The sequence below is a fragment of the Girardinichthys multiradiatus genome, chromosome 22, assembly GCF_021462225.1.
Source record: "Girardinichthys multiradiatus isolate DD_20200921_A chromosome 22, DD_fGirMul_XY1, whole genome shotgun sequence".
Taxonomy (NCBI): Eukaryota; Metazoa; Chordata; class Actinopteri; order Cyprinodontiformes; family Goodeidae; genus Girardinichthys; species Girardinichthys multiradiatus.
In genome coordinates this window covers 18,993,153-19,218,302 of record NC_061814.1, presented here as the reverse complement: position 1 = coordinate 19,218,302, position 225,150 = coordinate 18,993,153, and the positions used below count along the sequence as shown (strand labels likewise).

Sequence of the window (225,150 nt, the reverse complement as noted above, 5' to 3'; positions counted from 1 at the left end):
TTTAACATTCATATATTTTAGATTCATTGCACACTAACTGAAATATTTCAGGTCTTTTATTGTCTTAATACGGATGATTTTGGCATACAGCTCATGAAAACCCAAAATTCCTATCTCACAAAATTAGCATATCATTAAAAGGGTCTCTAAACGAGCTATGAACCTAATCATCTGAATCAACGAGTTAACTCTAAACACCTGCAAAAGATTCCTGAGGCCTTTAAAACTCCCAGCCTGGTTCATCACTCAAAACCCCAATCATGGGTAAGACTGCCGACCTGACTGCTGTCCAGAAGGCCACTATTGACACCCTCAAGCAAGAAGGTAAGACACAGAAATAAATTTCTGAATGAATAGGCTGTTCCCAGAGTGCTGTATCAAGGCACCTCAGTGGGAAGTCTGTGGGAAGGGAAAAGTGTGGCAGAAAACGCTGCACAACGAGAAGAGGTGACCGGACCCTGAGGAAGATTGTGGAGAAGGGCCAATTCCAGACCTTGGGGGACCTGCGGAAGCAGTGGACTGAGTCTGGAGTAGAAACATCCAGAGCCACCGTGCACAGGCGTGTGCAGGAAATGGGCTACAGGTGCCGCATTCCCCAAGTCAAGCCACTTTTGAACCAGAAACAGCGGCAGAATCGCCTGACCTGGGCTACAGGGAAGCAGCACTGGACTGTTGCTCAGTGGTCCAAAGTACTTTTTTCGGATGAAAGCAAATTCTGCATGTCATTCGGAAATCAAGGTGCCAGAGTCTGGAGGAAGACTGGGGAGAAGGAAATGCCAAAATGCCAGAAGTCCAGTGTCAAGTACCCACAGTCAGTGATGGTCTGGGGTGCCGTGTCAGCTGCTGGTGTTGGTCCACTGTGTTTTATCAAGGGCAGGGTCAATGCAGCTAGCTATCAGGAGATTTTGGAGCACTTCATGCTTCCATCTGCTGAAAAGCTTTATGGAGATGAAGATTTCATTTTTCAGCACGACCTGGCACCTGCTCACAGTGCCAAAACCACTGGTAAATGGTTTACTGACCATGGTATCACTGTGCTTAATTGGCCTGCCAACTCTCCTGACCTGAACCCCATAGAGAATCTGTGGGATATTGTGAAGAGAACGTTGAGAGACTCAAGACCCAACACTCTGGATGAGCTAAAGGCCGCTATCGAAGCATCCTGGGCCTCCATAAGACCTCAGCAGTGCCACAGGCTGATTGCCTCCATGCCACGCCGCATTGAAGCAGTCATTTCTGCCAAAGGATTCCCGACCAAGTATTGAGTGCATAACTGTACATGATTATTTGAAGGTTGACGTTTTTTGTATTAAAAACACTTTTCTTTTATTGGTCGGATGAAATATGCTAATTTTGTGAGATAGGAATTTTGGGTTTTCTTGAGCTGTATGCCAAAATCATCCGTATTAAGACAATAAAAGACCTGAAATATTTCAGTTAGTGTGCAATGAATCTAAAATATATGAATGTTAAATTTTCATCATGACATTATGGAAAATAATGAACTTAATCACAATATGCTAATATTTTGAGAAGGACCTGTATGTGTTAGAAAGGATTGAAACATAAAAAGATCATCTTTTATAGAGGGAAATCAGTAAAAATACAAAAATGCGTGTTAAAACTTTGTTTATAAATGTTTGATAAAAAATGTTATGGATGATTGCTGGCAATTTTATATCCAATGCTTAGGTCGTTTGCTTATGCAAGCCAGTTGGTCTGAGTGAATAACTATAGAAACATTTTTTTACATTTTATTGCATTGACCAAGATAAAATCATTTTGAGCATAATTGCTTTAAATCTTAAAATTTATTAATGTTAGGAGTCTTTGATGAGTCATCACTGATTGAACTTTTGGGGTTGTGCCCATTTTAGCCAGGCTTTATTATTCTTATTTAGTCCAGAGCCTTAATTGATCCTCAAAATGCTATGGGGTCTTTTGGTTTGTGAGGGCATTCGTTGCTATTACTTTGACCAGTTGCTGTGTGATGAAAGCATGCTCAATGGATAATTTTTATTTGATAAATTCTTTCTAGTAATTGGTTTGTGAGATCTTAAAATTTGATTTCTTTGTCTTGCAGATTGTGACCCAGCATTTTATCAATGGATTAAACCAGAGCTGACTGCTTCTTCTGGCAGATTGATGGGTTTTTAATGAATTTTGGATCATTATTCAAACAGCATTTTTTAGGCATAAGTTGAAAGTTCTGTTCTCTCATATTTTGCAATCCGAAGCCATTACTGAACTGAACCTAAGCTTGTTGTGGCTAATTTAGGAGGGAGCTGTTATTCTTATGTGTTTATGGATTTTTTTCAGCAAAGGGGAGCTTGACTTGCATGGTGCCCCTCCCATTCTAAGCCGCCAACAGAAACCCCCTGCAGAGCTGTCTGTCAGCCTCTATCTGGCCTCTGCACAAAGTACTTTGATTAGAAACGTTCGATTGTGAGCATGATGGATGTGAGAAGACACTTTGTACAGGCTAGTAGGGTGGTTTGAACTGCAGTCTGGTAAGCTGACATGGCTGAGTTACAGCTATCATCAAGATCTCTCCCCGCAATTCTACTTACATCAACAAAGCCATGGCAGTGGGAACTGTCTGTTGGTAAAAGCTTCTGGAATTAATGGAAATCAAAGCTAATTTATCCCTGAATAACTAATCTACCTGCTAACATTCCAGCCTCATAAAAATCAGTTACCATATAAAGGATTTTAGATTTTTGCAAAGGCATTGTTTCAGGAAAAGATGAATCATAACTCTATGTCACACTATTAAGTATCAGTGTTTCAATATTGACAAATAAATTATGTTCCACTGTCACCTTTGCATGCTTTTGGTACTGTAGCACGTTATCTTATCTTCTTCTACACCTTAATGACGCCGTATACTGCAGATATGGGTCACTGCTAGAGAACTTATACAAGTACTTTTCAAATGTTGCATCTAATTTTAACATTATTTAATCCCATGCTACACTATGCAGATGCTTTGTCAGCAATGATGACTTTTTGGCTAGTTTTGGTTAATTCAACTAATGAATTGTTGGCTACTTACAAACTCTTATAGGCAATTTATAGAACATAACTTTCATCGCTTCTAGCTGGTCAAGTGATCATCAATTAGGTGAATAACACAAAAACAGAAAGTGATTTAAAGCAAAAAAGTAACTTACTCTGTACTCTGATGCATTAGCAGACTGTCAAGGGTGCACCTTTCATCCCAATAGACATGCAATATACAAAATCAAGGAACCTCATTAACAACATGCTTAGTTCACAGTTGTGACAGGTCATTAAGGTTCCCAAACTTTGCTTACGTTGTTTAGACCCATGTTAAACATGGCTTTCCATGTAAAAGAAATCAAGCCAGGGTTTATCTCGCACATGTGAGCTTTTAAAAATCCAACCGACATCATGGTACGAAAAGAGGAGTGGAAATGAATGTGGTCAATATCAAATACAACATATGCATTTTGACTGTCTCCCTTTTTGCAAGGGTTAAACATGTCATTTTTTTGGTTTTGTCCAATTTTAGTGTCTCCACAAATTGCTAAATTACTGTTGGTTACGGTCCAGTTGTGAGTTCTATTAGCCCCAGAATTGCCCAGCTAGCTGGACGCATAGGTCATCTATAATCACTGCTTCACAGATTCAAGACACAATGTAGGTTATCCTTCCACCAGCCAGCTGATACATGACTGGGATAACTTGCTTGATGCATCGGGGGCTTGACAGTGGCGAATTTACTGTTACCATGCTCAGATGGTGAAAAGTTCTGCCTTGAAGTGATTCTTGTAGGTCTAGTGTGACTTTGGTTACCTCTGACTACACCTTCGAAATATGGGGCCAGTGTTTTTGAGAGAAGAAATGATTCAATGCAATGAGGGAAAATACTTCAAACCAAAGTTTCAAACCAAAGCTTCAATGATGTATCTGATGCTTTTACACTATTAAATATAAATGAAATAATTTTTACATTATTACATTGCTTTAAATTGGCAACATTCTTTGTAAAATGTCTTTTTTTCCATATTGACATCCCCATAGAGAACACTTTGTGTGTCTAAGTCACAATAATATAAAATAATTATTACAGTCAAAAGGTCACTGTCTCCTCTCATGACATTGTCTGGTCTGCACCTCAAGGACAAGACTCTAATAATGACGGATAATGGAAACAGTATTTTCGTTTAATCATCTTTAGTAATTTCTCTGTAGATATAGTGAGAACCAAGGCTGATATCAGCAGTTCCTGATAAATTAAAATTTTTCAAAAGATTGTCAGGCTACCTTTTGTTAAAAAACGTCATCAATCTTCTGAAATTTGTCTAGAATTGTTAAAACGGTGGGAGCATGCATTATGATGATAGGTGAATACCATGAATCTGTATTTATCATTATTATTGTTATTGAATTATTAAAGTGGTATCCTATTCAGAATATTTAAGAGTCTTCCCTGCCTCAGATATTACTGAAATGAAATAATATGTATAATGTATAACATGTAAACAGCTTTCCTGTAGTTACATTCAATCACACCCTTTCTAGGCAATTAAAGATGACATGGGAATTATAAACCAGTTAATATTGATCAGCAATTGGAGATGACCAGAATGACTAATGACCTTGCAGATACTTACTGTAGTAAAGATAAGCTGGTGAGTGCACTCTTAGCTGTTCTATAATGTTAAGTCTCCCTGAAGCCTCCTATATGCATGCATGGGACTTGCTCTGCTGCTCAATATCAGGATTAGGATAAGATTAGTTTGATTTAGCCTCATTTAATTTTTGTGTTAAAGTGATTGATTGACAATACTTTGGAAAATCAACAAAAATAACAGGCTGATGCAAAATTGAATTTAGAAATTAGCTGAAAAGGAAATGAGGCTTAAATTTGAAAAAAATGCACTGCCTTTTTCTTTTTTTATTATCTTAATTGATTTATAAAATCATTCTTTTTTTTCTCCTCCTTATTTACTACCACTATTTCTATTGACTTACCTTGTGCAGAAGGTAAATGGCAGATTTGGTCAGTTTCAAATTGCTTTTATATTAGACAGCATTAGATTTATTCAGCTTTAACTTCGCCTCTGAGTGTATCTTTTTCCGACGGTATGTTCCCATATTAGCAGTTTCCTACCACCCAAATTGAGCACTTTTTTCATGGAGGTGTTTTACTCAAAGAAAAACATGTGAATGGCTCTAAACTTTGCATGAAAGTGATTTATTTCCCTGGTTGAGTTGTTGGGCTTATAAATCCTAATAAATGCCTAGCTGATGGAGCTGCCTCCCGGCAATCAATAATAAACACTATTGTCACAGACTGAGAACACACCCTGGAGCCCACACCAACGAAACAATGTGCACAGTGGCGTTAACATCCATCATGAGCACTGGCAGAATCAAAAGTGCACATATTAGCAACAGTAAACAATCAAACTGGAGTAAAAGAGGATCCTCCAGTTGCAGATTAATGTGCAAAGTCCTGTGTAATCCCCCTCTGCTCTCGCTCTGAGGACCTGATGTTGTACATGGGGATGTGCAATGAGGAGATGCTGACAATGAGACAGATGAAGGTTTTCATTGGAGGACAGGAAATGCCGCTGGAGGTTAGCTTGTAAGTTCCCCCTGAAGTATTAAAGGTGGGCTGCCTGTAATAAAAGTGAATCCTGGATCCAAACTCTTTTTTTATTGACTAGTCAGGTTTACAGTTTTAAAGAGACAGTATATATTTTTATTGTTGGTATACACGTGTGGGTTTTCTGCTAACACTCCAGCTTCAACCACAATAAAAAAAAAACAATAAAACAGACTATTTAGGAAATAAAAGAAATTACCCATAAAATGTGTGTTTGTATTTTGTGTTAAGTTGTACACATGTTAGGCCTATAGTAAATGTATGACCTCTCCAGGGTGTAGCTCACCACTTGCACTTTGACAGATGGAACAGCAGTCAAAGTGCTGAACAAGGTAAAGAAAACAGGGATGTTCCCATCAGGATTTGTTTTTGTCCCCGAAATTGATTGGAGGTCATTCAGATTAGGCAGCTGCTGATAACAAATCCCAAAATGATACTGCATTAAAGTTAGGGTCAGTGTTCATGATTTAACAATAAAATGTATACTAGGCAAATATTACATCACTGAAAGATTGCTGACCAAAAACAACACAAAGGCCTCTCTCACACTGGTGGACCTAGGAGACGAAAGTGGGACTTTCTGGAAGGTGAGCATCCCATTACATCAGGCATAACAGAGACAGCACTTCAGAAACAAAAACATCTTATTATTGGTAAAACATGGTGGTGGTAGTGTGATGGTGTGGGGCTGCTTTTGTGCTTGTGGACCTGGATGAATTTCCCTAACTTATGGAACCATCAATTCTATACTCAACTGTAAAACCCTGAAGAAGAATGAATGTCCGACCATGACTTCATGACCTTAAGCTGAAGCTGACTTCCGTTATGCAGCAAGATAATGATCCAAAGCACAACATCAAGTACACCAGTGAATGTCTTAAACCAATTAAACAAAAAGTAGGTTTTAGAGTGGCCTAGTTAAACTCTAGAGTGGAATTCAATTGAGATTTTGTGTTTTCACAAAGATAATCAGGGCTTCATGAATATAAAAATGTTTTTTTAAGAATCCCTGTATAGTTTGCAATTAATAGCCTCAAGTTTAGCTGCTCTAATTGCATATATTTTGAACTAGAGGTGCACAACTGCAGTCTGCATTTCTTAAAAAGGCTAAACTAACCTTTACTGCTGATTGAATGCTCTGCAACACATGTCAAACTTTGCATCCTTAATTGTTAACCAGTTGTGTTGTGCTTATAGATCCCCAGTATCTTGTATAACATTTTTACCACTTTCCTTTTTCCACAGTGCTTAAAATGTTGCTTAAAACAATTTCAAAGTGATGGAGGCCTCTTCAGTGCTTGTGTAACCAACTGCTGTGGGCCAGTCCAACAAATGTCTTTATCAACTGACTAGGCTGACGTTGGCATGTTTACTCTCAGTTTTAATGTGGCATGCTGATAGTTTGCCTCGTAATGTATTATAGTGTGGTTCCAGTTATTTTTCTGCAGTCAAAACCTACTGAGAAAGTTGAGCTTCTGCTTTTTAAACTTAGCTCTTTCCTTTGGATGATACAATTCTCCCCTACACACCACACTCTGGTGCTCAGACAGACAGCTGTGTCAATTACATGAGACCACAAAAAGAACTGTAAAACAAAAATGTTATGTATGCTCTCCAGCATACACTTACTGGCACACTCAGCCTTGGCTGTTTAAAGAGTGCTGAATCCAAGCATAATAATGGAAAGTTCAGTGGAAGGAAAAAGTACGGTAAACAAAATGTACATGTGGGAGTGATAACCGCAGGCTCAAGCAGTTTGTGATGCAAACCCCATTAAAATAATTTTGGAGTTTTACAAGGTGTGCAGTTTGTGCTTCAAGAGCTAACACACGAAGAGGTATGCTGGACTGAAACCTCTGAAATCCACTCCCGAACAACAGGCAAAGTCATTTTGAGACTAAATAAAAATTAGTAGCTCTGTTGTAAATCAAAGCCCTGAGTCTGGAGGAAGAGTGTAGAGGCACAGAAGTTGCTCAAGTTGCTAAAGGTCCTGCGTGAAGTTTCCACAGGAAGTGATTGTTTAGGTAGCCACGTCATTTGCTGGTGTTGTTTCACTGTGCTTTGTCAACTCCAAAGTCAGCACCGCCCTTTACCAGGAAATTTCAGAGAACTTCACACTTACCCTCTGCTGACTGTCTGTGTGGAGATGACAAATTTCATTTTCCAGGACATGGGACCTGCCCATGATACTAAAACTATAAAGCCCTGATTGTAATGACCATGGTAAAACTGTGCTTGTTTGGCAAACAAACTATGCAAACTTAAACCCCACAGAGAGTCTGTGGGATATTGTTAAAAAGATGAGAGACACCAGACCTAACAATGCAGATGAGCTTAAGGTTGCGGTTAACAAAACCTGAGCCTACAGTGCCACAGACAGATCACCTTCATGCTAATGAAGTAATGCAAAAGGAGACCTGACCAATTGTATATATTGTACAATACATGGAAACACATTTCAGTAAGCCAAAATTTCTGTTTTACAAATCCTTAGTTTTATGTATGTTTCTAATTTTCTGACAGGCTGAAAATATGCTTGAAATATATCACTATGCATGTAAAGAATGTATGCATTTGACGTCTTGGAATTAATTGCTGAAATGAACTAACATTGTGATGATATTGTGATGATGGTTATTATTTCAAACTCATATTCCGTCACTATTGTTTTGCTGTAACGGGTAAAATACAGTTTAGATCCTCTGCTCAAGCAACTCTTAATATTTTTTAAGTCCGCTTCTTTTCTCAACTCCTTTTCATGCCATTGAATAATTTCTATTATTACCTTTTCTGATGAAGGGGAGATTTAACATTGAACTTAAATCTAGGATTCTGTTAATGTGTTGTTGTTTTTTTTTAATGTCAGATTTATTTTATTGAACAGCAAATTTCAGAAATCCTATTATAATTGTTCCTCGCCTGGGTACCCAGCCCACATTGATTTCTCACAGTCTGGTGGAGATGGCAGCTCATGAGGAGGAGGAGGGAGTGTGAGATGGGTTAACAGCAATGTGGTCCACTGGTATAAAGAAGGTGTTGTTTGGAAGACAATCATAACAAATCTCCGGTTCTTCTCTGTGCCTCCGCCTGCTCCCCGTTTGTTCTTCTTTTACCCCATTGCTTCACCATCCTCTCCTCAGTTCCTAGCTTTGACTGTTTGACTATTATCACATTCTGCCTTCACCCTCCCTCCCTCTCTCATCCTCATTTCCCACCATAAATTCTCTCCTCCCTTTTTCCTCACTCTCAACACACCCCACCCTTCTCTTTCTCTTGTCTCGTTCTATTTCATTCGGTTGCTTTTTGCTCCATTCTCATTCCTTCTCTCTGATTCCTTTGCTCTCCTGCTGTCTCATTAGAAAGAGCTTCCTTTTGGTGCAGCTTCTTGAAGCTCAGAAGGTTGGGTCTTTATTTCACTTCTGACATTTTTTGTTGCCATTGATTGGATATTATTTGGATGGTACCAGCCTTGTATGCATGTTGTATGCCAGCTGTGTTTCTCCTTTAAGCAAAATGACTTTGATACACTTCAGCCCAGTGACTGAGTCTGTTCCAGTTTTCAGTAAGCTGATCCTGCTGGCAGAGGCTACCAGAGAGACTTCCTTTTCTGGAAGGACCTGATGCATGGTGTCAGTGATCCTCTGCCTCTTAACCCTGCTCCCCTTTTACACCCCTCTCTCTTTCCCTTTCTATCTATCTCTCTGCCAGGCTGTCTGTGGAGAGACTAATTTCATTTCACGTCTGTGGAGAGAGTGCCAGTAGAGCTCAGTCAGTCGGCGGAGTCAGGAGACTTGCGTGGATGACGCTGCCTTCTTCTCTCTTTTAGTCTTTCTTTTTGTCACTAACACCAGTAGCTCAGCTCACTCTTTTCATCCACCATCTCCGTCAATCTAATCTCAATCTCAGTTATTTTTCTTTTTTGGAGAGTGTCTCCAGTTTCCATCCACAGGTAGGCAGCACCACATTCAGGCAACAATACAGCCCTTTATCCTACTTTCTTCTATTTTCTGGTACTTTCTTTATAATATACCCACATCTTCCTCCACCTTCTCATTCTCCATCTCTATCTTTCTTCTCTCCTCTGCCTCCACACCCTGCCTGTGGGGGTGCTGGTGAGATTTCGCCAATTGTGCACACCGAAGGCAGCAAGTGGGAGTGGACCTCAAGCAAGTGTGCTCACAAAGTGTGTGCATGTGTGTGTTTTTGCAAATGTGGAGAGGAAGAAGAGAGGAGGAGGAGGAGAAAGAGGAGTAGGTGGAGGAGGGAGTGAGAGAGAGAAAGCATCAACACAGTCTTCCCAGTGTCTCCTCTCTTCTCACACTCTCCCAGTCTGCATGGAGCAAATCCTTCTTCTTTGCTCCTAAATGGACATTTCTCTGGCAACCTAAAGTCGCTGAAGGCAGCTCCACTCCACAATCTCCTACATGCTGGATTTTAATACAAGTAAGGAGCAGAGAGGAACTGGGGGAGATCTCTGAATATGAGTGAGGAGGCTAAGGAGAAAGCAGGAGGCGGGAAAGGAGCACATCGCAAGAAGAAAGGCAAAAAGGTAAGAAAGAGGAAACCCTTTCTTTATCGTGGTGGGTGTCTTCTACGGTACAGTATGTTGCATTTTTGTGCATAAAGTCAGAGATTTCTGGTTTAGGTGAGCCTCCTGTGTCAGGCAGACAAGGCAAAAGTGGCTGAAGACTTGTTTGACAATGTTTTTATTGATTTTCTTTAACAATTTTAGGTTTTATTATTTTTCTCTGATCACCAGGTTTTATAATTGTGCAGGTTTCTTGCTATTGTACAAAACAGTGCGTACGTCTGTTTGTTTTTCTCTTATTTTACTCCGTCTTCTGCGCGCCTGCTCAGACAGGTGACTGGTAGCATTCCAGCCTCACCTGGAATGTTACCAAACCCAGCTATGTCAATCACTGCTTATTATTTTCCTGTAACTGGTCAGTCTGGTTGTTGTTGTTACTGGTAATAACTGACTGGAAGAGCGGCGTCATGTGAAGTGAATAGAGGGAGAGAGAGAGAACAGAGCATGGGGATGTCCTCAGGGGTTAGGGTGGGGGCAGCAAGAAGCACGTACCATACAGGCATTTGTTGGGCTGTCAAACTCTCTCACAGCTGTGTGTGTGTGTGTGTGTGTGTGTGTGTGTGTGTGTGTGTGTGTGTGTGTGCGCGCGTGTGTGTGTGTGTGTGTGTGTGTGTGTGTGTGTGTGTAAAGGTGTTTGAGCCACATGCACTGTGTGGTGAATACTGTCCTGTTGTGCTCCCGTGGACCTGTTTTAAATAGCTTTTTAATTAAATGCGTTTGCAGTACAAACATGTCTTGACTTCTCTTGTTGAATGTTGGTTTCTGAGGGATTTTTCTGGATGTGTTTGAACACCCTGAGCATTTCTTTTTCTCCATAAAGATTACTAAACCACAACTCTGGCTTGCTCCAGTGAATCCAGGGCTTTTGGGTCAGTGTGGTAGATAAATGCAGATGGCTGCTCAACAACACTGGTTATACATAAATAATCGTACAATATTTTGAAGCAACATTTTCATTTTTCAACTCTTTAGCAGCATATCTACAAAGAGTATTTTAATCAATTACATCTTGTTTCAACAGAGCCAAATTACAAAAATATATAATCCAAGGCATAATCCAAACTCATCCAAATTCAATTTAGATCAGTCCACTTCATTCCAGTATAATCTGTTATGTGCTCAGAAGCGGTTTTTGATATGGGACATATGGCTCTTCACCAGGGTGCCACAAAGTCAGTGGTTAGCATGGATGCTCACAAAAATAATCAAATGATTAAATAAATAAATCAAGTCTGTTGCACCCTGAGGATATTTCCTATTGTTTATATTGGCATGTCTAGTCAGATTGGGTATCCCCTGTGTCAAATTTAACTTTCCTAATCAGTGCTAAGTTAGAAAGGTATTTTAAAGTTTTTTTTAACACTGGAATGAATTTACAGTTCAAGCTGCATCACAAAAAGGAGACTATTTTAAATACTGAAATCATCTTTAATACATTTTTAATACATTTGTGAAAACAAAAATGTTATTTTCTGATCATTTGGTATAAACACAACCTTATATTGAGACAAGTATGAAAACTGCAATATCGACTGATTGATTGATGTGAGTTGTTCTACACTCATCACAAAATTTGCCAAAACCTGTGATGTTTTGGGTTGAAACCTATGAAGAAAGATATTTTTTCCAAAAAGAAGTTAAAATACTAAATCTATTGTCACTTTTTCTGGCACAGAAGGAGGCGCTCAACCAGAGTGTCATTCATGAAAGAACTGCTAACGACTGTGCTGTGCTTCTTAATAAATTTGCCAATACTCATGTCAGTATAAGGTCTGATCCAAGCCCAAGACTGAGTGTTAAGGCAACAAAGACAACTGAGAATATGTTATGCTGTGGGCCTATTTCAATTATGAATATGCTGGGAATCTTGTTAGAGTGCATTACATAATGAATAGTCATTGGGCTTTAAGTGGAATAATAATTGAAACAGTGGGGCTAGCTCTAATCCTCCAAAGCCAGCCATGTTATAGATGTGTCCCTGTTTCAAAACAGCTGAATTAAAGACAGCTCTCCAGTATGCCATCAACTTCTGTAGAGAAGTAAGCATTCTAGTTATCAAACATTAATTTTATTCAGGTGTGATGAACCAGAGGTACATTTAAAACATGCAGGAGACGGGCTTTTGAGGAGTGCATACCTCTGATCTGAAACATACAACCAAATCAACACAAACGATTCACCAGACATACATAAAGTCAAAGTCATTAAGAACTATCTTCAAGGTAAAGAAGAACGAGAATTACTGGAAGTGATGGTATGGCCCCCACAGAGCCCTGATCTCAACATCATGGAGTGTGTCTGGGATTACATGAAGAGACAGAAGGATGTGAGAAAGCCTACATCCACAGAAGATCTGTGGTTAGTACTCTAAGAGGTTTGGAACAAACTACCAGCTGAGTTCCTTCAAAAACTGTGTGCAAGTGTACCTAGAAGAACTGATGCTGTTTTGAAGGAACAGGGTGGTCACACCAAATATTGATTTGATTTTGATTTCTCTTTTGTTCATTCACTGCATTTTGTTGATTGATGAAAATAAATGATTAACACTTCCATTTTTTGAAAGGATCCTTTGTTTACAGCATTTTTTCACACCTGCCTAAAACATTTGCACAGTACTGTAAATCAACCTTCTTACATTGGCATCTCAGTCTCCAGAACTAAATTGTATAGAAAAGCGTTTTTCAAAAGTGAACAGATCTGACACAAACACATTTAGTGTGTCTCTTTAAGTAATTTATGATTGTCCTGGTGAAGCTGTCAGTCTAGTTCCTCTAACTACTGACTTCTAACACTGCTGACAGAAACATTTGCTTAAAAAAACATATCTTTATTTAATACATACCTAGATGAATAGTTGTTTTAGTTAAAGCCAATATCAGTATCATCTTCAAACAAATTGAAGCACCGCAATTCTTTTACATTAGGTTGGGCTGCATCACATCTCTTCACAGCAGTTTTTACTAACCCCGGTCCTTGAGGCACCATGTTTTAGATATTTGTAATGTTTTCCTGCTTCAACACACCTGATTCAAAGGAATGAATTACCTATGCAGTTTGCCATCAAGTCTTGCAACATAAATCAAGTGTTTTGAAGCAGGGAAACATCTAAAGCATGCAGGAGAGAGAGTCCTCAGAACTAAGAATGGCACAGCAATGTGGTGTAAAGCCTTCCTATAAAGATAAACCACTAATTAATACAAATATTTCAGATGAAAAACATTATAAATCACTTAAACATTAAAGTTTTTAGTCACAACCACAACAAAAAACTAAACAAAATAAAACAAGAAACACTTTCTTAACTCTGTATTACCCCAAATGGTTTGGTTTGAAAGACTTCTAAATTCATTAGGCCATTAGGAAATAATCTGTTCCTACACCCGTAGAACCACTAGATGTGGAAGTTTGTAGTCAAATTTGTACCCCTTTTAACAAATGCCTTGCAATTTTATGTCTTTACTTCCATTTCACCTGTAAACAAACCATTTTTTATCCATGATCATAAACCACCATACAGTTTTGTATTTTCATGTATTCTCAAGACAAACGTTCAATAAACTGCTACGATTTAATGTATGATTTAATTCAAATATATTATTACCTAAACACTTTGTGTTAAACTCTGCTTTCATTCATTTGGGCCCTGATCCTTGTATGGACCTGTTGACTCATGCAAAATGTGACAGAAGTGACAGATCGCAGATGAAACCAAACCAACTTTTAAGTGAACTCCTCCAGGTAGATACTGTTTGTTGAACTCATGTAACCCCATTCCTAACTGCAGAATATGTGTAGATTATAGAAAAGTATTATTATTATCGGTTGTCAGAGCTGTATGTATGTGTGGTTGCTCATAATGTGCTACACAGCACCACTTTGACACAAAAAGACCAAAAATTCAAAGGTACAATTAGCAAAGGGATGAAACAACCACCCACAACTTTCAATCTACACACAAGTAAAAATCATGTCAAACATGGCCTCCACAACACCACCAAAGCAGGAATTTACTGTCTCTGAGTGTGCTGACCATCCACACAGATCCTTTGGGTCCTTTAGATTGCAGGTTGAGATCTCTATTAGCTGGTCTTGTTTGGGAGAATGCTGCACTTTTTGGATATAATGGAGAGCTCCCTCTATTTATACAAAATAATAGAATATACATTAAATAATAATGTAGAAAATACATCCCTGTTAGATGTGAAAAGGCTAGCTAAATAGTTGGAACAATTATTGAAAGCATTTCAGTATAAAATTAGGCTCTTGCTCAGAGAAACATAAACTGTGAATGTTAAATAGGTTGAAATTTCAATATCATGAAGATTCTCCAGTTGCATCTCTTATTCCCTGAAAAGTTTAGATAAAGAAGTCTAAATTCAGCCATTGGATTTAATCAGAAGCCCAAAGTTGTCACTGTTCTCCCCAACAAACCTCGACCCGTTATCTCCGTCACACACACGCTCTCAGTTACTACGCTGCGGACCACAGCCTTGAAACTGAGATTGGCACAGAGAAATAATACATATTAATGCTTTTTTCTTTTTTCCCATACGTAATGTAAGTTTATTGTTCATGCCCATGTGAATCTGTTGCTCGTGAGCGTGTGTGTGCCAGATAAGTATGCCAGATGTGTTAATGCCTGTAGCCATGGCAACTAGTTTCTGCTCTGAGCGAAAGATGTCGAGGGTGAGAGCAGGCAGCCAGGGAGGAGGTGAATATGGTGACCAGAAGATAAATATATTTTTCATGAGGCATCTGCTGTGACAGGTGGAAGCTCAAGGATACAATAAAGCATCTTATTGACTCAAGGTCCCAGACTGATTGTGATTATGACGGAAGTCATAAATCAACATCCATCACAGCCTTTTTGTGATCATTAGTTGCTATTGAGAAACATGTATGTGTTTGAGCGTAACATGGCTGCTGTATGTGCATTTCTGCCTCTGTTTGTTAATGTTTTGTGTAGCACTTTGATGTTACTCCAAGTGCTGTATGATCTCCGAGGGGCTTAATGATAAGAATTTGATGTAGTTATAGAGATAATGAGGTTTACATAACACAAACGTCCACAAGAGCACCGTAACAGGAAATTTGCTTGCTTGCATTCCTCGTCACACAGAAGCTGTAGTTGGGATGAGTCGAATGCTTTTATCAATTATTTGAATGCGTGACTGAGCCGACTGTTCACGCATGCCAACTAAGATCTGGTGTGGCAGGTTTAGTAGTTTAAAATCCACAACTTTGTCCATATAAAAAAGAAAAAAGGGAAGAAAAATGGGCCTGAAAAAAATATTTCCCATAGGACCTTTGAAGAGAAATATTCATTTCAGAATCTAAAACCATTTTGACTTTATGGACAAAGAAAACATTCACATAATAGGAACAGTACAATCAATTGACCTGTTTGGTGCAAGCATAACTGCATAACTGTACAATTTGTTTCACAAAATAAATCTATGATATTGCAGAAATGACAGAGCGCACCAACCAGGTTTCAGGATCAGTGTAAGGGTCTGAACTATCCTTTCTGACCAACCAACTCTTCAAACATTCATTCCACTGATGGTTGGTAAAAGGAGTCAAAAGTCATATAAAGAAACATTTTCATTCCTGTGTACATATATACAGGTCCTTCTCAAAATATTAGCATATTGTGATAAAGTTCCTTATTTTCCATAATGTCATGATGAAAATTTAACATTCATATATTTTAGATTCATTGCACACTAACTGAAATATTTCAGGTCTTTTATTGTCTTAATACGGATGATTTTGGCATACAGCTCATGAAAACCCAAAATTCCTATTTCACAAAATTAGCATATTTCATCCGACCAAAAAAAGAAAAGTGTTTTTAATACAAAAAACGTCAACCTTCAAATAATCATGTACAGTTATGCACTCAATACTTGGTCGGGAATCCTTTGGCAGAAATGACTGCTTCAATGCGGCTTGGCATGGAGGCAATCAGCCTGTGGCACTGCTGAGGTCTTATGGAGGCCCAGGATGCTTCGATAGCGGCCTTTAGCTCATCCAGAGTGTTGGGTCTTGAGTCTCTCAATGTTCTCTTCACAATATCCCACAGATTCTCTATGGGGTTCAGGTCAGGAGAGTTGGCAGGCCAATTGAGCACAGTGATACCATGGTTAGTAAACCATTTACCAGTGGTTTTGGCACTGTGAGCAGGTGCCAGGTCATGCTGAAAAATGAAATCTTCATCTCCATAAAGCTTTTCAGCAGATGGAAGCATGAAGTGCTCCAAAATCTCCTGATAGCTAGCTGCATTGACCCTGCCCTTGATAAAACACAGTGGACCAACACCAGCAGCTGACACGGCACCCCAGACCATCACTAACTGTGGGTACTTGACACTGGACGTCTGGCATTTTGGCATTTCCTTCTCCCCAGTCTTCCTCCAGACTCTGGCACCTTGATTTCCGAATGACAGGCAGAATTTGCTTTCATCCGAAAAAAGTACTTTGGACCACTGAGCAACAGTCCAGTGCTGCTTCTCTGTAGCCCAGGTCAGGCGCTTCTGCTGCTGTTTCTGGTTCAAAAGTGGCTTGACCTGGGGAATGCGGCACCTGTAGCCCATTTCCTGCACACGCCTGTGCACGGTGGCTCTGGATGTTTCTACTCCAGACTCAGTCCACTGCTTCCGCAGGTCCCCCAAGGTCTGGAATCGGTGCTTTTCCACAATCTTCCTTAGGGTCCGGTCACCTCTTCTCGTTGTGCAGCGTTTTCTGCCACACTTTTTCCTTCCCACAAACTTCCCACTGAGGTGCCTTGATACAGCACTCTGGAAACAGCCGATTTGTTCAGAAATTTCTTTCTGTGTCTTACCTTCTTGCTTGAGGGTGTCAATAGTGGCCTTCTGGACAGCAGTCAGGTCGGCAGTCTTACCCATGATTGGGGTTTTGAGTGATGAACCAGGCTGGGAGTTTTAAAGGCCTCAGGAATCTTTTGCAGGTGTTTAGAGTTAACTCGTTAATTCAGATGATTAGGTTCATAGCTCGTTTAGAGACCCTTTTAATGATATGCTAATTTTGTGAGATAGGAATTTTGGGTTTTCATGAGCTGTATGCCAAAATCATCCGTATTAAGACAATAAAAGACCTGAAATATTTCAGTTAGTGTGCAATGAATCTAAAATATATGAATGTTAAATTTTCATCATGACATTATGGAAAATAATGAACTTTATCACAATATGCTAATATTTTGAGAAGGACCTGTAATCTTTAGGGATGTCTGAAAGGATGGAGTTGACCTGCCTCTTGTACATGAATTCAACTTTAGGCTTGAAACACGCTACAGACTCTAAAAGGAACTGCTGGGTTAAAAATTTCCAATTTTTCCCAAGTTAGGCTTTCAACCCAAAAAATGGGTTAAAGTGACTAACTAATGTCTGTATTTTTAAGTTTAACAAAGAGGGCGTTGAAAAGAATAGCCCTTTGCCTGAATTACTAAACAAGTAACATTTGGGTTAAAAACTGTTAGTCTTTTAATTTTGCATTCAATTCTGCATTAATTAAATTATTAGAAACCAAAAAATTCAATAAAGTAAAACAACAAAATACAACAACTTCATTATGTTACTATCTAGGTCTTGTGCAAATTTTTGAGTAGCTTTATAATATTAATTTGTCTGTATTATATTATAGTTTGAGTCGTAATCGAATGTATGTAACTGACTGTGAATCTTTTTATGAATGGAGTATGAATTTTGAACGACTCAGCTCAAGCTTACACTAGCTACTTAGCAGCTAAAAGGCTTATGCTAGCTTAAATGAACTAACCGCTCTCTGCTGTAAACTAAAGTTATTAACACAACCCTCTGACACTGAGATTATTATACAGCATGTTTTTTACCATCATATCATTTTTTTTTTTTATTGTGGAAGAGGCTCAGCAAAGTCTGCTAAGGTTGTTTAGTTCAATATGGCACTCTGAAGAAGAATGATGGGGCTCCCTGCAAGTTTCTTATCTAACTTAACAAACTAGGTCACAGGTTTCTTTTTGAAAATTGTTGGTTACAACAACACAAACTCTGTCTCAATAGCATAAACCCTGCATTTGAGAAAGAGGGAAATAATTATGATTATATTAAATATGATTTCCATATCTAAAACACTTTTAGACCAGATTTAGCCACATTTAAGCCTGCATGGTCTGTGGACAGCTTAGATTGTAGTTTAGATGGGGGTTTTTTAAACCAAAAAGGGTTGCATAGAGAGCAACAATGTTAATGTCAGAAAACTTAAATATGGCCGCTTCAGTCAAACTCCCTGTGTGTCTGCCAGATACGCCGATAAGCTGGAACAGCTGAGAAATGTGGTATCAGTGCAACACTGAAATTCTGCCACAAACAAGCTGCTGTTGAGCAACCTTTGACAAGCAACCTATATTTTATTAAGAAAAGAAAACACAAATGCTGCCTGACTGAACTTTGAAGATAAAATCCATCATTGTGGATCAACCAGGTAAATACAGAATTTAATGACTTAACCTGTTAAGCCCTAAGGGTTTTAGAAGTATTTCCCAAATGAAATTACATACCAGAAATAAATCAAGTATAGCTCCAGTTATAAGGTCTACATGCAAACCTTTGGTACCTGTGTAAAGGTAAGACATTAAAGAATATGTTTCAAGTGGAAGCAATATTGCAACTGTTACTATGTTTGATTTATTTGTGATTAAACAAAATAAAATAAAAAATCAAACACACCACACACAGCTTGTCGGGCTTAACAGGCTAACCTCTTTTTCTCCATCCTTCCATCTTTCACTGGACTAAATACAACCTCTCTCTTTTGTGTTGACTCAGTGTTGTCTTGCTCCTAATGAGACAGCCAGCCGGGCTTCCAGGCTTGGCTGGCTCTTTTCTTTGTCTTGAATGGAAAAACCCTGCCAGAGATGGTGAGATCTGCGTCTGGAAGACAGGCGAAATAAAGCCGTTCTGTGACAGTGCCTTCAAAGAGAAATGGCACATCACATTCCCCAGATAACAGGGGGGCACTGGTAAATGTGCTGATGGAGGATGTGAAGTGTGTGTGTGTGTGTGTGTGTGCGTTTGTGACTGTGTGTGTGTGTGTGTGAGAGAGAGAGAGCAAATGAGGTGCTGCTTTTGTTTTGGAGATTACGCTAATGGACTTGGCACAGAACAAATCCTTAAAGAGGTTATGCCTCATGGACCACTGGAGAGAAAATGTGGAAAAAGAGAAGAGGAAAACACTGAAATTGCCTGAGATCAGCAGGTGAGCTGTACAGGGTGTACCCTGCCTTGTGCCTGCAAATAGATGAATGAATGAATGAATGAATGAATGAATGAATGAATGTCTTGTTCCTTCAACGATATTTAAATAAATATCAAGGGGTTATCCTCATGAATAGTGATATAAACACCTAGAGAATCACATTGCAAATATTGATGATTGATTTTTGTTTTCCTGTAACCTAGAGGTAAACACTGGCTGCTATGAGATTGTCACATTCTGATCAGCTTGAGTCAAAATACCCTGGTTTCATGTTATTTACGCAAAAATTCAAAACAAGATTATATATTGTGATTTTAATAAATTTAAATAAAATTAGAAGAAACATGTTCTTCCTGCTGCTGCTAAAATAACATAACATTTTCATTATTAAAGTTATAATAATGTTATCTCTTTTATTTACGTATTTTGAATTTGATGCATAGACGAGCAAAAATATAAAATGAATTTCCACTCAATTTAGTTGTAGTTCTAAAGTGCTTATTAGCTATTTAACTGGTTGAGCTAAAGTAAAACCATCAGTCAGCTGCTTTACAGACATGCTGCTCATAGATTATCATGCCAACTGTCACTCTTCTGGAGTGAGAGTCAAGCTTTTGTTTCTGTTTCTGTTTCTCACTGTCACTCAGTCAGGATAAATTTAACTCCAAATAAGTAAAGTGGCAGCACTTAAAAGCAAACCCTTATTTCACTCTGCTGCTTGTGATTTATCATTGTAATCACTGTGCCAATTTTCACATTTAACTTTTTTGTAAGGGAGCTCAGACCGTACAACCTTTAAAAGACCAAATGGACAAGGTGGGCCATCTCTTACTATAGAAATCTCAGGTTACACACCTATTAGTTAGACAATATGTTGAATAGCAATCATCATCACAATATCAACTACTGCAAGATCTTAATCTTAAAAGATTTGATGATTTGATGCAAAATTTAGTAGAATAATATATTTAATGTGGCAGGTACGTAGGGAAATTCCTGAGACAAATTATATATCTGGTCTGGATGGGCTTATTGTCCCTTTTGATTCACACACTTGATGAATGTGTAGTCACTGTGATGCCAAATATTATAAAAATGTTCAGGACAGTGATGAAGGAAAAAAAAAGCAAAAGAGTTAGGAAAAAGTGACTTAATTGTTGTACATATCATCAAAATACTCAGCAAAAGTATCGCAATTACATGTTATCCTCAAATCATGCAAGATAATTCTTCATAGTTAGGACATCAAACAGGAAATCATTTATTATTCATTGAAACAGCAAATAGTTACAATAATCTCACATCTGTATACGTTTTACTTAGTTGTTTGTGGTGTTTGTGTGTGATGTCCAGAGATGTTAGTAGAGGTGTAATTACATCTCGAGTCGTAAAATCTCAACAATAAACCTGTCTCGCAAAGCTCTAACTAGTTTAAACAATTATTTTGAGGCCTGGATAATGAAGGTGAATTCTTTATGCTTGGCACCCTGTATCCAAGTTTGGGACTTAATTTGAAGTAAGAAAGGACTGTTCTTTCTCACATCAAGTCTCACTCAAATGTTGGCAGCCCTGTTGCAACTTGTCAACCAGTGTTACCTTATTGAGACCGCTAATGCCAACTTAGCAACTTTCTTACTCCTAAAGTTACTCTTTTTTTCTTGAAAAAGAAATTTGTGACAAAAATAGTGCCTTTTTCTGGTGTTTTTTGAAATAGCTGTAAACCCATGTATCATTCTTATTCGTCTCTATGAACAGCGGAGGCTGGTAGGGGTCCCCTTCCCAGTCCCAAATCACAGGTGAGAGAGGAGAAGCATTCCCTCGCAGCTGCAGCAAAAGCTGCTCCCTCCACTGCCAGAGAGCTGTGACGTGCTGTGGGTTCCTAAACGGACGCAAGTGATCTTCTTTTGGGGTTGAAAAAAAGAGAAGTACAAAAATACATTCCTTAATAATTCTAACCAAATGTAGAATGCTTTGATCCACACTGTTCCTCCCATGTTGTTCATCTCTCCTATAACCTTACAACCACATGCAATTGACCAATTATGCAAATTAGATGATGTTGATCGTTTAGTCAATTTAAAGGCAGCCCGCAGCTACTTACCTTACTGTAGAGTTGGCAACAGTGAATGAGTGTGATGGATTATGCTCTTTTAGCTCCCACACTATGACTGTTTTTTTTTTTTTTTTACAAACTAAATATTTCCAAACACCCAAATTTGCCCTTATTACTGAGGGAAAAGTTAATAAACAAATTTTCAGCCAGCTGACTGGCAGTGCCAAGCAACAAGCAGAGGAAGGGCAGGAGTGGCACTTTATGCTCTGTTCTTGAAGAAAAAATCGCTGGGAACTCTGGTACTTTGTCATCTTATTAAAATGACTTTATACCAGGAGTTATGGTATGACAGGAATTTCTATGATATGGTTTTCTATGTAACACTTTAATGACAGTGAAAGGCCCATGCCTACTTAAAGGTTTGTAAGGTAAACAAGTTGAACCTGGTCACTGATATTAGCTTTATGCTTAAAAGCATTCATTTAGTCAGTCAGTCATTTTCTACCACTTATTCCATAGTGGGTTGTGGGGGAGCTGGTGCCTATCTCCAGCAGTCTATGGGCGAGAGGCAGGGTACACCCTGGACAGGTTGCCAGTCCATTGTAGGGCAGCACACAAACAACCATGCACACACTCTTTCATACACCTAAGGGCAATTTTGAGTGACCAATTAACCTAACAGGCATGTCTTTGGGAGGAAGCCAGAGTACCCGGTGAAAACCCACACATGCACGGGGAGAACATGCAAACTCCATGCAGAAAGACCCCCAGCCGTAAATCGAACCCAGGACCTTCTTGCTGCAAGGCAACAGTGCTACCAACTGCGTCACCATGCACCATTTAAAGATTGTCAATTATATATTCAGTATATATATAAAGCAGTCCACACACTTCCACATGTCAGTGTGGAGGTGTGTGTGAATCCACATGTGCCATCCCCCTGGAGCTCTATAAATGTAGGCATGAGTGCCCGCGTGGGCGTCTGCATTCTGGCTGTTTCTCTGTGGATGTGAGTTTTGGGTAGGTAGGCGTCTGGGAGCTTGGGCACAGCTGCATGCCCTCAGGAGAGGGCAGAAGGATCAGCCTGTTAGAGCTCCATTAATCTCAGATGAACTGTCCCTGCTCTTGTTTTTCACCAAGCCAGAGGGAGGAGGAGGTGAAAATGAAGACGACGAGCCAGGGGAGAGAGTGGGGTTAAAGGGAAAGGGAAGGGGGTAAAATAAAGAGGGCTGAAAGGAGCGACAGAAGACAGTGAGTTGTGATTTGGGCAGTGACAGAAGAAAAAAAAGGAAAAAAAGTGGAAAAGGATGTGCTAGGAGTGATTATGAGTAATTTTGGATCTCTGCTTCGCTTTGTGACTTTTGTAGGGGAGAGACAGTATGCTTCATCTGAAGAACCTATCAGGTTTGGCATCTGAGTATTCAGAATTGCAACACTTGCATCTTAATTATTAACTGCTCAGATAACTAATTTACATTTTTTTGTCTTTTAAATTATTGCCAGAGTTGTTTACTTCATGTTTGAAGTCTAATTTAATCAGCAAAATAAAAAATAAAAGAAGAGGCTTTCTAGATCCTAAACTGAGTTGATAGTTCAAAGGTCCAAAAGCAAATCTAAATCAAATCAATATTTGGTGTGACCTTCTTTGCCTTCAAAACAGGATCAATTCTTCTAGGTACACTTGCACACAGTTTTTGAAGAAACCTGGCTGGTAGGTTGTTCCAAACCTCTTGGAGAACTAACCACAGATCTTCTGGATGTAGGCTTTCTTACATCCTTCTGTCTCTTCATGTAATCCCAGACACTCGATGATGTTGAGATCAATTCAATTCAATTCAGTTTATTTATATAGCACCAATTCACAACACATGTCGTCTCAAGGCACTTCACAACAGTCAGGTTCATACATTCCAATTAATCCTAACCATTGAACAGTACAGTCAGATACAGTTATTTATTCAAATTGGATAAAAAGTTTTTCTGTCTAAGGAAACCCAGCAGATTGCATCCAGTCAGTGACTTGCAGCATTCCCTCCTCCAGGATGAGCATGTAGCGACAGTGGACAGTCACTGGCGTTGACTTTGCAGCAATCCCTCATACTGAGCATGCATGTAGCGACAGTGGAGAGGAACAATTCCCTTTTAATAGGAAGAAACCTCCAGCAGAACCAGGCTCAGTGTGAGCGGCCATCTGCCACGACCGACTGGGGGTTTGAGAGAAAGAACAGAGCAGAGACACAAAGAGAACAAAGAAGCACTGATCCAGGAGTCCTTTCTATGGGAAGGAAAAGTAAATGTTAATGGATGTAGCTCCTTTAGTCGTTTCACCTAGAAAGAAAGAACAGATAAACTCTGAGCCAGTTTTCAAGGTTAGAATCTGAAAGAGAGCACATAGAGTTAGTCACAGTAAAAGCTCAGTCAATTGCCATGTTTAGGAGAGAGAAAGGGTTAAACACTAAAAGACAGGGCCATGTGGATCATTGGTACAAGGTGAGCATTAAGTTGTTGCCAGCAGAAGCTTGGACGATTCTCCTCTCCAGGAAGGTGTCACAGGTAGACACAGAGTCAGGCCAGGTGTAGCTTCTAGGAAGAGAAAAGAGAGAGAACAAAGTTAAAAGCTGAAATAACAGCAAAAAATTCAAAATTGGAGAGGAGTGTGAGAATGTAGTGAAGAGGGTGAAAGTGGTCATTATGTCCTCCAGCAGCCTAAGCCTATAGCAGCATAACTACAGAGAAAGCTTAGGATAACCTAAACCACTCTAACTATAAGCTTTATCAAAAAAGTAGACGGGGTGTCTGCCTCACAGACTAAAACTGGGAGCTGGTTCCACAGGAGAGGAGCCTGATAACTAAAGGATCTGCCTCCCATTCTACTTCTAGAGACTCTAGGAACCACCAGTAAACCTGCAGTCTGAGAACCAAGTGCTCTGTTAGGAACATATGGAACAATCAGATCTCTGATGTATGATGGAGCTAGATCATTAAGGGCTTTATATGTGAGGAGGAGAATTTTAGATTCTATTCTGGATTTAATAGCGAGCCATTGAAGGGAAGCTAAAGTAGGGGAAACATTATCAGGGCTCTGTGGGGGCCAGACCATCACTTCTAGTAAGACCTGTTCTTCTTTACACTGAAGATAGTTCTTAATGACTTTGGCTGTATGTTTGGGTTTGCGCACTTAGCATTTTGTAAATTGCTAAAAATAAACAATTATCATTTATATTTCTGAAGGCATTCTTTGCTTACAGCATCTTTTTTACACTTGCCTAAAACTTTTGCACAGTAGGAAGCAAACTTATTCCAACTTCAGTATTGGTAGCGAAGAGTTATCCATTTTGATAAATTTACTTACAAATTGTTCACATCTTCTAAATGTTTTAAAAGTGATTACTGCTTTTGTAACCAAGTATAGTGGCCATCCCATTGAGAAGTCTTCATTAGTCGACCCCGTTAACACAATATGGCTATTAATACAAGAAATACTTCCTTTTATCCTTCAAAATAAGATTCTAAAACAAAGATACATGCCAAGTTTAAAGATCTGTTTAACAGATCTTGTTGTACACCTAGTATTTAATTTATGTAACATGTCAGATCTGATTTTCTTGACCAGCTTTAGAAAAGTTAGCCTTTTGAGATGATTTTGCAAAACATCTTTGCAGAACGCTTCTATTTTTCATTTAATGTATGATTAACTGAGTTATTTCTGATTGTAGGCTAGTCCGGCTACTAGTCTGGCTAGTTATCCTAGCCGTAACCCTGCTTTCTATATATATATCTGACACTCATTTAGAGGGACAACCTGTTTTTTGTAATTCAAGTATAGACAGCTACACAATAGTAAAGACAGAGCAGCCATAGCCGGCTAACAAGCTCCTGCACTAGATTTAATCAACAAAAATGCCCAACAGTAACAACCCACTGTTCAATCTGTTTCCATTTATTCTTTATATTCTCCTTCACACACGCTATCAAAAAGCAAGCAATCTGAAAAAAGGACTTGGTTAGTTTTGTTTTTCCTTTTCCTTTATGTCTGTCTGCAAAAATGAATCAATAATATTAAGGGCACAAAGCAATTTAAAAAGCGTTTCTCTGCCTGTAAAAAAGGTTACTGAGGTGTAACGTAATGTGTCTAATTAAACATTTGTAAAGACTTTTGTGTAATTAAAAATAGATTTGTTGAATTATTGGATAAGTTTGTGAAGTAGCTGAAAATTTTCAGCTGGGGTTGCTTGGTGACCCAGAATGCAGCTGCTTTGAGACGTCCAGAGTCTAGAGTGTAATAATGTGCGCTCGGATATCCACTTGACTGGTACTTTCCTCTGCTGGCAGTAACTCTTGCCTGAATCGGGGAGCCTTTTCCGTTCCCAACAGCTCTGTGCAGGAGGGTTTTTACATCTCCCTCTGTTACGCTCTTTCTGTTCCTCTTTTTTTCTCTGTCTGTGAATGACATGGAACAACAAGAAAAGAAGAAATAATTTTTTTTCTGTCAGATTCACAATCCTTTATCAAATTAAGGAAGGATTCTCTCTGCACACTTGCTATGGTACCTGTCAAAGGTACCTAAGCAGGATGACAAAATTTGTTAAAAGTAGAGATGCATCAATCAGAGATTTGGTGTGAATTTCTGATCTCTTTTGTAAAGGTTTTAAGGATACATTCAACCTCCATGGTATCTACAGGAATTGGCTCTGGTTAAATTGACTCCTTCTCCAGTTCTCTCAAAATATCCCCAAAGGTTCTAAGATTGACTTTCTGTGGTGGATTGCTCCTTTTCAAGCACAAAAAGGCTACTGCAAAATGGGGAAATTATGAAGGAACAAAGAAGCGAAACGATGAGCACTCACTAAAGTGTAGCTCTGCATTGTTGCAACCTTGGTGAAGAGCCGGAATGCGTCCATATAGAGAGTTTCCTTTTAAATACAGTAGCTTCTCATTTCTCTGTGCTTGCTCTGACTTTATTCTTATACACATCGCTGATAAAGATCAGTAACAGCTTCCACACCAAAAAGTGTAGTGCTTAGGTATCTTGGGTTCTCTGATTGGAGGAAGATCCCATTATTGAGTTTCTAACTGGCTGTTCACTGGTCAGGGCTGGTCAAGCTGAAAATGACCAGATTCTAGTTACCAGATTATTTCTTGATGCATGTCTAAAAAGAAGTAGCAGGATTGTGTTCATTGTGTTATTCCTGTAGTGATTAACAGATTCTCTAGATGTCAGGTTTCTGTCAGGTTCCTACCAAAGCAAGAGCTGTGTCTGTATTCTCGGCACAAAGTTGAGCTTGTTGACAATGTGAGCTGAACTCCACCAGGACTGCTGGTTTGGGAACCTCAGGGTTTCAAGCTTTGCTTCTGCAGATGTTGTGGTTCTGGAAAGATGTACAGCTGAGCATAACGCTACCAGGATAAGAGTCAGCTGCTCTAATTCTCTGCTGGAAAAAGATGCACTGCAGCCTCCACAGAGGGTTCTGTCTTCGATTCAAGCTGAGAACGTCTTGAGTGATGGCAGGATGGAGTGGCAGATGGATAGATGGACTGGGCCCCTGTACTGATCTGGTTTGTAGTGGTGAAGAGAGAGCTGACACACAAAATGAGGTCCTGATTTATTGGTCTGTATATGTTCTGAACCTCAGCTATGGTCATGAGGTATGGATCACGACCGAAAGAATAACATCTCAGGTCTTCTTCCTTTGGAGGTTTTCAGGGCATGCCCCACTGATTAGAGACCCATACGTTTCTTGAGGGACTATATGTATGTATGCTTTCTTGCTGGTAAACACCCTTTAGGTCCACCACAATAAGCTGAAAAGGGTCACAATGTAAACAAATGTGTTTTAGCATTAATTTCTATTTAAATGGCACATTCCATTTTTAATGTACCATATTACTACCTTAAGTTCAAAATTTTAACTATTGGTATGATAAATTTATACTCTTTGGTTTCTAAACAACTTTATATCAGTATTTTAAACTTGATCTCAATTCTTAAAGTAGGTCTGCCAAAAATGCCAAAAACAAACTTCTGAAACTGCTATTCTGTGAAACAGAATAAAGGCATCAAAGTTCAGAAATTGTGCTCTAACAATTCAATTTTAGTATAGGATGATGCATTACTACTTTTCCAGGCACTGATCTGAGTTGGTCCAGATGCAAGGCCCTTTACCACGCTGCCAAATCAGAAGCCAACTTCAGCCTCATCTTGCTCCCTGATTAATGACACATACAGATAATAAAACATGGCAGAATGTTGTGAAAACTGCAGAAAAAAAAATCAAAGTCTATTCATCTGAATCTGGAAAGTTACTGAAATTTTAAATGTAGAAACCCTTAAATTTATTTCTTTGTTGTTTCTCAATTTTTGTTGCAAAGCAGCCAAAAAGGATCTGGTTTATCCCTCTCCTGTTCTTGAAGGAACTGAGTCAATGGTTAGCCAGTTCTATGAAAACAATTGGGACTGAGAAATAGATGTTAATATTGCTGCCATGAGGACATTAACAATGATCCCACTATTCCCACTCTAATTTCCACAGTAAAGACTTCTTGTCATGTGATGTGAATTCCTGTTTGTCATTTTTTGATGTGGAGATTGACTGTACTTGTAATAAACATGCATGGAAAACACTGAGTGTGGACAGAACAGAGGCCAGTTTCAGACGTTATGGCAGTGGCCCTTCAATGACCCGCATCAGGCCAGTGACATTTACAACATTGTAACACTGAGAAAAGACAATTTATTGCGAAGGACAAGCTGCATCCCTCGTAGCCAGTTTTTGTTCTCAGGTGTTGTTTATTGAAGTAGTGGATGTATTTTGGGAACGGGAACACATCCAGAGGAGCCTTTCCAGATGGCTCACTAATGCTTCCTCTGTGGGATGAAGAATAAAAGCTTCTTGGAGAGAAAAAATAATAAATAAAAGAAAATGAAGTGTGAGGAGATGGCTGTCTTACAGCGAATCTGCAGTTTGTTAAGACCCTTCTGTTGGCTTCCTGCTTGAAGATGCCTTGAACAGCAGGATCTTGATTTTATGGATAGGAAATTGAAAATGTTTAACTGAAAACACCAAAGAGTCAGAGCAGGGCTTTGTGATATAAAGCAGATTGCCTGCTTGGCACCATTCAAGATGAGGCAGTACCAGAAAACCAGGTAAGGGAGATATCCTGGAAACATGCTGTGCGGTGCTTTTCAAGAATCACCCATGGGGTAGTCTGTTTAAAACCAAGTTTTTGCATGATTTAAAGCATTCTGCTTTCTAAAGTTAAATATATATTGCACTGTTCTGGTATTTGTTTTACAGGCTGAGTTGAGCTAATGTAAAATGCTCAAAAAAGTTTTTTGAGTTTAGGACAATGTTAAGTTTCTTCTATTTACTGACTTAGATGCTTTTGCACCAAGAGATTGCTGCAACTGTAACTTATACTTGTAGAAGATATGATTCTCTAGATTTATATCTTGCTTGATTCTGATGATGGTCTCCCTAGTTTTATGTTGAACACCCCTGTGTAAGAGAATCTAACATGGTCAAATTTGAAGATCGCCTCTCAAAGAGCGGCCTAAAAGAGCTGCCTATGATCTATTTTTTTCTGAATGCTTTTGCTGTTTATTACATCATTGCTTTGTTTCTTGTGATTCATGCATATTAAATAATCGAAGCAACCCCGAGAAATAACAGAACACATCCTTCATAGTGCTGTATGCTTTTTTAAACAAATACGTGTGGGTTTGCTGATCATGACAGATGATGGTATTTGTTAGTAGGGTTGTGAGTAGGACCCAAATGCAAGCAGATTGGAGACACAAAAATACAAAATGAAAGGTAATAAAACAACATGAAATAAAGAGGATGAAACTGAGACAAATTCAAATCCAGGGATCAGGGATCAGAGACATATGGGAATGAGAACAGTAGGAACTATAAATGATGGACTGAACCAGAGAGACATGCATTACATAGCTCTGTTTCTGGCTTGTTTCTCAAGCCACTGTTCCTCCGCATTGAAGGAGTCAACTAAGGTGGTTCCAGGATCTTGGCGCCTCCCTTCTGAGTTTTTCAGGCACATCCCACTAGGAGGAGACCCTGTAGACTATATTTGCCTTCTGGCCAAGGAACGCCTTGGGATCACACAAGAATGAGCTGGAGACTGTCGCCAGGAAGAGGAATGACTATGTTCTCTACTGGGACCTGTTACCCCAAAATCCTTTATGATAGGGTGGTATGGAGGATCAGGCCCCTAATATTTAAGGACAACCTCAGAAAGCATCTGGCTCTGATTCTGAGTAGAAGAGATTCTGTAGAAAACCAGTGGTAAAACAAAACTTTGCCAATGTTGATTTGCAAAAGAAGGTTGGTGAGGTGAAAAGATTCCTCTAACTTAGCTAACTGTTGTTTTTGGCCTCATGTCAAAGATCTACATTGCTTTGAAAAGAAGATTTCCTTAGAATGATAGTTATAACCCAATGAAACGTTGGAGAACAGTTTCCATTACCATTCTTGTGTTTATATCAGACTTTAAAACATGACCTGGCTTTCCATCAGCTGTCAGCAGGGGTTCTGCTGGTAAACCTACCTTACTGTGTTTTAGATTCTTTTTTTGTCTGTTTGGCTTATTTTGGTACAGCCCTATCAGTTGGCTCTTCCTCTTTCTAGTTCCCGCCTCTGTGTTGACAGCCTTATAATGCGAGCCTTGAGGCAACATGACCTGAGCTACATGACTATCACACTATTTGGAAAATGGATTGAAAGGACTGCAGGTTTGGGGAAGGCGGGAGAAGATAATGGATGACTGTCAGGAGAGACGTGAGGGGGACATTTTTAAAAGAGATAAAAGCACATAGATTCCCAACAGGTACCGAATCCTTGGATGTAAACCTAAAATATCTCCCCTTCAGGAGAATCCCCGGAGCCTCCGTGACAGTCACAGAGGAGGTGTCTTTATCACAGTATTATATAAGAAGAAAAAAATGTGTCCTCAGCATTCTGGTAAAACTTTACAGCGATAGAGAAAATACTTCTTCAACACATCCCTCTTGTTTCCTCTTATAGCTACAGAGCAGAGGAGCCAGGCAGATGGGATTCACTTGATATTGATATCTAAATTTGTGCTGGAGACAGACTAATGTGGTTTTGATTTGATTATGCTCCGTACTCCTCTGGGAGGGTGTAAAGGTGGCTGCCTGCTTTGTTTGGGTCTGTCCTTTTGTTTGCCTTGAGATGTTTATGTCTTTTTCAAAGCCAGAAGCTTTCTGTTTCTGCTGTATATGTTTGGTAACTCATGATTGCACAGGTTTTGTGTTTATGAGCGAACTTTTATCCTCTCGTCCACCACCAGTTCTGGTAATCAGTCACTATTTTGTTTAATTCATTAGGCTAGTCTTAATGTGGGCGAGGATGATATGTTGCTTTAAAACAGCGCGGTCCATTTTTACCCAATTGGCCAGAATCGTCAAGTTGAACGTATTTGCAGGCCACATGACGTTTTGTTTTTGTGATTAAAAAAACAAAAACAAATTTGTTATGACATTTTTTTTTTACCTGCTAAACCATGAATCAGTACACAATGTTTAATTGATGCAAAGAAAGTAGTCTGATCTTGGGGGAAAAAAACGAATCTATAAATCTTGTACATCTAAAATGTCAGACATGTTTGCCCTATTTAAAGGAAGGTTTACTAAGTCCTAAACGTCTTTGGGTTGATTGTTTTTATTTTTTTTGGTGAGATATTTTTTTGGGTCTATTCTCAGCAACAAGTACAGGGTCTGGGTCATTAGTTTTGTGAAATGCTTGCTTTATCTAGCCAGGTTTAATGAATGAGTGGGCCCAAGTCTGCTCGTGAAGTCGCTGGGTGTCAAATGAAAGCAAACAATATGGTTAATAAAAGTTAAATACTTTATCTTCTATCTAACATTTTTCTTTTTTCTAAGATTTCATTATCCTTTTTTTATTCTAATTTCTTTTTAAAATGTCTATCTTTATCAACCTGTTTTTGATCCATTTTTGAATTATGGCTTTGAATAATTCTGAGGATCGCAAATGATCCATGGCCGCCTTTCAGACATTGTACATTATTTGTTTTGTATTGTGATGTGTCTTGGCTTATATAAAATTTGGTGTTGTAGCATATAGAATGTTTGCACATAAAGTTTGTCTAAGCAACACAGCTCTAAATAAATGCTTTCTGATGGAACTTCATTACAATAAATGATACAGCAAACATTGCTGCTTGGAAAAACTCTGTAGCTGACCTCACATGGTGGATTTGTTTGTCCATGAAATTACCTGAATGGACATCTTTACAAGAGGTGCTCATTCTGTCATTAGCTACAGCATCGAGCATTATAATGATGCTGCAGATCATTCGATGGGCCTTGCAAAACGGGGCGTTTTAATAGAACAACAAAGGCATTTGGTATATTTTTATGACATGCATAATTTACTGTATGTATTTATTCTTTTAGCATCCTCTCTTACTTGTAATGCTGCAAAAATAAGTAGAAAGTGTTCAAATAAATTTGGATTTCCTTGTTGCACCAAAATCTCACACTAAAAATTGTAGAAAAAGCCAGTCACACAACTATCTGATGTTATCTGTGCGCAAGCCAGCTGTTTAAAGGGTTTGCCAGGCTTCAACTGGAGCTGTGTGCCTTGGTCAATGAGTCTTAGATTACTTTTTACTGCAACAAAACACTGCAGGTGAGTTTAGAGCAAAATAAATTATGAATATGTGGAAAGCACCTTATATCCACTGTAAAGTATAGAAGAGGATTTGCGATGCTGTGGGTCGGTCTCTCCTCCAGAGGCAGTGAGATCTCTTTAACTTGAATGTCATCACGAAGATTTATTATTTTGAAATTTTTTACACATCTTTTCCTCTAAAAAGAATAACTTAAGAGCCGGTGAATGTGTCTTCAATAGATCATTTTATCTACAAAATCATGGTGTAAGGGAGTTGCAACAGTAGCTGGAGCTAACCTGACCAAGTTCCTTCAAAAGGTAAGAAAGCATGCTTACAGCAGCTGACACTTGAGGAACTTACTGGTCAATGTAGTATCAACAATCTCAGCCCTATTAACAAGTGTTAAAATCAAACATCAAAATTTTCATAGATTATTTCCTGAAACTTATTATTTTGCAAATTAGAGACGTTTTGAAATTATCCGTCTAAAATGTCTGTTTTAACTTCAATAATTTTGTGTGATCATAGGCTTATAAACATTTACTCCATGCAGAGGGTAGGAGCTGCAGATGTCTCCTTATGAAATGTGACTAAAATGAGTAGGTAGATAGCAAGGGAAGGGTTCTCAAAGGCTGCCAATATGGTGAAACTTAGCAGAGCACAGAGGAAGTGAAAATGATGTGATTGTGTTGAGGAGGAAGCTGAGGGAGCAAGGAGGGGAGAGGAAGACTCAGTGTTCACCCACGTGTGTCATAAATAAATCACTGCTGAGATCTTCTTGGTGTCTGGCCCAGTGCAGACCAGCATGCCTTCATAGTTATAGTTCTTCCCAGATGGCCTAGTTTACCCACAGAGAATAAGCCAAGTCATAATTTACAAGCTGGGGACTTTCTCTTATTGCTTCATCCATCATGAGTTATCCAGCACAGCTGAAGTCAGCCCGAGGACCCCGGTCGAACAAAGAGGGCATCCCTGCTACTGCAATCACCTAAACAAAAGACAAAACAATCATGTGATAGGTGAAGCAGCTGAAAAACATATTTTAGAGAACTGACTTTTCTAAAAATTACTGACAGTGAAGGGTGTTACATAAAAAGTGAGTGGGAGCATGAAATCACTGCCAAAAGGGAAAAAAAGTCAAAATTACTAAATAATAAAGTTTTGTTAGCACTGTAGGGCTTTGCAGTAATGGTGACTAAGTTCTAAGGTAACAAAAATACACCATTTTATCCCTCTGTGATTAAACAATGCAGACATCCTCCTCACTGCTCAACCCAGAGAGGGACTGAGAGGGACTGAGAGGTTCAAGGGAGATGTATGTTCTGCTGTGACTGCAATTTTCACCACTGCTCATATGTATTTTCTGTGTCTGTCTGTGTTTTAGGATTATTAAACGTTTACATACTAAAAAGGGAAAGACAGTAAAGCAGCGCAGACTATAAAATATTATTTGAAAGTCTAATTTGTCTAAACATGACGATGGAGGGGAGTCTTCTAAATTCAAAGACAGCATTCGAAAGTTGTAAATATAGGCAATATTTCACGTTCACTCAAGTAAAAGGCAAAAATGAGCATGTGTATTGCAAGTTATGTCCAGGAACAAAGACATTATCCACGTCCGTGACCAGCAACTCCAGCCTTATGAAGCACCTCGCATCATCTCACCCTTCCACAACACTTGTGGCTAACAACCCGAGCCCTGCTGGGCATAGCATATTAGTATTGGGTGTGGGTAACTTTTCCCCTTTCCATTTCATGCTTTTGTTGTTTTGAATGTTTTGTATCCAACTTTTTTGGTCTTGTTGATGTTTCATACCCAACATGGCAACCTATTATTTGAAATAATTTTCCATATTGACAACAGTAACAAATGTGGTTAAATGTATGTGTCTCAGTTTAATGACATCAACCATCAGTAGGTCTTTTGACCTAGAGGTATCAGTATTACTAAAAAAACCTATATTTATTTTGCCATTTGTTCACAAGCAGTGTTTTGTTTTACTGTCTTTTCATTTTGGCTCCTTACATTTGCCTAATTTTCCATTTTTGTTTAAAACCAAGTGGGGCATGAATTTGACATTTTTCTCTGTGTATTATAGTCTGCTTGTCTGTTTTGTCATTTCACCATCTTTTCTTAAAAAATACAAAATCAACTACACCTTTACTACACCATAACATAGTGCAGTGTGGCCGTAGTATGACAGTGTTAACAGTATTGAAACAAGTTATTTGACCAAAGAACATGTTTTAAGTCCCAATTTTTTTAAATCAGTGTATCAGTTCCTAAGACATGGTATCGTCTTCATTTCATGCGCCTCAACAAAAGGCTGCAGGAAGCCTGTATTAAGTCAAAGAACATCACCATTTCCAAATAATCTCTACTTTAATAATGCTCCTGTACAGGTCTGTCAGTGTGTACTAAAGCTCCTCCTTTCCTAACTGAAGCTGGCAGCATAATCACAGTTAAGAGTTCTGTAAAGGAAGCATTAGTATTGATTGTACACCGTCCTGTGGCTGGGTAATGTGCTGAGAGCTGGAAATGATCAGCAGCAATAAATGATGAACCCCAGGAAACAAAAAGCTCATGTAGGAACAGCAAACGCAATGAGGATCAAGACATGTTGTGGATGTTTTCGTTGACTCTTTTAGGCAAAACATGCAAATTTGTCCACATTAGAATACCTTTAAAATTCATATCTGCTTCAAGATGTAATGAGAGACTACTTTGTTTTCTTTTTTTTTTTTTTTTGAAGGACTTTTGTCTCTTGGTACCAATTAATTGCTATGAGGTACCCATAATGTCTATTAGAATGTGCGGTTTATAAACAGACCACAAAAACACCACATTTTTTGGATAAAGATATCAAGAGACAAAATGTAGTTTAGTATATGTGGCAAAAAAATTAAATCTAAATTGCGATACTTTGGTAACCCAAAAATGACCTGAGTCTATATTCTTAATTACTTATTGTTGTGATGCTGGATATGTAACTTAAAAAGCTGGAAATCTTCTTTTTTAACAATAAATACATCATATTCTAAGTGACACCTGTCTTTGTGTCACATCTGTCTTTTTCTGCCTCTGCAGCCAAAGCAGAATCCCCTCCTTCAGGCAATCATTGTCTCTGGCTCAGTGGAATGAAACACTTTCCACTGTGTGACCTCTTTTTCTCCCCACACTTTCTGTCAGAATTTGTTGCTTATTTTACTCGCAGTTTTCTTTCCATTTTTCTAATCTTTTCTGCCACCTTTCTTGTTGACATCGTTCTAATTTTTTGGTTGCGTTCTCGGTGAAACACGAAGTAAAAACAAAAACTTGAGTTTTCCATGAAGAAGCAGCAGCTTACACACCGGCGACACAAAGAAAAACTGCCTGAACATCAAAGCCTCCTGTCCTTCTCAGCCTGCTGGAAACCCAGATCACTGGCCAGACGAGGAGATGAAGGAGTAGGATGTTGAAGAGGGGATGTGAAATAGACATCTTACAGCGAAAATGCTTTTCATTTCCTATGCCTTTTTAAATCACCGTGGGCATATATGAGGCTGTTTGCAATGAAGAACTGTGCATGTGATTCCAGGCCTTGTGTGTCTTCACTTTTTAGGAACAGCTACCAACCATGCAGCCCAGCATGTGGCATCTCAAACCTGCCTGTCCCATGGATAAATATGGTTGAAAATGGACTTAAGCTGCTTTTTAAAATTCAAGTTAAAACCAAACTTCATAATATGTTTGTATTATTTAACTGAACGTAGTACACACAGTTCAACTTTAATGGGTGACCAACTGGTGAGCCAGTGTAGCATACACCCTCTTGCTTCTGTGTCTGGTTTGTGATACAAACCAAATGTGTCATGATTAACCCTTTTGTCTGGATTTCAGCATATAGCTTCAAAGTCACATACGCATAAATTTGTTATGGCTAGCTTTGGAAAGTCTGTTTGGTTACAAGTCGACCACACGCTTCTTTCACCAAGATGATGTCTCTCTTACTAAGGTTGCAATTTGTGTTTCATTATTCCACAAGTCAGTTTTACGTTTTGCTTCAGGCAAAATGAGCTCAAGCCTGGGGAAAGCTTAATTTTTTTTAAAACAAATCTAGTCCTCACACGACTTTGTTTTAGCTTTGTGAAATGTGAAGGTAAATGCGATTTTGGAAGTTTTCCTTATCCCAAGAAGTGACCTACACTCACCTTTAGCATAGTTTTGTTTTGCTTCTGCACAAAGACAGAAGATCATGACTACGTAGTGCTGTTACCCCTGTGTTCCACTCATGTTTCCCTTAAAATCGATTATTTCTCAGTAACATTAACTTGTGGTATCAAGGTGTTCTAATGAGTGGTGTAGGAGAAGAAAGTTTCCTAATTTAAGAATGATGAAGAGACAACTGGTTTCCTCTCAAAGCCGACGCGCGGGGGACCTTTTTATTCAGAACACATCTCTGAATACATCTTCATACAAAATCCCAAAGAATCCCAAAATCCCTTACATGAGTCTAGATATATATACAACAGTCATATCATTGTTGTGTATGTGTGACTTTTTGACCAATCAGATGTACCCTTTCACTTATGCACATTTTGGCACTCACAATATTGATTCTCAAGCACAGTTCCAGGAATACAAAACCAGCAAACATCTGCAGGAAATCAAATTGGTCTACGTGACAGTTATATCATAATAATCTCATTAGCTTATCTGGTCAACTCCTCATTCCTGAGCTAAACTGGACTGCCGAACTAATGTCAAAGCGACCTGGCAGAATTCAGGATATCATGAGTCTTTCCGGCTGAACTGTCTCCTTCCAGCCTGCAAGTTTGCTTCCACAATAACAAGCCCATCAGTCTTTCCTCACGCTGAGACTGTTTCCTTATGCCTAGAATAATTTACATTAATTTTCACATATAGTAAAAACAATTGTAACACTTTTAATCTACCAAACAAAGCTTTAAGCTTCCACATCGGACAGAGAAACTGGCAGAGTGGTCCGAGTTTTCTTTGGGGTTATGGAGCATTAAGTATTGCAGTGCTGCTCCTCCCCAACCTATTGCTGCCCACTGCTGGTCAACTGGCAGAAAGAACATTGCCACACATTACCCTCACTTCAAAGAAAGACTAATTGAGGAGTTTGGAAACATTTAAAAATGGACAGCCTTGGTGTGGAAGCTAAACAGGACATGGTGATGGGACCATCATGCTGTGGGGATAACACAGGTCGCTCTTATTAGGATAATGCTGCTTCAAAACTACATTGGCAATCTATGAGTGGCATGTCCATTGGCTGCTGACAGAAGGCTGACAACTTAAGCCAATAGCTTGATGTTTTAACAAACTCATTATGCTTGTGTCAAAAGGGATAACATTTTTGACAATAAGCACTTGAAAAATACTATTGGTAAATCAAAATTAAATTACTAAGAAATCAGGCTATGTTAAAATGTTTCTGTAATGATATGTTTTAACAATGTTATAGATAAGAGTATTTTTTTGCAATAACTAATTGTTTTAGCAGCAGCAGAAATAATTGCTCTTCTGTTTACAATAAAGATATTTAGAAGCTGTGAGTAGTTTTTACTTTAAATTATTGCCTAACCACCGTCATACTGCTGTATTTTTGCTCAAGGTTAAGAAACAGGGAGACCAATCAATGCCAAACTGTTTTTATACCCTATATTATTGACCAGTAGTTTTAGTTCTTCCTGCAACCAAGTTTTATGTATTTTTAGATTTTGTTTGCAAATACCACCGACAGCCATACAGCTCGGATGAGGAGGGCAGTGTTTGTTCTTTTAATGAAGAAATTCGTCACTTGTGTTTGTTCTTTGTCTGTGTAAGCTCCCTGGTCTCGTTCACTCCCCTCATTTGTCTGGCTCAGCCACTAATACTTTATTATCTTCTCCTTTGGCAAATCATTTGTCACTGTGATATGTGACAGCAGCAACAGCATATGGCTGCCTGAAACAAAGAGGGGAAAAAAGAATAAATTACCCATGGTAAAGAGACGCATATGCAATAATTACAGCCAAATGTCCAGAAAAATGATTATAAATGGAAATGTTTCCAAGTAATGTATTTCCTTCTAAGTTTAATTGTTGCAATCCCTTCTCACTATCCGTTTTGTGTTTTTCTTTTTACTGCAAGGTTTAACAAACATTTATTTTAATGTATAGATGCTGTTGGCGGGGGAATATTTTGTTAGACCACTAAAAGCACAGCCTGCATCTACAGTCTGTTTTGCCCTTCTCCTTTTTTGTCGTTTGAGGCCAAAAATATACCTCACAGCTCTGCTGCAACAGGGAATGCCATGCACAGTTATCTCCAATATATTTCTCTATTGGGCAGTTTATTTCTTATGATTTAGGTAAAAAAACATTGAATATTGTAGGACATGATCTATCAGATGTGCACTAAAAAGGTTTGCTTTAAATCTGTATCTTATAAACAACACCTTGATCCCAGGAGATGTCTGGAGTGGCATCTGTGAAATTCCAGCAGCAGGATGCATGTTTTTCCTCATGCCTTGTGATGGCCTTTTCGTAGCCTCCTTGTTTCCATGGAGACCAAAAGAGGTGTGGAGAATCCTGAATCGTTGATGTGGTTGCTGAGTTTGTCATGTGTGCCGATTGCCACCACCACTTTCCCATTATTTTTTGGAACCCACCCCCTTTGCTTTGCATCATTTAGCTGAATAAGAACACGTAGGTGGGTTATATGAATATAGTTAGCAAGCCTAAACCTTAAAGCGTTAAAAATCAACCCTATAAAAATAAGTTAAACATTTGTTATTTCAAAGCAACAATTACCCTAAAAAATATTCCTAAAATATTTCTGAGATTAATGCTGCTGTTGTACTCTTACCTTCATTTTATTGTTAATTGTGACACTAATACCCCATGTCTATTATTCCCCTTGTTCTCTTCAACAATGGCTCTGACCTGCTGTATTGTTTATAGCTATGTCCTCCTTTTCAGCTGTGAGAGGCTCATTTGTTGATCTCCTAACTAGATTAGCACTTGTCTGATTAACAGCCTCCAATCCCTAATGCTGCTTGTATGTGGAGAACGGTTGGGGCAGGGCTTCGCTCTCTTACTGTCCCAGCTTTAGACCGGCTCACGACATACGACACGCTTACCCTTTTTGCACCTGATGAGCTTGTGGACAATGTCAGACGTGGGCGAGATTAACTGAAGATGCGGGGAGCTGAAAGGGTGAGTTTGAAAACACAACCACAAGGGCTGGTGTGTTTTTCGCCTACTGTTTAGGGATTTTTGTACAAAGGCTGGCCTACGTACAGAACAAATGTTCGAACAAAGTGACTTACACAAGGTTACCAGTACAATTAAAGTACACTGGTAACCTGTTTCTGTGTTTGCAGGATGAATGAATGTAAGGTTACTTTCAGATTGCATTCTGTTAATCAGGACTCATGTCTCGAACTTGACAGACAGATCACGTGAGATAAGACTGTAACGGCTGTAATAACCCAGAATGTGTATTAGGTAAGATACAGTGCCCCGCAAAAGCATTCATAAACCCTTTTTTACATTTTGTGATGTTACAACCTCAAATTTTAATATTTTTATTGGAAATTGTTTGAGAAAAAACAACACTGTGTAGCTCATAATTGTAAAAAATATATGCAGGGATTTCATGTTTTTGTGCGGTGCATTTTCATTTAGCCCCACTGAGGCAATACTTAATAAAAAAAGCTGCCAGTATTTTGGGGTATGTCTTTACCAGTTTTGCACATTCTTGTTTGTAAAGTAGCTCAAGCTCAGTCAGACCGCCTGTAAACAATCACATTCACATCTTGCCACAGATTCTCAATTGGATTTAGATCTGGACTTCAACTGGACCATTTAAACACACGGATATGCTAAATGGCTAAATAGCTCTGGCTAAATATTTACAATCCTTGTCCTGCAGGACACTAAACCTCTGATCCAGTCTCAGGTGTTTTTTAGCCTTCATCCATCCTCCCTTCAGCTCAAACCAGCTTCCCTGTCCCTGTTGAAGAAAAACATCCGAATGGCGTAATGCTGCCACCACCATACAAGTGGACTCTGTTTAGGCATTAGGTGATTTCTAAAGGTAATTACTTGGGGTGGATTAGATGTGATTAGAAAAAAATATGGATAATTTTCCTTCCAGTAAATAACATAAATTACTTAGAATCTAAATAAATAACACTAAAGTTTATAGTTGCAACCATACAAAATGTGAAAGACCTAATCAGCACAATGGGTTCACTTTAAAGACTTTAAAGAAATACATTTTTTCTCCCTTTCCTTATCACCAAATCAGAGTAAGATCTTTGAGAAATGGATACAGCAAGATGAACCCAATGGGTGAACTGCAGAGAGAAGAGAAGTGAAATAATAATCTGTTCCCTTTTTTACCTAAAGGGCATTCACAAGGGATCAGGCAGATTGAAATTACATTTTTTATTACTTGGTATCCCACTGCAAGGTAGTATTAGCCTTTGAAATACATAACACTGGAAGATTAATGTACAGAGGCCCGCCGATTTCTTGACCTTTGACTCATCACCTTTTCATTTCGGCCTCCGTCTGAGTTATCAGGACAGGTTGGACAGCAGCAATGTAACAGGTGAGGAAACAATGGAAAGGGGTTGAAGCAAAAGGGTTGCAGTGAAGGTCTGAGATGGAGAGAAACACGCATCACCGGACATTTTTCCTCTGACAGCCATCGTGTGGGGACCAGGGACAACGGGCTGAGGGGATATCGTGTGTGTGCCCCTTCTGTGCATGGCCTTTGCAGCAATGCTCCCCATGCTACGCCATCACTCAGACCGTCTTACTGCCATGACAGTCCAGGAAATTTCCACTGATGTGGGACTGAGTCCCCAGCGGTTGAGTTGAATTGGCAGGGAAAGGGTGGGTGGAGTGAAATGAGAAGGAAAGAGCAAGGAGCATTTGGCATTGCTTATCAGAGCTGACAAGATCTCACAGCGTTTCTGGCTTATGGAGGGGAACAGTGATAGGTTCACTGCCATTCTTTCTCTGTCGGCCTCCGTCTGTGTGTTGTTGCTTTCAGTGATAGAGAAAGTGATAGCCCCTGTGATGATGGCAGCATAGGACTCATCAGGCAGGATGACATGTTTTTTCTGACCGAAGACGAGATAAATAGTGCTTTTATGAATTCTTTCTTTGTGGGTTGGTGTTTATGTTCTTGTAACATTTAAATAGTCATGAGAGCTTGATGTTTGATGTTTTTCTAACTCTTTTAGTGGGTTTTCAAGAAAAACTAATAAAATTGTAATACTATACATTTTTATTACTCTAAATGATTAGAAAGATTTTTCAGTTCTGATCAGATCCCAAAAATGTAATGGAAATATTTGCTGATACTGATGTTTTTCAATCAAGAGTTCTTTTATTAAGGCACTTTTGCTTGTAGCCATACTGTATTTATATTTCGAGAGGATTAATTACATAATCAGCCTCACAACTACAGGCTGTTTAAAGGGAGGGTGCGGGGGGAACAACAGATTTCAGCTGTTTTAGAACAAGGGTGTCAAACTACAATTCTCGGGGGTGTGGTCTTTCCATTTTTAGATGTTTCTCTAATTCAAAACACCTGAATCAAATAATTAGTGCTGAGGAGGTAATTTAACTATTTGATTCAAGTGTGTCGGACCAGGGAGACTTCTTTTTTTTTTTTTTTGTGGCACTAGTGGGCTTTTTTTCTTAGCATATAGACAGAAAATGGTCAGAGAGAGAAGGGGGTAAGACATGTAGCAAAGGTCCCATGGTCGGGAATCGAACCCTGGACAGCTGCATCGTAGCCGCTGTAAATGGGGCACATGCTCTACCTCTACCCAACACACTGGCCCTCTGGACGAGGACAACAGTTCCACAAACCTTTTTTAGAATATAACAAAATGTTCTGCTGTGAACTCTGCACTAAAATATTAGTGAGAGATTTAGCAACACAATTACTTGGTAGCAGAGGATGAGGGTTTTATATGCCATTTACTTCTTCTAAACAGAGGCAACATTACACAGTGTGCATGTGACAAACTGACTCATTTGTTTAATCGGGGGTGGTTAGAACTTTTAGTACGGTTAACATCTGTAGCAGCAGTCTATGTGTATTTTCTAGACTTAATTTTTTCTACCTTCTATCAGTCTTCCAACATTTCCAGATCCTACATATTCCCTGTAAAATAGAAGTTAAAAGCTCAAAGGGTATAAGGAAATCAATTTTCTGCCATCCTGTTTTGTCTCCTGTTGATGCTGAAGGGTCAGTAAAATTTTAGATTACAACTGGCTAATATACCTGTAACAAAAACTACAAAACACAGGGTCATCATGTCTTTCCATCCACTAAACACTGAAATATGTCTGATGAAGGTGATGCTGAGCAGGAAAGTGATCGCTCTGCTGCTCAGCAGGCTTTTGTAACAAGACCCACCAGTACGGTTCAGCTTTAGGCAATCTGCCAAATCTAAGAGAAAATAGATTTATGGATGCATTTGAAGGAACTACTCCTATGCATTTATTTATTACCATTTTTATTTCATTTGTAAGTGTGCTACAGTTTTTTGCCAGTAACCTCAAACTTTCAAAGGGAAAATCAGTCAAAATATGACCTGCAGAACACAAGACCACTGAGTCTGGATCAGTGGATAGATCAGTGGCCTCAGTCCGGTTTCTGATTCAAGAATGGCATCACAGTAAGGATTTTATGGCTGACAATACACATAAACAATACGTTGAATGTAGACTTCAAGGCTAAAATTGAGATATATCTGGTCAAAAAGTGAATGCTTTTTCAAACATCTAAATAAGTTGCTAGATGTTTATGTGAGATATGAGATCGAAATGCAAAAAATATCAGTAACAGTATTGCTGTGCGATTAAACTCAGGGGGTCTCCCTGTTATAGAACAGCATCTTAACTGTGATTCATACTGAACAACCCACGTTTTGCTTTTGTGAAAACAAATAACTTCTTCTCAAATGACATCCAGTAAGCGTCTTGTTGTCAGTGCACAGCCTGTAGAGCTTGAATCTCAGTTGCAAGTTTCACTTTGTTTTTCTGGGTAAAAGTAGGCAAACTGGTACGAGTATGAGTACGAGTAAAATACATTTACTTTTAGAGATTTTCTGAACATGTGGGCATAGCACAAAGGGTTTATTTCTATATGAGGCTTTCCTAGAACAGTCCTGTATCTGTCATTGTCTTTTGAAGGCCTCTCTGTTGAAATTTCTTGCTGAGCAAGTGAACGGGATCTCACGCAAAGAGATGGTAAAGCTATTGGAGAATATTTTACTTATTTGCCTTAAAAAGCTTATTTTGTGCCTTAGTCTTTGGTGTGAAGTGCTGTCAAATTTACATGTAACTGAGTTTAAGACAGTTTTGTTGAGTGTCTCTGCTGTCTTTTACCGTCTTTCTATGTAGAATACATCTGCCTGCTCCTATAATGAGTAAACATTGAGTTTTCTCTTGCCATTTAAAGCCATGCATGCCTATCCATATGGTGCTTTCTCATATTTTACAGAAGATGTGGCATCCTTCATACTAGCTGCTGTTCTAAACCTTTACTTTTCTTTGTTCTTTCAATGATTTGGGTCAGTTTTATCACATTCATGAATGATGCTCCAGTGTCTTTTCTAGCTAAAGTCTAATTCAGCCTTTTTTATTTTAAGCTTGATGAGACGTTTTCAACTTTTTGGTGAATTGACTTTATTTGCTCTATCAAAGCCTTTTTATTTAAAAAGACATGAATAATATACACTTAGCACACAAGGAAAAGTTAACAATGGTTAGGCCCTTGGATCATCGATGGTGGTTTCTTTCTGTGACTTCAAGGACATCTTATGTAGCGAAGCTCTCCACTTCATTTCTTTTGCTTCAATGTGCCAAACAGATATTTTTTCCTGATAATAATTTGGAGTTTTGCTTTTCTATTTTTTTTTTTTTTAACTGTGTCCTGTTGTCTGAGTGCCAAGAAAAAGCTCAACAGATTTACTTTCACAAGTGGAGCATTACAGCTAATGCTTTAAAGCTCTGCTTGATATTCTATAAAAGACACTTTATTAGAAACTGCTTTCGTGTAATTTCAATTATTGCGGGCACGGAGACAGAAATGAAAAAAAAAGGGAAATAAAATAAGAAGCACGAAAGAGAGAGGTGGGGCATAAAGAAAAAGGGGAGAAAAGGAGATAGTAGTCCAAGACCCAATCTGATACAAAAAACAGGCACACACAGTGACAATCACACATTCCCATCCTCATGCCTACACATAAAAACACAAGACAAACAACAATGGATGTCGTACACTCACTCACACTCCTCATACATACTCTATACTCCCAGGTCCAGGTGCCGATACCCCATAGGGGCAACCAGCCCCCGCACCCAGGAGGTGGTCCCCTCCCCTCGGGGGTGGAGACAGGCAGACCGCCTCAGCACCTGAACCTAGTCCGGGCTCGTGCCTGACCAGACCCCAGATCCCCTGCCCCGGCCCCAGTCCCCAACAACCCCCATCATCATCCTGAGAGCGGGCCATGTACAAAAGAGGAGTCTACATGCTCCAAACCAGCCCACCAACCAGAGCTGCCACAGAATGAAATAGTCCGAACTCCCCAATGAATTCCGATCCTAACCTCATGAGCCCCACACCCTCAATGATCCCCAACAGGAATTTCCAAAGAGGGCAACCCCCAACCAGGAAACAGATGTGGAAAACATGCCTCTGAACCCAAATGCCATGAATCCCCACCCTACAGCACATGGGCACACCCCCACATGTGGGCTTCATCAACAAAAAGCCGACAAAGTAACATCCACACAGCATAAGCTCCACACCCTGCCCCGTTCTAAGCACTCCCGCCGCATCCTGCCCCCACCACACAGTGCGCCGCAATGGTAAGGCAAGGGCCCAGCGCAACGCTACCCCAGCCCCCACCCCCAGGCGCAACAAGGCAGACCCCACCAAGCACCGTGCCCACCCCCCAGACACAACAGCCAGCCCATCAGTTTGTGAGAGGGAAACATGCATCAGTCAGGTAACCGGGCCTGGCAGGCCATCCGCTCCAGGCCAAGCACCACCCGCCAGCTGCCCCAGACACAAGACATGCTCCACTGTCCCACCCACCCGACCGCCAACCGCAGCCCAGTGGCTGGTGCCCGGCAAGGGGCAGAGCCACAGAAGGAAGCATTGGAGGAAGGCCACCACAGCTTGCCAAGGACCGGGCACCACGCCAACCCCACACCCAAACTCCTGGAGGTGCCCCAACCCTACCGCACGGTACACCCTGCAGCACCAAGCAGGCCGGCCATCCCCTCCACCAAAGCAAATTCACATCTCAATCAACACTGCACACTGCCCGGCCAAGACCCCCTCGCCGGAGCCCGGCGCCCCCCAACTCCTTTAGCCATTCAAAAAAGAAGTTCTTCAAAAAGAAGATTTGTAAATACAGTCATGGTGGAAAGAATATAACCTACGCTCCCTGTCAGCTCTGTTTAAATTAAAAGGGATGTACTTTTTCTAATTATGATGGTATTGCTGATCTCCTTAACTCTACCTCGTTTTCTGGTGGACCTTAAAATCATGGAAATGTCCTGCAACACTTTGTTTGTGAACAGAGTTGACATTTGCACCGCATATGATTTGCCCAACCCAGTGAACCCAGATCCAAACTATCCAGTGGGTGTGTCCATGCATGTCTTTGTGCATGACGAACATTGCAAAGGTGTGAGAATGATCAGGGGATCAGATAAATGTGACCCAGACTGTGGTGGGGTTTTATGCACAGCATCTATACGCCTACAAATGTTTTTTGCTGCTGTTATAGTGCAAACACAATAAGCTGATTTACATCCAATTAAAACTTCAGTAAATTATTTTGGTAACCTTTACACACAGGCCAGTTTCCAAATTATATATCAGATAGCACATTGATCTTTTGGCAGCACTGTATAAGAAGTGGTATGAGCTAAGCGTAGTAGAGATACATTTCCATTACAGAGAGTCTTCTGCCTGAATAGTGAACATCTTTGGCTGACAGTTCAGCTCTCTTTTCCAGAGGATGGAAATGAATCCTGCATGTGATAAACGTCCTAGCTGTTACGGCCACTAGAGTTAGAGCTTACAACCGGAAAACATGGGTTTAATTCCAGGCTTTATGTTACACTCTACATGTGATAGGAAACACCAAACATCTTCAGGCACAGAGAGCACTTCAGTATGTGGAGACCAGGGATGGGACAATGGGCAAAATCCTGTTTGGTTTCCCCTTTTTTTTCAACACTGTCATGTAGTGATGTAAAAACTAAAAGAAGGCAGATTGATATTAGTTTGACATTAAGCATGTCACTGGTGTGCCTCAATGTTTTGTTGAGTTTTCTACAGATAATGAAGAGAAATTCCTGATTTCAAAGGTTGTTTTACTTTGTAGAAAGGTATAAAAGCACCAAAGCCTTAGATTCTTAAAATTACCCTTTTCACAAAGAAAACTTATTCTTAGTTAATATGGCAGTGAATAATGTTTTATGGTAACTATGTTATTTATGTTATTACTTTTGGGTCCAGCCATGGATTACAACAGCCAGTTTGATCTTTCCTGGAATTTTCAAAATTAATCACAGTAACCTTCTCCTAACTCAGCCCAGAAACGTCACTGATTGAATACTACAGTATTAATTAAAATACTGTTTGAATTAAAGTTAATACAAACTTTATTTAAAGGGTGGTTTTTAAACACAGAAGATCAGCCATAACACGCCATCCACACTTACTCATTTCAACCCTTTTATTAGTGGTATCTTAAAGGTATGTGTTTAAAAACCACCCTTAAAATAAAGTTTGTTTTCACTTTAAGAACACAACACAGAACACATTATTAACTGAGTTTCTCAACACAGACAAAAACAAACGACCTTACACGATCATAATTTAGATTATTTAACTCTAAACTAATTTTTTCTGCCCGAACACTACCTCTTACGTGAACTGTGCTGAGGAGAAGTTGTCCTGGGCTTTGAGGAAACATCCACGTGTGGGTAAATAAAGGATTAGCTTGTACCCAACCTCGATAGATGTGGGGAAGGGCTTTTAGCTGCCCTGGCCGAACCGTATGACAAGGCATGTTCGGCTCCTTGAGTGGCCACGATGCAGCGGGGTAGCTCTCGCTACCTGAACAAGCATGCCTTCTTTTCCAGGCCGTGGGGCAAATCCGCTTCGATTATGGCTGCTTCTGGAGGCCTCAGAAGAAAAGCCAATTCAAGCTTGTCTCATTACAACCTTTATATGAATGAATGCCGGACACGCGAACTGCAAATCATTACTTAACTTTGTTGCATATGATTGTAGTCATTCTGGATCCAAGTTGAAGAGTTATGTCTGCTTGCCAGTAAGAGACATTAGCGCTGTCCCTCCTTCCAGTTCCGCTGGGGACCTGTATGGAAGAGGTCTGTTTGTTGGAACGCGGGGTTTATATTCAAATGGTGACGTCATGGAAAATCCACTCTCCTTCTGTTCTCAGGCTGAGTTAGGAGTAGGTTACTGTGATTTATTTTGAAAATGCCAGAAAAGATCAAACTGGCCTTTAAATGTTGTAATCCATGGCTGGACTAACTATAGGCTACATTTGGTATACTGGACAACTCTGTTCAAAATTCATCAGCGTGTCTCTTTATAAAGATTGGGAAGTACTGAGTTAGTGAGAAGACAGTGGGGGCGGAAATTTATTCTTCTCCTTAAGTTTTTTACTCATTTGCTAAAATTTGACATCTTCCTGCATAGCTGAGGAAAGCTGCATAATGTTTTTTACTTTATCATACTGCAGAGACAACAGCACGCTATACTTGCTGTGCACCAAGTCATCATGACATCCACTTATTTACATAGAGTGCGGTGAGTCAAATGGGTCAAAACTCAAATGATCTACACCCACCACTTTCTTACCACCGCCGCCATAGGACAACAGAAAATCCAAAATGACCCCACACAGAGGACTGCAATAAGAAAGCTGTTGCAGACATAACTATGGGCCTCCTTTGTTTTTACCACTTGCCTGTCCCGACTTGCCTGATTACTCTGCACCTTAGTGGTGCAGGACTTTTTACCACGTGTGCTTAACAAAGGGTGTGATAAGATCTCATGGCATAGTAGAAATAAGTGTTAACTGTTATCACTGGTTTAGGATATGAAATGTATCCTCTAAGTCTGACTTCCTGGATCTATGTTTGATACTCTTCACATTAAATGATACAGCAAAGCACTTGGTTGCAGAAGCAATGACGTAGCCACCACAATACTTTCAGTTCAAAGTAAAGTGATTAAAAGATGCAACTGATTTTCCAAAGTGTGCATCTGCTTTGGTGCTGCCTATAGAAGCCAAACTAAAAGGCTCTTCCAGTAATTTTTAAAGTATTTGGACCACATTTGATCACTTATATTTGCAGTTTCAAATATTTGAAGTGATAAAATCTGAACTGGAAATTTCTACGCCGAACAGGGATTCTCTACAATACATTTATTCTATTTGTGCAAGCAAAAAAATCCAGCATTCTCCGTTTTTTTCTGGTTTCAGGACCACCATAGAATTAGAGCTTCTTAATTTTCCCACAAATATTGCTCAGATCTTGTCTAGTCTCGTTTTCTTTGAACCCATAATTGTTTATGGACTCATATCTTGAGCTGGATTATTAAGGACTGAATGTTTGGGGACATTTCCAAAACTAAGACAACTAAACATGAAGATCTAAGATAAGTGAAAAGGAAAATGGAAGTAACTGTAAATGCCCATGTAGAAGGTAATGCTTGATGTTTTGTGTAGAAGCTTCTGTGAATGTATCTTTCTTTGTTTATGATTGGTATCACAAAGCAACATAAGATTTTCAGCTTTGATGGGCCTGACACTGTTTTCCAGGTGGCTTCTTTATGTGTGTGCATGCGTGTATGAGACTTTTATTTGGGTCTGGCATAGTATGCGAGACTGAACAAGGCTCCCCAGGCACAGTGCCTCTTGGCACAACTCTTTGATCCAATCATGACCACGAAACTTGACACAGGGGAGGATATTCCACTGGCCAGTGGCTCGACTGCTCAAACATCCTCTGTTTACAGTTAAAATGACAGATTCTGTTTAAATATGCAGAGATTCATACCCACTCCTACTTCATGCAAACTCTACACAGAATTTTATGCATGCAAGTATTTACAAATTACATCCAGACACTTTCCAACCGCTTGTACATACAAATCTGTATAGTTATGCACACCCTCCCAACCAGTTCTGTAGTAATGAACACCCCTATTGCTGAGCGGGTGGTGAGACTATGGACACGCTGAAAACATTACACCAGCGCTTTCTGGCATATGGCATGTAGACCCACTGATGAGCATACACATATGGTACTGGTGGCTTCTGCTGCTTCGCATGAAACGAAGACACTGTGCTCGCCTTTGATCAGGCTCCAAATCATAGAGCAGAGCACATAATCTACAATCTAAATATATACAGTGGGGACAACAAGTATTTGATACACGGCCGATTTTGCAAGTTTTCCCACTTGCAAAGCATGTAGAAGTCTTTAATTTTTATGATAGGTACTCTTCAACTGTGAGTGACCGATATTAAAACAAAAATCCAGAAAATTACATTGTGTGATTTTTAAGTAATTTATTAGCATTTTATTACATGAGATAAGTATTTCCTAACAACCAGTAAGAATCCCGGCTCTCACAGGCCTGTTAGTTCTTCTTTAAGAAGCCCCCCTGTTCTCCAGTCATTACCTTTATTAACTGCACCTGTTTGAACTCGTTATCTGTATAAAAGACACCTGTTCACACACTACTCAATCAAACAAACTCCAACCTCTCCTCAATGACCAAGACCAGAGAGCTCTGTGAGGACATCAGGGATAAAATAGTAGACCTGCATGAGGCTGGGATGGACTACAGGAAAATAGCCAAGCAGCTTGGAGAGAAGACAACAACTATTGGTGCAATTATAAGAAATTGGAAAAGGTTCAAGATGACGGTCTAGGGCTCCATGCAAGATCTCATCTCGTGGGGCATTAATGATCATGAGGAAGGTGAGGGATCAGCCCACAACTACATACAGGACCCAGTCAATGATGTGAAGAGAGCTGGGACCATAGTCTCAAAGAAGACCATTACTAAGACACTACGCCGGATAGATAGATGGATAAAAATCCTGCAGCGCATGCAAAGTCCCCCTGCTCAAACCAGCGCATGTCCTGGCCCGTCTGAAGTTTGCCAATGACCATCTCGATGGTCCAGAGGAAGAATGGAAGAAGGTCATGTGGTCTGATGAGACAAAAATAGAGCTTTCTGGTCTAAACTCCACCCGCTTTGTATGGAGGAAGAAGGATGAGGACAACCCCAAGAAAACCATCCCTACTGCAAAGCATGGAGGTGGAAACATCATTCTTTGGAGATGCTTTTCTGCAAAGGGGACAGGACGACTGCACCGTATTTAGGGGAGGATGGATGGGGTCATATATCGGGAGATCTTAGCCAACAACCTCCTTCTCTCAGTGAGGGCATTGAAGATGGGTCATGGCTGGGTCTTCCAACATGACAATGACCTGAAGCTCACAGTCAGGGCAACTAAGGAGTGGCTCTGTAAGAAGCATCTAAAGGTCCTGTTGTGACCTAGCCAGTCTCCAGACCTGAACCTGATCAAAAATCTTTGGAGGGAGCTGAAAGTCTGTATTGCCCAGCGACAGCCCTGAAACCTGAAGGATCTGGAGGAGATCTGAATGGAGGAGTGGTCCAAAATCCCTGCTGCAGTGTGGGCAAACCTCGCCAAGAACTACAGGAAACATCTGATATCAGTAACTGCAAACAAAGGTTCTGTACCAAATATTTTGTTTTGTTTTTCTGATGATCAAATGTCACTCACAGTTAAGAGTACCTATGCTAAAAATTGTAGACTTCAACATGCTTTGCAAGTGGGAACACTTGCAAATTTGGCAGTGTATCAAATACTTGTTCTCCCCACTGTATATTTAGGTTGCATTGCACTGTGTCGAAAAATAATTCATTTTCCAGTACCCTTCAATATTATTAAAAAATGATATACAGAACCTTAAAAATCAGCTTAATAACAGCCCTCACAGTGCTGTAGCAGGAATTTACTTTTACACCAGTTGAACCAGTCCTTCACATAGGATAGTTATTGCCTGTAAAAAGTGTGTAACATCTTTACAATAGATTTTGAGCAGGTTTGCCTCTACATGCACTGCAGATTAGTATAAAGTCGATTACAAAGACTATATATCAGTGCTTTTGTAACTTTGACTTTGCTCATCATATTGTCAGTGGTCACGTAACTGTAGCCTACTTAAAGTGGGGACTAACTTAAAGTGGGGACTAGTTTTACAACTGAGCCAGACTCTGCTGGAGGTTTTTTTTCCTGTTAAAATGTGGTTTTCTTTTCCACTGTTGCTACATGCACGCTCAGTATAAGAGACTGCTGCTTCATAACACAATGCAATGGACTGTCTACTGTGACTAAATGTTTGTTCAGGAAGAGTGGTTGCTGCAAAGTCAGTGACTCGATGAAGTTAGCCTGATTTCCTTACATAGAATCCGTTTACTAATTTGAATAATAATTGCTAACTAGGATTGAATTGGAATGTTTGCAATTCACTGTGAACCTGTGTCTATGATTTGTTTAAATTGACAATTTATCCCTTTATATAAATTGGGTGTTTTCTGTTTTTGTGAAGTGCCTTGAGACACAATTTGTTATGAAAAGGTGTAATGTAAATACATTCAACTGAACTAAATTGAATTGAAAAAATGCATTGCTTACCTGTTTCAAATTTACTTTGTTATCTTGAAAAGAAACTTCCTGAGGTTTAGTGAAGTTTTGCCCTGCCAATACTGATTTCAGCTGTTTCAAATTCCTCTTTAAGAACTATTCTTTAAAGTGTTTAAAATCTTTTTCTTTAGCCCTCCAGCCATTAGCAGTCAGTACTTTAGAAGCATACACAACAACCAGTTTGCAGTAGCTGTAAAACAGGACTTAATGTTTCAAAACAAAGACAAAATCATTATTTTGTTAAACTTGTTAGGTGTCTTCTAATATAACTATTAGCTGGAAATGTTGACCCTTACCCCAGCATTTTCTATGTATGACAGAGGTTTAAAGATAAAAGGTATAAACAGGACCTTTCCTGGGAAATGCTGAGTCATCCTGGGATCAGCAGAAGTAGAAAAGGGAGAAGGAGCTAAATCACCAACGTGTGCTGAGGTCTTGATCTCTACTGTAGCAAATGCAGTTTGTTTTCTAGAAGCTTCTAGAATATATTTTATACTTCCTCTAACTTTATTTTGAAGCACACTACTGATACTAAAAATAGCTAACTTTGAGTCTTCTTCTTTCTGTCACAACTTCTACATTGAAGAGTGCTCTCAGCGTGACGCGGTAGTGCATAGGTATGGTGTCTTCACTGGTCAAAAAAGAGCAGTTTTTGTCGGTTCGTTGTCGGATCAGTGCTTGTTAAGCTAAAAATCAGATGCTTCTGATCAGCAGGCAGTTCCTTGCTTGTGTGCTATATTCAGTGCCAAAATGAAAGTGTAAGTTGTTAAATCATGAACCCCTGGTGGTAATATGTGACAAAGTACAAAATTAAAAAATAAGGAGCTTTAACTCAGTAAAAAACACCAGCAGCCTTTCCCACTTCCTACATACAGAGGATGGATTGATGGATGATTACGCCAGAAAGTTTTAAATCTAAAATAACCCAATTTCCAAATCATTTTCAATGTTTATTGCAAACATTTAAAGCTGCCGGTTTGTATCTTGCTCTTGTAAGCCTACTGCAGTACAGTAGGCTGATATAAAGAAGCATTGGAACAGGAATACACTCGATGGGATTGTGCAAGGCCAAGTATTACTGTTTCCAAGCCGTGAAATTGTTTATTCTTCTTCTGCCATTTTCTGTGTGAAATAGAAAGAGTTTCTTTTTCCTGTGCTGTGCAGTCAGACCGACACTTGTTTCAACTAACAAATTAACTGCACATTCTTTACAGCAAACAAAATCAAAAAAGGACTTAAGATATTGTCATTAAAGGACTGATAATGTGTAACTGCTGACTTCTATTCACTGGGTTTGTTCTAGATGCTTTTTTTAAAATATGGAAAACATATTTTGGATATAATTAGTACTAATTGATATTTGTTATTCTTACCTCCACGTGTTTCATAAAAACATTCACTTCCACTGACTTATAAAAAAAGGCAAAAGTGAAGCATATGTGTTATTTTCTGCACTTCTCCAATGTTTTGGCAGCTGATAAAACCAATGATGGTAATAGAAAGTGTTTTTTTTATTTTTTATTTCTGTGGATTAGTTAATTTTGGATTAGTTAAATAATCCCATCAGAGATTTTCAGGCCATACTCACAGTTACACATGGTATTGTTTGATGTGACTTTAATCTGGTGCCAAAGTGCCATCCAATTATCAAACAAGTGCTGCTCAGCAATGCTCTGCACAGAATTAGAAGGACAAACCTCCTCTTATAATCAGTCAGCCATTTCATCCTTTAATTCCCCACCTCAAACCATTGGTTAGCCACCGCTAACCTCTGTGTGTGTCTCCCCTCAGCCATAAATCTGTTTCTGCCCCTCTGTGGGGAAACCATGCAAGGACATTTTGTTCTTGTTATGAAGGGTGCTGCTTGGTGACACATATTTAGGTAGGTTATCGGTGGCTAACTGGGTTAAAGCGCCTGTCTAATAGCATAGTTTTCTTATCCGGAGGGGAGATGTTAAAATAATTGAGACGATGGAGTAGAAGAACATAAAGGACATTAGGAGGAGGTTAAGCAATAAGGGTTAGAGATTCAAATAGACTCTCCATGTGACATAATAAATGATGAGTTATAAGCAGCACAAATTATTTTTTCTTCATAAGTAACCTTCCGGTGTGGCCTTCGAGTCTGAAAACAACCTTGCACATATCACACACTGATAGATGCTTTTTGAGTGATTTATTCTGTTTTTTCTTTTTTTCTTTTTTTTTTTTAATGAGTAGAGATTATTCAACTCTGTTGCAGGGGCTTACAAATTTTTACATGTTTCCTCTGTTTTGATCATAAGGTTTTTCAAGCAGACTTCCAAACCTCCTCCTAAGTTTACATTCAAGACAAGTGCAGCCACATGCTGAATTAGAGAGGTAGGATCTCTGTGTTGAAGTATCTATTTCCAGCCCACATGTCATTTAACCTTGCACCTTTCTTAAACCTCTCCCCCTGCTTTCCTTTTGCTTTAACTAGTAGTAGAAGAACAGTCCAGTTTGTTGCTCAGTTGACAGCCTACTCTGAGACTTTACTACATGGTTATTAGCAAAGAGGATAGCTGAGAACGTATCACTTAGGATGGATTTAATTGCTAGGTGTGAATGGTGGGAGCTTTTTATTCTTGTTTACTTGATTGTTTCGTCACTCTGGCAGCACAGTCGCTTCTGAACCTCTGAAACATCCATCACAAACAGATTAAACCTTTAACCTAAAATTGTAAATATATGCTTGATTTAAACAATGATTTTACTTGTTTAGGATTTGGCACTTTTTTAATTTATAAAAAAAAAAAACAGTTTTGATTATATGCACACCTCATTTTCATTGATTTTTAGTTTTATCAGAAGGAGTACCAGCTAAAACCAAATATTATTAGTAATTTGGACTTTAGCTGCTCTTACACCAATGACCCAGCTTTCTTAATTAGACTACAATGGATTGTTATTACTTAGTCCAACTTCAGTACCAGTAAAAGCAATATATCATTAGCACCTGAAAATGTGGATTAAAGCTGTTTTGTACCAGTGACTCAGCTTCCCTACTTAGAATTCAGTGGAATGATGAGACTATTAGATTTCTCAGAAGGATTCATAGATTTTTAGATTTCTTAGAAGGATTGTAGTTACATTTGATTTGTTTTTCTGTGTCTGTATCTGTGTTTATTTGCTTTGTGATTGTATTGTAATTGTATGTACAGCGCTTTGAGTGTCTCATTACTGAAAAGCGCTATATAAATAAACTTACCCTACCTCATTATCGTTTTGTGTTTTGGACTGAATCTGTTGAACACTAGAGGGCAGCAGAGTACTAAGAATTAGTTTCAACTTCCTCAAGCAAACATGATGTTCCATTTTCAGTAGTTTATACATAGTTCTTGTACATTTAAGCACATGAAAACGGCCCCTAGTTGTAAATTCTAATTTATCTTCTGTGTACCCTGGCATATGCCAACTGTTTGAGCTGTTCAAAAATGTGATTAAATTATTATCTGTGTCGCTGTTAAAAAAAATTATTCTTAACATAGTAGGGGTAATAAAGGCTGTACAATATATTTATGTGTTTTCCGCAACTTTAATAAAACATTGTTTTCATGAACCCATCATTAAAATGTGTTGTCAGTATTAATTTTAGTCATTTGTTCCTTTACCTCAAATTGAGCCAAGCAGCTCAAACCCAGCTAGATGCACTGACTTTGCCCTTTCTTGTTGGTGTGTTGGGTTACGCTGTTGTTGTGTATGCAGAGGTCAAAAAGGTCACCGAGGCTGATGCTGCTGTTTGGTCCTGTTGCACCCATGGGAGTTGAAGCAGTGAGAGACTAGCACAGGACAAGGATGATCACCACAGATAATGGACTGAATCAAAGTGCTATCTGGGGCATCTGGATACACATGAAGAACTGACTTGACCTCTAGCCTTAAGAGTGTTAAATTTATAAACAGTAACAATTGTTATTAAGGTAAACCATTATAAGCATTAACAATTTGGTTTATTATTATTAGAAGTATAATTATTATTATTTATTGTTCAGATTTTTTGCCTTTTTAAAATTTCTGCACCAAATCTAAATCTAGATATTCAGCATCATTTTATGTAACAAATTAAATAAAAGCCCCTGAGCTGACTTAAAAATGTAAACTTTGCTATGGGCAATAAATAAACATTTCAATACTGTTATCAAATATATACTTTTAGTTATCATTTTGTCTCTTTATCTGTATCTGTCCCTAGTAATTAAACATATCAACCATTACTAAAGACTAAATCATAAATATGTTAATTGGCAAATGGCTGCAGTTCTGCTAAATTAATATATATATATATAAACCCTAATCCAAACACTCACTCAATGGGTCTCTTTATTTTCATGACTATTTACATTGTAGCTTCTCACCAAAGGTATCAAAACTGTGAATGAACACACATCGAATTATGTTGTAAACAAAAGTGTGAAATAACTCTGAGCATTTTTATATTTTAAATTCTTCAAAATAGCCACCCTTTGCTCTCTTGGTATTCTCTCCATGAGGTGGTCGCCTGAATTGGTTTTCCAAAGAGTCTTGAAAGAACTTCCTAGAGGTTCATTGAGAGACGACCAAAGGTTAATATTTCAGTCATAACAGTAAAGGGCAACTGCTTTAAGAAATCTAAAATATAAAACATAATGTTCTTTTACAATTTTTTGTTTGCTACATAATTGCATATGTGTTCATTCACAGTTTTGATGCCTTCAGTAAGAATCTACGTACAATGTAAATAGTCATAAACATAAAGAAAACCATCAAATGAGAAAGTGTGTCTAAAACTTTTGATCAGTAGTGTTTATCATATGATTTATTACTGTAGTTTTGGTTGTTTTACCCTGTCTGTGTTTGTGGCTTTGTGCCTAAAGAAAGGTGGAAATCATCCAATCCACATCCACTTCTTCAGTCCATTGTCCACCAGCCAACTTTACTCCATTGTAGTATTTTCTTTCCCTTTTTGTTGGCAAAATGCTGGTGTCTGGATTATAGGACACCTTGGCAGTGGTTTTTTACTACAACTGTTTGATCAGAGTCAGGGGTTGATGGTGTTAATTGAGTGTTCCCTTTAAAATATATATGTTGAATTGTTTCCGTAAAAAAAAAAAATAACTTGTCTTTACAGTATTTGCAGAAATGTTCTGAGAAAGCGTCCAATTTTGGCCAAGTTTCTTTTTTCTCAAAGGATTTTTTTTTTTAAACTAGTGATTTGTTTTTCGTTTCCATATGATTATTATACACTTCTTCCACCTCCCTGCTCCCACCCATCTCCATCCCTCTTCTTACCTCTCCACGCTCCTTACCCATCCGTCCCGTCCTCCCCAGAGCCATCCCATTGGCCATTGCCTAGCAACCACATGATAATTTGGTATAATGTGACACTCCCTGATGCATGATAGGGACTGTAAGTCAACATAGGTCCCCCCCTATTGTAGCTGGTGGCTCGTGGTCGTGTTTGAAAAGAAAGACAAATGAAGTAGGCTGGCTGAATACATTTAAGGGAGAGAAAAGGGGATTTCACGCTTACGTTGTTACATGACTGGTGTCCGGCGGTTAAACCTGTCATCTCTCTCCCTGGAGGGCTGTTCTCCTCTCTCTTTATCCCTCAGCCTCTGAATGTCTCTTTTGTTAGTCTCAGCTTCTCTCCACATGGTTCCAGTTTAGTCCATATGTATATGTGGAGAAGTGAACAAATAAAATAGATTCAGAACAGTGCGGGCAGGCAGGAAACAAGGCAGCCTCTCTGCATCCAGAGGACCCAAGTATCCGTAGGTACTTCTGACACGCAGGCAGGCAGGGGAAAGGACACAAAGATGGCCGCTCCATCTGTCTCCACGCTGCTATGTCTGACGTGAGCACGGTGGCTGTGAAGGACATCCTGATCGAGACATTTTTTCATTCTTGGTGCTGCTTTTCTCACTCCCCTCAGTCACAAATAAGAAATTTTTTATTGCTTCTCTGTAAGGCAGATCTTTTTTTCTGCATGGTCCCTCCCTCTTATGTGTTTTTTACTTTCAACAAAAGAAGTGATATAGCTAAACAAAAGCTCCCTGGATTGAACATTAAACTAAGGAGTCAGAAATCATGGAAAAAAGCACAAGTTTGCTAGTTTTTAAATTATTAATTTATTCATTTCACATAATTATTCATAACGTCATGACAAGTTTGTTCATTAACTGAATTGGTTTTTGAGTCGGTCTGTGGTTCATTGAGTTTTTAAGACATTATTAATGAGCATATGAGTAAGGATTTAGACACTGTCAAGGCAGAACATGTCTCTTTATATCCTGTTGGATTTTTACTCTCTCATTAAAAAAGATCTTTGTTCTGTTTTGCAGATATTTTAGTGAATTCATTTCTGTTACTTTTTGATTATCTCTTAATTGTGTCACCTGTTTGTGGGTGGAATGTATGGATATACTGTCGTTGCAGTTGATGAGTTACAAGCAGGAACAATTAGCAGAAATCTTGGAGCAAAGATTTGAGAGGGTCTGGCAAGGACTAAGTTGAGGTATTGGACATTTTGGTCCTTAGCAATTACGTGCCTTTCCATTATATTGGTCATTCCTTTCCAGATTATTTTTGGGTTTAAATGGTGTCATCTGCGAGAGCTAATATACAGTGCAGACCAAAAGTTTGGACACACCTTCTCATTCAAAGAGTTTATTTTCATGACTATGAATATTGTAGCTTCACACTGAAGGGATCAAAACTATGAATTAACACATGTGGAATTATATACTGAACAAAAAAGTGTGAAACAACTGAAAATATGTCTTATTTTCTAGGTTCTTCAAAGTAGCCAACTTTTGCTTTGATTACTGCTCCGCACACTCTTGGCATTCTGTTGATGAGCTTCAAGAGGAAGTCACCTGAAATGGTTTTCACTTCACAGGTGTGCCCTGTCAGGTTTAATAAGTGAGATTTCAAGCCTTATAAATGGGGTTGGGACCATCAGTTGTGTTGTGCAGGAGGTGGATACAGTACACAGCTGATAGTCGTACTGAATAGACTGTTGGAATTTGTATTATGGTAAGAAAAAAGCAGCGAAGTAAAGAAAAAATGAGTGGCCATCATTACTTTAAGAAATGAAGGTCAGTCAGTCTGAACAATTGGGAAAACTTTGAAATTGTCCCCAAGTGCAGTCGCCCAAACCATCAAGCGCTACAAAGAAACTGGCTCACATGAGGACCGCCCCAGGAAAGGAAGACCAGGAGTCACCTCTGCTGCGGACAATAAGTTCATCTGAGTCACCAGCCTCAGAAATCGCAGGTTAACAGCAGCTCAGATTAGAGAACAGGTCAATGCCACACAGAGTTCTAGCAGTAGACACATCTGTAGAACAACTGTCAAGAGGAGACTGTGTGAATCAGGCCTTCATGGTAAAGTAGCTGCTAGGAAACCACTGCTGAGGACAGGCAACAAGCAGAAGAGACTTGTTTGGGCTAAAGAACACAAGGAATGGACATTAGACCAGTGGAAATCTGTGCTTTGGTCTGATGAGTCCAAGTTTGAGATCTTTGGTTCCAACCACCGTGTCTTTGTGCGGTGAAGAAGAGGTGAACGGATGGACTCTACATGCCTGGTTCCCACCGTGAAGCATGGAGGAGGAGGTGTAATGGTGTGGGGGTGCTTTGCTGGTGACACTGTTGGGGATTTATTCAAAATTGAAGGCATACTGAACCAGCATGGCTAGCACAGCATCTTGCAGCGGCATGCTATTCCATCCGGTTTGCGTTTAGTTGGACCATCATTTATTTTTCAACAGGACAATGACCCCAAACACACCTCCAAGCTGTGTAAGGGCTATTTGACCAAGAAAGAGAGTGATGGGGTGCTGCGCCAGATGACCTGGCCTCCACAGTCACCGGACCTGAACCCAATCGAGATGGTTTGGGGTGAGCTGGACCGCAGAGTGAAGGCAAAAGGGCCAACAAGTGCTAAGCATCTCTGGGAACTCCTTCAAGACTGTTGGAGAACCATTTCAGGTGACTACCTCTTGAAGCTCATCAACAGAATGCCAAGAGTGTGCAGAGCAGTAATCAAAGCAAAAGGTGGCTACTTTGAAGAACCTAGAATATAAGACATATTTTCAGTTGTTTCACACTTCTTTGTTCAGTATATAATTCCACATGTGATAATTCATAGTTTTGATGCCTTCAGTGTGAAGATACAATATCCAGTCATGAAAATAAAGAAAACTCTTTGAATGAGAAGGTGTCCAAACTTTTGGTCTGTTCTGTGTGTCACTTTCAAACCCACACACACCTGCATTCGGTATATAGACACATGGCCAGGGAATCATTTTCCAGAAAACAGTCTAAAGGCCATTCTTTCTGTTAACTATCTGTGATAGATTTTGTTTTCAGCCGTCCGTGGGGAAACAGGGTAACCCATACACTAAGATGTGTAGATCTATAACACTTTTAAGTGATGAGGTGCTGCTATTGCTGTTGCATTTGTATGGTTTATGTACCTTTTGGACATTTCTCAGGCTGTATCTATTAAATATATGTGAGAATCTCTGACTTTGTAGGGATTTTAAGTTTAGGTTTATTACTTGAACATCTGTTTTTTATTTCAGTTGCAGCTGTTTCTACTTTTCTCTCTCCTCTGAAGTGATATGTCTGCCTCCTTCTAGAAACAGTTGTATTACTCTGTATAACTTCTAAAATGTTGTAGACTTGACAAAATCATTGTTTACATGTTTACTGCTAAAATCTCAGCTTATACTTCTGGAATGGGAGCATCTGTCCACTCCAAACCTCTGAGCAAGACCTCAGTATACTGCAGTTGTTGAGGGTGTATGTCCACTGAGGAAACACCACAAAAAAAACCAACAAAAAAAAAACCATCCCAGATAAAGTTTCAATGAGACCAGGTAGTTCCAGGACTCATTTTCAAAAAGGTGCCTTCACATATATATATACCTTACATTTAGATATACATTTAGCCTTTAGCCTTAACATATAGCCTTTTATTTATAATGATTTCTAATCAAAAAATTTAAAAATGTTCACTCATTCTTTAGTTTGCTTAGAATTTTTGTTTCTTTAGTCAGAGCTTTCTTCAGACATTTAGCCCACTATTTACAATCAAAACACACATTTTTTTTAATTTAAAAACAGTAAAACGTTTTACACATTATTCAATTTGCTCCAATTATCGTCTATATCAGCCCATGTAGCGTTTTCATGTTCCCCCCATGCATGCATGGGTTTCTGCAACAATCAAATTAATGGTACCTGCTTCTGTATGTATGCCGACATGCTGTTGCATGCTGTGTGTGTGGAGAGGAGGGTGTAAATTATGTGGTTGTGCATTCAGCCTCCTTTACCCTTGTCCTCTGCGTGTTTTCCCCCATCCCCGTCCTGTTACTTGCCTACCTCCATCTCCAGCTTGTAATGTATGTAGTGGCACACACACACTCCCCCACCTCCTTTCTACTCCTTAAACCAGTGCCTTTGGTTCATTCATACATTTACTACCACTCACATTTTATTGTTTTGTGGTCAATTAAGCATCTTTTTCATATGTTCTTCACTGTGAATCTCTGAGCAACTAAATTCAGTGGTAGCCTGGCTAAAGAAAAACAGCAAAAAAGACAAAAAAAAAATTTCAGTTTTAAAGAATGGAGTAAAAGAGAGCGTTGTTACTGTGGAAACCACTCCCCTTGCACCCCTCCCTCCTCCCTCAATTTTTCTCCTCCCATCCACCTCTGTGTTGGTGATGCTCGTGTCTCTTTTCTCCCCACCCGGTTTGTGGTCACCTCTCCTGGACATGCTCCTCTCACACTGCCAGCGGAGGATACACAAGGAGGAGAAGGAGGAGGAGAAGGAGAAAGAGAAGAGGAGAAACAGCTGCCTCTTCTCTCCCACTGCTCCATCACTTTGAAAATATCAGAGCAACAACCAAATGAAAAGAGGACAGACAGGATTTACTTTCATACTTGCATAAAACAACCCCTACTCTTCCCCATTCTCCTTTTCAAGGAGGGCATTTTTCTTCCCTTTCCCCCCCTTTCCTTTTCTACCCCGATTTTTTCCTCTGAGGTCCCGGTTTTGTTTTGTCACCAACAAGCCCCTGAACTTCTCTGGGATTTCAGGTGAGGTGCGCGTGTGCAGTGTGTGGTGCTTTTCCCATCTTTTTTTACTACCTATCATGGCTCACGCGGCCTCCCAGCTGAAGAAGAATCGGGGGGAAGTGGATGTGAATGCAATAGAGGATGAGAAGGAGAAGCGGAGGAAGAGCAGGAGAGCGTCGTCCCGGGAACAAAAGAGAAAGGTAACAGGCGAGGGCTCGCTGCCTGGTCGAGCTGGCTGCTGGTGGCTTCATCTGTTCTCTGTGTCACTGGAGCGTAACGCGGTGTACACAAGTGTGTGTCTGTGTGTTTGTTCGTGTGTGCTCATAAAGCTTCATCAGATAGGTTTGGAGGACTCTTGGGTTTATTCATGGATGTCCTCTTCTTAGTGTATGATTTGCTGCTGGCTACCAAACCATGTGTGCTACATGTGTTATAACTCTTTTGTGAGCGCATCTGCATTAAATATTGCAGTGATCAGGCTGTTTCCTGGCATATACCGATTTCAGGTATTCTTTGCGATCTGTCCAGCAGATTCCAGTGTTGACCATTCTGAGATTTTTTCTTAGAGACAGAAATGTTCTGAGGCTTCCTGGATAATTGTGACGTTTGGTAGCCAAAGGAAAATGAAGGCATGACAAGATCATCCCAATTTATGCATAAAGCTTGCATCTAAAACATTTGTAATATTTTTTTAACATAACAAAACTGCGAAAAACTACATGGTTTAGTTACTAAGTTCCAATAAATGTGATTAATGAGAAACAAATTTGGTGTTTTCAGTATTTGACTGGTCAATCATCATTTAGAGCTAACCAAGGGGAAATTGGCCGATACCGATTTTGAACAATTTTCTTTTTAAGGGGTATAACACACAAACGCGAAAAAATATATTGCAAGTTTTTGGATAGATGTAACAGAAAATGAAGGAATTACAAGATTATCCCTATTCATGTCATGCCTAATGCAAATCTCCCTGATCTTTATCAGATTTTCATTAAACTCATGCTGTTGGTCATTGCCTTTATAGACCACAAATGGTGGGATGTCTTTATGTTTTATGTATTTATTGGATATGGGGAACAGAAATTAGGTATTTCAGTGTGTGGCCTGATCAGAGTCAAAAACGGAAAAATTGGCCGAATCCAGTTTCAGGCGGATTGTTCTGTGCATTTTTAAAAATGTTACCACCTGTTTAAACATGATGACTTCAGGAACCTACCTCTGGATTTGTTGAACTCTCGGGCTTTTGTTTCCCTGCAATCCTCTACCCCTCTCATCTCTTCTGCTCTAATTGTGTGTGTCATTTGCTGAAGTACACCATTAAGAACATGTGATTTACATGTTCTGCCCTCTGTAATGTGAGGGAGTTCTTGCAGGTTCCCTGAGCAAAAACATGAGATGTTAATAATTATACTTTTATGGTTTTTGTTTGATTTTATTGAGTTTTATCTTTTTATCGCCTTGTTTGCAGAACTTGTGTGTGGTTGGATGCACTGACAGCCATGTATAATGCATACTCGACTGATTTATTGATGACAAAGCTTTTTTTTCTTATGATGGAAACTGAAATACACACGTGACTCCATGGCCGCCTGCCTCTCTTACGTGTCAGCTCTCGACTTTGGGCAAAGTAGATGTGAAAACTCCTGCAAAACAAACATATAATCAACGGAATTACAGTAAATATTAAGCGTCAAACATATAAAAGCACAAACATGAGGATCAGCTGTTCTATAAGTATTTCTGAAAGCATTTGCTGCATTTCCCATATTGATGGCGGCACTTTTGACCGTGAGGGATCATTTCAATAACAGTGTACTTTGTGCCCATGGGTGCGTGGTTTTGAATTATGCTGCTTGCAATGTTATTTGACCTTCCCATATACAAGAAGTGAGCTGTCACTGACAAATCTTTTAGAAACAGAAAAAGATGATTATTAAGGTTAAGGAAAGCCCTGGACTTCTTTGTAAGGCAAAAGCTTAAAAACGTGATCCAAGTAGAGCCCTTTACTCGCTTTTCACAGATCCGTATTTGAGGTGGTTGTCTGAATGTAGGGTCATGTTTCATAGAAGAGAACACGACTCAGAGATAGAGAGAAGAGGTGAGGAGTTGATTTTATTGATTAGATGTGTACTATCTATGATGGTAAGCAGTTCTTATTGTTTTGACCCTTTTCAATATTTCAGTGGCTGTTTTCTCTTTTTCTTTACCTATTTTACTTATTCAGGTTGAGGTTAAAACGTTTTTAGCTGATCTTCAATGTTTAGCTATTATTCCATTCACTTATATATGGTTTCTATTTGTGAGTTTTATACCTGTACTGGTTCCATTTGACCCATGATACAATGATATAATGATATAAAGCGACAACACAAAGTCAAACACTTGTAATCCTTCAGTAACTGAGAATCTTTTTTCTTGCGCTGTACTCTGGAGCATGCAGAAAGTAGTTTAAGTTTTTCATTGATTCCAATTTATTCTTTGGATTCTCTTGCTCATTAACTCGTTACCCCTGCTGGTGACCTTCCAGCTCTCCTTTTGTTTCAGAGTAGTGACTAACTAAGCAATGTCAATGTCACTGATGCAGAACAGAAAAGAGACATGCATCAGACTTATTTCAATTCAGCTACAGCCAAAAACAATGCATGATGCAAGGAAATATTGATAAAAAAAATTATATTGTACAGCTTGACAATGCTGATATTGCTGCCCTGCTGCAAACTTGTGCAACAAACTGCTTTGAGTCACTGCTTTCACAGCTCCTACAAACCCTATATTTAGAAGTCAGAACAGGTAGAAAACTTTGTATGGAAACACTTGTAAATGCAGAGCTGCATTAGTCACCAAGCAGGCTGATTACTGCCTGCAGTTTGGTATGAAGCGCAGCTACATCTTTTGGCGGATTGTAGTTCATTTCAGTTGTGTGCAGTTGTCTACACCAGTAGTAAAGATGTGTAAAAAATTGTTTATAATGATTGGTCTTTTATTGCAGTAGCATAATTTTATATTGAAACATTTGATCTTTTACCATATCTCTTTTCACAATCTCTCTAGATCATCCAGAATCTCTCTTATGCTCTCTTCTCTTTAAAATCTTCTATAAGATTTGGGTCTGAAGACTGCGATGGTCAGTCAAAGATGTCTGATTATGTGTCTGGAAAACATTTAGCCACATGTTTTTTTCTGTTTAAGACCCAGTGATGACCCATTTCAGTTTACAGTTTACTGAGAAACAGGCCCGAGCATCCCAGATCCTCCACTATGCTAACAGTGGGCAACATGTGCTTTTCCACATATAGCGTTCCTTTGTTCAACACCAAACCCTTTAGTGGCATTTGTTGCCAAAAACCTCAGTATCACTTGGCCAAAATGCAGAGACTTGGTGACAAGGAGATGCTGTTGTTTTCTCACAATGAGCTTTGGAGATTTTTACCTCTCTTGCCACCATGCTCACCGTGCCTGGTGGCAAAATAAAATACAAGTCCTCTTAAGTCAATTGGTCAATGACTAAAAGAAATAGGTTTCTCTTTCTCACATCATACTTAGGCTCTATAGAAACCAAATGTCATGGATTCCTAATTAGACAATCCTAGAAACATGATAGTAAAGCATAAATATGAAAAAAGCTGCATTTGCAGTTATTCTAAAATTATTGTTAGAGGTACCAATGATTGTACCATGTGCTTCTTTGTTGTTCCGTAAGATGGCACATTTTTCCAGCTGAATACATTTAGTCCAATTAAATGTGGGATTTTCCTATATTTCTTATGCTACTGAACTAAAAAGCTGAATTTGTTATAAAGCTTTTCACACATTTGTATCAGGGGGGGTCAACTATCTGTCCTAGTCTGTAAATTACGCTTTAACAGTGTGACGTTCAGTTTCATAAATTAAAGCTGGACTTTAATTAGTGTAAAAGTTTAAAATGTTAGGATTCATAGATTTGCAGCTTTTGTCACATTAAAACTGTTTAAGAATTTTCTCCTTTTATGTCAAAATAGATTTAAAGAAGTTTACTTTTTTGATTGTTGCTCAGTTTTGCAGGGCTCACTTTCAGCATCTCTCCAAAAACAGCCAGTCTGCTCTGACTGATCACCTGATTGGTGATAAATGGTGGGGTGCATTCATTTAGGAAATTATAACATTGAGTAACAATGTTAAATTGAGCATTAAGCTTTATGCTTGTAACCTTGATGCTGTTAGATGTTTTCACCAGGCAAAGAGGACTTTAGCTGACAGAATTGCCCTAAAATAACATTTTCAGATTGTCCGAAGTCTTATTACTGTCTTTCATTTAGAGATGCACTAACCCAAATATTCAGGCCAGTCTGTAAAGCTTTGACCTGCTGCTTCATGTTCTAAAACAGACTGTGTTGTAATACCTTCAGCCTTCCTGTTATCTGCTGAAGTCTCACTTTGTGTTTTAAAGCAGCTGCCTGAATAAACAGTTGTTGAAATAACCTCTTTCACCTTCTCTGGTTCTTCTGATCTTATTTTTCAGAATATCACTGATACTCAAACTCGTTGAGTTTTGTCTCAGTAAGAACTTTAGCTCTAAAGAATGTTTGGCTTTTAGCGGGACATGTTGGTATTGATGAGGCTTGGGAGTCTGCCCATTCTGATTATTAGCTTATTTCTCTCATTTCTCTACTTTCATTTTATCAATCTGTTCAGCATCTACTGTGCAGATGACCCTAAAACATTCCCTCTTTGTAGATAACTAAACGAGTACATTTTCAGAGTGAATTCAGAGTGAATTTTGGGGCAATATGGTCAAAAATACAGAATAAAGAAAGCTCAAATGGGAGGAGAGAAATAAAAGTTCAGTATGATGTCTTGTGCTTTTATCATCAAAGCGCACATTTTAGCCTGATAAACTCAGAATATCCTGGGAGTAAAGTTTAACTGAGGACAAATTGCTCAGCTCCGTGTGTTTCTACGTGTGTATTTGGTAAACAGTTGGAATTACCTCCTTGTATTGTTTCTGAGGGTGGCTCTGTGGACATTTTGTAGAGGCAGTGGTCATTTAAACAGGAAATCCCTATCACTTTTTTCCATAAATTCTCCAAGATGTTTTAGTTTCAATGACATTATTCTAAAGCTGCGATCTCCCAGTGGATTGCCACACAGGGAGAAAGAGAGACAGAACAAAGCCAAGCATAATTTTCCTTCTGATGTGTCCCAGTTTTACAAGGTTTCCCAGAACTGAGAACACTCTTTTAGTACAGTACTAGTTACCTCTATAATAAGGCTTATAAAGAAATATGTTTCCAAGCACTTTCATTTATAACAGTTAGATAATGTTTTAATTCTGAAACAACTTTATGACGTCCCTCTCTGCAGTTGTGAGTGTTGCTATAATTTATTATCATCATCTCTCCTCTGTTAGAAGTTTAACTTATCATTGAATCCAAAGTAAAGGGTATTAAATAAATGCTGGAAGGAGAATAGCTGTGTTGAAATAGGATTTTAGCCCAATCCTGCATTTTGAGCTTGCCTGTGAGGGAAGTGGCAAGGCTGGAGTCTTTCTTGCCCTCAGAGGAAAAACTAAAGGAGAGGGAAATGCTCCTTATGCTTTAGGGAGAGACACAAAAAAACAATTGCATTGTTTATGTCCTCTATTTTTCTTTCTTTCCTCCATCTGTCTTCCTTCCATCATATGTCATTTGCATCCCTATCTCTTTCCTGCCCTCGTCCCCTAACATGAGTCCATCAAATATGGAGGTTAATGAATTCAGTGCTTATGCATGCCTCAGTTAATTGCATTGGCATCGGGAACTCCTCTTTGTATTACTAAATGTTTTCACTATCAAGATGGCCACCGGCTAGAGAACCAATTGAGTGAGAAGAGTGCTGAGTTTCTATTGGAGAGAATAAATTGCATATATGGGCAAGACATCGGGAAAAACAGAAACAAACATATTCATCAGTTGAGACAAATACGTTTCAAACAGTTTATTTTAGCAAAATGGCACATTGCTCTAGAAATACATGTTAAAATGCTGAAAAGGTTTTTGTCATTGGGCTCCTTTCATGCGAAAAAAGTGTCAGCTCATAACCACAGCAGCGATGTTTCATACTTGGCTTGACAGCATATGATGGCAATCATGTCGAATAAAGCGGTTGTTTTGGAGATCCCTGCAGAATATGCAGCTGGTAATTAAAAATAAAATGTTCATTTCGGTCCCCCCAGTCCTCTTTGGGACCTGCAGTCATGAGGTTTTTTTTGTTATTGTTGCAAATTTTTCTCTAAACTTAAGTGTTCAAAATGCAGTTCAGGGATTTTCTGCAGGCATACAGAAAGTAAACCCCTTAATAGGACAAATGTGAACTGAAAATGCAGATACAAACCAAAATAGTCAGACTTTGAGAGCATTAACCGTACTATTCTGTACTTCACAACAAAAGCGGACTGAAAATTTGGAAGAGAAAACGATGACTCCAACCCAGTTTTGCTGCTGGGTGCTTGAGGTTTTCTTTCAAAATCTTCACATATCATTTCCCCGTGACTCCTTCCCGTTTGACAAGATTCCGAGTTCCAGAGACACTGAAGCCACCACAGTGTTTCACTGTATTTACACTGTTCTTTGTGTTATAGACCAATGGCCAAAGAACTGTAGCTTTGTTTCATGTGAAGGAAAATTCTTTCACCAAGATTTCCTGAGCATACTTCAGTATGACTTCTGCAAAAGTGTAACTTTTCTTGGTCTGCAACCTTACAGTCCATACCTATGTAGAGTGTTGATCTTTTATGATACCACTATTCCTTGACTTGTTTAAGTCATTTACTAGCATTTTGGCATTAGTTCTAGAGTCTTTCTAGACCTCTCTCACTAACTTTTTTCAGGGTCTTAGAAATCGTTGGCCTCCTACCTCTGCCAGGCTTGTTCTGTGTAGTGTGGCGCTGAGAATTTCCTGATGATATAATTGCACATTGTGCCATACTTGCACAATGATCACCTGCACTGTTGTACTACTCTCGCACCCAATACTGCTCTATATTTACTCTCACTCACTTAAAACTGTGCACATATATTTATATTATATTGTAGATATGTTTATACTGTTTAATTTGTACTGTATTGCACCGACTACGCCAAAACAAATTCCTTGTATGTCCAAAAACGTACTTGGCAATAAAGCTTTTCTGATTCTGATTCTTATTCTGATTCTGATGATACATCTTACTCTTCACAAAAGCTGTAATAACTTTATTAATCATTCTCTTGCTTTATAAGCATCAACAGTTCTTTTCAAGTCTGAACTGATTTTTGTTGTTGGCATGGTGCTTTCTAAGTTGACAGCTGAAGTTCCTCTGCTATGTATAAGTTGTTTGTGCCCCTGTAAGTTTAGTTTTTAAGGGAGCTAATAACTTTGATGCTTCTAGTTTTTGTTTTTTGTAGAATGATTACATTTCCTAGTGCAAACTTATGTTTTCTGCTCAACTGTATGTATGCATGACACACACTTATGGTAACCCCTGCATTACACATGTCCAAACGCGAGTAGGATTCCTGAAGTGTGCAACAGAGCATCCATCTCCTGTGTGCTCCTCCACATTAGCTTCAGTCTCTAAAGAGAAATGAGAACATTAATAAGGAATGTTCTAATTATTGATCCACTTCAAGTGTTTTTACAGAGAGCTGCTGCCGTTGGAGGGGGATGGTGTGTTTGTGGTGTGAGAAGGTGGTGAAGAAATTTAGTATGGAGCCTCCGTAACAGGAAAACCTGTGCATGTGAAGGTTTTTTTTTTTTGTCATTTGTGATCTTGGGATTCCCCTTTTGAAACCCGCTTGAGCGCTTAACTGTGTCCCACTACGCTGAAGAAACACAGTGGAGAGATGCTGACATCGGCTAAGATGTAAGGGCTAATAGATGACTTGATGCCATGTTTGTTTGTGTTTGACAGAAAGGGGAGAAGTAGAGCAGAAGAAGTGAAGAGAATTAGAGAGGCACGGGGGAGAAAGCAGGATCATAAGCCTAAATGTCATTTGAAGGTGATCGATGTCTTTCGCACCGCTCTGACAAACCAGCAGCACTCCTCTTGCTTCCTGGAAGCTAGTGCTGATGTAAGGTCCTGTTTGAATGCATAGGACATGAATTCACATTTGGCATGTCAATAATTATCCACAGACACAGCAGAAATCAGTTTGAAGTAATCTTATTTAATATCAAACAAAAATGGATTTACATGAAAGACAAAAGACATTTGTAATACCTGATATGACAGAAATATAACTTTGTTTGTGCAATCTTTGAAATAATTGTGATGTTAGATTTTCAGCAGAACATTGCTTTGATGAACAATTGAGACCTTTTAGCTTGCAAATCAAACATTTAAAATGGACCTCATTGTTATTGGACCTCATTTTTTTTTTTTTTTATAGAACAAAGTAAAATAAATCCTCATAAATAGATCAGAAAAATTAACTTTACATCATTTAGTAATTCGCATAATTAATAAATACAGCTCCTAGCTTAAAAATCGCAACCCCCCCCCCCCAAAAAAAACACATTTTGGGGCTTATTTTGGAAAAATTCTTCGTTAACAGGATACCCTTTGTAATATTTATGCTTCCCTGTCCAATAACTGCTAATTATGTTGCAAAACTTGTGTAAAATAAATTATAAACATGCTGAAAGTTTGGAAAAAACATGGTACAATTTATATTGCTTTGGTATTTTATACTTTTTACATGTGTCTCTTCTCAAAGATGTGGCTGCCTAGATAGGGATTAAGATTCCCTCAGCAAGCTGAATACAGTTATTTCCAACACAAATAATACGAAGCTGAGTGAAATGTACGATGACAGACGTAGGACTAAAGAATTAAAGGGAATCGCAAGAGACGATGGAGAAGCAGGTATAGAGACAGGATCTGAGAGATCCATCATCCTTCAGTTGATCATTACGTTACTGTTTGCCAAGTGTTCGACTAGCCTTGTTGGTGCTACAATACCATTTACAGTAGGGCTGAAAACATTTATTGGATTAATTGTGATTAATTGATTATTGTAATAATTGTCAGCTAATTTATTAATCAGATAATTGTTAACTGGAGTTCATAGACTCTGCGATTTGCTGAAAGAACAACCCACTCAGAGCAGTAATTAAACCAAAATAAAAAATAAACATTTTGCTTTTAAGATGAAAAACCTTCTTTGTCTGTAAATTTGTTCCATCCAGAATCCCTCAAGTGGCATAGCTTTAGCTTCAACTGGTTCAAATTTTGTGAAACAAATCTCCTATTATGCACGTTTTGCTACCTGATTATTAATCGATTAATCAAAAATATAATCAACAGATTAATCGATTAATAAAATAACCACCAACTGCAGCCCTAATTTACTGTATGTAAAAATTGCGTAATGTTTTTCAAGAATTTTTCATAAATTCTACTAAATAAATGGGAACAACATGGTTCTTTCAGACAAGCTGCTTGTTAAAGGTGGCTGAGAATCTAATAAAAAACCAATTCATTGCTAAGTTGTTGCTAACTCAGTTCATCCCTTAAATTGTGATTAATACACACAAAATGGCTGTGTTGTTTCTTAAACATACGAAAGGTGGCTAACACTGAGTTAAAGGTTGTTGGGTTAGAAAAGAGAAACTCATAGAGGGAAGGAAGCTCTTTATTTTTTTAACCATACAACAGCTTGGAGTCAGAAATGGTAACATGGTGAAATTATGCTATATATTATTGTTAATGTCAGTGGGTTCTGTGAATGACTGTGTTTCACACAAAAGAATAGATTTGTTCACATAATATAAAATTTACTCTTTAGATGCTAAGTATCAGCCATGGGGATAGTTTATTCAGAAGGTTTAGAGCTTTTATATCGCAACTTTAGGCGAAACTACACTAACCGCAGTTTCCATTTTAAACAACAGACTGCAGAGACAAATCTGCCTGTATTCCACAATTGGTAGAAGATCTATAGGTAGAGCATTTATCAAGAAAAACCCCAAAGATACATTTTAACCCTACAAGTGCTTTAGGCATCTTAGAAGGTAATGAAATATTTTGCAATTAATACTCTTTCTGTGGATATATTCAGCTGTGCATAAGCTTATAAAAACGAACAGGCTGCACATTTTTAATGAGGTCTGCTGCAACTCATTTTTTAGAGCCCCACCTCTCTGTCACAACAGATAATGCCCTACTGGGCACCATTAGTAGACATGTTCAATCAAGCTCTTAAAAAAGCTGAATGTTGTGTCACAAGCATTGGTGGATGTTTTGTGTGCATGTTTGGCAGGTGTTCCTCATCCACACATAGATAACACTTCTCTAATTGACATGATGCTGCCTTGCTCCTCTCCCTATCTCTATCTCTCTCTCTGTCTCCCTCTCTCTCTCTCTCACACACACACACACACACATAGACCCCTCCTTTGACCCTTGGGACTCACGCCTGTACGGCTTGATAATTACTTTCATTTGTTCGCCCCCACTCCCACTGCTGCCATGTCTTCCATTCTCTACTTAACCACCTGCCACTCCACCGTGATGTGCAGAGATAACCAGATTCATCTGGCCATCAGTTTTGTCACATTTTTTGATTTTGTTGCCCCAGATATATTTTAAGGAATGCACTTATCAGGTCATTGCATGCTGCCATATCTGTGCTAAAGCTCCAGAGAAAGAAAAACAAACAAGTCGGCTTCTTTTGCCAAGGAAAAAAGCACGTGGTCTTGGCCTTGTGGCTGCTCTGCCTTGTATGGAGCTCAGAGGCTCAGGATCTGAGGAAATGAGCCGCGTTTGGACAGATCGATGGTAATCGCACTGCTTCACAGTTAGCTCCCTCGAATTGGGGGAGGGAGAGGAAAACGATGTCGAAAGGGAGAAATGAAAAGGAGGGGCACCATGGGAGGGAGGTGCATTCAGAGGGTCCTTTTGGATATAGAAGTTTGTCTCATTTCATAATTAGAGAAAAAATATTTCAAATCCCATTCTCTTACAAACTGACGACCATGTATCCAACCTTCTTTCTGAAGCAGCTCCAACTTGACTGTCGAGATATAGTTTGTGCGTTTTCATTTTCAGACGTCACGTCTCTTTCTGAAAATACAGTATGTTGGCAACCTTTAACATCAAGGTGTTCTGGTCATTACCCATTGCATTTCCTTCTCTTAACTTAATATAAAATTAGCATCTCTAAAACTGTACCTACTAACACTGGACATCAGTCTTTTTAATTCTTTCTAAGGTTGGTCATTCCTTGTCTTTATTTAGCCCAGAAAAATGTGTAAAAAAATCTAGGCCATAGGTATCCTCCAATTGAGGCTGAAAGAATACACTAAAAGTCAGCCTTGGTTAGTCCATTTTCTCAACCTCAAACACTTTTCAACCACATTTAGACATCAATAGACATCCTTACGTGGACATCTTTTGATCTTTCACTTTCAGCCAGAATGTCACAATGTTTAGATGAATGGAAACAATCTTTTCTATTGGTATTCAACAAATATTTGTTGGGTCTATATACAGTATGCAACATCCAGCTAGAACCCAGCTTTTTGTGCATTTTACTCCTCATCACCTTGAAATAAGTAATGAAGTGTGAAAATCCAGCACTGTACTATAAACATGAAATATCTTGTGGCATTGAATGCAATGTGCTGCACATCCAAGATAAAACATTGAGTGAACGAAAAGCTTTCATCATCTTTTGGCTTCTAGTGTACATTTGTAAATCAAGCGTGCACAATATGTTGTAATCCAACAGAAAGATGGCTGTTAGGAAAAGGTTAATTGTAGCTGCAAGGAGGTGTTGGTATTCTTTCACTCAGCTGGCTATGTGTCAGATCATAGAAAAGATAGACCTTTAGATGAAAGATATTTCTGTCCACACTGATAATCACAAGCATATCACTGAAACCTTTGGTTGCAATTTTGCAGTTTTTATTTCTAAAAGTACTGAGCACAGACTGAAGAGAACAATAACATTCCCTCTACCTTGTATTTGATGCTAAATTATTCACAAGCATCTGTGTATGTTTGCACTCTGGTATTAGTGTACACTGATGTTGAGGTTTGGTTGTCTCTCCTGGTAATGTTCTCTGTTTCTAAGCCAATGCTTATTAAGGTGTTCCTACTTTTCTGTCCTCTACCCATATCCATCTGGTTCTCTGAATTTTACCAAAGAGGAAAATTTAAAACCAGGGTTCACCTTAAAGACGTTTGTGTCAAAGAGATGTGATTTTCCCACTGCTTCACCATCATGTGAATTGCATTTAAAGGCCAAAGGGTTGCATAATTTGACCTAAACAACTTTGTGACTGATCTTTCCGACAATAGAGCTGTTTTTGAGGATGATGATGTGGAGGCTAAGGGTACATTATAGGGTAGTACCAGCTCTGCTCAGCCTTACAGCCTCAAGATCTGTGGAGAAAAGTCCTAAGTCCATACAGCCAAGGCCCATCTCAAGGGTGCTCAGGTTCAGAAAATGTGAAGGAGTTTAAATATGGAGAAAAACTAACTTCAAGTGTTGAAATCCATGGCAGAAAGTGCTTTGCCGTCCATTTTGCTTATAGGTGAAGTTCAATATCTCCCTAAGAATGAAGATTTGTATCTTCCTCACTCTGGTATTGCCGGTCTTGGACCTTCCTCAAACAAGACATTCAGCTGGACCCACAGCACTTTGCTGGTTGAGTCACCTGCTACAGACTAAAGAAGACCAAGATGAAACTTTCTATGAGAAAACATTGGCTGTCTGACTACCGTTGATCCATATAGCTCTACTTCACACTGTGCTGTACTGCTTATCATCTCGCGGTTAACAGCCGGTTTTTATATTTTTTTCTGACATTTCAAATTTAAAATATTATGTTTTATAGTATTTGGCTCTCTCCAAAACAGTTTATGGAGCTTTTCCATAATTACACAGTTTTTGGTAGTAAAAGAAAATTAGATTTAGGCGTGGCTTGAGCATGATTTATGTCACTGAAGATTTTCCAGATTTTCTTTATCTCATTTTCATCTTTGAGTAGTAAATCCATTTGATTAAACCCACTAACCTTCAATAATGCCTTAGTCTTAGTGTGTAGTCAAGGATAATGTTCTCCTTTGACTGTGTACTGTTGGTCTGGCTCCTTCCACATTCTGTATCTGTAACTAAAAACACAGTCTAAGGATAAAACTACCAAAATGAAGAAATACATCTTCTCAGGAAGGAAAATCCTAAAACCATTAAGTGACGGTTAAAACGTCACCTCTTTGTGGCAGTAATCAAAATAAACATGAGTTAGATATGGAACATCTGGTCTGAACAAACAACCTAAAATCTTTTCTGACTGCAGATCATGGTGCTACTACATCCTATGTACAGCACAGTGTATGAATCGTTGGTCATAAATAAACTTTACTTGAAAATCTAAAAGAAAAAGAAGACTTTGTCTTTGAGAAGCTTCTAATGTTGAAGATAAAGCGGCAGTGATTACTTTTTATCTTACTGATGATGCTGTTGAAATTTAATCTACTCTGTCTCAGCTATCAGATCATTACCAACACATTAGCCAGCTCTTTTCAACATTACTGAGTCATGCTCATTCCTTATTCTCCATGAATAGATCACTTATCCACATCATCTTTGTTTGGATTCCTTACACATAATGTGAGGTATCTTTTACTTGTGTTGGTGACCCTTCCTTCTCTGTTTGGCGTCTTGAACATAAAACAATCCCACAGACACTTTCACCCTGATCCCTTGATGATATACATTTTCACGTTGCCAATCTTGCATCCAGATTTTTTTGGTTCTGCACCCGGCTGCCACTTTGAAAGCAGCTTGAGTCAGAGACACCATATATTCTGTTTGGGATCCATCTGATCTCTGTATCATCACATAGTAGTAATGAGAGCTCATCCTGTTTCACAGTGATGCTACCAAAATATGCAAAAGTACTAATCTATCTGCTTTCACTTTGCTGACCTTATTTCACATGAATAAATATTTGAGAAGTTACGGGATATACTGTTAAAACCAGATATTCTGAAAAGACACGTAACCCTCATTCTGTGTCATTGAAGCACACTAACCTTTTTCTTGTTTAGGCCAATAAATTACTCCAAAAATAAATACATTTGCTGAATTCCAGAATAATAAGATAGTTTCTTAAAGATCGGAATTGTACATACAGTGCCTTTAAACAATTTGAAAAAGCCCATATGAAGATGTCATAGTTTTGTTCTTCTGATTAATTCACAACATTTGAGGTAAATGGAGGCCCACCTGTGGATGTATTTTGACCCCTCAAACACAATGCTTCCTTGTGTCACGTCATGAAAAAATCCAGTGAAATCAGCTATGTTATCAAGAGGACAAATATAAACCTCCAAAAGTCTGGTTCATCGTTGGGTTACATTTACAGATGACTAAAGGTGCCACATTCACATTGTTCAGGAACAGAACAACTAACTTCACGTACATCAAATGTAATTTTTGTTGCTCCCTCTTTTAAACTTTCAAATTTGGTTTTGGGTATTTTTTTTATTTATTCAGCAGCATTCTCTGATGCCTTGGTTTTATGTTTAACACCAACAGGTTAAGGTATTTACCTGTGGTTATATTTGAAAAATAAACTGGAGCATTAAAATTACTTTGTACCTCCAAAGTTCTAGCTAATTGCATACTTTGCTAACTGTCAGACTGAAGGCTTGATGTGAGGCTCTGAGACGCAGCAAGTCAGGTTGTTAGTTTGGATGCTGACTTTGTTGCTGTCACCCAGTGCATTTGTGTGTGTGTGTGTGTGTGTGTGTGTGTGTGTGTGTGTGTGTGTGTGTGTGTGTGTGTGTGTGTGTGTGTGTGTGTGTCTGTGCGTGTGTTGCTGACTGAGAGGTTGTCAGCTGCGTGTCAGCCATCTCGACACCCTCATCGCACATTTAACCTTTCAGAGACCTTCCCTCCAGACAGCCACCAACAATGGATAAGGACATGTAAAACATAAGTTGCTGAGTTGACCGGTTAGCAAAAATTGTGAACTAAGCAGAAATGAGAAAGTAGACTGAAAAAAGTAATTTTCTTACAGAAAACAATAAACAAAATGTGGCTGTGATACAACCTGCTATTTAAATATGTCTGTTTGTATGAATATGTGTGTGATTAACAATGAATTGTCTGTACGTACATTTTTACAGCTTATCTGGGGGTTTTTTTCTACAAAAAAGGCTGATTGTTGTTTATTAGACCGATAGCTAAGGAGGCATTTCAAGGTGTCTGAAACTGTGCCTGAAGGTGTCCTCGCCATCTATTATAATTAGAGATACACCAGTGAGGCCTATTCTGGCTAATATAGATTTTTATTTTTTTTTTTCTAGGTCTGATCTGCTGATTCTAATGAAAAACTTTACTGGAGATCCACCGATCAGCCTTTCCCTGACTGATTCCGATTTTATTTTTTTTATTATTATTCTGAAGACTGTAACACATAAACAGGAGAAATGTGCTGTAAGATCCTTGAAAGATAAGTAGTAGTTTCCAATCCAATAGAAAAATACAGAATTACAAGATTATTCCCATTTATGCATCAAAGCAATTATCCATAATATTTAACTGATTTTTATTAAACTCAAAAAATGCATCAATGAAGGTGATGTTGGTTTGCGGTTTTATATACTCAAAATTCAGGAGTTTTCAGTTTTTATTATGTTAATAAACAGGAACAAAGATTTTTTTTTTTTTTTTCATATTTGACCTGCAGATCGCTAATCAGAGCCTGTGTTGCAACTTAAAATCAGTGCCTCTCATATTTAACAAATTAAGAATTTGTGTGTCAATTTACATAACAGTCATCATACATATGTGGTAAAGCAAATAGGCAATGCTTTATAAAGTATTCACATTTCTGACATAGATAATTGCATCACTAAGTGTTTTAGTTCTGTTGATTGCTCATTGTTCTGGACACCTGCACAAAATCCCAGAGAAAATTCGCAAAATGAAAAAATTATGAAAAACAAAAGACAGTGGAAAAACCAAACTAAACAAATAAGTAAAAACTAAAGTAAAACAAATCACAATCCATCACAGGAACACAAACTGATACAAGGGGATTCAGAGCTGTTAGGAGCAGAGGACTCTGCGAATGTGTTCACTGCTTCAGCCAAGTAAACTGAATGTCCTCATCAGCCAAGGTTGTGCGTCCTATTATAGGTTGTTAGTCTCTCTGCTCAGCTGCGACCTTGGCACAACTGGACGGAGCATATATATGTACCATAGCAGGCAAAACCAGAGAATGTCTGAGGGTGTGTGTGTGTAGATGTAACGCTTTGCACAGTATGCTGAAGTGTTATTGTGTGCATGTGATAGCACACATTACTGCAGACTTGATGAACAGTCAGCTTTCACTGTGTTGGTTGGATGGATGGATGGATGGATGGATGGATGGATGGATGGATGGATGGATGGATGGATGGATGGATGGATGGATGGATGGAGTTTTACCGTTATACAAGGGGAAACCTTGTCAGTGTCAGATTTAGTGCTACAACAGGACTAATGCTGGTGAAATAAAAGTGCTGCCACCCACAATAAAATAATATTTGCTGTGCAGGATAGTAGGCTGTGTTTAACCTGCCAGCAACCATTTACCGGCTATTTTTCTTTTACCCAATCTGACAGCTGCACAGTAATATGCAAACCACAGGATTTCATGAAGTTCTCAGATCAAGAGTGGACTCGTTGTTTATGTGATACATTGAAAGAAACTCTACCACCTTGTCTGCCATTTACCCAAAAAAACAGCATCAAAACCCTGACGTGCAACTTTTACTCTTCATGTATAGCAAGATATAACCCATTATAACAGAGCCTTGTTTTGACTGTTTCAGTGTGAGTTAAATCTGTCAGCTTTAAAGGATGGTGGTAGTATGTCTTCTTTTCTAAGATTCAAGAACAAATATTATAATAGAGGTTTACTTCATTAAAATGATTCTTTACCTGAATAGCTTTGCTTTAGAGGTTTTTGTGCAGAACGAAGCCGGGCAAAGAACAGTGATGTCTCTTCTCTTTGGGTCTAAGCAGCTTTTTGATAGATCTAGATACATATGTACTAAAGTGAAGTCCTTTACTGTAAACCCATACAGTGCCTCTCAAAGTATTCATACAACTTTTCCTCATTTTGTCACATTAAAATCACAAGCAGATTTTGTTTAGATTGTATGTTGTGACCAATAAAATAGTGCCTAATGTTTAAGCTTACCCTGATAGCCCCAAATAAAATAGATTGCAACTACTTACCTTCAGAAGTTGCCTAATTAATAAATAGTCTACTAGTGTATAATTCAATCTCAGTATAAATCCAGATGTACTTTGAGGGCTTCAGAGGTTTGCATGAACACATTAGTGAAGAAATACAATGATAAAGACCAAGGAATACAACAAATAGATTGAGTGGAGAAGTTTAAAATTCAGTTTGATTATTAAAGCCATATCCCATGTTTTCAACATCTCACAGAGCACTGTTCAGTTCTTTTCCCAAAAACAAAGTTTGGCTGCAAACATATCCAGTCATGACCATCCACCTAACCTGACAGGCAGGGCAAGGTGACCAATAATCAAAGAGGCAGCCAAGAAGCCTCTGGTAACTGTGGAGCAGCTGCAGAGATCCACATTTCCATTTGGGGATATCTGTTAACAGGACAACTATAAGTCATAGACCCCACAAATCTGGCCTATGTGGACGAGTGGGAAGAAGAAAGGCGTTGGTCAGAGAAAGCACAAGCAACGTAGCAGAGACAGCTAACAGGATCCTCTCTGACCAGATTGCAAGACCAAAATAACATTTTGCCCAAGAGTAAAACTTACGTGGAGAAAAACTGATACTGCACACATCCCCGCCAGTTCACTTGGTGGCAGCATAATGCTGTGGGGATGCTTTTCTTCACCAGAACAAGAAAACTGGCCAGGGTTGATTGGAAGGTGGATGCAGGTAACTACATGGTAATACCAGACGAACACCTGTTGGAGGCTTTAAGAGACTGGGGTGGAGGTTCACTTTCCAGCAAAATAACAATTCTATAACATACAGACAAAGCTATAAACGAATGGTTCAGATTAGAGCACATTAATATGTAAAAAATGCCCAGTGAAAGTCCAGACCTCAGGAAAGGTAAACATGTTTGTCAAAACTTGATGCCAGTTGAAGTTCAGTTACATTCTCCCTTCAGATTGACCATAAGCAAAAATTGCAGATGCCCAAAGTTGGCAGAGACATATCCCAAAAAAAAAAATGAACACCACATTTTTCAGATTTTAATTTCTAAGAACGTTTGAATGCTATGCGTCATTTTTCTTCTGCTTCTCATTAATGCACTACGTTTTGTTGGTCTATCACTTAAAAATCCCAGTAAAATACATTGAAGTCTGTGGTTGTACCATAACCAAATGTGACAAAACTTAAAGGGGTGTGTATACTTCTGTAAAGGTCTGGAGAGCCACCTAATCTTCCCCTAAACATTCAGTTGCTCTTTTAATTCTTAGGATACTTTCGGGATTGGACTCATGAGAGAATTCCTCTTGCTAGACTCAACTTGTTTGCTTTTCGTTCACTTAAATAATCTTTTTTTTTTTACTTTAGGTGTACTGCAAAGCTTTCTGACCTTGACTCAAGAAAGTTGGCAAAATGTCCCCAAAGTGTAAAGTAAAGGTTTTTGGTTACTGTATTACACAGGTGTATCAGATTCCCATCGCAGGGTCCGCTTAGAATAAATAGCAACACAAACTGAACCCAAAGGAGAAGTCAGCTGTGGATCACTCTGTACCTATCTTTATTGATTTCTGAGTCCTGAGCTAAACAAAGCTCAGTAGTGAAAGTGAGATTCTTCAAAAACACAATCTGACTGAAGCAACAGAAATACTCTATTTTTGTTTTTTTTAGATTTTCCTGAATTCATCGTCATCTGTTATTCATCTAAATTAGCTGCTCTGAGCAGACTGAATGGCCGTCCTGCTGCTTTGTGCCCTTAAATGTATTGAAATCCTTCTTGAGGCCATGCTTGACCCGGCTGACCTCTTAGCCTCCTGTGGCCTCTGGGATTGTTCCTGGGCTTCACTTATGGCATCTTTATTGGTGAAGCTTCCTCTGCTTTCCATTAAACGTCTACCTTTCTTGAGTCTATCCAAGGGATAATCTAACCAGATAAACACATTTTCATTAATACTAAATACTCTCAGCAGCTGTTGAGGTTAGTATTTCTTGGGGAAAAAAAAACCCACAAATAAATGTCTTTACTCAGTCTTCTGCCCTGCTGATATGGATTTGGGCCTACTTATTCAACAGCCTATTACTTTTTGATGCCTTGGGGGCAGCTAGCTGTTTCAGCACCTAACAGCCGTCTGTTTGCCAAGCAGAAATGGCAGATTTTGAAAGGCCATTACTTCACTCTGGAAGGCAGTAATGAATTACATCTTCCCTATTTCCAGAAGTAAATCTATCTATCTATAAATGAAAGATCCAGAGCCTTTATTTGTTTGCTAATGGGTTGATAAATCTAGAAAGTATCACTTTAAAATATCTTGTTTGTGCTGCTTATTTTGTCTAGATGGAGCATTTTCTCTTTGGTTTCTACTCTAAGGGTGATTGTCGAGAAATAAAAAATATGGTCTTCCAATTCATTTTAGTTTTGTCCAGATCGTGGCTATGTGTGTGAGTGTGTGTGTGTGTGTGTGTGTGTGTGTGTGTGTGTGTGTGTGTGTGTGTGTGTGTGTGTGTATGTATGCTGTGTTGACACTAAGGGGGGCTCGGAGGGGACAGATGGCTCATAGTCTACTCTCGTCTGGTGCTCTCTGCCTGCCAAAGATCAGGTGAAAACAGTTTCAGCGCTCTCTGCTTCATTCAAATCTGCCAAAATAACTGTTTTTTTTATCCTTGCTTTTTATGGACAGCTTTATATGCGAATGAAATGTTACGATGGAAACCACAAAAAAATATTTACAGCACATTTCTTTTAGCATCAGTGACTGGCATTAAATGCATTTCTGTACACAAGTGTTAGTGTTTACCTCCTTGTTGCAATTAAATATTTAGTTAATGGTTTTATGACTAGCTGTGTAGAATCATGTGTTCATATGCCATGTTTCAGTCTGCAAGGCTTTAATAATTTATCAGGAGACTCTCTACTTCTTACTTGTGTAGCAATAGAGATGCTCAAAACTGACCATTTACATTTACACATGCACACATGACCATAACATTATGTTGACTTAAAATGATCTTTTATTCCATGGACTGTGCGCCTGAAATGGTCAAAATGCAATGTTTATGACTATGAAGTTGCCATGATGAACTGAAGATGCTTGTCAAAGCAATGCTCTTTAAGTTAAGGATCTTTTTCTGAAAGTTTAGATCTTGAACTGAATCTTCCTAGTGCAGGTCTCAGACTCTGGCTTCTGCTGCTCCAGGAAGTGATATCTTTGTTTTGAAACTCTTTGACGGTCCACATCTGATAACATCATGATGGGGCGACCTCAGTTAGCTGGTTAGTGGTGGGTCAGTGCAAAGGAAAGGAAGTGGAGTCGTATGAGAAACAATGGAGGGAAAGACACAGAACCAGAACCAAGGCCAGTTTAAACTGATAGACACTTACGATCCACTTGTTTTAAAATTTGGTTGTTTTTGTTATTCTTTTAAAGTTCCAGCAAGTTTTGTATTTGTGCACCTGCCATAGAGATCAATCAAGTTTATACAACAAAAGTACTTCTCTGCATGATCACTATTCTGTAGTGGTCTGTCTCACAGCGGTTCTGAAGAAGCATCTGCTGTTGTATGACTGTCTGATGAAGTGTATACTCTGGGTTGTCTGTAATATCCTTATATCATTAAGAATCTTTTATGAAGACTTTGAACAACGATCTCCAGATGTTCTAGAAGGGTCCCCAAACCAGAGCTATCCTTTTTTTTATCAGCTTGTTGAGTTTTTTTTAAATCCCTGGCTCCGATGCTGCTACCCCAGCAGATGATGGGAGAAGAGATCACAATCTCCACAACAGACTTACAGAAGATATGCATCATACATTTGGTATACATTTGACCTTCAGTGAATGTTCTGATTATTTCAGGTAAAATCTGCCATACAGACTCTCCATGACACAAACTCAGGGGCTTCTTGTATGTCTGAAATCTGTATCCTTATGTACAAGCAGCTGAAAGGATTGTGTGTGACCTAAAAGGATGAATGGAGGAAGTGTTATCATGATGTTTCAATGGCATAATTTCTCTTTGAAAAGCATTTTCGATAATTGTTCCTTTTTTTCTTAATTATGCTCAAATGTTCTGATTGATTGTTTAGAAAGGAAGCAACAAGACAAGAAAGTCAGACAGCTAAGAGTGGTTCTCTCTGCCAGTTGTGAATGTCAGAATGTCAAAATGCTTAAAAGACCACAAGCAAGAGATGGTTTACGTCACAGGAGGGCTCCTGCTTTTTGGCACACAGGGAATAGCTTAGTGGGACCTGTGGTGTTTTACAGTTGTGATGTAGGAGACTGTCCACCAGAGTCCAGTGTTTGACTGTGTAACAGAGTCTGACCCAGATCAGGCTGACGTTAGAGACACAGAGCTAAAAGGAGAGGAAGAGAGAAAGCTTAGATTTACCTAGATTATTACATTTCTCGATTTTATTTGGATTCGCTCATGTGCACAAACTGTTCTCCAGTCACCACACGTTTTTTTCATTTCCTGCTTTTCTTGCTTTACACTTAATCTTTCCCTTATATTGTTTGCTTAGATTCTGATCTTGTCGTCTTTTCATTCCCCTTTTATAACTCTCTCCTCTCTGTGGTACACATTGGATTACCTCTGCTCCTCCTTTTTTAGGGTAACATGCTGAACAGGCAGATGTTGATGTAGCATGATGCATAAGTGTGTAGATTTCACCTGTCCAGCTGACAAGCCAGTTGGATGAAATCCAATACGACATTCAGGCTCTCCCCATTTCTGTGTCAGGGTTATTGGTCCAACACAGAAGCCACACCATGTTTCTAACATGCAGGAACAGAAGAGGTGTATGACTATCAATACAAATGTTTTTTAGCATCGATCCAATGCAATTAAAATGTTAAAACTTGATAATAGATAACAAATTGTGCAAAAATGTTATGGAGTCTGAGACTGTGTGAAAAGTCTGAGAGTAAATTGTACACCTCTCCCTTGTACAGTCTCTCCCTTCTCTCTTTGCCTTTTCTCCAATATCTACCCTTCCTCCGAGCCCTATCAGCTCACTTCCTCTCCTGTTCCCCCACACCCTTTGCTGGATTCGAGTTCCAGGTCAGGGGGCTGTGCCCTTGAGCACTCTCTGTGCACCTAAAGCAGCAAATATATGCTTTGAGTGTTTCTGTCTTCTGTACTCTGCATAAATACCATACTCCGAGTTATCTGGGGGAGTCATCTGAGAGTTATTGTAGTGTTTCCGGTAACTGTTAGTGATAACGTTTCTGGAAAAAACTGATTACATTTTAATTGGTGTGGTGTTAAAACAAAGAATATCTATGAGAAAAAAACTCCTCATGCCCACTCTTAAGTAAGGAAGAGGGTCTGTGATGGTGCGGGCCTGTTTATCTTCCAAAGACCCCAGTAGCCTTGTTAGAGTGCCTGGCATCATGAAGTCGATGAAATGCCAGAAAAGTTTTGATAAAAATCTGGTGAAATCCACCAGTAAATTGAAATGAGTCATTAATGTGTCTTTCAGCAGGTTAACGGTCCAGAATAAATGGCCATATCAACACAAAAATGTTTTTGTTAGACACTAAATTTACCTTATTTAATGGCCATCTCAGTTCCCGGAACTAAATTCTGTGAAAAACCTATGGGTTGAGTTGAAGAGAAGTGAGCAGAAGAGATGGCACAGCATGAGATTGTGCAAAGGTCAATACGGAGGGCACTACTTCTAGATTTCAAAGGTCCCTCGCTTTGTATGTTCCAATCTTGTGAGGTTATGAGAGAAGAATAATTGCAATCATGTTGGAAAAAGAGGGTTGTACATACAATTCCCATCTTATTGTGTGATTTTTTTCATGAAAAACTAACAAAATTGACTTTGGTCACAAACAGTGAATACATTTTCACTCTAAGTTTAATTTGATAATTACATACTTTTAATGCTCAGATACTCACAGGATTAAATGCATACATTTGTTAGAATATTATAGCAAAGTAAAAATGAAATTAAATCTTCTCATTTGACGTGTTTGATTAAAATGTATTTGACAAGGATATAACGATGCCAGACAAAATAATTTTCCACAGCCAGGCCTAAATTCCCCCTATTCCGCTGTAACCTCCCTCGTAACCATGGTTACCCTGTCTTTTCCAAGGAGAATTGCTTACTGCAGCATTAGCGTGAAGGAGCTCGTGATCCACTAATCGCATGTTGCTTTCGCCTCTTCTGGTCCAGAGCATCTGTCACTCCCTCTGTGAGCTCACTTCCAGGACTCCCTCTCTTTGAAAACCCAACTGTCATCAAAGTCTTTTGTTTCTTATCTCAAAGCACAGGAATATACCAACAACAATAGCAGTATCATAAAACATTTCTAATGGTTTCTTCTACATTTCTCTTTACTCAATCTCAGATCTCCAGCACTGCCACTACAGAACATCAGTAGCAGCATCTACAGCAGTTCTTTAATGGAATATCCTTATTTAGAAATCTTTGTTGTTCAGTTCATGATGCACTTACACAGACATTCAGTACAGTGCCTTGCAGAAGTGAAAATACCTCTTGACCTTTCCTCACATTTTGTCACATTACAGCCACAAACTTTAATGTTTCTATAATAGAGCAACACAGAGTAGTGCATTATTAAATGGAAGGAAAGTGATACATGTAGTGGCGTGTGTTTAATTTGACATGTGTTTCAGTTAGGGAATTGAGTTACTAAAATAAATGAACTTTTCAGTAATATTCTAATGTTATAAATATGACTTTATTATCATGCTTAGAAAATATCAGCCCATTAGGAGAACTGGGATCTCCTGATCCACTTTTAAAGCTTGTGGTTGGGATCAGATGAGACAAACTGCAAAGGACTGTGCAGCGTCCACTCAGCTGACAGCGGCAGGTTGCGTGTCTCCTGAGGGCATAGAGGTAAAGAGACAATGGGTGTCCCTAATACTAAAGGAAAAGCCCCTAATCCTATGTTAACGTGTCCACATTGATGATTGAAGGAAGCCCACAGGTCCTCCGGCCTCAAAATAGCATCTGGTATTATTGTTTGTCCCCTGCTGCATTCAAAGCCAGCCCCACCCCCCCTTCAGCAGACATGCATACAATCACCACTGTGCTGGGATGAGCCACAGAGAGATTCAAGGTATAGCAAGCCCAGCCTGGGTGTGTGTACTTGCAGCACTGACATTGGTCTTTGTTTGGGAAGGAAAAAAGCTGATTATCAGGGTGACAATAAAGAGCAGAGTGTGCTGGCAGACACAGGAGAGAATGGTAGGGAAAGAGGGAGAGTGGGTGGGATAACCCAGGGGGTGTTTTAGCAAAAGTATTTGTTCCGGGTGCTATTTTGGTTTGGCCCCTCTTGCTGTTTGTAACCTTGGATATCTAGATCACACTGACACCCTCCTCAGACGCCCACTCCCCATACGCTCGGAGTAAATGAAGATGAGGAAGAAGAGAAAGGAGGCTGAGAGGGATGGAGAAGGGTCAGCTATTATGGTAAGTTGGCTTCACCATCTACCGCGTCTGGAAAGAGGCAGGGATTTACTCTTGTTTACAGGTTTAAGGAAAAAGAGAAACACGGGAAAGGGATGGGGAGGAGGAGAGGCAGCAGAGGGATTTGGTGTGCATCCTTTCTAGAATGTGAGCATTTTGTTTACTCACTACAGCAGGGCTAAGTAGACTCCCCTCTCCTCAGCAAACCTTCTACGATCCTTTTCTTCTGCCCTCTAATACTCACCTCTTTACGTTCCCTTCAACCCTTGTCCTGACGTGCATCGACCACAAAGTGAAAGGAGCCCAGAAAGGAGCCCAGCCGATTGCTTGCAGTTTTTCCTGCATACTCTGTCACCTGTGCCAATGACTCCGTGCACTTTACTCCGGCTAGGAGAGACGTTTGTGAGGCTGAGAAAGGAGCTCACTGACAGGCTGAATAGATGACTGGTTGGCTGCTTGGCCACATGACCACTCTAATCTCAGGTTTCACTTTTCGTTATTTGGAGGAGAGAAAGAAAGAGGCAAAGAACTTGAACATGGCTGTGGAAGAGGTTGCAGTTTTTCTAACCCATGTAAGTAGTGCTATCATTAATAGTTACCCGTTTTTGCGGTATGTACTTGATGTATTGGTGTTCTTTTGGCTTAATGTTAGAGAAAAACGTAGGCTATTATAATTGCAACTAACATGAATGCATGTATACAAAAAACCACAAGGACTCCAACTGTGTTGGTTTGTGAGCATAGAAATTCAGTTGATCTGATAAACAGCGTACTATATGCAAATGTGTATTCTTATTTCTTGTTTTTTAGATTAGGGAAAAAAATGCATGTTTATTTTAAGAGTATAGGTATAGTTGGATTATATACTTATTTAGTAACCACCTGGTTAACGTACACTTTTAGGCAACCTTAATCTTATTTTCTAATTTGATCAAAAACCAGCCCAGCTGTTTTCTTGATTTCATGCTCAGCTGCACATAAACATCATCATACTTTAAAATGGAAGCAAGGTCTATTTGTGCACTGAGGGATCCACCTCCAATGTCCAGCTGCTCAGTGAAGGCCTCAGAGGTTTGTTAGAGAATATCAGTGAAGACACAACATAAGACAAAAGAGCACACCAAATGGGCCATGGGTGAAGGTGTGGATAAGTTGAAAGCAGGATTAGGTTATATAACAATATCCCCAAGTTTGAACTTCCCATGGATCAGTGTCTATTCCACCATCTGAAAATATAACGAGTATAACAAAACTGCAAGCCTACCCAGACAGGGCTGGTCACCTGGACTGACAGACTTGGCAAGAAGACCATAAATGAGAGAAGTAGCCAAGAGGGCCATGGTAACTCTGGAGTGGCAGAGATCCACAACTCAGGTAGGAGATTCTGTGGTCAGGACAACTATTAGTTGTGCCCTGCACAAACCTGGCTTTATGGAATACTGGCAAGAAGAAAGCTGTTGGTGAAAGCAATTGATAAGAAAGGGACACAGCAAACAAATCTGGCTTTATGGAATAGTGGTTGAAAGTGATTGTTCAAAGAAAGCCATAAGAAAATGTTTGCAATTTGCCACACATCTTCTAAGGAACATATGTACAATTTTAATTAAATTCAACTAATTTATATAACACCAATATACAAGCGCAATACAAAGCACTTTACAAGGAACAGGAAGAAGGTGCTCTGGTGAGATTAAATCAATATTGAGCTTTTTTTTCGATGCAGACAGTTTTGTGTGGAGGAAAACTAACACTACATATCACCTGAAATACCCTATCTCCATGGTGAAACACAGTGGTGGCAGCATCATGCTTTGGGAAAGCCAATTATCATTTTCCTTCCGCTTCACAATTATGCACTAAACAGTTAAAAGAGTATAAATACTTTTGCAAGGCACTATGTAGATTAATTTTCCACCATATTTTTCCACTGTATTTAACCTTGGCAGGAATGGGGGAAATTAGCAGTCTGCGAGATTCTGTTCAGGGCGGAGTAGGGAAAAAGTGACATAAAATGTTTGCTGTTGTGATGAAGTGGTTTGGCACTGCTGGTTGATGCCGCCCTCTCCCTGATGCCACTCTGTGCTCCCAGCTCTGTGCAGCTCTGAGTTTTGTCCTGTCAGGAGAGCAGAGGATAAAGTTAAACAATACAGCTGCTGGTCTGGCTCTTCTCTTCTAAGCTCCCGCAGAGCCTACTGTGATGACATCAGTAAGGTTTTATTTAACTTACAGTTTTCTCCATGTAGATACATAACACAGAAGTAACTTGAAGACTTTCGTAATAAAGCGCCTTTGTTCTTTAATTGTGCTGATTTTGTGAGTGGAAGAGGATCAAGGGCGGTTCAGTAGAAATTAAATTGCTTTTTAACTCAAAACATAAAACAAATTCTGCTTGGCATCTGAATACCTAATTAATATTGGTTTGGAGTGTTTAATTGTGAGACAGCTTTAGCACAAAAGCAAAAGAAGAACCTAATTACAATAATTCAAGTAATAATAAAAATAACAAACCGAGAAATGGAGAGAACCAGAAAAATGAATGGAATCAAATTGATAATTCCAATTAATACATCAATGAAATGTAAAAATAAAATAAAATACAGTGATTGCTTTTGACTCTGTTTGCAGGGATACGTTTGTTTTACATGGATAATAATAATTACTGCAATACCCATCATCTTTATCATCATCATAATAAAAAAGTAAACTGCTAAGTAAGAAGATGCTACAGCATTACCAGGCCGTTTAATATAAACTAATATCTAATAAATTTAATAAAATCAAATAATGATGCAAAATATAATCTAGAATCAAAGTGAAAACAGAAACATGCCATCAAGATAATAAAAGCAAAATCAAATAAAAATACTCAAGTCATTAAAATTTCCAGAGGATCACACAGTATCTTCAGGACTTGTTAAAACTGTCTGTGAAGTATGAAAGTCCAGCAAAGTGTTCACACAAAACTCTTTGCAGGACAACTGATTTGCTTCAGCATTTAGTTTTTCTTTTAAAATAAAACACAGACAGTGGTCTCTAAAGACAGAGTGCAAGCGAGTGAGATTTTCCTGAATTTGTGGCTGTTTTGAGTCAAGTTTGAAAACAACACTTGTAATTTATTGCATGTGTGTCAGATTTGTCTCCCTCATCCTTTCCCATCCAGCTAACACTAGATTAATGCTCTCCATCAGGCTTAACCTCAATTTTAATGGCCCAGTTCTCTTTGACGTTTCATCTGTCCACACCTAATGATATTTCTCCACTTCACATCCTGTCGTGTGTAATTCTCCATTCACACAAGGCTCTTAAGGTCCTCATTCTGGATGGACTGTAGATGGGCTCTTGAAGTTAGTCTCAACGCTTTTCTGCAGATTTGAAGGCGTAATTTGGCAATAGCAGTGGAGTGCTTCTGGGTGAAATCTACTTAATCTGTGTAAAGAAGTGAAGATAGCTGTGTATTATATAGAGGACCATTTTAAAAACAATGACAATCTCATAAATAATAACCAAAGAACTGCTCTGAGACCCTAAGATTTACATAGCTTTTGAAAACCCAGATTACGGTATGTTCTGCTATGTTTCCGTAACAGTATAATGTCTGTTACTTCAATAACGCTATACGTTTTGCCTGACATCTAAAGAATCAAGCACTGTAAAACATAAATCTCTTAGTGTTTGCCATGTATTCCTCTTGTTCAGCACTGTTACCTGTAAATTTGCTTGTCAGCAGGTTTTACACTGATTGCAGGTTTGTTGACACACAGCAACAAAGCCTCAGTGGGTCACACACCTGGATGCTAAACTCAGGGTGCATCACCATAAGCATGCATTGCAGTTCGGTAAAACACTGGACATCCTTTGGGTTTAGGCACCTATTCAGATGTGCAAAAACACTTAAAGTACTCCACAGATAATGCTGTAGGAGGAATGTCACATGGAGAAATAATAATTTGTGAAGTTTGAGTTTTAGTCATCTGAAAAGTTACTGAAACATTTTTTCTTTGCTCGACACAAAACATTTGCTTTATTTCACTTTAATAATAAAAAAGAAGAAATACAACAAACTAATTGAATGTTTTGAGAGTTGAGCTTCATGCAAAGACCTACTTTGCAATTTTAGGGCAAGTATTCTAACACAACAATAAAATTTAACAGTCTCAAAGCAAACTGGTTGCAACACTTTCCGTCTCTGCTTCTCTTTACTCCTTGCTTTGTAAAGGAGCATTTTTTCCCTGCAAAAAAGTGTTGCTGTGGAAAAATAAAACCGCTTAAAAGTCTGAGACAGCCGTGAGAATCTTGGCTGAGCCACATCGGATTTTTTAAGCTTTAAATGAGATTATTCAGCAGACATATTGACTCTTTTCATCAAGCATATGTTCGAATTATAAAGCATTTAAAGAGAAACAAAAGTTCTTAGTAACTCTGCAACATGCAAAACATCCAAAGAGGAAGGTGAGAAATAAAAACAAGATGCACAATTTCAAAACTAATGCTGAATGTAAAGTAGTGAAGCCAAATGAAAACACACGTGTGGCATATTTTAGCTCTGTCGTCAGAGTGACATTTTCATTCCAGCAGGGCACCACTTGTGCCGTGAATCACACTGATATCAACATGTAGACATAACGCCGTGAACAGAGGTATCTTAACAGGGCATTAAAAGTGCAGAGAGTTTACTTCAGGAAATGTGTGGATGTGACAGCATGGTGGGGCAGAAGCTGGACTGGAGACAAAATGTTTTTAAAATGTCAATACGAAGGGCACTACTTCTAGATTTCAGTGTCCATGACTATCAGAAGATGTCTTTATTCTTTAGACTACAGTTTCACATCTTGTTCTAAGTTTTGCTTTTACAGTGTCTCACAAAAGTTTTCATACCCCTAAACGTTTTCACATTGTTGTTAAAAAAAGCCCCAACATGCTTAATTGTATGTTATTGGGAATGTGTGTGATAGTTGGTGGTACTGATGCCTTGTAGTAAGAGTGGATTCAAATTAAACAAACAGATGGCCTGAAATTTCTAATTAGCTGATTTCTATAGGCTGTTACACAGGATTTTATTCAGGGCTTTCAGAGTTCAAGGGGTTAGATTCAAATGCGTGCTTTACTTGCTACTTTTACTTGCAAAAACCAACACAAAACAGTTTTCATTTTTACATTCAAGTTTGTAATTGTTATATGAGAAAATTTGAATCACATTAAGAAGCGTGAACATTTTGCGTGGCCCTGTAACTCCGTGCTGGAGAAACTTTTGTGATACACAGTGTTTGTCATCGGTTTTGGAATGCAGAAAGAGGCATTTGATGTTACTGAGATTTCAATGTTCTCCAGTCACACTCATCTAGCTGCAGTCTTGATTAGAACATGTTTCTTTATAGTTTTATTATTCACTTCTGATCACTCAGATCTCTGGAAGTTAGAAGATTTTATTGCATCTGCTCACATCTTGTTTTTGTAGTTCAGAGATCATCTCAGTTCAGGCTTGAACCTTGACTTTTCTCATAGCCATAAGAGCAGAAGCATCATTAGTGGTCCATAAAACCGTCCTCTGGGAGTTGAGGATATGGAAAAAGGAAGAACAAATGTCTACATGCGAGCTGATTGTCCGCAGCGATATGAGATTTGGCTTAATGATTTCTTGTAATCAGGAAATGACTCTGCTTCCAGTTAGCATTGCTTCATTTGCCATTTAATTTGTTTGTCTGCACATGAACAGATTAGCACAAATATTTTCCTCCTGCACATTTATTTACAGATTGTCAGTGGAAAAATCTGATGCTGGATGTTTAGCATGGTCACATTTTGGCTCTGAGCCACTGTTTTTCAGCAGAAGGGGGAGGTGGAGGACAAAACTCTGGATTGTCCAGTTTGGCCCAGCTGAGTTCATTCTAAGCGTATCTGGGTCCTAGCCTATATTTAGCAAGTCTGGACCTTTGATAATTCAGGGGAATTTTGGGTTTAAGCTTCTGTTATGAAGGAGCTGTTCTCTCTCCTGATCTCAACAGCTCCACTGCTGAGTTTTACAAAACACTCCATGCAATGCTGCTGCTAAGAAGAGAAAAATGTGCAGAGTTTGCTTGGTGTCATTTTATGTCATATCTAATGTCCTGGGAGCCAAAGTAGACACAGTCAGAAAGCACAACCTTCATTTCTTCTTTTAGTCCTCTCCACATCTTTGTTTCTTCGGCTCTCTCCTCCTCTTCTGTATCCCCTCATGCTCTCTACGTTTGTTATACAGGGGTGCAAACATGCTTACCTCATCATTTTATTTTGGTGTGCAAAGACCTATTTCTGTATTGGGATAGAGGACAGCCAAACAGAATAGAGAGTGAGCTGCTCCTCGTAGCACAGTGACTGTTTCGCTGGTGATCTGTGTGGAAAAGAGAAGGGCTCTGTGGCAGCTGGGAGGTCCACCCGGTCACTGAACTTCCGACGTTTGGGAATCTGAGACTTTTGGATGGAACAAAGCTGAAATAACAGACTGTGTGGGATCTGATGGAGGTTGGAGAAAGACTTTTGGGATGACACGATGTGGAGGACTTCCTAAAATGCCATTTTAAATGCTAGCTGGCGGACTTAACTAGATTCCATTTTTGTGACTATCTGTCGTCTGAAGACAAGATGTCTTCAGACGTCTGAGAAATAATGACAGAGTTCTACCTGGTACAGTGATACTTCTGCTTTTATTTTCTGAATATATAATTGCAGCAGAGTCAGTTGGATATTTACCTCGCATCACTCTTCTTTTATTCTTGTTCTTTTTTTTTTTACTTTCTTTGTTTTCCTGTTTTCTCCAGTCTGACAGTAATGCTAGTTACCTGCGAGCTGCCAGGGCGGGGAACCTGGAAAAGGTCCTTGACTACCTGAAGTCTGGGGTTGAGATTAACATTTGCAATCAGGTATGTTTTACTAAAATACTAACCTTGATACAAAAGCCTCATTTCATCTGTAAAGAAATAAAAAAATAAACTTAGCAATGGCAACTAACTACTCCAAATAATGTTCCTCTCTCAGAATGGCCTAAACTCTCTTCATCTGGCCTCCAAAGAGGGACATGTAGAGGTTGTTGCTGAGCTGCTGAAGCTTGGAGCTACTGTGGATGCAGCCACAAAGGTAAGGCACACCCAGTCTCCCATGGAAGTGGGCTTGGATTCAGTGCAAAACATTGTTTTTGTTAGAGTTCAAAGCAGTCTCTCTAATTAACGACCCCTCTGGGGATTTCTTCTGCCTTTCCTACATTTATATCAGAATACATATTCAATGTGATTTGTTGAATTAAAATGTACAGTGCTGTGAAAAAGTATTTCCCCCTTATAGATTTCTCTGTTTTTGCTTTTTGTCACACTTGTGTTTCCAATAATCAACAAAACTTGAATATCAGATGAGGATGACCACAGGAACTATAAAATGCAGGTTTCAAATTGCATTTTCACTTAATTACAACCAGGCATCATGAAGTAGTGTAATAGATGTTGAAAAGTAACACAATATACCCAGATCTAAAGAAATTCAGGGAACAAATTAAAACCAAAGTCACTGATCAGTCTGGAAAGGTTTACAAAGCCCATTCTAAGCTGTAGGTCTTCAGTGAACCACAGTAAGAGCCATTATCCACAAATAGAAAATACATAAACATTGGTGAACTTTCTTAGGAGAGTCCAGATGACCAAAATTACTTCGAGAGCACATCAACAATTCATTACAAGGTCACCAAAGAACCCAAAACAGGTGTAGTCATCACTTGCCTTCGTTAATGTCAGTTAAACCACTACTGACCAAAAAAAAAAATGAAAAACTTACAAAGGCTTGTTTACCGGAAAAAAAAAGTCTTGATTATCCCAATGACTTTTGTAAAAATATTCTGTAGACTGATGAGAAAATCTGTTGAACTTTGGGAAAGTTGTACAGCAGAGCAGAAAAGAGAATGTTATACACTCAAACAAGCTGGTGGTAGTGTGATGGTCTGGGGATGTCCACACATCAGTTCATGACCTTAAGCTCAAACAAATTTGGCTTATGCAACAGGACAATGATCCTCATCACACCAGCAATACCCTTTCTGAATGGCTGAAAAAAACAAAATGAAGGTTTTGAACTGGCGTAGTCTTGTCCTAAATCCAATTTAGATGCTCTGGCATGACCTTAAATAGGCTGTTCATGCTCAAAATCCCTCCAATGTGGGTGAAAATAAACAATTCAGCAAAGAGGAAAATTCCTCCAGCGAGTTGCAAAATATTCATTGCCCGTTACTGCAAAAGCTTGATTGTTTCCAACAAGGGTTTCAAAACTAGTTGTTAGAGTCAGGTTGGTTTATTAGCTTTCCTGAACAAATGAAGTCATCATTAAAAACTGCTTTTTGTATTTACTTAAGTTATCTGTTTTAGTTTCAAATTTGTTTATCTGAAACATTTTAATAATACAAAAAAAAAAAACTGCATAAAATATGTGAAGGAACAAATACTTTTTCTCACCACTGAATGAAACGAACAAGGCAAAGGTAAGGAGCAGAGGCAGGATACGTTACGTGCTGCATAAATAGATATCCTGGACTAAAAAAACAGTCTGCTCCATGACCTCATCTTTATTCTAATGTGAAAATGGTTTCAGAAACAGAGCCAATGGAAACGTTATTCATATTTGTACCTTAAAGGCTTTTTAGTCCCAATTTGTTGGCTGGTTCAGCATCTCTGCCGCGAGCCTCATGCCTGGTACTGACATAAACATGAGACGCAATAAAATATTTAAGATCAAGGAAAAAAATCTCCAATTAAAATATCTCTGTACTGTGACCCTGAGGATTCTCAGGGATTAGTTTGGATGCTGCACGCATCTTAATGTCATCATATATTGTGATTTGGTGCAGCTTTTGTTGCCAATAGTGAAGATGCCTTGATTTAGAGGTCTCTGAGGTTGTTTGATGGTTTAAGTTTGTTGCGTAGCCACCCTTCTGATATTGCTGGGCTCTAGTTGGGGGGAGAATAAAATAATTGCTTGTCTTTGGTTTATTGACTCCTCGAAATGCTTGGAATGGTGTGATTGTCAGACAGATGGAGATTACAATTAAATATTTATCCTTTCTTGTTGAGTACTGGTGTCAAAACTCCAGAGTAAACTGATTTGAATAATATTGTTGTTTTTTTTTTTTACACCAACGCATAGTAATGCATTATTTTGATGTGGAATCAAAATTATGCATAATTTTCAAATAGTTTGAACAAAACACATTTTAAAGGGGTGGCATTGACCTCCCTGGATCAACATTTGGTTGCAATTGCAGCTAAAAACCTTTTGGGGTTTGTCTCTACCAGATTCACGCGTCTAGGGACTAAATCTTTGTGCATTCCTCTTAGCTCAAGCCAGTTGGTTTTGATGAACAGCGTCAATGAAAAAAAATTTAATAGCACAGGTTCTCAACAGGATTTAAGTCCAGACTTTGACTGTTCCATTCAAACACATAAATATATTTTGGTCTATAAAATGCCATCGTCACTTCGACTGTATGTTTAGGGTCATCCTCCAGAGTCCCTGTCCTTGTGACTTAGTATGGCTTTCTTTCAACAATAGTTTTCTTCTTTCCACTCACTATGTATGCGAGGACTCAATGTACTTGTCCAGTGACCGGTGCTCTGGGGGAGCTCAAGATTTTGTTTTATGACCTAATGCCACTTTGAACTTCTCCAAACATTATCCTTGACCTGGTGTCCTCCTTGGTCTTCATGATCCTGTCTGTTCACCAATGTTCTCTAACAAACCTCTGAGGTCTTCACAGAACAGCTAAGATTAAATTATACATAGCAGGACTCTATTTACCAGTTTGGTGACCAATAAAAGCAGTTGGATTTATTGGATTTAATATGGGGGTATCGGAGTAAAAGGGACAGAATACAAATGGAAGCCACACTTAAGATTTTTATTTGTAAATAAAAAATCGACCATGTATTGTTTTCTTTTACAAGGCATTGCATGTAAAGAGTCACTTCTGCCTCTTCTGTTCTATTATTAGTCTGCTTTAAAATTTAGATGTGTGCTTAATTTCACTGCTACTGAACACAGTAAACGTGACCAATCACTGTTGTGCGAAAGTACATTCCCATATCATATATCCAGAGGACAACATGAGGGTCAGCTCTGCCTTCAGTCCGACCTGGACAGCTTCATAGAAGGTTGGTGTGGTTTTATTTTTAGGCCGAGTCTCATTTATGTGTGGGATATCAGGATCGGAAGTAAAACATTGTTGGCAGAGCAACCGGGGGGATGCCAGAGTCCAAATACCAGTTCAAGCATGTGATCTGTGGAATGGGATTTACTAGATCACATGGATGCAAGCTACAGTGGAAAAACGTAGCACACATACAAGCAAAATGGTGGGACAGGTGGGCAAGCTTAACATGCATTCTCTTGGTTGTTGTGTGTAATCCAGAAAGGAAACACTGCTCTACACATAGCCTCACTGGCTGGCCAGGCGGAAGTCGTCAAAGAGCTGGTTACTAATGGAGCTAATGTCAACGCACAATCGCAGGTGGGACACACACGCGAACATGCGCCTAAATATAAAATGGCACTGAGGTGCCGCTGCTCTGCTGACCTAAAGCCAATATAATGTAATCACACTTCAGTGATGCTCACATTTGTTGGGCTGATAGTGTATCAGGTAGTCAGTGACATTGTGGGAATCACTCAGTGGAAAGGTTTTTAAAGACAGGAGCTGATATATTGCCAACTAGGCCTCTGCTGAAAACTGCTGGCCATGTATTTTACATTTAATTCTGTAAGATCAAGGTGAGAAAGATAAACTTCTTCTCAGTTAGAAATTCATTCTCACTGCTTCCTTTGAAACAGATGTATCCAACTCCCATCCTTGAGAGCTACTGTGTGGCATCTTTTAGATGCATCCCTGTTAAAGCACACTTGTATAAAATGAATGGCTCATTTTCAGGTTCTTGCAGAACTGTGATGGCATGTTGAGGGGTTATTCAGTCATTTGATTGAAGTGTTTTGAAGCAGGTATACACTTAAAGGTTGCAGGACAGGGACTTTTAAGTACTAGATTTACACCCTTGTGTTAAAGTCTGTTACATCAGCGAGATCCAAAGGCAACACACAAGCTTTAACTTCAAACTACCCATGTGGATCTTTTTTTCTCTTGATTTTTGTCACTGATGTCATCAGTAAAGTACACTGAGTCTGGACAAAATACAGCTGCAGTTTCAGCGCATCTTACAGAACTCACTGTATTTATCTGATGTGAATTATTTGTAAGTGTAGGCGAAGGTCTGGTCCAACATGTTTGGAAATAGCTGAGTGTCTGTCTTTTTGCTCTGGGCTGCGTGCAGAATGGATTCACTCCTCTGTACATGGCAGCTCAGGAGAATCACCTGGACGTGGTGCGGTTCCTTCTGGAGAACAGCGCCAGCCAAAGTATCGCCACCGAGGTAAAATGCTCGTGCACATCGGTTGTGTGTTTCTGTGTCAGTGGTATCGTACAGTATGTCTCCATGCATTTGCCTCAGTCACTTGTGATCTTTACAGCTACTGTACTAACCACGTTCATCTCCTCTCCTACTTTGTTTCCTCCTTCTCTTCCTTTTCTTCTCCTGACCCCACTCACCCCATACCTTCCTGTGTCTCCTTCTGTCCCTCATCCTCTTGGCTGTTTTCTGCCACTGAGTTTTCCTTCATTCTCTCTGTCTCACATATTCACTCTGTCTGTTTCCTTCTCTCCTCCTGGGGGCCATGAGGGCCATGGCAGAGCCTCATTGATTCGTAGTGCATGTTGGTGGAGGCAGAGTGACCTTGAGTTGTTCCGAGACGAGGTCCGCTCTGCTCACTGCCTCTCCTCCACCGCTGCTGCCGTGATTTAACGCTGCTCAGTCTGTGGAACTCATAAACGTTCATGCGCACAAACACATGCTCAAAACAACTCAAAGTGAAAATATTGAAATGCTATGAGTACAATGCAATATTAGTTGATGTTAAGCATCTACACCCTCACAAGAGACTGTTGTTGAGGTTGTTCTGTTTTCTCAGACGAACAACGCCATGTCGCTAACCAAAATAATCTTGGTGGAGAATGAGGGTGGTATCTATCCATATGCAACAGACTGTTCGATCATATGTTCCTGTGTTTTCCGGGTCATGGAGGTTTGGAAGCCGATCATGTGGATTGATACAACTGGCAGCCTCCATCCACCTTATTTTAGCAACAATGACCTTGTTAGACTGAGAAAACATAACTTTACAGACTTAACAACTCACCTATATTAAATAATAATAATAATACATTTTATTTAAAGGTGCCTTTCAGGGCACACAAGGTCACCTTACAAAAGTAAAAAGAAATAAAAGGTTAAAACAAATCAGATAAAAAATCAGGAACAAAATAATAGGACCATGTTGCTAATCATGGTAAAAAATGATTGTCTGAACAGATGAGTTCTAAGCTGGGATTAAAAAAGAGAGAGTGGCAGTGTTTCTGATGTCAGGAGGGAGGTATTTCAGAGGCACGGTGCAGATCGGCTGAAGGACCTGAATCCCATAGTGGTCAGACGAGCAAGAGGCACAATGAGGCTGATAGAGGAGGCTGACCTAAGAGACAGGGAGGAAGTGTGGAGGAGGTCAGAAAGTTCTGAAGGTGTGAGGTGATGGATGGCCTTAAAAGTATAGAGCAAGATTTTGAATTCCAGGTGGTATTTAATAGGGAGCTAGTGAAGCTGTTGAAGTACTGGTGAAATGTGACTGGTGGGTGATGTTCTTGGGATGACATGGGCAACAGCGTTCTAGGCAGAAAAAACGCAGGAGCGAGCGATAGCTGTGCAACTGGCAGTGCTGCACAACCACAACTTTACAAAAAGAGGAAGAGACCGCTGAAGGAGATATGTCAAGAGTTTGGTTCAAAAAGGTTCATTGCACAGCCTCTGTCAATGTCAACTTCTGCAGAGCTTGGTCACATACTGATCAGGTAATTTAGTCAATAATTCAACTGTGTTGTAGCAGGGATAAACCTAAAACCTGCAGAACACCCGAGTTGGCCATCCTTAATGTAAAGGGTTAATATCCACTAACTATCTAACCTAGCCTTCCACTGTTCTGAGGATTTATTTACTTTTCTTCACACACTGCAATATGACTTCTTTCTATTATAGGTAAGGGGAAATAATTTAAAAATAACTTTAATAGACTTCACATTACTTCATTTTAAGATATCCAAACTATTCCTTAAATTCCTGCAGATGCACTATAAATGTAAATTCTGTCTTTAAAGAAATTCAACATGACTTCATTTGTTAAACCTATATTTTGTGTCTCATTGCCACATGACCCAAGCATGTGAGATATGAGTAAACATCTCTAAATAATCTGCCTTAAACCTGCTTAACCACCAACAACCTGCCATTCTTTATCAGTCGAACTATAAGTGATGCATTTATCCATTTGGCATTATTGACCTTCTCTGTCCCCTCGTATGTAGGACGGCTTCACCCCTCTAGCGGTGGCCCTCCAGCAGGGCCATGACCAGGTGGTCTCCCTGCTACTGGAGAACGATACAAAGGGCAAGGTGCGTCTCCCTGCCCTCCACATCGCTGCCCGCAAGGACGACACCAAGGCCGCGGCCCTGCTCCTGCAGAACGACCACAATGCCGATGTCGAGTCCAAGGTGTGTAGCTCAGAGCATGCTGGTCCTTCAGTCAGCTGCTCATTTTAATGTCCAATATTTTTGCTTAAAACACAGATGACATTGGATTTCTTCACTAATTTTGTTTATTACGTTATCCTCTTTCTTGTTATCAGAACTTGTTCCAGAGATATATTTTCTATTTCTATTAATTTATTTATTTTTTGCAAAAAGGAGAAAAAAGCAAAAGCTGCTAATGTAGTTTGTGCAGTAATATGAATGACTCAGATTTAATTAGATACACTTTATGCATGGCAACCATATTGGAATGTTGAACTTGGTCTCCAATTTTCCCAGTGAGAATTCCGACTTCAGGTGGCGCTTTTGTTGTATTTTTGACCAGGAATTTGGAAAATCCGACTTTCGAGTAAAAAAGTCGGATTTTTCTTTTAGTGACTCCTTTATCTTTTATATTGTCTTGATCAAAAATTCTTTTTCGCGCTCTGAAGATCTAACCCCACCCTATCATAATGCACGGTGGCGGTTTCTAACTTTTTCACAGTACTGCAAATACAACATACGATTCTACAGGAAAACTATTTTAAGCTTCAGAATACTAGTCGCAATGCTGAAATCTTATTCAAATCTGAGTTTGACTCAGGGTAAATAATTTCCCACTGAGCTCCTTTTCTCCTCTTTGCTCCTCCTCTTTTCATGCAAACTGAGGCTCTTTCTGCTTTTTTTTTCTCTCTAACTACCTATTCTCTCTTCTTTTGCCTGGCTCTGTAGATGATGGTGAATAGAACAACAGAGGTACACATATATATATATGTACATTATGTAGTCTCCTCATTGCAGTTCATACAAACCAACGACAATCACTTCAGTGCCCCCAATCCAATGCAGTTATGTTTCTGCAGCCCTATATAATATTCCCCTTTTCCATTTTAGCTCATGTCTTCCTCCTCTTCATTGCGTCATTATGTATACCTCAAGTCATGGAGAAAGAAAACAAGCATGTTTATACCAAAACAGAGATAAATCTGGAGCTAGAGGCTTGGGTATCAAGATTTTCCTTGATTTCAATGGTTTCATGGTGACCAAAAATGTCCAAGGTTTCTCTTTCCGGTAAATTTATTTGTGAATCCTGACAGAATTGTTATCTTTATGTGCCCTAGCGAAGTCTATGTCCATGAAACTGATTAACATGATAACCAGTGATCGCATGCAAAGTGGTTATCATCCACTGAATAGCTGCAGTTTGTCTATAACCTGCATGGCAGTCCCTTTAAGCTGTAAAACATCTTGCTTTCTAGGACAGGTGCTTGGTCTGTTAGTTTTTAGAGATCTTTAGCATAAAGTGCCTTGCAAAATGATTCATACCACTTGGAGCTTTTTCACATTTTGACTTTAATGTATTTCATTGGGATTTGTTTATGAGAAACCAATACAGAGTAGCATATTTTGTGAAGCAGAAAATCAAACCCAATTTTTGCTATTTTAAACCTGAGTTGATACTTTGCAGAACCATGTTTTGCTGCAGTTACTGGTCCAAGTCTTCAACAGTTTTGTCTCTTTCAACTTTGCAAATAGAGACCACAACCTTTGGCCATTTTTTACTGCAAAAAAAGGCTCAGTGAGATGGGATGGAGAGCATATGTTGACATGTGTTTTTAAGTCTTACCACAGATTCCTTATATCCCCAAAACATAATGCAGTCACCACCATTTTTCACTGTGGAGTTGGTGCCACACATGATGTTTTGCATGAAAGGCAAAAACATCATACATGGCTTGTGGAAAACAACATATATGACTTTAAAAGGCTATTTTTAGCAACAGCTTTTTATTTGACAAGGTCAAATCCGTGAAACGCTCATTACTGATATATCAGCTGTATTGATACTGAGAATAATTGCACAGTGGTAGAACATACATTAGGTATATAGTTGACTTCTTAAGATAATTATTTGCATTGAATTTTATCTAGGGATATCAGAGCAAAGGGGGCAGAATACAAAGGTATGACACTTAATGATTATGCTCTATTATGTGTTGATCTATCAAATAATATACAAATGAAATACATTGAAGTTTGTGCTCTTAACATGACAAAAAGCTCAAAGGATATGGATACCTTTGCAAGACACTGCGCCTCTAATCCTGAATCTGTCCACTTAAAGCATTTTGCATGGGACCAAAGCAACAAGCTAACATGACGCTGCTTCCGCGATAACCAGGGCCCCTTTGTGTGTGCCTGTTTTGGTTGGCTTTGTTTCTGGCATTGGCAGGCCTGACAGTCATCTGGTATGATTCACCCAAAAATGGCATTGTTGACTTGAAGCTTGTGGTAAATACATTTGCATAATGTTCAGATAGAAGAAGGGTTATTAAGGATTAGAGTAAACTGTTACAGACCCACATATTTTACCATTGAATATCAATGTAAAATATATCAAATTGATTATAGTTGTAGTGTCGTTATCTTACCAGACCACATATACTCAGGGTGCACAAACATCTATGAATCACCTGTTTTGCTAATGCCTATGTCTTATAAAATTAGATTTCAGGAACTAGTTTGCAGCTTCTTTATTTTTTTTGTTTTATTTTGTCATCTGTTCTAAATAATTATATATGCCTAGGAAATGTCTCCCATTTAAAATGTATAGAACTGGGAGTTCAGTCTAGTTGTTTTAAACAATAAATTGGTCAGATTGTTAAAAGGTTTAATCAGTCAATCAGACTTTATTTAGAGAGCACTACTCATACAGTTTAGTGTTAAAATCAGGTTAAAAGCAGAAGGATGGCCATAAAACCACCAGAGACATGCACTTTCAAAATGAGACAGCAAATAATAATAATAATGATATTAATAAGATGATCAAGAATTATATAAAAAAAATTACAACATTAATAGGAGTATCTATGGAAATTAAAAATTTAAGTTGTTTTTTTTTTATTCAAAAAAACAAGTCAAGCCCTACTTTAAATTTTATACCATCAACTATCGGCGACCGCAGAAGAAAGTTGGCTTGTCTGGCTGGATTTGACGTATTTCCGAGACGAAATGTCAGTGTTGATTGACATGTAGTTGGACCCATGTGTAATGCATCTGTACAGACTTTCTCTTTGAGAAAAAGTCAAGTTTTAGTGATCATGAATGAATGTGTCCCTGTTTGATGTAGACAGCGGCTGAGGTCATGACTTCTTTTAAATGTTCTGTTGATTTTGTTTTTTCTAATATAATGTGTTTGTTTGTCTGGTCCGGTTGTGTATTTCTCTGATCCTCAGAGCGGCTTCACGCCCCTGCACATTGCAGCTCACTATGGCAACATTAACGTGGCCACATTGCTGTTAAACCGAGGGGCTGCTGTGGACTTCATGGCCAGGGTGAGCTTATTCTGCCCTCTGCTGTCTGATGGGGGTATTACCAGCTTTCACTTGAGAAACAGAGGTGTTAACATTTTATTGTTGAAACACGCCCAGAGAGCACATCACCAGAAAGATACTCTTTTGATTTCTAAATCTTCACTTCATTCACGGTATTTTCTTTCTGTAATGTTATCTGCAAATAAAAACAACTGCATCAGAAAAAGCTATTAATGAACCAAAAGGCTATCTGTTTCCTTCCTTTGCTCTTTACTATTTACCTTGCAACAGCTACAGTGGCTCTGGAGGGACAAAAACAAACTCTTTCTGTGTCTTTCTTGGTTTCTTGCAGCTATATAGGTTCTATGTTGTACAGATAAAGTACATTACATCCTACACACTGAACCTGAAGCCTACCATTATTATTTATGTGCCCATAAATATTTTCCACATTAACACCATTGTGAACAGAGGGTATGTGCAGCCAAAATCCATTGCCTCGTTCAGTGTTGTCGGCACCATATTTAATGGGGGCCTAATTACTGTGTGTTGGCTGCTGTTTGAAGGGGTAGTTGTGTTTGTGCTGATTTTGACACTGATTACAGGTCTATAGTGTCTTGCCAGAGCAGAGGGGATAGAATTACACAATGAAGAGGCTCGAAAGAGGCTTGTTTTTGAATATGCACAATTAGTTTTCACTAAGAGGGTCTATGGCTGCTAATTGTTGAAACCACTGGTTTAATGGGGAGCTGTTAATGATTAAATGTTTTAATTACAGTTTTATTTAAAGACTTTAACATGTGCCTTTGGTGAACAGTAAATAAATGAATTTACTGCTGAGTATTTACATGAATGTTTTTCTTTTCAATTAGAATGACATCACTCCACTTCATGTGGCATCGAAAAGGGGCAACAGCAACATGGTGAAGTTATTACTAGACAGAGGGGCCAAAATAGATGCAAAGACCAAGGTGAGACTGATTATACTTTTTTTCTCTGAACATTGTAAGTCATAAACTAAGTACATTGTGCTGTATAATACAGTACAGAGTCCTATTTTTTTAGTTGTTGAGCTGGTCAGACCCATTCATGTGAAAATAGTGCAATTGTCTTGGATATTTTTTACTATTTTGATCCTATTTGAAGTTTATCTCAATCTTAGAGTAACATTGTTAGAAGCCATGGGTACTGTTTTTGACACCAAGTTTAGGAAGACATTTTGGGATAAATATTTATGGATTTATATGTTTTCAGGATGGTTTAACACCTCTTCACTGTGGAGCGAGGAGCGGCCATGAACAGGTGGTAGAAATCCTGTTGGACAGAGGAGCTCCTATCCTGTCCAAGACCAAGGTAGCTACTCGAATGATAAGTTCAGGAGATGATGCTTTGCTCTGTAAAGGAATAGGTCCCAAAGACATTACATTTCTTTTTGGCTGTTAAAATAAGGTCATAATAGGTCATATATTTATTAATAATACTGACAAGTTTGTTTCAATCAGTTCCTCTAATCACACAGAGCGATTTGAAATCTTTAGTCCAATCAGACAGCAGAACTGTTGCTGTTGTGTTGTCGCGTTGTCTCCATACCGCCTGTGCGACCTCTCCAGATCAGCCTGTCCCCGCCGCGTAGCCCTGCAGTTTGACCCCGCAGGACAACCAGTGTAACAACATAGACATTGTTGTAATGACCTCGTTATAACAATGCTTCTGTAACAGCAACTTCCTTCACAGTTTTATCTGTACAGCGCTCGGCCACCTCCTAACTGCCTGTGTCTGTCTGTCCACCTGTCTATGTGTCTGTCTGTGTGTGTCTATTTTTCTCTCTCTTTGTCTGGATCTCTCCGTCTCCTCCCCTCTCCTTCTGTTTTCTCTGCCTCTCTCCAACGTCGTGTAGAACGGTCTGTCGCCGCTGCACATGGCCACGCAGGGGGACCACCTGAACTGCGTCCAGCTCCTGCTGCAGCACGACGTGCCCGTGGACGATGTCACCAACGACTACCTGACGGCGCTGCATGTTGCTGCACACTGCGGGCACTACAAGGTGGCCAAGCTCATTGTGGACAAGAAGGCCAACCCGAATGCAAAGGCTCTGGTACGGATAATGGGGGGCATATGGAAGCTCCTACTTGGCTCTAATGGTGAAAAGGGAATGCAAAAGAGTGTAACGGCTTTTAGATGCCAGAAGACACTTTAGGTATTTTATTTTTAAAATGTATGTTTAAAAAAACAGATTGCATATGAATATGATTTATAACACAAAATACAGTCACAGTTATACATTTAGGAGCAAACCATATGCTTGAAATTTGTTTATTTATGTTTGTATAAAGATTTGATAGCAGAATAATTTTTATTAATTTGGGAACTAAAAAAAATATGTTTTTACTTCCTACGGGTGCAAACGTCCTGTTTGCCTGTTTCGTTTTAGTGAAAATCTCAAAATCTTTATGCTTATCCTTTCAGTCTGATGTAAACCTAGCTTCACTGTGGTCAGTGTCACTGGGGTTTCCACCATCCTCCACTTTCTGATAGAGTTCATTGAGTTCACAGGGTTCATGTTTTTTTCCTTAACATCTCAATGCATTTTCTTTCATCTGACGTGATAATCTAGGTCAGGTAATTGAAACATGGACACAATCGAATGTTTCAACTGAACAATGATCACAATTCACATCAATAGACTTATAAAAACTCCTGAAGGGCCTTCAAGAAAGCCCTTACCTCTACTTTAGTGGTATTTTGTTGATTACAACTAAAGGCTGGAGTGGAAGATGAACCATTCCAACTTGTCCTACAGATTCTGCAAAAGAAGGTCAGATATCCAGCAAGAATTACACCAGAAGCTTGTTAATGGCAACCATAAATATGTGATTAAGTTTCAACTTGTTAAGGGACATTTACCTAAATGTTAGAGGGCCTGTGTGTGTAATTTTGACCCTGTTTTGATTAGAGAAAATCCACAATAGACTCAAACTTGTTCACCAAATTTTTGTTAAGACAATTGAGCTGTATGTTGCTTATTGAAAAGAACAGTTCAAAACATTATTAAAAGCCCGATATGAATGGCATTTGTGTCAATTAGGGGGGAAATAATGTACTACTGTAAGACTGTAAATCTTTTCAGTGGTTTTGTTTTTTTCCTTAGCAGCAAAAAAAATTATTCATAATTTTATTGTAATGTGCTTCACCTGTAAGACAACATTTTGGTTGTGGTTACATTTCATAACAAGACCATATAATGTTACAAATCTGGTGTTGTCCACAAGTACTCTAGATTATTTTTAAATCAGCAATTTATGGATAAGCCAGAACTGAAAGAAACCATGATTGAAAAGGCTTAATCCAGGTGCTTCATATGCTTAACTTAGAATTTGAAAAAGCTAAAATTGACAGAAATGGGCATTTTGCAAAAAAAAGATCTGAAAGTAATTTTCCCTCACTCTCAACACCTTTTCATCACATCATCATTTGCTTTATTCTTCCATCAAATACAAAGTCTCTTGAGTTTTGTGAGTTTATCCCTGATCAGACGTCACCTTTGCTTTAAAGTAGTATTAATTTCCTCTGTATCTGTGTGCAGAACGGTTTTACTCCACTCCACATCGCTTGCAAGAAGAACAGAGTGAAAGTGATGGAGCTTTTGCTGAAGCACGGGGCGTCTATCCAGGCTGTTACAGAGGTACAACACCGAGTTGGAGCACAATTTCTAACAAAAGCCTTTTTCTCCCAGAGCTGCTCTTCAAGCTTAAATACAGTATCTAATACTTTAATGCAAATTGATATTTGAATCATTATTGTTCCAATGCAGTCTGGCCTAACGCCAGTTCATGTGGCAGCCTTCATGGGGCATGAGAACATTGTTCATGCTCTGACACGCCATGGAGCATCACCCAACACCACCAACATTGTGAGTGAATGACATTTAATAAAAACTAATGTTTTTCTTCAAGTTTTACCTGAAACACTTTATTTCTTGTCCTCCAGCGAGGGGAGACAGCTCTCCACATGGCGGCAAGGGCAGGCCAGGCAGATGTAGTTCGATATCTGCTGAAGAACGGAGCCAAGGTGGAGACCAAGTCCAAGGTCAGAACAATGAGCTTCATTGTTTTTTACTCCTCAGCAGGGGAAAACAGTGAAGATTAAAAATAAAGGTCGCCTCCTCCTTTGAGCAGGATGACCAGACAGCATTGCACATCTCGAGTCGGTTGGGGAAGGTTGACATCGTCCAGCAGCTCCTGCATTGTGGTGCCTCGGCCAACTCTGCCACCACTTCAGGTTACACCCCGCTTCACCTGGCCACCCGCGAAGGACACCAAGATGTTGCCTCCATGCTGCTGGAGAACGGTGCCTCACTTTCTTCCTCCACAAAGGTAAGGCCATTAAACGCAGAAACTCAGAAAACAGAACGGAGGCCCTCTCGTTTCAGTACCATACATCCCCTGTAGTAGGCAGATGTTTCTGTTCCCAGCAGTCTCCAGGCTGATTGTCCTGTTTAATTTCTGTTTGCTGTGTTTTAAATCCTGTTTTGCTTCTGATTATAATTTTGGGGGGGGGGTTTATACTGTCAGGATTGTGATCATAATTTAAAACCATTTCTGCATTCAACCATAGTTTTTGGTTTTAGTTCAGGTTGCACATCTGAGTAACTGTGTAGATCTAGGTCAAAAAGACGGGATGCGGAGAAAAACTAATGAAGCTGGTTTGTCGAAGTGTGCAATGTGTAGCTGGGGGCCGTTTTTAAAGGTCACCTGTATCATCGGAGCAGATTAATGGAGGGTAAACCCCATGGTGGGCTCTTTCTCTCTAACACTTACTCACTCAGTATCTTTGGGGAGTTCCACAGATACTAAGCAAGAAATATATGCTGCTAGATGTAAAAAAGAGGAATTGGTGTTTAGTAACTATGAACTGACTTGTAATGTGCATGAAAGAAAACTGGTCAAAGAGCAGCATCTCATCCTGCAGCCTGTCTTCTCCTTCACTGTGGAGGTCATGTGAATGCAGACTGTAGGCAATCAGCAAATGGAGGTCATGTGTTTCAGAGCAAGTGGGAATCCGTGGGAGTCCCACATTCCTCTGGAATGTCTTTAAATACACACACCCGGAGTGAGCCAGGAGCAGGTCAAATGAACAGTCATTTGTAGCATGTTTGGCTTACTTTCTGAGGCGTTTGTCATCTACTGTGTTTCTTTTGTACAGTGAATGCTTTCGAACAGCAAATATAACCATGTATATCATTATGTAAGTTCGCAAGAATAAAAATTTATTTTCAAATATGTAATAACTGTTGAGGATTCTTTAATAATTTGAATGTGATGTTGATCACATTGGGTAAAATTAAGCTTTTACACAGTCACTTTCTAATGATCCATTTTACTTTTATGACCATTTTTCACAGTTTGACATATTTCTAAAGTAAAACTGTGTAGCAGTTAATGTCTCCTCTAAATTATAGGTAGCATGTGTGGAAACTATATTACATTACTGTATTATAGGTAGGAACTGTAAATAGTTGATGGCTAGAAAGCCAATGTACATTGCAAATGCCACTTCTGTAACACTAGATGTTGTCCCTGATAAAATAAACTTGAATCAATTAATTACTGACTGCACAATATACCCCTTCTTTCACATCAACACGGGTTTAAGATTAAAGATTTAACAATTTACTTAATTCACAATGGAATTACAGGCCTTTCCTCTGCAGATGGCTGAACTGAAACCTTAAAACTTTATTCCAACTGTATTGTCATCTGTTTGCAGGCTTTTTGAGATCACTCTGCTTTTTGTGCTTCCCTTACAAGCCAAATATGGACTTGAATTACATTCAGTAAGATATCTAGTTCATTATCACATGAGTGTGCAGAGTTGGGTCCATAATCCTGACAGATAAAGTTCTATTTCACACAGTCTGACCTATGCTTCAGCCAAAATCATTTTAAGCCTTTCAATGGAACTGGAAAATGAAAAGTTAGCTGTGAAGTTTTTAAAAATTACATTTCGTCTCCATAAACCCTGGATTTCTTGTGAATCTCTTCTTCTGTTTTTAAGGGATAATGAATTTATTTATTTTTTGTTAAAAAGGGGGTTGCTAAACGGTTATAACCTGCTTATATCTTAGTTGCTGTAAATGACTCGTCTGGCGTCTTTAATTTCACAGGACAATGATTAGATTAAAAAAAATATTTAAAAAGCCCTATGAACTCTCTTTCTCTCTTTACGTCCTATTTATATGTTGTACTCCACTGGTTGGTTTTGCTCTGTGTCCAACAGAAAGGGTTCACTCCGCTGCACGTAGCAGCAAAGTATGGCAAGATGGAGGTTGCCAGTTTGCTCCTTCAGAAGAGAGCCCCGCCTGATGCTGCTGGAAAGGTGAGGAAAAAACTGGTGTGCATCTCACTCTAGGAAATGGATGTCTTCATAAAAATCTGATATGAGATCAGATAGCAGATAGGCTGGTGTAGTTAAAATTTTTGAAACTTCGATAAAACTTTAATAAAAGCTCAAAAATCTTCAGCAGATGGATCAATTTTTGCAGTGAAGATGGATTAAAACATAAAAAAATCTATAAATCATTCAGATGTAACAACTGGTTAAGATTCTCCAATGCTTTCTTCAAAGGTTGATGGGAATATTTTGTGGAGAAGTGACATTTTTTTTTGTCTGATCCCAATGCTACATAAACAGCAGATGCTTCTCCTGTTGCACAAAGCTTGCTAGCAGATTTACCTTTCTCCCCTGATACACTCGAACACACACATTGACATACTTTCCTGGGACAGACCCACTGGCACTGGGCCACAACCTGAAAACACTTATCCTAATGGCACTCAGGTATGATAATGAAGCTCCTACAATGCATGATGTCACGCCAGATTCCTAAATCTGGTCTTTAATGTACCCTTTTTAAGACGTGTGGGCTACCATGCAATGATTTCACCAGAGCCAATGTGTGTTTAAAAAGTTACTCCACATCCATTGCCTTCTAGGGTCAGGGAGAAACACGTTGTAGAAATGGAGTAAAGTCATTGTACAGATGTTTGTCTCTCATTGTGTTCCAACAAATTGTTCCTGGTACTGCATGTTTTGGCTGCAAAACATCCTAGATCCTGTTTTCGCTTTCTGATGCTGACGTTTGTCTACACATACATCCATGTTGGCTTTACATGATGTGTTGTAGCTAGTTTGTGTTTAACTCACATAAACATCCCGCGTTTTGTCAGTTTTGCACACTGCAGCGCGGGTGCTGAAGTCATTACTGTGGAGGTCTGCTGTGCTTCAGTGGCACATGTGTGGGTTTTGAAACCAGAGGGCCATATCTACTTTCTCTGTGCTGAGTTTAGGACTAACCTGGTTAAATATGATGCAAAGACATCCCACAAGAATTCACATTTCCACTGAAAGTTGGTGGCCTCTTGATGCTTTGCTTTAAAACACAAAGACTTCATAATCACTGTATGATTTAACCTCATTGTAAAGTCTTCTTTTAGAAACTGATTTGTAATCTCTGATTCCTGTCTTACATGATTTAAAAGGATATTTGATTTCAAACTGTAACAATATACATCTGCTGCCAAACACTATCACAATAAACTTACTTTAGCTTTTCACCTTCCTATAGGACATTAAAAATTTTATAAAAAAGAAAATCACCATTGCCAACTATAAGTGAGGCTCGCTAAGTAACTAACTAACTAGAACGTAACTGTAACTGTCAACAATAACTGTATTTTTTTACTAACTATTGAGATTCTGATTTGGCTTTATCCAGCGACAACTAAAAGTAATGCATAAATTCAGGTTTTGTACTACTGATGAACTAATGCATTTTACTAAATATATTCTGTATGTATTTATTTCGATTAAGACTTGCTGCACATAGTTTTTGACACATGAAATATTTAATGTGACTCTTTTCAAACTTTTTCTTTTTTAAATTTTAAGGTACAGTAGCAATTTTGTTACCCTTTATGTGTAAATGTAAAGCATTCAAACCTTCAAATATTTCATAGCTGTCTAATATAAAAAGAACTGTGTTAAATAGAAAATAAACTAAGTTGACCCTATTTAATATAGCTGTGTGCATCAAATTCCTGGCAAAGAGGAAGGGTCTGCAAATATGTGCCTTTAGCTGTTATCATGAATGTTTATCCCCCAGAACATAACTACCTTAAATCTTCAATCTCTACTGGACTGTTTGTTGTGTGCATCATGCCGATGCTGTTATGTGAAGTATTTCTGCTCATGCGGAGGGGCTTGCCTGACTCACAGCACCTTTACGGTAACCTACAGCTTGCAGGATCATTGCAGTGTGTGTAAGGGAGAAAGGAAAAGAGGTTTACCCTTGCAAAAAGCTGGAATTTTTCAGCAATATAACAATAACCTGGGACAGACCTTTTACAGCAGCTATAGTCTTTATGTAAAGTTACTTCAAACTCTGTGTAATTGTGTATCTGTATTCCAATCTATATTTGTTTTGTGGTAGAGAAGAGATGCAGGGTACCTCCTGTCAAGATTACAACCCAAGGTTTTACAGTAATAACTTCTGATTCTTTCACAGTTTGAAACAAAATTAAAATCCCTGTACTTCCAGGGAACGGGTAATACAAACAACTGTTTAACAAATTAAGCCAGGTAGGCTGCAAAAAAGCATTGTACACACACAAGCAGATGCATTGCTTCTGATAAACTTAAAATTTGTTAATGATACACGTTCCTGGGGGGGAGGGGATTGTTTTTACTTGTGCATTGGAAAATACGCTCTGTAAATTATTCCAATATAAACAGGTTAAAACCCTAAAATATCACCTTAATGAGAAGATTTCCTTTCTCTGTTTTAGATGTGGGACTTCCAGTGTCTCACTTTCAATGCTACAAAACAGAAACTGTAGAGTAGTTTAAATTTACATGACTAAAACATAATACTGATAAAACTGAACTGATGAGAAATGCTTAACACCCTCCCTCCTCTAAGCTTCACCCGAAAGGGTTAGGGCCAGTTGCAGCTTGTTAATAGGGTGCAATAGGGCACTGCTCCATCAAAATTGCAGGAAAAAAGTATAGACACAGTGAACATATGTAACAAAATAAAAAGTAATTATCACATCTGTTTACTCATAAAATTTGTCTGACCTTTAAATTTTCAGTATTCCCATTCCATTTTGGGTTTATTTGGGATCATTTTTTGCTTGACCTAAATATATTCGAACTGAAAACAAGTTTCAGTGGCGATGGGGGGCCAGCCAAATGAGTGTGTATGCATGTTCCTAAACATATGGCTTCCATGTGACTTCATACTAGTCTCTAATTGGTTGTTTAAAGATTCTCCTCTCAGGGAAAAAAGTGGATAAAGTAATTTGGACCACACTGGCCAGAACTAAAAAATCTAGCAGTAGTCAAGTGACAGAAGGCGGAAGTTGATTTTATTGTTGTGTTGTAATCTCCGACCTGTAGTACACCCCCACACATTTTTCATCACCAGCCGTCATTGGTCAGGGCAATCTGTTAGTAGGAACGGTAGTGATTTTTAAACAGGGATGATTGAAACATAATGCTGGATACTTAAATCAATCACAAATGTTTAGCACCCCCCCTCCCTCTCCAAGCTCAACTCAAAGGTTCTGGTCAATATCAAAAGTAATACCTTCCTACCAGAGATGTTTCTGGGGTAAATTTCCACCCTGGCGATCTGTTTACACAGGTAGATTTAGTGGAAAATAAACAGGAAGAAAGAAAGGCCTCCGAAAGCTAGTGGTTCCTGGGGAAGTTTCCTAAAGTGGAAACACACCTTTAAAAGATGTTATCTGTAGCATTAATTCTTGTACACATTTTATATGTGATTGGTGATTTTTGTTTATAATGTTCCTTTAGAAATCCCAAATACTTTACCACGGCATTATAAATCTAAAAAATACTCCAAGCTGATCATTTGGCCAGCAGTGACACACTCTCCTTTAATTTGTCTCTCTTTGTGACAGCATCATCTTGGTGCTTCTTGAAGAGGTCAGCACAAAGTTGATGCTCTAAACATCCTGCTTTACTCATCTTCATCACTTCAATCACAGTCTTCCTCCATATCTCTGCATTCTGTTGATTTGGTTCTCTCATTTAATATCAGCGTGTCTGTGATTGTGCATCCTAAGCGATTTCTAATCTTCTCTGTTGCATGCCCTGTTTGCCTGTGTGTGTGTGTGTGTGTGTGTGTGTGTGTGTGTGTGTGTGTGCGCGGGTGTTTTAGAGTGGGCTAACTCCGCTGCATGTAGCTGCTCACTACGATAATCAGAGAGTGGCGCTGTTGCTGCTGGATCAGGGATCCTCCCCACACGCTGCTGCCAAGGTATCCACACAGACACACACAAACACTCATGCTAACATTCCTTCACCTGGTTCAGGTTTCTTCCATTGACATCGTTTTGTATGTAGTTTTCTGTGTTTGTTTGTGGATGTGATCCCAACTAATTTCTTCCCATCTTATTATTAATTTCACAAGTCTGTGTGGCGGCTTTGGTGACTTCTGAAAAGCAATGGCTCATATTTCCCAATCTTGATGTTTTAAGCACAGTTTTCTCTGCATGGAAATCAAACCAGTAGTGGCTTTTGTAGTCTGTCACAACCATAAAAACAAATGATGAGCACAAATGCAGAATGACTCAAACTAAAAGCAGCAAAATACTTGTTTTTGTCAAACTGTCAAGAGACATTATTCTGCGAGAAACCTAACAATTTACAGGTTATTTTGTTTTTCTTTCTGAGTTGATTTATAAAAGGAGGCCAATTTAAAAAGAAGGGATCTATTTAGTTGTCTATTTTTAGAAGTGGAGGCAAGACACAGTAACACTCACAAGAGATGTTTTCTAAGTGTACCAAATGTGATAGATCCTTGTTGCAACACTCTAATCTTTTTACTTCCTCTTCTTTAAGCTGTAACCTCCCTGCTACTCCATGAATCCTAAAGCTGCATAGAAATTTGAATAAACCCTCCTTAGTTTCTGCCAGTGCAAGATACACCAATCAGGCATAAAATTATGAAATCCCCTCCAAAGCACTGTGTATTCTGGCAATTTTCTTTCAAAACCACTATTAGCTTCTTCAGTTATTTTAGTTTCAGTGGCTTGTTTGTTGGATCAGACCACAGGGTTCAGCATTTGCTTGGCCGGATGTGAATAAGTAACCCTTTCCTGCCCACAATCATGTTGTCAGTTCTCCACCATTCTTTGCTAGGACCACTTTTGATGAGTACTGGCCACTGCAGACCAGAGATGGAGATTCAAGTTTCAGACCTGGAATCGAACTGATTTAGACCTGTTTCATGACTGTTTCATTACAAGTACCCTTTCTGTTTAGCAAAATGAAAGCACTTCCTATCATTCAGAAGTTTGATATTCTCTTTGATATACCCACTGCCCTGTTCCTAGGTCATTCTATAGTAATTAGAGGTGGATCTTGCCTGAATGGTGTCTGAGAGAGCCCCTTTCTTTGCCATGACTTGGATAAAATGACTAGGAAAAATCTCTGCAGTACACTAGGAACACCTTAGAGGAGCTGCAGTTTTTTAAATGTTAAGATCCAGTTGTCTAGTCACCAGAGTTTGCAGTTTTTTCCTTGTTTGTGTGTAAAACCAGTGTCAAGTTCTTGTTTAATTAAATCTATTTTATTTAATCTATCTATTTAATCTCCTCGAAAGGGGTTTTATTCTACTAACTTTTGAAATGATGAAGAAGTTATCTACATCCAACAGTTTAAGATCAAATGTTTAAAAGTAAAATGTAGTTGTTTTGGCTCAAACATTTATTTTTGTGAGGTTTTATCTATCTGTTGAAGTGCTCCATCTTTAATACATTGTTTTGTGATGTATGAAAACAGTTCCTTGACTCTAAATGGGATAAATACATTACAGAGAAAAGTTTATCTCAGATGTTTTTGTTACCCTGAATATAAACCTAAATCTCTAATAAAGAATTGAAATAAAGTTTACCAGCCGTCAGATTCAAAGAAGAGTTCAGCGCATTTTTTGAACTTTGATTCCCCTTTCTTGTCCCAGAATGGCTACACGCCGCTCCACATTGCTGCCAAAAAGAACCAAATGGACATCGGGACCACACTGCTGGAGTACGGCGCCGACACCAACGCGGTGACGCGACAGGGCATCAGTCCAATTCACCTGGCAGCGCAGGAGGGCAGCGTGGACCTGGTGTCTCTACTGCTGGCCAAGAATGCTAACGTCAATGTGTGCAATAAGGTAACAAATCGCAGTTTTTACACTCCTTGTGGAAACACACTTTTAGGCCTGTTTTTGTGAAATAGAGGTTGTATCCTTTGGTTCTGTTCTTTGTTACCACCAGAACATATTTGTTCATGTATTACGTCATGTTGTGTGTGCACTGTCATCTTATACAGAGTGGACTCATGCCCCTGCACTTAGCAGCTCAGGAAGATAGGGTCAATGTTGCAGAAGTCCTTCTAAACCACGGGGCTGATGTTAACCCACAAACAAAGGTAAAGATCTCTCAGATCGCACACACAAACAGGCACAGTCTGCAAATACATAAAAAGGTAGTAAAAATATTTTATTTGGTTTTTGTAGTCTTTGTTGATTCATACTTTCTTATTTATTTACAGTGCACTGATTTTAGGGATTTAACATTTAGCATCAAGTAAAATGTCTTTATCGATCATCACGTTCTGGAGCAAACAAACACATTGTAATAATGAGTCAGCCCACTGAGACTGATCAGCTCCAGCAGAAGGTTATTTGGTGTGTGTTTGTGCTCACAGGACAAATGTTTATAGCAGAAAGATTATTTCTTCTCTAATCTATAAAACTAGTCATGGTCATATTTTCAACATAAGACATGAAGCAGTGCTCGAGTTATTTAGAGAGACAGCGATGGCCTTCTGAATTTGGTTTTTCTGAGCATGTTTCCACAATCTTTTAGAAATATAATTCACAAAAAAAAAGATGCAATTCTTTGAAAGTTGTTACATTACAGTTAACACCTCTATTGATCATCCATTACTACCTCCTTCTCTTCTTTTTATCTTTTTTCCTTTTCATGTCCTGCATGTGCAGATGGGTTACACTCCCCTACATGTGGCTTGTCACTACGGCAACCCAAAGATGGCAAACTTTCTTCTGCAGAACCATGCCAAAGTCAATGCCAAAACAAAGGTAAACAAACCTCCACAATGTCGTAGTCACTATCAGTCTGTTTAAAATAGGACAGCCTTTTAGCTTACTCACAAATCTTAATGTTCCCATTGTGTTTTAACTTAAAAAAGAAGAGATTTCTTAGTGTTTATATAATATTTAGGAAGAACCTTACATGGAAAATCTAGCAGTATACTTACAATATAAATTATAGTATTACTTCACTGACATGTATGTATTGATAGTGGTCTAAGTTATTACCTAATAAGCAAAACTAAATGAAAACTAAATAAGCAAATCATAATTTTCACTGAGCGTTAGACAGGAACTAAGCTGATTGAAACTCTAAAAATGATTGAGTCTCTTTAACTCTCAAATGTATTGGAGGTATTGTTCTGAGGGTCTAGTCCAAGGGTTGGCAACCTGTGGCCGCATGTGGCTATTTAGACCCTCCATTGTTGCTCTTAATAAATTTGGCCAAAAATGCTAAAAATTTGTGTTTAGGAGTAAGGCATGAATGAATGTGTTAATTCATAGCTTATTATGTGTGAGTCATCATAAAGTAATGATGCTCTTCACATTAGGTAACTATTAATTCATGATTAATCAATTCTAAAAAGAGTGTAGTTATTATAACGTGCTACTGAAATGTTTTATTGTGAAAGTAATAAAAATGCTAGTTTTCACAGTTTTTCCCAAGCATTTCTATACAATATATGCAAAATATTTTCACAAAGAATGACACTAATAATGTAACAAATATAATTTTTATTAAGTAGTTGTTTATGTCAAAAGGTTGCAAACTACATGTTTTTCTGTTTTGTTTTACCACATTTTCTATAAAAATGAAATGTCCCATTAAAGAAAATGTATTAAACCTAAAAGCGAAAATAAAATCTCTATTCTTTAATTTAAAAATCTAAACAAATTTCCTATATTAAGTATAATAAAAACAAGCTATTTTGTTTCAAACAGTGATGCTGCTTTTGTAGCTCTAAACAAATTCTGTTTAGCTGAACCGAAGGTAAAAATGGCTCTTAGGGTTGGAAAGGCTGCTGACCCCTGACTTAGTCAGAGGTTTTATGACCTAATGCCTTCTATCAGTACTGATCTGTAAAGAGAGGATAAATTAAAGGATGAATTATGAAGAAAAAACTACACTCAACTTCCAAACCTCCCCAAATCCACCATCATGGAGATGGACAGAGCTCCTCACATGGAGCAGAAGGGATGACCTGATGCTTCCACCTGTTAACAGTAACTCTGAATATGTCAGCAGCACAAGCTTTCTGACAAAGATTTCTGGAGGACTGGGAGGCTCTGCGGCTTGAGGTTGTGTTGGAAATGGCTCTACATGAAAAAGGGCGAGTATCAAAATGTATTGAGTAAAGGGGAAAAGTGCAGTCATATCTCACAGAGGATTACTCAAATAAACAACTTGGTGTAGCATTTGATGTAAAAAAATGATCACAACCACAGCTCTGGCCAGGTGTTAGGGACTCAACTGCGTCCGTTTCTTGCTTAGATGCAAACCTTGTTCTTTCTTTTTTTCTGATGTTTTATTTTTTAGCCCAGAAAACAGACCTTTTTGTGAAAATAAAGACTAATTGGGTCTATCCAGTCAGAAATTCATCTTTGGACAATTTAGGCACTGTGTTAATGTGCTAATGGACGTCTGAGATTTGCCAATCAGAGTTGTTCTGTGTAATAACATGAAATTTTATCCAAACTGTGTTTTTTTTTTTTTTACTGAAACACTGCATGCTAACAGTTGCTTGGCACATTTAAGGTAGTTTACGGCATGTGATCTTTTCATAGCATAAAAGCAGTTTCATCATTTTAGCGTATAGAACATTATGCATTGAATGTTACAATAAGTGATTAGGAATTATGTTAATTAAAATGTAATTAGGTGATTAACCTTGTGTTTCGTTTCATAAGAGAGTCCAGAGCAGCTCTGGATACAACAATAGAATCATACAATAACAGTTTGTGATGTCTGATTTAAGAAATAAATTATTGTTTTGAGAAAGATGCTTTATTTTGCCAGAACTAAGTTTATTTGATCAAATTTATCAAATCTTGCCTGGCATTGAAAGTGGGCAGTGGAGCACAGTCTCGTTGGAGATGAAAAGGTCAAAGTTCAAGGGTTTTTGCACTTCATTGTCCTGTATGAACACGGTCTGTAAGTTTGCTTCTCCAGGACTGATTGTGTTTCTCTTGCTGTCTAGAATGGCTACACTCCACTCCACCAAGCAGCTCAGCAGGGCCACACCCACATCATCAACCTGCTGCTCCAGCACGGGGCCTCGGCCAACGAGCTCACCGTGGTGCGCACACCATTACACAGAATACACAAGCTTAAAATATTGAGTGCTTTCTGTGTTTTCTGCACCTTTAATGTGATCCACTTTTTTCCTCATTGGTTAGAATGGGAATACTGCCCTTTCCGTCGCCCGCCGTCTGGGGTACATCTCTGTAGTGGACACTCTGAGGCCCATGACTGATGAAAACCTCTCAGCCATGGTGAGACACTGTCTTCTACTCCACAATTTCATATTATAATGTTAAAAAAAAACAATGTTAATGTTGAAAAAAAAACTACTTTGAGTATTAGTCTGTAAAAGCATCAGAGTACAATTAAATGAGCAGCTCTTCTTAACTAAATTGTGCAGCTGCCAACTTGTCCAAATTCAACCTGGCCATTCAGCCAGCAGCACAGTTATTGGAGTGACTGAACGAATATGGCAGCAAGTCACTCTGTCACACTGTGTCACACGTGGGATGTTTCCCTGATTAAGAAACAGAGAGAGGGCTTAGATTGAAGCTTAGGGTTTCTTCTCCTCAGCTGTGGTCACCAACAGTGATCTTGTTGACACAAGACTCTACGAGGAGTGTGAGAGTTAGAAAGCAGAGACAAAAAGAAGCAATAGGGTGAAGAGTTTGTTCACGATGCAGCACAATCGGTATAAATGAGATGTAACTTGAAGATTAAGATTCCAGCTGCTGTTTTATCTTTAGAAATCCAGATCTGCAGCTTCTAGGACTGTTGCAGCCATGTGGTTGAAAACTGCATTCGAACACACTCTGTTGTTGGACTTGTTGCTTGCTGTGATGTGGGTCATGGTTGCTTCTAATGTTTAAAACAGGTTTTGCTTGACTTTAAATGAAATGAAGAACCTGTCACTAATAAATATGTGTATAGATGTTTACGACCACCTTTAGCTGGGATTACAGAAGTCAGTAGTTGTGAAACATTTTTATTAGGCTTATGCAAAAAGGTATTGGTAACAGATTGTAATCTGAATTTAGACCTGGACTCTGAGGTGCAATTTATTTGTAAAAATGCTCCCTAAACCAGATTTTCACAGTTTGAACTGGATTAATCCTGGTATAGCCATTTGTGAATGTTCTGTGATAAAACATCTAGAAAAATGGCCAGTGAAATGTAATCTTCTTGAGCGCTAGAAAGTCAGTCATTCACAGAAGATGAAGATCCTGTTACCTTTGAAGATTTTCCTTACAGACTTCAGCCTGAAGGTCTTGGACCAAACTGAATAAATTTAAGATTCAAGGCCCTTAAAACGCTTTTTTCTATGGTATCAAATGTTAGTCGAATAGATTTGCAGCACATTTATTCGACTGAAATGTAGACTAAACCCAAAATGACTAGAGATAACCAAATTGTGACTAAAACTAAAATAAAATGTGCTGTTAAAATTAACACTGACATCATTTTCCACATACTGTTTATAAACCTATATGAAAAAAATAGATAAATAATTCTGAGATAACAACACTTTCCCCAGGTGGGGAAATGTAATCCACTTTTCCTTTTTACGTGTTTCAGTTCACACCTCAAGTTAACAGTACTTTAGACAACATAAATTAAACAAGAAAAATAATGTTTCATTTTTTATATTTAAAATTGAGTATATAATTTAAACAATTTAAATAGATTAATAAACAAATAGGGTTTATTTATTTTAAGGGTTTGTTTGTTGAAATATAAACATATATCTCCACTGTAATATTTCAGTGCTATTGTGCAATGCTAAGGGTTAGTAAAATCCATGTATATACTGTAGGTAGGTTCATTTATCTGTGAATGCATGTATGGACACAAAGACAGATAGACAGACAGATTTATCTTTTTCCAACAACTTTTAACTATGGGTTATGTCACTTTGTGTGTTTTTTTTATTCAGAGTGCTTCAGAAAAACACAAAATTAATATCCCGGAGACCATAAATGAGTTCCTCGACATGTCAGACGATGAAGGTATGTGATCATTCCAAAAACATCTCAGATTTTCTTTTTTTTTTATGTGATTACCACCTATATTATGTGGTAGGGTTCTTTGACCATTGCATGTTTGACTGTATGTGTATCCAAATCACACAGCTTGGGCTAATGTGCCAGAAATACTCAGAGAAGAGTCTATTTCTGATGTTGACGAAGGTATTGGTGGCTGGTTTTAATCTGTTTTCTGCTGTTTGCTATCTTTAACTGTAGAGTTAGCAGACCTGTCTTGCCTTTAGCTCACTGACCTGCCTTTGCTTTACTACTAGTCAGATTTGCTGTAATGATCCAAAACTCATACTTGAAGCAGAGTGATGTGATTTGTTTGTAGTTGCTCTATTAACCACATGCGCTGCTGTTGTGCAAGAGCAAAATCCTGTATCCTGTTTGTTTTTTTTAGTTTTTGTATCTTTTAAGCTATCTGCATATCATTTAAGAAAATACATTTGCAAAGGTACTGTATATCCTGTGAAGTTTACCTTTTAATCTGGAAGTCTTGTAAATCAAAAAGACATTTTGTCGAAGTCACTTTCTGCTAAATACAGTGTCTTGCAAAATATTGATACCTTTTGAATATTTTCACATCTTGTCACAATACAACTACAACCTTCATTGCATTTATTGGAATTTTATGTGATTGATCAACACAAAGCAGCATATAATTGTTAAGTGAAAAGAAAATTATAAATGGTTTTTAATATCTTTTACCAATAAAAATCTTTTAACTGTTTGCATTTATATTCAGTCCTCTTCAGTCAGTTCCTCTAGAAGCAAGTCTTTTGGGATTTTTCTCTACCAGCTTTTCTCATAGGGACAGAAATCTTTGCCAAATAGCTCGAGCTCACCAAAAAGCATCACCACAGTATGATGCTGCCACCACAATTATGCATTGTGTTCTGAGTAATATGCAACATTTATTTCTTTCACATGTACTGTTTTGCATTTGGATCAAAAGTTCAGTTTTGGTCTCATCAACCATAGCATTTCTTCAACATATCTGCTGTGATGATTTTCTTTTATAAGTGGATTTCTTTTTGCTATTCTTCCATTAAGGCCATAGCTGTCGACAGATTCTATGACCTTAGCAGTGGATTTTCCTGTGGCATGTCTACTTTGTTTCTTGGTCATGTTAACTAATGTTCTCCAACAAACCTTTGTGACTTGGATTTATACTGTGAATAAATCAACACAGTCAGGCTGTATTTGACTAAACGGGAGACTTCTAAAGGCGGTTGTTAGCACAGGACTTTATTTAATGGGCTGAATACAAATGGACATCAGACTTTTTAGATTTTTATGTTTTAAATTACAAAATCTTTATCTTCCACTATCCCAATAAAATACACAGGGGTTTGTGGTTTTAATAACAATTGACGGGGTTTGAATGCTTTAGACAGGGAGTGCATGCAAGAAATAAAAACAAGGTGGGCAGAAGTGTTCTTAACATTCACGTGATGCAGCAATGTTGTACATAAACCATGACCATGGCATACTTGGCTACTGAATACCTCCTCTAGTCCTTCAGAGCCAGGTTTATGGTACAAGTCACATTGTTTCAAGCTGCTACCTTCAGTCCACTACAGTTTGTTTTGGAACCACAGAGCAAACATGCTTGTAAAATTAATGAGCTTGTTCACAGCCTGTTGCTTAGGGGACGGTTGAGGGGGTGGTGGTTCTATGTTAGGTGATATGGCTAGACTCAACAAACATATCAAGTGATGGTGAATGAGTTTATTATTGAGATGGATTCTCACTGGCATTGTGTGTTCTCGCCAGCATGGACAATTTTTAAATGAGGTGCTGTATATAAACCGTTTGTACTGTGTGCATAATTCATCTGCAGTGAGCATGCTGAGTGGCCTCGAAAGAAGCCCAATGGAAGCAGGGACAGATAGGGTGTTGCAATCAGGAATGGAGTCCCTCCTCTTTACTGGACGGTTTTTGGTCTGTGTGTAAATCTGTCTTAAAGGATTAGGAGAAAGTAATGACTTACCACAACTTTCTTTAATCCAATATTGGGGAATCCTATTATAGAGCAGGTTGGGGGGACTGGGATGAGTGTGTGTTACTTCTAGTTGTGTTTGTGGCTTTTTTCTCACTTATATTATTACTTTAATCAGACTTCTATATTAACTAAATGTGCTGCAAATGTACAAAACGTTCAATCTTTGTTGTGCCATGCTGCTCTCAGAGGGTATTCGAAAGATGTTACCACAGCCTAATCTGGTCTGGTGTTATTTATATAAAAAATACGGGGTGCAGTATGCGGAGAAAACAAAAAAGACAGTTATGGCTCAATATTTTAAAGAATGGCAAAAAGATGCCTGCTTTGGGTATTTCATCATTGCTGACACTACTTCCCCAGTTTGACATGCAGCCAAACTCTCTCCCTGGCTTCCAGCATACAGACATTTCCAAAAAAAAAATTCTCAGTCACTGTCTTCTCCAGTGAGATTCCCAGGCATTTGCTCAAGCAACCTGTCAGCTGACTGTGGCTACTCTCCACGGAGCTCTAAACGCTTCCAGTAACGCTGCTCTGCTTGTGTTTGTTGTGGACGGGGAGGTTCCCCCCTTCTACCCCTCCCTCTGTCACTCTCTCTATCCCGCTAAATCCAATAAGATGAACTTTCTCTGAGCCGCCTGTAGGAGAATTAACTCCTGTGGTCAGATGGCTTTTTGACTTATGACATTTTAGCCCGCAAGTTGACACAAAAGGTCGAAATTTGGATGTATTCGTTTTGTTGCGAAAAGTGGACGGAAGACATGGCGCGCAGCGGCGGCTCTAAACGCGCAATTTTATGTCGAAGCGCAGGAGTTGAATGAAGAGAGAGCGCAACTTTTTCCGCCTGCGCCAGAAGCGCACCGGGTGGACTGCTTCGATAGGTTTTTAGTTTTATCTGGGGATTCTTTGTGTCGTTGTTGCAAAATTTCAGATCAAGAAAAGCCGCAGAAGAAATAATTAGCAGAGCAGAGATCAATGGCTGCGTTGGAAAAAGGTAAGTCGGTGTTAACCATCAAGCAAAAACCGTCGAGCAAAAACACTAATTGGTCTCCAAAAATTAGAAGAATATTGAGATGAACCAATGTAAAACGTCATCTGTGTAGATGCAACGTTTTAATTTAGGGCAGATGTATTTATTTAATATTAAAGGAGAAGAAGTGGAAAAAGAAGTTGACTGCTTGTTTGGTGAAGTCAGACAGAAGGAATATAGAAAAACACAGAAAGTTCAGCAGTCAGTTGCTGAACTTATCAGTAGAGCTTATCAGAGCCTAATACCTAATCGGCAGGTCAAGCCAAGTCAAGTTTATTTATATAGCGTTTTTCAGCATGCCCTACTGAATGTTAACTTTAATTATTTTAAAGGATTTGGGAAACTGATGTGACATTGACAGAAAATGCATTTTGTCTTGGTGTTTTTCAAAATAAAATTGTGCAGAATGCACTAAAATCCCTTCACTCTAACTTATATTTCATATAGTTGTTTTTGTTACACATTTTAAGCTTCATGTTTCTAGAATGGAGGCGGCACTTCAAATAACCCAGTCGCAAACCACAAGGGGACACAATATTAAATCATAAGATGACAATTATTATTAACCATTTGATAATAATCTTTATTATAAAAACAGCTAATAAATAATAACATAAAAAATATCAGCAACCAAGCCAGAAGAGCCCCAAGCGGGCCCCACACAGCCAGGAGCAGATGTCGCCCTGCTCCTCACTAAAAGTTTACTAAGATTTTTTAATCAAACTCCTTGTCACCATTTGCATCAACTATGCCATCCATGGAAGCATTCACCGTGTTTTAATGGTCACTGAAGCAGAAATTTGGCTCAAACATATAAGGTTGAACTGTTTGAAAGATTACAAGGTTGCAGATATACAACCAAGTTAAAATAATAAAAATGAATTAACATCCATCCATTTCCTTGTTCCGTAGAGGGTCGCGGGGGGAGCTGGTGCCTATCTCCAGCAGCGCAACACAGAGACACTCAGGACAAACAACCATATTCCACACACACCTATTCACACCCAAGGGCAATTGAGAGAGACCAATTAACTTAACGGTCATGTTTTTGGACTTTGGGAGGAAGCCAGAGTACCCAGAGAGAACCCACGCATTCAACATGCAAACTCCATGTAGTGCTACCAACTGCGTGACTATGCAACCCCATAATGACATAACATCATCTTATTAATGACTAACTGGTTAAAAACAAATAAAATACACAAATACACATTTGAATAAAACATTCTAATGCCACTTGAATGTTTTATCATCTAAGTTGTCAAAAGTTGCTGATCCTCGGTAGTATTTGGCAGCTGATCAACTTGTTTCTTGAGCCTCTTGTGATATCACCAAGGCCGGCTTAATGCACGGGCTTACCTAGGCTGAAGCCCAGGGGCCTACAAGGTTTAGGGGGCTATCATTTCAGGTGAAAAAAAAAAATTATAGTTTTATAATGTGTCAGGTTTTCTGTCAATCATTTTATATGCCCATTGTGGCTGCTAATTGATCCAAATTACAAATGACCCACGTCACCATATGAGCGCTAACGCCCATGAGTTTACCAATCAGACTATGCACTAATGATTATGGGGTGTGTCCGTCTATGATTAAGTTTACTTAGAAAATATCAGGAAAGAAATTCGAGAGCGGTGCTCTGAAAAGAAAAATGTTTCATGAGAAGGTGTTGGTTGAAAAAGTTAATACCAAAACATACCAAAGCTGACGGAATTCTGCAAATCGGCTAATACAGAAGTAGGAAGTCTTTTAGGGGGTGAGGGGCCTAAAAAACCTCTTAGGCGCAGGGCCTATCAGCAGATTAAGGTGACGCTTTTTCTGCTGGTGTATATATTTGGGTCAGTGATATCACTGATCCAAATATATACACCAGCAGAAATTTTTTATTTTTTATTTTGTAAAACCAATCAAGTGTGTTTTTATTGTTAATGTGTATTTGTTAGTGAAAGAACATACCACTGGATAGCATCTTTAAAAATGGACTATAAAACGCACAAATCGGACTGTCCTGCAGATCAATAGATACAACCTGAACTTGGACCTTTATAAGTTTAGCCTTCATTTGACTGTAGCCTACACACTGCTTGTTCAGTCAGGTTTTCCGTCACAGTGTGTTTTCATAAAGAAAACAAGATGTAACTAGAAACCTGCAAGCAGCTTTGAAGGCCCTCGCACCCCTCAGCGCAACTCGGGCTGTTGAGCGACCACGGGAGCCTGGCATCTCCTCATACACGCCACCGACGATGACACTGCTTCACTTCAACACGTCGTCACTAAGTAGTACTGTGAGCAACATGTCATATGATCTTCGGTCATGCAGAGTTTCGGTCTGGCAAAAAGCATTCAAAATTTTGAGTAAATCGGACCTTCCAGAAGGACGCTGCAGTCGCTTGTTTGTTTGTGGGTGGGGCAAAAACGACATCATCAATTGACTGTGTCAAAATGTCAATCATTAACTCATGATCATGTATACTACATTTTAAGTGGATCCGATGATGTATGAGGGAGATATAGCCCTTGAAGTGTCCTAGGGGGCGCTATTGATCCAATTTTACATGTAATCCAATAGAGCTATTTAGGGGCTGACAAAGATCAACCATATTCAGTTTGGAGTGAATCGGACCCTGCATGTGTAATTTAGAGGCAAACGTATCGCCATGGCGTCACATCAGATTTCGCCACGCCACCACGGTCACAGCCTCCAGCCAAACCTGTCAGTACTGGAGATGAAGTTAGACCATCGTGTTATCTGTCATTGGAGACAGTTTAATGTTGATTAGTTGAAGGAGATCAAATATGGTCCACACTAAGTGAAACATGACACTTCCTGTTCTGAGGGGGCGGGGCTTCGATGATGTCAGCATCTGATCAGTGAATATTGTTCAGGGCCAGAGGTAGATCAATCCCAGAAGGTTTAATTTGTCTGTGACTTTCCTTGTAGGAGCTATATCAATTTAGTGTTTTATGGCGAGAAGTCATATTTTGTGGCGTGGCCACGCCCACACGCTTTCATGTATCAAAAAGGTTTTGATAACTTTTGATCCCCAATGCCTTAAGAGTATACTGATTGATTTTGAAATCTCTAAGTCAAAAGCTGTAGGAGGAGTTCGCTCAGATATGCGGGCTAAAAACGCCCAAAAGAGGGTCAAAATGGCAACTTCAATCCAAAATGGCCGACTTCCTGTGGGGTTTAGACCAATGCTCCAAGAGACATTTTTGTAGGTCCAGAGAAGATACATAAGTGTACCAAATTTCAGATTCCTTGGTCAAAGCATGGCTTGGGGCTGTTTTTTTAAAATTGTCTAGGGGGCGCTGTGGACGAATTAGGCCACGCCCACCAAATATGTCATCAGATCTCTGTTGGGGACTGGACAAGGATCAATCACATTGAATTTGGTGCAGATCAGATGATCTATGTGGAAATTAGAGCCAAACGTATGGCCATGGCGTGACATCTGACTTCGCCGCGCCACCACGGCCATGCCCTTTTCTAAAAAGTTACTGTGCTTGAAACGAAGTTAGACCCACTAGTTGTCTGTCTTCTGACACACTTTGAAGTTGATTGGGTCAAGAGGGTCAGAGAGGCACCTTTCCAAGTGAAAAAAGTGACTTCCGGTTTTCAGGGGGCGTGGCTTTGATGATGTCAGAATATGACCCCATAGGATCATCGGGAACCCAAAGGTCCTCCTTCATGCCAACTTTGGTTTGATTTGTCGTTTCTTTGGGAAAGTTATTGCATCTTTTCACTTTGAGCGCGAACGGCAAGTTCGTGGCCCGGCCACGCCCCCTAAACATAGCCGAAAACTCAAAATTTTGATAACTTTTAATCCCCCATGCCTTAACTGCATATTGACCAAATATGAAGCCGATAGGTCAAAATCCCTACGAGGAGTTCGTTAAAGTTCGAGGTGAGTAAAAGTAAAAAATGGGAAAAAATCGGCCTTTGACCCAAAATGGCCGACTTCCTGTGAATGTTAGTGCATACCCCCAAGAGACTTTTTTTCTTGGTTTGAGGAGTTCTAGCATTGTGCCAAATTTCAGATCTGTACGACTTAAGGTTTGGCCTATCTCACGTTTGGGGGTGTGGCTAAGTGGTTTGGCCACGCCCACTGACGCCGACATTAAAGATCAAAAATTTCACGCGGGGGACAATTTTGGGTAAAATTTGGTGAGTTTTGGGAAATGTCCCCATATTGCCCCGCCAAAAGTCCCCGGAATAATAATAAGAATTCGAGCGATTACAATAGGCCCTTGCAGTTTTCCTGCTCGGGCCTAATAATGACCTACTTTTTCAAAAAAGAATAGTTGTTTTTTTCCTGTTATTTGGGCGTTCGTGTTAGGTTTTATTTTGAAAATAGACTCCGGAAGTGCTCTCATGCCGCTCCCTCTGCCTTGACGCCGGTTTGTGGCGTCTGCTCGGAGTGCGGCAGTGCTGAGGGCAGGAGGGGGAGGGGCTGCGGTGAAGGAGCACAGTGTTGCAGGCAGGACAGAGACGGACATGAGGGAGAAGGGGAAGCACTACAGCCGCTCCGGCGGCTTCGTCGATCGGCGTGTCATCGTCCACCGGTCCGCTGATCTAGGTGCGGTGTGCTGGTGAACTTTCCGCTGCGTATTATTTTTATGGCTTCGCTGTCTTCTGTGTGTGAGTGCTGTGATGGGAGCTGCGTTTGATTTTTTACAGGATAGCAGCAGTTTTACCGCAAAGTTGCTTTACTGCTGCCTCTGATGGTATTTTGTGTCAAATCATCTTTCTAACCTCTGAAAGAGCCGCAGTAATTAGTGATTTAGTCTCTTGTGCCACAGTCTGTTAAACAGATTAAAATTAAAGTAGCTGCAGGCTGTATATCTGCAGTGATGTTTGGGTCCAACATCAGAGTGCTGCTGATAATTGCCCCTGGGCCTCAATAAGTACTCTAATCAAATAAAGAGACTGATGCTGGCTATTCTGGTTTGGTTTCCTTTGCTGAGGTGCTGCATCACCCCATTTATCTGCTTGTGAAGTTAACAGCAGGATGTTGTGATTTCATCCCCCCTCCAGGTGAGGATGCGATGACCGGTGACACGGACAAATACCTGCGGCCTCAGGACCTCAAAGAGCTGGGGGATGACTCCCTCCCCCAGGAGGGCTACATGGGCTTCAGCATAGGGGCCCGCTCAGCCAGGTAGGCACCTGTCATTTAAATTTAGCTCATACATCTCACGAGATCATTGGGAGTTTATATATGTTGTGGTCACATTCATTTTAGATGTATTACTACTGCATAGGCCTTTACTGTGCAATGCTGAAGCATACAATAAGTTATTTAGTTTTCTGGAGCACATGCAGTTATTTGATCACAAACAAACACAGAATATTCGAAATCACCACAAAAACAAGTCTGGATAGTTGCCATCTCATGATTCAACCTGACAAAATGATTCAGCGATTTGTGTGACCTCATTCAAACCCAGGCCAGTACTACAAAACAGCCCGAAGTGTAACACAGTATAGATATGAGCTGTATCACTGAGCGACACAACTGCATGAGTGCACTTTTAAAGAGAAGACAAAAGGTTGTTGTGGAAAACTGGCAGGCTACAGGGAAAACACATCAGAGGCTATTGTTTCTATAGTGACAGATGGCAGATGTACTGTAATGGCTGGATTGATAAAAATAAAAACTGTGAGGTGAACTGTGACAGGAAGCTGCTAACATCAGCAAGGCACAGCAAACAAGGGAAAACCAGAACTAGATGGAAAGATTCCATGTAAACCAGTTTGTTTTAGAAGATTACGCTGGAAAAGTTTCAAGAGAGTCACTATTTCCCATTGCTGTATAAATATAAAAAGAATGCTGAACAGTGATAGGATTTACGTTAATTTTATTTATATACTTTTTGCCACATTTGGTATTAATATTAGAGATGCATTGATCAGAGATTTGGAGCCAATTTCTCATCTTCGATTTTTGCAAAGCTTTGACCAACTGATACCAATTTTAGCTGATTGTAGCATCTCTTTCGGAAATATAATTAACCACATTCAAAATATTTATTTCTAGCTTCCCTGCCTGGAGAAGACAATAATTATTTAGAAACAAAAGGGAAAATCACAGCTTTTCTGAAAGACAAAAGTTACCCCTTTATTTTTGCTATTATCTTAAAATAAAGATAAATTAATTACGGAATTGACATTTTAAACTGTGTTTAGCATCCAGTAATAGCAATTAGCATGATTAGCATGGCTAGTATTAATTATCTGTAGACATTCCCAAGACCATTGCTTCGTCGGAAACATCCCAAAATTAAAAGTGTATTGGAAATCCTTAGAACTCCCGGTACAAACTGAAGGGAATGATAGTGATCCAGGAATAACCGCCGGGGGCCGCACAATGTCCAGTAGATTCTGGAATTGACATCAAACCCAAATCAACCATGTTCCAGCTCCAGGTTGAAGACTGCTAGGCTATTGTTACTATTAATACAAGCTGATGACATATTTCTAGACATTTTGGATTTTCAAACACCCTGGCTACATGTTCACTAAGGAGATTATATAAAACTGTATTTGAAAGATTTGACTAGACAGAAATCTTAAAATTTGCAAATAAACAATTTTAACTATGGCAATTGGTAACTTTTAAATCTAAGGCAGCCTTATTGGATTTTGAGGTCAGGGTTAGTAAGAAAGCTCAGATTTTTCCACTTAGAAATCTGACTTCTGTTTATTTTTCCAACTTGGAAAACTTAAGAAACCTGGAAATTCAAGTTTTGTAGTAAAATATAATGCATAACTAAATTGCATTCTTCAGCCTTTAACATTACAAGCAGATAAGCACATTCTTGACTTGACTGTTTTAGAAAATCTCATTATGGTCGTACCTAGTAAAGTTTTAATGTAGATAATAATATAGAACCTTAACTCTAACATTTCCGAAAAGCTGCCAACATTTTGAAATCCAGCATCTTCAATGACAGATGGAGGTTGAAAGCTCAAAAGGATAAAAACAGAGCAACTCTACAGTAATATCTTCAGCCTTCATGTAACCTGCAAACGGCTCTAAATCACGTTGCCTCTTTACCAATTCAACCAAACTGTCCCCATGACTAACTGTTTGACCTGTGGCAGACAGCTTATTTTTCTACCTGAAAAACTCAGGTGCTAATCAACTAAAACTGCTAATGTACAAAACAGAGAAAAAAAGAAAAAAATCAGAGCCCCAGCTTCCACCTCTAGCAGCCTGAGCGAAGGGCCAACGTGCCTCTCACTTTATTTTTGAACACGTTAGTGATACTAAACATAGCCAACTTTGGGTTCCTTCACTCAGGAACAACTGACACTGTGAAGAGTGATGTTGTTGCAGCCTGTTAGTGCTTGATGTTGTACTTTCACTGTTTAGAAAGGATAGGATTTTGGAGTTTTTGACTAGTCCATTCACTAGAACATTTTTTGGTGTCCTTCTGTTTGAGGGTTCATAGCTTTAAATTGTCCCTGCAAAAAAAAAAAAAAAAAAAATATTACTGCAAAAAATGGTGATCATGTAAAATCCCTCCAAAATGTTTTTCTTCTACTCTAATACTGCATGTACTGTATCTGCCAACTATTCAAATGTCTCTTTACAGTTAGATGTCTGTTGTGAAATGTTTTAATGAATGTATTGATCTGTGTTGACGTATGATGCTAAACAAGGTATTTGCTTTCCCTTACCTTTCTGTTTATACATCGACATTGCATGGTTTTGCTGGGCTGCATACACACAAACACACACTCATCTAAACCTAGAAAAATGTGCTTAGCGCAGTGCAACCATACAAAAGCACAGCATCAGTATCCTATGTTTAAAGAAAAGTCATATCATGCCTAAATGTTTTCAAAATGCTTTGCTTTTCACTCTTCTATTTTGTTCTTCTCCTTGTTTCCTTGTTCCTCATTCTAGCCCTAGAATCAGGTAAGAAAAGGGTAGTAGTAGTAGTAGTAGTAGTAGTAGTAGTTGTCGTAGGAAGCATAAGTTGTGAATCGTCTCTCCCTTGTCATTCCTGTATTAAAACCTTCATCAAAAACCACAAGTCATCCTATTGCACCTTGGTGTCAACGTGTTGCTGTTTCTCTGTTAACAATAGCTGATGTGATCTATTATTGTTGTTATTTGTTCAGATCATTACTCCATTTAAGCTAGTTAGCATTCATCATGTGTGGAGTTTGATTTTTAAAATGAATATTTTTTTGGGTTACTATTGTGGAAAAAAGACAATGGAAGCTGTAGTGTTTTCTGTGTTTGTTTATTTTAGAGATGCAGCAACCTGAGAATTTGTGGCAGATACTCAGCTTTGTAATGCACTGACATGCTGATATGATTTTAGCTTATTTGTATTTCACTTCAAGTGTTATAAACAAAAAACTTTCAAAATATAGATTTTTGTGGTTTCTGGGAATGTTGGAAATGTTACTGTCTTTAATGAATGCTTATTGTAATATAAAAATAAGATTTTTCTCAAAAACAGGACCAGGTCACAGGGTTGTCTCTTTTTGCATCAGTGAAATATATTAACACGCTAATACCCAGAGATTTCTTTACAAAAAAAGAATAAAACTAACTAAAAAAACTACTGCCTCTTATGACAGAGTATTAGGGCAATTGAAAGTAAAAGAAAAAATATCGTATGGCCACAGAGGAGTAAATTTTCCACCAAAAAGATTAATTTCACATATTTATGAGAAAGAAGTTGGATATTCACTGATGTCAAAAAGTAAGAAACGAATAATTTACCATGATTTAAGGCATACATTTATGATAACGAAACAAAAAAATTATCTAACATTGTGAAGTAAGAAATTTGCATGAAAGAAGTTCAACATTTGCAAAGAAAAATACCAGAAGTCCACTAAGATTGAAATGGTAAATCTGAGATGTGCATCTGGCTGTTTTCCAAAGTGTGGGTGGTACTTGTGGGCTCTTCCTGTAACAGAACGACATCTCCCGGGTGCAGACTCGCCCTGAACACCCCGAACAGGATCTGGAATACACACCTGAGACAGTGGCGAAGAAGCTGCAGCATGGCTGCATCGAGTCTGCGCCCAAGAGATGTCTTTTGGACAGGAAAATAGCCCGGATTTACCAATTACACTGAAAAATATCCAGATGCGCATCTCCTAAGTTTACCACTTAACTTAAACCTTAGAGGACTTCTGGCACTTTTTGTCCCAAATGTCTGACTTTATAATCTCAGTAAACTACTGATTTTGTTATATATATATATATATAAAAAAAAAAAAAATATATATATATATATATATATATATATATAAATAAATATATATATATATATAAAATTAAGAAGTTTTTTTTTCTTGAAAATTTCTTACTTTACAATTTCAGAAAATATCTAAGTTATAATATTGTAAATTTATGTCTTTAGGCATGGAAAATTAACATTTTCTTCTTGCCAATTCATGGCTTTTCGACATCAGAGAATATCCCTTGGAAATACGTGAGATTAATCTAGAAATTTCTGAGTTTTTTGGTGGAAGTGTACTTCTCTGTGGCCACATTATTTTTTTTCTTTAATCTACAATCGCCCTAATATACTGTCATAGCTCATTGTGCTGCAAAACCGATTCTAGCTTAGATTTTTGCAAACCTCAAAATATAGGGCATCATATAACAAAGTAGATGTTTCTTTGTCTACAATGTCAGTTGTGTCCAACTTAATACTTGAGAGAAAAAAAACTCAGATTTACTGATGTTTTAGGTTATTAAATCATCGATTAATTTATCTTAAGCAGCCATTTTATTGATTATAATAGCAAAGGCGACATATTTTTCACTAATATTTCAAAACAAAGACAACATGATTAAGTGATATTTTAAACCATGTTTCAAAAATACTTTATTAATCCCAAAAGGAAATTAAATGTAAATATTTGGCATTTTACATCCATGATATGCAAGGTTAATGTGATTAGCATTGCTAATCATGCTGTCAACTTAAGTCTCTGTGTTCTTTTGCTCTAAATAGAGTAGACCTTTTCCTTAACGAAGATTTCTCAAAAATGAAAATATTTCTAAATCAAACTTGAGAGATAGAACGGGACTCTTCAAGAAGCTAAAATAGTGTAACTTTGCTTTATAAGATCTGCTTCCTGTAATTGGCTCATATCTCCCTCCTTGTTCAAGTTTAGTAGCAGTCTCAAAGAACAGCCCACAAGGTTCTGCAAGAAGCAGAAGCAGAGCTTTTTTTAGAAGCAGAACAGCTTTTGTTCTTCCTCTGCTTCATTTTTAAACACCTTAATGATACTGAAAATGTGGACAAATTTCACACCAAATAGTATTTTTGTTTGCACAACTTGTTTGCTTTTAGTTATGGTGGATTCCTTGACAAAAATAATATTTTTCTGACGTATCACCAATCAGCAATTATCAAGCTGAAAATCGCCCGATTCCGGTCACCAGTGTAATTTCCGGTGCATCTCTATTTTATTTTATTTTTTTAGTTTTGGTTGTGTGGATTAACCTCTTATAACCTTTCTTTGGAGTTATTCCGAGTGTAACTTCCAGGGATCAAAATGTCAGTACTTCTACCCTGCCCCACCTACCATCTTGTCAACATGTCAGTAATCAAACTCCCAGGTTTATTCAAGATACAGTGATTGTTTGCAGAGATGGAAAGTTTGCATGTTCTCCAATTGACATGTGTGCAAATTTGGCACTTACATGGATGCACAATGACTCAACAGTTGTCTGTGTGTCCACACCCACTCCCACAGCTGCTGGAAACCCCCAGAACACTAATATATTCACACGCAGATGTTGAAGAGAATAGAGGAACTGCAGTGCAGAGTGTTCGTAGTCACCATTAAAATAAATTGATAAGTGTGCCAAGAGGAAGTAAGGCAGCAGAAAAGGATGTGGATAGACGGAAGAAGCTAGATTGAGAAAAAGTAGACAGTTTTTCTGAAAATGTTCGGTGTAGTGCCTCCTAACTGTGCAGAATAAAGAAGCGCTGTTATGCAGAAATAGATAGTTGACAGCCCATAAAATGAGAAAAAAACAAAGATAAGTTGGTGGAGAAGGATGTACAGAATGAGAAAGAGGAGGAAGCTGTGAAGAACAAACAAGGTCCCAGTTTGAACAGAAGAGGGGGGCGTGGGAGATACCATGCCAGCGGATCCATTCAGTCTGTACAGAGTTGCTTGGTTACTTCGACAGTGTAGGCAGGCTCTGCTGAATAAAGGCCTTCTCTCTCAGCTGAATAGTGTGCCCACTTAAACCTGCTGAGGTCTGCAAACGTCGTACCCCCCTGTCGTCACCCCCCCCCCCCCCCACCCCCTTTTTTTTTTTTTTACACTCACGTACACGGCACCTCAATACACACATACAGTGTACAGTCACAGAAAACACAGCACTGAGACGTCAGCTTTATCTGTGGGTGTTTAATTATTTTCAATGACACCTACTGAGCATTAACCTGAAAAAATACAATCTTCCTAGTGACTTGCGAAAGTATTCATACCCCTTTTTACTTTTTGTCAGGTCAAAACCACAAACGTTAATGTATTTGTTTGGGATTCTATGTCATGGACAAACAAAAAGTAGCATATAGTTGTGAAGTCTAAGGAAAATAATACAGGGTTTTTATTTTTTTTAAATAAAACTCTGAATGGCCTGGCATGCATTGTATTCAAACCCTTTACTCTGTAACCCCTAAACAAATCCAGATCCTATTCAGCAAATAGATCTCAGTATTAATCCAGCTGTGAATGAATCAGATGTTTTTTAGTGAGCATTAGTGGAGCATCATGGAGACCAGGGAACACAGCAGACAGGTCAGAGATAAAATTGTGAAGTTCAGGTTGTAAAATATTTCAAGCTTTACATATCTTGCAGAGCTGTGCGCAGTCCAAAATCCAAACATTAAAAGAGTATAGGACAGATGCAAACCTACCAAGACAAGACCATGCATCGAAATAGACATTCAGAAGCATCCCACAGAGCCACAGTTCAGGTGGAAGACTCTATTGACAGGACAACTATTAGGCGTGTCCTCCACAAATCTGGCTGATTGTGGACATGTGGCAAGAAAAAAGCCATTGTTAAAAAAGCCATAAAAAGTCCCAATTTGGGTTTGCCACAAGCCATGAGTCAGATGAGACCAAAGCTGAACTCTTTGGCCTACATTGAAAAGATGTGAAGCAGAAAACAAACACCAGATCACCCTGAAAATACCATCCGTGCCACAAAACATGCTCGTGGCAGCATGATGCTGTGGGGATGCTATTCTTCAGCAGGGACAGGAAAGCTGGTCATAGTAAATGAGAAGATGGATGGAGTTAAATAAAGGACAATCCTGAGAGGAAACCCTTTAGAGTCTTTGAGGGATGGGATGGAGTTTCACCTTCTACCAAGACAATGACCAATTCTGGAAGAAAGTGCTTTAGAGACTGCAAAAGATTTGAAAGTGGGTGGGGCTCAACTTCAAGCAGGATGATGACCTTATACTTACAGCAGGAACTACAATGGAATGGCTTAGATAGAAGCATTTGCAGGTGTTAGAATGGCCCAGTCCAAACCCAGACTTCAATCTAATTGCGAGTCTGTGGCACAATGCGAAACAATGTTGTTTACAGATGCACTCCATGTATTCTTTTTCTTCCTCTTCACAAGTATACACTACTTTGTGTCAGTGTACTGCATAAAATCCTAGTAAAATACTTTGAACTTTGTGGTTGTACTGTAACAAGGGACATGAATACTTTTGCAAGATACTGTTTGACATTGAAATGATAAGACTTTAAATTACACTTTAAACTGTGCCATCACATAGACATTTTGTTTTCCAAACTCATCAAGTCTATGTGGCAAAAGAGCAAGAGATTAAAAAAAAGCTTAAAGGAATCCACAGTACTGCATTGATGCTGCAGAAATAGCCACACATCACTGCACGCAGCAATAAAACATACTGCAGCAAGGTTGAGGGAAAAACATACTTCATTTTTCTGAAACAGGCCAAGGCGGGCCCATGTTGTAATGAAGCTAACACAGTCACTGACCTCAAAGCAGATTTTACAGCTGAGATCTTGTTTCTTTTGCCATCTGCACAACTGTGAAAACATCTCACTGTCGCCTGACAACCGGGTGCAGAAATATAAGATCCACTAATCTCTAACATTTCATCGTTTAGACATGCCTAGTTTAGTTATATCCGTGCTCATGATGCACACCCACCACACCTTACTTGAGAAATGTTTTCAGCTCTTTTTCTTCCCTGTCTGCTCTGGCCACTTTTCCTCTTTATCTTTTAAGGCAAGCAAACTGACCTCACTCTCATTTCCATCTCTGAACAACCTGCTACAGTATCTCTTCCTCCTTTAACTACTGGCCCTTCTGCCTCTTTCCATTTTCCTCTTGACAACTGGACTCTTCTTTCGTCCAGCAACTAAATTCTGGTTCCCTGGAGGTTGCATATTGTAATGGAGTTCTTGCTTTTTGTTTTGTGCCCTGTTTCCCTTCCCGTCACTTGTTGTTGCTCGTGGCGCTGGGTTGCATGGTAACATGTAGCCTCCGCTCATTCAGTTCGGATAGGTCCAACACACTCAACCGGAGCTCCTTTGCCAGAGACAGTATGATGATTGAGGAGATTCTGGCCCCCACAAAAGACACGGTAAGATAAAAGTTTTCTTCCACCCTGTGGTCAATTATTTCATTTGTTAGTATCTTTCTCTTTCTTTAAAATTTTAATATTTGTTGTTTAAGAATTACTGGTGAACATCTGACTATCTGCACAATTTGGAGTTTTCTTTTTCTCCTTCAATGATCCAGTCACAAGACAAGTCGGGAAGGTTAAAGCAGGATAGCTTTTCTTTTCCTTCAAGGGCAGATGTTGCTTTAGCCATAGTGGTATGAGTAAGCGTATATCACCCCTGACAAAGAGTTTATTTCAACCTAAAGACATTAAGAGGCCCAGAAAACTGATTTAAACACGATTTGTGCTTACTTCTAATCAGGAGTTTCTTATATTATTTATTATGCTGTTTAAAGATAGGTTTGTTTTAGGCACTTCAATAATGCATTCTATGATCTAATACAACAAGTTGCAGTCAGATCTAGCGTGATTAAATATTTCAGGACATATAAATGTGTGAGTTTCTTTAGTCAGAAATCCTTTATTTAAATAAACATTAATTAATTTCAATGGACTACACATTATCCGAAATGCAAACAATAAACTGTTGTTTTTAACCTCCCCCCTAAGCTTCAGAGTGTCTGTAAAGACATTTCCTACCTGGTCGACCCACTTAATAAGGTATTCGGCATGACAGATGGCGGGCTTATTCAGTAGCTTTTCTTCGGTTTTGACTCAGCTTCATCGTGGCTTCTCTTCCATTTCTCTTCAGTGTATTTAGTTAGTTGTGAGTTCATACCATTGCATTATGTTAGCACCTTTTCCCATCTTCCTGTCAATGGGCATCATTTCATGAAAGCACATGAATTTGTTTTATAATGTTTGATCAAAGCTGACTTCATGTCTTTTTTTTTTTCATAAAAATTTACAGGTTACTTTTGTCCAAATTTACTGTATGTTACTGCATTTTATTTGTTATGTCTTTATGTGCAAAAAAAAGTTGTGAGTGATCTTTAAATGTCCCATTCAGGTACAGACCATTTTGGCCCATTCAGTCATACTTCTCTAGTTTTTGTTCTTTGTGTACCCAACTTTTTTAATGATAAAAAGGAGCCTTTTGCCATGGGATACCTGCTTTGACAACCAATGGGAAGAATTTTCTATTATTTTACTAAACAAAATACAGGTGGACTCTGATTACAAATTAGGTGACTAGATCTTTCTATAGGGTTTGGGTGTCCAAAGTGTAGATTGATCTCTCAACCTTAGTTCGGGAATGGTAAAATTTTGGCCTCCAGCACAGGCAAATGGACACTTTCTTTTATTTTTTTAGGGCAAGATCTTTACTGACAAATTTAAATCTTTGTAAATGGAAAATGTTAAGAACAACACACAGTATAAGGGTTTTATTAACAACGGATTTTGCTTTCATCTTCATTTCACAGTAATTAGGAGGAAAAACTTCCCCAAACTACTGTATTAAACTTTATTAAAAAGCTGAATACAGTAAGCATTTCCAAAGAAAGAATGATCCATATCCCGTTCTTCCGTTGTTCTTGGTGAGAATAGACCAAAATAGGAAACTATTTTGAAATTGTCTTTCTTCTAATAAGGTACCAAACCCTTTTTATATTTTGAATCTAAAATGATTTACAGATCCCTTTTTGTCAAAAAGGTATCTCCCAAATGTTTTAAATTTCACTTTTTTTGCCTCCATGTGAAAAACTTTGGAAACCATGGTTTTAGGGGCATCAGAGAAAAGGGGGCAGGACAAAGTGCATGCCATACTTTTTAGATTTCTTTTTTGTAAACTATGCTAAAAACCATGTATAATTTTTCTTTCACCTCACACTGTGTTTGGAGCAGACATGAGTGTGCTCCAAACACATAAAAAAAACTAGCTGTAACATGAAAATAGAAGGTAAAACAATTAAAATAATTAAAAGAAATTAAATAAAAAAAGTCTTTCATTCTAAATATGGTGTAAACTGCGGGCTTTAAGCTTTCTTCTGTGCAACATGATCATTCATAAAAAACATATTCCCATTGTGATGGGTGATGAAATAGACATTTTAGCAAACTTAATAGAAGGTTTAGATATGTATATGCAGCATTTTTCAAACGTTATGAACTTTTATATATTAAAATATAGCTGGCTTCACAATGCAATTTTATCAGCTCAAACAGTAGTTTGCATAATTCTTTATTCTTTCTGTATAAAATATTAGGTTTTCCTTGCAAGCATTTAGACTTTGTTGAAATCTTTTAAAGTGGATCTTTAGACACCTTCTTGTTAACCTTTAATTAGAAATTTGCTCAGGGAATTTTACTGAGGCACAGAAGATATATCAGTAAAAGAGGTCTGGCGCACAGCATGGATACTCTGGCATGCCATTGTCTATCCATAATACATCCGAATCCTTTACTAATAAGATATAAACTGATTTGGTTAAATACATGGGTGCTTTAAATTGAAGTAGACTGGGACAAAATAGCAACTGGTGGGTATGAAATGGGTTTCTAATTGGCAAAGGGCTCGTATTGACCTTGAGTTGTTCCAAACAATGCATGAAACAAGAATCCTGAAAATGGAGTGAAGTGGAATTAATTTCTCTTTTTGTTTCTGTGCTTTATTTCCACTTTGCTCAACCATTTCCCCACTGTCTGATCATTCTCATCTTTATTTTCTTTTCTTTTATCCCTGTTTTCCTTCTTCATCCTCCTCTCCTCTGTTTTATCTCTCATTCCTTTCCTCCACACCCAGCACCTCGCTGTGACCGAGGACTACAGTTCGGACTGTATGCGACGCTACAGCTGGACCCCAGACACCATGGACCACAGTCACAACACGGTGTCAAGCCCAATTCACTCTGGGTAAGAGCACCTGTGCTACCTCATCCTATCTGCAGACATCTGCACACACTTATAAAGAAGTATTCTGCAAACGTATCCACAAAACTACCCCAAAAACTCAAATTCAGCAAAGCCTGACGCACGGATACAGACAGATGGGTTGCTAGAGGCTTCTGCATTGCTGCTACAGTACACATTACATTGTTACGGCTACTTAAAAACACACTTCATCTGCTGAAGCCCTTATGTAATACCACACATCTAGACACAGTCCAGAAGCAGGTCCTTACTCGCCGATGTTGTGCTATTTTAATCATTAGTCAAATAAAATTACAGGCTCTACATGAGCTCATACTTTATTAGCCTAATGTGTTTCATTTGGATACACAGATGAAATGCTGCTTTCATGTCCTGCGCACACTTTGAATATATGACATCATAAAGTGCTGGGGCCTGCTTTAAACAAACTGCACTGTGTTTGCACAGAGATTAGCTGGTGTTATTTAGGGATGAAATACGGGGATGTGTCATGTAACGTTGCTTCTATTTTTGTCTTGTGAGTTTGTACGTGTGGATGTTACTTTATTCATTGTCATTTTATCCACAGTGTGTGTAATTTATGTGGTTCCTGTCTTTTCCTCACTTTTAGTTTTTAGCCATCTTTCATCCTCAGCACCCATTATAGATCCAAACTGAACTTGTGAGACTTTAATACTAAAACTAGGTTATGGGGGGTGTTTGCCTCCTGCATTGTTCCCATGGGTTTACTCTGCAGCTTCTCGTCCCCGCTCGCTCAGTATGACTCCAGGTGACGACTGAGTTCGCTGCTCACAGCCATGATGTCGCAGTGATGTCACTCATTCCTCCATCTCTCACCTCATCATTGTTTCTTTTTTCCCCCCTCTCTGTCCAGTCTGTGCCTGTCTCATCTGTGTGGTCTGGTTTTCCTTTTGCAATGCCTAGGTACTAGAAGTATGTTGGGAGTCTATGCTTTATGTGCCGTCACCCGCTCACTGTGCACAACAGAAAAACGAAATGAAGAAAAGACTTTCAGGGGTTCTGCTACATTGCATACAACTTCAACCTTTTCAGATTTAGGCATGTTAAAACCTCAAAGCACAGTATTTCATTTCATTATTTTGTAATAGATCAGCACAGAGTAGCACTAATCTTTAAGTTATAAGGAAAAGGATAAATGGTTTATATGGCGAATCAAGACATTATAATAACCACCTTTTTCTGTTAAAACATCTACAAGCTTTGCACAGCTGAGAAGAATTTTTGCCAATGTTTCTTTGCAAAATGGCGCCTTCTCAGTCAGATTGGATGGAGAGCATCTGTGGCAGATTTTTAAGAATCTCCACAGCATTATGCTGCCACCACCAAGTTCCACCATGGGGATGCCACACATAGGATTTTGCATTTATACCAAAATGTTTCATTTTGGTCTTATAATGAGAGTAAATTACACATAGATAGACTCAATTTAGGGTTTTTAGGGGTATCAGAAATTGGACTGAATAAAAAATGTGTTACACTTTTAAAATTTTTATTTGTAAAATATTTTGTGCTTTTTCTACCACTTCCCAATTATGTGCTGCTTTGTGCTAATCTATCACATGCAAACTCAATGACATACACTGAGGTTTGTGGATGAAATGTGAATATGTGAAAAAGTTTAAGGGGTGTAAATACTTTTTAAAGACACTGTATAACAAAGTATAGTTAAAGTTACACTTAAAAGAACTTCCTCCTTTCTCAAATTCTGATTATAGGGTGCCACAATAAGCTCATAATTCCACTAATAGGATGCATTAAATAGGATTTTTGTTACCCGATCTTGGTGAAAGGTGATTATAGTTGAATGTCTGATCACTGATTACTGCTTTTGAGGGACTGAATCTTTGACATCCATCTCATCCTCAGCCTTAGAGTTGGAAAATAAACTTTCTGTCACGTCATTAACACCCTGTTTCATACGATGTTTGATGTTCTAAAAAAAGATGGCTGATGTGAGAACTGTCAAGTTTCAGAGCTCAAAGTATCTTTTTTCTCTCTGTCTCTCTTTTAGTTATTTTCTGCCTTTCCCTTACTTTATTTGGGTGTCCGGTGATCACCGCATGGGACCGTTCTCCTCACCGTGTCTCCGTGTCCGTCCTTTTTTCGAGCATTTCGTCTGTTTTTTGAATCAGTCCTCATTCTTCTTGCAGGTTCTTGGTCAGTTTCATGGTGGATGCCCGTGGCGGTTCCATGAGAGGAAGCCGCCACAATGGGATGCGCATCATCATTCCTCCCAGAAAGTGCACAGCACCTACACGCATCACCTGTCGCTTGGCTAAAAAGCACAAACTGGCCTTCCCTCCGCCTATGGTGGAGGGAGAGGGTCTGGTCAGTCGGTTGGTGGAGGTCGGACCTGCTGGCGCCCAGTTCCTTGGGTAGGCTATTACAATGGCAGCATTTATTTCCCCTTCATAATACAATGATTCATTAGCCTATTTGGGAATGCTTGAGCAGCCCTGTAATGTTCTGTTTCCTCTCTTAGTCCTGTGATTGTGGAGATTCCTCATTTTGGTTCAATGCGAGGGAAAGAAAGGGAGCTGATTGTGTTGAGGAGTGATAACGGTGACACTTGGAAGGAGCACCAGTTTGACACCAGGCCAGAAGATCTCACTGAACTGCTTGCTGGAATGGATGAAGGTAAAGACGATCTTTTACAAAATCTAAAGGTAAACAGAGTCAGACTGTAAAAAACTGGATCATGTAGCCCATATGTTACTTACTGAATTTAAAACAGATTTTTCTGTCCAGTAGCATTTTAAAGTTATTGCTATCAGAGCTCATAAATAAGCACGGTACCGGTTGTTAGCCTGTAAGTATGTCACACCCCCAGCGAAGTGTGCAGCCAGTTTTTAAAATCCCAGCCTATTTACATGTGCATTGCTTGCAAAGAGAAACCGTTATGTCTACTGCAGAGCCTTTTCTGTCTGTCTCATGTGACCTACTCAGCTTTCCGTTGCGTGGACATCTGTGTGAGGACCACAATGCAGAGCACAGCAGAAACCCTTGTCATTGAATGTTGTGATGTTGAAGGCAAAGCGTTAGTTTTATAGAATAACTTTTTCTATAAGTTTGATTTAAGTGGAACTGCCATGAAATATATTGCAAGACAAATTATCAACAAGTCATATCAAAAGAGAAAGTAAAAAGTGCTACGCTAGCATTAGCGTCACTATGTTGGAGCAACATATTAAGTAAAATATCTGTCACTGTCAAGAAAATTGAATGCTGTAGCATTCAGAATGTCATTGGTTAGTTAAAGTATGACACAATCACAATATTAATGTTGACCGTGTAATATCGATTAAATGTAGTGTGTTATTTTACTGCACTTTAAAGCTACTGAGTTTTCAAACATATACGTGACTGTTGTTTTAATTTAGTATGGAACTGCGACACGGTATCAGCACATTTATTCTGTCAGTCAGTCAGTCATTTTCTACCACTTATTCCATAGTGGGTCGCAGGGGAGCTGGTGCCTATCTCCAGCAGTCTATGGGCGAGAGGCAGGGTACACCCAGGACAGATTGCCAGTCCATCGCAGGGCCACATTTATTCTATTAAATCAAATTAACCAAATCCTGATCGTGACATCCCTTGTTTGTTTTTATAAAATTGCTTTTTAGCTGCCACAGCAACCAGCTTGATCACAAGTTATCAGACATTTAATTTCTGTATTACTCACAAAAAAATTGTAAATTAAAATTATCAGTCAAAAAACTCTAGAATGTGCCAATTTAAAAAAAACTCACTTCTCTATGGGTGTGAATGTAAATACATTGTATTATGCTCTAATGCAGTAGTACTGCACATGGAAATGCATTTGTTTAGTCAAATCTACCATTTAATAATTAGCACTAATGAGACAGCTGTTTATTGTCACCTAAAATAGCATGTAATAAAATAATATTTTTCTGAAACAGAGATGGACAGTCTTGAGGAGTTGGAGAAGAAGCGCATCTGCCGCATCATTACCAGGGATTTTCCCCAGTATTTTGCTGTGGTGTCCAGGATCAAGCAGGAGTCCAATCACATGGGTCCTGATGGAGGCATCCTGTCCTGCAGCACTGTGAACATGGTCCGGGCCTCGTTCCCGCAGGGGGCTTTAACCAAGAGGATCCGTGTTGGCCTGCAGGTACACAAAGACTCCTTTGTCTATCCTAAATGTAGGGTTTGGAGATACTGTCCACTTACTTATTTATACTTAAGCTATTTTTGTCAAATATTGAATTTTGCTTAACTACCCTGCTCCCTTTAATTCGATTTGAGCATTCTGAAAAATTCTGTGCTTAATGCTGCACCCCTAGAATTAAGTCATCATGTTGGTTTCTATGTTTCCGTGTAGGCTCAGCCGGTGCCAGATGAGTTAGTTAGGGCGGTCCTCGGAAACAGAGCCACCTTCAGCCCCATCGTCACCGTCGAGCCCAGAAGGAGAAAGTTTCACAAGCCAATTACCATGACGATCCCGGTCCCTCCTAGATCAGCAGAAGGCCATCCCAGCGGCCAGCGAGGCGAATCTGCGCCATGCCTGCGTTTGCTCTGCAGCATCACAGGCAAGTTAGCATGTAGATAATTAGAGCATAAAGGTTTTCCATCTGCTACTTGAACTATTTACGAGCAAAAAGACTGGGTTTTCTGGAAAGCAAATGACCTCATCTATTTGCCATGTTTTACACAGGAGGGACGTCTCCTGCACAGTGGGAGGACATAACAGGAACCACGCCGTTGTCCTTTGTAACCGATTGTGTCTCCTTTACCACAAATGTATCGGCCAGGTAAGATACAAACCCCAAGATTTTGTACTTAGTCTAAAATAAACATTTGTCTTAAATATGTATGTATGTATGTAAAATACTAGTTGTAACTTATATTCATTTTTATTCAACTGAAGTTTCCAGTCAAGAATCAATGGTATCAGTAATTTAAGATTATATGAGATTTTTTTTTAAATCTAAATGTCTATGAACTTAACAATTGCTAATATGATGCTTGGAGAACTACTGATTTAACCTTGAATTTCATAAATAATAAAAAAGCCAACTTGTTGATTATGGCAGTTTGTTTTTAAGATTGCTCGGTTACACTTGGATCGAAGGTGGTGAAAAAAACCCGTTTACAATACGTGTGAAAAAAGTGCACTTGGGCCCTACAAGGAAAAGAAAATAACCATTCACTTTATTAGATGTTATACTTTTTAAGCTAAATGTGTGATCTTGAATCATTTTGCTCCAAGTTCCCATGTGAGCAGACAATAATAAATAAAAAAAACTCTCAATATAATAAAATAAAATAATTTTAAAAATATGAATGGACAACATTTTTGCTTTACTTTTTTTCTGACCCTCTCTCCTCAAATAAGAAGCAAAGTTTCCATCAAAATGTAAAATGTCCACTAATGGGAGGACGTCTGCTTGTTTATTATTACGTCTTCTTCTTTATGACCCTTCAGGGAGGGCTAATGTTAACTACAGTTTCTTTAGGCATTCTGCAGAACTGATCTCAGTATTGTCGTTTTTTGGTCACACAATGCAAAGTCATAAACCCTCATCCTAGATCAATTTGAATCATGTGGTAAATGTGCAGCCTGGTATTAACTCTCAACTTCATCATTCTGCAATTAGTTTGCTACACAGTTGTCACGTGTCTGTGGGCTTCTCTAGAAAATCAGCTCCACCTCATGAAGGCTGCTTTAACTAAAAACCTGCAGCAACAGGAAATGTTAATTCTTCTCCTCTCTACTCACCTCGGATCTATTCTTCCCTCCTCAGGTTCTGGCTCGCAGACTGTCACCAGATTCCTGAGACGGTAAGTTTAGCGTCTCAGTTATACCGGGAGCTGATCTGCGTGCCGTACCTGGCCAAGTTTGTGGTGTTTGCTAAGATGAATGACACTGTGGAGGCCCGGCTGCGCTGCTTCTGCATGACGGACGACAAGGTGGACAAGACTCTAGAGCAGCAGGAGAACTTTGAAGAAGTGGCACGCAGCAAAGACATTGAGGTGAAGTTATGCTCTTGTAGACATGCAAACATTGTTATTCCAAAGGAAAACTTCATGCTGCTTCATGCAACTTGATGTCAATTTTTTCTAACTTAAATATATGTAATTTTTTTACATTTCAGGTTCTGGAGGGAAAGCCCATCTATGTGGATTGTTATGGCAACCTTTCACCTCTCACCAAAAGCAGCCAGCAGTTGATTTTTAACTTCTACTCTTTCAAGGAAAACAGACTTCCTTTCAATGTGAAGGTATAAATTGTATCTTATCACTTATCCTTTGTGTGCCTTAATTGTTTTGGAATGATAGCTGAAATTCATTACAATAGAAGTATTTCCCTGCAACATATGATGATGTGCACTGATAAAACAAATCTGTTCGAATTTAACAAATTAAATTGGTGGAACAACTTGCAAACATTTTATTTGAGTAGATTGTAATCTGTTTTTTTTTAAAGTGGAAAAAATATACGTTGAACAACTAAAATACACATAAATAAATTTGTTAAATTCCAGATGGCTTTTAAAATGTATTTACTGAACTAAATGAGGCCAATTCTAACTAGTTATCATGGTCTTTTTGCTGATCCAGTATATCTAGTTATATATATATATATATATATATATATATATATATATATATATATATAGTTATGTTTTAGCTCTAACACAGAAACCTTTCCAAGCACAAGTCCTATGGCTGTTCTTAACCAGATTAGCCTTACTGTTCCCCACCAACATATTCAGTTAAATTATAATCGAAATGCTTAGACAGGGTTTGTTACAAAAATAAAACAGCTAATCTTGTTTAGTGGTGGTGAACTTAACCACCACCAAACCTTTCATTTACTAATCAAATCAAAATAATTATAATGGCTAATGTTTAATGCTCTCCAGAATTCATCTTTATAGTGCATAAAGTAATTGAGTCTCTCCTCCATCTAAAAAAGAAAATATAAATACATAAATAAAATAACCTTTTCATTGATAACAACAGCTAAGATGTGCCGTTAATCTAGAACTGCAGTTAAGAAGGATAGCTTGCTAGCATGTTTGACTTTAGCGTAGGGTCGTTGCAAAACTAGTTAAAGCTGGATACAAACTTGTTAAATCTATTCTAACAAGGTTGCATGTAAATGTTCCCTCTGATAATATCAGCTAAGATTTGTATTTCCAGTGGCCTTCACTGGGAAAAATTATAATAGTTAACATTACATCTTCAGTTGAATTATAATCGTTATTAAAAATTACATTTACAAATTAACTTTATTCGATTTAAATACAAATAATTTTAGTGGCTAATGTATACCTTCCAGAATTTCTTTTTAAAGTGTGTCGAATCGGGTGAGAGCAGTTCTTTCTCTTTTTTTCCCGTTCTCTACAGGTTAGAGATGTAGGCCAGGAGCCATGTGGCCGCCTCTCCTTCCTAAGAGAGCCCAAAACCACTAAAGGCCTTCCGCAGACTTCCATATGCAATTTGAATATCACACTGCCAACCCACAAGAAGGTAGGATTGCTATATTTGTACTTTTCATCCTGTTACACCATATCATGTCATCCAAATGTAAATGATGTTCCCAGGCAGAGAGCCTCTGAAGCTCCCTTAGTCCAGGCTTAATTGCCTGTGTCTTTTATTAGTTGTAAAGCCTGTGCCAGTCATAAGACCTCACAACATAGACACTGAAGCACACATGCACACCTTGCTTTGAACTGTTGCCTGGCTCTCTGTGGGCACTCAAAAATAATGCAAAATAAAATCTGTATGTTTGTTGTGGCATTTACTGATCACAATAAACTGTAATTATTTTGCTTTTGCTTTTGTTGTTTTGCTGTTTGTTTTATTTATTAATCTCATAGATTATTTCTGATGCCTTTTGTTGTTTTTGCTGCTCCATTTTCATCCCCTGAGTTTTATTTCTGCCTCCTTCCCCCACCTGCTTACTATAACCTCCCTGCTGTCCATTGTGTCATCTCTCCTCTCTCACAATGCATCTTGGAATACCACAGGATATGGAGTCTGACCCTGATGATGAGGTAAACATATTCTTCATCATCACATGAAACTGCTTCTTCTTGGTCATTCTTTCTGTTGCCTTTGTTGCAGAATCTGGAAAAAACATGTGTGTGCTGCGGATAGTTTGTCTTTATGCAGTTGCCCAAGTCTGTCAGATGTGGCTGTTTAATTTTCTTTTATTTATTTATTTATTTTTCGCATAGCAGCAGTGTTTACAAAATGAACTTATGCCCTGCATGTGTGAGAATGGCGATCGTTTTATTTAGCCAAGATTTCTTTTTTGTCTGCATCTCAAGTCAAGAAGATCCAGATGCTGTGCCGCATCTCGGCCTGTTATTCATCCCTTTTCCTTCCCATACACCTGAAACTGGGCCCCATTATTCCAACTAACTCCTCCTAGATACAATGTAATATTTGTCAGCCAAAGATGAAACCATAATCTTCAACATTTGCCCACTAATTACTGAATTTCTTTATGTTTAAATTTTTTGAAACTTGGTGTTTCATCTTAAGTGGTAAAAGAATACCAAAACTCAAAGCAGCATCCTTACAAACCCAAACAAATGGTGCCTTTTTCGGTTTTAAAAATTCCATAATGAAAAGTTGTAATGCATACCGCAACAATATATCTGTTAGGTGACTGTGGAGGAATTAATCATCCAGACCCGTACATCTGGGTAACACGGCAATTTCATATCGGTGGGTGATATTTGAAAACACCATATCATAATTTTTTTCACTGTAAAATCAGGATTTTATAACACTGTCCAGTGCATACAGTAATATGCAGTATGGTAAACCTGCAGTACCTCCTTGTGTTATTACTAACTGCATGTGTTGCATCTCTAAGAACATGACAACATCTCTACTTTGTGTCAAACCATTCTTTTAAGTTTAATTTGATAGATTAGATCCAGATTTACTTTTATTCTTATGTTAAAGCACCTTCTGTTCTTTTTTATTTGTTTCAGACTGAAAAACCAGAACGACGTCATACCTTTGCCTCCTTAGCTTTACGTAAGCGCTACAGCTATTTGACTGACCCAGCAGCGAGTGAGTTTCAGATTTATATTTTACAGTTATTTTTATTTGGGTTAAAATGGCTATTTTGTTGTAATAGTTTAATTAGTTTTATTGCCTTTAGTTCCTTTTATTTAGAGAAAAATGTCACTCAGAAGCCTATGTATAGTGAAAGATCTTTCTGACATGTTCTCACCTCCAAAAGAAGTTCACCAATCATTAGTTTTCACCACCCAACACATGCTCTTCTGTCATTCTCCATTCCTCAACTATTTGCATGGTTTTTGTGTATGTTAAGCCTTGCTGACCAACCCCATGTTAAAAAAAACTGTCTCTTTGTTTTAACTGTTTTGTCTTGTTTTACATTTGTGAAAGCACTGGGAACTCACATTTGTTCATCTATCATTCAAAAGTGTTTCAACTCATGTTAAATAAAAATTATTCTTTTGAAATGTTGTCATTGTTTTAGTGGCCATTGCATCTTTTATTGGCTTTACGATTGTGTGCGGCTGTGTATATTAACGTCCAACAGGTTGCACTTTACATCATTTTGATTCCCTTATGTGTTAATATGACAGAACAAATATGTAGCAGATTTTTTCACTTTTTTAAGTTTTAAAAAAGCCACAAGAAATGGCTTCATAGGTGATGACAAAATTCTAAACTGAATTGTTTTGACATAACTAAGTAGACATGAAAATCTAATTTAAAATTGTGTTTTTGTAAAGTGCAACTTTAACTTCAACCAAGTTAAATTAATAATGTTAATCTTTTTGTTAGTAATATACAGGTCCTTCTCAAAATATTAGCATATTGTGATAAAGTTCATTATTTTCCATAATGTCATGATGAAAATTTAACATTCATATATTTTAGATTCATTGCACACTAACTGAAATATTTCAGGTCTTTTATTGTCTTAATACGGATGATTTTGGCATACAGCTCATGAAAACCCAAAATTCCTATCTCACAAAATTAGCATATTTCATCCGACCAATAAAAGAAAAGTGTTTTTAATACAAAAAATGTCAACCTTCAAATAATCATGTACAGTTATGCACTCAATACTTGGTCGGGAATCCTTTGGCAGAAATGAGGCAGAAATGACTGCTTCCATGCGGCGTGGCATGGAGGCAATCAGCCTGTGGCACTGCTGAGGTCTTATGGAGGCCCAGGATGCTTCAATAGCGGCCTTTAGCTCATCCAGAGTGTTGGGTCTTGAGTCTCTCAACGTTCTCTTCACAATATCCCACAGATTCTCTATGGGGTTCAGGTCAGGAGAGTTGGCAGGCCAATTGAGCACAGTGATACCATGGTCAGTAAACCATTTACCAGTGGTTTTGGCACTGTGAGCAGGTGCCAGGTCGTGCTGAAAAATGAAATCTTCATCTCCATAAAGCTTTTCAGCAGATGGAAGCATTAAGTGCTCCAAAATCTCCTGATAGCTAGCTGCATTGACCCTGCCCTTGATAAAACACAGTGGACCAACACCAGCAGCTGACACGGCACCCCAGACCATCACTGACTGTGGGTACTTGACACTGGACTTCTGGCATTTTGGCATTTCCTTCTCCCCAGTCTTCCTCCAGACTCTGGCACCTTGATGTCCGAATGACATGCAGAATTTGCTTTCATCCGAAAAAAGTACTTTGGACCACTGAGCAACAGTCCAGTGCTGCTTCTTTGTAGCCCAGGTCTGGCGCTGCTGCCGCTGTTTCTGGTTCAAAAGTGGCTTGACCTGGGGAATGCGGCACCTGTAGCCCATTTCCTGCACACGCCTGTGCACGGTGGCTCTGGATGTTTCTACTCCAGACTCAGTCCACTGCTTCCGCAGGTCCCCCAAGGTCTGGAATCGGCCCTTCTCCACAATCTTCCTCAGGGTCCGGTCACCTCTTCTCGTTGTGCAGCGTTTTCTGCCACACTTTTTCCTTTCCACAAACTTCCCACTGAGGTGCCTTGATACAGCACTCTGGGAACAGCCTATTCGTTCAGAAATTTCTTTCTGTGTCTTACCCTCTTGCTTGAGGGTGTCAATAGTGGCCTTCTGGACAGCAGTCAGGTCGGCAGTCTTACCCATGATTGGGGTTTTGAGTGATGAACCAGGCTGGGAGTTTTAAAGGCCTCAGTAATCTTTTGCAGGTGTTTAGAGTTAACTCGTTGATTCAGATGATTAGGTTCATAGCTCGTTTAGAGACCCTTTTAATGATATGCTAATTTTGTGAGATAGGAATTTTGGGTTTTCATGAGCTGTATGCCAAAATCATCCGTATTAAGACAATAAAAGACCTGAAATATTTCAGTTAGTGTGCAATGAATCTAAAATATATGAATTTTAAATTTTCATCATTACATTATGGAACATAATGAACTTTATAACAATATGCTAATATTTTGAGAAGGACCTGTACATGTGTGGGGTCCTCTGGCATTGAAAGTGTAACATTTAAAAGGATACACATTTTATTCTAAAATACACTTTCTTATAGGAACACACTGCAGATTATCAGATCAAAAGTCAATAGAATTGTAACTTTGAATTTGAATCATTTCATATCATCATCTGTATCATATGTCAAGCATTCTTATTCCTGTTTCATTTTGTATCAAGTATAGTTTGCCATTGAACCATCATTATAGTACTTGGCATAGAAACCTTTTTCATATTGTTTGGGTAATATTTTGACTTTGTTGCTGTGTGTGCCTTCCCCTTTTTGACTGACTCAAATTTCTCTTTCTGGTTTTTGTTGTTTCTGTTCAATTATTTTATGTTAATTTTATGTTCAATTTCTTATTGCTTTTGATTTAAATTTTGATTTAAATTATTGTTGAAGAAACAACTGATCGAAGCCCGCCGAGAACACAGCCTTCTGGCTACCCTCACAAACCTGTCTTTTCAACAAGATCTTATCAGGCGTGGTCGCCTGTTCCTGTCACCGTCCCTGGCCAAACCAAATCTGGGTTTGGCTCCCTCTCCAGCTCGTCATCAAACACACCTTCTGCCTCTCCCTTAAAGTCTGTCTGGTCCATCAATTCTGCCTCCCCCATTAAGACCAACATGCCTGGATCACCTGTCTCCTCTGTAAAGTCAGTTAGTGACACAGCCTCTCCCATCCGATCTTACAGATCTATTTCGTCTCCTATAAAAACTGTAATCCACCAATCCCAGTACCCTGTCCAGGTCACCCCCAGCCCCCTGGCCTCACCCGGTAAAAGTGCTTCAGACCCTTTGTCTATGAAAGGATTAGCAGCATTGTCCTCTAGGACCCCCATAGCACCGTCTGGAGGAGGAAGTCCTTATCTTGAGAGAACGTCTATGGGCCTCACCCCACCAACCTCTCCCAAATCATCTCTCAGCATGTTCGGTTCTCCCCTACCATATAAAACTATATTGGGAAGTTCAACCAGTACAACACCATCCTCCTCACCCATAAAAACGGTCCCTGGTCTTGCATCAATGCGTTCCCTTGCAATGGATTCGACTGCTCCTGTAAGAAACCTATTTTCCTCTTTTTCATCACCTGTTAAATCCTGCAACTCTCCAAGTGCTGCTGCTCTGATTAATGGAGCTGTGTCACCTGCACAGTACCGCTCTTCATCCCCAACATCTCATCTCGCCAGCAGTCTGCAAGAAAGAATACAAGCGACCACCAATGCCGCAACTACAAGTGTTAATGCAGCATTTGATGAGGTTGAAAAGACATTCAATTCTTGCTCTGCAGGTTACGGCACCCTCAAGTCTTTGTCTTCGTCTGCCTCCTCGTCATATCAGTCCATTAGGTCATCAGCTTCTGGTTCCCTCTACACCTCCCTAAGAACCCCTCCCAGTGTAACCACTGCTGTAACTTCAAGTACGACGACTGTTCCGGTGTACTCTGTGATAAATGTGGTGCCAGAGTCCCAGTTGAAAAGGAGATCTCAGGTACCCCCCTCAGTTGCTGTTCTTCTGTCGCCAAGAAAAAGTATTCCTTCTGAAATAAATTCTCAGTCCTCTTTTGTCAAAACTCTGTCCCCTGTCAAAGCACCTCTTTATTCTCCCGGCATCAAATCCAGCATAGCATCACCATTATCATCAAGCCAAGAAATTCTTAAGGATGTAGCCGAAATGAAAGAAGACTTGATAAGAATGTCAGCCATTTTGCAGACAGACCCAAATGCTACTGCCAGCAAAGGGTTTCAGTCCGATTCTCCGAAAGAGGCTAAGATGGAGGATGAGGAGCCATATCGGATTGTGGAGAAAGTAAAACAGGACTTGGTAAAGGTAAGCGAAATCCTGACTAAAGATTCCAGAAAGGATGGTAGGATTTCTCCTGCCAGAGGTTCATTGGATGATATACACTTCTCAAAGGTGCAAGTTGAACAGCCACCAAGCAACTGGAGCTATCCACCAAGATATGAGACGGTAGTTTCCCAAGCAAGATCAAAATGCATACCTGACAGGGATTTTAATCTGTCCAAAGTGGTTGACTACCTAGCCAATGATGTAGGCTCCAGCTCTTTCTCCAAAATGCACGACACAAAACAGAAAGCAGATGAAGGAAAAAGAGAAGGAGAGGGTAGAGAGAAGCAGAAAAGAGTCCTAAAACCAACTATAGCAGTTCAGGAGCATAAGCTCAAAATGCCTCCAACAACCATGCGTTCTTCACCTTCAGAAAAAGAAATTAGTAAAGTGACTGATGCACTTTTTGGTGGAGACACTGTGCTTGAATCCCCTGATGATATCTCACATGAGCAGGATAAAAGTCCTCTCTCAGACAGCGGGTTTGAGACCAGGAGTGAGAGAACGCCATCAGCTCCTCAAAGTGCAGAAGGCACAGGTCCCAAGGCCCCTTTTCAAGATATCCCAGTACCACCAGTTATCACTGAGACTAGAACGGAAGTTGTACATGTCATCAGGAGCTATGAGCCGGAGGATGACAAACAGCTTGCAATGGAAGATGCAGATTCAGTTAGAAATATTGAATCAGATTTTAAAGGACATCAGACTCCAACTCTATCAACTCCAGACCAGAATAAATGCTTTTCAGTAAAGGGTAGCCCTGATGAAGACCCAATGGGAAAGGGGATGAGGGTAAAGGAGGAAACTCACATCACTACTACCACCAGGATGGTATACCACAAAACACCTGGAAAAGAAACCGCATCAGAAAGATGTGAGGAAACCATGTCGGTGCATGATATCATGAAAGCTTTTCAGTCAGGGAAGGACCCCTCTAGAGAGCTGGCTGGACTGTTTGAACACAAGTCTAGCAATGAAGAGGTTTCACAAAGATTCCTTGAGGACATCAACTCTAAACCGAAGGTTGAAAGAATTATTGAGGTTCACATTGAAAATGGCAGTAAAACAGAACCAACAGAAGTAATAATTAGAGAAACAAAGAACCATTCAGAGAAGGACATGTATTACTACCCAGGGAGACGAGAGGATGAGGAGCCTGAGGAGTCACTTCCAGTGTATATTGAGTCCCCTAGAGTGAATACACCTTTGTCACAGGAAGAAGACAGTCGTCCTAGTTCTGCGCAGCTAGTGGCAGATGACTCCTATAAAACATTTAAGCTACTTAGCCAACAATCTGTAGAATATCATGAGGATGAATCATCAGAGCTTAGAGGAGAATCATACAACTTTGCTGAAAAAATGCTATTATCTGAGAAATTTGACCAATCTCATTCAGACACTGAGGAGTATCTGAGAGATAGATCTCGGTACCATTCACCTGACAGAAGCACTCCTAGTAAGGGTAGGTCAGCTGGGCCAAGAACGGAGTATGTTTTTAGGTCATCAAGAAATGTATTTGACAAAGCAGGACAAATGGCTAATGTTGATCATAACTTTGACAAACTGACACTTTTACAGTATTCCTCAGAGCCTGGTAGCCCAAAACAGTCTGTTTGGATGCGCGTACCAGATGACACACAGATTAAAGAGAGAGAACAAGTTGTATATGAGGACAGAGTGGATAGAACTGTTAAAGAGGCAGAGGAGAAACTTAGCGAGGTCTCTCAGTTTTTTCGGGATAAAACAGAACAACTTAATGATGAGCTATCATCTCCAGAGAAGAAATCCCGTAGACCAGACTTCAGGGAATCTCGATCTGGGCCCAGTTCAACCCAAAGTAGCCCAGAGAGGTCACCCTATAGGAGTGGGGGTAGTGGGGAAGAGTGGAACAGAGAAAGGTTAAGAGACAGATTTGGCCCCAGTGACAGGAAATGTGCTAGTTTACCCAGCAGTCCTGAAAGACGAGTGTTGCTCCAGTTAAGTGATGCTGACCCAAGAAAGCAAGGAGATGGAAAAGTACAGGGAAGTGCTGCTGATAACCCTAAATCTTTTCAAATGTCTTCCTCTAAAGTTAGTGCAGTCAGGTTAAAGTTTGAACAAGAGGCTCAAAGGCAAGACAGGGGAAGTTCAGCGAGTCAGAATCAAACCCCTCCTATCAGGAAGCTCCAGGAAACAAGACTACCAGTTTATCAGATGTTTTCTGGGTCTAGTACCCAAAAAGCACCTGACAGTCCAGCAAACCAAACAAAATACAAAGAGACTGAGTCAAATAAGTTGTCACCCAAGCATGAGAACAGTGGAAAAGATCAGGAAGAGAATAAGTCATTCAAAGCTTCGGAGAACCAAGGGTATGGGCAGTGTAAACCTCAATCTCCCAAACTATCTAATTATTTAGCTCATGATTCCACAAAAGATTGCATTGGTGATTCTCAAAGACAAGAAACAACTAAGAAAATAATTTACAAAGAATTTGTTGTCAGAGAAAGTCCAAGTACCAATGATGGTCTAAAAAAAAACTCGGAATCGCAAATTCCTGTAAGAAAATCGTCTAATTTTTCAGAAAACCACAAATCCACCTCTTTAAAATTAGATGAACCAAATGAAAGGCCTGGGCATCATACATATTCTACTTTAGGTAGAAATCGGTTACACAGTAGCTCTGAATCAAATAAGTCTACTTGTGGATCATCCTTAGGAAAGTCCACAGTCTCCTCAGAGAGTAGCCAGTCAAATGTAGTGTGCAATGGAGTTGATGATGACCAAGTAGAGTATTTGGATCAAGCAACTCCTGTAGTTGTGACTGAGGGTTTCAAAGATATTAAACCCTTACCAGTGTATGTCAGCATCCAAGTTGGAAAGCAGTATGAGAAAGAAACAACCTCAGGAGAGCTGGGGACATACAAAAAGATTGTGAGTCATGAGAGTAGAACAATGCATGAAACAAGAGGTGCAATTTACAGTGTCAAACAAAAACAGTCTCCTTCTCCTCAAGGAAATCCAGAAGATGACACTCTAGAACAGGTAACTTTTATGGATAGCTCTGGGAAAAGCCCTGTAACCCCTGAGACCCCAAGCTCAGAAGAACTGAGCCTGACATCCCGAACACCAGACTCTGTGATAGGTTTCATGACTGGCATGCCAAGCCCTATTCCAGAAGAATCTGAGGAGGAAGACGGAAAGACCTTCATCTATAAAGAGGCCTTAAAAGAAAAACCCAAGCCAGGCTCTCCAGAGAATCACAGTAAAAAGCACGATGGAGAAAGAGGGAAGTCAAAGGACAAAAGAGTTGCTTATATAGAGTTTCCACCCCCTCCTCCATTAGAGGCAGAGCAGTCCAGTGTCAAAAAAAGGTCTGCATGTACTCCCTCTGAGGCAGAGACAGAGATGATGGAGGTAAACCTGCAAGAGGAGCATGATAGACACCTTTTAGCGGAGCCTATCATTCGAGTCCTTCCTCCATCCCCTGTCCCTCCAGGAGCTGATAACAGTGACTCTAGTGATGATGAGTCTGTCTTCCATCCCGTTCCTGTCAAAAAGTACACATTTAAAATGAAAGAGGAAGATGAAAAATGTCAGAAGGACAAAAAGTCAGAGAAAAATGGAATTACTAAGGAATCTGGGGTTAATGATGGTGGAAAAGGAGAGGAGGCTGAATTGGAACAGAATGGAAACGATCAGTCAATCACTGACTGCTCAATAGCAACAACCGCTGAGTTCTCCCATGACACAGATGCAACTGAGATTGACTCGTTAGATGGATATGACCTTCAGGATGAAGATGATGGACTAAGTGAAGACCCTAAAACATCTAGTTTGTCCAATGATGGGAAAACTGCTGACCGTTCATTTAATCAGTCCAAGCTTGAAGTGATAGAAGAGGAGAAATGCGAGGAAGGAGGCAACAGTGGAAAGAGTAAAAGTAGCACATCTGCAGCAAAAGCCAGTGGAGAAAAAAAGGACTATACACTTGAAGGAAGACACCCAGAGAGGAAGAGTTTTGGGGAGAACTATTTTGAATACCAACTCCAAGACGAGCTGAATTCAACCTTTAAAACTGTAGCTACCAAAGGTCTGGATTTTGACCCTTGGTCAACAAAAGGGGTTGATAATGAAGGGCTTTTTGAGTCCAAAGCGAAAGAAGAGGACCCCAAACCTTACAGTTTGTCGGCTGAGGAAAAGTCACAGGCTACAACACCTGACACAACCCCTGCTCGAACACCAACTGATGAGAGTACGCCGACTAGTGAGCCTAACCCCTTCCCTTTCCATGAAGGGAAGATGTTTGAGATGACACGCAGTGGTGCTATTGACATGAGCAAGCGGGACTTTGTTGAAGAGAGGCTTCAGTTTTTCCAGATTGGTGAGCATTCCTCTGACCCTATAGCAGGGGAAAAGGGGAGAGGGGGAAAGATCCTGGGGGTACCTTCCACTCAGTCAAAAACTGGGGAGAGGTCCATTGTAGATGGAAAGGTGGCGGTTGTAGATACTACCTTAGACAGCAGTACTAGACCTACAACACCAGCAACAACTGCAGCCAAATACAGCCCTACACAGCCTGGCAGTGACATAGGATGTGCTGTTACTAATATTCCTGCCTGTGAAGCCATAGCTGAGACTGCCTCTTCGTGCACAATCACAGCCTCCAAGGTTGACTCCAAATTACGAACTCCTATTAAAATGGGCATAGCTGCCTCTATAACTGTGAAAAAAGACTCAGGGGAACTCACAGACTGTAAAGCTGAGTTGTCAGAGGGTCAGGTGGTGCCAGAATACATTAGTATAGAGGGTCAGTGTTCAGAGAAACAGCCTAGCTGCCATGCTGAGTCTAGGAAAGATAAAAGAGAATACCCATCTGAAAACTGCAACAACAACAATAACCTGGAATCCTCCAGTGTTCAGGCCAACTATATTCAATGTGGCAGTTTAGTTTTTAATTTGCAGTCCTCCTCTGAGCCCACTCTACAGAAAGCTAGCAGGATAGAAACTCTGTGCTGTAAAGATAAGAACGAGAGAGTGGAAGTGCCCTGCAGCAGTCAGGTTCAAGCGCAGACAACTGACATAGTTAAGGAAATTGAGGCAAAGCAGCCCAGGTCGAGGCTTCCAGTTAAAGCATCAGGATGGTCATTTCATACACAGGGAACTGCTACTGGGAAGCAGAAACCCAAACAAGCAGTAACAGGTGAGGTCAGGAAAAGAGGACATCCAGTGATTGCCAAAGTAGAGCCTAGATCAAGGATACCAGTCAAAGATGTTAAAAAGAGTTGTCCTGCTGCCACATCTAGCTTACCTGCCTCAGTTCGTATTACCTCACAGCCTGTAAAAACACTGAATACAGCAAGAGCAGCCATACAACTGCCCACAAGGCAACCACAGAAGGATAGGCATCAGTCAAGCAGTGCCACCAGAGAGGGAGCATCTAGACCGAACAGACAGGATAACCCTAGTGAACTTTGTAAGCGCACCATCGAATACTTTACAGACATTAGCGGGGAGACGCTAAAGTTGGTGGACCGCCTGTCAGACGAGGAGAAAAAGACTCAAACAGAACAGTCGGAGGAAGACAGCACCTCCCGAAGCACCTCTCTGTCGGACGCCTCCCAGCCTTCCCAGCCCTCCCGCTCATCCAGGTCTGGTAGAGGTTCGAGGGCTGAGGCCGGGGCCGCGTCCGTAAGGGCAAAGGTGGCGACGGCGGACAGGGCTTCCGGCAGTGAGAGGAGCAGGAGGAGTAGGCGGACTGGTGGGAAGGAGGGCAGTCAGGGACTCACAGGGTCTCGAGCGCCTCCCATCGCGGAGATCAAGCCTAGTTTGTAAAACTTTCACACTATGTTTAAAATACATCTATATATTTAAAATTTTCACTTTTAGTTGCATGACATTGTTGTGATCATTTTTGGATTGACTGGAATGCCTGTGGCGTGTTTACATATTCTCCTTAAAGCAGTAGCTGTCATTTAAATTCCTTTTTTTGTCATTAATGTACTGTGCTGTCAGTGTTACAAAATTTTCGTCCTCCCTTCCCCTCCTTCAACCCTCTTAAACATAAATTCAAGGGGCTAAGCATGCCAGTAAAAGTGTCTAGTCACTGGCACAACCAGTCCCATGTTTGACGAACTCCCTGGTCTATCTGTATATTTATTTGTGCAGGGTGGTTACTGACTTATTGTGGTAGTTTGTTGTAGAACTTCTTATGCAATTGTCATTGAGACTAACAAGTGCTTACAAAAAACACATAAACGTATTTATGCATGGTCACATTTTTAGATTCTAGATTCATAAACCTATAAGCCTGTTGTTGACACATTATATGTTTTATTTTGTTTTGTGTAGTTGTCATGACATTTACTGCCTGCTTAGAGCATACATACCACAAAGAGTCACAGAGCACCACTTTATGGACACATCTAAGTCAATGTCTGTAGTGGAAAATATCCTTTTCTTGTCATCTTGGGTAATTACTAAACAGAGCTAGAATGTTAAATGTGTTCAATTTGGCTAGTATTTTCAAAATCAGCTGGCTTTAATTGTATTGCTGTCCCTGGTCAATTAATTTGAACACATTTTTGAGACTTACAGAATTTTGTAAGTCTTATAATAGCAGGTGTATATATAAAAAATAAAACAAGTGGGAAGAAAAGGAAAATATGTCATTCGTTTTTCCTCTTACATTAGTGAAAACTTGGAAAGAACAGGAATTATTTTAATGTATTGTTATTCTTTATCATCACCAGGTCCCCAAAGTCCTTGTGAACGAACAGACTTGCGCATGGCCATCGTTGCAGATCACCTGGGGCTCAGCTGGACAGGTGAGAACCTTGTCTATCATTGAAAAGTTCATTTATTTAATTAGCTTAATTCAAAAATTAAAACTCTTTTATTTCCCAGATTCATTACACACATATATTTTAAGCATTTGTTTCTTTTAACTTGCAGTCTCTCACAATAGTGAGTAAACTCCTTACATTTTTGTAAATATTTTATTACATCTTTGCGTATGACAACACTGAAGATATGACAATTTGATACAATGTAAAGAAGTCAATGTACAGCTTGTATAACAGTGCAAATTTGCTTTCCCTTCAAAATAAATCAGCACACAGCCATTAATTGCTATTCCGCTGGCAACAAAAGTACAGAGTACACCCCTAAGCAAAAATGTCCAAATTGTACCCTCCCTAGTGTCATGTCACTTGTTATTGTTACAAGGTCTCAGATGTCAATGGGGAGCAGCTGTTATCATTTGCACACTCTCTCATACTGGTCAGGCAGTCCTTAAGCGTAACACCATCTGCGAATGGAGGGATCAGACAGAGAGCAGCTGCCCGTAATCAGACTGCCTGCATCAGATTAAATGAGAGGAGGATCCAGGGAAATCCGCGGAGCATGAGTATTCAATATCCAACCTAAAACTAACTTTACCACAGTCAAAAGTCTGCAGTTTTGCACTTTAAAGTGTTTGTCCTCGTTATTGCCATGGATGAGACAAAAACGTCCTCATAAAGCCCAAAATTGCAAATTCTTCAGGCAAACTTTGGTGCATTACCAGTCCAGACAGTCTTTTCTCTCCGATTCTCTTCCCCCCTCCCACCCTCACATCAGAACCCCTGAGCCTTATTTTATACATTCTGGCTGGGCTGTGTTGCAGATAATAATCCAAGTGGATCATTTTATTGCATGAAAACATATATAAGACGTTCTTGCGTATACAATAATACAAAAATTATTTGTATTTCGTTTATTTATGTTTCTATTTTCTATTTACCGGTATTTATGATTTTTTATCGTTACACGCAGATTTCTTTAATGAGAGAATGTAACATTAATAGCAGCACAGCGCAATACGCTGATGGCTGGAGTCAGGTTCTGTGCAAAGTGGAGCTGTGCGGCCTAAGTAGAGCCAGTGGAAAAGGGGCATAACATCCACCAGCTCTGTGATGTGGTTGTGGAGGAGTGGAAGAGGATTCTAGTGGCAACCTGTGAAGCTCCAGTGAACTCCATGCCCAAGAGAGTGAAGGTTGTGTGTTGAGTTATTTTGAGTGGACAGCAAATTTACACTGTTATCCAAATTGTACACTAACTACTTTACATTGTGTCAAAGTGTCATATATTCAGTGTTGTCCATCGAAACATATAATAAAATATTTGCAAAAAAATGTGAAGGATGTACTCAATTTTATAAGAAACTGTATGAATAGTTGTTACAGCAAATTTGCCCATGTACTATACCGTATTTCAGTATTTCCACTACTTCAAAATAATTATTAAATCAGGGCTGAAAAATTAAATCATTATCTCTTGTTCTAAACTTTTCTGGTTAGAAAGATGGGGGGACTATGAGCTTGATAAAACTCAGTGGCTCCACATATAACTTGGCTCAACAAATCATCACTTTGTGAGAAAATGTCACACTGGACCACTAGCAATGTACATTTTCCGCTCCTCCACGTTTTCTTCAGACTTTTGGAACTTGTTTGCCAAATGAAATACAAAAGTTGCTTTCTACTAAAACGAGGAGTTTGAAAAAGTTAGCAGGAGTCCAGTCCCATTTTTTCTTCTTAGCCCAGGTAAGTCTTTTGTTGTCTCCAGGAGTGGCTTAACACAGGAGATGCAACAGCTTAAACTCTTGAATAAACTTTTCCTTTTCTGAAGACCATGTTTATCCCTGTTGCTTGTGCACCTTTTATGCCACACTTTTCCTTGATTTTCCCATAATATGCTAGCATACAGCACTGTGTGAACAGCCAGCTTCTTTAGTAATTACCTCTTGTGGTCTACCCTGTTTGTGGAGTGAGTCAGTGACTGTCTGTTGGACAACTATTGAGTCATCAGTCTTCTCTGTGATTGTGTAGACCGTAACATAACATTTCTGTATTAAAAAATGATTTTTATTATGTCATATTCTAATTTTCTTAGAAACTGTATTTTAAAAATTTCATTAGATGTACCGGTAAACTATAGTCAGCTAAATGAACATACATGAATTGTTGAAATGTATCACTCTCTGTGCAATTCATCTATATAAAGTATTAGGTTACCTTTTTGAATTGATTTATAGAAATAAACTTTTCCATAAAAAATTTATTTTTTGAGTTACACTTGCAGCTCCTCTGCAAAGGTTCCTCTGTCTTTTGTCTCTTTAAATGTGTTTTTTTTTTGCTGCCACCTTTAGGTTTGTTGAAGGCAAATGACATTTTTAAGACAGTTTTAACTAAATCACCATGTTTACTGTATACTCAGTTAATGGTTGACCTCAAGGCATATTCCTGATAATTTAGTCAGAGCTCCAATCATCAAAGCATAAAGACCTAGATGTTTTAATATTGTTATTTGTACATTTACATTTTATCTAAAAGCTTTCTAGTGGTGTTCATTGTGACACTCTGAAACTGACATGGCTTTCCTGCCTCCTGTACTTACCAAACACACATAATACATAAAATAAATTTAGCAGGAAGTTAGTTCTGTTGTGTAGCTTGAGGTAAACAAAATGTAAGAGGCAAACATACCAAAGAACCTGTGAATATAAATAGATTTTTTCACCTATAAATATTTTCAGGACTAATATTAGAGTTTCTTTTTTCCGATCCCAGAGCTGGCTCGAGAGATGAACTTCACAGTGGATGAGATCAACCACATCAGACTTGAGAACCCTAACTCTCTGACGGCACAGAGCTTCATGCTACTTAAGAAATGGGTCAGTCGTGAAGGGAAAAATGCCACAAGTAAGTTTATTTATAGATGTGAAAACATTACTTTCTTCCCTGGTCTTGATTGGGAACTGATTTATCACTTTCACAAATACATTTATTTAAAGTCAATCCCAGAAAAGAAGTATTCTCACAAGCTTTAGTCATCACTTTCTATCATTCTCCTCTCCTTTCTGTCTAATTTTGTATCTGCTCTGATATGTAGTTTAGATTATGCTTAAATTCAGAACATATAAAACAGTGGTTCACATTTGCTGCCATTCATTTTTCATGGGGGTATTATGTTTTTCTGTTGATTCAGGAACAAAAGTCATGGCTTCTTTTTTCTCCACAGCGGATGCCTTAACTGAAGTGCTGACTAAAGTCAATCGGATGGATATTGTGACTTTGCTGGAGGGCCCAATATTTGACTATGGTAACATTTCAGGCACGAGATGTTTTGCCGATGATAACGCTGTTTTCCGGGATCAGGCTGATGGTAAAGTTTAGCTCTACTAGCTGACCTCTTACCTCTCCCTGCTACCTTTTCTGTTGTGCAAATGCATGGGTCAAATATGTTTTTGACCTAGAGCAAATAACTGAAGTAGATATTTTTACACCAAGATTTGGTCTTTGGACAACTGGCTCCCACTGTTTCCCAATTGCTTTGTTGATTCCTGTAATTCCACAGTATATTTGCCATTGAAATAGATATAGTAAACATAGCATAACGTTTCTCTTTACTTTTAAATTGATATTTGAACTCTTTTAATAAATCTTCTGCTTATTTTAGGATGTGTTTATTTATTTAAATTAAGAAATGCTTGTTCAGTTCAATAAGGATCAACATGGTGAATCCAGTTGTCCCAAATAACCATTTTTACTGATAGAACCCTTTTAATAAATGCATGCTGACTACTACAGACTGCTTTAAATGTTGCTTAGTTTTGTGTAAGTAGAAAGTATTTAACTTTAAGTCTGCCTTTCTCCTTTTATTGTGCCTTGCAGAAATATTTATTTCCCTTGAACGTCTCATCTTGTCACAATACAACCACGTTATTTATTGGCATTTTATGTGGTAGACCAACACAAAGTAGAGCATTATTGTGAAGTGGAAGGGAAATATACATAATTTGCAATTTCTTCCTAAATACAAATCCTAACTATGGTGAGCATTTGTAGTCAGCCCTGCCACCCCTGAACAAAATCCAGTCCAACGAATCACCTTCAGGAGTCACCTTTTAATGAATGACAGTTCAATCCTTCATCTGACTTAAACTCCCCATAACATCACAGCCAGAGCAAAAAAGAGCATTAATCAGAGAAACAGCTAAGAGGTCTATGGTAGCTCTGGAGGAGCTGCAGAGATCCACAGCTCCTAAAAAAGAATCTATTGTTAGCCATCATCTCCACCGATCTGGTCTATGCAGAAAAGTGGCGAGAAGAAGGCTATTGTTGACAGAAATAAAAATCCCAGGGACGCAGCAAACATGGAAGATAATGCTATGGTCAAACAAGACCAAAACTGTTGGTGGCAGCATCATGCTTTGGGGACACTTTTCTTCAGCAGACACAAAGAAGCTGGTCAGCGTTAATGTGAGGATGGATAGAGCTAAGTAAACGGCAATCCTGGAAAAAAACCTGTTCGAGGCTGCAAAATACTTTAGACTTGGGCTGAGGTTCACCTTTCAGCATGACCACAACCCTAAACATAAAGTCAGAACTACAACTGAATGGTTTTAATAAAACTATATGGATATGTTATAATGGCTTGGTCAAATCCAATTGAGCACCTTTGGCAAGACTAAAAAATTGATGGTCGCAGATGCTCTCCACCCACTCTAACTAAGCTTTTACCATTGTGCATATCCCCCAAATACTGCAGCTTGTATTTTTAGCTGTTGAGTGAAAAGTGTTGAAAGTCATGTATTATTTACCATAAACTTCGTGACTATGAACTGCTTTCTTTGGTAAATCACATAAAATGCCATTAAAATATGTAGAGGTTTGTGATTGTAATGTGTTAACATGTAGAAAAGTTCAAGGGGTGTAAATAGTTTTGCATGGCACAATTTTTAGTTCAGTTCTCCTAGTTCTCCTCCAGTTCCTCTCAGCCTTCTTTGGATAGATGAGAGAAATGCTTCCTCTTTGAAACCAGACTGCCTCCTCCTGCATTCCCTTCATCTCCCCGCTGCACTATGAGTGGCTGATAACAGCACAAAACAGCTTTTAAGAGTCATCCACATGTGCCTTCTCCTGAATCCCCCACATTAATCATCTGTTTTGTTTCACAAACATTATTTCACAGCACTTTATGTTCTTTTTTCCTCTTTCTTCAATTCCTCTTTTGTTTTGCCCTGTCTGTCCTCTGCCATGTTATTTGTTCATAGTGTGTGTCATTATTCCCTTAACTCCCAGAAGCACTGTAACAGCTTATATCCTGCAGACACCAAGTCAGTTTTTCCCAACACCGACGCCAACTCCTCCACCCACTCCCCTCACACCCTCTGCAGCAGTTACCTTCCGTTCTTTATCACCACGCCGCTCTTCAAGTTACGAGTCGTCCATTTCTCTTAAAGACTTGGCACCTTCAGCACCGTTGGAGCTACTGCAGTCCTTCCCCCCCTCTAATTCCTTGCGCCCCGTTCCTCAGTGGCCCTTTTCTGATCCATTTGAATTCTCCTTGCCCCAAATTTCCTCCCCAATCCCCCTCATCACCTCACCTTTACCTTCCTCACCTGCACCTTTCTCACCATCATCCTTTTCACTCACATCTATCCCAACGTCTCCCACATCGGTTCCAGCCTCCCCCACTCTTAACACACACGGCCCGATCTCTTCACAAACAAACACTGTCTCCTCCATATTATCTGAATTCGCTTCTGACTTGTCCTGTCGAACTACATCTTCCATAAAAACAGACCCCAATCCTACAGCCCTTATCTCCATACCTTCTTTTCATGACCCTAACATATCTCAGCACATCGCCATCCTATCACTCTCAGTCAGTGACTCTGCAAGCAAAGAATCTCTAGTTGCGCAGCTGAACTCCTCATCCCGGCCCGTCTCCCCTCTCTCCATATGCACCCTTCCTACCATTTCTCCCTCAGGGTCCCGTTGCCCCAGCCCCAGTCCTTCATCTCCGCCTCTGCGCTCCTTGTCTCCCTGTCCTGTTTGCCAATGCAAATGTGTGACTTCAGTCAACCCGCCTCCCTCTCGAACCCGCTCAGATCCTTCTAAAATGGAACTATTTATTTAGCTTGCTCTGGGTTCATCCCGTTTCCCCCTTTCCAACCCTTCCTTCTTCACATCTCTCATGTGTCATCTGTTTCATGTGCGCATGTAAAACAACACCTAGGCAAATAATGTAATTTCACACTTATTACATCTTATTACACTATGATTCTTGTAGCCTTACGGTGCAAGTGTATCATCTTACCTATTTCAAACTGTTACGGTCTGAAAATCAGAGATACTCATATATTTGCAATTTATTTTTTTAAGAAGGAAATAGTTATTTTAATTTCTGTTGTATAATTCCATGGTTCTCAAACTGTAGTACAAGTACTAAATGTGGTAAATGGGCTGCTTTTATTGGTACTCATTACTAATTTTTATATTAAATATGCAGAGTTCGATTTGCCGTAGAAATCGATCTGGGAATGCCGTTACACCCGTGTTGAGAGCATTCTAGTTGCAAGTCGAATTTCCTGTTTCATTGTTGAATTGCTTTTGTTGACTTGTTCAGCATTTTTGTCAACTTCTGTTGTTTTCAACAGCCCCATGCACAACTGGTTTAATGTGATGCAAACCATCAGAAAGGCTAATAAATAGTTAATACAGACATTTTTCTCTACATTCTACGTGTGCGGCAGTGATATTGACACTTAGATACAAAACGTCTTGGTGAGCCGTGATATTCCCAGACAGAATTATGAATTCATTGACACTGTTATTTTTTTCAGCTGGGAACTAGGTAAATATGACTTCCCACTACAAAGAGAACACACAATTTTATGCAGGGTAAAAATGAACGTATTAACAATAATAAAGTAAGCAACGGAGTAACCCAAAAACAAGTGCCAGTGGCTACCTATGCTGCATTATATCTACCTCTAAAGTTTGAACTTGGATCTGGAAAAGGCATTAAATATCAATTAACTGTTTCTGTTCCAAGTTCGGAAAGCCGTGGGTTCTGCTAAATAGTAGTTATTAACCTGACCGCTTAGCAAATCATTTAGCAAAATAGTAGGGTTTCTTAATTTACATACTGAGTGACCTTAGAAATCCATACTAATAACCATGTATTTCTCTGCATTATGTACTTTCAAACACTGGCCAAATAGCAAATAAGTTAGCAGGCAAGTGAGGTTTGCTAATTTAGAAGCTAAGTGACCAAGCTAACAATTATTAGCAATAGAAACTAATCACAATGTATTTTTCTTCATTATGTACTTTCAAACACTATAGAAACATGTTCACTAAAGAAAAAAATGCAATTTAACTGCATGTTTTTACTGCAGCTGTCACTCATAAGCAGGGCAGCCCTTATTGGATTTGCACATTTTATTTCAGTGGATTGTAGTGGTGGAGAGAAATGTCAGACTTTTTCTATCTGGAATTCTAACTTGTTGGGACCTCTCTGTACATTTTTCCAACTTTAAACTTGCAAGTCTGACTATGCATGATTAGACATGCATGTGGTTTAAATATGCAATAATGCATAATTAAACATCACTCAACCTATTGTGTACTGTCAATGTAAAGATTGTTTTATTTTTTATTGGTAAAACAAAAATACTGATTAAAGCCTTGTTATGATACTGTCTTAAAATATCAATCTAGATGACAGTGCTTAAATATGTTGGTATTTACTGAGGTGGTACTTGTTCTGAAAGGTTTGCGAGCCAATGGAGTAAATGTATACTCATATACTTTGTGAGGAATAGTTTATAAAATAATTTTTCATGAAATTATAAATGTATTGATTGATTACATCCACATTTTCCTTACTGAATGTACTTGATTTGCTATGCTGTGATTTTGCTGGATCCCTTTGATACCATATTGCATATTACATCTCAGCTAGTGCTTGGCTAGATACATGCTTTGCACTTGAGTTTCTGTCATTGTCCATGTCATATGGTTTTTGGATTGGGTTTTGTGTTTTTGTCTGCGTGTGCGTGTGTTGTATTCTGTCGTGGCATGCTTCTGTCCGTCTCTGTACATTTGTCATCGTGTCACCTACAGATTTTCAGAGCATTCTAGCCGAGCTGCAATCCCCTGCCGCTCTGCACTCCACCCCCTACTTCCTGGAGCCTGAACTCCCAGTCACCCCCAACCCTTCCCTTGCCCAGCATCAGCATCTCCATTACCCCAAACCAGACACTTCTTTCCAGACTTGCAATCAGTCAGAGGTCACTGCTTGGAGTCCAAAGGATGATCCTTGTAGCAAAGAACCAGACAGCCCCCCTAAGAGTCCCCCCAGGCCCTGTGAGCTTGCCCTGCCCGTCCCAACCTTTGATCTTCCCGACCCTCTTTCTCCTAAGGTCAGAAAGCCCCACATTGCTTTAAATGACCAACTTCTTTTGAGTGAAGAGGAGGACAGATCTTTTCAAGAAATGGAGCCAACCTTCAAGCCCAGGTCACAGTCCTTCCCGACAATGTGTGAATTAGACGTTGACATGGTGTTCTCTACGTCTTCTCCTTCGCTGTCATCCATGTCATCGATAACCCCATCGTCTCCTGACAGAGCATGTATGGGTGTGCGGTTGGGCTACGCCCTAGATGTGGCACAAAAGGATGTAGGCCAGAAAGGAAGTCAAATGGAAGTGGAAGAAGAAATCGAGAAGGTTGTTGAGATTGTTGCAGTACAGTTAGCAGAGAGGAATGCATTAGTGGAGACGTTGGTAGAACAGGAATTGATTAAAAATGTGGAGAGAAAGTGTGAGATGGTTGCAAAGGACAGGTCTCAGTTGGCAGAAGAGCAGATAATTCTCCTGGAACCAAAGTGGTCTGCAGAGCAGGAAAAAAATAATGTTAATGCACAGCATCATGCTGTTCAAGGTGGGAGTAAAACAGCAGCATCTGAGGAGGAGAAGGCTAGAGATGAAGACAATCTATCAATGGAGCACATTAGTTTAACAGAAACTGGGCATAAAGTAGTCAAAGAGGCTGTTGATCGACCTTTGGATGTGGGGGAAAGAATACAAGTGGAGGAAAAAATGGAAGATGCTGATTCAGAACTGCAATCTAAAGATGGACAAGACATCTGTGACACATTAGAAGGGGCACCAAAAGACCAGATTGTGTCTGACCTTTTCCCTCAAGCCTGGGTTGAAGATGTGCTTGAGCAATTTCAGCTCTGTGAGTCTGGATGCAATGATGACGAAGAGGAGCAGAGAGGCAGAGAAATTCCAGAGGAGGCCTTAGGATCTTTGTTGGAAGAGGTGAATAAAGAAGGCTCAGAGGAGAAGGAGGAGGACAAAGAGGTCACTGAATCCAGGGATCAGGAGAGTCTTGAAGAGGTTGAACATGCAGAAAAAAACATATGGTTACTTTCAGGATGGCACAGTGATTCATCCAGCGTCAATGTGGAGCCGCCAACGCCGGGCCGCAGCGTCAGCTCAGACCTGCTCAACAAACAGGAAAGGTACAACAGAATCCTATCTAAAGCATGATTTAAAAAAACATCACTTGCTTTTTGTTTTAAATTAAAACCTGTGTGTTGTTCTCCCGGCAGCCAGGAAAACTCTAGTGAGTCCATCACTTCCTCGTCTAGAGCTGAATCAGGGAGGTCCCGACCGAATGGCAATAACTCAAAGCACTCACCTCAGGATGCCTCATCAGACTCATCTACTGGCAGAACAGACGGGACACTGTTGTCAGAGAAAAAAATTCAGGTGATGTTCATTAAATTAGGTTTATGGGAGTCAAATAAAAGGAGCGTAATAAAAAAATTAGTACACCTTTAGTAATAGGTCACACACAAGAGTGATATAGCTTATGGCTCATGGCTTACTGCTAAAAAAAAAACCATAATTAAGTTTCTAAGAAAATTAGAATATAACATAAAACCAATAAAAAATATTTTAATGCAGGAATGTATCGCAATGTTATGGCCTACATTGTTTACGACAATTCATACACAGAGTAACTCATCCTATTCTAAAAATATCTCTATTGTAGCGTAACTCATTAGCAGCCATAATCATAAAAATTAAAAGAAATAAATGCTTGACATATACCATCCTGGGTGCATCAATGCTATTTATGAGTTTGAGAATTACTAAAATAAATAAACTTTTTAATACTATTCTAACTTATTGAGATGCACCTGTGTACTTGGTTTCTTGTTCGATTCAGCATGCGGTAACAGCTCAACAAGGACATCAACGAAATATTTCAACTGACAAATTTGTGTATTTGTGGTGGAAAAGTGACTTTTAATATTCTAACCCATTCCTCCGCAGCGGGTTAGTGTAGATTCCGGTTCAGAGGAAGAGCAGACTGTAACCACCAGAATCTTCAGGCGGCGTCTCATTTTGAAGGTACCCTGAAAGCCTGTTGTACAGGCTTGCTGGGCTTGGTTTGGTTTTAGTTTATAGTTTACCGCCTCGTTATGGTGTGCCTCTTATGGTATTGCTCTCTGTTTCGATAGGTTTGCCCTTTCTTTGTGTGTATGTGTTTTTAAAGCACGAATATTTGAGTATGGGTCATTGTTTGTATTAATGGCAGTTCATGACTGAGGACTAACTCAGGACATTCTTGTTTTCTGAGGTTTTCTTCTACCGTTGTGTTGGTGATGGATTTTTTTGCTTTTGTCTTGTAATACGAGTTAAACTAGAAATATGCGCTTACCACAAACACTTACAGGGAGAAGAGGCAAAAAACATCCCAGGCGAGTCTATGACAGAAGAGCACTATATGGACCACGATGGTAACCTCATCAGTAGAAAAGTAATGTACAACTTTCATTCAAATGTCTCATTTATCTCTGTAGATCAGAAGAGAGTGGTTCATGTTTTTTTCCTAAGAAAACAGGAATCTTCAGATCATTTCTACCATTGTCAACATCCTTTCTGCCTTGAGCAGGTGACCAGGAGGGTAATTCGACGAGTCTCAACCCCCACTCCAGAAAATCAAGGAAGCGAAAGTTGGCACAGTGACCTTCACCACAGTCCCACTCAGCAGGAATATGGGTCAGAGGTTGGCATGAAGACAACCTTTTTATTATCTTTCCGTAAGGTTTAATCTACGTGGGTGAATCGATTTCTGAGGTCATGATCTGGGGGAGTTTAACTGCTGATCAAAGCAAAAAGATTTGTTAAAGTTATTGTTTTTGGTTATATACAAATTTAACAGTGAAAAAAATAACTTGCTGGATACAAATAAATTAAATGATTTTAATCATTTTCAACACTTATCTCTTTAAGAATTAGGCAGTTTGATGGTCTCAACATCACATAAAGGAACTAGGCTGCTACAGCTTATTATAATGGCTAAACAAGAGTTCCTCATGTTGTCCTACATTAAGGAAAGTTATGCATTATTATAAGAATCATCATTTAACTTTTTATAATCACTAGTGAATAAAAAAATTGTAATAACTGTTTAAATGTTTTAAAAAAAAACTTTCTCAGATCTGTTTGCATGCAGCTTTAGGGTAACATAATCGGTTTAGTTTTTTTTTTTTTTCAGTTCTACAGGGAGTTTCTTGTTAATTGTTTTTATACAACTTTCCTCATTATTTCTACTCTGTGGAGTAAGATGCATTCTATAGAAATATCTGAATACATACTCCTCAGTGTGTGTGTTTTACTGGTTTCTTATAGCCTAACCAGTAGAGTGCTGTGACTTTGTGGTTTCTAACTCTGCTCATAATATATTTTTTTCTCCTCCAGGTTTGCAGCTGGTGTGGTGTTGGTCTTAACTATTTATTTTCTATAACGCAGCTACTACTAACCCCCTGCTTAGGATGAAAGCAGCATAAACCCGAGCCTTTTGAGTTAATGCTGTTGTGCGCTTGCTGTGCTGGTGTGTCTTGTGTTTTTATTTTCAAGGTTTCAGATTTGTGTTTGGGTTCCACTTGCTGGTATGCTGTTAAAGAGACTAAGAGATTTTAATCAAAGAATGTTCTGTTTGTGTTTTTCAGCAGGGAGATGGAGCAAGGAAATGCAGACGATCAGGGGATAAAAAGCACCACTCGTAGAGATGGTTGTGTTTTAGCAGGTACATTAATGTACTGTCTATCAGTAAATGCTGTTTTTTTTGTTTGTTTGTTTTACATGTTCATATAATTGCATAGTATATCCATTCAAGACTTTTATTATACCATTTTTTCATTTCATATTTTCATGCGAATAGTGTGACATGTAATAATAGGAACCACACAGATAATCAAACCATGACTTAGGTCGTGCTTTTTTGCACAAATTGCATATCATAGTTTATCACGGCACTAAATTAGACTAACCTTCAATTAATATTGTTATTATTGGTTAAAATGTGTGTTGCAAAAAACATCAGGTGTTTATTTAAGCTAGCTCATACACAAGCAGCAATGCTAAATCAATGCATTTTAATTTTTAATGGAAATTGAGTGCTTTAGCAGTTTCAGCCTCAAACTGTGCAAACCTGCTAAACTGTTCAATTAAAAACAGCTTTTACAACATTGTTTTTGATGAAGTTGGACCCTTACAGTGCCTTGTAAATGATTGTCACATTACAACCACAAACCTCAATGTACTCAACTGTGATTTTGTGTGCTAGAAAAACACTAAGTATTACCTAATTGGGAAGTGGAAGGAATGTAAAACATGGTACTGTACATGATACAAGAAAATCCTCCCCTCAGCATGATGCTGCCACCATCATATTTAACTGTGCGGATGGTGTGTTCATGGTGGTGTGGTTTAATATCACATATCTCATCTGATCAGAGCACTTTTGTCGACGTGTTTGGGACTGAAGTTTGTAATTGTAATGTGACAAAATGTGGAAAGGTTCAGGAAGTAAAACTACTTTGGTAAATTGGTATATGTCAGCTTTTAGTTAGACCAAACATTTTGCTGTCCAACCAGATTATCTTCTCATCAAGGCTGCTGTTGCTGCTTAGGTCATGTAATGAGTTTATTGACTTAATATTTTTGCCTCAGTACCAGCTACTGCAGAATTTTTGGTTTTTGTTTTGTTGCTGGGGATACTTTATAGACTATTCAAGCAAAATCATAAAGCATATCATAAAGCAAAACGAATTTTGGATCAATCAATTTATGCATAGAAATTTAAAAAATAGCACATTGAACATAAATGTTTTTATTATTTTAAATAACCCTTGCAAGGTTAGAAAAATTTAAGCTAATGTAACCACATCCCTGCTCTGTGTCACTGCACTCAGTATAAAAAGCTGACTGGTCCGAGCCTGCTTATCCCCTGGTCACATTTCTGCCCTACTAAGAGAGGGTAAACAGGAGCCAGTTACAAAGAAACCAGGGCTTATTGATAGTACACACCTCAGCATTGCATTGCCTTGCTGACACCCTGTATGCCTGTTTTTGTTCACTAAATCCCCAACTCAGAACAACGTCGTAGCATCCTAAAAGAGTTTGTTATCCCACTGGCCAGACTGTTAATCCTTGTTGCTGCTTACCCTAATGCTTGCAGTGAATTATTCCATCTGTGCACAACTCACTTAAAAGTAGGGACAGTTTCTATAGTAACGAGGGTCGTAGTAACAATTAACAAGTGTCAGGTTTTACCATCTCATAATTATGCCGAGTGTGAAGAAGAAACTCTCCATACACCTTTTAATTAAATTTCATACAGTGCCTTGGAAAAGTATTTATACCCTTTGAACCTTTTCCACATTTTGTTTCATTACAACCACAAACTATAATGAATTTCATTGGGATTTTATGTGATAGACTAAAATACAATGATGTACAATTTGGAAAAAGAAGGAAATGGACAAAAGTTTTTCAAAATGTTTTACAAATAAAAATATAAAAAGTGTGACATACATTTTCTTTCAACCCCATTTACTATGATACTTGTAAGTAAAATTCAGAGCTGCCTTCAAACGTCACCTAGCTAGTGAATAGTTTCCATCTGTGTGTAATTTATTTTCATCATAAATCTAGCTGTGAAGGCCTCCAAGGTTTGTTGGAGAACATTAGTAACGAGCAGCATCATGAATACCATCAACACAGCAGCCAGATAATATTGTGGAGAAGGTTAATTAATGCAGGGTTAAGTTTTAAACCAACATCAACGTTTTGAACTACTTAGGAGCGCCACTCCAATCATGAATAGCTTGACCTAATTTGCAAATAATGAGCAAAAATGTCACTGTCTCCATGTGCAAAGCACCTCAAAAGACTTGCAGTTGTTATTGCAGCTAAAGGTGGTTCTACAGAGTAGGGATTCAGGGTAGCTAAATCCAAATGCACTCTGATACTATTCAGATTGTTATTTGTTAAAAATGTAAAAGCCATTTGTCATTTTCCTTGCACGACTTTGTGTTTGTCTATTACATAAAATCCCAATGAAGTACATTGACGTTTGTGATTGTAACATGACAAAATTCCAAAAAACATTTTAAGGTGCATGAATATTTATTTATGTAAATGTTTTTCTTTAACAAATTTGTGCATTTGAGATTGTCCTGTCAGCTGTAATTGATATACATTTCACAAAATATTTTATGTCTTGCAGAACCATGATGTTACCTGGGAACAAGTGCTTAAACCATTTTAGGAGTTCCATCCATTGTGAGGAATTAAAATGAAGGTCCAGTCTGCAAATCTCTGCTTCAAACAAATGATTTTTTTTTTTCCGTAAGAGAAGTCGGACTTTCTCAGATTTACGCATGAGCATGAAAAACTCACTTTCGATCAGGATAAAGACCAGGAGGTTCCTTTCCTTTTTGGACTGCGGTGGAGCAGTTAACAGTGATTCTGCTTCCTGTTTTGTGTGAAACAGTCTATGCTTTGGGGTCCACTGGTGGTGTGAGAACTTTCCTGAGGAGCATAATTTACTGTGGAAATAAAATAAAAAAAGACTGCACAGGCACAACTGTGACCAAAGATGGCACAAAAGCTCAAGGAAAGGATAAAGCAGACATGGTACCACAAAAATAATCAAACAGAACTCTTTTGACCCGACTACAACACTCGCCTTATAGTTTTTTCTTGATTCATTACTGTCAGGATGTAAACTGTTTGAGGTTTTTGCTCCTTTTTAAAACTGAAACTAACACAAAAAAGCTTTTTTCTCTATAGAAAATGACGTGTATAATTCTGAAATAAAGTGAGTTGGTAATAAAGGTGCACTGGGGAGAAGGATCTTTTCAAGTGCTTTCATAATCTACAGAAGAAGTTCAACTTTCAAAGATCTGACTGTAACTTCACAAGTTCTTGTATATTTAACTATTAGAGCAGGTTTAATGTTTGTACACACAAAAGGCTGGTTTGATTTTAATATGGAGAACAGAGGATTTCCAGAAACATTTTGTTCCCAGCTTGGGAACCGATCTAATCCTGCAAAAAAGGCAGCCTTTCAGAGTTACTCATATTTTCATGCATGCTGTTCACCTTATTTTAGGTACAATTTTTACAAGTTTGCAAACAATGAAGTGACAAAACCCTTTATCTCTGTACACATAAAGCCCTAAAACTTGTCACCAGTTTTATATTTTGGACTGGCAAAGAATGCCACTGACATGTTTTTAATGCTTGGGGTTAGAATGAAAAACATATAGCTTGTTGAGGATGTCTTGTCTGTCTGTGTTAAAAACCGAGAGGGCCGGCTTCTGCTACGAGGACGAGGTGACCTGAATGTAAATGCTAGTAGGCTGGGCTGCTGTAAAATTCAACTCGTACTGTGTTTTGCCGGTAAGATGTTGGAGTCCCTGTACACTGTTAGACTGTTTGTAATCATTTAAGCTGAGTGTCAATTTGGTTTTCTAACAGCTGGTGTGGTGTTAAAGACGCATCTGGACATTTTTTTTTTTTGGGAGGGGAGTATTTAATCATGGGTGGGGGGTGAAATATTTCCTTGATTTAAAACACATTAAGGACACAGAGGATATGTTTGATTGTAGCTCTACATAGCATAATGTATGACAAAACACTGGATGGATCAAAAACAATAATTTAAGCATAAAATAAATTGTGTTTAACTCTGAAACTGTGTGATCTCTTCAGACTTGAGAGACTGTATATGCAGTGTGAAATAGAAATGTTTTCACTAGCTTACCGAGAGGATTTTATTTTATATTAGGAGCCATCTTTATATTGGTTTTCATTAGATGCCCGTGTTATTCTAAAGTGTGGTGTTCTTCTGACGCGAAGCCTCAGTATGCTGATATCTATGCTGTGGACATTAAAAAACGATGTAACCTGTTTTTGTTTGGGTGGGGGTGTTCAAAGGAAGTCAGGTTGGTGCAAAGTTACATCCCCTTCTATGCTATGTCAATTAGGGGGTACAGAAGACCCTTTGATATGGTTGGAAAAATAAAATTTTTTGTCAGTTTTGTTTGATAAGTGTTTTCACCTGAGCAGATTTTTTGATGTACAATTCTTACTAACAGAGTGAAGCCATTGAAAATGTAATTATTCTAGAACTTTGGTTATTCAAAGTCTTTTAGAGCCTATAGCAGCAAATTATGCCACCCCAAATGTGTCAGATATCTTTAAAAAAAAATTTCAACCTAAAAATGAAAAAATAAATAAATAAAAATAAATAAAAGTGCAACGATTTCGCAGTACGGCTGTTTCTGCTCTTGTTTTTGTGTCCATAAATGGTTCGATATGTAATGATGTCAGTTCGTCTTGCTTGCACAGACCTTTTCAGCTCTGTCCAAGAATTTTCTTTGGAACAGAGATCAGAGCTTTGTGGTTGCCACTCCAGAACACTGACTTTGTTGTCATTAAGCCATTTTGTAACTGATCTGGACTAATTGTCCATTTGGAAGACCCATTTGCACCCAAGCTTTTACTTCCGTACTGATGTCTTGAGATTCTGCTTCAATATTTCCGCATGATGTTCTTCCTTATTTTCCTCATGTATTTTGGGAAGTTAACCAGTCTCTCTGATTAAAAAAAAAAAAAAAAAACACCACATAATGCTGCCAGCACCGTACTTCACAGTTGGAATGATGTTAGGATGGTTATGACTAAACATTGTAATTTTTGTTTCATCCTACCACAGGAGATGTCTTCAAAAGTTACTGTCCTTGTCCCTGAGTGCATTTGCTAACTCTAATCTGGCTTTTTTATTTTGCTTTTAGAGTACCTAGAATGCCTTGTTCTTTGCTGAGTGACCTTTCAGACCTTGTCGGTATAGGTCTTGTTTTCACTATGAATGACACCTTATGCCACTTTCAGGCAACTGGAAATTGTACCTAAGGATGAACCAGGCTTGTAGTCCACAATTCCCTCACTATCTCACCTGATTTATTTTTATTTTTCCCATGATTCCACTCCAGGAATCAGTGTGTTTGAGGTGCTGCCTTGAGAAATATCCACAGGTGCGCCTACAATTAACTCAAATGTTAAAATTAACCTATCAGAGGCCTACAAAGCAATGGCAGAGAAATTGAAAAAGATGGCCCGGTCTGATGAATCATGTATTCTTTTACATCACTTGGGTGGCTGGGTATGTATTGTTTACCTGGGGAACAAATAATAATAATAAAAATTATTTATAATACACTTTTCATTCCAAGGAATCTCAGAGTGCTACAAATAAAACAAGAATAAAAGAACACTAGAGTAAAGTAGATATTTAGCAGTTAAAAGCTTTCCTAAACGAATTTTTTAAGTCCAACTTTTAAAGAATCAAGACACTGCACTTCTTTAAGGGCTGGAGGGAGGCTATTCCAGAGCCGGGGGTGCAGCAGAGCAAAAGGCTGTCCCCCATGGTTCTGAGCCTGGAAGACGGGACCTGGAGGAGCCGGCTGCTGGATGACCCGAGGGTGCGAATGGAGGTTTGAAGTGGCATGAGTTCTTGATAAGATGGACCATGGCCGCTGGTGCATTGCACATCGCACCAGAATGCATTCGGGTAAGAAAGCAACCCAGCAGAGGAAGTATGATAAGCGGGTCAATGTTATGCTGGGAAACACAGGGTTCTAGCATACAATGACATGTACCTCCTACCTAGGCATTGTTGCAGATTCTGGACTGAATTTTATCAACAGTTCAAACTGTAACACTGGACAGAGATTTGTTAAATCTTAAAATATTTCCTACTTTTTGGGATCTTGACAATCAGACTGAGACAAGCATGATGTTGACAAAACATAGACAGGTCAAATCTGGACTGAATTATTCTACACTGAACACAGATTCTTTAGAACACAGTTTGGACTTGTCGCACCCATTGAGAAACTTCATTTTCTCAAAGTTAAAGAGGGACTTGACCAGGGCGGCATTCCTGTAACAACATTTATATCTTATATTTAAAACAAAAAGTACTGAAGATGAAAATGAAAATGGCTCAGCATAATTTGCCATCCACTAGGCAGTACTGGAGACATCCTGGAGGGGTCGCTATGTCGGCACGCCGAGGCAAGGTCACATCGTGTACCGTTCTGTCGTACTCGCCCCTCACGCTCTCTGCTGAAGCTCCCGTGATCTTCTCTTCCTTCTCTCTCCACTTACTGCCGCACAGCCATGGCGGACAGCGCGAGCGAGAGCGACACCGACGGAGCGGGGAGCAGCTCGGCCATCCCGATGTCATCCTCCGCCACAAATTCTGGGAAACCAAGCATAGTCATTTCACAGTTTCGCCTGGAGGAACTGACGAACCGCCTTGCCTCGTTACAGCAAGAGAACAAAGTTCTGAAAATTGAGCTTGAGACGTTTAAACTAAAGTGCAAAGCCCTGCAGGAGGAGAATAGGGACCTCCGCAAAGCTAGCGTCACCATTGTGAGTAACGTTAGCCAGCTAACTAGCTACATGCTGTTATCATTCTGCCAAGTATGTTGCATTTGTCAGTAAGTTAGCTGTGGCTGGGGGTATTTATTCAGTAGGGACTGGTCCATGCTAACACATTTGGGGCGTTATTCGGACATATTTCTTGAAAACACAACACAACTCTTGGATGTTTTGCTAGCTTTGCTGATGGTTAGCATGTTGCTTATGCTGCTAAATTATCCAGCGGGGTAGCGTTTGCCAGGTGGTCGGGCAATGACTGGAAGCTACTTTGCTTTGTTATGCATTGGTATGCTAACACAAAGCGTCAGGACTAACATGTGCACCACATTTTGATAATTTGCGTGCTAATTACTCGCTGTACTGTCACTGCGTTATTACCAACAAGGATACGGTAACTGAGTTAATAAATAGCCGAGCAGCAATGTTGGCACATTCTCACGCCTCATATGTCCTCATGCTTGGTCAATCAGCCCAAGCTTCGTAGATATGTTTAAGCGATCTGTTGGGGGGTGGAGTGTTTCTAGGCCAAACTTTGCGACATGCCACGCTATTAACGTGGGCATGTAAACCTTGCTCCCCGTTTATCCCATTTAAAATAATGGGACAGTTTGTGAATAATATATGGGAGGATTCGTTCTTATTAAAAAGCTACCTTGTTGTCACTGATTGATAAACCCAATTTAGCCATGAGGACGCTGAAGACTGAGCGATGGCAATGAGGCTGGCAAGGACAGACACATCATCACACTGTAATGCTAGCAGCTGGGGGAGTCCCAACACTTTTCGTTTAAGCCCCCCTGCTGCACCTTTGCTTTCGTTATAAACTCAGCCTCTGCCTCCACACCTCTTGACTCAGTTGAGAAAAGTATATTTCCTCTTTTGACTTGCAGATTTCTCTGCAGCCAGTTCTGGTGGATTCACTTATAGGGTTCTATAAAATCGATTCTAAATTTATTTTTTTTTTACATATATATTTTCTTTTCCCAATACAGTTTTATTTATTTTTTAGGATTCACAGTTATTTGATTAAATAAATGAATATGTTTGTTAGGAAAATATCGGAAAGTTCCGATATTGTTTATTGGACATGCATCAATCAAGCCTTTTCTGGCTGCTGATCCAGAAGAAATAGGAGGTTAGATACGAGCCAATCATGGGGAAAGTGGTGAGTTCCGAGTTCTGGATGATTGATTTGTGCATCTCTAATATGTGAAGCTTTCAGTTAAAACAAAACTGTATGCTCCGTAATCTTGCCCCCCATCCGGCCTTTAAGTTTGTGCTGATACATGGTTCACATGTTTCCTGCTCTAATTTGAACCTCGTCTCTTAAAGCATTTTGATCAGTATAGAAATATAATTGTCTGAAAGGAAGCCGTCTCCTTCGAATGCCGACATCGGTAAGTTTGTAACTTATCGACCTGTTTAAATACATAAAACCCTCAGCTTTTCTGTTATGCTGTGTATTCCATTTTATTTGTCAAATGTGTTATTCAGCCCAACTGCATACTGCATATACTCATTGGTTTGCTGTTCCAGTTTCATCAGCGTAAAGATGAAAGCCTTATCCCACGCCAGGATGCTGAAAGAGTCTGTTTAACTGATGATTTTTCTGGCACTGTCCCTGTGTGTTTTATGTTGCACAGCAAGCAAGAGCAGAGCAGGAGGAAGAATTTATCAGCAACACCTTGTTCAAGAAGATCCAAGCTCTCCAGAAGGAGAAAGAGACCTTGGCAGTCAACTATGAAAAGGAGGAAGAATTTCTCACTAATGAACTGTCAAGGAAACTTATGCAAGTGAGTGATTGAAGCTGGGAGGGGGGGTTGACATTGGACAATTGCCTAACACTCGACATTTTGCCCTGTTTATAGACTTGTCATATGTTTCGTGTTCTGACTCTATGCACATAGTTCCCCAAATTATCCAGCAGTTAGCTTATCATAAACTGATGATTTAAGCAAATGTAGTTTCTTTCACAGGTTGTGTAAATGCTCCTATGTTCCTGTCTGAATCGTTTTACTTGTCATCCATCTAGCCTTTAGTGTTAGAAATTTCACCTAAGTTGCCTGTATTAAAATTACTATTGAATTGAATTACCCCAAAAGTGAGCTCTACTTTAGCCCACTTAACATTAAAATGTTAGGTCACAGAAAACGTTTCTTCTCCAGATGTCGTTTCATTTATTTATTTATTTTTTACAGGTAAAGGTTTAACATCTTATGACAGAAGTGGCACTTAATGCCTATAACCATGTAGGAGATAAGCTGTGTTTCCGATGTAGAAGCAGTTTCCAGGAACAAGAGCAATTATCTGGGGATATATTTTCACCCTGGGCTGTTCAACTGATGGAGGCAGAGCTAAATCAGGTAGAAGTCTTGCTAAACCAGGGGTGGAGTTTTATGGAGGGAGAGTTCCAAAGAGTTCTTACTGGTTGATTATTCCCAGTATTTTGGCATCACTCATTTCCCAGTTTAAACCTCTTGGCAGTTTATATTTTGTTTGCAAACGCACTATTCAACCCCAGTCATGTAGAATATTAATGTTTTAGAGGGTGGACATTTAGTTACATTAATAAAAACAGATAACCTTTGTGAAAAGCTGAATGAAAGAAAATAAATCATAGACTTCTGTTTCAGTGTTTGTGGTTATGACAAAATGTATTCAAAATCAGCTACTGTTGGGGCGTGACAGAGGTAGAGCGTGCTATCCATTTACGGTCCTCGATGCAGTCGTTTGGGGTTCAGTTCCTGACCTTGGGACCTTTGCTTCATGTCATCTCCCAATTCTCTCTCCACCTATTTTCTGTCTGGTAACTGTCAGTAAAGGCCAGAAATCTTAAAAAAAAAAAATCCCTGCTGTGACCTTAAATAAATTAGAAAGTAATTGCTGTGACAGAATAATTAAAGCAAAATTCCTGAAAATCACAGCTTTAATGTGACTGGAGGAAAGGTTAAAGTTAGTGTTACTACTTACTGATGTTTACAACTTGCAGCTTGTCAATTTGCCCTGCTTTCAATACAAACTGATCAAAAACATTGAGGCTTTTTATATTTTAAAAACTCACCTTTACAGAATGTCAGAGTAACAGTGGATGGGAACATTTTAATGCCCGATCTCGGGGTTGACATTGTTTCTCATCTGGTTTTGTGCACAAACGGCCTGTGCTTTAAGTACAAAACAAAAACCAAGTGGAATATGGTACCTCTGCAATGTGTCCTTGAGGTGAAACTAAACGAGCAAATGTTCAGACTCAAATGTAGGTTGGAAAAAAAGACACTTTAAACTTTTAACACAGATGAGACGACAGACTGTCGGCAACTTTGGATTCAAGTCCATCCCTTGTGGTGAAAAACTCTCTATAAAGACAGTTCAACATATTGTTTAGTTGTCATGGCAATTAAAACATGCTTTTAAGATTGGTAGCACTAGATTCAATGGAAAAGTCTGTAGATGCAGACCACCGTAGGGTGGAGGATGCATTGTGAAAACCAGAATTGTCTGTTAATTAAAAATGCTCTGGATGTGCCATAACTTCTTCTATAAGCATGAATACAGCAGACTGAGCACTAATTTATGTACAAATTCATCTTATTGGTACCATCCACAATGTTGGAAACATTTTTACTAATGAGCAGGTATCAAAATAAAACTGCCTTTTCCTCTTTCCAATTTTTCTCATTATGTGAATTCAAATTCCTTTAACATAATGAGTAGTCTGTTTTAAAATCCATAACAGAGGCTCTGATTTCTACTGCTTGGCCGCTCCCTGTTTTTTTTTTTTTTTTAATTTGCGAGCTGCCAAAAGCTCTGTGGTTGCCAAGTCATTATTTTATCCTGTCTGTCTTTCTGGGAAGTTTTCTTATCTTTTGAGTGTAAGCTAAATTTATTGATCTCAGAACCACTGTTTATTGTGGCTACTTATCTTTTCATTTTGTTTTTGCAAATTTTGTTCATCCCCTTTTTTGCTTTTTCTGTGTTATCCTTTTGTCTTTTTGTTTTTTTATAGCTCCAACATGAGAAGGCAGAACTGGAGCAGCACTTGGAGCAAGAACAGGAGTTTCAGGTCAACAAGCTCATGAAAAAGATCAAGAAAATGGAGAATGAAACCATCTCAAAGCAGCTAACCCTGGAACAGGTGGGGTTTTGGTTTTGTAGATTACAACATCCAGTAGATCCCACCTGCCCCAGACCTCAGCTATACTTTTAATGTCTAAACCTCCAACATGCTTTTATTTGTGGGAGCAGCAGACTCTCTTAGCTGGTACTGAACTTCTCTGCTTTTAACAATGTATTTATAGCAGATAAAAGCTTTATCTTGCCAGAAAGAGCCAAAATAATCTTATTTAATGGTTTTATATTAGCCAGAAATAAAATAAATGTACCAACAATCATGCTATGATTGAGACCTCCTTCCCACAGAATTAGGACTGTTCCCCCTGTGAACAGGCGAGCTGTCCTCGAGCTACACTAAAACCATGTTGCATCATATTTGCTCACATGCCAAAGAGACAAATGATTGTTTTTTTTTTAATAGAATTTATTACTATTCTCAGATTCTGAAGTTTTAACAAACTAGGATTAATATGCCTCTAAAAAATTGAGGAAAGCCCAGGTGAGAATGTTCTGACTATTTATGTTTCTGTTCATTTAATTCACAACATTTGAGTTAGGAAAGAGATTGTTCTGTGTCCTAGAGATGAACATGTTTTGATACAAAATGTGCATATACAGATACAGCAGACAAAGACTTGGTGAAAATGCCAGGTAAAAGCTTGCAAGAGAGTGTCTTTATTCACTGTAAAATGAGTCTTATAAAGCAGGGGTTAAAAGGCCATTAAGAGAGGAAGAAGTCTTTACTAGGAACATAAAAACCCAGATTAGAGTTTGCAAAGTCCCTCAGGGACAAAGACCTTCATTTTGGAGACATGCTCAGTGATCTGATAAAACTAATATGCGTGGGCATAGTTGCCATTGTTACATTTGAAGTAGAAGGCTAATAAGCATAACCAAGCCTGTATTTGACTGTATAAATGGGAAGAACACCCTCAGTTTTTATCTGTTTATCAGCAACATGAGAAGGGTCGGATGAAAGGACTACTGTGCAGAGCACTGTTTGATTCGACTTGTTTCACATTCAGTTAAGATATGCTGACAGGTCTGTCCAAAGGAGTTGTCCAATGAAAACATAAAATGTCTGGTTTTGCACTCACCAAAGTGAGCCGACAGCGATTCAATCCCAAACCCTGAAGTTAGTTTTGTACGGGCTGACTCCCTGGCACGGGTCTGTTTGGGTTGAAACCTTGGCATCAGGTTAGTGTGGCCAGTCCTGCTTTAAATTCTTGGTGATCAAGTTGTGCTGCTGGACACTGGCCTCACAACAAGGATGTTCTGCAACCATTCCCACAATAATAAACAGCCATGACCCCTGTGTAGGTGTCTGTGCATGCTTTAAACATTTGGAGTACTTTGACGTAACGGAGAATTTGCTGTGCACAGGAAGACCTCATCAGCACCATGCAAAAAACGTCCATGTTCTGAGACATTTTTGTGCTCTTAAATGTGTGTGATGGGCCTAAATATAATGTGTGTGTAGTTTTTACATAAGGCAAGTTTATCTGGATGTACTTCCTGGGTTCTTTTGTGTGATGGTTTAACAACATCAAGAGTTTTCTCTCTCTGTCATTTCTTTGCCTTTTCCGTTTCGCAGTTGAGGCGGGAGAAGATCGACCTTGAGAACACATTAGAGCAAGAACAAGAAGCCCTCGTCAACAGGCTGTGGAAGCGAATGGACAAACTGGAGGCTGAGAAAAGGTGTAGTTTGTTATCAGCTCTGTGCAAACAGAATAGTTAATGAAGAGAAAGCTGGACTGTTTCTTCCACACAAAGGACATTTCCTTGTTGGAATAGAGGCATTAGTTCTTTCTTGGTGGGACCCTTTTGTTCTCAACAGGTCAAAAATGTATCTGTCATAAAAACTGCAAATATTTTTTGCTGTCTAGATCAGTTTTGGCATGTGGGCCTTTTATTAAATGTTTATTTTAGTGTTTCTTTTTATTTTACAGCAAATATATCTTTAGTTTTAAGTAGAAGCTAAAGACAGATTCAGTATTGCTGATTTTGATTGATATATAACATGTTGCTGTTTCTATTGGTATGAATAGAAATTACATTTGAAGGATATTCTAAATTTGCGATAGGCAGAGTTGTAATATTCAAATTCACTTTCAGTTTTTGATAAAAAGCTGGGTCTTTTAGACAATTTATATTCAAAAATCAATTGATAAAATACATTCATTTAAAAATGTTCCTCTTTTGTATTGTGGGTCTTGCCGCTTCGTTGTAAGATTTGCGTAAGCTTGAGTGAGCTTGTCGTCACTGTTCATAAATAAAGTAGTATTGCATCTTTCTTTTAAACTAGAATTCTTCAGGAAAAGTTGGACCAGCCTGTATCAGCTCCTCCCTCCCCAAGAGACGTTTCCATGGAAATAGACTCACCAGAAAACATGATGCGGCATATCCGCTTCTTGAAGAATGAGGTGGAGAGACTCAAGAAAAGCCTGCGCACCACCGAGCTGCAACGTAAGTGTTCACTCTTCCTCATCACATGGTCCAAGGTGTGTAGGTTGGCCTTCATCATTAGGTATGACTAGTAAAACTGACTCTCGTGTAAACAAGGTGGAGAGTTCATTCTACCCGATGTTTATCTTGTATCAAATAGACCGTTGAGAATAATATCTGCTTCATGACATCGTTCCTCTCTGGATACAATAAACCAACGTTAGTGACATCTTCGGTGCTCATTAAAAAGTCTCCAAAATGACCGTATCAGTTTTTAAATTGGGTTAATCCCCCGTCTTTATTTGAATTCGGAAACCAGTGCTTTGTTTTAACTTTATTATTGGGTTTAGATTATACAACACTACAAATTTCAAGAGAGAAATGGTGTCGTGTTGGAAATGGCTGAAAAAAATGAAGTGAAAAGTCAAAAGAACAAAAAGGTATCACAAAGGCAGGTTTTACTCTGCTGGTCCAGTCCAGGGATCAATAAAAGTGAGAAAATTCACACCTTCATTTGGCCCGGTTTGCTTTCACACATGGATTTTTAGACCGGGCCAAACAAAGTTATGCAAACGAGGGAAGTAATGCTCCAGTATTGCTCTGAGGAAGAAAATTAATCTCATCTGGGTTTTCTGTTCTGTTCAAATGTTAGTCGTACGCCTGCACCTCTTCACTCCTCCACGTAGCCCCACAAGACAATTTCTGGCTCTTTCGTCTTCGCATTGGTGCTCTTTCTTTGTTTTTCCTCTACTACCTCTGCTGAAATGCGCTGGTCTTACATCTCCTTTCTTCCTGCTTTTGGAACGCTGGATCAGCACGCATTCACACTACAAGCGAACCGTTCCAGGGTCCAGATAAAGCGTGCTCAGACTGGGAGTTGTAACCCTGCCAGGGTACGGTTCTCTGGTCCGTTTCAGGGTTCATGATGGGTTCACACCGGTGTGATCCGCTCCAAAAACCAGACTCTAGCATGGTCCAAGGTGTTTGCTGTGTGTAGATATCACTTCCTGTAGAGATTTCTTGTAGTAAACCTAAAGAAGTTGCAAAGATGTTTTCATCCGTAATCATTTCATACCCTAAACTCAGCATTTTTTCTCTCCTAGGTCTAGTAGTTGGCAAATGTTTAGAAAGTTTAACAGTAGGTTAGGAAGTTTGAATTATCAGGGAATGCTGCAAGAGTATTTGGAAACTTTGCTGTGGCCTGAGAACAAAGCTGATGCAGTTAAAGGCAGTTGTGATTTTGACAAAGATGGTGGACATTTGATTGACTTATGCCCACAACTACTGAAACATTGCATTCGAATTTTCTTTGCAAATAATGTTTTGCGCACCGCATCAGTAAAACCTTGATGCAGAGTAAATTTTGTCTGTGTACTTTGTTACCACTAGAGGGAGCTGTAATGCTACCTTTTTAAGCAAACTTTATGAAGGACACTCTCATGACAAGAGCCACAGCACTCCTCTGTGCTTGTCTGATAACCAGCTGTGTTATTCAAGACTGGCATTGACCCACATCTTAAGGTTGCAAATACAAAAACAATGTAATGCACAAACTGGGTTGTTTTGAGGTCATTGGAACATTATGCACTGTTTTCAGATAGAAGCTTTGGTTATGTGTGCTACTGGTTTGCCTAGCTAAATATTGATTCAGGTGTTCTTCATTTTAATACATAGTATTATGTTGGTGATATAAAGCTGAGAAAAATCGCATGTCTTTGTGTCTGTCCAGACACAGAGAAGCGTGCCCAGTACATAGAAGAGGAGCGGCAGATGCGGGAGGAGAACATCCGGCTGCAGAGAAAGCTTCAGAGAGAAATGGAGCGCAGGGAGGCCCTGTGCAGGCAACTGTCAGAGAGTGAATCCAGTTTGGAGATGGATGATGAGAGGTAAAAGGTGCAACATACCATAGTACAGATTGTCACTTGGGTCAGAATAAATTTTTATTTTTACTGGTGAACAAATTTATATTCATCAGTAAGTTTAGTAGATAAAAGTCCGATTTTATTCACAATTGTCCTGACCAGTATTCTGGAACTTGATAATATATGAAGGCTTTTACCTCGTTGGCCTCTAGTTTGAACATTGTACGTTAGACAAGGGGGTGTTTGAACCTGCTAGAATGAAAAAATGAACAACAATGTAACCCTGCCTTTTAGATTTTACCTTGGCACCTTGTTCTCTCTTTTTAAGAAAGAGCATGTGCAGTTTCTTGTAGAAGTCAACACCACCTGGAACTTTTCACATTTTGTGTGTATTTTATTTGATGGAGCAACACAAGATGTGAAGTGGAAGGAAAAAGGATAATGCTTTTCTACATTTTTTATAAATACACTGCTCAAAAAAATAAAGGGAACACTCAGATAACACATAGATGACATTAGATCTGAATGAATGAAATATTCTGATTGAATACTTTGTTCTGTACAAAGTTGAATGTGCTGACAACAAAATCAGACAAAAATCATCAATAGAAATCAAATTTATTAACCAATGGAGGCCTGGATTTGGAGTCACATACAAAATTAAAGGGGAAAAACAAACTACAGGCTGATCCAACTTTGATGTAATGTCCTTAAAACAAGTCAAAATGAGGCTCAGTATTGTGTGTGGCCTCCATGTGCCTGTATGACCTCCCTACAACACCTGGTCATGCTCCTGATGAGACGGCGGATGGTCTACTGAGGGATCTCCTCCCAAACCTGGACTAAAGCATCTGCCAACTCCTGGACAGTCTGTGGTGCAACGTGACGTTGGTGGATGGAGCGAGACATGATGTCCCAGATGAGCTCAATTGGATTCAGGTCTGGGGAACGGGCGGGCCAGTTCATAGCTTCAATGTCTTCATCTTGCAGGAACTGCTGACACACTCCAGCCACAGGAGGTCTAGCATTGTCCTGCATTAGGAGGAACCCAGGTCCAACCGAACCAGCATATGATCTCACAAGGGGTCTGAGGATCTCATCTCGATACCTAATGGCAGTCAGGCTACCTCTGGCGAGCACATGGAGGGCCGTGTGGCCCTACAATGAAATGCCACCCCACACCATTACTGACCCACTGCCAAACCAGTCATGCTGAAGGATGTTGCAGGCAGCAGATCGCTCTCCATGGTGTCTCCAGACTCTGTCACGTCTGTCACATGTGCTCAGTGTGAACCTGCTTTCATGTGAAGGGCACAGGGCGCCAGTGGTGAATTAGCCAATCCTGGTGTTTTCTGGCAAATACCAAGCGTCCTGCACGGTGTTGGGCTGTGAGCACAACCCCCATTCGTGGACATCGGGCCCTCATACCACCCTCATGGAGTCAGTTTCTAACCGTTTGTGCAGACACATGCACATTTGTGGCCTGCTGGAGGTCATCTCGCAGGGCTCTGGCAGTGCTCCTCCTGTTCCTCCTTGCACAAAGGCGGAGGTAGCAGTCCTGCTACTGGGTTGTTGCCCTCCTACAGCCTCCTCCACGTCTCCTGGTGTACTGGCCTGTCTCCTGGTAGCGCCTCCAGGCTCTGGACACTACGCTGACAGACACAGCAAACCTTCTTGCCACAGCTCGCATTGATGTGCCATCCTGGATGAACTGCACTACCTGAGCCACTTGTGTGGGTTGTAGAGTCCGTCTCATGCTACCACGAGTGTGAAAGCACCACCAACATTGAAAAGTGACCAAAACATCAGCCAGAAAGCATAGGTACTGAGAAGTGGTCTGTGGTCCCCACCTGCAGAACCTGCAGAACCACTCCTTTATTGAGTGAGTCTTGCTAATTGCCAAAGATTTCCCCCTGTTGTCTTTTTCATTTGAACAACAACATGTGAAACTGATTGTCAATCAGTGTTGCTTCCTAAGTGGACAGTTTGATTTCAGAGAAGTTTGATTTACTTGGGAGTTATATTGTGTTGTTTAAGAGTTCCCTTTATTTTTTTTGAGCAGTCTAGAAACCTGAAAAGTGTGGCATGAATATGTATTTAGGTCAGTCAGTACTTTCATTGCAGTTAGAAACGCAAGTGTTTTCAGGCCTTCACGGAACATTAATGTCATTTAATTTCCCTTTGGGATTAGTTTTGAAATTGATATAAATTGAACACCTTCATTTCTACTTGCATTAATTTACACACAGGTACATTAATTTACTAATTAGGTGACATCAGTAGACACTTAGTTGCACCGGATTTTATTCATGGGTTTCCGAGTAAAGGAGACTGAGTCCATATGCTTGGCACACTTGTCAGAAATTAATTTTGTTGAAAGAAAAAGGAGTTAAACCCGTGCGTCCTTTTTCCTTCAGTTATAGGCTATTTTGTGTTGGTCAATTCTGTAAAATCCTAACAAAATACTGTGTGGTTGTAACATGACGAACTGTGAAGAAGTGTAGGGAGTGTTGATACTTTTGCAAGGCGCTGAGTTTCAGGGTTGTGTCTTCTAATGCAAAACAAAAGCAAGCCGAGATGAACCAAATCCCCCCAACCACATCAGCGCCCACCTTCTGCATGTTTACAATCAGCATGTTTGAACTGTGCAAACCATAGGTACTCTTGAACTGTGAGTGATGGAATCTAAAACAAAAATCTAGAAGATCACATTGTGTGATTTTTAAGTAATTAAAATTTTATTGCATGACGTAAGTGTTTGATCACCAAACAACCAGTAAGAATCCCGGCTCTCACAGGCCTGTTAGTTCTTCTTTAAGAAGCCCCCCTGTCCTCCAGTCATTACCTTTATTAACTGCACCTGTTTGAACTCGTTATCTGTAAAAAAAAGACACCTGTCCACACACTCAATCAAACAAACAAACTCCAACCTCTCCACAATGACCAAGACCAGAGAGCTGTGTGAGGACATCAGGGATAAAATAGTAGACCTGCATGAGGCTGGGATGGACTACAGGAAGATCTCCATGCAAGATCTCGGCTCATGGAGCATCAATATCATGAGGAAGGTGAGGGATCAGCCCAGAACTACATACAGGACCCAGTCAATGACCTGAAGAGAGCTGGGACCACAGTCTCAAAGAAGACCATTACTAATGACTACTTCGCCATGGATAAAAATCATGCAGCGCATGTAAAGTCCCACTGCGCAAGCCAGCGCATGTCCTGGCCCGCCTGAAGTTTGCCAATGACCATCTGGATGATCCAGAGGAGGAATGGGAGAAGGTCATGTGGTCTGATGAGCCAAAAATTTGTGCCGTGTTTGGAGGAAGAAGGATGAGGACAACCCCAAGAAAACCATCCCTACTGTGAAGCCTAGAGGTGGAAACATCATTCTTTGGAGATGCTTTCTGCAAAGGGGACAGGACGACTGCACCGTATTTAGGGGAGGATGGATGGGGTCATATATCGGGAGATCTTAGCCAACAACCTCCTTCCCTCAGTGAGGGCATTGAAGATGGGTCATGGCTGGGTCTTCCAACATGACAATGACCTGAAGCTCACAGTCAGGGCAACTAAGGAGTGGCTCTGTAAGAAACATCTAAAGGTCCTGTTGTGACCTAGCCAGTCTCCAGACCTGAACCTGATCAAAAATCTTTGGAGGGAGCTGAAAGTCTGTATTGCCCAGCGACAGCCCTGAAACCTGAAGGATCTGGAGGAGATCTGAATGGAGGAGTGGTCCAAAATCCCTGCTGCAGTGTGTGCAAACCTCGCCAAGAACTACACGAAACATCTGATATCTGTAACTGCAAACAAAGGTTCTGTACCAAATTATAGGGTGTGGTACACCTTTGACGCCACAGACTGTCGAACACACAACACGATATACCGATACTGACTGAAAGTAAACCAAAAAGCTCTAGGTCATTTGATCACTGGGAGCTGTAACATAAGATAGTAAAAGCCAATCACATCATTCTATTATTAAGGATGTATCTGTTTCCCGGAGGCCAAATGGACGAACATAAAGCCAATTTATATTGAACCATGAAGAAAAATTAATTACCGGCTGAATGTTTATTGGAACCATATCACAATGAACATCTGGGATCACACCATATGTAAGATGATCTGTCTTGCTTCAGACGAACGTAATCTTCCCGTTTACTTTTCATACCCCTAATCTAGCTCCTCTGGACTTGAACTTTGCAATTGAAGATGTTAGCAGTTGCCTCCATGCATATTTTTCTCTAGTCATATACCCGGTTAGTGTATGGAGTTTTTTTGGGCTTGAAACAAATGCATTTTTCATAAGATCGTCTGATCTTCCCAGGTACTTCAATGAGATGTCTGCACAAGGTCTGCGAGCAAGGACCGTGTCCAGCCCCATCCCATACACCCCCTCCCCCAGCTCCAGCCGACCCATATCACCTGGTAAGCATAGAGCATCAATAAAAAGCACCTTTGATGTCATATATGTTATGACTTTTATCTTTGATGCAAGCTTTATCTTTGTGACAAAGGTTGTTTAATTATTGTTCAGTTTCTAACCCGGGGCAAACGTTTATACACAAGGGATTTGTAACGTTAGCCCTGAGAGCTGCTGCCCTCCTCCCAAATCCTGTATGATTTTCATCTGAGTGAAGATGCTTCATCAATGTTTTCTTTACTAGAAAATCCTGCTTTTGAATTGTATAATTTTAATATATTTGAACAGAAAAATTACATTATTGCCGCCTGTCCTTAGCTGAAGCTGAATTAAAACTAGAGTTTTCCTCTTCTAATAGCTTTTACGCTTTAATCCTAAAGTTACAATAAAGCCAGCTGGAAATCTCATGTGAAGTTTAAACTTGACTGTTTGGTGAAAGTATTTCTTAGAGGAAATATAAAATGTTGGCAGGGAATGACAACATTTATACAATGATAATGTTGTTGCCAGAGTAGTTTTAAAAGAAGATTATTTTTAAGTAATCTGTAATTACAACTAAGCCTTTAATGGTACCAAACAATGTCTGTCTGATGCCGCTTAGCAAACCTTGACCTCTCTGCAGCACGACATACAAACCTGAAAGAAAACAAGAATATTTAAGTAAACAACTTAAACACATCTGTTTATTTCCATTTCTGTTTTAAATATTGCTCTCCATGGGCGATTCAACACTGCAGCTTGTCTTTCAGGGCTCTCCTATGGAACTCACACGGTTGGCTTCACCCCCCCAGCAACACTGTCCAGAGCTGCCATTTCCCACTACAACACCCCCGCCCTGCACATCCACGGAAGCTCTTCTCATGCCGTAGCAGTAAGTAGCTTCCACCAATAACTTTCTGGAGAGTTACAGCAGGGTTGTCCCAACTCCAGTACTAAAGGACCAGTGTGCTGCATGCTTTAGGTGTTTCTGGTCCTCAGCATGTCAAGTTCTACAGGAGCCTGGTTATGTGACCCATTTATTGATTCGGGTTTGTTGAACTAATGCAGGGCACCAGTCCTTAAGGGCCGACCTTAGAAACCACTGGTTTACAGTAAGAGATGTGGATGATAGAATAGAAGTTAACAGTGAACTAAAATCCACATGCGCAAGTTTTAAATCATAAAAACATCTTATTATATTAGGTTTAAGAAAGTACTTTTTAGTGCATTAAATTAAAAGATGTTTATCATTGAGTTTCTTTAAAGATGGCAAACCAATCCAAAAAGGTAACATTCAATTTTCTTTTTAACATATCCAGAGTTATATGGTGGCTCAAGTGGGTTATTTTCCAAGAGTTCATGTATTGGTCCCAGAGTTTAACCAGAGTCTGACTCTCCTCTGTCACAAAACAAACTCAGAGCCACATTGTTTCTAAAATCATCTAAACCACTAAGTTATCTGGGGTTTTTTTTTGTTTAACACAATTCATAACGTTTATCTCTCTATCCCTGCAAACAGATTTATTAATTAATAAATCAGAGCCCATATAATTCAGGTAACTTCAAAAGGAAATGAGATAATAATGCTTTGTATGTTCTTTCTTTTATATCCTGTCTAGAACATTTTCATATTGTCGTTTTTTTTTTTTGCCTCTTTTTTTCCATTGGATGCATCTAAAGTAAAAGCCAGTGTAAACGGGTAACAATTAAAAAAATGTAACAATGCTTGAAATGAGGCTCTAAAAATTGGATGAAAACTCTGCATTTTGTCTAACGTTAGATTGAATACTGACGCATCTCTTCAAGGGTTTGAGTAATTATTGTTGAATTACCACCAGTGTAATCAAGTGTCTCTCTGTAGTACCTTTTTATCAAATAGAGAGCAAATGGCTGTAAAACCCAGGCTAAATAAAGGGCCTCTGGTACTGTAATCTTCTGGGTTTTGGACCAAATGATGTCACAGACGTCAGCAGATGTTGCCAGTAGCTTATCTTCCAGCTATATAACTCTTACTTGGAACAAAGGGAAGGTAATTTCTGCCTCTCAGCTATAATTCTCACATCCAGGTGTGATGAATAATGATCATCTCAGTTTAGACATAAAGTGGCACCACCCTGTCAGGAACAAGGTATTTCAGTCCAGTTTTCCAGACAGAAACCCGCCGAAGAAAACTCATAATTTCCCTTCAAACTCAAATTTCCCTTCTTGAAATCCTTTCTATGGCCCATAAATGCTCTAAGGTCGGGCCGAGTGCACGTTCATCTTTTAAACAGCCAGTTGATAACAAAACCAATTTACCCTGTTTACATACAATATCTCTTTATATGGTTCAGTTTATATTTTAATGCACAGGTTAAAGGCAGAGGTTTGTTCCCAGGAAGTAATTATCCCTCATCAGTGACTTTATTTTTAGATTCTGTTATGATTGCAGCAGCTTAACACTTAACATAACTATTAATGTAGTTCCTACCTTGGTCTGTGAGATTCTCATAGACCACGGTAGGAACAACTCGGGACACTTTTATTGAGCTTTTAATCTGTAGGACTGTAACTGTAAAATCTTTGAACACCTTGACCCGAGTTACAAACTCATACTTACATGTTTACGTCAATATATTATTAGCATTCTTTAATATTTTGTTTTTGCTTTCACTGAATAGGTTTTATACTGAGATAAAGCACACCATTTGATTGGAACCGTTTTGGTTAAAAATCCATTCGAAGAAGGAAAAAAATGATTCCCGTTGAGCGGATTGTTCCTCACTCTCTGATTAATCCGATTTAAGAAATATCTCCGTTTCACTCCCTCCTCCTTATGGGAACGGTGTCATTGTGGTACTATTTAGGTCACTGACTCAAGTCTGGGTTGAAACTGGACACAACATAGTCTTGTCAAGCTGCTGCGGTTTTACAGTTTCCCAGTAGGACTTCCCTTTGTTTTTATTTGTTATTAACAAACAACTCTGATAGGCAGGCAAAGTGTTCAGGATGTACTCCTCTGTTGGCTGCTTGAATAGTCTCAAGCAGCTCTCTATCGCAGAGGTTAGAAACAAAAACTGTTTTTGCTCTCATCCCTACTAGTCTCTTGATTTAGGAATCATTTGTTTTCTGTTTTTAAGTTTAAAAAAAGACTGAACCATAAATAAAGATTGTCCTGAGTACATTGTTCCTTATTCATATAAAATGAAGGAGAGAAAAAAATGTTTTCTGCACAACAAAAAAAAAAAAAGAAAAACTGAACAAAAAGGGATTTCTTGTATCATTGTTATTTAGTTTAGTTTGATGCAAATATTGTGGGGCAATCATGGAAAATCACAGTGAAAGACCTCCAGAGCCATATGTGACTCCAGGGTTGCAAGTTGCAGACCCTGCCTGATCAACACCCCCAAAAACAAATTATAAATGAGCAGTGAAAAGGCATAGATGGATAAAAGATATAATCTTGTAATTAATGGGCTTTGTCCAATAAAACCCCACACTGAAGAGATCAAGCGCTGGTTAACATGTTGGCTGCTTGCCTAGTACAGGACCTGTCCCTTTCATGTAAATTCTTCATCACAGTATGTCAAGTTTTTGTGCCAGACCTCCGTTCATTTGTCCGCTTTGTTGATTCATTTAAGACCAATGGCAAATTAAAATCCCACTACTAAACTGGACCTTCCAATCAGAATATTAAACGGAGTTCAGGTGGAGCCTGAAGCTAATTTATCTGAAGTCAAGTAAAGTTGTGGATGAGTTGTTTTTTTTATTTCCTAATTGATAGCAAAGCAAAAAGCAGAATTTTGTTTAGCCAATGAATGCAGAAGGATTTATAATTGGGAGGTGGTGTTTTATAAGCTATGTTCGTATCGGCATCTCCACTCGGCCCACCAAGGGAATGAGCTTCAAAATGATTCGGTGTGAAAGCCTAAAAACTCCCATCTCCCTCACGTTTTCCTTACTGGAATCAATGCTCTGCTCCTTCTCACAGTGTTTTTAATGTATTTTTCCCAGGGATGTCAAACTCTGATCTTCAGGAGGCTGGTGTCCATTTAGATGTGTCCCTGCTTTAACACATCTGGATCTAAATATTGCCCAAAGGATTCATTGGATCCAGTGTGTCAGACAGGGGTATATCTAAACGCTGGAGGACGCCAGCCTGCAATAACAGAGGTTTAGTATCATTTTAGGCCTGAAAACATAAAACTACATTTAAATCTTCTTCCAAAAGTGTCCTCTTGCTTTAGTCACAAATTAATTTTTTTGCACGAGATGTCTCTAAGGCTATATTTGTTCTCTCTGTCTTTCTTTCTAAAACAGAGGCCCTCCCCAAGAAGAAGCACCAGTCCTGACAAATTCAAACGTCCAACTCCACCACCCTCTCCCAACACGCACTCAGGTGCCCTGCAGGCTCAGCCTCCGCTCCCCCCACCAGCCCAGCCCATGGTCCAGTCTATGTCGTCCCCAGCAGCCATGTCACAGCACGCAGCAACAGCACCACCACCGCAGCAGCCTCCCTCTCAGCCTTAACGCCACATACGCGCCCACACACACACACACACACACACACACACAGTCTCTGTCTCTGCGCATGACTGTGCGCATTGAATGCCACGATGCTACTGCTGCAACTTCCATCATTACAAGCTCTGGAAGCGAAGTTTCTTACTCTTAACAAAGTCCACAAGATGCAGCTTCAGATGTTTTGGAGGAAAAAGGAAACAAGATGGCAACTCCGCCTTGGTGACGGTGGCTGCCTGCCAAATCCACATGTGGCGTTACTTAACTACAGGAATGGATGGACTTCAGATTAAATGCTTCTGGGATTTGTAGGATAATTACTTGTTCCACCCTCTGTCTTGTACCTGTTATGTTCTTTGCTTGGGACTCTAGCTGGATGGAGTTGTTGTTGTGGCGCTTCAAGATAGCACAAACGGAACAGTTAGTGTGTTTCATGGTGATGTTTTATTATAGGTTGGATGTTTGGATCAGTGGATGTACAGCTAGAGAAGTGGATGGATTGATAGATGGTTATTTTTTCAGGCCTATAATACGAAACAGCAGTAATGTCCTCCACTCCAACTCACCCTTTTGTCTTCTAAGCCGTGTCATCATGACTCCAAGTTAATCGTGGCTTCGATTAGGTCTTCAAAAAGTGTGGAAGGCTGTGGGATGTTCTCCGTTGTAGGCCATTGGATCAAATAGAGCCTGCAGTGCAGTTATTTTAGTTCCTGAAAGCCTTCAATTAAAATGAAAGTAAAAAAAAACAACAACAAAAAAACGCACCATTGAAGATGGGACACTGGTACATAAACCAGAGATAAAAGTCACCAAGTATAGTCCAAGGTGTTACAGCTTAGTTATGTACTCAGTCTTCTGTCTGATATCTCTATCTCTGGTGTATTTCTGAAAGCTTCTATCATCCTAACGGATATTTCTCATCAGAAAAAAGAAAAGACAAATCTCTTTACACTAAATACACATACTGCTAAAGCATTCTGACTGAATGGTACTGTTGACTAAATTTCTATGTATGATTAAAGCTCTTGACATGACAACACCTGTTTTGTCAGTTTTATGGGCAGTTGCTACTCATTTCTAATCCTGTGTGGGTTTGAAAGTCTATCATAATTAGTTTTCCTAGGCAAAATCCATTTTCTGCATGTATTTATCAGGTCACTGTGTACTTAGCCTGCCTGTAATGTCTCATTGTGGAAGTTCTCATATCCTACATTCTAACAGTAATTGATGGAAGATGTTTGTGCCTTAAATAAATCTGCACCATCAAAACACCCGAGGTGATATTGTAGGAAAACAATACTTCTGATGAGGGGATTTTTGCTTTGCAGCTGGTAATCTTTCACACATGTAGTTGAGATGAATGTCCAGCACTTTAAAACCGGTGAGTATGTAGACCCTCGTGTTTCAGTAACATTACAGCTTTTATTTTGTAAGCTGTTTTTGTAGTTTATTGAAGTCTTCTGCTGGTGATTATTTGTCTGACAGGATTTCTGCTGTGTCTTAAAAAGTTTTCAATTAAAACTCTTCATTTTGAGCCACAGGACATCTTAGATGTGTCCAGATTTTCTATATTAGGTCTAAATTGCATTTCGTTTCTTGGACTTTGTTTTATCTTCTTGGAACAATGTCCAAAAATGAATGGATAAAGAAACTGACATTGTTAATATTTTGAGGGTAACCTTAATTCACCAGGTATAAATAAATGTTCATGCATAAAACCATAAACAACTTAAAGATTGTTGCATATTTTTGACTATCTGCTGGAATATCATTGTCTTACTCCAAATTGATTGACTGCTTGTGCCTTTGTTAGCCCGATAAAGCTTCAAAACATTAGAAAATATAGATGGCACCAACTAACTAGCGTTAAAGATCTGTCTTGATAAATTACAACATGACTGATTGTTTTATAGCTAATGAAAACCCAGAATTCAGTTTCTCCAAAAATTTGAGTATTTCCAAACACCAATAAAACAATTGCTTCAAATCTAAATGTTGAGCTACTTTTCATGGTTTACTGCATCCAATAAGCTGTGGCATGTAGGTGATGAGGAGGCCATGGTTGCTTCAATAGTGGCCTCCAGTTCTGACCCTAACCCATAAGAATCTCATTGGGGTTTAGGTTGGACTAGATAGAGTCTGCCAGCCAATTAAGCACATTGATGCCATGGTCATCAAAGAAGGTATTGGTACTTTTTGCAGTGTGGACAGGTTTGAAGAAGTGTGAAAATGTAATCATTACCATAAAACTTGTCGACAGGAAATCACAAAGTGCTCTAAAATTCCCTGGTAGACGACCCTGTTGGATGTGGACTTGAGAAATCCTGGTTGACCAACAGCACCAGATGACATGGGCCTAACCATCACTGATACCAGAAACCTGGCTCTCCATTCTTCCTCCAGACTCTGAGATGTTGATTCCTAAATAAAATGCTAAATTGACTTTTATTTAAAAAGAGGACTTTGGGTCACCGAGCATCAGTCCAGTCCTTTTTCTCCTTAGCTCAGATAAGACAAGTATGACATTCTAGTTGTACCCCATGTTCTGAATACATCTGTCTGGTGATTCCTAAAGCACTGACTCCACCTTGTCAATCTCCCCCAAACATTTGAATGGGCCAGCTTCACAATCCTTTTAAGGCTGTCGTTTTCCCTGTTACTTGTGTACCTTTTGCTTCATGCGTTTTCCTTCCACTCAACCTTCAACTAATATGCTTGGATAAAAATACTCTGAGCAGCCAGCTTTTTTAGCTGGCCTTTTATGGCTTGGTCTCCTCATAGAGGGTCAATTACTGCTGGGCAACTGTCAATTATTTTCTCCATACTTGTGAAGGTCATAAGTAACTTGTCTTAATTGGTCGAGAAACTGAGTTTTGGGTTTTCATTAGCTGTTAGCCAGAATCAATAAAAACAGCAGTGGAATTAATCTAACAAGAGTTTCACTTTTTGACTCAAATATTGAACAAAAAAAACTAATGATATTTTAATTATTTTTAGTACTGAGTTTTCATTGTGTCAACTGTGCTTTGCCTGCTAAACAAAAATTAATATATATATATATGGAATCAGTTACCCATTGAAATTAATCAGTTGTTACACAACTGGATCATGTGAAGTTCTTTTTTTTTTTTTTTTGTTTTATTGTTCTTTCACTAGAGCTCCACCAAGTCTTTCCCTCCATGCCAGCATCTAAATTGCATGTAGTCTGCATGGTTTTAACCAGTTCTAACTGGCTGGATACCGGAGGAGTGGTTTCCATAGATCAATCATTCCAGGATCATTTAACACAGTAAACCTTTGTAATGTGAGTGTAATAACAGCATGTCCGTGAAGAAAAGCACAAGAACAAGACACATTAAGCTTCCATTAGGTCACTCAAGGTAACTGTAGCTCAGTCGGTTGGAACTCACCAGAAGCAAAACATACTCCGCACTCTAGGCGTGACATAAGCATGCTTTCCTCCAAAGACTTGCTGAGAGATCTGAAACAAAGTGTATCCTGTGTCCTGAGTTTCCTTGATGTGCTGCTGTGTTATCTCAGCAACCTGACCTAATCCAAGCAGGAATCTAGGCTGGAGGCTCAGGTGGCCATGTTGGGTGCTGAAGTCACCTCTTCACCTCTCCAGCTCTCTGGAACCAAGCTGCTGAACTAAAGAAATTTATCAAGATCATGGGGGGCTCTTTTGCATACAACTGTCCAACTTCTCACGAAAGAGCAGCAGGTTGCTGCTTCTCAGGTGTCACAAAAGACCTGGGAAAAAAAAAAAATACTCAAAATCACGTCAGCTCACGTATAACTGATGAGAACATGAAGCCTCCCTGGATTAGAACAAATCGGATCCATATGTAAAAACAGATTTACAAGTAGGTCTGCAGATTCTACAGTAAATGGGCATCTGGGTGGATGATCTGTGTCTTCACAGTCTTGCACTTTAACAACTGAGTTCTCATAATATTTAAATAGCTAAATTACAGAATACATATTACCCAGCCCACATTACTATATTTAAAATCCCTTTGCATGACTGCATCTGAACTGTGACATTATGCCCAACAGGCAAATTTTAAGATTTATATTTCAATACTTTATGTGTAAATTTGACATGTATGTAAATGTCCCTTAAATTGTTTAACTTACAAAATCAATACATTGGGGATTTTTTTGGTGTCCTAAATAGGACCCTTGAGGGACCCCAACTGTGTTTCTTGGGCTTGATTTCAAAATATTGGTAGAAACATTTCTAGGTTCTACAGTTAAGTAAAGGATTCTTTTGAGTTCTGATCGCACCTTTCATCCCTCGATCTATGCTTTCTTTTTTCTGTTTCAATATGCCATTACTGCTGTAGTCTAAACTTCTTCGTTCAGATTTTTATGGTTTAAAGCTCCTTATTTAATTGTGCCTGTCCTGCCATCATCAAACATCCTGGGCTGGCTGAAGATCTCTTCCTTTTAACAAAAAACACAATGCCACCCCTGTTGCAGGACACAATCAAAGTGAATTATCAATATAATATGTTTGCATCTTTTGCTACTCTTCTCATTGGCTTTGGTATGAATTTGATTTTAATTAGGATTTCTTAGGCCTGTATTTTTCCTCTTTTTGGCACTAGTAGCATTTATTGAACAGTAGTTTAACAGGAAAGAGGGTGGAGAGAGAAGGGGAAGACATGCACCAAATGGCCCGAGACCAGTCATCGAACCTAAGACAACTGCGCCAAGAACCTGCGCCTGCTCTACCAACTGAGCCAATCAGCACCTGAGAGTTGGACTGTATTTAAATTATTTTAAGTAAAAGCCCTGTATGGTGAAAATACATTGAATTTCTCTCCAGTAAAATAAAGCCAAATTTAGCTCAGTTCATTTAAAAAAAGGACCGTCAGCTTCAAGACAGTTTTAATTCATTTACGGCCGATAAAGTAAATGCTAACAGTAAGGCTAGTTCTGAATTGCACCTGAGGATATTTTTTTCTTTAAAGAAGACTGAAATGACTTGTTCCGAATTAGGGTCAAATACATAAACAAAGAAAATGCAAATTAAATATGCCACATAGATAAAAGCCTCAATACCACAAACTGATGTAAAAAAAAAACATTAGTTGTTGCAAGCGAGAGTTTATGAATGTCAAAGCAACAACTATAGTAATCAAAGAGCAAAGCACCCTAAGTTTGTCATCTGTAACCTTTTTACATGCCCTGTGCAATCTAAATCTTACTGGACTGCAGCAGTTTTGAGATATTTCTGAATTTCAAAACTTGTGTCATTACTGGCACACTTTAGACACTGGGTCAAATAACCAAAATATACATTTCTGCATTAAGAGTTTTCAACCCTGCATCGAAAACTCACTGGTCAATAAGTCGTCAGAATGAATGGCCCACTGAAGTTCACAGCCAACATTAAATCCACAATCAGTTAATAATCCACTTTAAAAACTTGATTGAGTTTTTCTTTTACATCAGGCCCCCTACATGCACTATATCTAGTTGAAACTGGTCCGGAGGCACTTGTCAGTGGAATGCCAGTATAAAGTACAATTAACTGGGGATTATGGACGCTAAGTCTTTTCTTGAACAGCAATCCCGACAGTTGATCCCTGTTATGGGAAAAATGGGTCAAAGATTCAGGAATATTTTCTCTTGAAACCCGCTTCTTGCACTTTTCCTTTGATCCCCCCGAAATCCCCTAGCATTTATGGCCTATCTTCCATGTGCTCATTTCTCATTTTCTTTTATTTACAATTCCCCTCTACAGTGTGTTCTGCTGACAATGCTGTACTCTGCATCTGACAAGAGGTTTTTACAACACGGACAACAACTTTGGGTGATATAATTTTATGATGCTTGCACAGTGTGAAAGAGCAATTCTCCCACTTGCCCTCACACCTTATCAGCAAGAAAAAAACAGGACATTCCCGTGCAATGCAAAAGTATTCACATCCCGTTGGATGTGTTTTATTAACATTTCTTTTGATAGACCCACACAAAGTTTAAGGAAAAGGATAAATGGTTTTTACAGTTTTTGCAAATACAAAACTGCAAACCTACCAAGACATGGTTTTCCAATGTCATAATGACCCGAAACCGAGTTTAAAAGCAGAAAAAAACATTAAATTCTATTTTTTCAACTTAAAATTTGATGACATTTCCTAGATTGACCCCAGCATTAGAGGAAAGGTCAAATGTTACCTTTATTGATATTCCCATGAGTTATTTACATACCAAAAAAATGTGAAAATGCTTTAGTTTAAGATTTATCAGTAGCAGACAAAAACATTACAAAATGTGTGATCTTCTCCAGCAGAATGCTCTGCCTGTACACTGCCTGGACTTGGCAGCCAAGGGGGTGGTACTATAGATGAGGGTGTCTAGAAATGTGGGAACATATACAGGCCCTTCTCAAAATATTAGTATATTGTGATAAAGTTCATTATTTTCCATAATGTCATGATGAAAATTTAACATTCATATATTTTAGATTCATTGCACACTAACTGAAATATTTCAGGTCTTTTATTGTCTTAATACGGATGATTTTGGCATACAGCTCATGAAAACCCAAAATTCCTATCTCACAAAATTAGCATATCATTAAAAGGGTCTCTAAACGAGCTATGAACCTAATCATCTGAATCAACGAGTTAACTCTAAACACCTGCAATAGATTCCTGAGGCCTTTAAAACTCCCAGCCTGGTTCATCACTCAAAACCCCAATCATGGGTAAGACTGCCGACCTGACTGCTGTCCAGAAGGCCATTATTGACACCCTCAAGCAAGAGGGTAAGACACAGAAAGAAATTTCTGAACGAATAGGCTGTTCCCAGAGTGCTGTATCAAGGCACCTCAGTAGGAAGTTTGTGGGAAGGAAAAAGTGTGGCAGAACGCTGCACAACGAGAAGAGGTGACCGGACCCTGAGGAAGATTGTGGAGAAGGGCCGATTCCAGACCTTGGGGGACCTGCGGAAGCAGTGGACTGAGTCTGGAGTAGAAACATCCAGAGCCACCGTGCACAGGCGTGTGCAGGAAATGGGCTACAGGTGCCGCATTCCCCAGGTCAAGCCACTTTTGAACCAGAAACAGCGGCAGAAGCGCCTGACCTGGGCTACAGAGAAGCAGCACTGGACTGTTGCTCAGTGGTCCAAAGTACTTTTTTCGGATGAAAGCAAATTCTGCATGTCATTCGGAAATCAAGGTGCCAGAGTCTGGAGGAAGACTGGGGAGAAGGAAATGCCAAAATGCCAGAAGTCCAGTGTCAAGTACCCACAGTCAGTGATGGTCTGGGGTGCCGTGTCAGCTGCTGGTGTTGGTCCACTGTGTTTTATCAAGGGCAGGGTCAATGCAGCTAGCTATCAGTAGATTGTGGAGCACTTCATGCTTCCATCTGCTGAAAAGCTTTATGGAGATGAAGATTTCATTTTTCAGCACGACCTGGCACCTGCTCACAGTGCCAAAACCACTGGTAAATGGTTTACTGACCATGGTATCACTGTGCTCAATTGGCCTGCCAACTCTCCTGACCTGAACCCCATAGAGAATCTGTGGGATATTGTGAAGAGAACGTTGAGAGACTCAAGACCCAACACTGGATGAGCTAAAGGCCGCTATCGAAGCATCCTGGGCCTCCATAAGACCTCAGCAGTGCCACAGGCTGATTGCCTCCATGCCACGCCGCATTGAAGCAGTCATTTCTGCCAAAGGATTCCCGACCAAGTATTGAGTGCATAACTGTACATGATTATTTGAAGGTTGACGTTTTTTGTATTAAAAACACTTTTCTTTTTTGGTCGGATGAAATATGCTAATTTTGTGAGATAGGAATTTTGGGTTTTCATGAGCTGTATGCCAAAATCATCCGTATTAAGACAATAAAAGACCTGAAATATGTCAGTTAGTGTGCAATGAATCTAAAATATATGAATGTTAAATTTTCATCATTACATTATGGAAAATAATGAACTTTATCACAATATGCTAATATTTTGAGAAGGACCTGTAGAATCTCGTGATCGAAATGTAACAATTTTGCCACCTGGTGAGTATGTGTGCGATTTTCCACCCTACAGTAGGCAAAAAGAGCGGGAAAGCAGTACGGGAAAGTACAGGTTCTCTTGGATCGTAATGTAACAATATTGCTAGTCTTTGAGGCAGCTAAGAGCCTATAGAGGTGCTGCAGATTACAGTACCCCAGGATCCTCTCTGCTGCAGCTATGAGTGTGTGATTCACTGTTGAACAGGTTCTAGAAAATATTTTTTTCAAATGACCAGCAAGACAACTTCGATTCAGAAGGGGAGGAGATATCAGAGGAAGAAGATGGGGAGGAATACAACCCAGAGCTAGATGCCGATTCATCCGCAGAAGAAGAAGAAATCCCTCAAGTTGAAATAGATACTTTCCTGTCAAAAAAACGGCGAAATAACATGGTCCTCAGCAGCATATCACAAACATGGCAGGATGACAGAACAAAATGTCATGAAGATTACCCCAGGACCCACCAGGTATGCTGTTTTCCATGTTCATGACATTGCCTCAACATTCTACCTGTTTATTACACCAGCAATAGATAAAATAATCCTGGCAATGACAAATCTTGAGGGTTTTCGAAAATATGTAGACAGCTGGGAAAGGATAGATGAGACTGACCACATAGGGCTGCTACTCTTGACTAGTGTATACAGGTACCAAGGTGAGACTACAGCTAGTCTATGGGATGCAAAGAGTGGAAGAGCAACTTTTTGTGCCACGATGCCTCTTAAACTCTTTCACATGTACTCAAGACTGCTACGATTTAATAACCTTGAGTCAAGACCCGAAAGACGTGTCACAGAAAAATTGGCAGCCATAAGAGAGGTCTGGGTCAATGGGTGGAGCAGCTGCCATACTTCTACAACCTAGGGCCTGACGTAACAGTGGATGGGCAACTGGTTCCATTCAGAGGTATTTTATTTTCATATCTGTAATAGAAGTGACTATCACTGTTGATTTATGTGACACTGATACTAATTACTGATGCTAATCTCTTAGGTCAAAGTCCTATCCGGCAGTACATGCCCACCAAGCCAGCAAAATATGGAATCAAGTCATGGGTGGCCTGCAATGCTAAATCCAGCTACGCTTGGAAGATGCAAGTCTACACTGGGAAGCCAACCTATGAAGGCCCAAAGAAAAACCAGGGGAAGTAGGTTGTGCTTGATGTGACAGAGGGACTGAGGGGTCACAATGTCACATGTGACAATGTCTTCACCTCTTATGAACTTGGACAGCAGCTCCTGAAGAGGAAGATCACCATGGTTGGCACAGTTCGAAAGAACAAGCCTGAGCTCCCACCTGCACTGCTTGCATCAAAAGAGAGAGAATTCCTCTCATCAAATTTGCCTTCACACCCACCACCACTCCAGTTTCCTATCTCTCAAAGAAAACAATACTGTTGTACTTATTAGCACCCTGCACACAGAGGCAGACATTAGCAATCCTGAGCCATTTTTCTAGAATACAACCACAGTGAAGGAGGTGTGGATAACCTGGATAAGGTGATTGGAACGTACAGCTGCAGAAGGATGACTATCCGCTAGCCCCTGGTCATCTTCCACAACATCGTTGATTTTTCTGCCGACAATGCCTTTGTGATATGGAGAGAGATAAACCCTACCCAGATGCCTCAAGAGCAGAACAAGAGGACAAGAGAAGAGTGTTTCTGGAGCAGTTGGAAATGGCACTTGTATATCAATGGATAAAAAGAATGGAGCATGTCCCCTGCACAGAAGCCTGTAAAGCAGTTGTGAAAACTGTCAAGAGGGTTCATGATAAACCTGAGGATCCTGATTCCCCATCCCCTGCCCTGCCCCAGTAAGAGGTGTCAGTTCTGCCTCCAAAGAAGGGCTGTAAAACACAGACTGTGTGCTGGAGGTGTAAGATGTACATCTGCAAAGGATGTGCACTTGCATACTGTCCTAAATGTGCTCATTAGTTGAGTTATGTTGAGTGGTTCAAATGTTCACATTTTGATTCTGTATATTATCTGGCTTTTTGTTCTTCATTGGCACAAAAAATGGACTTACTGGGATGAATAAAAATGCAGTAAAAACTACTCGTTTCATATTTCTGCAACTTTAGTCTATATACAAATATTGCTCACCCCTTATACAAAAAATAATAAAATTAACAGTGTGGTAGAAACGAGTGGTATCTACTAAATAAATACAGTCTTTCTGTCAAGTGAAAATGGAAAATTCAGGCATTTACTCAACTTGGGGTGAATAGCAAGATGTTTCTTCAGGCAAAATAGATTTGGTGTTTAAAATTCAATTAAGCTGCTTTATATTGGGGGTTTAGTGAAGCTAGAGTCATTAAGACCACAGGACAAGGGGTGTATACAGAATATGAGGGCAGGAGGGTCAAATGAAATGCAATTGTAATTGAGGCAAACTGTGGTTCTATGAAGTATTGACTCATCGTACTGTATATGAATTCATACAACTACGGGATACTTTTTGGTAACTTGATTGCACGAAATCTCAAAAAAATGCATAGACGTTTGTTGCTGTGATGTGACAAAATGTAAAAAACGTTCAATGGGTATTCAAACTTTTAAGTAAGTAAGTGAAAGACATGACTGACATTTTGTTTTCTCATAATCAGCCCATCATCTGCCAACAAATAAATCTGACACAAAATATTTTCCCTGGAGTTATTTCTTACTTGATCAGGCTATTTATGGTGTTGCAGCCATAATCCTGTGCCCTGCTTATCCTTTCACAGTGTTCTCCGCCTTTATACTTTGTCTTATATTCAGGATGAGAGATCAGGAAGCAGATTGAAGACTTTTCTGTGCTATTTCACGTTAACTGCGACTTACAGCGGGGTTACTCCAGGTAGCGCGTCCCACTGGTGCTGTGTGGTGGTGTTATTTACCCATTAACCGGTTCAGACTGGACTGATGGCAGCATTAACCATGACTGGAGGGAAGGAGTTCACTCACACTCATCTCTGGAGCAGCTTCTTCCTGTTCCACCCATAACCATGCAGGTTATTACCAATAACCTTTTTTTTACTATTAATTTAATCAAGGTGCTTCATTGAAAGAAAAACAAAGAAACCGTGTCTCTTCCGGCTGAATGAACTTTGCAGGTAAAAAACAAGAAAGAAAGAAAGAAAGAGTGGTTTTGTATGTGAATTTCTCTCCGCGCTAATTTGTGTGCTTATTTTCCGTGTAATCGTTTAAGAATTGAGCAAAGTAGCAAAATAAAAGTAGAAACTAGAGCCACAGACGAAAGCAGCCGCCACATATTTGCGTAGAGACACAGAGCCTGTGCGCTGCGCGCTGCGCTTCAGACGCGCAAGGAGGAAGCGGCGGTTCCTCAGCGCTCTAGCTGCTGCTGGACCAGCAAGAACAGCTTTGAACCAGTTTGTCACCGACAACAAAGCAGTAAAAAGGAAAAAGCCAGCGCACAATGAGCACTATTGTGCGATATTGAACGGCTCCGTCTTCGCACGCATATCGTAAATAGCTCATCATAAGGCAAAACATCCGTGGCTGATATTTCGTAAAAATTGTGTCAGAGAGAGATTTTTCTATACATGAAAAGTTTCCGCACAGTGCGCAGCTCCGCAGGCGCTTCCGCTGCTGTAGATGCTAAGGTGAGTGACGCTTTTGTTTATGAATAGATAACATTATACATGCTTTGTTTTGCCCCCAGTAGCTCGCCGTGATTTAACGAAAAAAAGGAAAAACATTTTGTGCTTTCGGTAAATATCACGGTAATACCGCATCTTGGTTTTCCTCATTAGATTTCAGTGAATAAATATAACATTCTTTAAAATGAAAAAAGCAAACCAACTATATTATTTGAATGCTTGGCGAGCAGATGAAAATAGCCTATTGCATCAATTTGTAAACCCATGTCTGGGTTGTTAGTAACATGTAATGAGAGGGGATTTATTATGCTGCAGTGGTGTAAAAAAAAAAAAAAGCTGCAGCGGGCTTCATATAATAGAAAGTAGTACTGTATATGATCAACGTCAAGACACGGCTCTCCTATCTGGGAGGAATCATGGAAAAGACGGGTTACAGAAGGAATGAGGGGAGATCAGCCTCACTCCCCACCTCCTATAAGGTGTGGTTAGACAGAAAGCAACAAATAGGGCAGCTGGCTGTGGAGAGGCTGCAGTCACATAGAGCCGAGGACCTCATGTGCCCAACAGCCCAGGCCAGGTGTTGCAGCAGCCCTCCTTACATCGAGGTTAGGAGTAACTAATTAGGAAGATTGTAGGTTGTGTTTAAAAAATCGGATGCATTTTATAGTCATACTGAAAATAAATTAACAATATATTTGTTTTTCTTCTTTTTTTTTTAAGGAATTTCTCCTCAGGAAAAGCTGTAACAGATCTCAGAGGGCCCCAATAACATCGGCACCATGACTTCATCCACCAAAGTCCTGGATGGAGGCTGGGGATGGGCAATTGTCGCTGCATCCTTCATGGCCCAGCTCCTGGCCTATGGATCACCCCAGTCCGTGGGCGTCCTGTACCCGGAGTGGCTGCACACCTACCAGGAGGGCAAGGGCATGACAGCCTGGGTGGGCTCTCTGGTGGCAGGAGTGGGATTAATAGCCAGTGAGTAGCAACCATTGCAGTCATGCAACAGACTTGCTTATAGCTCTTCCAGGAATTATTATTTATTATTTCTATTAATTAATTATTATTCATTTAATCAATAAAAATTTTCCCGAATAAACTGACATCAAGAAAAAAAACAAGTCTAATCTCTTACCACTTATCAATGTTATTTAAAAAAAGAGACTTTTAGATTTTAAACATCCACCATGAATAATATCAATAATTAGCAGGAATGTATTTTTCAGGTAACAAAACTATATGTTTAGTGTTTAAAGTGAAACTTAAAACAGAACCATTTCACATTCACACCTGCAGAAAGAGGCACAAAGTCTGAATGATGAGTGCAGTAGGAGCAATTAAACTATACGGCCCTGAATTATAGCACAGTTTTCACAACAGGGTTTAATCAACAGATGGACAAAGTTGCACCATGATTATGAGCACTTTGTGGCTCCTTGAGCAGAGTTGCACTTATTGATTTTTCCAGAGAGCTAAGCAAGTGTTTGTCATCCATGCTGCTAACGTAGGAGGATCATTTAGCTGTTGAGCCAACGGCTAAGACGCTGAGAGAGGAAAGGAGAGATGGAGGAAGACACCAATAAGAAAGAAACATGTGGATTTGAGGGCTGGATTTTTTCTTGCTCTTGAAAATATAAATAAAAATGTGGCAAAATGTAGCGGAAATAATACTTGATAAAAGGTTAGCCTTTAGACCAGTGTAGATGTTTATCTATCCTCCAGGAATCCTCGCAAACAGGGGCAGTGATAGACTTGTGACATTTCCATCTTAGGCAGAGCTCACCTTTCAGCCTGGCTTCTTGCTGTCTTTCTCAAAAGAGAGTGTGGGGGGAAATCAAAACTGGACAGATCTGGCCTTAGGTCTGGGCAAGACCCAGACGTGTGTCCTGGCTGTCAGTGTGCTAAAGCTCTGCAGTTCCTGCTAGACGACAGCAGGGAAAGAAGTCACCATCAGGATCTCAGAGGAATGAAATCAGGAAAGGTGTGCATGATGCACGAGTTAACCAGCCTCAGGGTAACGATGCATTTATATTAGTGAAAAAACCATGTTTGACAGGTTTCACCCAGATGCACCTAGAAATGTTGTCCAACAGTTAAGAGTTGCTGGCATGTTTACCCTAAAGAACAGTGAAACTAGAAAATCAATTTAACCATTTTGGAGAATGTAACAACACCTCAAATGTAATTTGAGGAGGCAGTAGTTGGCTAGAGGCAGCAATGCATTGCTCTTCTCAGAATCTCTGTTATTAAGAGCATGACACAGCACTATATATCTTCTCTGTCCTTGTTTAGCTTGATATTTTTAGCTCCTGTTAGACTGCCATTTGCTTTGACTCAATTTTTCTCTCCCTTTGCCATTCTGTCTCCACCTTCCCCTCAGGTCCCATCTGCAGTGCCTGCGTAGACAACTTTGGAGCACGTCCTGTGACCATTTTCAGTGGTGTTATGGTGGCAGGCGGCCTGATGCTCAGTGCCTTTGCTCCAAACATCCAGTTCCTCATATTTTCCTATGGAATTGTTGTTGGTAAGGAGCAACTTATTTTACCTCTATGTCGCTTTAGATAAAATGAGGAGATCAAATTTACTTCAACTTCAAAAGAGGTTGCTCTTAAACTTTTTATAACTACTATAAATACTGTTTTCTAAGTAGCACCATACTGTCAAGACATTTTAGAACTCATGAAATAAAACATTTATGTCCATTTGCACAGGATTTTTAAAAATTCAGTCTTTCACACATTTAACTACACGTACAGCTGCTATTTCAGAACATGTTTCTTTAGTGTATGAATGTAATAATCACAGAGCCAGACATTGCTATTAGCGTATTTTATTAGTAGTAAATAGACTGGTCACTGATGGCAAAAATGGCAAATGGTAGTAGTTTGTCCGCTTACAACTAGAATTTAAGTTGGGTTTGATGTTTTTCTTATAGTTAATTTCCAACGTCAGCATGGCAGTTTTTGTTTCTTAGTCGTCTACTAAAGTTTCTCACGGTTGATCCTTGAAAAATTCTCCACTTCCATTTTAAGTAGAACCCTCCTGAAGCAAAATGTACTCTGAGTACAATTAAACGCAGACCTAGTCCCACAGTTAGATAACTACTGGGTCTAGAGGACAGTGAGGTAGGTGTTTCCATTTGGATCTTATCTTGTAGTAATAAAATATGTGGGTTATGTTGATCTCTTCCTTGGCATAAATTTGCCTCATGTACTTCTAACCTTTGCGAATATCATAACACATTGTATTATCACTGAAAACAAGCAACAGTGCATGTTGAGCCAAACCATTATGTAACATCAGAGACTGACTTTAGCCTTAATTACTAGTTAATAAATACCAATGGACCAGAAATGATGACAGGATATATATTTAACTGCTGACCATTGCTGAAAGAAAAATAAGAACCAATGACTCAGCCATAATTCCCATTTAGGATTTTACTGCCTTTGTTCCTTGACCGGTGGTTATGCACGGACTCAGCTACCACCTGTTGCTGCATATTAAGTGACTGTCCAGGTGTTTTTCATTCTGGTGAACCCTCTTACCACCTATGCTACTTTTCATGCAGGGTGCGATGACAAGGGATGGTATGCATATTTAAAGAGCAGTTTATTTTTGGAGATGCCCTCAAATGACTGACGGTTGCTGAAGTGCATGTAGCTTGTTTACTACTCATCATGTTACATATTTTCCTAAGAGGGTTGCATTAATCTTATGTCACACACTCCCCTTTAAAACTAAACATGTATTTTTAAACATAGAACAGACAGAACAGAATTTAGATGAAGAAAATGTGACCCTTTTCATCCACACTAATGGATTATATATTTTTCTTTCTTCTTAGGCCTGGGTTGTGGTCTTGTCTACGCAGCCACCTTGACAATCACCTGTCAGTATTTTGACAAGAGACGCGGCCTCGCCCTTGGCATTGTCACCACAGGTACTCCCACCTTCTTCTGCCCTGAGATCTCTGGGTGTCTGCCTGTTCTCCATGCTCACTTCTTTAATGTATGAGCTGCTGGGAGCCTTAAAAAGCTCAGGTAAATATATGTAGAGTAGTTAAGACGGAGAGGTCTATTAATTAGACAGATGGACTGAGCTTTTGCCAGATCTGGCTTGGCTGAGACTTAAAACTTTCTTGGTAATAGATCAGGAAGTTTGACCCCTTGGGGTTGATAAGGTAGAACTGTGTGAAAGACTGTGCATCTTTATCTCTTGTATGCACTGTGACCTTAAATTCTATGGCTTTAATTTACACCAAAATTAAATCTTTGCTCCCTCCTCTCATGCAGGCACCAGCGTTGGGGCGTTCATCTATGCCACCGCTCAAAATGAGCTAATTGTTCTCTATGGCCTGAATGGCTGTTTGCTCATCATCGGAGCCATTGCACTAAATCTCATGGCGTGCTCTGGTTTCATGAGGCCACTCAACATGCCAGGGTACTACCTCAAACAGAAGGCCGCCCTTGAAAGAGACACAGAGGAACAGCTCTTCGTGAAGTCACCGTTCAATGACCTCAAGATTGCGGTGGGTTCTGCAACAACCACTCCAGAGAAATCTCTCACCGTGAAAGAGTTGCTCATCACCATTGATTCCAAGGACTTGTCCATTCAGACGGAGAAGAAAGAGGGTCCCCTAGCTTGGTTAGCCATCATGAAAGCAATCAAGAAAAAGCAGAAGGCTTACACTAAGTACATGCAGTCGTTGTACGAGATCTTGCAGGACCAAGAAATGGTGGCTTTCTGCATTGCCATCTTCCTGTTCAGCTTGGGCGCATTTCCACCAGTCCTCTTTATCGAGGACGTGGCACAGAGTGAAGGACTCATTGAAGAAGTTAGCGTCATTCCTCTTGTATCAATTGGAGCTATTGCCACTTGCATAGGCAAACTAGCGCTGGGCATCCTGGTGGACGTCAAATGGATCAACGGCATCTATTTATACGCCTTCACGATGTTTGCAGGGGGTTTGGCACTGCTCCTTATCCCCATCACCAAAAGTTACATTGGACTGCAGATCCTGACTGCCATCCTTGGTTTCTTCTCTGGAAACTGGTCGCTCACTTCTTACATCACCACTAAGATTGTTGGCTTAGACAGACTGACACAAGCCCACGGCATTCTGATGTTCTTCGGGGGTTTTGGGATCATGCTTGGACCCCCTGTTGTAGGTGAGGCACTTGCTGTTATCCATGTTTTAAGCGTCCTACACTGCCAGCTTTCATGTGTTAGTTGTAAGACCTTGCCTGTCTGAAGCCTCATTGACTGTTCTGACCATGGTGTTTCTTCATATCACTTTCTAGGGTGGTTTTTCGACTGGACGCAGTCATACGACTTGGCATTTTACTTCAGTGGGAGCTGCGTGTTGTTGGGAGCATTTATTCTCTTTCTTCTCAGTCTGCCCTGCTGGAACAGGAGGCCCTCTGAGAATGACAAACCCGAAGTCCAATACACCTTCACCTGTGAAAAAGTTGCCTCAGTAGCCTAAATTTAAGCACGTTTCATGAAGATCACAGCACCTGCTGCTCACTGACTGTTTCTATGCCCAAACAAACTCCTGGAGACAAAGTTTTTTTCTCTGAATATGCTGGGGTTCTTCTTTTTTTCTGCTGCAAAATTTCAATATACCAGGTTCTCAGGTTCAACCCACTTACAACAGATATTTTTGAAGTATTGACTCTAAAGCCTGTTATGAAAATGTGTCTTATTACCTCATTTTACGAGGTTAACAGAACAATGTTGGTAAAAATCGAAAATTTCCTGAAGACCACGAAGTGTAACAGTAAAATTTTGTGTCAAAACGCACATATGATCACCTTTTTTTTTGAAGTAGATGATAATTTATAATACGTAGGTTGGAATCTTTTTTTGATACTCATGAAGAGTAAAATTTGTTGGTATTTTGGTCTGTGTAAGCAATTGTTCCACTCGGTATGTAACCAAAGGATCCATGCTAGCCAATGCCTGTCATCACATAATGCCTGTTAAATCAACGAATAGGCCTTGCTTTGTCATGAGGCCTTTAGGTGCGTCAAATTTGTTTGAAATGTTTTACAATAATTTAAGCTCAGTTTACCTCTTGTTTCTGGATCAGACAGATAATTCTAAAACATGTAGAAACAGTGGGTGGGGTGGATTTTGCTGTATGTACGACAATTTTCCAACATGCTGATTCTCTGTGCTGTATGTGCTTATCATGAGACCTCACAGACATTCACCTGGACTTCCCTGGTCCTTTTCCATCACTCTCTCTCTGTTTATGTATGTTTGTTTTGTGTGCATTCCTGGACACACATGTTCACCTAATTGTTATATCTTTGTATTAGACCTAGTTTGTAAAGCCCTATGTGCTAGTGACTTTTATATGCACAAAACTGGCCATAGAGCTGTTAAAACTTGTTATCAATGTGGTTATTTTAAATGTAACTCAATGCTGTTAAGTAAACCACTACAGATGTTTTTGGTGACTCCAGTTTCAGGTCTGAGATTGAATTTGGGATTTTAGTGTTTAGCATTATTTTGTTAGAAGGTGCAGATAAGATACTGTAGCCATTTGACTGTATGTTGTAGCCTCTCATTTTTGTATTTCATCATTGTAATATTTATGCCAGTTCTTTTGTTTTATTTAAAATGTGCCAATAAAGACATTTTTATTGGTACAAGTGTGTATTGCTGTTCATGATGCATTTGTTATGAAGTCCTAACTCTCGCAAACATAAGTTTAGGTCAGAGGTCAGAAACCTTTACTTATCCTCGCTCATACCAAATGTAATAGTGTAGAATTGCAAAACCTACTTGGTCCTTTCAAAAACGAGAAGATATAACATTACATTGAGACTGCTTTGCAAAATTTTGATATCCTTTGAACTTTTCACATTTTGTCACATTACAGCCACAGACTTCAATGTATGTTATTTCAGTTTTATGTGAAGAAAAGCTTCCCCACAGCATGATGCTGCCATCACCACCATGTTGTACAGTGGGGATGGTGTGTTCAGGGTGCTGTGCAGTGTATGTTTTCTGCATCACACGTTGCTTTTTACATGTAAGCCAAAATTTCAATGTTGGTCCCATCTGATCAGAAAGCAGTTTGTTTTCCCTATAAGCTTCTGTTTACTAATTACAAATTTGAAGGTGATTTGTTGCGCTGCAATTTATTTAAAGGTATAGGGGTAAAGGTGGCTGAAAAAGTAATCAGTTAAAAGATAACAGTCTACATTTCTGAAAAATACACCACATTGTTTTTAATTTAAATAACATTATCATTGATTTAGCACATCATAACTTGAGCTTTTTGTTCTAGTATTATCGATTGTTTTAGTTTTGGAGTTACTGAAAGAGAACTCCCAGATAAATGCACACTGATTTAAAGTTGAAAAAGGATCATTTCACAGCCCTTTAGCCTCTGACTTTAGCTTTTAAAATTTTTTGTTAACTGTTAAACTAAACTTCAAATGTTTAACTCGGATTTATATGCCAAAAATTAATAGGAAAAGCTTTTTTCTGAATTTTTCCAAAACAAAAATATTTTTGTCCGGATTTGACAGGTGAGAGCATTATATCTTTAGTAGATTGCGAAATAGAGCTGATCTAAGTTAGTCCAGATGCCAGCAACAACATAACAGTGAAGTATCCCTTCCAGCACCATATTTTTATTTATACATTTTTGAAATTTGAGGAAAATGTTTTTTAAACTGCTGAATCTAAAAAAATTAAAGGCTAGAAATCAATGGAATTCCAAACAGGAATATACTTCTTTGGAACAATGTTCATAAAGTACCATTTGTCATCTCATGTAAAATGCGCCTTTTAGACAGTAACTTAAATTTCCCCGAAATAACAATAATAATAATAATGCTTCAGGCCCTTGAAACGTGAAATGGCCAGACTAGTAAAACAGTAATATTGATGGAAATCGTTTCACCTGAGCATCCTGAACCACTCAACTGCTTCCCTTAGCAACTCCCTTAGCGACCGTGTACCACGTGACTAGTAACGTAAACAATTTGCCAGTGAAGTTAGCAGCAACGAACTGAGCTAAAACAAATTGCTTTTTTAAAACCGTTTTTTGACTAGCTGTTATCCAGCCCTCGGGATGTGAAGACCATGGCAACAATTAGTCGCAAATCTTCGAAAGTTTCCGTAAGCGGAGCATCATGTGGACCAGAAGAAAGTCCGTCTTCAACTCCTGTTCGCTGAGCTGAAAAATGGGCGCAAGCGCTTCACTCTGTGTAAGTTCACCTTGAAATACTATTTAATGTGTCATTCTATGACTTGGTGCTTCCCCACGTCAATTTGCAGCATGTCCAACTTTGTTTAGTGCAGGTTTACCTTTTTCAGCGGGGCCCGTTTTATCATGTCTGTGTGCCATGATGTTGCTAGGCACGGATTGGACGTGTATCAAATACCTTGGAGTAGTGAAGACAGATATCACTTTTTAGGAAGAGTTAGTTTATGTTACATTAAGGGTCAGTAATGAAAAAAAATTCTGACATACTAATCATTTTATCAACAAATTACTTTGGTTTTTAATAATGTTTTTGTATTTCATATATTTCAAAACACTAAAAACCTTTTAAAATATTACTTATAATACTTTTGGTTTTAATGTTTTTTCATCATTACTACCTGTACAATTCCTATACACGCTGTTACTTTTTGTATTTCTGTTCATCCATCCATCCATCCATTGTGAACCTTGGTACTTTTACTATTGATAAACTTTAGAAAAAATAAGCAAAGAAGCTAATTTGAGTCTGCTAATGTTTGGAATTTTTTTCTATATGTAAATGTGTTTATGTATATTCTAAAATCAAGGTGGATTTCAAATTAGAGCACATTTGGCCAAAGTTAAGTTTTTAAGCTACTTCTTGTGTTTGTCCTTGTAATATGATGTCTCCTCTCACTGCAGAGCGACACATCTTCAGTGAGAATCCTGAGGCCCAAAGCTAAGGTCTGCCCAGAACTCACTGTTCCTGCACATGTTCCAGTTCCCAAAGTACCACCAGGGTGTGTATTCGGTGTTACGTTGGAAAAATTAAAAGATGATGGGCAGATGGTCTTTGGGATACCTCTTGTCTTAAGAGACATGGTGGAATTCTTGGATAAGAATGGTACGTAAGGTACATCTCTCTCAACTTAAAGTTTCCCTGCTGTGTGCGACTCTTTCTTTATTCACTATTTTTTATTCCATTTAACTCAGATATCATCCTCATATGTAGTGACTGAGTCTGTTTTCCTTATTTTAGGACTGCACCACAGGGGTCTGTTTCGTTTGTGTGGGTCTGTGGCACGAACCAGGCAGCTGAGGCAGCAATGGGACCAGGGAGAGAGAGTGGATCTGGAACAAGAGGGGGACATCCCCACTGTAGCCTCTCTACTCAAGCTCTTCCTGCGGGAATTGCCTACTCCTTTAGTTCCTGAGCCGCAACTCAAACAGCTCGTTCTGAGCCTAACTGGTACTTGAGAAAATAACAAATTATTTTTATGGTGTGAATTTGATTACATTTTAATTAACTATATATAATATCACTATGTATTTCTTATGCTTCAGATGTGAATTATTTATATTTTATAAATTTAGGTTCATTAAAGTGTCAAGGAACATTTATTTGGTTTTCAATAACTTCCTGTTGCCCTGGGCTGTATGCCTTTCACTCCTAGCTAGCTACTGTTCAAGTCAAAAGAACATGACATTCAAGTAAGGCAGATGTATTTTGATGTTCATAGGAGAGGAAATGGCTACAAGAAATTAGCTGAATTTGTTTTAAAAATCTAAAACGAAATAGGGACTAAGGGACTTATCACCACGCACAGAGAGAAGGATGATAAGTGAGCTAAAAGATCTCTAAGCAGCATCTTGGGGTAACATAGTCTCTATAATAACTATCAGACACTATTTATACCCCAAATGGTTGGGAGTGATGTCACTAAAACAAGTAGTTTCTGTCCTTTCATAACAAAAGTAAACTTGTAAGTTTGCTAAATTCTGCTTTGGTCAGAAAAAAATATAATTCCGCTTTGTGAATGATCCAGAGTGATTTTGGAAGGAGGAATGGTCAAAAGTTCCTCTCTCTGTATGGTCCAGCCTTGTGAGGTGTTATAGAGCAGTGATTCTCATCTTTGGTCCTCAGGAACCACAGTCTTGCATGTTTTAAGTGTTTTCTTGCTGCCACACACCTAGCTTAAATGAAAGGATGACTAACAGGCTTCAGCAGCACTTTATGGCATACTGAAGAGGACCTACTGCTACTCGCTTGAATCAGCTGTGTTGGATCAGGGAACCATTTGAAACATGACATACAGGTCCTTCTCAAAAAATTAGCATATTGTGATAAAGTTCATTATTTTCCATAATGTCATGATGAAAATTTAACATTCATATATTTTAGATTCATTGCACACTAACTGAAATATTTCAGGTCTTTCATTGTCTTAATACGGATGATTTTGGCATACAGCTCACGAAAACCCAAAATTCCTATCTCACAAAATTAGCATATCATTAAAAGGGTCTCTAAACGAGCTATGAACCTAATCATCTGAATCAACGAGTTAACTCTAAACACCTGCAAAAGATTCCTGAGGCCTTTAAAACTCCCAGCCTGGTTCATCACTCAAAACCCCAATCATGGGTAAGACTGCCGACCTGACTGCTGTCCAGAAGGCCACTATTGACACCCTCAAGCAAGAGGGTAAGACACAGAAATACATTTCTGAACGAATAGGCTGTTCCCAGAGTGCTGTATCAAGGCACCTCAGTGGGAAGTCTGTGGGAAGGAAAAAGTGTGGCAGAAAACGCTGCACAACGAGAAGAGTTGACCGGACCCTGAGGAAGATTGTGGAGAAGGGCCGATTCCAGACCTTGGGGGACCTGCGGAAGCAGTGGACTGAGTCTGGAGTAGAAACATCCAGAGCCACCGTGCACAGGCGTGTGCAGGAAATGGGCTACAGGTGCCACATTCCCCAGTCCTGGGCTACAGAGAAGCAGCACTGGACTGTTGCTCAGTGGTCCAAAGTACTTTTTTCGGATGAAAGCAAATTCTGCATGTCATTCAGAAATCAAGGTGCCAGAGTCTGGAGGAAGACTGGGGAGAAGGAAATGCCAAAATGCCAGAAGTCCAGTGTCAAGTACCCACAGTCAGTGATGGTCTGGGGTGCCGTGTCAGCTGCTGGTGTTGGTCCACTGTGTTTTATCAAGGGCAGGGTCAATGCAGCTAGCTATCAGGAGATTTTGGAGCACTTCATGCTTCCATCTGCTGAAAAGCTTTATGGAGATGAAGATTTCATTTTTCAGCACGACCTGGCACCTGCTCACAGTGCCAAAACCACTGGTAAATGGTTTACTGACCATGGTATCACTGTGCTCAATTGGCCTGCCAACTCTCCTGACCTGAACCCCATAGAGAATCTGTGGGATATTGTGAAGAGAACGTTGAGAGACTCAAGACCCAACACTATGGATGAGCTAAAGGCCGCTATTGAAGCATCCTGGGCCTCCATAAGACCTCAGCAGTGCCACAGGCTGATTGCCTCCATGCCACGCCACATTGAAGCAGTCATTTCTGCAAAGGATTCCCGACCAAGTATTGAGTGCATAACTGTACATGATTATTTGAAGGTTGACGTTTTTTGTATTAAAAACACTTTTCTTTTATTGGTTGGATGAAATATGCTAATTTTGTGAGATAGGAATTTTGGGTTTTCATGAGCTGTATGCCAAAATCATCCATATTAAGACAATAAAAGACTTGAAATATTTCAGTTAGTGTGCAATGAATCTAAAATATATGAATGTTAAATTTTCATCATTACATTATAGAAAATAATGAACTTTATCACAATATGCTAATTTTTTGAGAAGGACCTGTACAGTGGGCCCTGAGGACCAGGGTTGAGAACTGCTGTTTTTGGGGAACTCTTAACGGCAGTCCTATTAACAAAGAATGTGGTACAAACTACTGATTACCATTAGATGGTAAAAAATGGTGCCATTTGTGGTAAGGTAAAAAAAAAAAAAAATTCAAATTAAGGATTTGGCTTTTCTATTTGTTAGTGTAAGAATATTCTAGTTCAATAAAAGAAGAGTTTATCATAAAGCTTTTTACACATCTTTACCAGGGTAGTTAGTGTGAAGCCTGCAAACTAATACATTTTTGATGTTTTTGTGTATTTTTAGGACATGCACTGGAGCCAGAACTGAACCAAAGACTGAGAGAAAACCTTTGCCTCCTGCCTGATTCCAACCTCCATATTCTGTCTTACCTCATCCAGTTTCTGTCCAGAGTGGCCTCTCAGAGTCAGTCCAACCACATGCCTGTGGAAAATATAGCTACTATCTTTGGACCTTGTATATTTCGGTAAGTTGATGTTGATCAAGCTTCACTTTCCCTCAAAGATGTAATAGGAGAAATGAATTCAAATACAGCATGACTGAAGCTTTAATGCCAGTTTTCTTTTTATTTCTTGATATTTTAAGTTGAAATTACATCTATATCTGTTGCTTTATAAATACATGTAACCTGACTGCTGTACTTTCTAAGGTAAATGTTTATTTTGCACATATGTTTGTAATTCTGGTAGATCCTGAGCTGAAGAAATAAACAGTCTATTTCTCATGATAGCACCCTCTTAAATGTGTGGCACAGTTCAAAAGCGTCGCTGCTGAGTCTTTGTTGTGTGAAGTTGAGTTCACCCCCTCCTAGGAAATGGGTGTGATCTGTGGCTTGCAACGCAGAGCTTGGCACAGAAAAACGGCGTACAGATATGAACAAGGTCTTCAGGACTTTGCTCGTTGCTTCTCCCTTCCTGTTTACCAAACCGAGCCGTCACTATAAACAACCTGAGTCTCTACGGAGCCACACTCAACAACTCACTGCTGTATTTTAGGTTTGTGTGACTGTAGAAAGGAGTCATTATATCAGGTCGACTCGTCATTCCTTGATCTTTGTTATATTAGTGGTTTTGTGTTTAAGTTAATCCCATGTCTGTTAGTGATTGCATAAAGGCCTGGATCTGAGTGGACATGCTCATTGTAGCCACAGGCACAGGTGTTTGGGTTTGGGTAACTGGAAAATAAGAAGTCTGGAAAAGAATTGCGGCTCTGAAGGTTGGAAATTATGCTGTTCATTTTGCTTCTTACAGGGAAAGGCTGTAGAAGACTTTAGTATTTAATTCATTTTAATAAAGACTGTTTAATACACAAAAAGCCTTTTCTTTGGCTTGGTTTAAGTTTTTAAATCAGGCAAAGCAACACTGTATGACAACCAGGGGTGAAAGTAGTTTTAAACTCTTGCTGGTACTTAAGGGCGGAGCTAGGGGGGTGGCACTGGGGGCATACTGGGTATATATATATATATATATATGTGTGTGGGTGTGTTAATTGTTACTCTCATCTGTGGCCCCCTTGAGATCTCTCTCTCTCAGCAAAGTCCAAACTCAGACTAATTAAAACGTATCAATATTTTAGTTTAATGTAGGGTGTCTGTATAAGACAGAAATTACAATCACTTGACAATGTAGAATATATATATATATATATTTCAATTGTTAATGAACTGCCATGTTTGAAACAATGATAAACCATTTTCTAATTCATAACTTTTCATCTTCAGTTTCCGTCTTTTCTTTTAAATAAAAAATAAAAAATTTGACAGTTCGGTTGTTTTCGAGGTTTTTATTTAAAAGTTTGTAGATGGTAAGTGATTTATTGTTCGTCCTGTCCTTATGCAAGCGGTGGTTTTTTATGTCTGTGCACCGCCTGTGTAAAATCTCCCAGTTCATTAAATCGGACGCATCGATCTCCTTGGCAACCGCTCTGTTTTGGAGGTAAGCGCGCATGCGCTCTCGTGTAGTGAATGTGAAATCTCTGGTCATAAGCGGTGTTTTCGAGCTGTACTGTGTTGCTGTAATTCAGCAAAATAACATGAAACACAACTAGTTTCTCTCCTTTTGCTTTTAACTGGAGTATTTAGCAGCGAGCAGACAGATATTAAACGTAGCGATGCTCGTTTTAAACGCTGGCCGTTCATTAAAGCCTCGATCTCCGAGGGGAGAGAAGCAAAGCAAGAACACTGAGGCTCCAGCTTAGCAGAACAGTTCAGAAACTATTTGGAATGAGGGGAAAATAACAATATTTATAAACTGATTAAGTCGTGTTTAAGACTACCTATTGGTAGCGGATCTGGTCTTCTTTCTGTGCTCGGGAATTATTGCAGCCGTAACTGGTTCTGGATGACGGCTTCATAGCAGACAGCTGTTCTTCCCTCTTCCAGATACTGCGTACCGGCGCAAAATCTTTTAGTGGTACGCAGTACCGGACTGTACCGGCTCACTTTCACCCCTGATGACAACATTAGAACATATATGCTTGTTGACAGCTTCAGTTACACTGTCAGAGCCCCATAACTCCTCTATATTTGCCACCCAAATGTCTTCATAAACAGCCATTTCCTCTCATATGTCTCTGTCATGTAACACATGATGATCTGTCTGCCATGCTAACATCTGCTACTGCTTAGGTTTTTCACTTTTTCTCGGCCGCCACCATTTAAACCTGGTATTTATTTTGTGTAAGGGGCATTAAACCTATAGTAAATTAAAAGGGTACCTTTTCTAATCAATATAATAACATGTTGAAAATAAAATGTAGCTAAAAGATAAAAGGAATTATAGACTTTTATTTTGATTTAATGTGATGATTACTTTCTGCAGTGAGCATTAGTACTGGGAGCTTTAAATAGTGTTTGACCTGTTCCTATCAGCACAGTGCTGTTTATGCCTCTGTCCACTAGATGGAAACCTTTACCTCTGTTTGTAACTTAAAGGCTAATTTTGAATCTTCTTGTGTTGACATGATATTGTGTTGTTGATCCTCTTTCTTCTCCTTCTGCAGCGTTCCAACAGGGCCCAGGATGCTGGAGGAGCAGAGTGTATGTAACGTCCTACTGCTCCACCTTCTCAGATATCGGGCAGTTCTCCTTCCAGTCATAGAAGAGGTCTTAATGACTCCATCTGCTGCTTCTTCCTCACCTCCTCCTCCTACTCTCTCTGCTCTTTCACAGTTTGAGGTGAACGTCATGCTTATTTTCACAGCAATTGTTCCGTCCTTGATTTGGTGGTATGATTTGTTTTTAGTTCCAGCACTTGTGAAATTAAATTTAACTGGTTGCAAGCACTTCTTTCCTTTTTAGACTTTTTACAAGTACCTCCCCAGAGAGTACCATCTTTTCTAAACACTACCATCTTGACAGAACTTTAAAAACATTTTTTTAGCATGACTTGGAATTCTTACCTGTTTTTGTCATTATTTACTAGTGCTTCATAACTGGTATAATGTAGTCATTGATTTATTTTGACTGAAAAGTTGAAATTTCAGAATTAAAAGTTTGAAGAAAAGAAGAGAAATGTCCTTTGAAGTCAGAATCTCAACTAGGAAAGTCTGAGGTTTCTCACCAACCCCAACCTTAAATCCAATATGGCTGCCATACCGATAAAATTTTGTGACTTAAGTAAAAAACAATGTACATGTATATTTGACCATGTGTTTCTCATTAAGTCTTCCAGATATGCAGTACTATACTGTGCACCCCTCTGTAATAAACATTTTGCTTTAGTGTTTAAAAATTGCTTAGAAATACATTATTAGCTTAAATTGCTACAATGAATTAGCTTGGCAACTGAGTCTATCAGTTACCAAATCCCATTGCTTTCCGATATTTGAACAAGGACATGATTCTAAGTACTGACGTCAGTTCATACTGGGAGATCTCAGGACTTTCACAACTGTGCTTGTGATGAAGACGTTTTGACAAATGTGCTTAAGAACGCATCTCATAACCTCTATATCACAGTTAACATTTGTATTTACTTTTCAAATTAATTAGTACTATAATTATTTTGAGTACTGCTAAAAACAGCAAGTATCAATGGTGGTACTTGTAACAAATTTAGAGAAGCCGGGATGAACATGATAAGGCATAACATTATAACAACCTGCATGATGCTGGTTCTTCTTCTCCCTCTGTTTGCCATCTTTCCTTAGCGTATCCTCATGCATTGTGCTCCACAGGGAAGCGACAGACATGCACCCAGCCATCCACGTGAGAAAGAAAAATAGATCTTAAGATCTGTCCACATTCATCTGTTGCACTGTGGTCCACTTCTTATACTTACATGCTTGTTGTAGATGCTTTTGATAGTAGGCAGGTGTCAACATGGGCTTCCTTACTAGTCTGAGATGTACTGTATATTCTGACACCTTTCTTTCAGAACCAGCATTAAGCGGTTTAAGCTCCTGCAGCTTATCTGTTGGATTAGATCACAAGGGCCAGCCTTCACTCCCCATTTCCATCAATGACCCTTTTAACTGGTTCATCATTGTTCCTTTCTCGGACCCCTTTTCACCTGTCCTGTCTTAGTATTCCAGGCAAGCCCAATGGTGAAGCTGGTTGCCCACGCCTGTGATGGACGTTATTGAAATAAGACTCCATCTGGAATCAAAGTAGATTGGCCATGTTAATGAA

The 225,150-nt window shown here is 39.2% G+C and overlaps 4 protein-coding genes and 1 long non-coding RNA gene across 9 annotated transcripts in view; all 5 read left to right on the top strand.

Annotated features, from left to right (window-relative positions):
- The first annotated feature begins 8,817 nt into the window (after positions 1 to 8,817).
- On the top strand, positions 8,818 to 55,813 carry LOC124858849. Its single transcript, XR_007035954.1, has 3 exons — positions 8,818 to 10,187; positions 54,319 to 54,394; positions 55,760 to 55,813. It is a non-coding gene; the product is annotated as an uncharacterized LOC124858849 (long non-coding RNA).
- Positions 55,814 to 61,882: 6,069 nt separating this feature from the next.
- Positions 61,883 to 177,499, top strand: LOC124859636 (ankyrin-3-like). The gene is made up of 48 exons (XM_047352527.1): positions 61,883 to 62,320; positions 93,567 to 93,668; positions 93,784 to 93,882; positions 97,190 to 97,288; positions 98,103 to 98,201; positions 100,238 to 100,423; positions 103,675 to 103,773; positions 104,625 to 104,723; positions 105,007 to 105,105; positions 105,650 to 105,847; positions 107,336 to 107,434; positions 107,564 to 107,662; positions 107,740 to 107,838; positions 107,928 to 108,125; positions 110,029 to 110,127; positions 113,993 to 114,091; positions 115,796 to 115,993; positions 116,152 to 116,250; positions 116,825 to 116,923; positions 119,134 to 119,232; positions 119,333 to 119,428; positions 121,111 to 121,183; positions 121,307 to 121,363; positions 128,664 to 128,813; positions 129,161 to 129,395; positions 137,769 to 137,871; positions 140,597 to 140,706; positions 142,896 to 143,120; positions 143,228 to 143,382; positions 144,666 to 144,877; positions 145,088 to 145,295; positions 145,421 to 145,517; positions 146,511 to 146,739; positions 146,862 to 146,987; positions 148,120 to 148,242; positions 148,743 to 148,769; positions 149,721 to 149,802; positions 152,604 to 159,851; positions 160,777 to 160,851; positions 163,636 to 163,767; positions 164,087 to 164,230; positions 168,982 to 170,383; positions 170,474 to 170,633; positions 171,204 to 171,281; positions 171,607 to 171,690; positions 171,826 to 171,939; positions 172,886 to 172,962; positions 175,447 to 177,499. The coding sequence occupies exons 1-47, from the start codon at positions 62,198 to 62,200 to the stop codon at positions 172,940 to 172,942; spliced, it is 14,193 nt and encodes a 4,730-aa protein (XP_047208483.1). The 5' UTR covers positions 61,883 to 62,197; the 3' UTR covers positions 172,943 to 172,962; positions 175,447 to 177,499.
- A 1,793-nt stretch (positions 177,500 to 179,292) lies between these two features.
- Positions 179,293 to 198,036, top strand: LOC124859138 (coiled-coil domain-containing protein 6-like). Of its 2 annotated transcripts, none has more exons than XM_047351704.1 (9): positions 179,293 to 179,663; positions 181,316 to 181,465; positions 183,676 to 183,804; positions 185,377 to 185,480; positions 186,088 to 186,248; positions 187,957 to 188,113; positions 192,423 to 192,523; positions 193,256 to 193,389; positions 196,797 to 198,036. In XM_047351704.1, the coding sequence occupies exons 1-9, from the start codon at positions 179,409 to 179,411 to the stop codon at positions 197,004 to 197,006; spliced, it is 1,401 nt and encodes a 466-aa protein (XP_047207660.1). In that variant the 5' UTR covers positions 179,293 to 179,408; the 3' UTR covers positions 197,007 to 198,036. The 2 variants fall into 2 exon arrangements, with proteins under 2 accessions (XP_047207660.1, XP_047207659.1); XM_047351703.1 differs by having other exon boundaries at positions 179,366 to 179,663; positions 193,268 to 193,389.
- A 9,838-nt stretch (positions 198,037 to 207,874) lies between these two features.
- On the top strand, positions 207,875 to 215,294 carry LOC124859139 (monocarboxylate transporter 9-like). 4 transcript variants are annotated; one of them, XM_047351708.1, is made up of 6 exons: positions 207,875 to 208,018; positions 209,348 to 209,605; positions 211,008 to 211,151; positions 212,475 to 212,570; positions 212,923 to 213,798; positions 213,931 to 215,294. In XM_047351708.1, exons 2-6 carry the CDS (start codon positions 209,407 to 209,409, stop codon positions 214,113 to 214,115), a joined length of 1,500 nt encoding a protein of 499 aa, XP_047207664.1. In that variant the 5' UTR covers positions 207,875 to 208,018; positions 209,348 to 209,406; the 3' UTR covers positions 214,116 to 215,294. The 4 variants fall into 4 exon arrangements, with proteins under 4 accessions (XP_047207664.1, XP_047207662.1, XP_047207661.1 ...); XM_047351706.1 differs by having other exon boundaries at positions 207,942 to 208,120; XM_047351705.1 differs by lacking the exon at positions 207,875 to 208,018 and adding an exon at positions 208,322 to 208,630.
- A 1,325-nt stretch (positions 215,295 to 216,619) lies between these two features.
- Positions 216,620 to 225,150, top strand: part of LOC124859137 (protein FAM13A-like) — a 27,469-nt gene continuing 18,938 nt past the window's right edge. The window contains exons 1-5 of the mRNA XM_047351702.1: positions 216,620 to 216,858; positions 217,539 to 217,740; positions 217,876 to 218,085; positions 220,806 to 220,986; positions 223,521 to 223,695. Coding sequence (XP_047207658.1) covers positions 216,835 to 216,858; positions 217,539 to 217,740; positions 217,876 to 218,085; positions 220,806 to 220,986; positions 223,521 to 223,695 — 792 coding nt within the window. The 5' untranslated portion in view covers positions 216,620 to 216,834. The remainder of the gene's footprint in view (positions 216,859 to 217,538; positions 217,741 to 217,875; positions 218,086 to 220,805; positions 220,987 to 223,520; positions 223,696 to 225,150) is intronic.

Bases quoted from the DNA above. Each gene is read 5' to 3' on its own strand.
- LOC124859636 (XM_047352527.1), top strand. From the start codon at position 62,198: ATGGCTCACGCGGCCTCCCAGCTGAAGAAGAATCGGGGGGAAGTGGAT. The intron at 119,233-119,332 runs GTGCGCACACCA...CTCATTGGTTAG, and splicing joins CGGCCAACGAGCTCACCGTG to AATGGGAATACTGCCCTTTC. The intron at 145,518-146,510 runs GTAAGATACAAA...TTCCCTCCTCAG, and splicing joins ACCACAAATGTATCGGCCAG to GTTCTGGCTCGCAGACTGTC.
- LOC124859139 (XM_047351708.1), top strand. From the start codon at position 209,407: ATGACTTCATCCACCAAAGTCCTGGATGGAGGCTGGGGATGGGCAATT. The intron at 212,571-212,922 runs GTACTCCCACCT...CCTCTCATGCAG, and splicing joins CCTTGGCATTGTCACCACAG to GCACCAGCGTTGGGGCGTTC. The intron at 213,799-213,930 runs GTGAGGCACTTG...ATCACTTTCTAG, and splicing joins GCTTGGACCCCCTGTTGTAG to GGTGGTTTTTCGACTGGACG.
- LOC124859138 (XM_047351704.1), top strand. From the start codon at position 179,409: ATGGCGGACAGCGCGAGCGAGAGCGACACCGACGGAGCGGGGAGCAGC. The intron at 192,524-193,255 runs GTAAGCATAGAG...TCAACACTGCAG, and splicing joins CAGCCGACCCATATCACCTG to CTTGTCTTTCAGGGCTCTCC. The intron at 193,390-196,796 runs GTAAGTAGCTTC...TTTCTAAAACAG, and splicing joins GCTCTTCTCATGCCGTAGCA to AGGCCCTCCCCAAGAAGAAG.